Consider the following 288358-nt stretch of genomic DNA (forward strand, 5'->3'; position numbering starts at 1 on the left):
TCGCTCAATGTTGTTAATGTGAATTTTGTAAGATGGAGATCAAACTACTGAGTTATATTCAATTAGACTTCTTACTAGAGATACGTATAATAGTTTAATGGCTTGTAAAGAATTAAAGTTTTTAGTTGTTCTTAATACGAAGCCTAGTGTTTTCATACCTTTGTTCACAATTTGATGGATATGATTGGTGAAACTTAGTTTTTCGTCCAAAATAATTCCAAGATCTCTCATTTCCGTGACTCTTTCTAAAGCTATGTTATTGATGGAATATTTATTTATATATTTAGTCATAATCCGGTTTTTTTCAATGCCGTATTTTATTAATAAAGCCATTAAATACTTTTTCGAAGAAAACTTCTTCTAACTGCTTTTCACTTTGTGATGGCATTATTTATTTTTTATTAAAACACAAATAACTTAGTTTACATCACTTTATTTCGATACAAAATCTCAACATGTTTCGTGAACCAAGTTCACATCATCAGGAGCACAAGTATACTAAAGTTATAATTAAAAATTAGGTCTAGAAAGAAGAGGTAGAAGGAGCGGGGAGGGGTAAGAGTGGGGGAGGGTTATTCAAAGTAGGAATTAAAATGTCATTAGACGGGAAAGACCGTGTAATTGGGAAAATATTTAAAATGGGGTTTATAAAATTTTTTTGTTTATTAATAATATCTGCTTTCATATTCACGTGTTTTCTTATTTCTAAGATTTCAAAATTATTGATTTGAGATACCTTGTAACCAGAATGTAGTGTTTTAAAACCTGAATTAATATCGAAAGTATGGTCGTTATTTAATAAATGACCCGCAAATTCTGATTCACAGTTTCCCTTTAAAGCCCTAAGATGTTCTTTAATTCTGATCTCAAAGTTTCTATTAGTTTTTCCTATATAAAAGGAATTACAGTCATTACAGTTGAGTTTATAAACACCTGATTTTTTAGTTTGACTATCAATATCTTTATTATTAAGAATATATTTTTTTAATTTGTTATCCGTATAAAACGCCGGTTGAATAGTAAAGGGGATGTTTTTATTTATAATTTTGGAAGTATCATTATCTACAAATAGAATTCTACGCCATTGTTTGTTTGTATCTTTATAAATAGGATAAATATAAAGTTTAAAGAGTTTATGTTTAATTTTTTTATTTAGTATTTCAACTATCAATTTATAAGGATAGCCGTTATTAGATGCTATTTGTTTTATGATATTTAATTCTGAGGTATAATTAGGATCCGACAAAGGAATCGAAATTAATCTATTAAGCATAGAATGGAAAGCTGCGACTTTTTGAGAAAAGGGATGATTTGATGAATTATGTATGATAATATTAGTGTACGTATCTTTACGGAAAATATTGAAATCTATTTTACTATCTATTATTGTTAAATTTAAATCTAAGAAATTTAAATTCTTATCTATACCTATTTCTAATGTAAATTGAATATTTTTATGTATTTTATTTAAAAATTTTAAATTTAAATCTAATTAAATTTGCGGATCATTTATTAAATAACGACCATACTTTCGATATTAATTCAGGTTTTAAAATACTACATTCTGGTTACAAGGTATCTCAATAATGATAATGATTGGATTATTTATATAGCGCCGTTTTCGTGAGAAAATCACCTCAAGGGCGCTTAACAACTTAATTTATGCATTAATCACTTAGACTTAGTTACTTTTGGTTTATAACTAAGTTTCATAGATAGAGAGAGACTTATAACTAAGACTAATGTCGAGTGATTTACAACTAAGACTTTTAACTAATGACTTAAGCTATACATATTTTTATGATCAAGTGGGCATTTTTACACAATACCGCTACAAAACGACTTACAACTACGGCTTAAACTAGAGATTTACGACTAACATACATATTTAATTTATATTTACAAATACCGATTGTTATGATTTCTGCGCGTGGTGTCAGTTATAAAATATTTTTTTTAAAATTGTTTACACGTAATAAACGGTTAATAGCGGTGAAAAAAAAAAGTCAAATATAAAATCCCCTGGACTGAGCAATGAAATACTACTGATGAATAAAACAATAAAAAAAATTCATCATTCTGGATACGACAAGTTGAAAAGGTGAGTCTTTAGTTTTGCTCTGAACTCAGATGAGCTGTCGATCTTTCGCAAATATGAAGGGAGTTTGTTCCAAGCTGTTGGGCCTGCTACTGCAAAAGCTCGGTCTCCAAAATTGGTATTGTGATTGCGCATAGGTACTGAAAGTCTACCTATGACTGTTGAAGATGCTGATCGAAGCGTTGCTTGCCTAACATTAACATCGTTTGGAATGCAGAGTTCCGACAAGTAGGGTGGCGCCATATTATGTACGGCTTTAAAAACCATCCAGCAGAGTTTGAATTGGATTCTCTCAGGGCACTTAAGCCAATGAAGGTTCCGCAAATGTTGTGAGATGTGGGAATATTTGGAAACACCAGTTATCAGCCTTGCTGCAGCATTGAAAACTGACTGAAGTCTGTCAGTGTATATTTTAGGGAGACTTGCGTATATGCCATTGCAATAGTCGAGTCGTGATACAACATAGGAGTTTACTAACATCTTTGTGGCGCTAGCCGGAATATTTCTTTTTATAGATTTGATTTGACGCAGGTGAAAGAAACCTGCGCTTACTGTTTTGTTAATTTGGGATTTGAGTGAAAGATCTTCATCTAGATGAACACCTAGGAGTTTAATGCCATTTTTAGGGATGATGTTGCAGCCAGAAGTAATGAGAGGAGTTTTGTCTAACATTGACTGGCGCTTTTTTGTTGCTGTCCAGAGAAATTCTGTTTTGGATGGATTTAGTCTAAGTTTGTTCGAAGACATCCACTCTGTTATGGCACCAATGCATTTAACAGTAATATCTTTTAATTTGTCTTTCTCATTCGGTGCACAGTAGAAATAGATTTGCTGATCGTCAGCATAGCAATGGGAAAGAAGTCCGAATGAATCTATAATTTTGGCAACATCGTTGATGAACAGAATGAAAAGTAGGGGCCCCAAGACTGAACCCTGGGGGACTCCAGAAGTCAGGGTCACGTAGGGAGAGTTTTTAACGCCCGCTTGTACAGATTGGGTTCGGCCACAGAGGTATGATTTTATCCACTTAATAATTTCACCACCCAGTCCAAAAGTTTTTTCCAGTCTGTCGATCAAGAAATTGTGGTCGATGGTGTCAAATGCTGCACTCAGATCTAATAGTGATAGCAAAGCTAGCTTACCTGACTCATTTGCAAGCATCAAATCTGACAACACGCGCAGTAATCCAGTCTCTGTAGAATGGTACCTCCTATAAGCTGATTGGTACTTTGACAGCAGTTCATTTTTCGCCAGATGGGCGGTTATCTGCCTGATCACAATTTTTTCTAGGATTTTTGAGATGAACGGTAGATTTGACACAGGACGATAATTACTTAAATCCTCAGAATCTAGTTGGGGTTTCTTTAGAATTGGTGAGACAAGGGCCTTTTTAAGCAGTTGTGGTACCTCGCCTAAAATCAATAATTTTGAAATCTTAGAAATAAGAAAACACGTGAATATGAAAGCAGATATTATTAATAAACAAAAAAATTTTATAAACCCCATTTTAAATATTTTCCCAATTACCCGGTCTTTCCCGTCTAATGACATTTTAATTCCTACTTTGAATAACCCTCCCCACTCTTACCCCTCCCCGCTCCTTCTACCTCTTCTTTCTATACCTAATTTTTAATTATAACTTTAGTATACTTGTGCTCCTGATGATGTGAACTTGGTTCACGAAACATGTTGAGATTTTGTATCGAAATAAAGTGATGTAAACTAAGTTATTTGTGTTTTAATAAAAAAAAAAAAACCATTAAATACCTTCATAAAATTTAAAAGTCCATAATTATTAATATAAAATGTTTCTCCTTTTCATGTTGTCGTTTGTTTATTAGAAGAACCGTTGATTCCAATAAGTACCTACCTACAATCCGACATTGTTAGAACAATATTTATTATTTTATTTAGTATGGTACCCGATATTTACAACGTCTTATCGTGTTAATTAATTCTCATTACGAAAGAGTGTTTATATTTCATGGTTTATTTTTACACAACTGTTTATAGTGGTATATTAATGCTTATATTGTTAGGTACCTATCTCACACCTTTCATAATAATATATTTTATTTATTTCACTGAACAGATTGGTGAGTGCGATACTCTGTCTGCCATATAAAAGCGTGCATCTAAATAAATATCAAGATAATAAAAAAAATTGTAAACATAGCACTTGTAGTACGGTGGCCTGAGGTAAATTATCCATCTATTGTGTAGGGGCGTGCCCTGCCACTGGGCGACGGCCTGGACAAGGGTGTTTTCCGATCTCCGGTAGCGCTGACTCACCCCGACTACTTTGTGGCGCATCAAGGATCCCTTCCCTCTGCGAAAATCTGTGAGGCGCTGCATCGCCAAAGGAGGCCGAACAGCGCCCTGTATGCGTGGTTATGCTGTACTTGGAGTGTGTTCATGACGACTATATACCTTGTATACCTTGTCCATATTTCGCTTCGAAGCTTTTAAAAATGTGATTACCACACAAGAGACGGCGTCAGTTGCAGTGGGACTATGCACGGGATCTACATTTGGGGAAAGTTGTAAGACTGGATGAAGTGGGGATGGGAAGAATAAGGCCGAGAAATGCCTGGCTCCCTGGCCATTAAAACAACATCTTGGTTCTGAATAATGGTTTCACACCCGGGCGAAACTGAGAGTATTTTCCATAGAAATCGAGATTTTGAAGAATGGTAAGGTTTTGATTGCATTGGCATTGTGTTCCTGTGGCGATATTATGTACCTAAATTTTACCTTGACATAATTACGTTTCACCCAGAACGAAAACCAAACCAGCGGTAAAATACACGCGCAGTTTTATTGCGATAACTGAAACCTTATCTGATAACAGTTATTTGCTTTACTGAAATATAATTCCCTAATCTGTGTTATGTCTGACCTGACTTATCTGCGGTACAATTATTCTCATTTCAACCGGTTCAAGAAGACTGAGTTCAAGTCGCAACATACTTTATGATAATATAATAATGACGTTCGAAAAAAGCACTAATTTATCACCATTAACCTTTTAAACCTCTCTAAGCCCGCAGTTTCCATTTCTGTTTTGTATCCTCCTAAACCTTGTTTTCTCTCCAGTAATCCAATAAAAAACTGTTTGAAAATCAAACATATTCAAATATAGGAGTCGAAAGTACTTTTATGACGGTGTCGTGAAATACTATATAATAAAGTCGGAATCTTAACGGCGTAAGTGAAGAAGGCGTGTAAACAAATATTCGGTGAGCTGCCTGGCGTTTTGCACACCTACGACCGAATTTGCCCCAGCAGGCCTGGAAAATTGATTTTTCCGCGGGATTTATTTGAATGAATTCCGATTAATGCATTACTAAAATCTCAGATGTTTTTAAATGAACACCTCGGGAAGTTACTAATTCATCGTCTAGAAAAATAAAATCTAGGGCTTAAAGCTACTTTTATAGCTGAAAAAGCGTTTTACGTACAACATTTTAAGGGTAAGGTAGTGTTTATTGTACTGTTAATCTTAAATACAAATAACTAATATCCGTGGATATCGGTCTGAGAAAAAAACAGATAGTATAGTTATGAATTCGTCGGAATTATTTAAAACGTGAGCGTCGAGAAAACTCCCGTTATCAGAATTTTATTTTGCGTTAAGAGGAAGCTACAAGTCAAAAATGTGTATATTCTTGGCAAACATTATATTGTGGGTAATAGGCATTAAAATCGCTTTACAAATGGAGTCTAGAAACGTTCGATTTCAAGCACAAAACTGGTTTTTATTTATTTTGTAAATAATTTTATAAGAAAACAAAAAAGTTAATCAAGTGAAACTGTCACAGATAATCCATAATATAATCTTAGCTATAAAACTGTATTTTTTCCTTTACGCGTTCATACATTTATATTGAAAAAAAAATGTTTTGGTTTACATTTATATTATTTATTGAGTATATTATTTTTTTATTTGTATTCTATTCAAACGAAACTATAGGGAAACCTTAAATTTATTTAAAGAATATTTTTTGGTATTCATAATGTACACCAATTCGTTATAAAGATTAATCAAAATAGTGATTTAGCACTAAGCTTCGCCTTTTAGCATTAAGTCAAATTCATAGATGGGTACCAAAGATAATAGTAATATCTTTCGTACCCACGGTATTATTTTGGATTCGTTGAACAACCAGGCATACTCAGGGCCGTATTTGTACTTTTCACAAGTATAGGCCACTTCGTTTGCGCCGCCCCCTACCCCCTTCTTGGAAATTGCCACCGATAATATCTATCATTAAAAAAAAAAATAAAAAAAAATAATAAAAAGATTCAGTAATGATGTCGATTCAGGTTTCTCTGCCGTCTTATTAGAGGAAATGTGACTACAAAAGTGTACACGTTCCTGAACTAAATCGTCTTTTAAATCATTACAGTAATATTGCACAAGAGACTGAGCTTTTTCTGAGACTCTTTATGTTGAAAGTTCACTCATTCTTGTTAAAAGTGAAAAATTTTCTTTTAAAGATTATATATTCACCATGTCTTCTCTCTAATTCAGGTCTCAGTCTGTCCAGAATTACCAGAAAGGTGTTGACTCTGAAAGAGTCTCTGGAGGTTGTTTAAATTTCCTCATTTGATGCTTCGTCTATGAAGTTTTTTCTCTTAGGGTTCTTCTTACTCTTAATATCGCCCTGATATTGCTTAAGTGCGCTCATTTCAATTGCACTTTTTTCGAAAAAATCAAAGTTTTCTCGCTCTGCTATTGCAAATTCGAGAAGAGATCCACAAAGATCAGATACCGTCAGTACATCAACAGATGAGTTCTGAATCTGAGCACTCACTTTATTTAATCTGTCCAAAATAGCATTCCAAAATACGATCATAAATGCCGTTTCCAGTTTTTCCAATTTAAGGCGAATTCCCTTTGCTTCAATTCGTGGGATGGGTTTCTGTGTAGCGTCATTTTCAATCATTTCAAAACCGTATCAAAACCGTAAGTACTTCATCCCAGGAATCTCTTACACTTTGACAGGCATCTGCTCTTGCTGACCAAAGTGTGAGGTTTACTCTCTTCAGCGTCTTTCGTTTTCCTATTTCATTAGCCAATTTTTCCAACGGTCGGTTGACTTTACAAAGAAAGTATATACCTCTTCCAGCAACATGAAGAAGTGACAGGCTTCTGTACAAGACTCAGCGGCCGAGGTTCCCACCAAATTTAATGAATGAGCTGCACAAGGGACGAATATGGCAAGTGGTGCTTGTTCTTGAATTTTGGCTTGTAAACCATTATAAATTCCTGACATGTTCGAGGCATTATCATATGACTGACCCCGGCAGTCTTCTAGATTTATGTTCAACTATTCTAGCTCTAAAGTAATGGCATCAAACATATCTTGAGCCTTGTGTCCTACAAAAGGTAAGAATTTAAGAAATCTCTCACATGGCTCTCCATTATTTAAAACATATCTAATCACAAGTGTCAATTGATCTACGTGTGCTGCATCCGGTGTAGAGTCAACAATTAATTGACACAAGTATATGTGTGTTCGTACGGGCGGGTAGCGGGGGTGACTGTTCATCACATCACCCGCCCCCGATCCGCCGCCACCCTTTACCCTTGCCGCCCGGGCAGTAGCATAAATATAAGTAACTATCTAACTAAAATACTAGGAATTAGCGCCTTTAAAAATGGTATTTATCGTCTGATAGTTATAAAACTCTGTCTATCCACAGGGACTTTTTTGTTTATAATCGCATACACGACTTACCAAAGCGAGCGAGTGCCGCCCCCTGAACTCTGCCGCCCCTAGGCCGCGGCCTATAAGGCCTATTGACAAATCCAGGACTGGGCATACTAATAGCTTTTCCGCTTTGGAAGAGCTAGGCAACCACAATAGGCTGTTGTAGGGTAACTTATAGGGACTTCATCTCCCGAAAATAACAATAATACTTACAGTTCCCCACATTCACGCGCGACTGGTAACATTACAACCTCGCGCGAGATGCCTCACGCGGAAATCATTTCATTCTCTCTCCAGTGGTCTCAGCCGCCGGTTTAACCCTAAATCTCCTCCAACGTACGCGATCTGTTTTGTTCATAAAATTATTGTAACGTGAGTTTGTTGAAATACAAAATAAATTGAAAATATTCGAATTCTGATTTTACACACCGAGAGTAATCACGCAACCATGGATTCTGCGGATTGGAGAACATTCAGCCAACAATCCATTTAAATTGGCGATAATCACAATCCTCCAAAATACAAACTGTCTGCCTCCTCTATCTGCTACGTATCCTAAGATACTTTGGATATATTGCTTGTCAAACATGAGAACTCCAACCTGAAGAAGCTCATGTTCACTGACAAAATGGAAGGCAGCAGAAGCAAAGAAAGACCGTTTATTGGAGTATCCACATAATGTTTTTATGTATTTTTTAAATGCGTTTCAAATAGTTACCATTGCCCGTCGATAACTTTGTATAAGAATGCAGTAACCTTTACGTGTTGATTAAAGTAAAGCTCGGAATGTTTTCGCTTCATATTCATCCGTCCTAATATTCCTTACATGGTAAGTAGTAGATTATGTATTTAGGTCAGAAAACGCAATAACACTTGGGCAGGGAAATAAATCGCTTAGATATTTGGCCTTGAAAACCAAAAATACATTATTTATGATGATTTTTTCGGGTTCAAGTGACGTAAGATAAGTATATTTATACTATTTGATTTGCATTTTTTCTGATTGAATGCAGAATTTGTCATGATTCTACTTATTACTGCCACTATCTATCTCTGGTAAAAACTATCATTGCAGTAAACTCGACTATTAATATATTCTCCCGAGGGGGTATGGAATATCCGATCTGCGCGATGTGAGTTTTCCTTCACACGTCTTGTTTACGACTGACAATGACACATTTTACGTATGGCTTGTCGTGCCGTCTTGTTAAAATAACGTCCTACTGTTAAATCTTTTTGTCGAAATATGCCGCAAGATGTTCGCGATATGTCAAGCTCTGCTGATCTTTTGCGAATTGATAAACCGGGATTGCTGTCAATGGAAATTCAAACCTCACTAACTGATTCCTCTGTTCTGGTTGACTTTCTGATCCACGACCTGATCACACATTCATTGGAACACTGATTTAGGTCATGTCAATCAAAATAAACCCCTAACAGTCAGTGGCGTAGCTAGGTAACCAAGGGCCCTGGGGCAAATTCAAAAATGGGGCCCCACTGCTATGTAAACTGATTAAGTTTTATCAAATAAAAATATGAAATATACAAACACTTTAAAAATGCCAAGCTACTTAAGCTCTTTTTTTGTGCACTGCAGACTGCAGGGCAGGTAATAAAATTATTAAACAGTAACAACATAAATTAGGTACAATTAATACTTGGTTTGGCTAATAAAACGAAATAGAGAAGATTCAAGGGTTTATTATATAAAGGTCGGGCCTACCAACTGACTAAATAACAATTATATTTACAATTTTTTCCTAGCTTTAGTTTTCGCAAAAGTATCAATGACTTAAATCCAGGCTTGATGCGGTTTTGCTTTCAATTGCTATTAGCGATAAATGTCGGAGTCGAGTTTGGCCCTTCTTATTTCTTAAATTATTTTTTTATTATTTTTTATTTGCTAAATGACCTTTCAGCTGCTGCAGGAGTGACAGGAATTGTAAAGAATAATAACATTGCTGTAAATACTTCCGTTAGGTCGCATTCTAGAACTCCATATTTGCTCATTATTTCCTTACATAATTGGTGAACAGTCCATGCTTGAGTTAGTTGAGGTAAAACTAGATGGTAAATATTAATAAATTATTTTTTTTTATTTTTTTATTTTTATCTGAATATTTTCTTTGGAATTCGTCACACTTTTGTTATAAAGTTGCTTCATCAACATGTAATAAAAATGTTGGTGTTAGAAAATCGAATATATGACAGACTGCACTCATACCAATAAAACGTGTATCTAATTGAGATATTACTGTGTCTATTACATTATTGAAAATGTCAATTTTAAATATTTTTTCTCGGTTTGGAAATCGGTGATCAGCAGCTAATTCATCAAAATGTTTTTAAACTTTTCTTTGCCTTTTTTCTTGAAAATGTGTATAAATACCATATTTTCTTGCAGTTTCACCGGCTTTGCACTTGAATAATTCGAAATCATTTCTATAAATTTGCAACTTTGCTTTGGTATCTGCTAAAACTTTACTCGCCTCGCCCAAATTGATGTCGCATTTTTGTAAAGTTTTGGATGCATAATTGATGTTGTCCAATACACTGTGCATGAATTCGCAAAGCAACACGAACTCGAAATTTAGCATTTTTGTTTTAATACTCTCTGCTTCACTACGCTCTTCTTTATTAGGACTCTTTAGAATTATTTCTGATAATGCTTTGATAATATCAAAATAACGAAGTTTTATTGCAGATATCGTATTGACCCTCTATTTAGTCGTATCCATTATGATGGCAAAAAACGGTGACGCTCTAATTTGTTCTAGTAGATGGGTTTCGAGTTTGGTCCCCAAGCTCTCAATCATTTCATTTTGAATTGTTGCACTCAGATATCTTGTAGATCCTAAAAACATAAAAAAACACAATTTAAAAAAGTCAAGTCAAGTTAAACAGTTAATAAACAAAATAAAACGATAAAAAAACTAAGAAATAATTATTATTACCTTTGGGCATATCCAAAACTTGCCGCAAAATGTGATCATATCGGGCGACAAGGTCTACAAAGGACAGAAGATTTCCGTGGTATCCTTCCTGACTTAAGTCTTCTTGATGTCCTCTCAAAGCCAAAGAACTCTTTGCTAGGGTAAGAATGATATCGCATAACCTTTGAAGAACCATTTTCCAAAATGATTCTTCTTTGCGAATTTAATTTTCAAGTTCCTTGTCGATAGTATTAGTATCGTTTTTTTTCCAAAATTCATACACAGCACATGCTTCCGAATGGCCACTCGAACAACTGTGTTGTTTAATTCTTTCTGATAAATGCTTCCAATCTCGAATTCCCGTACACCAAACATTATTCCTTTGTGAAGCAAATAACCAGCAGGGTTGACAATAGGCAGCGTCCAGTATTTTGGAATAACACAACCAAAAACGATTAACTGGCCCATATTTAGAACACGAAAAGTAGTACGATTTTGAAAAACACCTATTGTTCTGGTTGATGTCTGTTGGAAAAGGTCCTGAAGGCTGTAAAGGCCCCATATCAAGCATTTGACGTTTTTCTTTAACACTTAATATTTTGTTCGTGAAGTTTCCCAAGTCATAAGAAGATTTGAGGTCTGTGGTTCCTCCAAACCCTCCGCTCTTATGTGTGTCATGCAAACATCATCCACGTTCACATGATTGGCGGCGGAGGTATCTCCAACTGCAATAATTGTCGAATCTTCTTCAGTAGGCTTCTCAACCAACACTGCAGTTACCACATTATTTGAGTCACTATCAATAGAAATATTTTGGCCAGATGTACTTGCAGAAGGCTGACTAAAAAAATTGTCAATTTTGGGCAATTTTTTTTTACTATCTTCTCTTTCTTGGCGTTGTTTGCGTTTAAATGCACCACTGGGTTTCTTCTTTTTATCCATATTTTAATACCCTACAAGTTTCGTTGGGGAATGACGCACATATCACTATCCGTCAAATTGGCAACACTGCTAACCTACAGAAAGAATTTAGGGGAATTCCCTAGGCATAACTTTTGAATTTCTCTCAACTGAGTTGTCATGATTAAAGTGGGGTTGCAAGTTGCAACCTGTCATATTTATTTTTAAAATGGGAGAAATTTACAAAAGTTCAGTTTGATCGAGATTTCTGGTAAAGATTCGAGGGCCCCCTGAGCTTGAGGGCCCCGGGGCACTGCCCCGCGTAGCCCCTAGGTAGCTACGCCGCTGCTAACAGTGCCTTAAATGCACGCTGCGCATCCGTAAAACTTTGAACCGAGCAATGGTGGTTTAAAATATCGTATGACTTTCTGGCCCACACTGTACAATACATAATAATAAATTAAAGTTGAGCCAACATTTTCTAACAAAACATTATAGCAAGCACGTGCATCTTGTCAATCCGAAGTTACACAACTCGTAAGGATTCTCAGCTATGGGCTTCATAATAGATAATTTGCTTAGTATATTATCGGTCGTTGAACGCACTTCGCTGAATCAATATTGCAACTTCAAGGGACAAATTCATTTGTTTGCTTATCGAAAAACGCACTCCAACCGCACTCCTCCGCGCATCTAGAAATAGTATTCGCGATCAATACATGTGTATATATATATATTTTTGTAAAGGTGATATATCTTTATATTTCTAGCAAGATAAAATATTGATGATGGTGAAAAAAGGGTGCGTTTTATGTTCCAGGTAACTGAGTTAGCCACTTGACCTACATCATATTCTATAAACAATGTTAAAGACTATATATATAATCACTCAATAAAATATAAATTATAAAATTGTATTTCATTTAAAAGTTATTATAAAAAAAACATCGACCTGTAACATAAAACGCATCATGTATAAACAAAAACTTGTAATGCTGTGTGTATGAAGCAGAAAAAACTCGATCAGTGATTTTTCGTGTGTCAGAAAACTTGCAGAGCTTTAACTACCTGAGATTCCTGAGTCGACGCACCATTTTCAGCACGCAATATCATATCGAAGCTATTGGTTTATGAAAAACATGATTTTCTTTATAAACCATCAGTATTATTTTTCTGGTCAACAGTAAATATTTCTGTCAATTTTTGAAATAGAGCTATTTATGATAATACTCCCTACTCCTTTGGCTTCATACAATACCTTTCCTTTATGTAAATTGTTCACTAGCTCCATGACTCTTGCGCCAAATAACACAGCAAAATATAATAAACTTCTGTTTTGATGAAGGAAAGGTTTTTCTAAAACTGGTAGACACGTTAAACAAAAAATATAGTGGTTCAATGGTATTTCTAACTTACTAGACAAATAAACTACGGCAATTTAAAATACAGTCCTGCAAAGGTTATCATTTGGTAGTATCTAATATCATTAATTCACAATGTCGTCTAGAACGTTCAAGGGTGGATGATCTAAAAATGAATAAACGGCCATGGTAAAGGGCACACCGGTCTGGCGATGGCGTAGCAAGAAAGGAGTTCAGCATTTAAATATGCAACGGTTTTGAGTGCATAAAAAGAATGCCTTTTCATGCGAAGTGCCTGCGTATTGGTAGGTAACTTTATTTATAAGACGTATTACTTAGTCTGCGTTTTATTCAATAGCTGTAGAGAACGAAGCATCGAATTTCATACAAGTTTTAATGTTAGATGCACTTCTGGTAAATATGTAGGTACCTCAGTATTATTAAAATATGGTGTATTATTTCACAGACCTTTTCTCAATATTTGAATGCTTTAAATAAAAATGGAATGGATCTATGTATAAATGTACAACCGAGTTTCGGGAGGGATGGTTATTGATTTAGTTAAAAGAAGGTAGACTAAGCGAGGGGTTAGGTTAAATCAAGGCTGCCCAACCTTTTTAACAGTTGGGCCAAATTGACGATTTTGAATCACTGGCGGGCCACTGAATACCTGACGGTTCCTATTTCCATGGGGGGGGGGAGTTGTTAGAGAATTTCTATAAAACATAATTCCTCGCAAAAAAAAATTCAAAATGAGTGCTCCCCACCAAATATTTGAAATCCATAGGGGGGGGGGGGGTTGTTACGGAACTTCGCTGAGAAAAAATTCCGCGCACCCAAAAACATCATATGTGATTCCCCACAACAATTTTTCGAATTCCATGGGCCTTCGTTGGCAACACTGGTGACCGCGCGCAAGCGGCATTGTTTGTTTTACCGCAGGCCCGCGACACTTTTTCAAATTGGCGGATTGGCGGGTTTTTTGGAAATGGTTCACGCGGGCCACTTATAATTCGTTCGCGGGCCACATTATGGCCCGCGGGCCTGGGGTTGGGCAGCCTTGGGTTAAATGGATGATTGATAGGGTATGAAATCTTGTAAGAATATGTCAGTTGACAATTATACAAATTGACTGAGTAATTTAAGTACCTATAACAAACTTGAGTAAGCTTTTGTATTTTTAAAACAGGATTTATTATTAAATAAAATAAATTAGGGCCATGCAGCGAAGTCGAGAGCTGTTGCACAACGCCATATGTATTTACCATTAGCTGAGAGCTAGGGTTAAATACATATGGAGAATAGAACACGAAGCAATGCCTGTTTGCCCTAAACTGTATAAAGTGTTGCACGAATCTATGTGTGTTTACTTACCCTTAGCTGACAGCTGTTGCTGTTGCACGAACAAATACCTGTTTGCACTGAACTGAAAGCTGTAGCACGAATGTGTGTTTGCTTTGAAATGAGAGCAATGTGTATTTGCCCCGAACCAGAGCGTATTCGGACCATATATAAAAAAATTATTTCGGACATTTAAGCAAGCGGGTCAGAAAGAACCTGCGTATTCAGAATGAATATAATTATAAGTATAAGTAATGCAACAGTTGTAATTTTTCCAAGTACTAAAGATAATATAGTAAAAATAGGAATCATTTCCAATAGTATGTATAGCTTACAGAATCCATCCAGTCAAGGAGCAAGTTGATTCGATAGTTATAATTTATTATGAATCATTAATCGAGACCTATCGAAACTAAATATAAATAGGTCAGTTCAAAAGGAAGAATTTGGACAATCCATCCACATTGTTAGAAATATGTTTTTTCGCAATTTCAATGTAAATTTAATTATGTTTCACTTGTTCAGAAATCAAACCGTAGATAACCAATCCAAATTTAAAAGCTCTCATCCCTAGACAACCGGGTCGTCTCTTACTCTTATTCACGTTGTTTATAAAGAAACATTGTTTTAGTTTTAACTTTGAAATCCTCGCATAGCAGTTCTTTTCAAGTTGAGGTAAGAAGTAACGAACTCATCGTAGTTATTTTGCCAGCTTGGCATTATTTGCAGACGTGTCGTCACGACGCCGACGCGGGCGAACGTGCTGAACGCGTCGACGTTTCGCAGCCATTCTTCTATTTTCCTCGAGTACAAAGACGTCCGGCGCCGAGGGAACGTGCCTACCAACATGTATGCCTCTAGCTCTGTGGTTAGCTAACTCACGCATACGGTGACTCAAAGCGCATACGCTGCCAATAAAAAATATTGCATGTTTACAAACACTTATAATTGTTTACAGATTGAATTTTGCTGTACTTACGAGAACCTACTTAGTATATGACCCTCTTTGTTATCGATTTTCTTTTCTTACAATCTGTTTTCAAATACTCTTTTGTAGTGTTTTATGTCGAAATTCTGACGTCAATCCGAGAAATCATGACTCCAGTCAATAAGTCATCATTTATGTTCACGCCATATAAAATTTTCATGTTTACATAATTATTACAATGTTTTCAATAATATAATAATCACTCTTCGTGATAAACCTATTTAAATTATATTATAGGTACAGAAAAGTAATTTTACAGATTGATAATAGTTTACAGTTGTCATAAGTTACCAGAAGGGGCGGTTCTACACTTTTAGTGAGCTAGAGTGGTATTGAGTGGTATTGGGGGGGGGGGGAGGTCGAATAAATGCCAATAAATGTGACTGTGAAATGTCGAATTTATTTGTGAATCACAGACAATTAGATAATTTTGGCCCATTGGCTACGTTGAGCCAATGATAATAAAGTTATCTCCTCTTCAAAATGAGTAAAACAACGTTATGTTTCATCATATACATAACTAACATTATGTAATCTACTTGTAGATAAGAACTTCGACAACATTACTGCTCGCTCTATTATAGTTTTTATAGTGAGGAAAGAATACAAAATATCTTAATCCTGACATCGAAGTTTTCTGCACTCATCATGTCGACATCATCTCCAACGAAATTAGTTACACGTATACATTTTGATTTATTTACACACTAGTTTGCCGTGGTTGGCTATTTAAAAAAGTATGTGACGGGTGTACGCTAAAATAAAAGGCAAATACCTGCATAGCCTGGCCATTCCCCCATTCCTTGGGGCTCCTCCAAGAAGTTCTGGGTTGGAAATAGATGTGTTTGAGAAGAAAGCTACCAATATATTTATCTGTGGTGCACTCCACATGCTGTGATTGCTGTGTACTAGAATATCCTGCCTTGTGGCACGTCATCCTAGCTTCAATAATATTTAATGCACGATATTTCCGCTCAGCTAACTTCAATTAATTATTAGTTCAACAATCTATAGTAGAACAATACATCGCCTGAATATGAATAGCGTACAGATAATTATGGTGAAAACACGTTTTGGTTATGAATAATTCTATTTCTAAGGGAAGAACTGAAAGGAATTCACCCAAGAAAGTAATATAAATTAAAAAGGTTCTTTGTTTTTCCGTCGGTATAAAGAATTCATGATTTCCAACCACTTTAAATCCTTTCCCTTTCCTCCAATTCAATTTTTTTTATTTTTGAGATAGCTATTTTTATTTGCATTCGTTACATTTATAACATACGCCAAAATGCTACGTATTAGTTGTTATTCACAAACAAACCATAATTATTGTACGTAGAAATTGGCACACAATACAATCTAATAAGATGATTATAATTTTAAAAACTCCAATAACTTTGAAGTGGTCGAAGAGTTTGCCTACCTGGGCTCCATCATAACGCAGGACAATGAAGACCCAGTAGAATTAAGAAAGCGCATCACAGCCGCTAACAACACTTACTTCGCGTTGCTGCCAGTGTTCAAATCCCGAAACGTCCATAGGAAAACCAAAATAACCCTGTATAAAACAATTATTAGAACGGTCTTGGCCTATGGATGTGAGGCGGGAACACTGACAGCAAAGTCTGCGGAACGGCTGGACACCTTCGAAAGAAAGGTACTTCGAAGAATCTTAGGAGCAGTGCGAGAGGGAGAGGCATGGAGAATCCGCCACAATAAGGAGCTATATGACATCTACCAAGCTCCCAGACTCTCTACTCATTTACGGCTCCAAAGACTAAGATGGGCCGGACATGTGCACCGAATGCCAAGCACACGTGTACCAAAGAAGGTTCTAACAGGACACCCGGGAGGCAAACGAAAGGCGGGCAGACCTAGGCTGAGATGGGAGGACGATGTCAGGAAAGATGCCAGAGGACTACTCCATGTTGCAGATTGGAAGACGACGGCCGAGGACAGAGGGCGGTGGAGGCTCATGTTAAAGGAGGCCAAGGCTCGAAATGGGCTGTAGCGCCATTGAAGAAGAAGAAGAGAAGATGATTATAATGTGTTCTTTTCAAATGAAGCATTAAATTATATGATTTTTTTTTAGCTGTGACTTAAAAAAGCTCACGATACGTTTTTATAGCAAAAGAAAGCTATCGAGGCAACCATGACCTTCGCTGTTTTTAGGCTGTCTTGGCTGAAAAAAAACATCGTGAGTTTTTTACTACCAATATAAACATAGTCGTACTGCAAAACAAATCCATTTTAATAAATAGTTGCTAATGAAACATCTACTTTTATTCTTTGCAAATGATTTGAAGTATTGCAGAATTATTCGGCTATCCCCGCAGTAATAATTTTTTAAATTAGTAATATGACATTATATTCATATGCATAATATGAGTAACATAACTTCTTATTCTTAATATCGACAGAGTAACCTAACTTCTCATTCTTAATATTGATAGAGTAACATAACATCTTATTCTTAATATCGACAGAGTAACCCAAAGATATTAGAAGAACATCTTTGGAGTAGGTAAGTTTTTAGATTCTCACGGCCAAAAGCATTTTTGTTGTTTGTTTTTGGGGTGTTATGCCGTGTTATGCCCTGATGATGGACATTGCAACGCTGTCCGAAACGTCGGCTAAAGAAGGAGTTAGCGCAACACGGCATAACACCCCAAAAACAAACAACAAAAATCTTTGGAGTAACCCAACTTCTCATTCTTAATATTGATAGAGTAACATAACTTCTTATTCTTAATATTGATTGAGTAACATAACATCTTATTCTTCAATAAAAATGACATCACCTCGTGAGTTAATAGGTGGATGGTTAGGTATGTTCACAGACATTGAAATATTGTACTAATAATTTATTCAAATGCACTTATTTTGCGAAGACCGGGTATCAATTATAGTTTATGGAAGCGGGGACGACTTCAAGAGCATTGAAGTAATAATTATGGACAAGAAAACAGCGTAGTACACAAAACAACACACCCAAGAATGTGAATGTACGGACTTCTGACGTAAATTATTCTATAGTTTACTGTAAACATTAGTCAGGAGTTGCAAACTCTGTAAAACGGATTTTTGAGACAATCCATAGCAAAATGTTTTACTATACACAGGTAATGCTTTATTTTATTAGTACTTTTTAAGCTTATCACTGAAAGTATAAAATATAATTTGTGGGTTTAATTAATCCATTTATGTAGAATAAGAACAACCCGTACGTTCCAAACGAATTAATGTACTCGTGGAAGGTAACACGGACTTTTCCACGAATAAAAAACTAGTTCTAGTAACTTGTTATTATCAGAAGTACTTATTAATAAGGCGATACAGCTGTTAAACGATGCCACATTTGACCATTGGAATTTTCTGTGCAATATATTTATAAATAACTAGCTGACGTGTACCCGGCGTTTCTGGGGGTTAACCTTAGGAGATAGACATATGCAATTCAGAATGTTTCTGTAGGTCTCTTCAAGATATACAATTCCGTAATACATTATTTTGATGAATCTCATAAGGTTTAGCTAGCGTAAGCAATGTAAGTGCCCGAAAATATTTTGTTTACGACTTGATTACAAAACATTGGCTTTTCTCTACTTTCTATAAGTATAATAGGCATGCATTTCTTCCGGAAGAAATTTTCTAAATGATAGTGAATATTCTATCAAAATCCGTTGCATAGTTTAGAAAAACTAAGCGCACAAACAGAAAGACGCGGATAGCGACTTTGTTTTAAACTATTTAGAGCTATCTTTATAATTTATTCTGCAATTTTTTTTTATGTGACACCTCACAAGAGTGTCCCTGCCTGTGGAGTGCACAGACAGGGAACTATGTCACCACCCGGTTGGGCGGCGTTGTGAGGCGGAGTAATGTAGGGGCTGTAGGAAGGGATTTGTTAATGCGGGCCTTGAAGAGGCTCGGATTATAGGAGGGAGGAAAAACAGATGCCGGTAGCTCGTTCCACATACGAGCCGACTTACACAAAAACGAGTCGTAAAAACGGCCCGTTCTCATGAAGCCAACGTCAACCGTGAACGGGTGTTCAGTTCGTGTCCGTCGAGTTTGGCGCACGTGCACCGGTGCATCAGGAATCAATGCTGCTAGCTCCTTGGAGCAGGCTCCATTGAAATACCTGTAGAACAGACACAGCATGCCTACATTGCGTCTATGCATTAGAGAAGGCAATCGGTCTGTTAACAACAGATTGTCAATCAGACGGATCGCTCTCCTTTGCACAGATTCAAGCAGGTTTATCAAGTATTTTGGGGCACCAGCCCAAAGGTGGCTCCCAAATTCAATAGTTGGGCGGACTTGAGACTTGTACAGGGTCAGCAGCTGGTCACTGTTGAAGAATCTCCTAGCCCTGTACAAGACGCCCAACTTTTTGGAGGACTGATTTACTCGGGCTTCTATGGATCCCCGATACTTGAGCTGGTCTGATATAGTAACTTCAAGCATTTCAATGGAGTCTTTATTGGGGAGAGTGCTCCCATCAAATTGCACCAGACAGTCATTGATCTCCCTCTTTGCCGAAATCAGACACGCTTGGGTTTTTGAAACGTTGAAACTGACCAAGTTGGCCTTACCCCAGGCACGAACCATCTCGAGGTGGTGGTCAATTTTTTGCTTCAAAACTTCCCGAGCTGTTCGGACATCATAGGTGGAAGGGGGCCTGTCAAAAAGATAACCCTCGTGAACGGTGCTGTCATCAGCGTAGCAGTGAATTGGAACACATTCAACGAGATCGTTGATGTGCAATAAAAACAGCGTCGGAGACAGCACAGATCCTTGTGGCACCCCCGCATTGATTTGGTGCGGTGAGGAAGAAGAGCCGTCAACCACGGTTTGAATTGTTGTTCCCCTCAGAAAGTCCGCAATCCAACTATGCAGGGTTGGGTGGATCCCATACGATGGTAACTTCCCGATAAGCGCCCGGTGCCAGACTCTGTCAAAGGCTTTGGAGATATCCAACCCAACGGTTTGAGTTTCACCATAACGTTCCATGTACCGCCCCAAATATGCGTTACATATCCGAGTAGATCGCCACACGATCGGTTTCGACGAAATCCATATTGCCGATCGCTTAGGATATTGTTATTCTCGAGATATGTGAGCAATTTGTTGTTAACCACCCTTTCTAATACCTTCGAGAGTATGGAAGTGATGGCTATGGGGCGGTAGTTAGAAGGGTCGGAGCGGTCCCCCTTTTTTGGGATTGGGTGGACGATTGCCTTTTTCCAAAGATTTGGCACCTTTCCACCTTTGAGAGAGAGCCTAAATAATTTCGCGAGCACTGGAGTCGTTTCTGCAGAACACCTCTTGAGGACCAAGGCAGGTATTCCGTCCGGCCCACTGGCTTTGTCGACTTTCAGCTCGTTCAAGACTCGGCGAACCTCTATGTTCCGGATCTTCGGTTCCTCCATTTGAAAACCGCGGTGCGGAATGGAAGGGGGAGTCTCTCCGTTATCTTGAAGAGTTGAGTTTTCCGCGAAAATTTTGCCTAATAATTCAGCTTTCTCACGGGCCGAGTTAGCCAGCCGACCATCAGTCTTGGTCAGAGGTGGGAAAGTGGTTCTGCAGAAATTTCTTCCGATCGAGCTAGCGAGTGACCAGAAAGCACGGCTACCAGTGGGGCAGTCAGCCAGCTTTTTCGCAATTCTTTGGTCGTGATCGCACTTAGCTCTATTTAGAGCTCTCTAAATTCATTTTGATTTTTCTAGTTGTACTCGTTAGTTTATTTTGGAAACTGTTTTGTTGTAGATTGGATCATATCACAGCTATTCCAGCTGCTTTAGACAATAATATAATTCAAACAACTTCTTGACCTGCGTTAACTTCTGTTTTATTAGTTATGTCTTTCAAAAAGTCGATCAAGATCCAATTACGTTGATCTGTAATCTCTACAGTTGTTCTTGATCTGAATATTATTTGAAATGCAGTTCGAATGGTTTTTATACTAGATAGAGTTGTTTTTGAAGAAATTAAAGTTGGAAACCCGTTTATTAATTTTATTTTAGGGAAAACAACAGTTTACAATACCTATGGTTTATACGGTTCCATGATAACTCAACACAGTGACAATTCAGCACAATTTTAAAAAGTGATATAAAGTCATTAGAAACGATGAAAAAAAATAATGTTTTAACCTAACCTAACCTAACCTAACCTACTTAACCCAGTTAATAAAGTTTTTGTTTCATCACTTTCCATGACTTTTTAAAGATGTGATGATTTATTCGGTCACCGGTTTATCCATACGTTGGTTTACACATTCACCAGCTTTATTATTTATTATTCAGTCATTATTGACATACTAATTTGGGTTGTTACTCCGTCTGTCTGTAACTCCGGTTGAACGAACTATAGAACTGTTGCAGAAGTGTTTGTTTGGAGAATTCAGGCAACAGATACAGTACCTGCTTACAATATTATTTTTTACAGAATTATTGCCATGTCGATCTCATCAGTTCAAATATTTGAACTCATTTATAAACAATTCAGACTATCTGTGAATTTTCACCGGTTTGCGCTAGTTTTATTAAATATATATTTTTAAATACGTAGTTTATTGCAGGTATTTGAAAATTTACAACCACCAATGCACATGTCACAGTTATCATTATTAGGTATGTGTATCGCTCGCACACCACTGATTGTTGGAAACCACTATTTGCACACCCACTGAGTAGATTATCTCATCATCGCGTTGTGGCCGGTGGCATGATATTGCTATGACGACTGATATTGTTGTTGTGGAACCGATTCTCAGAACTCGAGAGGCTCGACTTTGCGTACTACGTACTGGCCTAGCTGCTAGTTATTAACTACAAGCTACTTGCTTCTTGCTAATCGCAAACAGTGAGCTGTATTTACGGTACAACAGCTAAGCAGTAAACAAATAAACATCGTAACAAAAGAGGAAATGTTTCATGATTTTATCGTGACATGAATTTTATTTATCACAATATAAATTTAATAGCTCGGATGCAAAATGAAAATTAGAATTCATTGTTACAATTTGCAGAGATCAATTATGGAAGGACTATGTATTTGATAGAGCACAAGTTTATAATATGTAATTAAGTTTGGTGAACACAATATATTAACTGTTTATAGTGTCGGCGTCTGAAAGCAAAATAACTACGAACAGTGACCTTAGGCGATGATGTCAATCAATTTCTGTATAAACAGGTTTCCGAAAAAACAATACGATTTAGATTCTGTTAGTTCAAACATGCAGATATACATTGCATTACATACCTATTTAAATTATACACATTGTTGGTAAGCGATAGCTTGTTTTTGGACACGTTGTAAAAAGGGATTTCCGAGAAAAATTTGAAGGATTTTTGAAAACCTACAGCCTACAGCTTTCAGGTGATGGAATAATTAGCGACTAGTCGAGGGGAAAAAATAATAAGAAGGATTTTTTAGATATATTATTTTTTGGTATTTATTCATTTATCATAATCTCCATATACACCAATATATTCCTGGAAAAGATTATAGCATTTAGTACACATAGAGGTACAGTAAATGAAAAATGGTAAACATAAAATAAAACACGTCGTACGTAGCAATAACAAAAATAGTAGAAGTAAGTAAATAACACGTGCATATTGAAGATTTAATAAAGATAACAATAACAAAACTGAACATACAAGAGTTGACATTATTGTGTCATGTTACTTTGGTGGAACTAGGAGATGTGACATTATTGTGTCATGTTACTTTGGTGAAACTAGAAAATGTGACATTATTGTGTCATGTTACTTTGGTGCAACTAAAAAATGTGACATTATTGTGTCATGTTACTTTGGTGCAACTAGAAAATGTGACATTATTGTGTCATGTTACTTTGGTGCAACTAGAAAATGTGACATTATTGTGTCATGTTACTTTGGTGCAACTAGAAAATGTGACATTATTGTGTCATGTTACTTTGGTGCAACTAGAAAATGTGACATTATTGTGTCATGTTACTTTGATGCAACTAGAAAATGTGACATTATTGTGTTATGTTGAGGAAAAGATAAGTCAAAGACAAGTATAAAAATGTCACGGGGGCAGTTTTTCTATTTTGTGACATGCGTTAAAAGATAGTTAATGAACTGTCTGTAGGTGGCGATTAATGTCGATTAAAAAATTAACGATTGACATTTAAAAATGTCGATTGGCAGAAGTCCTAGCTTTTGGAGGATAACAAAGCGCATGGGATCTGCCACGAATATCCATCTGGCTTAGATCGAAGGTACATTGAATTGATTTTCACTTTTAAGTTTTTGATACCTAGATGCATACCTTGATCAATTTATTTTTTTTGGTTTGTAAGCTTTTGTCTTCTTGTTTTCATTTGTATTACTATTATAAATAGATATTAGTAGTTAATGAGTAGTTCAGGTAGCCTTTGTTGATTTATTTAACGCAGGTGATTAAGTTACAAAACTTTTTTACAATGATCCATTGTCATATTCTACAGAATATCTTTCTAATTTTTATATTTAAAAAAAATTTTGTAGTGTATTATCCAAGGTGGATATTTTCAGTTGCAAACTTACCAAATACAAGAGGTCCATAAAAGAATATTTCTCTGATGGTTTGTGAATAATGTTGTCTCTATTGTTTATAATTCTATTATGATTTGATTTATATCTACAAACTCTCTCCATGGCAATGAATGTATTGATAAATGTTTTGTTTTGTAAATTTTTAGTTTTATATAATCTTTTGTTTTGTGTAAATTTTTGAATTCATATTCCTTTCTTACAAATTAAATTTACTTAATCCTTATTATGCTGTCTCAGTAGAGGTAAAGTCGCAAGGAGGAAATCCATAAATGTTTTAATACTTATGTACAAACTGAAATAAATGTAAACTGTTGATTTCACGAAAATTAATAAATAAAAAAAATAAAAAATAAATTCTTTGGTCGACCATTCGAAGAGACAACAAAAACATAATAACAAAATAATAAAACGTAGGTTCACAATTCACAATATTATGATCAACCGTGGGTTTATAACTGCGTGTTAGGTTTATGCCTCGTGCCGCGAAATTTATGCCATAAAATATACTCTAATTAAAATTCCTGTCAATGATTCTTGAAAACGTCGTAAGTATTTCCGCAAAATACCTGCGCATATAAGGGTGACCGGATAAGTCACCAAAATGACAGTTTAACACTCATTTGAGGAGTCATGAAAAGTGATGAAACAAGAACTAGGTTAAATAGGTTAGGTTTATAGATTAGTTTTTCACTTTTATTGAATTTTTATCACTTTTTAAAGGTGTATTTAATTATCACTGTGACTTTCGTCATCACTCAAGGAATAACAAAACCAATATAATATACCTGTGTATACATAGCTATATTTATTTACCCTTTATCCTTCCGTATTTCTGTATAAACCCCATGTTAATTAAACAATATATATATTATTATTTACTATTATTGGCTTTTATATGATAGATATTTTACATGATTTATTGCATAATACAGTGACAACAGACGGTTTTTATTTTTAAAATACCACCAAAACTTTAAAAAATGAACATACTACGTGGTACTTATAATTTTTCATTAAATGCACGTAATATAAGAAAAGAGAAATAAACCAGTTTTAAAAGTGCAGATGGCATAAAAATAATATATAAATTAAAAGAACAGGTTTAGTAATACGTAATTTCCAAGTAAATACAGGTAATTTACAATAGGAAGTAAATGAAAATCCTACGCACTGTTCCTAAATAGTAATATAAACCACATTAAAACATCATTCAGGTATGTCTTACATAATGATAAACTTATATTAAATATGTCGATATTTGAAGTGAATTTATTTCCAAGTGTAAGAAGGCGAGATATATGTGCGTGTGTGTGAAGGTTAAACCCGGAATTATTATTGAAGAATAATATATTTCGCCTTGTTCGTCGATTTGGTACTTCGATTTGGTAAGTCAATGAGATGCAGGAGTTAACAACATTTAGTTTGGGATGAATAATTTTGTACAAAAAAGTTAAGTCATTTATTTTTCTTCCACTTTCCAGGTAATGTATTTTAAGCGTATTTAGTTAGAATGTATGGTTTATGTGTTGAATAGGTATGTGAAGTTTGAAGTTAATAAATCTTAATAGTTTGTGCTGCACACATTCAATATTTCTTATATTAATTATTGCAGAAAGAATCTATTTACTTCCAATTTGATTATTAAATTTACAAAAAAGTTAGAACATATTTATGAAGAAACTCTTTATCAATATATGTATATGAGTATCATCGAACAGAGAGTACATTACTTGAAAGAAACTTGATACAATTAAAAGAGATCTACGTGAACTTAATAGAAGAAAGTACCTTCTCTTGGGAAGGGATATTTCAGATGATTTGATTAATATCTAAGTTCAAGGTTAAAATTCAAGTTCTATTTACATGCTCTTATTACTTCACCCTAGGCAGGTTGTTTCACAGAACTTGAATTTTATCTTCGAAATTTAATGAATTATTGTTCAAATTCTGTAAAACAGTCCGTCCTTAATGGTATACTCACTAGTAATAGTTTAAGATTCTAATTTAAAGGGAATAAAATAATTAAATTAAGGTATTTCGACAGCAAAGATTCAAATACGACGACTTTAAAGTCCGCACTTAGGTGCGGACACTGTTTTTACCACGAAAATATCTTTAGCATAATCCTTAGAAACGTGTTGCAAAAACTAAAGTTCAAACTCAGTTCAAATTAATTAAGTAAAAATATTTTGTGAGAAAAGGGCGAAAACTAAGCCATTACAGGGGATAACAAAAATCTTATAAGAAACGTGGAAGAATCTTACATAAATTGAAGATTCAGCAAAAGTTCAAGAATAGGTTAGTTCTAATATTACGAATAGAAAAACGTATTACAATTTATAATCACAACTTGGAATAAATTTGGCAACAACGCGGCACGCATGCGTAGCGTCATTCGCCGCCACGTGGTTCACATTTTTCTCTGATTTTACACATTTAGCCGATGAGTTTTCCGTGGAATAGTAGTATTTCCATAAGAATGGAAATGTATCCATTATTCCACACTTTCCGTATAGGTACTTATATCGTTAACTTGTGACTTTGTTTTAAAGTATTTTAAGGTTATAAACCTTTTTACAAATGTTATTGGATATTATTGGAGTGTAAGCCACTTGGGGCGCTGCTATCAGTTTATTTACGAAAACATTGTGGTTCTCAAAATGTTTTCGGTGCTGTGTTTGCAATTTTCCTAACACAAAATGGTTTGTTAAAAAAAAACATACGCATTTTATATTTCTCCCTCAAATGTGGTGTTTTTACTTAAAAATCAATCAATGAAAATAAGACCTTAAAATGAAAATAATATTTTCACTTGAAGGAATTATTCTGTAATAATCAGTGTGGATTATTTGGAGATAATAATAATAATCTTAATTTTACAAACAGCTTCATGAAATATGTATTTAGACATAGAATAAAGAAGATCACAAGTAGTGCCAAGTGGGCGAGTGTCGTGATCTAAAAATCTAACCACCTTTTGCTTAAATTTCATATGCATCACTATGTTTCACCATCATTAAGTTCAAATGGGATGAAAATATACTATGTCAGGCAAGTGTAAAAGAGGCAGAACGCTTTCTAAATGGGCTAGAACCAAAAGGTACTACGTACTACATTGGTTTACATTCAAATCTATATGGAATGGAATTGTTATGTTCTTCTTCATTCTATGGCCAACACTTAGAATAAACTCCGTTCTAACATTTAAAACGTTTGCTTTTAATTTTAACTTATTCAATAAATCAGAATTACCACAAGCAGGTTGAAACTCAAATATCTACCACTTACTCAAAAAGAATGAAGATTTGACAATCGATCAAATATGAAAGAAAGAATATTTACTGCACCATTAAGACGTCACCATGTATAACCGGAACCGGAACATAACAAACAAATTTCAGTCAACTAAGACGCTAAGAATGGTTGATTTTTATTTCTTGCTAGAGCAATCCCGACGAGTTATAAAACTCATTGTAGGGCGATAGGAACTTACAATACATAGGTGGTAGTTAATAGTCAATTTTACATTAGTTTTTTAATTACAAAATTATAAGTTTCACACACGAAACAGTACAAAAAAATAAATAGAAAAATAATCAAAATTATAAGATTCGTGTACAAAACACTACGAAAAATTAAAAAGGTAGGCTAAGTAGAACAAACAAGAAAAAGCAAAAAAGGAAACAGACAGGAATATACATATAAGCACCAAGTCAAGGTACGAAAAGGTACTTACCACTAATAAATTGATAAAAATAGATTATGCTCGATTAAAAGTACAGGGCATAGAAAAGGATAGAAAAAGAAACAAGACAAAACACAACACAAGATTACGTATATTCGTTTTTATATGTTTTTAAATAATATTCTTTTAAGGCATTAGTTTTATTTTTTTATGTGCTGTCTGTTTTTATACAATATATCTGGAAGAGAGATAGAGTGTGTAGGCATTATAGTTTAGATTTATATCGTTAGATAGATGGTTGAGATTTTATCCCATATTTTGTAGTGTGTGTTAGAGGAATGAGGATTTTATTGTTATTACGAGTATTGTCGTTGTGGATGTCTTGATTAAAGTAGCTTAATGTTAATTTGGGCTGATTGTTGGGTAATTTATAGGATGGAGCTTGTGATTTCATGTTTGGAAGGACTGTGATTAGATTTTAAATTGAAATGATAGATTGTGGTTAAGATTTGATTGGTTTCGGCTTAATGACAAAACTTGGTGTAGCGGTATAACATGATGTCATTAGAAAGTAACGTTCTGGAATAAGATTTTAAGCATATTTTAAGTTTCTGTGAACTTTTAGTAACTGCGTAGTAAAGGCACGCTTCAAAGCAGTCAGGGAGTGGCTGGCTCGCGTTCGGCTGACGCAATCCCGCCCGCCCCACAGCTTGAGAGCTTTGCCGGTTCGCTAGGAATGGGTTTGCCTTGTATGTATTATCGAACGAGCCACCCAGCAGTACCCAGTTTTAAGCTATAGCAGTGCGCAGTTGCCCCACCACAGCCGCGTAGTAATCTCGTGTACCGCGTGTTTCGCGTACCGCCTACCAAACCAGATATTCATAATATGCCAAATAATAAACAATAACAACAACCCGCGCGATTATAAATAATACTGATATAATTACGTAATTGGAAAATTTTTCGTTTTAGAAGAATAAAGCATCCCGTATCGGTACGTTTTAGTGCTGCAACCCTGTTGTGTCCATTGATTGTCCAGTCCGTTTTTTTGAGAGCAAGACTATCCAATATTTCGAGATGTCCGCGTCGCCCATTGCCCGCCAGGTCACGCAGAACCAGTCCATCCCTTCGCGCCGGATGCTGTTGACGGACCCCTCGCAGATGCCCGATGTGTACTCCAGCACGCCTGGAGGTACCCTTTACTCAACCACCCCCGGAGGTAAGCACTTGCAAATAAACAAGTCTCGTGGGCTCTCTCTTCGCTCAGGTGTAGGGAGAATCCTTCAAATTCTGACCCACTACTCTGAATCATTTACACTTTCGTATGATGTGCAAGCATCACTTCTTTGCCTACTTTTTTAACGGATTAAGAGAGTATAATTATCGTGACTGATGGTCTCTCTCGTCGTTCAAATAAAAGAAGAAATTAAATTCCGAACTACCACTTTGAACCATCCACGTTTTCGTTAATTGTGCAAAAATCGAGCGTTCGTCCAACTTTATAAAAGTTGAAAGAAAAAAAAGTGTTAACATAATGTAATTCTCATGGGCTCTCTCTATTCACCCAAGTGATAAGAAAACCTCTGAAATTCCGAACCACCATTGTAAATAACTCGCACTTCCCTTCATAAGTCAAGCAAGTTTCGTACCTTCCATTCCCCAAATGATTTTTGACAAAATTATTTAAGAGGAAGCTACAAGCCAAAAATGTGTATATTCTTGGTATACATTATATTGTAGGTAATATGCATTAACATCGCTTGACAAATGGAGTCTAGAAACGTTTGATTTCAAGCACAAAACTGGTTTTTATTTATTTTGTAAATAATTTTATAAGAAAGCAAAAAAGTTCATCAAGTGAAACTGTCACAGATAATCTTAGCTATAATACTGTATTTTTTAAAAGTTGTTTCCTTTATTCGTTCATACATTTTTATTGAAAAAATATTTTTTTTAGTTGTTTACATTTATATTTTTTTACTAAGTAATTTATTTTTTAATTGTATTCTACTCAAGCGAAAGGATATGAAAACCTTGAATTTATCTAAAGCATTTTTTGGTATTCATCATGTACACCAATTCGTTATAAAGATTAATCAAAATAGTGATTTGGTATTAAGCTTCACCTTAATTTAGAACCATTCGCACTAGATATGTTAAAAAACCGCAGAAAAATAATATTACTTTCAATATTGTATTTTCTACGATTAAAACTGGTTGTTTAGAAAAAAATGCACTTTATACGACCATGAACAAGTATTTGTGTATTGGTGGACTAAGATAACAGTTTATAGATTTCCATAAATAATTGTCTCATCTTCTGATTTGACGTTATCTTCTCTTATTTGTTTCTCGTCACATTGTCTTCTCTACCATCTGATAAGCTGGAAAAGATAATTTCTCGTTAGACAGACAACATTGCCGCACCGAACCAGCCGGTTCGAAAACATGCTTATTTGCAGAATAAATCAACGATTGAAAAATAAATAATTTTCTGTCTCATCTCTCTAAATACTCCATTCGCGAAATCAACATCTATTATTGTGTTTTTAATAAGAATCTTTCTAGGTTCTCTGAGTATTATCTACGAATTAAGATAATCATTTTACGATAAAATATTAAGAGAATGTTGATAGAATAAGCAGATAGATTTGTGAATTGGCTCCACTATAGACCCTGGTAATCTTCTCTCGAGGTTTGTCATCTTGGGGATGCTGTGTGAAGGGAAATATAGTGAACAGGCGTGATCTAATAATAATATTAAAGTATAAATTTGTCTTCCTTGAACACCCTCAAAGTGTAAAAGCCACTGAAATGAGTTAATTATCCAATTGAAGAATAACGAATCGAAAAGACATCCACAACATGTCATCCATTCTACTAATATAAACCAATTTAAGGCTCGATTGGATTCTTATTTGAAGAGAAGAAAAGAAGAGCAGAATGCTGTCTACAAATAATAATAATAAAAGTATAACATATTGATAAATATTATTGAAAAGTACTTCTGAATTTTGAATAAGTTGTTTCTAACATCAACGGGCAATTGGCTAAATCTTTAAACCATTTAACTATAATTCATTGAATTGTAAAAGAAACTATGTTGCCATGAGGATAAAAAAAACGTTACTAGGGAAAAGAATAGGAAGGTACCTACTGAAACTAATTCGGGCAAAGCCACCGAAAAATGACATCTATTGTCCCTCTTGTTTAAGCCCCCGCATACGCAATTTCTACCGATTTATAACAAGTTTCTTTATGATTTTAAGTTCCAAAAAAAAAGTTATTTTTGAAGATAATATCTATATATTTGTTATGCCGAAACGTTAATTATATGAAATTCCCTCGATAGAAAAAAATCGCAAAGTAAGATCCGAAAATTATTTAAAACACGTTTTTTTCTGTTATTTAATATGTTATAAGGTTGAAAAAAATCACAGTGCATCTTTAAATGCAACTAAAGCATTTGTCGAGAGATTTTTGCCCTATTTCAAACAAGACTTTATTAAATATTTTCACCATATTTGATTCATTATTATGGTTATTTAATATTAGCGCGTACCCTTAAGGCGATGCACTACGTGGTAATTTAAAATCATGTGTTTTTTTTTTGAAAATTTGGTCGCCTAGAAATGTTTCAGATTCTTTAATTAAATACTGCGAGTAGAATGCATCTTGGCCTTTGAAATAATCGAGTATTTTTTAGATAAGTCTTTTTACCTATAAGCCCAGAAAAAAAAATGTATAGGCCTATGAAAACTGCTTTAAAGTTCAAAATCTCCTACTTACGAACCCATTTTCGGTTATAATTTTATTGAATAGTATGGAAAATTAAGTTATTTATAAAATGATCGAAAAACATTTAAATATTTGTGCCTGAACATTTACAAAATAAAATAAAAGGCACTTTTTGGCCATGTTTTTTTCTTGCATACATCAAAACTTATTGCCATCTACGTAAGGTGTGTTATTGATAGCGGCTCGATTCAAAATATTACACGACGTAGTGCATCGGTTTAACATTCGTATTTATATATCTCCCTTTCAAACCATCTTTGGACGCTTACTACGGGGCCTTAACCATTGCGACTCCACATTTAACCCCGGTGTTATTCCGTTATCACTAATTGAACCCACTCAACACTTCCACACACTAATAGGGATGCATTATTCCTTATCTCTGCTCCAAATTGCAAATTCGTGTGTGGAAGTTGAGTGGTAGCTGCCCCTCGAGTGGTTAAGTGTTACAGAACTAATTTGAAGTATAATGGATTACTCCAACCGCAAGTGAACCAAAACAATACGCTCAGTTATTATTGCGATTACGAAATGGATGAGATTTAAAGCTGGTCCATGTCGATTGATACGACTGGTTATTCTGGTTTCACATACTAATTATTTCATTGTATGGGCTTACTGAACTCTCGACATTCGTTCTGAGTATTTTAGAAGTGGGAAGAAATTTAAATATTAATCACCTTGTTTATCATTTTAAATACGATACAAATGCCACAAAAGAAATTCACAACATTTTAAAATGATAGTCATGACCTCATTTGGGAAGCATGAACTTTTAACGACTGTTAAAGGTTCATGAAAATGCACATATTTTTGTAGAATTTTCAATTAGAATTTTTACAGTTTTGGTATTCCTTCAAAACCTATGAACACATAATCTTCCATTAAATAAAATAAAAAGTACTAGATTTAAAAAATATATATACACGGTGTCCGGAAACTCGTAGTACAAGCGGGAAACTGGAGAATCTACACCACATGGGGAACCCAAAAAAACATAAAGTTTTTTGATTTGAGCATTTTCAAAAAAAAAAAAAAACCAAAAAAAATATTTTTCGGCTATTTTAGGGTTAAAGTTTTTTCTGGTGTTTAGGGTTGAATAACAGATGTTTTAACCCTGCAGAGCAGAAATATTTTATGATTACACCGGGTTAAATGAAGGGTGATTTCAAAATAATGCTTCAAATCCGAGTTTCTTCATTTGTTTTACTTTCAAATAGTTTTAATTAGTTGGGTACTTTGATCTTCAGTAATAATTTATAAGAATTTGATTAAAAAAAAAAAAAAAAAAATCAACTTCAAACTCGATTTACTCGATAACGAAAGCTCAAATAAAAAAAAATATACTAAAAAACGACTCCAAATGTGATGTAGATTCACCAGTTTCCCGCTTGTACTACGAGTTTCCGGACACCCTGTATATATTGTGACATAAATATATAGGTATCATTCCTTGCCGCAAATAATAATCCTTGCACGCTGGAACCATATCCAATAAAAATACTCCAAGAATGTGCCATCTGAGTATCTGACTCGCGCATTATACGTGCCGCGGACTGGCAAGCAGTTAGGGATATTTCCCTAGATCTAGGGGAAAAATATTTTTTAGGGAAAAGGGAAGGAGCACAAAAATATTTTTTGAAACCTTTTTCCTAAACGCATCCGAGGACACGAACATTTTGTGGGGAATCATTTTCAATGAAATTACCTTCTATCACCCCCCAAAAAATATTGTGGGGAATTTAGTACTGAGCAAATGAAGAATAACCTACACTAATCCATTCTGAAATCTAGGGATATTTCGCTGTTTAATTTAGGGAAATAGAAATTTTGGGAATTTTAAATCACTGGTTGTAAGTCAATACAAACCAGTGAACATTAATGAGTAGTTTTTTTATTTGTAAAATTAACTATATTATGATGATTATTTCATTGTAACAAATTAAATGTGTAAGCCATAAACATAATTTGTAATAAAATTCAGGGAATTAAAATGACAAAATGCATGGGGTTACAGAGTCGTCCCTCATGGCATCCAAAGATTTGTTATTTAATTTATTTTATTTTATATTATAGAAACAAACGGTACATAATTTACAGAGATGAAACAATATACAGGAATAAGATACTTCATGTTGTCTACCTATGATATGTTTCCTTGTAATGTCTGCTAAGTGGTATGTTTATTCCTTAATTACGAGGTGACGTGTGTAGTACATAGTTGTGTGTGTGTGACGTGTGTAATGTATGTGTGAGTGTTTGTGTGGGTGTGTGTGTCTGTATGTATGCGCATTGAACAGTTTAAATTATTGACATGATGCCACGTTTGAATTTTTGCAGTGAATCCGAAAAAATGTCAATGTTAGAGTTAAGACAAATATTATTTAGAGTATGAAGAGCTCGGTTAATTGGAAAATTAATTATGAATTATTTATGCCGAAGGTTAAGTGAATCCGATAACTGTGGCTTATCCCATTTTCAGTACTAGGAGACGCTCAATATAAATGTTCAAATTGGGACGCGAGAGAAGCTTAGCGACTTTTCTAACATTCGGATTAGACAAAAATAATTCCTGCGTATTGACTGTGGTTTTAGAAATAGACGCCGCCGTTTGTTTTATTTATTTATCTACGAGTAGTGCGGCTTAATAGCCACTGTAAAGGTCAGTGTACTGCGTTAGAGCACTCTGTTAGCCGAGTTGTGCAATTTGTCCAAATTATAGAATATCAGCATCCATACAATGTATGTTCATATTAAACTTACGTTTCCCTGATATTAAAATAGGACTATGTCCCGAAACGCGACGCTTGCTTGGCCGCCTCTACAAACACAAAACTTTACATTAAAATAAACTATGTTCTGTTTTTTTTTTGTTTTGATAAGCTGGCAAAATGCCATGACATGCCATTATTGCTCAGGAAAACTGCAATATTAACTCGAAGCTTCATGCCAAATCACTATTTTGATTAATCTTTATAACGAATTGGTGTACATTATAAATACCAAAAAATATGCTTTAGATAAAATGAAAGTTTTCCTATCACTTCGCTTGAATAGAATACAAATACAAAATTAAATTACTCAATAAAAAATATAAATGCAAACTACTAAAAAATATTTTTTTTCAATAGAAATGAATTAACGCATAAAGGAAACAACTTTTTAAAAATACATTATTTCAGCTAAGATTATCTGTGACAGTTTCACTTGATTAACTTTTTTGCTTTCTTATAAAATTATTTACAAAATAAATAAAAAACAGTTTTTTGCTTGAAATTGAACGTTTTTAAACTCCGTTTGTCAAGCAATTTTAATACCTATTACCTACGATATAAGGTAAACCAAGAATATACACATTTTTCGCTTGTAGCTTCCTCTTAAGATATGCAACATGCATCAGTATAACCTGAGTTACCGCCCACAAATTGTTAAGATCGATGACACAATTAGCCCTCACGAAAAAACTTTTTGCTGTGCAAAGTTATTTTTATAGTAAACTTATTGCGTAAAATCTCAAATCTTAATACTTAAATACAATATTTACCACTATAAAACAACATAATATGAACCGAGTCTTTTGTGCTTTCGTTATTCGTTTTTTTGATTTTCAAAAATGATGTGATTAATCTTAATGATCTTCTATGATTAATTTTTTTTTTTTATATGACACCTCACAAGAGTGTCCTTTCCTGTGCAGTGTACAGACAGGGGAACTATGTAACCACCCGGTTGGGCGGCGTTGTGAGGCGGAATAAGGTAGGGGCTGTAGGAAGGGATTTGTTAATGCGGGCCTTGAAGAGGCTCGGATTATAGGAGGGAGGAAAAACAGATGCCGGTAGCTCGTTCCACATACGAGCCGACTTACACAAAAACGAGTCGTAAAAACGGCCCGTTCTCATGAAGCCAACGTCAACCGTGAACGGGTGTTCAGTTCGTGTCCGTCAGTTCAGTTCGGTGCATCAGGAATCAATGCTGCTAGCTCCTTGGAGCAGGATCCATTGAAATACCTGTAGAACAGACACAGCATGCCTACATTGCGTCTATGCATTAGAGAAGGCAATCGGTCGTCTGTTAACAACGGATTGTCAATCAGACGGATCGCTCTCCTTTGCACAGATTCAAGCAGGTTTATTAAGTATTTTGGGGCACCAGCCCAAAGGTGGCTCCCAAATTCAAAAGTTGGGCGGACTTGAGACTTGTACAGGGTCAGCAGCTGGTCACTGTTGAAGAATCTCCTAGCCCTGTACAAGACGCCCAACTTTTTGGAGGCCTGATTTACTCGGGCTTCTATGGATCCCCGATACTTGAGCCGGTCTGATATAGTAACTCCAAGCATTTCAATGGAGTCTTTATTGGGGAGAGTGCTCCCATCAAATTGCACCAGACAGTCATTGATCCCCGTCTTTGTCGAAATCAGACACGCTTGGGTTTTTGAGACGTTGAAACTGACCAAGTTGGCCTTACCCCAGGCACGAACCATCTCGAGGTGGTGGTCAATTTTTTGCTTCAAAATTTCCCGAGCTGTTCGGACATCATAGGTGGAAGGGGGCCTGTCAAAAAGATAACCCTCGTGAACGGTGCTGTCATCAGCGTAACAGTGAATTGATGCACATTCAACGAGATCGTTGATGTGCAATAAAAACAGCGTCGGAGACAGTGTGATTAATCTTAATTAGGGTACGGCTTTTAACGTCTGGATGAGATGTTTCAACTTTTTCATTGTACAAAAGCTATTTTTAGAAACTAAGAGTGTTGGCTTTAACCTTATTTATTTATTTATTCAAAAAACAGTTTTTAACATAAAAACATACTCTGAACATCTCACTAGGGCATTCCTGTATCAAGATGAGCAGCTTTACAATTACATCATTTAAAAAATACATATATGTAAACTTAATATAATAATAAAATTAAATTTAAACCCAAAAAGAAAAGTTTATGACACGGTCGTTTCGAGACCTGTAGACAAAAATAAACAAAATTTTAGTAACAAATGTACGAAAAATAAAAACAAAAATGTCAACAAAAGAAACATTAGTAAGTAAGTTGGCAACAATAATATTCATCTGTTAACTAAAGTACAAGGTACCTGTGCTGGCTTATCAGACACAAGCATAGGGTAACCATAATAACAGTTACAACATGGATAGTATGAATAATAAATTATAAATATTTATTTATTTAGTTAGTGTATTCCACCAACTTGACTTTAAAGCTTGTACAAGAAGCAACTTGTACGAGGTGCAGCTGTGCTGGAAGTAAACAATAATCTGTTACGTATAATTTGTTAGCGCCCTTGAGGTGTTTTTGCACAAAAACGGCGCTATACAAGTCATCCAAGTATTATTATTATTATTAATAATAATAATAATTGGATGACTTGTACAGCGCCGTTTTTGTGCAAAATCACCTCAAGGGCGGTGTACAAACATATAACACATTTCTACAGTGATCTATGTTATTACTTAACTATTTATGGAGATAATATACAGTACAATAACCTGGTAGGTCACTTGAGATCAACACTTAATTAACATTATCTAATTGTTTATTAGCGAAATTTAGATACAAGATTTAGGACATAATTGGAAAATTGAATATAACTGAACTTTCTCTCAGGAATGGTATATTTAATTTAAGGGTACGACAGCTTAAAAAGGTAAGTTTTTAGTTTAGACCTGAGTTGGACTTGTTATGGATCTTAGTTCTGGAGGGAGTTTATTCCAAGCCTTCGGCCCAGATACTTCGTTGCATATTTAAGCACAATATGTATTTAATGTATCGACTGTGGTTTGGTAAAACCCTTCAAGCAACACAATGAAAACTTTGCAGGAGACGATAAAAACGAATATTTATAATTATAAATATTTAATATGTTTGATGTTGGTTATTTGTTTTTCAATATTATATTATCTCGTTATTAGAAAATATATTTATAATTATGAGATATTTGAGAGTTGAGTAATTTCGTCTGTGGTTTTCACGAAAGAACATTAAAAATACGTATACATTTAGTTTTTAGCATTAAAAATGCCTCAATCAGCAAATAATTTTGTACTTTTTAAGACTATTCTATGTAAAGCGACTGAAAAGTAACATTCTAAAAGAATGTGGCTTGAAATGCTCAACTAAAACATAGTCGAAATGAAATGAATTTGGGTGAACATTTGGGTGAAGACTAATAATAACAATAATGATTGGATATTTGTATAGCGCCGTTTTCGTGAGAAAATCACCTCAAGGAAGCTTCTATGTAAGCAATTGAAAAGTAAAATTCTAAAAAAATGTGGCTTGAAGTGTTCAACTAAAACACAGTCGAAATGAAATAAATTTGGGTGAAGACTATTCCATGTAAAGCCACTGAAAAGTAACATTCTAAAAAAATGTGGCTTGAAGTGTTTTACTAAAACACAGTCGAAATGAAATAAATTTGGGTGAACATTTGTAGTGTATTTTTCACGAGCTATGATTTATTTGATTTGTTTAGGATGTCCCTAGAATATTTGGTACTATTATCACCTGGTAATTAGTCACATAATGACTAATGTCCATTTAATGTCCCAATCTCTCGACGTAAGTGTGATGTCAACTTCATTTTGCTGACATAAATGAATTTTACGATTTGCTCAGTTGTTGTACATACCATGATTCACTCGAGGAACTGTTAACCTGACAAAGTTAATATATTTGTCAGGTTAACAACTATCACTAACTCTTTAAGCACCTATTTTGAATCGTTTCACGGTAAATATTCGAGATCGCTGGCCACGCTTAGGCCTATTTCATATAGAAATAGACCAAGCCATGATCCATATGTAGCGTAATGTGTCGCCCACCTTCAGCGTGGCCAGCGATCTCGAATAATTACCGATTTCACTTTTTACACATAAATATAGTCATCCAAAGTAATATAATCGCTCATTATCATTCTGATTGTTTTTTTTCCGTTTCGCATTAAGTATTTATTTGTTCTGTCTTGAAAGAGTGATATGAAAAATAAAAAAAGTACACAACAAAACAAAAGAAATTCCTTTTTTCACATTTCACAGAATTTTCATTAGCTTTTATTCTCTGAAGGTAAATTGGGAGCGTATTATTATCTTTTGAGTGAATAATATAAAGCCATCACACACATATATAATATATTTAATATTATCTCCGTCAACAAGATACTTATGTATACATTTATACCCATCCATTCACTGTCAACACGAGGCAGATAAAACATTGAACAGAATGTTTTGTTCTGTTCTGGTTTATGATGACACTTTGTTCGGATTACAGTTCGGCTTATCAGAATTACAGCGTTTGTTATTGTTTCTGTCAGAGAACGAATAACAACGATGATTGCATGAAAATGCAGATAATGAAGTGCAAAAATGAACACTAATGGAAATTTAGTTTGTTCTACCAAATGGTATTTATATATTAATCTATTTGTATGGATATCATGGAAAAGAAACAGATACCCAAGTGTTAAAAATAAATATCTGTAAAAATAATAAATGATAATCAATCGAAGCAGTTGGCTGTTGACTGATTAACGGCTAATTTAATAACGTATTTATAGGTCAATCATTTTTCTTTTTTTTTTTAATGTAAGTCACATTTTTCACGGTAAATTTACTGCATAAGTGGGAGTAGAGCAATTGAAGCAAATCAACAATTGTTAGAAATAGGCTGTAAAATGGTTTTATAAAATGAGTCGGTTATCTGGTTTGAACTGGTTCAACAAAGCATTTATTGCCATCGTGAATTTAAAAGAAAGAGAATAGGAAATAATGTAGGTGTCGCGTTGACGAGTAATCGTTTAGTAATTCGATAATGATATTATGTTGTCTAGTTGCTTCGAAAACAACACGTGTAGCACTGAAGTAGAATCAACTTGAATAATAATAATACTCCCAAAAATAACTTGATTCATCGAGGAAAATATTTGTATACCTAATAGCTAGTTATTAGGTGAACGTCGGGGTTATTAATGGTTTGGAATAAAGTTTTATTTGTAACTAGCTGACGTGCACCCAGCGTTGCTCGGGGTTATTAATGGTTTGGAATAAAGATTTATTTGTAACTAGCTGACGTGCACCCAGCGTTGCTCGGGGTTATTAATGGTTTGGAATAAAGATTTATTTGTAACTAGCTGACGTGCACCCAGCGTTGCTCGGAGTTATTAATGGTTTGGAATAAACTTTTGAGTTGTGAATTCTAATGCACCTGAAAACTGGGTGTATTTGATGGAAATAGTTTTATTGTAAAGACTTGAGAAAGTTTACTTTTTAAAGTATTTATTTAACTTAATCATGCCATATCTTCCTGTCCTCGACTTTTTCTCCGATTCACATACACGTCATACGTTTTACCACAAATAATTATTTGATTTATGTCTTCCTTGGACCTCCCCGACTTTTTTTTACCATTTATTTTTTATTTTTTTATAATATGATATTGATTACATTTTATGATTTTGACTGTCGATTTTGATTCCCGTTTCAGGACAATCAAATTTACAAGTTTCAAGGTATCCTAGACGAATACAGGATTTAAGACTAGCTAAAATAAGTACCTATGCTAAAACGAAGATACATAAAAAAGTTACATAAAGATACATAGAGGCGTTCGTGATTTCAAATGACATTTTTTAGTATCACTACGTAATCAGTTCTGCCTAGATCCAACAACCATTTTTTTACTCTTGGACCGAAGGATGACAATTCACACAGTTTCAGCTGAGAGGGGATTTTATTATATATTTTACTTCGTGTATTATCATAAAATCCAAATTGTTATTAGTACAAAAACTTATCGTCTTTCGTCTTTAATTCGACTCCGTATCTGATTCCAGTGCATAGATAATGCGTTAGGTCTTCCTCGGGCGTAACCGACTTTTTCTCCCATTATTTAAACATCCTGACATTAATAAGGACAAACAAAGAAACATTCGGATATGAATTGAGATTTTCACGATCAAAAGTATTATAATGATTTATTTTTGGGGTATTGTGCCGTGTTTCGCTACCACTAACACGGCGATACGGCGTAATACCCCAAAAATAAATCACTATAAAGAAACATTAATAGATTCATAGATTTCAAATTGGCTAAAACACCTGAGTAATGGCTACCTTGATTTTGTTTACGAAATTTTTATTTAAGACTTTTCTTATATGGGTTAATTTTACAGAACTACAATATTTTCTAAATATATTTTTTCAATAAGTTGTTGCAAAAGCTACTTACAACCATAGAAAAATGACTGTTTCTTGCAAACTCGTCTTATTCCATTCAACCATGATTACGAAATTTAAATGGGATTGAGAACTACGATGTCAGGAAAGTGTAAGAGAGACAGAACGCGTGCTAAATGGTCTAGAACCGAAAGGTACCTACTAAGCCAGTGGCTACATTTGTTTCCATTCAAATTTGAATGGAAGACACTTCTAGTAGATATTCTTCTTTATTCTGTGCATAGACACAATAATCTAATAAAAAGAATTGAATCATATTACATTTTTGGCACAGTAAACAAAGATAATAATAATAATTTAATCGGATTATGTATCTACTTACCAAGGCTGAAGTATATTGCCTGTGACAGACCACGCTATATTCTCGTGGCTTGGCCTATTTCAGCATATCGCTCGCCAAACATTCGTATTGGTATTGTTTTGCGAGCGATGTGCTGAAATAGGCCAAACCATGATGCGTATAGCGTAATGTGTCGCTTATCTAAAGAAAATAGAATACTTAACAAGGTCAATCATTTATATATTGTCACGCCTTACCCTTTCACTATATTTTTTGACATATCTATCGGAACATACTTATAATTATATTGCTTGTTCCATTAATAAACGAATTAAGGCGATGCCATATGTAGTAATGCAAAATCATGTGTTTTTGGTTTGAAAATTTGGTCGCCTAGAAATGTTTCAGATGCTTTAATTAATACATCTTGGCCTTTGAAATGATCGAGTATTTTTTAGATAAGACCAGAAAAAAATAATGTAAAGGCCTATGAAAACTGCTTTAAAGTTCAAAATCTCCTACTTACGAACCCATTTTCGGTTATGATTTTATTGTATAATGTGTAAAATTAAGATATTTATAAAATGATCAAAAAAAAATTAAATATTTATGCCTGAACATCCACAAAATAAAATAAAAGGCACTTTTTGACAATGTTTTTTTCTTGCATAAATCAAAACAGGCGGATGGTGTTAAGCGGAAATTTAAACCTTATCGATAGCGGCTCAATTTAAAATATTACACGACGTAGTGCATCGCCTTAACTCATAATATTGCAGGAAATCAGAAGTTAACATTTATCAGCTCTAATCTCAGGTGTCTTAATTTGTATATAAATATCATCAAATAAAAATGATGTATTTCATTATTAGCGCGTATGTTAATTAGTTAAAAAAGTCATCGATTTTAATAAATGTCAGATTTTATCTAATCTGCAAAATTTTCATTCAGAGAGGAAAATAATTATGATATTCTAGCAATAATAATAACATGTTGATTTTAATATTCGTAGATAGGGTACCTACATAATTCTTACTATGCACCGAGGGTCGGGACCACAGACATAGGAATTAATAGACGAGAAGATAATGGCGAGGGGTAAAATCAACTGTTGAAGAACGAAGGGAGTAAGGCTGACTGTGATTCGTCAATAAATCAATCTGACAGTAAATAGGCATCTCGCATTATAATATCACCATTTACTTCTTAAAAGTAAAATCTGCTTTTGAATGAATAGACATTTTTACATGGGAGCGCAAATTACTCGCCACGTTATGAACAAATTTGCGAAGTCCAAATTCGGCAAAAAAATTCGGTTCCCTTTTCAGAGTCGAATATTTCGTTTAAGTATTTAGTTAAGACACTTTTATAAATGTTCATAATTTACTTCCCAGCAACCAACCAGCTTTGTGTTTCGCGTCCAGGCGTTTCTCGATGTGATAGTATATGTTTCTAAAACTGATCTATATTATACGATGTGAATATGCTTAAAATAAAGTAAAATAATGCTTATATATGGAATGTAATACGACAATTGGGTTTATTCTCTTTTTCAAATCTATTTTTACAAGTTTTCATAGTACAAGTCAACATTTTGCCGTGTTATTTCGTAAAATGAACCGATGATGCCTCGACCATAGTTCGCACAAGAATGATGACGTCACGTTTTCAAATTTCACTTGAGGCCATACGCAAGCACAGCCGGCTCCAATGGAACCGGTATGGGGAGTGGGGATAATACGCTTTTAATCACTTAGGGCAGGTCTACTAATATTCATATGTCTATGGTCGGCACTCAATAAGAATTAACTAAGACAAACGGCGCCTAGCGCTGTATTAGGCACGGAGAAATCTTACCGATATGAAATACTCTTCATTTATCAAAAATCTGGTCTAATTATTCGTTTTCCTGTTAAAAATGGGAATGAGGGCCTATAACGAATAAATTGAAAGAGTTCGTAATAAAATATCAGTCGAATTAAATGTTTTATGTAGACGGCGGAAAGACTTATATTTTAGCATGCCGTAATTATTTCTATTCTACGATAATATAGAATAAATATCATAGAATAGATATTTAACTTTGCGTGATGTTGCTTTTTTAACAAGATCATTTTTCTCCGTGTGGTATTATCTGCGCCTTGGCTGCTTGGAGCCTTGGCAAGTCGGCGCCGGCGCCCGAAGCGGACTGCTTCAATTGCGCCTGCACCGGCCCTGACCGAGAATTAATAATTTTCAAAACAAACTAATGCTTTTTTGTACTTATGAAGGAATTAATGAAATGATGTGCAAAGATTTTTATTGTACTTATAAAGGAATTAATGAAATGATGTGCAAAGATCTTTATTGTACTTATGAAGGAATTAATGAAATGATGTGCAAACGTCTTTATTGTACTTATGAAGGAATTGATGAAACGATGTGCAAACGTCTTTATTGTACTTATGAAGAAATCAATGAAATGATGTGCAAACATCTTTATTGTACTTATGAAGGAATTGATGAAATGATGTGCAAACGTCTTTATTGTACTTATGAAGGAATTGATGAAATGATGTGCAAACGTCTTTATTGTACTTATGAAGGAATTAATGAAATGATGTGCAAACATGTTTATTGTACTTATGAAGGAATTAATGAAATGATGTGCAAACATTTTTATTGTACTTATGAAGGAATTAATTAAATGATGGGAAAACACCTTAATTTTAAATTCTAAAGTACAGGTACACATTGCAGGAAATAATACTCGTATATTACGGTACACGGACTTTGTGTTGCAAATCTCAATTCTACAGGCGAACTTTGTTCTCGACAAATAAACTCAAAACTGTAAATCGTGAACTTTAAAACTTCAAAATATTCAATTGCGAAAGACAAGTAAAGTATAATGTGTTCCATATTTTCTTATGTTCGATTTATTTCGAAGAAAATAATTAAATAAACTCGGCCGAAATGGGGCAGAATCACTCAATTCATTGTTCCTTCAAAATTAGTTTTATGGTTTTAAAAAAGTAATTTTGAAGGAACAAAGAACGTAATGATTCTGCCCCACTTCGGCCGAGTTTATTTTATTATTTCTTTGTCGCTCTATAAGAGAGATAAAAAGAAGCCCTGTTTCGTTTGCGGAAACCAGTCCTGCTTTATTACAAATGGTTCGCTTCGGAGTGGGGGACACTCATGCGAATAATCCAGAGAAACCCACATCATTATGGGTCAAATAAAACCCGACCGTCAAAATAACAAAATGCTGTCTACAAGGGTGGAAAATTCACAAGATGCATTCAACACAGGCACAAGCCTGGGACAACCTAGTGAGGTTAAAAATTCTAACTTTAAAAAAAAGATACAATGTAAAGAAACGATAAATAAATAAATAAAAAATATTATTAATATAATGTGTATTTTCCAGGAATGTAATCTACCAGCAGTATTTTCTTTTTTCCTAAGCTATACGGACGTAAACAATACGGGGACCTCCTTATGTACTTCCTTGAATTGTACCTATTCATAGAATTGACGAATAATTCGAATAAAAAATATTTTTAAACATTGAAAAAACCTTTGAAAATAAACGGAGAAAAATGAGTAGATATTGCTAATTATTTATTAAGAAATTCAAATTATTGCTAATCCGGTTAAAAACGGGGTTGCCGCCCCCCAACGAAGGAATGAATAAGTTTCCTGTTAAACTTTGAGTAAAATACGAATATATTATCACGATGTTGAAACACGTGTTCATAAAAATCGTAATATTTTGGCATTTTATCATTATATATTATCAAGGCAAATTCAGGTGCACGTTCCGAGGCATAAGGAATTTACGAATAGTTAATCCCGTTTTTTACCGTATAACTGATAATTTGAAGAGATTCTTAATAAATTAACAATACTCATTTTTCAATGATAATGGAGCAATCATTGATAATGGAGCAAATGACAATATGCCGGAAACCAGTTCCGGTGCGTATCGATGCAAATTAAGCACTGTTATGTTGGGTTTGGTCATGTTAGGTTAGGTTAGGTTAAGTCAGGTTTTTAAGATATATTTTACCATCTTCTGTGTAGTTCGCCACTGTTATGAATCAGAACGAATTATAGGTCAAATCAAAGTTAATTTTAATCAGTTTCAATCTTTAGTCAGTATTTATTCCTATGTTTGATCTGTCCAATTTCATACTCCGCACATCTGCTTGTTGTTTGGTCAACCTCAATATTTTCAAAGAGTCAATTCAAACGGTATCGGCAGCGAGTGTTTACCTGATTTTTAAACGACGGTATATCACGCACAACAAAAAATATGTTGGAATTATCGGCTTAGCTTCGCACGAACCTAAAAATCTCGTTTACGATAGATAGGTACCAAAAAAATTGGCACAAAATGTTGAACGTCTGTAATTTAGAATACGACCTTCGAGTAGGTAGGTACCGATGAAATACAGCTTAATATTAGATAATAACTTAATAAAAAAATATAGTTAAATAATAGACGGATTAAAAAAAGATATCACACTAGAATTCCAAATGCTAGGGGCTAGTGGTATAATGAATTGCGTAACAATTGGAGGAATGTTGTGGGGTGGAGAAAGTAGTAAAGAACTGGGAGGAGAGAAGGTCGAAAGGTATCCGGATATTCGGATGTAACTAATCATAGCTAAATCCATTTCACTAGTCGACACGTAAGTATTGAAAGTATCCTACACTCTGGAACGAGATGAAACTAAGGTACCATCCACACAGTTTTTAAATATATTTTTGACGGGTATCGTACCCACGACCTCTGGGTCCAGAGAGTCAAGAAGCGGAAGCTCTGCAACGGAGGTCGTCAGGCTGTTAGCTCTCCTTTTGCCACAGATACATATGTAAATCTGGTCATTATTGTATTTAGTACCAAATTAATTCCTGTAGACACTCGAGGAAATGCAAGCCGAAGTCTGGTACATACTAGTATCACAATTATTCCAGACACGTGCGAAGTTAATAACTTTTATGATTATTTGGTATGCCAACATTGACTTCACGAAATAAGGCCGTGGAGGGACGCGCGACTTGCTTAGTATCGGAGACATCTTAAGGCTACAAAAAGGTTCACTTATCGATATGTGTGTCGATGGTAGGTACTTATATGGGCAAGTTAATTGTAAGTAGGCACCGTATATGGGATATTTTCTTTTCCAGCTCTTCTTAGAATACAACCTTTGACGAAGCGAAACTCAATGTTTTGGCAAACACCCGTTCTAACCGCGCGCTAGTTGAATTGATAATTTTAAACGTGTTTAGGTAAGAATTCTTATTTAAATTCATCAATCTTTCTCAGTACCGCAGACTTCGATAATATACAACCTGATTAAAAGATAACCTCTCTTTTATCTGTATGAAAGACCATTAAAATCGTAAAATGTTGACCCTGATCGAGACGACGCGTTACGTCTGTAGCTGGCACTCACAGACATATTATGAAATTCATATGTCTATGCTGGCACTAAACTTGTCTGTCACATCTTATAAAAGTCACTGATATCCGAAACCACCCAATCGATTTCAATGAAATTTTGTGAATGCTTATGGTTAGTTCCAGCTTGAAATAAAGAATAGTTTTTGACCCAAAAAATCTGTAAAAAATTTTTTTTCAACTTTTTATTACAAATACATACAACCACAAATTTTAACTTCCCTACATAGAAACTTACCTTTTTAAGCTGTCTTACCCTTAAATTAAATATACCATTCCTAAGAGAAAGTCCAGTTATATTCAATTTTCCAATTATGTCCTAAATCCTGTATCTAAATTTCGCTAATAAATAATTAGATAATGTTAATTAAGTGTTAATCTCAAGTGACCTACCAGGTAATAGACTGAGAGGTCACAGTCTTTTTCATAACGATCACAGGAATGGGTAGTTTTAGTACATATTCAAAGTATGGCGTCTCCGCATATGAAACAAGTTGGTCTGCCTGCTCTAAGTGGTTGCAACTATGAGTTATAGAGCTCACAAGAGGCTTCATTGTTTCGAAAAAAAAACGATCAGAGGAATGGGTAGTTTTAGTGCATATTCAAAGAATGGCGTCTCCGCATATGAAAAAAGTTGGTCTGCCTGCTCTAAGTGGTTGCAACTATGAGTTATAGAGCTTACAAGAGGCTTCATTGTTTCGAAAAAAAAACGATCAGAGGAATGGGTAGTTTTAGTACATATTCAAAGTATGGCGTCTCCGCATATGAAAAAAGTTGGTCTGCCTGCTCTAAGTGGTTGCAACTATGAGTTATAGAGCTTACAAGATTAGGCTACATTGTTGCGGAAAAAAAAAACGATCACAGAAATGGGTAGTTTTAGTGCATATTCAAAGTATGGCGTCTCCGCATATGAAAAAAGTTGGTCTGCCTGCTCTAAGTGGTTTCAACTATGAGTTATAGAGCTTACAAGAGGCTTAATTGTTTCGAAAAAAACGATCAGAGGAATGGGTAGTTTTAGTACATATTCAAAGTATGGCGTCTCCGCATATGAAAAAAGTTGGTCTGTCTGCTCTAAGTGGTTGCAACTATGAGTTATAGAGCTTACAAGAGGCTTCATTGTTTCGAAAAAAAAACGATCGCAGGAATGGGTAGTTTTAGTACATATTCAAAGTATGGCGTCTCCGCATATGAAACAAGTTGGTCTGCCTGCTCTAAGTGGTTGCAACTCTGAGTTATAGAGCTTACAAGATTAGGCTACATTGTTGCGAAAAAAAAAACGATCACAGAAATGGGTAGTTTTAGTACATATTCAAAGTATGGCGTCTCCGCATATGAAAAAAGTTGGTCTGCCTGCTCTAAGTGGTTGCAAATTCGAGTTATAAAGCTTACAAAATTAGGCTACATTGTTGCGAAAAAAAAACGATCAGAGAAATGGTCAGTTTTAAGTAAATCTGAAAAATTCCCCGCAGTTTGGGGAATTCCCGCAAATCGGGAACCCTGCTTGACACACACATTGCCCCCTCCTCCGCCCGCGTCCGGCCCGGCGGCCCGCGTCCCGCGTCAGTGTGCGCAGTACAATCGTTGTGAGAGGGTGTGCTTTCGCTTGTTTTGGTGCATTTTTTAATACTATTACCCGTTACTCCCACTTTTACAATAATGTCGAACATAAATACTACATGCCTGTTTTGTGAATGTAAGATGGACGAAAAAGTGCTGCCTTTTAATAAAAACAGTTTAGAAAAGTGTCGTGATATATTAACAGTTCGTATTAACCGTAATTTGAAACATGCTCATATCAAAATACCAAATGATTGTGACAGTACTGCCGTATATCATCTATCGTGCTATAAAAAAATTACCGCAGTGAAAAAAACAATAATATCTACTCCTGAGAGCAACAGTTTAACACTTCTGCCAGTCGAGACTTCAGATAATCAAGCGGAGACATTGTCATCACCTTCACCAAGTACGTCTAGTTGCAAAGCTATATGCTTATTCTGCGATCACCAGCGTAAACAATCACATAAAAAATTTGAAAAGATGCACTGTTTGCAATCAAATGAAACCCGCGAAAAGATACTGATGAAATCGTTAGCATCTAACGAAGTCAATTTACAACATAAAATTTCACAGACAAGTGTTCCATTATTTTATCACACTAATTGTTTGAAAGATTTTTTTAGAAGAACTGAAAAAATATCCGACTGTCAGTCCAATGAAAAAGACGGTGTGTGGCACGTTATACGCGAGAGCCATAAAAATGCCTTACAAAAATTATATGAATTCATAAACGACATAATTCATGGCAATAATATTCATTTAATGTCCAATCTTCACGAATATTATGAATCTTCTCTGCAGTCAAATAGCACTGAAAATAATATTACATGTTCGAGATTAGAACAGAAAATTCGAGCCTCATTTGATCGAAGCGTTTTAACTATAGAAGAAATAAATGGACGTAAGTTAGTTTTCAGAACGGGTTTGCCAATTGATTTCGTGATGTCGAAACAGAAGGAATTAGTGAAAAGAGATATTCTCACGTCTGCTGCTAATATATTGAGAAAAGAGATTCTTTCCCTGCCTAAAACTCCCCTACCAACCACTTGTTCAATGCAGGAATTACTCCAAGGCGAGTGTAATATACCCGATGCTCTTAAAAAATTCAACTTGGAGCTCCTTGGCATCGGTTCGCGCACAAAAAAAAAGTTGTCTGAGACTTGCTTAAAGAAAGCTGAATCGATAAGCCAGGATCAAATTTACGCTGTGACAAATGGACATGTTAAGCCTTCTAAACAATTAGCTCTGGGAATGGCTATTAAAAGTCTAACTAACAGCAGAAAAGTTGTGAACATTTTGAACAAATATGGTCAGATACTTAGCTACACTTTATTAGAAGAATTAGAAACTGAAATTACCTATGCCTCCATCGATGAATCTATAACAACATTCATTCCGTCTGGGATAATTCCATGTCCTCAGTTAAATACTGGAGTAGCTTTCGATAATTTTGACCGTTACGTAGACACACCTTCTGGAAAAAATACATTGCATGACACAGTAGGAATTATTTTTCAAAATAAAGAACAGTACTCTATACGAAATCAACCTATTGACTTGTCAATGAAACCATCTAAAGGCAAAAGAAGAAGGGCATTCGACGTGATTGACATTAATATAGATCATCCCATTAAAAAACCAAGAATGAGTGACAGTATGATTTTACTTGATAGTGACTTACGTAAAACAACTGAATCTGTCAAAATAAATGCAAAGAATAGAGATTTACTATGGGTTTTGTGTCATCCTGCTGAAATCGAGAATACTCCTATGTGGGTAGGATTTAATAACCTCACTATGAATTATCAAACCAGTAAACAGAAAATAGCTTATTTGAACCCAATAAACATGTCTCCCACTAACACTTCCGTTGTTAAAACAACAATGCAACAAGCAAAAAGTATAGCCGAAGAGTGTGGTCAGGAATATATATGTGTTACATATGATCTTGCAATTGCAAAAGTGGCATTACAAATACAATCCACAGAACGGCCAAATTTTGACAATCTTTTTATTTTTCTTGGCACATTTCATATCATCCTGGCCTATTTCAAAGCTATAGGAAAATTTATAGATGATTGTGGTTTGACGGATATGCTAATCGAAGCTGATTTGCTAGCCAATGGGTCTCTTAATGGATTCATGTCTGAAACGCATTACAATCTATGCAAGAGACTTCACCCTATTATTTCACTGGCCTTACAATTAATCCATTTTAAATTCTTTTTAAAAGAGGAAAATCTACAATTGTCACCAGATTTGGTAGAAGAACTGCAAGAAATAAAAAATAGACGAATGGACAGTTCTGGTAACATCTTGGTCGATGTTGACAATTTCTTTTTATCAGAAATCATCTCTAAATACAGAATTTTTCGAGAAAAAACTCAAAACGGAGAACACGGCAAAACGGCACAATTTTACATGCAATATATAAATCTGATCGAGTATTACTTTCTTTTGAGCCGATCGATACGAGAAAACAATTTTGAGCTTTACAAATATGTACTAAAATTCATAGTAAATCATCCAAATTATGCGCGATGGCTCACAAAGCACCATGACGACATATTAAAAGTCCAAGACACTCACCCAGGCCTCGAGCTTCATTTAAAACGTCATGGCTTGGGTATCAAGCGCACTGACAAAGCGTTTTCTAGACAACCCGTTGATTTAACACTAGAACAAACCATTAACGCCGATGCTGCTAAGCGATTGTCTGGTGTTAGCCATTTTACTAATTCCTTGTCAGGCCGACAGCGTTGGGCAAAAAGCCATGCACTGAGATCCACCATTATAACTCATGTTTTAGAAGAAACTAATATTACCAGGGTACAAGACGTTACCTCTGATCTGCAGACAGCCAACATTTCCAAAAACAAAAAGGCAGTGAAGAAACTGTAGAATCTTATGGCAATCCATTTGATTATCAAGACGATAAAGACGAACTGTACAATATTGTCACTGGGAATTCAGTAACGAATGAAACCGCAGACTTTCTGCTCAATATAGGAGGCTACAGGAGAAAATCAGAGAAAAGAATTTATATCTCAATGTAATGAAAATCCCGACCGTTTCGAGAAACCAATAAAACGCAATGAAATCAGGAATTTCTGTTCAGATAAATCAAAAAAGCCATGTAAAGCAGCCCAAAAACTGCAAGTTATAAAAGCAGAACGAAACGTCTTCGGTCGTCTTTTAGGAATTTCCCTTAATCAGAAACTAGATTTGCCAAAAGTTTTGGAATATCCATTATCTTCATCGTCACCTTCAATGAGTCATTTAGATGGTTCCTTGATGAAGACTAACAAGGCTGCACTCATGAAAATATTGGAAAAAACAGCCAATGCCAATACGCCACAAAAAATTGATGTTGTGATTGTAGATGGATTCTATATTCTCCATTTAATACCAGTGCATGTGAAAACATTTGGTGAAATGTCGCTATACATTTTGAAAAAATGTATGAGCTACAAAGCAAACCGTATCGATGTAATATTTGATTCTTATTTATCACCCTCAATCAAAGATTTTGAACGTGAAATGAGAGCTGGGCACAAAGCTACCCCCAAAACACAGTATAAAATAACATCGCCAAAACAAATCAGACCAAGAAATTTCGTCAAAGAATTAAGAATTACACAATTCAAAGAAGAACTCGTGCATTTTTTCATAAAATATTGGAGTTCCGAAGAGGCTAGTCTAGTCATTTCTGGAAGCACGGTTAATCTCAATTTTGAAAATAATTGTTATTCGTATGAATATCAAAGCGACGGCAAAAAGGTTGTGCAAAACGATAACCCTAATTTGATGTGTGGGCACCACGAAGAAACCGATACAAAAATAATATACCACATATACAGTATTCAAGAACCATCTAATATTTTGATTAAAACTTCTGACACTGATGTAATCGTCATTTTACTGGGAAATTTGGACAAATTCGAAAAGCATGAAATATTTATTGAATCCGGCACTCTTGCCAAACGACGTATTGTAAATGTTAACAAAATTTATCTCAGTATTGGTGCTACATTGGCAAAGAGTTTGCCAGCGTTTCATGCTTTGACAGGGTGTGATTATACCCCTGCATTTTATAGAAAGGGCAAACAAAAACCTTACAATATCCTAAGTAAAAACACAGTTTATCAAGAGGCTCTAATAGAGCTAAGTTCTAATGCTCCATTGACAAATGAAATCAAATGCAAAATTGAACAATTCATATGTGAGTTATATGGTGTGAAGAGTAAATCTGTAAACGAGGCCCGCCATAAGATTTTCCTCAAAAAATTTAAGCCCAATAAAGAGAATGAAAAATTTAACAAAACTCTTATGAATTTTGATGCTGCTTTTTTGCCACCGTCTGAAATCGAACTAGTTCAACAGATACTTAGAGCTAAATACGTATCAAATATCTGGATAAATTCAACCAAAAATCCTCCAAGCTATCTATTGCCAATTGAACATGGGTGGAAAGAAGAACACGGCAAATATGTCCCTATCTGGTATGCAGGGAACCGACTACCAGATAAAGTATCTGATGTTACTGTAACGGAGTCAGAAAATGACAATATTTCTGGTGATGTCAGTGGTAAGTTTTATACGATTGCGGATGTATAGGTAAAAATCGTTAGGAAACGAAAAGTTTGCATGTATTTGTTTCTTATTAATGGCATATTACGTATCTAAACCATAAATCTCATTAAGCTATACATACAAGAGTTCGTTTCCTTCTGTTTTTTATATATACATATGTATAATAATTTTCATATCATCAAAATCGTCATTTTTTCTATCAAACTTTACAGTTATTTTATCACATTACAGACTCCTCGTCTACGTGCCTAAGCAGCGAAGAAGAAGATTCCGAAGATGACGAAATCTAAGTTAAATCTATCCAAGTTAAAAAAGAAATCTTGAATATTGAATATTTTAAGTTTTTTATGAATGTTTCTACCTTAATATCAAAATCTGATTCCATTATTCCATTCCAATTTTGTGCTCTGAGTTGTAATCTTAGTTCTTCTTCGTCATATTTTGCATAGTTCCGATAAGCTTTGGTGTTTATAAAATGTTTTTTCGTATTTCGATTTTGCTCTATAATTTGAATTATGGAGTGATCTGTGATTCTGGGTGCATCTAATAGATTTACCTGTAGTTCAAATACATTTGTTATCACCAGATCAATTAATGTACTTGATGTTAGAGTTACTCTAGTGGGATCTTTTACCAGTTGTTTCATCCCATTGAATTCAATGATTAAGTTTTTAAGTTTTTTGTATAGATGTCTGCATTTTTATTCATGTTTATATTGAAATCTCCTACTATAATATTAGGTTGTCTTTTTTTATGTTTTCTGAACACCATTTTTCGAAGTACGTTAAGAAATCCCTCAAACTCGAATTAGGTAAACGGTATACGATACCGTAGACCCCTTTTTTAATTTTTTTTTTTTTTTTTTTTTATAAATTTAATTTAGATTAAATTTGATAATATTATTATTAAGTTCTGCAAGTGTTTTAGTTTTTTATTATTGTGACAGCTGTTTCGGCTTACAAGGCCATTTTCAAACAGCTGTCACAATAATAAAAAACTAAAACACTTGCAGAACTTAATAATAATATTATCAAATTTAATCTAAATTTAATTTATAAAAAAATTAAATGGAGTTCTACGAATTAAACACAAAAACAATAAATAACCCTTTTTTAAAGCTATTTTTTACTTTTATCGCCAAAATCCATGATGTTTTGATGTGACTAATGAAAAAGCTCATAAAAATATTAAAAGAATATTAGAAGTAAGTAAATATTTAACTCTTTAAGCCTTAGTAATATTCTACAAAATGATTAATCTGTGATTTTACCCAAAGATGTTTAGATTATGGAAGTTGAATTAATAAAAATTGGATTTGTTCGATTTAATTTTTTTATTTTATTGATTACTGTTATTTTTTTTCTTTGAAATACAACCACTGAGAGCAGGCAGACCAACTCGTTTCACCTGTGGAGACACCATACTTCGAATAGGTACTAAAACTGACCATTTCTGTTATCGTTTTTTTCGCAACAATGCAATGACTTGCGCGCATCATAACTCTGAAATGCAACCACTGAGAGCCGCCAGACCAACTTGTTTCATCTGCGGAGAGGCCATACTTTGAATATATACTAAAACTACCCATTTCTGTGATCGTTTTTTTTTTCGCAACAATGTAGCCTAATCTTGTAAGCTCTATAACTCATAGTTGCAACCACTTAGAGCAGGCAGACCAACTTTTTTCATATGCGGAGACGCCATACTTTGAATATGTACTAAAACTACCCATTCCTCTAATCGTTTTTTTTTCGAAACAATGAAGCCTCTTGTAAGCTCTATAACTCATAGTTGCAACCACTTAGAGCAGGCAGACCAACTTTTTTCATATGCGGAGACGCCATACTTTGAATATGTACTAAAACTACCCATTCCTCTGATCGTTTTTTTTTCGAAACAATAAAGCCTCTTGTAAGCTCTATAACTCATAGTTGCAACCACTTAGAGCAGGCAGACCAACGTTTTTCATATGCGGAGATGCCATACTTTGAATATGTACTAAAACTACCCATTCCTCTGATCGTTTTTTTTTCGAAACAATAAAGCCTCTTGTAAGCTCTATAACTCATAGTTGCAACCACTTAGAGCAGGCAGACCAACGTTTTTCATATGCGGAGATGCCATACTTTGAATATGTACTAAAACTACCCATTCCTCTGATCGTTTTTTTTCGAAACAATAAAGCCTCTTGTAAGCTCTATAACTCATAGTTGCAACCACTTAGAGCAGGCAGACCAACGTTTTTCATATGCGGAGATGCCATACTTTGAATATGTACTAAAACTACCCATTCCTCTGATCGTTTTTTTTTCGAAACAATAAAGCCTCTTGTAAGCTCTATAACTCATAGTTGCAACCACTTAGAGCAGGCAGACCAACGTTTTTCATATGCGGAGATGCCATACTTTGAATATGTACTAAAACTACCCATTCCTCTGATCGTTATGAAAAAGACCGTGACCTCTTAGACTATAAGTATTGTACTGTTTATTATCTCCATAAATAGTTAAGTTATAACATAGATCACTGTAGAAATGTATTATAAGTTTGTACAGCGCCCTTGAGGTGATTTTGCACAAAAACGGCGCTATACAAGTAATCTATTTATTATTATTATTATAGAAGGCGGTCTGTGGCAGGACAAGGTTTTATATTATAAATTGCATTCCAAATGGTTGAGTTAAATTCTAACTGGTTTCTAATCTTATTATATAAAAAATCAGCCTGCTTATGTTTGTGCTCGCAAAACTCGAAAAGTAGTCAACCGATATCGCTGTAAATTTCCAAGTTTGTTGTTATTAGTGCCAGGAGTATTTAGAGATGTTTAAATAGTAAAAAAAGTCGGGGACGCCCGAGGAATACTTAACAATATCTCTGCACCGTATTGAGATACGGAGTCGAATTAAAATCTATGTAATGTAGTTTTTTAACAGTAACATTGTGGTATACAGTAGTGAATGGTAGAATAAGTCGGAGGCGCCCAAGAAAGACATTGTTGGGGATCCACTAGTTTACTATAAAAATAACAGATTTGTATTTTTGGCGTCAATTATAAACGTCTATTTTTCTTTAATTTGTTTTATTCATCAATTTGTCAAGCCCTCCTGCCGACGCCCATGGTTGAACCTACGACACCTGAATGGGAACCCGACACATTTGTCCACCCAACTACTAACTAAACGTGTCCTTCGTTGACCAGACCAATAGCTGCAATCATTGCCCCATTTGTCGCACTTACCTATGGTGACAAATAATACCCACACTTTAATTTTCGTCTCAATCAAAAATATTGTAAAAGGTACTCATTAATAATCTGAACATTTCTACTACCATCGACTATAATAATATTATACAAGATGGTACGCTGTCTCATAAATCGTCGTGTAAATAGAGAGGAATTCAACGTCTCCATTTTTATATACCTCACAATTAAGAGGAAACTACAAGACAAAAATGTGTAAATTTTCGGTATACCTTGTAGGTAATATGCATTAAAATCGCTTGACAAACGGAGTCTAGAAACTTAATATTTCAAGCACAAAACTGGTTTTTATATATTTTGTCAATAATTTTATAAGAAAGCAAAAAAGTTAATTAAGTGAAACTGTCACAGATAATCTTAGCTATAATACTGTATTTTTTGAAAAAAAATTTTTTTAGTAGTTTACATTTATATTTTTTATAGAGTAATTTATTTTTTATTAGTATTCTACTCAAGCGAAACGATAGGAAAATCTTCAATTTATCTAAAGCATATTTTTTAGTATCCATAATGTACACCAATTAGTTATAAAGATTAATCAAAATAGTGATTTAGCATTAAGCTTCGCCTTAAAGTGCAGTATTGTTACATACGTATACGCTCAACATGGACCTAAAAGGCCTTTTTAGGTCCATGGGTAACTCCGATCGAAAATTGGAACCGAAATATTCTGACGTCATATGATTGCCTAACTTTATCCACCAATGAAAAGTCTATGTAATAAACTTTTAGATTTTTTCATTGGTGTTTAGCTACTAATGAGAATTTTACTGGCATATTTATGGATTTTTAGGACCAATTTGTTTCATACAAAAAGCCCGAAGATATCGATCAGGTGAGTGGTTTATTTATGATCTAGTCTGCTCTAGGGAGTGGTTTATTTATGGAGTAGTGTGACGATATCTGTAATATTATTGGGTACCACCTACCTACCTATCTGATGTTTCTTGTTATGCATCAGGGTGCTTTTTACATTTCACCTCTGCGGCCTCAGAGGCAAAACGAATAATGTGCTAGATCATTGTTGACCTTTGTATCTACTGCTTGTTCTGATAATATTTACTTTGGAACTGTCAATTTCAAGGACAGCGTTAAATTGATTGTTTACAAACGCACATCGTACTTTTTAGCGAAAGCGAAAACATCAAGAATTAAAATTTATTTTATAATAAAGATTTTTCTTATGAAACCAAAAGCGAATCAAAATTATAATTTTTTTAGACAAAACATCAACAATAAAATAGAGAAATCTGAAGTTTTTAATTTATTTTTCAGTACCTAACTATGTACCTACCTAATTTTATGGTTTCCATAAAAATAATACATTGTCACATAATTTTTCCAGTAGGCAATATACTTGGCTTGAAAATAATAAATATTTTCACGAATTGAGGATAAATTTATTAGATTTGCACGCATCAATTTCAAATAAGAAAACATTTATTTTATTAATAATTATTATTACGGAAAATAGGAATTTTGTTCAACTTGGTTAAGAATCTTTTGTATAGAATTTAAAATAGTAAATATAATAAATAAAAAATATTATTGGTTGTTTCAGCCGAACAGAGCGGTGAGCGCAATACTTTGTTTGTTTGCCATAATAAAACCAATATAAATAATACATAAGTAATATAAAAATAAAGAAATAACATTCCATATAAAAATAACGGGTGACTTAAAATTTTTTTGACATTTTTTATATATTTTTTATAGAAAAACACAAAAAAGAAAATATGAATAAATATATAGATACATATATTGCACTAGTATTACGGTGGCTTGGAAAACTCTCCGCCTATGATGCTTGATGATGCAGAGGCGCGCTATACCACTGGTCGACGGCCTGGACGAGAGTATTCTCGGATTTCTATGATGCCCGATGATGCAGACGCGGATTCGCGGATTCTCGGTTCTCGGATTTCTGGAAGCTTTGACATGCATATTTACTAAAATAAAATGCATGGTATGCAAATACATTACGTAGATTTTTAGAAGAATTCAAAACAGTTGTTTCCTATTTTTAGCTGACCGATTTGACTTGCTCCAAATGATTCTTGCTTCACGGCCCGAAAAAAACTACAAAAAATTTATCTCCGTGTACAAAATAAAGTAATCAGTAGGTTTTTGAATGTACCTACCTAATTTGTCGTAGTAATAAATCTCGTGTGATAGGTGTTGCCATTATTCTCGTCACGGTTATTTAAATGTATGTAAATTTCGTGAGCCTGGTGAAATAACATATGACAATTTTATTCTGTAAGCGAAAATGATGATTATGGATTCCGACTCCTTCCAATTCAGGGTCAACCAGTATTTCATTTTGTTTTCAAGTTTGATAATGATAATGAAGGCATTATCAAACTTTGTATCAGAGGGCGAAACAGCTGTCACGCGTAGTAATAATTACATAGCAGAACTTGTTTATAAATACACTGTTTTGTGTAAATTTAATGATAATATTATTTACTACCTATATAAAAGAAAAATTTAAAATTAAAATGGAGTTCTACAAATTAGCTGATAACAATAAATATTGCAATATGTCAAGCGCCTCGGAGACGATCAATGTCAATCGTCAATGTGTTGAGTTGCTTTTAGACATAAATAAACCACTCTCTATATCGATATCTTCGGGCTTTTTGTATGGCGCCATTTTGTCACCCCCTCAACCACAGACGACCACAGATAAAACGGTCGTTTGGTCCAGACAGGTAAATATATCGTGGACCATAAAGAAATCTCAAGGACATTTAAAAAAGTGCAAACATAGACAATATAACTGCACCCAACTAACATCGTTCATTCACTAGCCCAAAAATTATATTTTACAAATAAAAATATTGGAATGCAGGAAAAGGAAAATTAAAAAAAACCCAAAGCTATGCACACATCAAAATATTTTTTTATTTTCAAAAAGACAATGGACAGTAATACAAAACAGGGTCAGTACAACCGATGTATTGAGCATTGATTTATTATTGAAGTAGAAGATAATAATAATTTATTTAAACAAAAAATGAAACAGAACAAGACACAGAAAAATAAAAAGTGGGTGTGTCAAGCCTACGCAAGACAGAAGTGAAACTTCCTCGACAGTAAACAATATTTATATACTGGAATACGAATGGAACGGCAAAGCGCGCGACGCGAGCGCTCTCGACGGACGAGTAAACCAGACTGAACGGCGGACGGACGGTACAGGAAAGCCCTGTCCACGTCTGTACCACAGCTAAGGCATGCGCCAAACAAAATTATACTACCGAGTAAAAAAGTACTTAAATAAAACACATAAAAACTTTTATGCGCATGCTAATGATTTGTTGCTTTTACTGAAAACAGTGAACGGTGAACGGTGAGCGGTGGTGGGGGTACCCGCATTTTCGTGTCGATCCTGACTCGGTTTTACTCCGTCCACGAAAATCCATTACGCGCCTAAAGAAGTTTCACTTCAAAAAGGAACGGTCTCAACTAGGAATCGAACCCAGGATTTCTGTCTTACTGCAACAACTTTATAGGATTTAATTTGACCTTGCACAAAAATACAAGAATATATACACAAAATACATATTCAACGTGTTGAAAGATATTCATTATGTCAAGTAATAGTAACGCCTTTTGACTTTTACATGGTATAATTTAAATCATAATACATAAACCATAATATAAGAAATAACAAAACAACATAAAACAACAAAAGATATTATGAAATAGAAGTTAAGAACATGTAATTAATATTTCTATTTTAGATACTGACAATTCGTGGTGGAATCCATTTTCTATAAATAGTATAAAATAAAGTGACATTCGCGTCTGTCTGTTTGTGCGCTTAGTTCTTCTTAACTATGCGACTGGTTTCGATAAGGTTTTCAGCATCATTTAGAGAATTTCTTCCGGAAGGTTTAGATAAATAACACATGCATTGACATATATTGATAAAAAGCAGAGAAAAGTCGATATAAAGATTATTTATGGCCGCTTACATTGCTAACGCTGGCGAGACCTTCTGAGAATACCAAAATAATGTACTACGGAATTGTATACCTTAAAAAGGCCTACAGAGAAGTCTGTTATATATATACAAATGTTATACATATCGCAGCTGCCGTCTGGTCCCCAAAATCTCCAAGTGCGTCTTCTGTTTCCTGGGAGAAAGGGCTGCCGTCGGACCAATGCAGCTCAAAATGCCCTTCGTCTTACCTAGAAAAAGACAAGATTTGAGACCAATGATTCTATTCTAGTATTGTACACATATTTAATAAATTTCATGGATTAAAATTAATTAAAAATATTTTAAGAAAAAGGGGACATTAATGGTGATGGATTAATTCACTGTTGAACTTGTGAACTTTCTTGTAGGTATGGGAAAAAATCGCGTTTTATGCAGTTTCTGCAGAATTTGTAGGGAGCGAAAACAAAACTTCTTGAGCGAGTTTCACTGCAATATAAATTAGGTGTATACCTTCAGAATATTCCTTCAAATGACGAGGATTCCACACTGTTGAAGCGTACTGTAGGTGACTTACATCTTATAAATATTAGTTAAAGGGTAACAAATTTAAGTGTTAATTATTACTGCCACAGCACTAGAAGTTATTCAAATTCTCCTGCAAGGGTTTCATATAATTTCCACAGCTTTGTCGTCAACAAACATTATTGAAAATGCTGTTAAATCTGAATAAGGTACTTACATGATGCAATTCTGGAGAGGTTTAAATGACCTTGTTTGATGTAATCGTGGCTTGGTTTAGCAGTTTTAGCATCCTAATACGTGGTATAGTATCGCATCGGAAAACGGATTCGTCTGAAAAGGAAAATTAATTAAATTATTAGCCAATGAAGTACATTCAGGAATCAGGAACGAACATTGTATCAAAGAACGAGAGGTTAGTACCTGTATTTAACGGGTTCGGGTCCTTCTTTCAATTGGTGGAGATAGACCCGATAACACACTTTAACACAACACGGCATTAATTTATCACCTTGAAGAATTCTAGCACGTAACAATATTTTTAGATGGGTGAAAGAAAATTCAAAATATTTACGCTAAAATCTTCAACTGACTTTTCAACTTACGGAATAGCGTCTTGGAAATTACCGTTAATTTTTATCGGAGCATAACTCATGCTTAGCTTCTCTTTCTGTTATACAAGTCGCTATGGTAGAGAGCGAGAGATCAAACTACAATTTTTGCTCTAAGCCAATGAGATCTGAGCTTTCAGCCACAACAGCTTTGTCTATAAGAATTTGGGTTGGGAATAACTCCTCCCATCAGGGTTACAAGGTTATGCGGGAGTTATACCCCTGCTTTTAGATGTCTGTGGAAAGAGTAGGTACCTCAGAAGTATGCTATACGCATTGATGTACAATGGCCGTAAGAAGATAATATTTAGATTTTACGTTCCATAAATCTGGAAGATCGCAATATAATGTAATTAAAAGTAAAACTAAAACGATAGAGCAATTGAATAAACGATTGCCAATCGCACATTGATCAATCAAAATACCCATCATTGTCCTGTCAATGGAAAGTCGCAAATGTCAATTGCTTCAAATTGTAAACGATCATTTAGCAATAATTTATTGTCAATCGCATCAATGAAATAGATTGACAAAACTGTTGAAAAGTGATATTGATCATCTCCGTTCCGCTTCTTGTCACTGTCTCGGATAAAGATACCTTCTTTGCTTTATTCCAACTTCGCCCCCAGTTTCATGCCAGAAATTTTCCATAATTTTATAAGGTTTCTACGGCAAAAAGTCAAACATAGCCTTAAATAATTTAAGGTAAACATAATTACTAAACAAGCCGGAAAAAAGCTAAGTAAAAATGTCTAACGACATTAATTATCATTGGACATTTATGAGCCCCTATACGTAAAGAGACTCGAACTCGGGATCTCTGATCCGAGGAATCCAATATTACCATTTTCCCAGCTGAACTATCTCAAATAATTCAATTATCAAAATTTTATAAGTGGCCGTTCAAGTATTACGTAAGCAGATTTATTACAATTATTTACCCCCTCTTCCCCCTTGTCATCAAAAGTAAGCAAAGCTCTTACCCCCCCTCCCATGCTTACGTAAAAATTGGTACCTATATGCATTTTTCTGTTAATGTATTCTGTTTTTATATTGATTCCTAAGCAGCACTTATAAAATAGACTTAGGATAGAGGACTTTAATGCACATAATATTCATTTAAACAAACTTTATTGACACAGTGGGAATCCCCGAATATGTATTCGGTTTTCAAACATAGACAATGTGTGGGTTGCCAATGTGTAAAAAAAATAACTACTGCTGAGCAGTGCTGACGTAATCACTATCTCGACCCCCCCACCCCCCCATGTCATCAAAAATAAGCAAAGAAAAGCCCCCCTGCCCCCCTATAGTGCTTACATAATACTTGAACGGCCCCTAAATCAAATTCTTGAAAACTATTGAAAATAATTTTACCCCGTAAAACGATTAAAACATGGCTTAAAAGGATTTTAGGTAATATTTCCTAAACACGATCCTTCTCTTTCCTGTAACATGCCTCGTTCATTAGAGGTTACAGCGTTATACATATATTATAAATGAAAAATATTGTTTTTATAACTGGATTGTTCTCACGTAAGTGAGATCGTCTGTAAAAACACAGTATAAATAAATAAATAGCTAAGATTGAAAAAAAAAAAGTGTTTAAACCGTCTCTTCCCTTGATAACATTTGTTACAATACATATTCCGTTTACTTTTCAGGTTCTCGCATTGTATACGAGAGGGCCTTCATGATGAACCTGCGCAACTCTCCGATCTCCAAAACGCCCCCGCGCTGCTCCCTGCCCTCGGGGCTGGCGCGCGGAGCCCCCGCTTCTCCCCCGCGGGCCCCCGTCCCGACCCCCGCCTTCGTACGCCCAGAACCAAGGGTCGAGGAGTCCGCCATCGACGAGCAATTCGACATGGAGTTGTAGGCATTACCTACAACTATTAATTGTTCTAGAGTGGCACCACAATTAGCGGATGAGAGTTTTACGACACTCATTTAAAAGTAAACATTTGGGAAAATGATGATATTAGAAGTATCTGTGTTTGACTTCTTGACACCCAGATGGTCACACAGATGCTCCTAGCTACTTCAGTGCAAAGTTTGTGAGTTTTTGAGCACCTGTCTTTAAGAATACATATTTAAAAGTGATAGTATATTGTATCAATGACTAAATTAAATACCTAATACATAGTATTTATATAATGACTAATGACCAATAAAAAAACACAAATCTTCATATTAAATCTGTGTAAGTACTTAATAAAAAGAAAATCAAATAAATAGCGACACTTGAAACATTTTATGAATGTGGTACTCTTCTTCTTATTTTGTCCTGGAGGTATTTCAACATTTTATCCAAATTGAGTCAGTTTACTAAGTTGTGTTCAGTTGTGTTGTAAGCACAATCACTCTAGCACTTAATGTATTGTCTAGTTGTGTAGACTCCAACACTTATATTCATTATTTTTACTATGTTAAGTGCGGATATCGCTAAAGCATCAAAGGAAAAATCAGATATTGCTTATGGAACCTCACGGTCATATTAAATTAAGCAATAAGCTTCACAGTTCACGCAGGTATCCCAATATCATTTTCAATCATGCTTGAAATGATCATAGCACTTAAAAATATTAAAACCATTTCATGTAATGCTTGATGTGTTCAAATAAAATTTGCTAAAATCAAAACTTATTTTTTAATGATTGCATTTACACACTTGTCATATAAAATATTTTTTAGTTTAACTTGGATCTTAAAAGTATTTGTTATGGATGAAATAATTTGTCTTGAATCCAACAGGTGTTTTGTATTCACGGAACAGTCTGTCTACATCCAAAAAGCATTCATTATACGTGAAAAATAGTTCATTATGCATGACATTATTCATCCTTCTTGGATCTTACAAGCATTCGTTGTGCGTGAAAAAATAGCCTGTCTCTTAACCAACATTTCATGCAAAATAGTTTGTCTTGAATCCAACAAGCGTTCGTTATGTAATAGTCTGAATTATTATATAAGTATGTATCTAATGCTTTCATCTCTGTAAAATGTAACATCGCTTCTTGTGTCATATAAAAAATGTTCACATATATAGGAGATTAAATTTTTTTAATAATTCATTGTAATTTTTCTCATTAGAAGATTCCTTAGAACTTCATCATATAATTAACTTTGTCTCTTGATTCCATGTTGTGATGTGTATTATTAACTCCTTTCATTGAACACTTCCTGCATTTATCCTATCTAAGTTTGATTTTTTGATTGTGGTACATTTAAGTTATAAATTTAATTTTAAACACCAAACAAACCATGGACAATTATGTGCAAAAAGTTACTGTAAATGCATATACCGTTTATGTGGACAAATGATTTTTACAAATTAGATATTATTAGATTGTAAATATTTGAACCAGGTAAAACAGAAAGTGTTGTGAAATAAGAATAGAGTGGTTTTTAAAAGCTATATTCAAAGATGCCTTTCACATTGTGAAATCACTAAGGACGGGTTGTTTCGGAGAATCTGAACAATTCATCAAATTTCAACGTTCATTTTCAAGTTCTGTAAAAGACTTTTTCAAGTTCTGTTTTTATTTCAGTTTTGTCAAGCAACTAGCCTACAATGATATAAAAACAGAATTTGAATAAGTCTTTCACAGAACCCGGAAATGAACGTTGAAATTTGATGAATTGTTTAAATTCTCCGAAACAACCCGTCCTTAATCTCAGTTCGGTAAAGTTGTACTAATATTACATATATGTATTTCTATGCCTAATATGAAATGAAAATTTTGTAATCGTTTTAGACTTTTTTATAAATGGGCATTGGTTGCGTTACAGTGAAAAACATATACCTGTTCCTTTTGTCCTTAATTAAAAAAAAATCCCGGCTCTAGGAGGATTAGGAATAATAATATATTATTATTCACAATATTTCCTTACCTTCCCGTACCCAAGATGATAACTTACGTTACTTGGTTTTTTCATTTTCTAAATCTCCGTTCATTTACACAAATGCGTACACATTAGAGCTAGGTTACTTTGTCTGCATCGGTTGCTATTACAGCTGGCAGATGACTACTTGGCTTAAGAGGAATGCAACAGATATATTCAAATGAGGTCAAATATTTCAAGGTTATTTCAGGTCTAAATGCACATATATATTTAAATACATAATCCATTATGTATTACATTACATGCAGGGAAATAAGAGTAATCAATGCTGACTTGTCATCTTGGGGTTCAAAAGAAAATTTACAAACTTGGTAACGGGAAGGTCAAATATGAAAAAGTCATGAAGTCTTTTATAATTTTGACTGGTAGCCAGCCAATTGAATGCAATATTAAATAAATTATGTCAATAAAATACAAGTCATTCATTTAGTAAACTAAAACTCACTTTACTGTTTATTTACCTCTAAGGCTGTGTAGGTGTAATTTATTTTACTCGGCGTTAGTTGCATTGTTGTGATTGCAAATTGCAACCCATCATCGTGTTCCGAATGAAACTAAAATATATTTTCTTCACTTCTTATTACTTGAATTTGTGATAACGATATGTTTATACTAAAGTATTCTAAGATATAAAGAGTTTGTAGGTTAAGCGGTGACTAATGTATTCAAATAATGTAAAAATACATTCAATATTGAAGAAAAACATGTTGTGCTATGTTTACATTTGCTAACAGAAACGCGAACCGAGCCTCGGAATTATGGGAAAGGAACAACGCAACAGCAAATGGCGTAAAAGGCCGCTTGCGGTTGCTTTGTTCCTTCCCATAATTCTAGGCTCGGTTCGCGTTTCGGTTCGCAAATGTATATGCAGCATTACAAAATATGTCTCTGAATTTGCAAATATTACTGTGGTACGAACCAATATAATATTTACAAGATAATTCACCAAAATGTTGATTTGAAAAATCATTTTTATAATTGTTGTTAATCTGGTATCAATAAAAAGCTATAAGAATTATCAGTTATTTTTATTTATCATTCTCGCATATAAAATATTCAATACATAATAAAGAAGAAAAAAATATTGTTCACCAATTTATTGTTCCCCGTGAAGAAATACGGAATGAAAATTGCCTTTTTTTGTACAGAATTCTATAAATATGACACATTTATAATATTTTGTAGAAAGTAGACCAAAGTAATAAAAAATGTACACTGAGGCAAGGCAGTAGGACAAAAACACTAGAAATAAGATTCCTGAGGTGCACCATTCAATTTGATTGAGCGGTTGTATCAATCTGCTTAAGTTGAACGTAAAGTTGTATCGTTTGGAGACGTGTTGTATGCGATATGGGGGCGTGACTATCAAGTTGAATGGTTGTACCGCCAGAGCATCCAACCACCATTTAACCACTCAACCACCCAATCAAGTTGAGTCGTCTGTTGCTCGGTTGAACCGTTAAACCAACTTTACTCAGTCTGCATCGGAGCCGTTATGCACAGTTGTTTGTAAGGATTTAACTTGCTTGTGCGATATCACAAGCAAGATGTACTCTGATAGAGATGCCAGGAGTGAAACTCTTATGATCCTTTGGAGCAGTTCAAATGTATCGAAAAGGATGCAACGAATAAAACTATTTTTTTTAGTAGCATCATAATAATATGATATTATGACTGATTTTTTTTTCATTCCATGAGCCATTTTTTGCCAAAATTTGTTTATTTTTATTCTTGTGCTAATAGTCAACGACGTTAATAGAGCGATTGCAAATTTCGGATGTTTTTGATAAAGTAGAAGGCATGCTGCGTGTGTTCCCCAGAGTAGAAATGAGCGAAATTGAAACAAACATCTGTACGCAACACTCAACAGTTTCATCACACAATGGTCGAACTAATCAAATTGAGTGGTCGAACCAATCAAGTTGGCACACTGTATATTACACTAATGTGATTGGAAAAAATGCATGTCTGATGTAAATGTGATGAAAAAGAATAATGAGTTGAAGATAATGAGATATTATTGTACAAATTACTTAACAGTTTAACACAATAATATATGTTAAACCAATTAGTAACTCAAACACAATAATTTTTTTGTAAGTAATAAGAATAATGACCAAGAGTATAAAATTATTGAAGGGGGAATGCTGTTGTAAAACGTCACGTTTTATAACATTATTGGGAGACGTGAAACTAATAAGTTCATCCAATCATAATCACATTGTAAGCCATATTATTTGAACCAGTTCAATCAAAGAAGAAAATAATAATATATTGTAATAAAAAATATGGGCAGTGAAATAAGGCCCTAGGAATGAACATTTTTGACCATTGACGTTTTTTTACAACACACCCCATGTTGGCGTTATGTTTTTCACCCAGTAGCCATAAATTACAATAATGCTGAGATAAAAGAGAATAATGTTTGTGTCAAAATTGACAAAGTCAAAGTTTGACGCTTTTGACAGTAGTTGATTTGTTTTTTTGTCTTCTCTTTCAATTATTATTTTAAATCATAATAATTGTACACTTTTATTGGCGAGCTTAAGCTCCCGTGTTTCACTATTTGTCGGAATTCACCAATTTTAGTTACACGCGTAATGAACAAGAGGAAAATATAATTTAATTGCCTCCGGTCTTTGTAATTTTATGAAAAATGAGTACCTTTGAAGGATTAATTTCTGAAATTGAAGGTATTTCCGTAGATCAATTTGAAGGAAAAAATCTTAAATCAAGAGTGTATTTCCTTTCTCACTGTCACAGTGACCACATGATGGGCATAAACAGTGATTATCTCCTCAACCATCTTCAGCGCAATGGTTATAGTATCTTCACTTCGGAAATAAGTTCGGTGATTTTAAAGAACAAATATCCGAGATTGACTAGCTATGTCAAAGCCCTAAATATTGAAGGTTAGTAACTATGTTTGGTAAACTTGAGCCTACATGCAAAGGCTCTTTCAAAAAAACAACACTTGATTAGAACTTCTCTATCTGATGTTTAAAAGTATTTACGTTGCACATATACAAAATAGGTTTAAAGGGTTTAGTTTGGGTTATTTTAATAATGCATATTTCCTAGTCTTTAAACATAACTTTGATTGAGAAAAAATGGAACTTAAATGCATCTTTTACCATTTCTTGTAGTAATTAAGTTGAAACCAAGTGCTATTTATAATATTTTTGCGTATTAAGCGTGCAGCGGAATTCGTCAAGTTTATCCAATGTTTTTGTAGTTATAAATAGAACCCAAAAGTACAACACACAGAATGCATTTGTTTCTCAGATGTAAACTGACTCTCTGACATCAGAAGTAATTCAGACACGTTTCTAATCTTTTTTCGTATTTTTTAAAATCTTCTAGAAGCCCACACTATCCTGGTACCAAAGTCTCCAAACGGTGATGAGAAGTTCATAAGTGTATCTCTTATTCCTGCTGGTCACTGTCCCGGCTCAGTGATGTTCCTCTTCAGAACTGCTGACATGGCCACTATCCTCTACACCGGAGACTTCAGACTACATCCCAAAGATCTACCGAAGATAAAACAACTGAGAGGCAGAAGTGGGGAGGCCCTCGCTATCGACAAGATGTATTTTGACTCTACTTTTTGGAGTGAAGCCTTTCCTGATTTTCCAAGCCGCCATAGAAGCTGCAATATTATTAGTGATGTTATTCGAGAGTGGATTTCCAAAGGGAAAGAATACATCGTAAATATTAACCTTCCAGCTTACTACGGGTCAGAGTTTTTGTATAAAGACGTGGCAGACAAACTGAAGATGCCGATACATGTGCATGAGGATGTACGTAGTTCATACAGGTAAATCTTTATTCATACGTTATGCATTAGAAGCAACTACAAATCCCATACAATGGAAAGATGCAGTACATATTTAGTGTCTATGTACATGATGCATTAGAATTTTTTACAGATTTACATATTGTACTAGCAAAAAGGAGTCAGTGTTTAGCACATTTCATGTTGTGCGCCAGTGAGCACTATGATTTGACATTTTCTTTGATTTTCCTTCCGCGAAGTGTGCTCCTCTCTTATGCAATCATTTATATTTTTTAGGCAAATAGCCGATATGGAAGGAGTTTTTACAGGAAATCCAATGGAAACACAAATCCACAGCTGCACCGCGATCAAAGGATGCTCCATGCGGCAGTTAACGTGCAGGGATTGCAAGGGCTTAAAGATTCGACAAATAAGACCCACCGCTCAAAGATGGACCAAGATGAAAGAAGACAGTAACATAATCTCCGAAGAAAATGCAGGATTCTACATCTGTTATTCAAGTCACTCGAGTTCTAATGAACTCAAAGCGTTTATTCAATATTTAAAACCAAAAGCGATTGAACCATGTGTTGTCCCTAACAAACAAAGAGGACGTAAAAACTTGATAGATATATCTGTACAAGAAAGATTCTATGAATCTATTAATTCATTTTGTGAAGATTTTTTAAAAGTTCCTTGCAGAATGTCAGATATACAAGTAGAATCCGCCCAACAGGGGGCCATTCGAGCTGAACATTCAGATTTAGAAGAATCTTATTTGCCTTTGAAGTCTTATAATAAAGGAAAGATTGTATATCTGGATAGTGACAGTGATGATGAACCACCAATAAAGAATTCACGGCTTTTGACAATAAAACAAAAACTTTGTAAATAAATATGAATAAATTTTTAATAAGATGAATTAACTTTTGATATTATTTTTGTATTAAAATTATTCCCCCGTGCTCAAATTACCCACGCTGAAAACTCTATCTGTAATTTAATTTATGACTTTAACCAAACCTCCTAGATCACGGAGGAGTGATCCAGGAGGTTTTGCTTTAACTCCTTGGGCTAATTTGTTCAGTTGGAAACAAACAGCTGTAGGCTCAATTTGTTCGGTACACTTTTGGAACTGTTCATATTATGGTCTCATAGAAATCACAAATCTCAAATAGTTGGAAATGTGAACTAAACGGTGTTAGAAAGAGAAAACACCAAGCTTTATATACATAAATATGGATGTTAACTACAGAATAATTTAAATGTACACCTTGTTAAGTTCGTGGATTTGAGTGCCCCCAGCGAGGGGGGGGTGTACAGTGCCGGCGACTAGCTCTGTGGTCGGCAAGATAGACACCTCAACTTCAGGCGTGGATCGTCAATCAAACTTATGTTTCTGGACCTACCTTTTGCTGGAAAGGGTTCACGTCGCCTTCAGTTACCAAATGAAAGAAGTATTGTGATACAACGGGTAGCACATGGCGTCACAATATGAGACAGACAGTAAACAGTACACAACATAAAACATGGGTGATAAACATCTTAGCATTATCCTATCTAAATTCTATCTGGGCTCCGGGGCATTAAAGTTAATAATTGGCAAGTCACCACACAGTAGGGAAAGAACAGGTTAATAACGACTCACGTAGATCTGGTTTGTTCAAATAAGATGCCCACCTTATTTGAATGGGCTGCTGCGAGCGTGGGGCCTCGCGGCAGCAAGCGTTGGAGTGAATCGCGGGAACTTTCAGCACCACCATTGACGTGCCCGAGCTCTAGGAGCGCTTGCTTTGGCGGGTCACGGGTCATGGTCGTGGCCTAGCTTTGTGCCGAGATTTAGCCCATGTTGGAACTAAAAACTGGTTGGGTTTTCTCCGGCATTTGGGAGTCCGTAACTATAGCTAATTTGCGTTGCGTAACAACCTCTATGAAACCAAAGCCTCTGACTGCAATTTGAGAAAAATTTGTGATTTTTTTACAATTTTTTTTTAAATAAGTGAACGAAAAAGTGAGGTAGCGATAATGTTTATAGTATATTTGTCTAATAAAATGTGTTTTTTTTTTTCATTATCACTAATTTTAGTTCAGTGTTTAGACGAAGAAACAGACGGTGAGCCATTTTTAAAACCTTTTATGTTTGAGTTAAAAATATGTTCAGAAATATCCCATTTATTTGGATTTTATTGAAAAGCGGAAATCCACACAAATTCTCCGACATTTTAACAGCATCTTTAGTAAATATAACGGTCATAGCCTCTCGAGCAATTGGTTGTATGTACATATATACACATAACCATATTATTTAATTAATATCATTCCTCAAAATATTAATATGTATCAACTGCTTACTGCCAATGAATCCACCTAGATTTTGCCGTCCGTCCCATATTTTTAGGGTTCTTTTATTTATTTTTTTTTAAAAATATTTTGACAAAATGTGTGAACATCCTGCTTCTATTTATATTTCAAAGGTGTTGGTATCAATGTATGTGTACACTTCAATACACTGATCACATGTTCATGTAAAAAAAACAGTACTAACACTCACCTGATGTTTAATTAGTTTCCTAGTAGAGCTAATATTATTTTTCTACCATTTTCCGAATTTAATAAATTAAAATTTTTACATTTTGTTTTTTTTTAAAAGGTCAAATATTTCCGAGTTGCGAAAAATCTGAAAATATTTTAAAATCTCCTATTACCACTACAGTAAGTGGAAAATGTTGCTTGTGTTGTGATGGAGAACTTAGCCAGCCGAGGAATTGAATACATGACGCCTGGGTGGGACCCAAACGCGATGCCAACTCAGCCACTGACCGGTCGTAGTCTGGTGGGGCTTTTATATGTAAATACGGCACAAGAGTCCCATCTGCTCTCAACCTTCTGGAGTCATTGAGACTATGGCATCCCCGTTGGGGTATCTTGTGAAGCTGAAGGTAGTGGGGAGGTAAAGGAGATGGAGGAAGAGAAAGGTGGGAAAGTATCTGAGCAATATGTATAATTCTGAATTGTGGTCTTTTACCGGGGCGATACCGAGAGTACCTTCCACTCTGGAACGTACCGCAAATATTCTATATATTATTTTTAAATGAATTAATTGTGAAACAACACAAATTAATTAGATAAAATTCTGGGATTTGCTGTCGAAAGCCTTACCCCTCAATCAGATAATCTTACCCATCAGTAAATATTGGCACTGTCAGTGCAATAAATTGTTCAGATAAATGGAAAAATCATGCAACACAAAAGATAATTATATGTTATCTCTTAGTTTGATAAACTTATTGATTAAATTAATCCATTGTTTTTCACTTAATTATTAAACATCATATTCATTTTACTTTTGTTAGTGAATTTCATCGGTAATTATTGATCATTTGATCAAAAGTAGTAGAATATCATTTCCTAGTTTCTGTAATTATTAAATGAAAAATGAGTATGTTTAAAGGATTAATAACAGAAATTGAAGGTATTTCTGTTGATCGGTTTACAGGAGAAAATCATAAATCGCGAGTATTTTTCCTTTCTCACTGTCACAATGACCACATGGAAGGTATACATACACCACAGACATAGGAATTAATAGACGAGAAGATAATGGCGAGGGGTAAAATCAACTGTTGAAGAACGAAGGGCGTTAAGCTGACTGTGATTCGTCAATAAATCAATCTGACAGTAAATAGGCATCTCGCATTATAATATCACCATTTACTTCTTAAAAGTAAAATCTGCTTTTGAATGAATAGACATTTTTACATGGGAGCGCAAATTACTCGCCACGTTATGAACTAATTTGCGAAGTCCAAATTCGGCAAAGTAAATTTCTTCTGTTTGCAGAGTCGTAGTTAGTTTCAGAGTATTTAGTTAAGACACTTTTACAAATGTTTCATAATTTACTTACCCCAGTAAACAACGATGAGCACACTTGAGAATCGCTACATTGTGATGTGATAGTATATGTTTCTAAAACTGATCCATATAATACGGTGTGAATAAGCTTAAAATAAAGTAAAATAATGCTTACTTATGGAATGTAATACGACAATTGGGTTTATTCTCTTTTTCACATCTATTTTTACAAGTTTTCATATCACAAGTCAACATTTTGCCGTGTTATTTCGTAAAATGAACCGATGATGCCTCGACCATAGTTCGCACAAGAATGATGACGTCACGTTTTCAAATTTCACTTGAGCCATACGCGAGCCCAGCCGGCTCCAATGGAACCGGTATGGGGAGTGGGGATAATACGCTTTTAATCACTTAGGGCAGGTCTACTAATATTCATATGTCTATGACATACACCTAAATTTCATAAATATATCATGAAAAAGAAATATACCATCTACACTTCAGAAAAAAGTGCAATCATTTTAAGTACGAAATACCCGAAATTGACCGACTGTATCACGGCTCTCAATACTGAAGGTTAGTAAATTGTTTATTTGGTTATGAATCAGTCCCTAGTATTGAATTATAACTACCTAACACGAGAAGTATTTCAGACATGCTTCTAATCTGATTTTCCATTTTATAAAGATAGTATTTAAATCTTCTAGATGCCCACACTATCGTGATACCAAAGTCTACAAACGGCGATGAGAAGTCCATAAGTGTGTTTCTTATTCCCGCTGACCACTGTCCTGGCTCCGTAATGTTTCTCTTCAAAACTGCTGACAAGATCATCCTCTATACCGGAGACTTCAGAGTGGACACCGAAAATCTATCAAACATAAAACATCTAAATGTTGGTGACAAGCCCATTCCTATTGACAAGATGTATTTCGACTCCACTTTCTGGAAGGAAGACTTTTCTTATTTTCCAAGCCGCGAAACAAGCTGCGATACTATTAGAAAACTTATCGAAGAGTGGATTTCCAAAGGAAACGAATACATCGTTAACATTAAAATTCCAGCTTACTATGGGTCAGAGTTGTTGTATAAAGATGTGAAAAATAAACTGGGCAGATCGACACACGTAAATAAGAAAGTATTTGAGTCATATGGGTAAATATTCTTTATTGATGTATGTATTGGTGTCATATGTGATGTCATTGTTTTAGTATCTTCTGTCTTTTTTGTTTTCATACACAATATGTGAGAAGGACCTCTCTCTCGGACTACTATATTTCTACCCATTATGTAACAATGGGAAGATTAACCTGTTAACCGGGCGGGACGTATAAATACGTCAAACGTAAACAGTATCGGGTACGGGTAGGACGTATAAATACGTCCTTGAAATATATGTTGCGCCCTGGAACGAGGGGGACGTATATTTCCGAACATATCACACGGAAATTGAGTTTTTAATTTTTACATATTTTAATTTTTTAAACTCAATGTTTCTCTTTTATCTGTGTGCTTTTATTTATTGTTCTGTAATTATAACCTTTTTTATATTTTTTTGTAATCTTTATAATTGTTTGTAAATATTCTATTTTTTTAATTCGATGTTTTCACTTTTTTTGAAGCATAAATAAAAATAAAAAATAAATAAAATTAATGTCCACCGGGCATGACGTATTGATACGTCCTAGTAAAGGAGTTCGCACCCGTTAAATGCTGCGTAATTCAAAACTGAACTCCCCGGTTAACAGGTTAAGTACATAGATGCCAAGTATGTATTTAATGTACACACTTGGTAAATGTTAGACACATTCAATGTATTGTGTAGTCAGTGATCATGTTGGTGATTTGACATAATAATTATTTGTGTCTTTCCCTTGAGGTTTGTTATTATCGGAGATATCCTTAAGTCTCTTATGCAAACATTTATCATTTTTAGGAAAATGACTGATATGGAAGGAGTATATACAATAAATCCTGAGGAAACTCAAATCCACAGCTGCACCTTGATCAAAGGCGAGCGGCAGTTAACATGCATGGACATTACGAGTTTAAAGATTCGACAAATAAAACCAACTGCTTGGATGAAGACCATCATCAAGAAGGATGACAATAATGGAGATTATCGTGTTTGGTATTCAAATCATTCAAGTTTAAGTGAACTCAAAACATTTATTAAGTATTTAAAACCAAAAGCAATTGAACCTTGTGTTGACCCTAAGGGATCTGAACGTATGAAAGAAGAGTTCTATAAATCAATTAATTTAGTTTGTCAAGACTTTTTAGAAGTACTTTGTAAAATGCCAGTAGATTCTAAGAAACTGGGGGGCTCGGGTGTTGGCAAAAAGAAATCGGGTGTTGGCAAAAAGAAATCGGGTGTTGACAAAAAAAAAAACTGTTCGCAAAAAGCAGATACACCGTCCTTGTAAATTTGTAATTTAATATATAGGTACATTATTTTCGTTTCATTTAATTGGATTTATGTAATAGGACATTTAAAATTAAAAGCACAGTGCATTAGTGTTTGTATTTGGTTTGGCGTTTTCAGCTATTCCAAAACTGCTGCGTTTAATCGCAGTGCGTTCCCCCACATACTGTAAATAATGCTTGGTATTTTTTTGATAAATATTTACATAACCGCCACAATTTTACTAGCCACAGATTATGTAAATTACACTTCGTTTCAACTTAATTACTACAAGAAACAACTATGTATTTACCACGAGAGAGATGGTAAAAGATGCATTAAAATTACATTCATATTTTATCAAAGATCAAAATTTCCCTTATAAAACGATCCCTTTGTCACCATTTTGGATTTTTTTAGTATAGATTGAAGAGAAAGTTTTGTTTCAATTTTAATATGACAAAATACTTAATTAACTCAAAGTACGAATCCAATTATTTATTTTGTGGGTTGAATAAATGAATCCTTGTTTCTTTTAGTATTTGTGGGAACAAAGTGTAATTTCCATAATCTGTGCCTAAAAGTGCCCGTGGTTAGGAAAATATTAACCAATGTACATACATTTCTGTTTGTTCCCTCTTTTTGAGCTTTGGTGTGGACTCAATACTTTTGGCGGAGATTTGAAACAAAATTTGATAAATATTTTCATGAGGCATCATTTTAAAAATTATTAGTGTCAACAACAAGAGTAGCAATTGAATTTTTACAATAATATGTAAATGTTAGTGGTCTTTGGGAATCGTCTTTCCAAATATTGACGCTTAACATCACGTTGAATGATTTTTTTGTAAATTGTACCTACCGTCTTACAGATAATGAGTTTATAATGTACATAATTTACCGTTAAATTGTACCGTCTTACAGATAATGAGTTTATAATGTACATAATTTACCATTACGTTGTACCGTCTTACAGATAATGAGTTTATAATGTACATAATTTACCGTTAAATTGTACCGTCTTACAGATAATGAGTTTATAATGTACATAATTTACCTTTAAATTGTACCGTCTTACAGATAATGAGTTTATAATGTACATAATTTACCATTACGTTGTACCGTCTTACAGATAATGAGTTTATAATGTACATAATTTACCTTTAAATTGTACCGTCTTACAAATAATGAGTTTATAATGTACCATATGTAGTTTTCCCGGAATAGCTCGTTAAATTCAGAGCAATAATTTTTTTAAACTTATCCATGTGGATATGCTAGCGTTTAAGAGGTTAAATGACGAGGTATATTCCTTTTTAAACGTATCCATATGGATACACTAGCGTTTAAGAGGTTAAATGACGAGGTATATTCCTTTTTAAACGTATCCATTTGGATACGCTAGCGTTTAAGAGGTTAAATGACGAGGTATATTCCTTTTTAAATGTTTATTAAATTAATGTACACATTACTATGACAATTTTATCGATCAAATCATTTCACTGAAATGATTTCGTTTTTTAATTGTCATGTTGTGTTGTCATCATTAATTGTATATTTTTATATAATAATAATACACTCTCTCACAAATCTGCTACCCTAAAAACCAGGTAATTGTCCAATTAGTGAAAGCGGTGTATTATAGTGCGAACACATAAAAAATGCTAAAAATTAAAATAGGTATTTCGTAAAAACAATCAAACACCACTATGGATATTTCGTAAATTTTTTTATTTCTTGCAAGGTGTCATGTTTACACTTTCGAAAACACAGAGATGCATGCTGAAAAAATGGTTAGATGTAACAAAAATTTGTACTGATCTTTTCTTTTTTTTCTATCTAATTTTCTATGTATTATATTATATTACAATATAATATATATTAAAAATTTTGTGTGGATGTATCAAGGTGTTATATTTTAATTTTTTCGGTGGATGGTATATTAAATAGATAAAACAAATGTAGTTTTCATTAAACACAATAATTTTATTGTAGTACTAACATGTACTGATCAAGGTGTTATATTTTAATTTTTTCGGTGGATGGTATATTAAATAGATAAAACAAATATAAATTGTAGTTTTCATTAAACACAATAATTTTATTGTAGTACTAACATGTACTGATATTTTTTCACTTTGTAAAAACTTTTTTATTTCAAATACGTTTAAATAAAGATGGCTTTTCACAAATGAATTGAGTTTTCTTGTTACATATTCATGTCTAACAAACAGTTGATTGAATTTGAATTAAGAGATTATCATGGAATATTAATCCGAGTGATCATTCACTTAAAACTATCACCGGAAGAAAAAAGTTTTTGTAGATAGTTATTTCTCTTTGTGAAAATCCTCCTCAATATTAATTTAATTTATTTCATAATTTATTTTTACACGCCAATTACCTAGCATATGCAGACAATAAAAAAAATCTACTTAGTTATCAAATCAATCGAAGATTGCATTAAACTTCAAGAGGATCTCAATCGTCTTTTCGACTACTGTGAATCAAATAAACTTGTAGTAAATACCTCAAAGTGCAATAAATTATCATTTACACGTAACAAAAATAAAATTTCCTTTGATTATACATTAAACGGGACACATATCAAAGAAGTAGAATCTATCAGAGACCTTGGGGTATTACTGGATGTGAAATTAAACTTCATTCAACACACTGATGCAATCATCAACAAAGCCAACAAAATGCTAGGATTTATAATACGTTTAACGAAACCTTTCCGCAACCCTAAGACTCTATATTCCCTTTACACAGCGTTCATCCGTCCCCACCTACAACACTGCACACCGATCTGGACTCCTTTTTACCAAGCCCACATTGAAAGAATCGAAAGAATTCAAAAAAAAAATTTTAAACACATTAATTATAAACAAAACTTAAATTACACCGATTCTATTAAATACCACAACTTCAACTCCCTTCACACACGACGTTTGATTTTTGACCAAATCTTATTATTTAAAATTCTTAACAATGGCCTCGACTCACCAGAGCTAACCAATTTAATATACACGGTGTCCGGAAACTCGTAGTACAAGCGGGAAACTGGAGAATCTACACCACATGGGGAACCCAAATAAACATAAAGTTTTTTTATTTGAGCATTTTCACAAAAAAACAAAAAAAAATATTTTTCGGCTATTTTAGGGTTAAAGTTTTTTCTGGTGTTTAGGGTTGAACAACAGATGTTTTACTTTCAAATAGTTTTAATTAGTTGGGTACTTTGATCTTCAGTAATAATTTATAAGAATTTGATTAAAAAAAAAAAAAAAAAATCAACTTCTAACTCGATTTACTCGATAACGAAAGCTCAAATGAAAAAAATATATACTACAAAATCGACTCCAAATGTGATGTAGATTCACCAGTTTCCCGCTTGTACTACGAGTTTCCGGACACCCTGTATATTCATATTCCAACAAGATCAACACGGCAATCCCATTTGTTTCATTTACCTACATATAGAACTAACTTTAAAAAAATTCACCAATTCCACGTATATGTGCCCAATATAATACTAAATTTCAAAACATAGACATTTTTAGCAATACACTTCACAAATATCGATTAGAAGAAACATGTACGATCGAAAATTAATACAATAGTATGAATTGTATCCAGAGCATCTCCTATCCTCATCCTAAATTCCTATTCCTCCCCTCCTCACCTATAATATATTTATGTATATATATATTTTTTTAATGCAATAAAACTCCATCTCCAATCAATTTTAATATAGGAGACTTTTTTGGCTTGACTATAATTAACATATATATATATTTATAATTGCTCTGTTAAAGCTGTTTGTCTCTCTACAAAAAAAAATAAATAAATAAATAAAAAAAAATTAAAAAATTCCTTTTTATGTATAATCATTAGGGCGTCCCAAAAAAATTAAAGCTGTTATTTTTCAACGCATTCCCTCTAATTTTGTTTCAATAATGACAAAACACTTATAAATAAAATTTCGTTTACTTGGGACTACTGCAACCCGTGCCGACTTGCATCGAAACATGTTAGTACTTGTACATTAAGACGCCCGCGAGAAAACGTATTGATAACTTGCTTTTTGTTAGTAAACAAATATCACTCATTCAGACAAGATGTCGTTAGATTTACGGAGTTCTAAAAAGAGTATTTTTTAATAGGAGTCGTAAAACACCAAATATCGGGTTCTAAACTGCCATCTAATGGACAAGTTCTTGAAGTTTTGTTCTACAGTATCCGGAAAGTGAATTTTACTGTCAAAATCAAAGTGCTAATCTCACTATACGCTAGTGTGTTATCTATTGGGAAAAGATGCATATACCAACCAAATCTTTACCTAATTATGTGAAAAAACTTGTAAACTTTTATCAAGGAGGGACTTACAAAAAAATGCGCAGAAAACGCAAGATTATTTGAACAACGTCATCAAGAGTTTGTTAAAAACTTATTTGACAATTTATTTCACATTGCACACTCCGATGCTCTTGAATTAATAAAGATAGAATCTTCTTGCAGCGGCAAAGAGAGCCAGGTCGTCCTGGCTACTTAGGGGGGGGGGGTTGACAAAAAAACTGACAGATAAAGAGGAGAGAGCGCGCCTTAGAACAATCGAGGAAGAAAAGTGGCGTACTAAATTATCTGCGCCAACTCCTTCAACATCGTCTTACAAACCGTTACAAAACGACTCATCTTCTGATTCTAACGAAGACACACATTTAGAAGATTTTCCAAAACCGCTACAGAAAACTCAACTTGAAATCAGTAAAACGTCGATGCGAAAAGACTTAATTACTCCAAAGTTAGTCGCAACGCTAGACAGGTGCCAGTTAAGTATGAGAGATTCTGTTTTCATTCTTGAAGCTACTATTGAGGCGCTTGAATATAATATTGATCAGTTTCCAATAATTAATTAAATTAAATTACCGGTAACATCCTATGTCAGCCATCACTACAATGTATTATAGCAGTTAAAGCACCTTACCAGAAACAAAAGACATTTTGAAATAGATGAAGGCTTACGAAAAAAATTGATGAAAACATCTCAATGGCAGCTTTACAGAAGTTCAGTAAGCATTTATCGTATTTGACCGATGAAGTATTTATTTTATCGTTGTTTGACGATGTTGTTGACTAAAATAAAAATGCTCGAAAATATCAAAAAATATAATTTATCAACCCATGACAAACGTTACATCCCATCGAAGGAAGATTTTGATGGTAAATTATATGGTAAGTTTAATAAGTAGTTACATTTATGTTTTGTATTGAGGTTTTTGTTCATATCATAATTTAGTGAATTTTGTTTCAGAAAAAAATATTACGACTTCATTTCAGTCAAAAACAAGTCTTTATTTGATCGTCTGAAAATAGATGATAGTTTTCCTAACGAATGCCCTACGATGTGGTCAAATAATGCTTCATATCAAGAAGCCAGAAAGAAGGTGTCGTCGTGAGGGTAGTGAATGATACAGCTGAAAGAACTGTATCATTCACTACCCTCAGTTAATGCAAGATTTTCATGGCTTAATCACGGTCGAAGAGGAACAAAAACAATTTTTGTTACGATGCGTTCAGGAACACAGGAAAATTTATCCTGACTGTAAAAAACACACTGAGAATAGAAAATTTAGTCAATAAACCATTTTTAAATATAAAATACTACATAATTCAACATTTATGCATTTTTAATTTTATTTATCCGACAAAAATGAAAGTTTAAAATCCTTCCATATTAACTCTGTACAAATTTTTGTACCATATGTTTGGCATCAAGTCGGCACGGGTTGCCGGTGTTTAATCAAAATAATATTTATTATATGAGTTATTGGGTTCAAATGGAATAAAATAAGAGGGTATGCGTATTTAAATTCATGAAAAGAAATTCTTCCTTATGTCCTGGGACACCCTAATAATCATTCATTTACTTCCGATTTTATGTCCGGGTTAAATCTTCCCCATAGGAAAAACTAAACCCTTCCACACACTTTTCCACAAATGATCATCTAGTCAATCAACATTATGCAAGTGCATTATATAAGCAAAATAAATACAAAACAATACAAGAACAACACGTCAACTCACCAGAGATCAAATGGGAAAAATAATTCACCGACTCCAGATATTTTCATATCAGAGGGTTCGGCTCGGTAGAACTCCTAACAGGGCCTATAAATCCTACTGATCCCGCAACATAAATATTTAAAAAATCTTTCGTTATCCTACATGTATTCAAAATGACCGACTTTTGCATCTTTATATATAAATTTTTTGATAGATCTAATACGCCTAAATTTTTTATTTTAATTTTATTTTTACCTATTACTTTTTAATTTTAATTTTGATTTTCATTATTTTTCTTGAAATGTAACTGGGCATAATTTTTCGCTTGTAATATGGCAGACTTTACAATTTGGGAGGCGGGCTTGGGTACCGCCCCTGGAATCATTTATTGGATAACCAACACCTCTGCCGTAAGTCACACAGAGTGGTTCGCTACTTTTGGTGATTGAGCAGGGGTGTCCGGGTTCATCGGGGGAGGTGTGTTACCAGGTACCAGCTGCGTGGCATGCCAGATCGGGAGAGGTTGGTTGTGAGAACCTTGACCTCTCCAACTCTCGATCCATCGTTTGACGCCGCAGCGGGAGGGATATATTTATACGTACACACTGATCCCTAGATTCCTACCCACCCCTCATACCTTTTTCCTTCCCAGAACTTCCTCTCCTTAAAAAGACCCAGCATCCCCAAAGATGACATAGGCCCCGAGGGAAATTATTTTCCTCAGGGTCTCCTGTGTGGGGTTAATGTAAAAAAAGACTGGTATTGCACCGTCCGTTAAGGATATTGAATTATGAAATGGAAGTTGATGGTAGAAAAAGTAGGGGATGCCCGAGGAAGATATTACGCGATCAAGTGAATCATGTTTGGTAAATTGATGCGCATGTGATAAATTAACCCTTAGCACTCCATTATTTTTTAATATTTTTTGCCAGCCAACTCTAATTTAAATAATGGCAAAATATTAATTTATTGATAGGCAGGTACAAAAAAATTCATTCATTATTCAATAAAAAACAGTTTACAGAAAACATTATGGACTACTTATATTTTTGAATGGTTTGGTACTTTTTAAAACATTCTCCAGGATGGAGACCAGGTTTTCTGGAACAGGTCTCACAAAACCACACTGTTTTGCGTCTTCCCCTTGGAATCTTTCTGTTACTGCACACAGTACAGTCTTTAGAACCTTTGTCCAGTTTGGCAATGAAGTGTTGCTTGTTTTCTAATCGCTCCTCTGCATCTAGCGTACTTGGGCGTCCCTTTTTTCTGGATTCCCGACCAACCCTTTTATCTCCTACTAATTGAGTAATAAGCTCCTTTCAACACAATTTGAGACATCAAATCTTCTGCAAAAAATAATTGGAATAATCCTAAAGCAGTGTTTGGTCTAAGATTGTCTGGAATTATAATTCCGGAAGTCGTAGGAGAATATGGAAACTCGGGAATCACAAAAGTTTCGGTCATTTCGTTCCAATTATTTGGCTCACTATGACTTTCGACATTTGTTGTACTGTCATCATTATCATTGTTATTTTCTGTGCTGTTAACACTATCATCATCAGGATCTTCAAAATCACAAGCAACAGACTCGTACTCACTGTCACATTCACAAACACATGGCATTCAGGTGCCATATCATCAAGCGACATTCGTGAAGTTGTGTTTCGATTGTAAATCCTTCCCCAAGGTCGCCGTGGAGTTCTGCTAGTGTGATATATTTATTTTACTTGTTTCGTTTAGAACAACTATGAAAACTCACAAATATCGCTTTGCAAAACTGCTAATTGTTTATTCACTAAAATAACTTTAATTTTTTTTACTATAATTTTAATAACATAAGTAATTAAGTTCAACATAGTTTCTGCTTGAGAATTGTTCAAAAGATTCAAAGCTTTGATTCATTGAGTGAGAAATTTACTTAGATTAATTTCACAAGGTGTCAGTAGATATATGAAATCACCATCTCAGTATGTTTATTGAATATGTTACATTTTAGTCGTCCGCAGAGAGGGCATGCATAGTGTAACTCATAGGTGAGTTTCCTGCAGTGAAAGGGTTAAGGGCTTGGTTTTTCAATATCTTTCAAATATTTATAATCCAATTCTATATTTTTACTTTTTATACATACAATTTAAAAATAATAATTTTATTTTTCTACATTTTTTGTATTCCAAGAGTATTTTTTAATTTATTCTGCTACGACTAGATTCTTTATTCTTTGATGTTGTGTTTCTTTTCAAAATCTTTCAATACTTTATCAGCCAACTTTTCCGCCTCATCTTCTACTTGTTCCACCGACAAAACCTCGGGAATATAGAACTGCATCATATTTTGCACCTGAAAATATTTTTTAATGTTATTAGTTGATAATAAGTATAATTTTTGCATTGTTCTCATGTAAATAAAAACATCTGTAAAAACAAGTATAAATAAATAATTAGAAATATCAGAAAAAGGTTTAATTTTTTTAACCCCTAGGGGCGGGACCACTGCATTTGCAGTGTTGAAGAATAGTGCCCATGCACGGAAGCACTGCAACGGAGGAATGTTTTCTCAAACAGAAATATTTACCCCAAATGGTTTATTTCATACTTATTCTCTATGTAAGTGTATACGAAATGACTAATTTAGATTTTCAAAAATCAATATATTTATCTGCTTTATGTGTAATAGAAAATGATAAATTCTCCCAAAGTGAAACATCAACATACTAACATTTATAAACAGCAAAAAAATCTACCCGTCGATTGCGGCCTGCTTGAAAAATAGGCAAAACGGCACCTCTTGTTGATAAAGTTGTGCATTACTGTCATAAATACATGTATTTATTGTATTGTCTACTTGTTAGCGTCAACAAAAATATTTTTTATTTATTGATGTTTCTCGTCGGCTCCTTTAGGTTAATGAAATGTAGATGTGTAATATGTATATGTGTAAAAAAGATGAGAGAGTGATATGTAGTGACATTATTGAAGTTTCTCGTCGGCCCCTATGGGTAAATGTAATGTACATGTGTAAAAGAAGATGAGAGAGTGATAGTGACATTATTGAAGTTTCTCGTCGGCCCCTATGGGTAAATGTAATGTACATGTGTAAAAGAAGATGAGAGAGTAATAGCGACATTATTTAAGTTTCTCGCCGGCCCCTATGGGTTAATGTAATGTACATGTGTAAAAGAAGATGAGAGAGTAATAGCGACATTATTTAAGTTTCTCGTCGGCCCCTATGGGTTAATGTAATGTACATGTGTAAAAGAAGATGAGAGAGTAATAGCGACATTATTTAAGTTTCTCGTCGGCCCCTATGGGTTAATGTAATGTACATGTGTAAAAGAAGATGATAGAGTAATAGCGACATTATTTAAGTTTCTCGTCAGCCCCTATGGGTTAATGTAATGTACATGTGTAAAAGAAGATGAGAGAGTAATAGCGACATTATTTAAGTTTCTCGTCGGCCCCTATGGGTTAATGTAATGTACATGTGTAAAAGAAGATGAGAGAGTAATAGCGACATTATTTAAGTTTCTCGTCGGCCCCTATGGGTTAATGTAATGTACATGTGTAAAAGAAGATGAGAGAGTAATAGTGACATTATTTAAGTTTCTCGTCGGCCCCTATGGGTTAATGTAATGTACATGTGTAAAAGAAGATGAGAGAGTAATAGCGACATTATTTAAGTTTCTCGTCGGCCCCTATGGGTTAATGTAATGTACACGTGTAAAAGAAGATGAGAGAGTAATAGCGACATTATTTAAGTTTCTCGTCGGCCCCTATGGGTTAATGTAATGTACATGTGTAAAAGAAGATGAGAGAGTAATAGCGACATTATTTAAGTTTCTCGTCGGCCCCTATGGGTTAATGTAATGTACACGTGTAAAAGAAGATGAGAGAGTAATAGCGACATTATTTAAGTTTCTCGTCGGCCCCTATGGGTTAATGTAATGTACATGTGTAAAAGAAGATGAGAGAGTGATAGCGACATTATTTAAGTTTCTCGTCAGCCCCTATGGGTTAATGTAATGTACATGTGTAAAAGAAGATGAGAGAGTAATAGCGACATTATTTAAGTTTCTCGTCGGCCCCTATGGGTTAATGTAATGTACATGTGTAAAAGAAGATGAGAGAGTAATAGCGACATTATTTAAGTTTCTCGTCGGCCCCTATGGGTTAATGTAATGTACATGTGTAAAAGAAGATGAGAGAGTAATAGCGACATTATTTAAGTTTCTCGTCGGCCCCTATGGGTTAATGTAATGTACATGTGTAAAAGAAGATGAGAGAGTGATAGCGACATTATTTAAGTTTCTCGTCAGCCCCTATGGGTTAATGTAATGTACATGTGTAAAAGAAGATGAGAGAGTAATAGCGACATTATTTAAGTTTCTCGTCGGCCCCTATGGGTTAATGTAATGTACATGTGTAAAAGAAGATGAGAGAGTAATAGCGACATTATTTAAGTTTCTCGTCGGCCCCTATGGGTTAATGTAATGTACATGTGTAAAAGAAGATGAGAGAGTAATAGCGACATTATTTAAGTTTCTCGTCGGCCCCTATGGGTTAATGTAATGTACATGTTAGGGTGTCCCAGGACATAAGGAAGAATTTTTTTTTCATGAATTTAAATATGCATACCCTCTTATTTTATTCCATTTGATCCCAATAACTCATATAATAAATATTATTTTGAATAAACACCGGCTACCCGTGCCGACTTGATGCCAAACATATGGTACAGAGTTAATATGGAAGGATTTTCAACTTTCATTTTTGTCGGATAAATAAAATTTAAAATTGCACAAATGTTCAATTATGTAGTATTTTATATTTAAAAATGGTTTATTGATTAAATTTTTTCTTCATAGTTTGTTTTTTACAGTCAGGATAAATCTTCCGGTGTTCCTGAACGCATCGTAACAAAAAATATTTTTGTTCCTCTTTGACCGTGAGATTAAGCCATGAAAATCTTGCATTTACTTAACAGTTCTTTCAGCTGTATCATTCACTACCCTCAGCGGCGACACCTTCTTTCTGACTTCTTGATACGAAGCATTATTTGACCACATCGTAGGGAATTCGTTAAGAAAACTGGCGTCTGTGTTCAGACGATCAAACAAATACTTGCTCTTAACTGAAATGAAGTCGTAAATATTTTTCTCTGAACCAAAAGTCACTAAATTATGATATGAACAAAAACCTCAATACAAAACATAATTTAAACTACTTAATAAACTTACCATACAATTTACCATCAAGATCTTCCTTCGATGGGATGTAACGTCTGTCATGGGTTGATAAATTATTTTTTTTGATATTTCGAGCATTTTTATTTTAGTTGTTTGATCCACAGCGTCGTCAAAAAGCGATAAAATAGATCCTTCATCGGTCAAATACCATAACTGCTTACAGAAATAAAGCTGCCATTGAGATGTTTTCATCAATTTTTTCCTAAGCCTTCATCGATTTCAAAAAGCACAAGTCCTGGTAAGGTGCTTTAACTGCTATAATACATTGTAACCATGGCTTGACATAGGATGTTACTATGAACAGGCAAACGTCTAAAAGTGCCGCCTTATCCTTACCGGTTATTTTAAATTGCGCACAAATTTATGATATTTTCAAGGAATAAAGCGCCTTTGCCATCCATCGAGCACCTGGATGCCGAATCTTAAATTTTCTCGCTGTATCTCCTCCTAAAACTATCACACAGAGCTCTAAAACTCTCAATAGTCATCTAAAAGTATTTTTGTTGTCAGTGCAGTACGGTAAAAGTCAAGCAAATCATTGATTTCGGAAGCGGTTAGGTGCAATTTGAGATTTTCTCTGTAGCACTGAATTTTATCGGGATCAACATTTTTACAGTTATCTCGAAACTTTTTGAAGAGTGGAATGTCAGGGCTTGTAGTCACTTGACTGATTTTTACTTCAAACACAGCCTTAAAAAACCAACTATGGCTATATTTGGTATATATTGACAGTTAAATTCACTTTCCGGATATTGTAGAACAAAACTTCAAGAACTTGTCCATTAGATGGCAGTTTAGAACCCGATATTTGGTGTTTTACGACTCCTATTAAAAATATACTCTTTTTAGAAGTGCGTAAATCTAACAACATCTTGCCTGAACGAATGATTTTCGTTTACTAACAAAATAGCAAGTTACTACAAGCTCATCAACACGTTTGCTCGCTGGCGTCTTAATGTACAAGTACTGACATCTTTCGATGCAAGTCGGCACGGGTTGCAGTTGTCCAAAGTAAACGAAATTTTTTTTATAAGTGTTTTGTCATTATTAAAACAAAATTAGAGGGTATGCGTTCAAAAATAACAACTTTAATTTTTTTGGGACACCCTAGTACATGTGTAAAAGAAGATGAGAGAGTAATAGCGACATTATTTAAGTTTCTCGTCGGCCCCTATGGGATAATGTAATGTAGATGCGCATTATGGTTCCATGCTAACTCAACGCAGTGACTATTCAACACACTTTTAAAAAGTGATGTAAAGCCATTAAAACGATGAAAAATTTTTTTTTTCAACCTAACGTAATCTAACCTAACCTAACCTACTTAACCCAGTTAATAAAGTTTTTGTTTTATCACTTTCCATGACTTTATATAACTTTTTAAAGATGTGATGAATTATCATTTTGATGATTTATCAGGTCACCGCGCATTATGTACATGTGTAAAAGAAGATGAGGGAGTGATAGTGACATTATTGAAGATACATAACATAAGACTTACTCCATTTTTCAATGTAGAAATAGAGCTAGGACAAGAACTGCATGATCCTTGCATCTTAAGTTTGAGAAGTCCATCCTTGAAGGAAACAAAGAGACAATCCCCACCGTCTTCCTGAACCGTGGGACGGATCCGGGTATCCAGAAGTTCTTTGATCATTTGAACAGTTTCATCATCGTCTTCATTGAATTCTGAAAAGAAATAAGCGTGATATATTATTGTGTATGTATTGGACTGGTAGAATATCACAGGGGCTAGGAATGTCGGTATCCGCAGTTCTCTGCAGAGCAGGACTGTGGGGAGCAGAGGAGCCGGCTTCATCAGCAATGAGAAAATGACTCCGCAATAAGATTAGTATTAAGTAATTTACTATTGACTTTAACCCGTTAGTTGCGGTATACTGATATATGGGCACAATGCCTCTTGAGTGCAGAGATATAATAGGCCGGGCCATAGAAAACGTCCCGCAAACACGAACTCGGTCACAGCATGGGAAATATGTGATATTCGAAATTGATAATATTGGCAGTAAAGAACTTCAGTGAAAAATGTATTACTTTTATTAAATATAATTATATGTAGAATTTATAAATCTTCGTTTAAAAACTAATAAAATACCATCACATCAAAACACACCGTTTGTTTGGTACAACTGTATCTGCTAATTCATCACAACCAGTCTATGTGAGTAATATATCTATGGTCTACAATATCCATATCAGGGATGCCAATTTGTGGAGAATTCCCTAAATTGCGGGGAATTTCTTGAGAATAATTTCTCTCGGGAGATTTTTCAAGAATTAGGTTTTTTGCGTGGAGAACCTTTTTATGGGGAAAATGCGGGGATTCTGGGCATTTTTTTGACTATCTAACAGTATTGAAAAATAAGTGTGAGAACTTACTATATTTCGTTTTCTATCGCAGCAAATTAAAAAAAAAAGAGTTTATTTTTAAATCCTGAACGAAAGAGAAAATCTGAAAATGATAAAAAATAAATGCTTTTGGAGGTAAAGGAACTTACAGGATATGTGGGGAATTTGAACATCTCTTCAACTCTTGTGGGTATTTGAGAACATATGCACTGGCAACCTTCGTCCACATTCACATTAGGACCCGATGAAAATGTTGTAAGTTTTTAAATAGCGGTAAACTATTTACCAAGTGTAGTAAACAAAGATATTAGAAGAACGAGATATGCTATGTTGGCCGCCGGACCGTAGGCGGAGTACTACCTAATTAGGGTACTTTGAACGGTATCGGGACGTGTACGCACAGAAATCTGTTCTATGTATTAGTGCGGATACCTTAGCGCAAGCGAAGGTGTGCAGTAGTATTGGTGAACAAAACCGGCGACACTCGGCAAAACAATTCCACTCAGTACGAACTGCGCATAGCACATCTCGTTCTTCTAATATCTTTGGTAGTAAAGGATGCATTTTTGCACTTTGGTTCAATACAATAATATTAGTAAAGAGATGATCGTAGGCTTTTTGACTAGTGACATCACAGGTCACATGGATTTGAACTTCTTATGATACCAGGAAAAAAACAATTTTTTTAATAGTGTTAAAGTAATGTAATTATGCAGGTATAATATATTAAAAATGTCTACATTTCAATATTTAACGAAAAATGAATATGAAATAAAATTCAAAAAGTGAAAGTACACAGATGAATAATTTTTAAAACTGAAAAGTTTACTTGATGTAATATTTGGGTCACAGCAAATCAACATTCTTTTGGACATCTATTAACTCCTAAGGGCCGGACACCTACATTTGCAGTATTGAAGATGGTGCTCATATTCAGTACGAAGCACAGCAATAGCAGTGTCGAACTTGTACATTCATTCTTTTGGACATCTATTAACCCCTAAGGGCCGGACACCTACATTTGCAGTATTGAAGATGGTGCTCATATTCAGTACGAAGCACAGCAATAGCAGTGTCGAACTTGTACATTCATTCTTTTGGACATCTATTAACTCCTAAGGGCCGGACACCTACATTTGCAGTATTGAAGATGGTGCTCATATTCAGTACGAAGCACAGCAATAGCAGTGTCGAACTTGTACATTCATTCTTTTGGACATCTATTAACCCCTAAGGGCCGGACACCTACATTTGCAGTATTGAAGATGGTGCTCATATTCAGTACGAAGCACAGCAATAGCAGTGTCGAACTTGTACATTCATTCTTTTGGACATCTATTAACCCCTAAGGGCCGGACACCTACATTTGCAGTATTGAAGATGGTGCTCATATTCAGTACGAAGCACAGCAATAGCAACGAATGTCGAACTTGTACATTCATTTTGCCTCTACTAGGTTAGTTAAAAACAAATGTCGCTTTATCAAGTATTGTAATGTATATGTTAGTGATGATCAATCTTTTTAACCGGAAGGTCAATTTACACATGTTCAATTTGTTCGCAGGCCGCAGGGGATATGGTACATATAGCTTGACATGGTTAACTTTGCAGTCGGTGGTGTCGAAAACTGTATTTTTTAACAAAACAGTCATTATAGAACGCAGGCGAAAATTTTATATCTGCAAGGCCAAACAAATAAATGCTGTCGATTTTCATTACATATAATAAAAATACTTGCAATTTTGGGCAGCTGATTTTCTCGACAGACAAAAGTTTGTCGTGAAAACATTTCGTATTTTGTAATACAGATTTTGAAAATGTTAAATACTTGCCTAAATATTTGGGTGATCGCTAGTAAATTAGAAATATTAAAACTCTCTTTTATATGTTTTCAGAAACAACATTTGGAAGTAAGAGTATATCCTTATAAAAAAATAACCCAAAAATAAAATATCAATAAAAGCGCGCACAAATAAAACGTTGCAGGCAAAAATTTTGAGAGGTTCAAGGTCAAATCAATAAATGATATTGATTTTTATCATTTGGAACCACGAAATCCTATCTTTTAGCGTTAGTTCAGACACGGCGGATTCCGCGCGGATGCAAACCGCGAGGTTCCCATCCGCGCGGATTGAAAGTGTTCAGACACGCGCGGTGAGCGTGAGGAGTGGGGTAGGGTGACAGGGTGACGGCCGCTTCATTTCAGTAATGGTCGAATGTAATTTCAGTAATGGTCGATGAGTCGAAGAAGCAATATGTGTGTACTTACTCCTAAAAAAAAAAAAAAAACGAAAGTATTGGGTGCATCCAATTTTGCGTGATCGGCTCACTCATGGTCAGTTTATGACTTTATACCCAAAGTTGAGGAATTTTGAGCCTAAATTTTTTAACTATTTAAGAATGTCTACAAATTCGTTTGATGAATTACTTGAAACGATCAGTGAACAAATTGCGTTTTCTGATACCCATATGAGGTCGAGCGTGTCAAAAGAAGAAAAACTCGTGATAACTTTAAGGTAAGGTCTTTATTTTTACATAATATCAGCATATATATTTTGTATGATAGAAGACTGTGAGTCGGTGCTAATGCTTGATGAAGGAGATGGAGACGCTGGTGGGATTGTATATCCAGTAAAATATCCTAGTGGGTTCGAGTACTGTTGACTCTGCAAAAATCCTGTATTAGGCATGTTTTGTTGATTTATTATACGAACCGGCGATGGTAATATCTGTCCCTTCTCTATTACCTTGAGCAATTCGATTTTGGTAGCCAAACGCTTGTTTTCTGGAACTTTTTTTAGTTCCTTGTACAGCGATAAACAAAAAAGCTTATCATCATCTTGATTAGAAATATTATCATTGATTTGTCTCTGTATTTTATCTCGTGACTGAATACTCTCTTCTAATATGCTAGCCAATCGATCTTCTGATGCCATTTTAATTTTCTTTCTTTTATTGGGCAGGGAGCGTATTTCACGTGCGTTGACAAAATTGTTTTGGTCTTTGTTAATGTCTTCACTTTCCTCAGTTTTCGCTTCTTCTATGTTTGTTGTTGTTTCTTTGTTTTCTACCGACTTTTGAAGAAAAGAAAGCCGTTCAAAATACATGTATTTTGAACCTTTACATGCACCTGAACCAGAAGGAATTGATTTTCCTTTCTTGAATTCCTTATTGTAAGCATCACGTATGTTCTTCCACTTTTTTTGCAATGATACACCTGAAAAAATTATCACTATCGTTAAGGAATTGTTTAGTCTTATAAATTTGTGTTGTTATTTTATTGTTTCAGATATCTGGGTACTGGTTGTTCCTTTGGAGAACTTCATTACAACTTTCGTCTTGGCAAATCTACAATTACGGGAATTGTCCGTGAAGTATGTCAAGCTTTGTGGAAAACAATCGCCAAAAAGCTCATGCCCGAACCAAGTGAAGACACGTGGAAGAAAATAGCTATAGACTTTGAAAAGTCTGCAAATTTCCCGAATTGCATAGGTGCCATCGATGGCAAGCATATAAGGATTACAATGCCTAAAGATTCTGGATCTTTGTATTATAATTACAAAAACTTTTTTTCTATAGTGCTGCTGGCACTTTGTGATGCTAACTATTGCTTTACTTTTATTGACATTGGATCGTATGGAAAAAGTAGTGATTCTGCAATATTTAAAAATTCAGTATTTTATAAAGATTAACCTACACCAATATCTAACACAGATCCTACACCATTACCATATGTTATAGTTGGCGATGAAGCGTTTGGTTTATCGGAAAATTTAATGCGACCCTATCCAGGAAAAGGGTTAACATATGAAAAAAGAATTTTTAACTATAGGTTATCTAGAGCCCGACGTAATATTGAGTGCACCTTTTGGGATTTTAGCAAACAGGTGGTGTATTTTTCATAGGCCTATAAACGTTAACATAGACTTTGCCGAAGACATAATAAAGGCAAGTTGCGTGCTACACAATTTTGTTAGAAAAAGAGGTATGCAGTATGAAGATACTTTATACACTGCGCCAATGAGTAATCTTAATAGATTACATGCAGGAAGAGGTACACCGTCATCTTTAAACATTAGAGATAGATATGCTAATTACTTTGTAAATGAGGGTCGTGTAGAATGGCAAGACACAAAAATATAATCTTACGTATAAGTTGGTATCTATCACAAAGAATGTAAACTACTTAACTTAACATGTAAAATAAATAAAAAATTACTAACCAAAAAGTGCCTTTTTTTCTAATGAATCCTCGTTTTCACCGAAAAATTCCACTAGCTCCTGCCAAGCTCCATTTTTGAAAATTTTATTAGAATACTCTGCGCACTGGATGTCCCACAAAGCTGGTCGTTTTTCCACTTCGTCAATGAATAATTCGGTGTCGAAGCGATCCATTGTAACACGACCGATACGCGCGGATTTCACGAAGCAACTGAACGCGCCGATGGCACGTCATAGAAATAGATCCGCGCGGCGTCCGCGCGAATTCATTTTCTGGCGGTCGAGTGGCGGCTACCGCGCGGATGCGTGGTTCGCGCGGTATTGTATGAACGTTCTAGTAGGATGCCATATTATTAAGATCCGCGCGGTTTGCATCCGCGCGGAATCCGCCGTGTCTGAACTAGCTCTTAAGAATGCGTAAAAAAAAGATTATAATTTTTAGCGGCTAATTCAAAACTTTGATGAAAGACTGAAGTTTTTCACCAAACCTTTTTACGAAACCAGGCCAGAGACCTGAGGGGTCTAACATAGCATATTATTTTCTAATATAAAATACATAATAACTAATTTGTTTCAAGGAAATTTATTTGGTGCTGTCAGTCTGCGTGTTGTTGATTAATAAATATTATATATATTTTTTCATATTCAACTCCAAATCCCCTCCCCTTTTCTAAACACCTCCATTCGGATAAGTTTACACCTCAAACCTAACTTCGACAAACAAAATAATCTCACGAGTGTCACTGGATGGTGTGGCATCAGTTAAAACTGGTAGACCGCTGGCAAAGAAGTCCATTATCGTAGCGAAGACTTCGGGTTTAAGTATTTTCCAATCCACGTCCTCATCCTGCTTCGTGATAGTGATGAAGTCGGAACCAAAGAACACCGACTTTACCCCTTCAATGCGGAATAACATCTTGCCTGCAAACGAGAAAAAGATAAAGTAGAAGTTATTTGATTGAGAACTAAATACAGAAACTAATGTCATCACTGAATTGAAGATATTAAAAGGCTTCTAAACTAAAGCAAAAAAAAAATTGGTGATGTTTATTACAGAACGGAGCTGAATGAATATTATTATAGATTAAAGAGACAAATAATCATAGTTTTAAAAGTTTTTTATTTATTCATTAATATGTTTTGGTACAAATTATTTTACACAACTATCGACTACCGGATTAGACACATGCCCGTATTACGTTATGTCGAAATTTGACATACATTATGTATGTATATATATATATATAAAGATATGGAGATAATATAAAGACAAATTGATAATAAAATGTATAATAATAATAAATAAAAAGATTATTAGAAAAAAGAGTCATAATTAAGCTAGTTGAAGGTCCTTCTCACGCTATCAAACACCTCCTACAGTCTTTTTACAACTATGTAGCGGTAGTTACTAGTAGGTTCTAGAAATTCAATAATGCAATGTGCATCACATTGGAACCTATAAGTAAGACAGCGAATGTACGCTGCACCAACTTCGCTAGAATAATAGCAAAGCCGCCAACCTACCTAGAGTCAGACCCATTCAAGTGTTCAGCTACAACTGATGACGGGCGGCCACTACTACTAGCCCCCCACATCCAGCCACAGGTAGCTACAAGCGTACCCAGTCAAGCTTGCGGTTCGAGCCTATCATCAGCCAACCAGGTCCATCGTACCTTTGGCTTACTTCACACTGGAAAGATCCATGGTCTTCACCAGTGATGAACACCACTTGCAAGTTCGGTCTCCACCGACGCGGTGTCGATCCACCGACTTCGTCGCCGTGATCATGGACCACGGATTCACATACCACCGTGAAGTGACCTACATGTGATGCACATCAACTACCATGACGACATCGTAAGCAACAACTGTGACTACTCTGGATACTCTATTTGGACTGTGTAATGCGACTACCTCAATAAAGCCGCTGCTAGAATTCGTCTTCTTACCAGATCCCCAAAACTACATACTATTTAGTCACCAAGCAATGTTAAATTGAATTCATACTCTTATTTTTGTCACATGTAAACTAATAATAGTACAAGATCTGCCTTATTTAAATGATTACTTACTTTTACCTTTATTCGGGGTGTAACAGCATATACCTGAAGGATATTAACTAGCGCTTCCTGAGCATATTTGGAGTAAAGTATGTAGATGTCATATCTAATGATATTTTTTTCTATTAACACATTTCGGCCGGGTATTTTTTGCGCTGGAGCTATGCCGAAACCGGGTGAAAATAAAGGCCCCGTGCAAATTTTTTAAATTTTTGAAAGCAACTCAGTTAAACTTGTAATATGTTTATTACGTTCCGCCTATCGGTATTTGCTCACACCTGCTTTCTTTAAATACGCCCGACATCTTTTGCTCGCTTGCACATGTGAGTTGAGTGGGTGCGGAACGGAGAAAGAGATTCGAATCGGGTTTCACGGTCATAAAAACCCTCATTCCAGGAATTAAATTGTTTCACTAACAAATAAAATACTATCCATTTGTTGAAATACAGATGTACGCGAAGGCACGAAAATAAATTTAAAAAAAGACTTGCATTACGATTCGATAATTATGTACATACAGTTGGGACCTTTACAAAGAGATTGGTATATAATATTCATGTAAGAACACTGAATAATTCCGTCTTTTCTGCCATTGAAATGAAGCCGGCACAAAAGGTAGAACTACCCTTCCCGGCCTTAAGCATCAATCGACCGAACGGGTAGAACTATGTTTCCCAGCCGAAGTGTGTTAAATACAATTTTTTTTAAAAGTTTCTATCACACATCACAACTGAGTAGTTGGGTACAGCCTAGCGGGTCACGTGATACGCACTCCGTCTTGTTCCAGCAGCACGGTAACAGTGGAGAGAGAGAGCTTATGTAGCAGTATGACCAGGGGGAATGTGTGATAGAAACATATTATTTTGTATTTAATTGAAAAAAATATCATCAGACAGCAAAATGACATCTGTTTTCTAATCCAAATATGCTCAGGAATCACTGGTTAAAATCCTTTAGATATGTGCTGATACACCCTCTGTAAAGGTAAAAGTAAGTAATCATTTAAATAAGGCAGATTTATTACTATTATTAGTTTACATGCGACAAAAATAAAAGAAAATAAGAGTATGAAAACAATTTAACATTACTTGGTGACTAAATAGTATGTATGTATTCGTCGACGATAATCTGAAAAGCCGCTCATAAAAATCTCCTTCTCCCACGTCTCGTACTAAAACGAAAAGGACAGAAGATATTAAGAAAATGTTATTTAAAGAATTATTTGTTTATGATTTGTAAAATGTAATTAAATTTTATTTCCATACCATTTAATGTGTCCTTATATTCTTAATTATTTCGTATTTATGCGCACATAGACAAATAAAATTCTTGTATTAACACACTTTGATCGGGTTATTTTTTCGCCGGCAGACCGCTGAAAACAGGCGAAAATAAAGGTCCCGCGTGAATTCCTTTAATTTGTTTTAAATCGCTATATCGAAAATAATGGAAATATTTTAATAAAATTTTCTACATACTAACTCAGCATACCCAAGCTATAAAATTTCTAGCCGAAAACCAAGTATTCTTTCTAATGCAACTTAATAAATCAAAAACAAAGTCATTGTTGGGTCATTAGGGTTCAATTTTTTAAGTATAAACTAGGTTTCAATTTTATAAAATTACAAATTATTATATTTTCGCCAAGCCCAAATCATTATAAAAACAAAAACAATTGCCACATCTCTAGTATCGTCAGAGTAACACATTATTACCCATTCAAATACCACGTGTGCAATTGCCCCTCGCACGGTACAGCGGACCAAAACCATCGGAACGTGCTAATAATATTAGTTATTTTTTAAAATGAAATTTAAAATAATCACTTAGCGTAGAATGCTTCTCGTATTGCTCACGTAATATTCTTTATTGTTTTTCACCATACACTATTAGGTTTAAGTTTCTAATCACCTTTATATAATCAGTTACAGTTCACGTCTAAAAATTGTTCATCTAATATTTCATTGTTCTTCCTCCATATCACTTTCTTCAGAATCACTGAACTGTAATGGCATCACTGACATTCTTCTCCTACAAGGAATTTCTTCACTTCCACTAGATTCTTCACTTTCACTATGGAATTCAGGCAAATGATTACTAGAACAAGCAGATAAATTATCTGCGAAGATTTCGTCATCACTTTCGTAATTTTCAGAATCCATTTTGAAAGGTTTAATAAAGCAAATATAGATATTATCTCCTCGGAACACAACCGTAGGATAATTTTCTTTTTAAAAACTGTCGTGCACTTGTAAATATTTATTATGGTCCGCCTAACTGTGTTTGCCGATACCTGCTTTGTTATATGGGCTTGACACTCTCCGCTCGCTCGCACCTAGGAGTTGAGTGGGTGCGGAACAGAGATAGAGAGATTTGTTTCGGGTTTCATGGTCATAAAAACCCTCATTCCAGGAATTGAATTATTAGAATAACAGAATATGTTATCTAAATTACTTATTTCGTTGATCTTCAAACGCAAGTTTCAGATGTTCAATAATATAGGTTATTTTAGTTGAAATATCGATGTACACAAAAGACTCCAAGATAAATACAAAAAAAAGACTTGCATTGCAATTTGATAATTATGTACATATAGTTGGGACCTTTACAAAGAGATTGGTATATAATATTCATATAAAAACATTGGATAATTTCTTCTTTTCTGCCATTGAAATGAGGCGGACGCAGAAGGTAGAAATACCCTTCCCGACGTTAAGCATCAATCGACCAAACGGGTTAAACCCTTCCCTTCACGGGTTAACCCTTCCCGATTAAAGTGTGTTAACTAACGTTTTTATTTCGATTCAACATATTTATTAATGGACGAATAACATTAAAACATTACGCATCTGAATCATCGACGTAGGTGCTTATTGATACTACATATATAAATATATTGTACTAGCTGTACCACGCCATGCGTTGCTGTGGCTTAGTCTATCAGAAACACATTTTTCCTTTTACGTCCAACAGATGGTGCTGTTTTTTCAAAAAAGGTATGTTTGTCCAACAGAAGGCGCTGTTTTTTTTAAAAAGCATGTTTATACCAGTCACAGGTGAAATCTATATAATATAGGTATATACATAAAAACACATGCATATTCCAATGCAAAGTTGTGTCAAAATGTCAAAGCAATTCCTGAAAAACTTTCGGAGATTTAAGATTTTGAACAAACAAACATTTACATTTTTATTTACATAGATTGTAAAGGCCCCGTCAATTATAGAAGAATAGTTACTGTCATCCATCAATATTATAAGAAGCAAGTCGGGGGTTTAGGATCACAGGGACCTATCTACAAAAACATTGTTTTGAGATAAACGCAAATAAAGATTGCCCAACTGTATCTCTTAAACGGCTGTATATAGAGCTTCGTTCACTAATAATTGTGGCATTACTGAAACCAAGCTGAACTCAAAACACCAGTTTTTGTAGTTAGGCCTCTGTGGTCCTAATCCTCCAAAGTTACGATGTACATTCCTTTCGAATGCTCCATGATAATGTACATAAGAGCTCTGCCCGGGAAAACAAGAATTTCGATTTTTTATTAAGATTTTAAGTGTTTTTTCATAATAAACTAGATAAATTTGGTCCGCACCTGGGTGGACGTAAGGATGCATCTCTATTGGAGTATGGTAGTGTTCTCACAAGATACGTTCTGTAGGGAGCTCTGGCTTACCGAGGGGACTACAGAAGGCAGCTGTTCCGTTGGGAAAGTCCATGGTGTGTCCGGGCTCTAAGACGGCAGTGCCAGGAAGAAACTTTAGACTGTTTGGATTGGGTGTATCCTGCGTTTGGATAAACATCGACCTGCGATGAATAGCAAACAGATTGCCTCGGTTTCGATTGGTTTTTATTATGCCCATATTGGAGAAGGTATTTGTATTTTTGCATACACTGTGAACATTTTTAATCCTGCAAAAAATGATATGCTTATTAAAGATAACTAATAATTCAATATAGATACGAATGATACAGTAAAAAACCAAAAAATAGACTTATCGAATTCCGCTACACCCTAAATATATATAAATAGCACTAAAAGAAATAACTATTTATGTGGTGGGAAATGGTAAAAGATGAATTAAACTTCCATTATTTCAATCAAAGTTAAGTTTGAAGGTTATGAAACACGCATACATTTTTAAAATAACCCAAACCAAACCCTAAAATTCTATTTTGAGAATATTTACTTAAACCCCCGAATTAAATAGTTGTCTCCATTAGATATTTAAGTTAAAATCGTGTGTTGTTTTTTAAAGAGCCTTTGCATGCAGCGGAGTTCGACAAGATAACCGACCAAAACTGAGATTTTTTGTTGAAAATAGGGTTTAATAAAAGCGGGTATTAATGAAAATAATGTTAGGGTAAATATTACAAGATGAAGATTATAAATTTAAAAAAAGATGCAATGTTTGATGCAATCATAATGGAAAAGTCTAATATCATTTATATATTTGACGTTGAATATAATCATATCGATAACAAACTTTAAAAGTTGATTCGCAATAGTAAATTCACATAGCTTAAGAGATTTCTGGGTAAACTGACGAAACATTTTGATTTTTAACTATTGCGTATCGAGGAAATTAATCAAATGTCAGAAGCCCTCTTCTTATCTGTCAAAAATAAACACGAAGTTGTCGGGTGCGCCTGTTCTCACATTGCTGGAGGATTGGGGGCGGAGCTACGAAGTTTGCCGAGTGAACACGAAGGCTCAAAGCGGCTCGGAACTACGAAGTTTGCCGAGTGTACACGAAGGCTGGCAACAATCAACTTGATTTTGAATAATTTGTTTGAAGTCTTGAAGAAATACGCAGCGTATTTCTCCTGGCTGTCGAAGTATCCAGAATAATACTTATTTTCGTCCGTAGGGTTGATTATGTCTTGTAAATGTTTGAAGTTGTCGATTATGGTCGACATTTCACCCTACGGTTGTACCAACGAAACAATATTAAAAAATACTCATAAGTAGGTACGTGATTGGTTTATTTATGGTAGGTACGTTCACAAAAATTAATCAAAAGATCCTATCAACTTTTCTCAATATTTATTAGTACAATTTAAAAAAGGGCCATTAAAATTTGACTTAATTATAAAAGTAACAAAGAAAAAAACATTTATTAGACGTTAAATCGAATTGCGCGCTTGCAGCAATAAATAATATTTGGGTTTACCATTTTCCAAGCCAATATCAAAATGTCAAATTCGGGAATCAATCATTATCATACATTTGAATCAACAAGCTATGAGAGATCCTCGGGACCAAAATATATGCCGTGGTTGGCTCATCGAGGGGTTAGAGTGGTTTATTTATGGGGTAGAGCGGTGATTGGTTAGAAAGTTGTGACGTAACTTGAAGTTTATTTTCCACCTGGAGATTTGAATTTACTCCAATACAAGTGGCGTAAAGCAACTCTGAATGCATTTGCAAATGATATTTTTAAAACACGTTTAAATAATATACTAATTATTATAAATATTTTTTTTATTTTTATTTTTTTATTAATATCAATAGCAAAATTTGTACATTATGTAGGTTTAAAGTATAATATAAGTATATTTTTTGTATTTTTTTCACAGTCCTCCTCACTAGGGTTTCCTGTTCTGAGGCGGCCTGTAGTTTTTCTTAAATTTTTGTATTTAGTTTTGAATTGTCTTTACATTGTCTTCATAATGTTTGTAAGTTGATTATTACTTTGATCTCTAAGCCTATTAAAACTATTGTTCGGAATAAAAGGGAAAATTTACAGTAATGTTATTTGCAGTGAAGACTTCTAAATTGATGATGTAGAATGGAGATTATTAGTGCCTTGGATAATATATATGGCCTTTGTATTCATTCAAAATTTGAAATTGAAAGTCTCATTTAGCAAACTATCATAAAAAGGATTTGACAGGGAAAGTGTTGAGGATAATTTTATTCATACAAAGAGTGTCACAGCGTGGCAAATACTTTCAGTATCGTCTTGTTGAAAGTCGTGAAAAAATACCATTCGGAATCGAAAGTCTGTTTGAAATAGACAGGTACTTCTCCACCTTCCTCTCCCATTTCCTTCCCCTCCTCGTACTGTAATGGCTCATTTTATTTTATTTTCAGCATAGCTATATGAAATATACTTAAATAAGCCAAATTTTAATATTAAGAAAGATATGTATATTACAACTCCACACAGGGGGTTCCGAGGAAATTTTTTTCCCTAAGGGCCCATGTCATTTATGGGGATGCTATGTGGAGAGCATTTTTGAGAAGATGCCTGTGCTGTAGGAGGGAGGAAACACAAAATCTTACCACAGCAGAACTGTTAACCTCAAGAACCTGTGCTCATGATTAGCGACCGCGGAAGTGGGGGGCAGAGGGGGCCAAATGCCCCCCTAAAATCAAATGAGGGGAGGCCGCGCCCCCTCCAATTTTACTACCTGGGTAAAGAAGGATTATCTGTGCTGGTAAAGATTATCTGTATCCTTCACAGTGCTTTTTTTCATAAATTTAATGAAATAGTGTTTGTTGTATACAAGAAATATTGTCAAGAGATAGCATTAGAGCTTTGATTGTTTAAATAATCAAAGCATTCGAGGACTTTTATAACATTTAGTTTTGATTTAAATGAAATTCTTAGGGAATTTGCTTCAAAGACAGCTGAGAGACGCAACGTTTTTGGTATCATTCAATGAATCTAATAAAGCAATATTAAAAAAAAAAAGATTTTATTCACTGAACCTGTTATTTGCTTGACCTAGTCATCTCCGTTTTGTCTTATTTATAACTAGTTGATTGACTGGAGAGGAGACTGAAGGAAGAGGGTGACTAAACAAGTTTGCCCCCCCCCGTCATAGAGTACTTCCGCGGTCCCTGCTCATGATATAAATAATGTCAACCAAGTATAATATTGGGCGTGCGTTTGGTGTGTTTCTCGATTATGTCCCGAATGGGTACCCGACACTAGTTCCTCGGAGCATCTTCCATTGAAATACCGGTAGATCAAGAACAGAATTCCCGCCTTTGCTCTAAAGATTGCAATCCATTTGTTAATATATGGGAATAAATCAAACTTATTGCCCGTTTATGCATTGAGTAAAGGGTTTTTTCAAGTATTTTGGGGCTCCAGGCCAGAGGTGGCTGCCGAATTCATCAGTTGTTAAAAGTAAGTAATGATGATGTATTCAAAGTATTTAGTGGTTTGTACAAACCTTTATAAGTGCGGGGAAAGAAATACCAAAAATAATATTTAATAGCTGACTTGTAGCCGGCATTGCTCGGGGTTATAAATGGTTTGAAGTAAAGTTTTGAGATTCTGAATTCTAACATGCCTGAAAACTGGGTATAGTTTTAGGGTGGACATAATATTATTGTTAAGAATTGAAAAAGCTTATTTTTTAAAAGTATTTGACTAATTTGATCGTGCTACGTCTTCCTTGGGAGTCCCTGACTTCTTCAATCATTCTCTTTCATGCCATATAGTCTCCTTACACCCCTTTCTTCATTCATTACATACTCTTAATTTTACCCTACATAAGTAATGTCTTCCTTGAAATTGTGGGGTAAGTCAATTTAAATCAGGCTCTATAAGAAAAGCCCAAAAAGAGCTACTCTTCAAAAATTAACACTGCCAGAAATATATGAAATATTATTAAAAGGAGCTGGCAAATTTGGAATTCGAAACACAGTGTGGAGAATTCTATAAAAAAGCAACGAGGATTTAAAATCAATATCACCTGCCAGAGTGGAATCTGAATCTGATTGTCACTAAATATGAAACCCCGGACAATTCGACTTTACTGAGGTTGCATTTTAAGGCTTAAAATATTGAATGAATTTGTTTTTTGTTATGTACTTTTTCCTCTTTCGATATATTTTTAACTTTTGAGCAGACACTTTTGTATCATTGGAATTTAGTTTACAATGTATGTTACTTAATCTATGCATAAATATTTGAAAAATAAAATAAGCAAAAAGTAAACTAGTGTAGACATAAGCGAAAATACCCACACAATAACACAGGGTATGAATTTCCATCAGGCCAGCGAAACTAAAGGTAAAATTAATCATGTGTGGGTTCTACATGTTTAGGCAACGAGCGACAGTACATTTTTTCCAACGGATCGAGAGCAATTAAAAAAAGCTTTCATATGCTTTGGAGATATGAAATTGAAATCCATTCAAGCACTCGCAGTTGCTATATTGTTTTACTTACTTGTCCCGTGTGTCAAGTCAGCGGTTGCTCATTTTGAACTCTGCCTGAATATGCAGACAGGGCCGGCCCTATGCGGGCGCAATTAGAGCAGTCCGCTCCGAGCGCCAAACTGCCAGGGCGTCAAGGCGCTGATAATACCTAACACGTAACTGTCCTAACGCATCACTATTAAGATCATTTTTAGTAAAAACGGCACCACTCAAAAATGAAAATCATACGAATATTATTGATTGCAGTGATCACCTACACAGGTGTCTACTGGTTTTGTCAAGGGGCGCCAAATTTTTACTACACAAACATAAACAGAATAACGTTTTAGTGAGAATAGAGAATTTTTTAGTATAAATAAATAAAAAATATGTAATTGTTCATTTTTTTTTATTGAAATTAAATAAAATACAACCTGAAATATGAATTAAATGATGTTTTTTTATTCTACGATGAAAATTACATTAAAGAGATAAAAAGAAGATTATTTTTATTGAACAAGTTTTATATCAAATGCTGGAATTAATTATTAATAAAAATGAATACAAGACATCTTAAAATTAAACTTTCATATTATGATAGAAACTAAAAATCTTATTCTACAATAACTAACAGTAAATGATTACAAAGAAAAGAATTTAAATGATTTTAATTGAATTGATAAGAAACAAGCAAGAATCTCACTTTAGTAATAAAGTCGACTCGTTGCTTAAACTTTACATTTTAAAATAACATTACAATTGTAAGTCAAAATGTACTTTTCATCTCAAAATAATATATTGATACAGTCATTGCGTTACGGTCAAGTTGTGGATATTATAATACAATATTAGGTAGAAATTGGTAAACATTAACAGACTATGAAACTCTTCGATAATTACTTCAGCTTCCATTTTTCACCTTTATAATAAGGCATGATTTGAATTAAATATAAATTACATTTACTTTAGTAGGTAAATTACATTCTAATGGTTTTGATACTAAAAATATGAGAATATAATATCTTAAATTACTTTTATAAATATTTTCAGGGACAACCTTTGGTACACATTGCTCCCAAAGATGTAATAGGCTATCTGAAATAATGTACATGCATTGAAAGAAGGAAATGACTATTTGCACAATTATTTAACCAAGAGGCGCATGAATAATTTAATATCTGTGATGAATGTTTCTTTACAACTTTTTTAGAATGAAGAAAGTTTGTGCAAAATGTTAAGGGTAAAATTAGAATACACTTGGCAATGAATTAAGTTATTCAATGCTTTCAAATAATATAATTTTTTTAATTTATACAAAGAATGAAAGAAAGACGAAGGAAGAAAGAAGAAGATTCTGTTTTATTATGAAGATAAGCTTCAGTCGAAACAAGTATAACTACCTATGTTAGAGTTGTTCAGATTTCTGTATATTTCTATTGATTATTATGACAAAAGGACTACATATAAAGGGACAATTTAGATGGTATTAATGAGAATTTTTTTTCTGTTTTATTTCTTATTAGATGATGTTTATTGTACATCGGAAGTACATATATGTTAAATGAATGTGGACAAATGAGAAGATAAACAATTGAGGCGAAATTCACATAGTTCTTACGATAATTAAGAACCAACCACGTTTTCTAGTTAGGAATACAATTTGCGATGAATTTTAGACATCGACATTTAAAACCTATAATGATTATACTTAATATTAATGATTATAATTAACACAAAAATCAAATGGTAACATTATTAATTTGAAATATTCAAAGATATATCAATATCGTAAATCAATTATTAATTCAGAACAGGTAAACAATACTTGAGATTAATTTAATTGCACATTTACAATACTATAAAATAATGTGGTAGCGATTCCGGATAAAAATTTCAAACAGAGTTGAAACTAACCAAAGACTTAAAAAAAGACAAAGCATCGACATCGATGAAGACTAAAACTATATGTTATAAGGCAGTGAAAAAGTCAGAAATAGTCATAAAAAGAATCATTGGCAGTTTATTATCTAGTCATTTACATCATTTCAGGGTAGGTTCAGAAATTTTTAAAGAATAATTTAAAAAAAGATTTCTCAACCTTTCAGTTGGTTTGAACTTAAATTGCAAGAAAATTAATTTGAAGTAAAAATGACATTTCATTACCTCATTTTACTGCTTAGTAGTTAGTGTTAAGAGTTTCCCCACGAGTTGGCTTATAGTTTATTGAAATAGTTAGTGTTAAGAGTTCCCCCACGGGTTGACTTATTGTTTATTGAAATAGTTATTGTTAAGCGCCCTTGAGGTGATTTCACACAAAAATGGCGCTATACAAATCATCCAAATATTATTATTATTATTATTAAGAGTTCCCCCACGCTTTGAATTACTGTTTATTGAAATTTAAAATGGTTATCCTACCCTGACAAGTCAAGAAAATATTGCCTTAAACCTAAATTAAAAACAAATATTTTTAAAAAATACAAAAAAGACAGACAGAAAACTTATAAAATAAAGAAAAAAAAACTTATAGTTAGAAATAATTATAATGAAGTGATAAAAAAAAAACTTAGAGGAACAATTTAGAAAAAAAAATTTAAAAAGAGAATTTTGACATATTTTAAGTGAAACTTAACAAAATATTTAAAGCCGAAAGAATCTACCGTAATCACAATATCCTAAAGATTTGAAAACAAAATCTTACACTTAATAAGAAAACATAATTTTAGTTCAATGATGAATGAAGAAAACTAAGAGTAAGAAAAGAAAGAAAGAAAAGAAACGAAAAAGTTACTTACCTACCTAATGAATTAAAATAAGGTCATTTAAAAGAAAAAAAGCAAAACAAAAAAATCTATTGCACGCATGAGTTGAACAAAGTTACTAAAAAGGCTAGTTAAAAAAAACAAAGATAAAGAAAAAAAAAATGAAAAAAGATAAATAAAAGAAAGATTCTAAAGAGAAATGAAAAGAAAACCCAACTATTTTTTTAATGATGTTACTGTGTACTTATAAGTGGAAAATGAAAAGAAATAAACTAAGACCAAAGAATTGAAAGAAATATCTTATAAGTATAACATGTAAATTAATGAAAAGAAAGAAGTTACTAAGAATTAAAACTTATAATTAAAAAGGGTAAAGAAAAACCTTCACATGAAAATGCGCCTACTGCTCAAACACTATTTAATAACCACCAAAGCCTCAAATCTTATTACATATTAGGATCAGTTGTTGGAATGGTTATTAATTTGTTGGAATGACTGAGGTGTGTCACTTTATGCTCCGAGTTGCTAAAAAATATGCATGTACGATTTTTTTATTAAGCCGAGTCAAACTGATAATATACTTATGCAGTCTTTTAAACTAATTTTAATATTACATTTAAAATTTACGATTAACGTTAAAAATAAGTAAAACTAGGGTACCTTAACGCTATGAGTTATTAATCGGAGTATTCATAAATGTAATTTAAAATTAAAATTGTTAAGTCAAAAGTAAAAACCACCTCCATTCTTGAATTAATATGGCATTCGACATACAATGTCTCCCCATATGAGAATAATATTACAATCGTACATTTTTGATGATACTACCTTATTTAAAAATTATACTACCGAATTAAAATGGATAATCGGACCAGCTCAGAGGTTGAAGGGAAGCGATGATTCTAGATTTGCATTGATGGCGGCAACGTGGGATTCTGAGCTGCATTAAGTGATGGAAGTAAGGGAGGTGGTTGATTAGGGGGCGCAACGACAGACGCAGCACGAAGGGAAGAGGAACCAGTCCATGAAGATCCCAGCGCAGTCCTGATCCGGGTCGTAGGCCAGTAGGCGGTGCCACTTGTACTTCTGTTCGCAGCCACAGTCTCCGGCGCATCGGTTGGTCTGCGTTTTGCTGCAATAAACAAACATATTATGTTCAGTTCATTGGATTTATTATGTTTCATCTCTTCTACACCCATTCAATTTCACGAAAGCCATCTTGCTATCTGTAGGTTTGTTTTTTATGCAAATCTACAGTTTTATTCCCAGATTGATTAAATTTTGCACACTTCTTTAAAAAATAGTACGGTCAATATCTACATGAGATTTCTAAAACCATCCCCCTTTTCACATCCCTTAAAGCAAAATAAAGTCTGGGCATCACCAGATACCAGTCAGTAGGTACTCTTATAAACAAAAAAGATAATTATATTATTTTTGATGAATTTATTATGTTATTACTTGCGCAAACCTGTAAAAAATCGAGGGATATTATAATTGTAAATTAATTTTTTTTTTTATTAAAAAATACAAAAATTAAACATAACCACAAAAAATTGCCATTGCCGAGAATCAAACCCCGATCAACTGCTTAAAAGGCAACTATGCTTACCATTTTACATCACCAACTATTATTGCTACAACGGCGACATAAATTCATTATTTGTACTAAAAGAAAACCGGGCAACCCAGAAAAGTGGCAAATCAACACACTCTTGAATAGTGATGAAAAAAACTAGGTTAAATAGGATACGTTAGGTTAGGTTTACAGCACAATTTTTCATCACTTAATTGGTTGTTAATGACTTCATAACACTTTTCTTAAGTATGTTGAATTGTCACTGCCTTGAGTTGCCACTGAACCCTAATAAAAAAGAATTTTAGAATGTTACATACATACATCCAAAATTATATTGTTTAAATGCATGGAAAAGATCATGTAAAAAAAGAAATCAATACCAAGTCTTAAGCATTTAAAAATATATATTTTTGGCTTTCACCCTTCAAGGGTCTAAGCCATCATTTCAAATTATGGAGAGATGGAAGGTGAATTTATACATAATTTTTTTTTAAATTGTCAAATTTCAAAATTATATGGAAGATTGTAACTTCCAATTTTTGTAATACAAAGCTAAAATAAAAAATATACAAAGTAAGGATCATCATCATAGTATTAGTCCTCGAACACGTCAAAGATTCTGGGCAAAAGGGCAATTTCTAATCATGTTTGTGATCCTCACTTGTTGGGAAAAAAGATTAATCACTTTTTCAACATTGTTAGCAACTGGGATCGAACCCATGTTCTTTGAGTGCTAGCCATCGATCGTTACCAACCGGCCACTAACTCGTATTTTAAATCGTGATATTTACCAGTATTAACCAAGATACTTTCCAAAAACTACTTCGAATTCTGACCACTAGATGGACAACGATCTTTAAAAATTCAGGTAGTAATATCAATTAAATTAGATAGATGGCATTAGCGAACACACATTTAAAAATATTATTACGAAATAAGAAAATTTATATATTGAACTGAAAATTGAAAACAATTTTTTTAACATAATTCCGCGGGATTTTCTGAAACTTGATTGCAAATGGAGAATCGTTACTCATTTCGGGGCTCTCAGGGTTACCCTGACTTTATTACGAAATATCTTTCTGCTGGTGTAGAGACAGTATGGTTATGGTAAGTAATAAGAATTGGGTATGCATAGATAAAATAAACAAGGGAGATGTGCCATGCACCATTGATGTGTGAAACTTCGTTTACCCATTCTACCGCAAATCGCATTTACACACTTTGCTTGGCGACAGTGGGCACGCTTCCATGCCATATCTCCGTTTGTTTCTATTTTCTATGGGTATGGAAATATGACACATGGAATGGTACTTACGAGCAGACTTCCTGGTGTATGGCCTGTTCGAAGTGCATCGTGTTGACCACGGCCCGGACCTTTCCCGCCGAGTTGAGCGCCCAGTATGGCGTCACTATCTCCATCTTGGATTCGCAGGCATCGATTCTAAAAACAACACAATTTATATTCATCAACAATTTAGGATTTTAATAAATATTGCCTCATCTACCACACTCACCGTATCCTAAGATACTTTGGACACGTTACTGGCCAAACTGAGAACCTAAACCAGCAGAAACTCTTGGTCACTGGCGAAGAACACAGTATGTATGCATCAGCGGTCATTGGGTTCAGGAAATTCCTGGCATTTACAGGAGTACCTCAGGGGTCAATCTTGGGTCCCCTGCTATTCTTAATATTAGTTGATGACATTCAAGAATGCATCCAATGTACATATTACTTGCTTGATTTTTGATGACGATCTCAAACTGCTCAAGATTATTATAGGCCACATTCATGACTGTATTAAATTACTTGATTTGAACGTAATGTCTTCATCGGCAGATGAGAATGAACTTTTCTGAAATGTTAAATAAAGTCACTATGACATACACGGGTTCAAAAACCCTATTCAAATTCGATTATAAGCGTAATCGTGAAATATTGTCTTTAGTGAAATCCGTAACAGACCTCAGGGTCACATTTGATCCTAAACTTACCCTTTCAGATCATACAGTGCACTTATCAGTTATTGACAGCACATACCTCCTGGAATTATATAAATAGTTCGTATAGAATAACTACCGCCAGGGTCGACACCACGACCTGCTGTGTATTCCACATGGCGGAATGAACAGTATAGTATGGTGCTGCTAAATAATATCTCTAGGTCTTTTGACATTCTCTAGAATAATATTAGGCAAGAACTGTAAAATATGTGGTTATTACACATTTTCATTCGTAATTGTTACGTATCGTATATTGTAATATGATTAATAAAGCCGCGTCTCCAGCAATAATAATACTAAGGCAGGAGAAGCAGAGAAAGATCGAGTTATCAAAAAATATCAGGACATCGATTAGTGGAGGATCTTTGAACACTAGGGAAATTGGAGTAAGGATCACGATCCTTGAATAAAGAAAAAGCCTCGTCTACCACAACTCACCAGATTTATCTGGTCGGTAGAATATTGTAATTGCAGCTACTCATCCCACTACCTCCAGCATCAGAACATACCTCTATTGAGGATGCCATAGTCTCACTGGACCCAAATGATTGGGAGCAGTTGGGACTGGGACTGTATATATATATATATATAATACGTAGTCACAAACTTTATTTTTAGTAAGCCTGCTCAATGCGAAAAACTTTTTCAAATCCTAATAATTTATAATAGATAACTTAGTGAATATTTGAAATTTAAATTTTTTAAATATAGCCTATTATGAATCAAGATTCAATAACATGATATCGAAATTTTGAACGCGTCAATGTTAAAAAATTACGAACATCTCTATAAATCAATTTTAATGACCAAATCAAGGCTCCGTTGAATTCATCGTTAAAGGTTGCTATTTTTTTAATGAAAGTAATATATGAGAATTTCATGCCATAAAATTTTTTGCCGAAAATTCTTGGCGACGAAGTTAGACTGATTTTAAGGCACGTTCAAATGATGCGATATACGCACAACAACACATTCTTGGCGACGAAGTTAGACTGATTTTAAGGCACGTTCAAATGATTCGATATACGCACAACAACACATTCTTGGCGACGAAGTTAGACTGATTTTAAGGCACGTTCAAATGATGCGATATACGCACAGCAACACATTCTTGGCGACGAAGTTAGACTGATTTTAAGGCACGTTCAAGTGATGTGATATACGCACAACAACACATTCTTGACGACGAAGTTAGACTGATTTTAAAGAACGTTCAAGTGATGCGATATACACACAACAACACATTCTTGACGACGAAGTTAGATTGATTTTAAGGCAGGTTCAAGTGATGAGATATACGCACAACAACACATTCTTGGCGACGAAGTTAGACTGATTTTAAGGCACGTTCAAATGATGCGATATACGCACAACAACACATTCTTGGCGACGAAGTTAGACTGATTTTAAGGCACGTTCAAGTGATGTGATAAACGCACAACAACACATTCTTGACGACGAAGTTAGACTGATTTTAAAGAACGTTCAAGTGATGCGATATACGCACAACAACACATTCTTGACGACGAAGTTAGATTGATTTTAAGGCAGGTTCAAGTGATGAGATATACGCACAACAACACATTCTTGGCGACGAAGTTAGACTGATTTTAAATCAGGTTCAAGTGATGAGATATACGCACAACAACACATTCTTGGCGACGAAGTTAGACTGATTTTAAGGCAGGTTCAAGTGATGCGATATACGCACAACAATAAATTAAATATGGTGACTGAATAAAGAGTCCTCAGTATACACTACACATAATACACATAAAAATGAGTATTGCTGATTTATTAAAATCATCTTAAAAAGGTGATAGCAGGCCATTTCCTAATAAACTATTAGCACTTTCATAATAAATGTAGCTGCGTTCATCCTGTTGTTATATAGTGACGAAATGCGAAAATATTTGATTTTTTATGAACACCTGTTCCGACATCGCCATAACACATTCGTGTTTTACTGTTAGGAAATCTGTCAAATCACTCGTTAAAGGCCTGCAATCCCATTTTTAACAGAAATACGAAAATTTTTAACAGTAACTTTCTCCGTGTAAGTATCTACCGCAATGGGGTGTGGTCACGAACTGTGAATACCGTTAAATTGTGGAAGATTTTAAATATTTGATTATCGTACTAAAAATGTGTTATTAAAATTTTTTCATTAATATTTTTTTAATTCTAACACGATCTAAGGGTAAAATTCGGTTTAGGGGAGTCACTCGAATAACCGAAATTGAACATGATTTAGACTAATTTAGGGCTGGGGAATCCGAATCTGTAAGATTAACTGTAAGATTGTATGTTTTCAAAGTGTCGCGTACGAAACTTCAAGACCCTATAACTCAGATAATAGTGCCGACCCCCACCTAATTTTTACAGATTCGGATTCCCCAGCCCTAAATTAGTCTAAATCAAGTTCAATTTCGGTTATTCGAGTGACTCCTCTAAACCGAATTTATTCCCGATCTAAAACCGCATACTTGAAAACGGTTCCAACTGGCTACAATGTCATTATGACATAAAACCGAAAATTTCTGGGAAGACGGCTTCACATATTCAATTATACTTTCAAATTATTTAAAATTTCTTTAGTACCTATATCTGTAAATATATTGCGAATATGTCTTGGTATCACAGAATCAATAATTAACGTCGCTCTTGATTGAACTTTTTATAAAATAGATATTAAAAACTAACTAGGGACCGGCCAACTAACAAATCCAGCTAGGATTTGTTTGCATAGGTTTTTTTGAAATATCTGAAACCACATAAGTAACCCAACTGCCGACCAATCGTCTGGAGACAGTGAGACTATGGGATCTCTAATGGGGGTATGTTGTGAGGCTGAAGGTAATGGGGAGGGGAAGGAAATGAGGAGGAGGAAGGTGAGAAAGTACCTGGCTATTCAGATCTGGTCACCAAACACGCCCAAATCCATTTCAATGGTGGTCTTACACCAGGGCGATATTGAGAGTATCTTACATTCTGGAACATGCCTAAAATATACTATACATGATTTTAAATGAGCAATTTGTGAAATAACACAATTTAATCAAATAAAATGAATAATTAATTAATTATTGAATTAAATATTTACGTACATAAGTGACAAGTTTTAATTATGTCTGTATGAACGTAATGTATGGAAAGATTAGATACATTCCAGGAGATTATTGTTTGACAAGGATACACGTTTTATTTTCAATAATCAGTAAAGTTTGCAAACTCCTCTTACTGCTGAATACTCGTACGCCCAAATTATTGAATTAACACTTCGTTCGAACTTAATTATATAGTACAAGAAAAGACTTTGGAAAAACATGCACAAAATAGGTTATTAGGTTTTTTGTTTGGGCTCTTTAAATAGTTGGTGTGTATTTAAATCCAACATGGCGGCAATAGACATTTTGACAAGGGAAATTTTTAACTTTGAACACGTACGTAATATGTAAGCACACAATATATTTAATTTATGTTTTTGAAAATATGTACATAGTTATCTACGTCCTAATACAATTCTTATACATGTATTATTAAAAATACATATACATAGTTATCTATATGTCCTAATACAATCCTTATACATCTATGATTAAATATAGTTATCTATGTTAAATACAATCCTCATACATGTATTATTATTATATTAAAAATATATTTTTAATGTTTTTTAAATACATCTAGGTGACAATCACGTAAACACGCGCGGATATACACGACGTACTTCTCTGAAATCGGATGACATTACAGCAGTTAATATACGAAATAAACGTCAGTCCTACCCGAAGGGCATTAGGCGAGGTACCCAGAGTTGTCGACTGCAGGAAGGTTTTATTATTAAAACACATTTAAGATAGATGTATCCCAATAAAATACATTGTTTTTACGATTTTCGATTAGATTTTCGTTTTCCTTTTTTTATTTTGAAAATTGTGATAATATTCTGGTAAAAAAATTACACAAAATCAAACGAAGAACTCAGCCATAAATCGCAAAAATTTTATGATGCAGCTGTACTATATACTTATCCTAAGATGACTACGTTTTTCTACCGATTTCCAGGTATTCATTTTTGCTCAACCTTATCATTTATAATTAACACATTTTATAATTTTCTGACTACCTCAGAGAGTCGAATCAATTAAGATCTTCACTATACATTGAATAACGAATAAGTAAAAGAAATCAACCCGAAAAAAGAAGTTAAAAAAATTGTAATCAGTTCTTTTGATTATCATTGGTTTGACTGAGGATTGAACCTTCTTCCCCAAGGGCTGAATAAAATGAATGAGCCGCGCTATCATTTAAGGCCCCGTAGTAAGCGTTCAAAGATGGTTTGAAAGGGAGATATGTAAATACGAATGTTAGAGGGAGCGCGGTAATATTAGAAAACGATAACAATTAAGCGAAAATGGTGAAAATATATAATAAAACACGACTCGTTTGAAATATAGCAAAAAACTCTCCAGTTCTTTAGTTGCATTTAAAGATACACTGTGATTTTTTTCATGCTTATAATATATCAAATAACAGAACAAATGTATTTTTAATAATTTTCAGAGCTAACTTTTTTCTATCTGGGGAATTTCATATAATTAACGTTTCGGCATACCAAATGTGTACAGGGTTTTCCAATAAGAGGTGTTATTTTGAATAGCTCGCTATTTCGGTAGATGTTACTTTTGAAGCTGTCATTTTTTGATTTTTGACAAGTAAAAACTACGCCATTAATAAAAATGGAACGATACACGTTTCAACAACGCATTGAAATTATTAAAATTCACTTGAGTGAATCAAAAGCAAATCATCTTGAGTGATGAGGCCCATTTCCACCTCGGTGGCTCGGTGGCAACAGGCAAAATTGTCGCATCTGGGGCTCAGAAAACCCAAGAGTTATTGTTGAAAAGCCTCTCTATCCTCAACGTGTGACTGTTTGGTGCGGTTTATGGTCCGGCGGAGTCATTGAACCTTACTTTTTCGAAAATGAGGCTGGAGCAACAGTTATGGTGAATGGATTGCGCTATCGAGAGATGATTAATATTTTTTATGGCCGGAATTGGATGGTATTGATCTAGACAACGTTTACGTTCAACAAGACGGCGCTAAGTGCCACACAAGCAACGAAACCATACATCTTTTAGTATTGAATATCAAAATAACACCTCTTATTGGATAACCCTGAACATAGATATTATCATAAAAATATGATTTATTTTTTTTGGAACTTAAAAACTCGAAGAGTTAAAGAGAAACTTATTAATCGGAAGAAATTGGGAATGCGCGGGCTTAAATCAAATCCTAGTTGGGTATTTCGCATGGTGACCGGATAACTCATCAAAATGATAATTCATCACATCTTTAAAAAGTTATATAAAGTCATGGAAAGAGATGAAACAAAAACTTTATTAACTGGGTTAAGTAGGTTAGGTTAGATTAGGTTAGGTTTAATTTTTTTCATCGTTTCTAATGACTTTATAGCACTTTTTAAAAGTGTGTTCAATTGTCACTGTGTTTAGTTGTCATAGAACCGTTTATAATTTATTAGCTAGTATGGGCCGTTAAGATCAGAAAAAGTGAGAAACATGTAATATCATCCTAGTGAATTGCTCTATAATGATTATATTGTTCAGAACGTTCGACAAAGCTTAATAAAAAAAGAATTCCAGAAGTACCTACGCAAAAATAAAGATCTGATGGTAAAAATTAAAACAGACCTAATATCAAACCAACAGCGGTAGCAGAAATGACTCGACAATATCAGTGAGTACTACCACAATGTACCAAAAAACACACATTTCTTGGAATAAAAAATACAAAAAAACTCTCCCCCGAGATAAGAAACTGCGAATTGTCATCCTTCGGCAAAAAATACCAATGGCTTATTGATCAGGAGGCGGATTCTCGTTCTTTATCCGTAAGGAATATATTTAAAAAAAAAACATCAAAAATGTCACCGGAGACAAAAATTTCATGATTATTTTTTACTCCAAATAATGCCAGGAATCACTCCCTTAACACCCTGTATACTTCTACTTAGAAATTCACATCGACCAGGCTAATATAATGGAACATTGAATATACGTGGACCGAAATTAATAAAAAAATAATCATTGTACACAAATGTAATATCGCAAAAACAATAATAATGAATTCATTTAGTTACCTTCCGCTAGAGTTTCCCTGATTTGGGTTCAGGAAGGGCGGAGTTGCGGGCGCGCTGGTCGGGCGGGCGCGCGTGGTGCCCCCGGCCTGGCGTGCTCGGCGCGCCCATGGTTCGCGCACTTCGGGCCCGGCGCCCAGCGGGTCGGGCACTCCGGGCGCGCCGCGCTTGCCCCGCCGCGGCAGCCCGTACTCGGTGAACACAGTGAAGTCGCCGTACATGCGCTTCATCAGTGCCTTGTTCTCATCTATGAAGTGCTCGATTCTGTCTCTGTAATAAAAAAATATATATTTCAGCTTCAGTTTCAGTTTCAGCTCCAGTTTAAGCTGCAAATTCAGTTTTAGTTTCAGCTTCAGTTTCAGCTTCAGTCTCAGCATCAGTTTCAGTTTCAGCTCCAGTTTAAGCTGCAAATTCAGTTTTACTTTCAGTTTTAGTTTCAGTTTCAGCTTCGATTTAAGATTTAGATTCAGTTTTGACGTGTATTTACAATACTTAATTCAGCTGTGATTCGAGCGATTATTTTCATATATATTAAGTATTTCTTGTATTAAAGTAAAGGGTATTTATCGGACAGTTTATAAAACGTTAACTAACAGGTGCAGGTGCGTCGCAGATCCTTCATATATGAAATATAGCTAAGCTTTAGGTTTGTAAATGTTTTAATTTAAGGTTAAGCGCGACCCTCGTTACAATCTATATGTAAAATACGCTTTTTTCAAAGTATTGCTTTACAATATTAAGTTTCGTTTCAAATTCAATTATTTCGATAAAGGCATACAAATACAATATTGATAATTCAATTCAATACTGTGTTTGTATGCATTTCTTGAAAGAAAATTTCTTAAGGCGACAAAATCCAGTTTTATGGACTCAATTTGGCTCAGGATTTTCGACCCCGATTTTACATCCTGGCAAGAAATTTTAAAATAAGTCGCTAGTTACTTCGAGGAAGGTGCGCTAAGATTGCTGACATATTGAACAAGTACACTTTTATTTATACTTTCATACTTATAATAATACTTTCAAAGCAAAATATTGATATTTCTAAATTTTGTTTTATCGTACCGCAATTGCAGTGGGCATTAGTTGTACCAAACCTGGTCAATACTCTGCATTACATTTTTGTAGCCATGTCAAGGTAAGGATGTCAATTTGTCAAACACTACATTAGGCACGGTCAATTTTTGACCTAAAACCACGAACCGAAACCGATAATGACAACATCACTATTGATAGTACTTTCTGCTTACGATTGCGGATTCTAGTTTTGCCAGGCGCACTACAATGTATGCATTACTTTCAGGTAATACATTCAATACATCGTACCTGATAGCAATATATTGTGAAATTATAAGATTTTTTTTTCTTTGCAAGCCAGTTGAAGTTTGTGCAATTTTTTCGTTGAATCAATAATAATTATCATGATCGAAGTTTCTGAGAAAAAAATATAATGACGGAAAGAAACAAATTAATTAGTATTGTGTTTTAAATGACGCAGTAATTACAACTGCGTATATTTTTAACACACTGAAAAAAATATGTTAGCACTAAGAGGAGTGCAGGTTGGTCCTTTGGTACAGGAGCGTTCCGTGAACTTATGACCAGAGATGTGCAAAATGGGTACCCAAAACCATTTGAAATGCAAAATGGAAATGGGTCAAAACTTTTCCATTTGAAAATGCAAAATGCAAAATGGTTTTTAGAAAAGCATTTCAAATGCAAAATGCAAAATACCTATTTTCAAAATGCATTGAAAATGCAAAATGGTTTCTCAGATCAAAAAATTAAAATAATTATAGAATTTTTAAACAATTTTGTCATTTAATAATGGACATCAATGTAGAACAAACATATTACATGATGGTAAATCCAAAAACACCACGACTACAGATTATGAAACCACAAAAAATTTGCGCGGGACTAATGTTGCCAACGTAAAAACATAGAAACTGCTATCTAACATTTAATATTACAGCGTCATGGCCCCATGTTCAGTATTTGAATCAGTATTTTTTATAATGGTATCACTCAATTGCCAGGGCTCCTACCAGGGAGCAACTTGACAAATGTAAATTATCTCTCATAGCGAGGTTGAGGACCGACTGATATTTGGGGCTTATGAAAAAAAATGAGTGGAGATAGTAGGAGGAATGTTGCAAAAAAGCATTTAAAATGGAAAATGCATTGAGAAAAGCATTTAAAATGCAAAATGCAAAATGGTTTTTAGAAAAGCATTTAAAATGCAAAATGGAAAATACCCATTTTGCATTTTGCATTTCCATTTGAAATGGATTTATTTGAAATAAAGCACATCTCTGCTTATGACCATTATTTTTTTAATGTATTTATGGAGATATCGAGGTTATACAATATCTAGTTAAAAACCATCCAAAATACATTGTGTGTTTTTAGGTATCTACCGATATGTAATTAAATTTGTTAAAATATTCACCAATGATTTTAGAATGATTGCGTTTCTTTTTAAGTATTGCAGTTTTGATTTTTTTAGAATTGCTAGCATTGGAACATTTATAAAAATAGAAGAGCTTATGGAACCTTTTGACGCAGGGGACTCCCAGGATGTGCCGACGGTGCACCTCCAGACCCAGCGCCACCGAAAGGTATATAGTTCGGTTAGATTGTATTCACATGGGGTATGTGTTCCCCGCAGTGGGGCAGAAGAGCTGATGGAACCTCTTGACGCAAGGGACTCCCTGGATAAGATGACCGCGCACCTCTAGGCCCAGCGCCACCGACAGGTATATAGTTAGGTTAGATTGTACTCACATGGGGTATGTGTTCCCCGCAGTGGGGCAGAAGAGCTGATGGAACCTCTTGACGCAGGGGACTCCCCGGATGAGCTGACCGCGCACCTCTAGGCCCAGCGCCACCGACAGCGCGCTCCATAGTATCTGCATACAAACACAAACATATAGTCATAACAACTTAATTGACAGTCCTGCCATCGTTGCCACTATTAAATTCTATGTGTCGACTAGTAACACAAGACTAAATGTAACATTCTTTTGCAATACATACACAACCAACTATCAGACACACTCACAAACCAATAGGATGCATGATCTGGGCAACAAGTTTGGGGGTACTATTGATATATTTATTAACTCCATTTATAAAATTAAGCATAATCTATACCAGCACTTTGTTGAATCCTATGAATCAAAAGAGCGTTGGTAGTCGTTTTAGTGATTTGTCTTATATGTAGTGTTGTTTCTAGTTTCTACATTATTTGATGTTACTGTTACACGTTTTACTAATATTGTTTCATCATGCTTTAAAAATATTGTGTATAATTTTGAATAGCTCATCTGTTCTTAAAATCCACGTAAAAGCCCGGCTGGGCGTGAAACCAAATAAAATAAAATAAAATATTTAAAAAAATCAATTTAAAAACCGTCCCGAATAGGGAAAAAAGATCAGAGATTATTTTAATATACGAAAGTGAAGTATCTTTAAGGTGATGAACTACGTAGTAATGCAAAATCATGTGATTTTGCTATGAAAATTTGGTCGCCTAGAAATGTTTCAGATGCTTTAATTAAATACTGCGAGTAGAATACATTTTGGCCTTTGAAATAGTCAAGTATATTTTAGATAAGTCTTTTTATAAGCCCAGAAAAAATAATGTATAAGGCCTATGAAATTACTTTAATGTTCAAAATTTCTTACTTACGAACCCATTTTTGGTTATGGTTTTATTGTATAATGTGTCGAATTAAGTTATTTATAAAATGATCGAAAAACATTTAAATATTTGTGCCTGAACATCGACAAAATAAAATAAAAGGCACTTTTTGGCCATGTTTTTTTCTTGCATATATCAAAACAGGTGGATGATGTTAAGTGGGAATTAAAGCCTTATCGCCATTTACGTAAGGTGTATTATTGATAGCGGCTCGATTCAAAATATTACACGACGTAGTGCATCGCCTTAAATTTGGTTGATAAGTAGGTAGATTGTCTTAACCTTTAAAGCCTCTGACATATGAGAACTGACAGAATGCAGATTGGGCGTAAATTATTTTGAAATTACATTCGATTTCTGATAAATGCGCTATTTTTAAACGTATTTAAAAAATTACTGTTGCTGAAAGCAGGTGAAAAATTCTTTGTAATTTTAGAATTACAACAAATCGAAGTAAAATCAAAATAAATTTGCTAAAAAAATTGAAAGCAAACAGAGATAAAATTTTCAACGTCGTTTACCGACGGTTTTTATCGTGTAAACTGTAAACTGTAGTGACTACTTCACACGAAACAAAGTCGCCTACCGATGGTTTTTATCGTATAAACTGTAATTACTACGTTACACGTAACAAAAAATGTATTTATTTAGAAGTAGGTACTATAAAAGTTATTGTCACTTAACTTTTTTTTCATTTAATACGAAAATTTTTACTAAAAAAATTGCTTAATGTACTTTCATAGAATTATTTTAAATATTATGGGAGCGTTTATGGTAAATTTTTGAACGCAAACTAAACACGCGGAAATATCGCTGTCTAAAACTTTGTAAATCATATTTCTTACTTTAGTACAAAATGAGACAGTATAACTTTTATTAGACCGTGTCAGGCCGCGATATATATCTCCCAAAAAGACTCAACGGTTTTTTGTTGTCTTTAAAGTATATCTCCCGAAATTTCCCAAGGGGTTAATTAATAGGTTGTGTAGACGTTACGATTTTTAATCTTTCATAGATTGTGACAATATATGAATTATTATGGTATGGAGGTACGTAGAAAGGTAATTGGAGATTATGTATTGTTGTCAATATATACCTACACGATTAATAGAAAAAAACTTTAAATAATCGATACCCATTTATACCCTTTTCATGTCCAACCAATCCTATTTTTATCTGCGAGAAAAAGTAAAAAAAAGTTTAACAAAATATGACATTTTCTTGGTATTAGAGATTTTTTAAATTTTTATTATCCTCGTATTTATTAACTTTTAAACTATTTAACTTTTGTAAAAATTAACATAGACAAACATTTAACAACACTTTCTAAGCGGTCACGACAAAATAATTAACATTCGCAGAAGTCAACGCTCTAATAGGTGCCCGATTTCATATAGACAGAGTGTGCGGTGCATATAATACTATGAATTTGAAAAATGTATTTTTGAAGACGCAATTGAAAAATTGCTGAATAATGTTATGTAGGTACACATCGAGTATATGTCTAGTAAAAATATATCATTTTATTTTTCCGTCCTCCTTGCCCTCCATAATTTAATTCAATATTTCACAATATTAATTAGGCGTACCATATTTGGCTAGATCTCTTTTGATTTGTTTCCTTCTCAACATTTCACAATATTATTTGGGGGCGCCTTAGTCGGCTATAGCTACCGAGTTGTTTCCTTCTCAACATTTCACAATATTAATTGGGGGTGCCTTAGTCGTCTAGAGCTCCCGAGTTGTTTCGTTCTCAACATTTCACAATATTAATTGGGGGTCCCTTAGTCGGCTAGATCTCTTTTGATTTGTTTCCTTCTCAATATTTCACAATATTAATTGGGGGTGCCTTAGTCGTCTAGAGTTCCCGAGTTGTTTCGTTCTCAACATTTCGCAATATTATTTGGGGGTGCCTTAGTCGGCTATAGCTACCGAGTTGTTTCCTTCTCAACATTTCACAATATTAATTGGGGGTGCCTTAGTCGTCTAGAGCTCCCGAGTTGTTTCGTTCTCAACATTTCACAATATTAATTGGGGGTCCCTAAGTCGGCTAGATCTCTTTTGATTTGTTTCATTCTCAACATTTCACAATATTAATTGAGGGTGCCTTAGTCGTCTAGAGCTCCCGAGTTGTTTCGTTCTCAACATTTCACAATATTAATTGGGGGTGCCTCAGCCGAGTTGATTACAAAACAAACAAAAAATAATGGCGCCAGCTTTCCTCTGTTCGTATTAATAATAACCGTCTCGCGGATACCAATTAAATTATTTCAAAAGAGCGTTGTTAAAATTCTTAGAAATCATTCATATAAAGTTAAAGTACAAAACAAGTGCGATTCTATTACACCTGCCTACAAAGTAACGAATAAAACATGGGATTTCGAACTCGAAGTAATGAATTTGAGCAGTGACCGTAATTTGGGTATGCTCAAGGCGTAATGCCGTCGTTGTGCAATACATTTCAATTAGCTCCGTTTTCATGCGAATGAGAATTATGTTAAAATATACGAAATTCCTGAATTAATTCCTCGTGTCTAGACCGAAACTAGCCAAAGGGATGCTTTGCAAAAGAATCCTAGAAGTGCCTCTACGCAGGCAAGTTCCTTTATAATTCCATTGTCACGTTGTTCTTTTTTGTGATTGTTGTAACTATGTTTGTAAATATATTTGAAAGGTGGCAATATTTTTTGATTGCCACCGCGTATACTGTAACAAATACGTAAGTAAGTTTTTATTTCATTATTTTATTTACAAGTATCTCCCGGAGACATCTTAAATCCGGGTCATGAATCTTGATTGAAAAGAGAATTGTAATTCTGATCGGGTTTTCCAAACTTGCCGAATCCTGTTAAGGATTTTGAATTATCAAGAACTACCATAAATACAGTATTTAACAGGTTGTTAAAATAATGGTAAAATTGTCTAATTATACACGAAGAAAATTTACAAACCAAAAATATTGATTTATTAAAAATTTCTTCAAATTATTCGTAATCCTGTTAAAAACGGAACTGCAGGCCATTAACGAATGAATTGTTAGGTTCCATGTTAAACATTAAGTAAAAAATGAATTTATTAACGCGACGTTGGAACACGTGTTCATAAAAATCATAACATTTGGCATTATATTATATAAACATAGCAAACGCAACATTTTATTAGGAAGCGGCCTGTTGTCCCTTTATAATAGGATTTTAATAAATCAGCGATACTCATTTTTCTCCACTTACAGAAATAATATTATTTTCAATTATAATATGTATGATGTAAGTAGTAATGTTGGTGTGTCAGACCTCCAAATAAAATTGTTACAAATTTGTCACCTACCTCGCATGTAATAAATTTGCACGTATATCAAATCAAGAGAGGGTAGAAAAGTTCTCGGGAATTCATCTACCTAAAAAAACTACATGTTGATTTTCACAAACTCTTTTAACGATAGATTCCTTGACTTCTAATGATTAAAACCTGTAGCAGAAAGTACCGTATTAAATTTTGCTATGCACCATAACATAATATGCAATTCATAAAAGCATGCGTAATTGCGACAATTTAGTTAAGCAATCGTTTAACGATTTTACGAGCATTTTTAAAGGCGCAACATTCGAGATTTGACAAAAAACGCGGGTAATTTATTTTAAAGCATGTAGCACGATTAAGCATGGCTAACTCCAAGTTAATTAAAATTTTCAACAATTATTTTTTTTTTTAAATATGCGAGTACTATTTTCTCGATTATTGATTGCCTCGTACACATTTATCGAGGCTGCGTTTCAAGAATAAAATACATGCTATCATTATGGACGAGTTCATAAATAACTTATTTGCCAATGGTCATGTAAAGTATTCAATTTCCATTTGGAGAAAAATAAGTAGTCGCCGCATAGCGTTGCTCTCATTTAATCGACATTGGATGATCACCTTCACATGAAATATTGTTGTACTAAACCACGCGGTAAAAAAATGCTTCCTGAATTAATTTAAGTGATAAATTGTAATTAAAATGACTTGCTACTGAGCGCTCGGTTTTTACAACTCTTTCTGTTATGGCGCGAATAGTTCGAGACGAAACGCGAGTTGAGCCTCGAATTACAGGAAAGGAAGGAAGCAACCTTAATTCCTTTCCCATAATTCACGCTCGGCTCGCAAATGTATACGCAGCATAAAGAACGTTTGCAACGCATCTATCACCGGTAAATCATTCGGTCATTTTATCTGTAATATGTTTATAAATTTAAATATATTTTCGATGTGTATGAGACTTTCAAGCCAGTGAAATGGTAGTAAATTTCATCAATACTAGCGAACATGTAACAAAAAATGCTTAAAAATAATTCTATCGAGAATTAGGTTGACATATTTGTACCTACATGTTGATTATTACCCGTGGAAAAGCACGTGGTGTGAATTAACTTACCAATTAGACTAAAAATAATTGTTTTGTAAATTAGGTAATTTTTCTGAATCTCTGCACACGCTAAATACAACTATTTACGTCTGCTGAGACGATAAAAGATACATAGAAGTTAAATTTTTTCGCAATCAAAGTTTAAAAAATTCACGCGTTTTGACCATGTTTTTTTTAAATACATCTAAATTTTTCTTGTTCGACGTGTTTCGTATTAAGTGTGACCAGCGATTCTGAAATCATACCGTAAATTATACTATATTTCACTAGTCTGTAATTGAAACGATTCTTTTAAACTTAAAAAAAATCTGTTTCAAATTGTATTTTTAATATTTATAATAATTGCAAATAAAGCACATTCACAGGGTGACGAAATGACATGTGCCTTGAAAGAAACGATAATTTACACCCGGAGGTAATCAGGATATATTTCACACGACCTACCTACATACAACATCTGCATCGGAAAATATCACTCTACCTACGAGAACATGCAAAATGACTAATTAATTATTGCAATATCAATAACACAATGCTTCAGGCTTGGGGAAGACCAGGTCATAACGCAATAGTCTACAGTTTAAACACAATCTCCGCTTCTCCATTATAAGAAAAGATATCCGTAGATATTCTCTATAATAAGAATTGATATCAACAGATTTTCTCCGTAACAAGAATCCGTTTAGTCAAAATAAATAAAATAACTCACCAATTTAGCCAGCGAAACCATTTCGTGAGCACTCTACAACTTCGTGATTTATCTAAAAACGTAAGCACCATCATGAGAATAGACAAATAAATACACAAATTAATCGCACCAGCATCGTAAATTACGTTTTGAATTCAATCAAATTGATATTAAGTCAATATTTTAAATATTGCTACCTTACAGTTAAAGGCTAAGGTCACAAGTATTTAAATATACATAAAGTTAAAAAACATTGCAACAATAAATTTTGATCAGAATTTAAATAATGTTTTATAAATGTAAAGGAAGGATGGATTACCTATTTAAATTAACACATGATTCTAAGTTTTTAATACGCGGTGAATTTATGGTTCAAATTATTTACATTTTCCCAGTGGTTTCGGCTTGAAGCCGATTATGTAGAATTAATCCCCGTATGAAAACACGCCCAAACGTCACCGCGCGCAAATCTCGAATGTCAAAATTAGCTGAAGACTGGAGATGGTGGCTATTGCCCGGTGGAAATACGCTAGGATGATGTTACGACGGAGGATCAAAGCAACGATGAAATTATTTCGTTGATAGTTTATCCGGTCACTATAGTGCCACGAAAATGGTTGCTTCTAACAAGCATTATGTTATTATGACCACCTAACCTAACTTAGCAATCATCATATTACGTCATCATGCAACCTAACCTAACCTAATAGGCATTGTATTAGGTCATTTTAATATTATCAGTTTTGCTGGTTCACCGTTCGATAAATCCTTTAGGTGGTCATTATATAACAACCACCTAACCTAACTTAGCAATCATCCTATTACGTCATCATGCAACCTAACCTAACCTAATAGGCATTGTATTAGGTCATTTTAATATTATCAGTTTTGCTGGTTCACCGTTCGATAAATCCTTTAGGTGGTCATTATATAACAACCACCTAACCTAACTTAACAAGCATGATATTACGACGTCATGCAACCTAACCTAACCTAATAAGCATTGTATTAGATTGTATTTTAATATTATCAGTTTTATTGATTCACCGTTCGATAAACTCTTTAGTATTTGCACGATTATTTACATTTATGAAGTAGCATCGTGAAGTAAATTTCGAAAATTTGGCCCCTTCTGAACAGAATCATATATTTGAAATTGGAAGAGTGCTAAAGCATACAATAAATGGACGATTCAGTACAATGAAAAACGTATCATGTATATAATTTGTACAACCTAAACATTTGTAAATTTTGCGTAGGGCGTTTACAACGTTGCGATTTTGTAGATCTTTATAAATATTAATCGTAATATAGAAATATTATATACAATTACACGTAGATTTGGCTGCTTTAGTTCTCAAGAGCATGAAATAAAATATAATTGACGATGTAATTACCCACCCACTTATATGTAAATATCATATTGGAATAAATTAATGAATGCCAAAAACCAACAAAATACAGATCTTCAATCTGTTCTGTGAATGGATATAGATTTATAATTGATTGCTAGAGATGTAGAGATCTATAACGGCGGCCATCTTGAAAGCACACCTAAAAACAATGTTTTCTTTCGGACGAATATAACACATCTTCTATACTTCGTTCGCCGCTAATATTATAGCGATGCGTAGCGCCATTGGCGGATCGTGATTTGTTCGTTTATGTATCTGTGTGGAACCTGCAGCGAGTCACCTGTACACCACACTAAACACCTACGGTGAGCGCCCATTGGCTCTTCGCGGTCGACTTGAATAGGATTGTTCTTCTTCCGGTTGCGTTTTTTTTTAACTTTTGAAAGGAGATGCAGGTTTTCTTTGATTTGACAATAAATTCCTCATTCAAATTTGAAGTACCTACTCAAGCTACAAGAATAAATTCTCAATTTTATTTCATGAACTAAACGAGTTATAATAGAAATATGCCGAATTCCGCTAAGCTTATAAAGAAGGATTGATGCATTAATTATTCAGAAAACAATTAACTACTACTTGGAATACTCTTTTATTATAAGCTTAACTACAACATTTAATTTTATTTTTATAATTAATTAAATTACAATAAGATATCGTGAAATTTATTGACCTTCCGTATGATACAAACAGGGGCCTGATATTCTTATTTTATTTGTATTTGCCATGGTAATTCTAATTATTAATTATTATTGATAATAGTTATTATAATAATAGTTATCATTATTCTTGATAATAGTTATTATGCGTTAACTATTATAATTATGCTTCAAATGTGAGTTTTTCTGCGGGATTTTTTGAGAATTTGAGAATATTGCTTCACGAAAAACTGTTTTCTTTTCATCTTTCAGAAACGTATGGGAAAACATAACCTGAATTCGGTAATTTTCCATACAATTAAAGGGCAATAGATAAGTTATTTGTGAAAAGGTTTAAGTAGCATCCAAATACACATCTTTCATATGTGCTATATTAAAATACATACATAAAGAATCAATATAGATAAACTTTTTTTCTCGTTAGTACTTATTGATTATACAATTTACATCGATTTATATCCTTAAATTAATGGCGCCAAGCAAAAACTAGTAGATAAACAAATTTTCATGAATATTAAATGAGTGCAATAAATACATAACTAATTATTGAAGACAATATTAGCGATTTCTAAACGAAAATCTGAAACAGAAAAATCAGAAAAGGATACATGAAAAAATGAAGACAATGTTGGTAGTTCTTATTCGAAGTATGATACAGTTAAAAGTGACCGAGGGGGATAGGGTCCCATTAGCTCAGTGGTAGAGCGGTGTCCCGGCAAGACAAGGGTCCTGGGTTCGAGTCCTAGATGTGACCGTATCCTTTTCTGTTTTTCTGTTTCAGATTTTCGTTTAGAAATCGCTAATATTGTCTTCAATAATTAAATATTACAATATGAAGTTTAAATCAATAAAGTTATTCCGAAAAATAAATAAAAATACATAACTGTTACACCAAGATACGTAGTATTTAAATATGACGTACTTTCATTAAGTGCATATGTATAAAATAGCATTTTTTAATTTGATAATCCTGTTTTAATGTAATAATGGATTTTAATTTGTGCAGAGATTTATTTAAAATAATTAAGCTAAGTCCCATTAACATCCACGAATTTAAATTTAGTATTTTGCAGGTAGAGCATTTTTTTTGTTATCTTGACTACAATTAAAAAATAATAATAACGACTTAAAGAGCTTTTTACTAGGCGTCAAAGGATGCCATTGATTTTTTGTTGTTGTATTCGTTTATATTTTGAACTCATCTTAAAACTTATTTGTTTATATAACGTGCAAATTTTACATATATTCTGTAGTGTTATTATTATTCTATGAAATATGTTATATATATGTGACATACATTTTAATATAAACAAAACGTTTATAGTTTTCCAATAAGAGGTGTTATTTTGAATAGCCCGCTATTTCGGTAGATGTTAATTTTGAAGCTGTCATTTTTTAACAATTGACAAGTAAAAACTACGCCATTAATAAAAATGGAACGATACACGCTTCAACAACGCATTGAAATTATTAAAATTCACTTGAGTGAATCAAATGCAAATCATCTTGAGTGATGAGGCCCATTTCCACCTCGGTGGCTTCGTCAAAAAGCAAAATTGTCGCATCTGGGGCTCGAAAAACCCAAGAATTATTGTTGAAAAGCCTCTTTATCTTCAACGTGTGACTGTTTGGTGCGGTTTATGGTCCGGCGGAGTCATTGGACCTTACTTTTTCGAAAATGAGGCTGGAGCAAAAGTTACGGTAAATGGATTACGCTATCGAGAGATGATTAATGTTTTTTATGACCGGAATTGGATGGTATTGATTTAGACAACGTTTACTTTCAACAAGACGGCGCTACGTGCCACACAAGCAACGAAACCATTGATCTTTTACGATTGAATATCAAAATAACACCTCTTATTGGAAAATCCTGTAGTTGCACATTATTTAAATATTCCAAATTACATAAAGTAATTTAAATTACCAATCATAAGAAATAATTAAACATTACAATTAATGTCGTCATTTCTATCTTAAATTTAAAAACATCTTCCTCTTCTTTATATTAGTTGGTATTTCTTGGAAGATCTTCACCGGTGTGAATTAGGGAAGCTAATGAGTTCTGTGATTTTGAGTTATTTCGAAATTAGTCTTTTTTTCTTCTTTTTTCTTGAAGAGTGATGGTGTTTTATTCAATTTTATTTTATTATTCAGTTTGATTGCCTACTTGGTTACCATCAACCATTGAAGTTTCCGCTAGTAATGTATTTTTAAATATGGAAAATGTTAATGATAAAACGGAAAATAACATATTGCTAGTGAAATTGTAAAGAAAGTTAGAAAATAATTAATAATTAAAAGCAATAATTAGTCGAGTGAAATATCAATTCAAATTGAAAATATCTCCCGAGTAAAAATAAATGCCGCCAACGGGAATTGAACCCGTACCTTCTGATGTCCGGTCAGGTGCTCTGAATCACTGAGCTATGACGGCTTATTTCCAACCCGCCACTGCTATTTACTGCTTATTATATTTTTTATTATTAGTTCAAGATTTAAAAAAATAATAAAATAATTGATCTGTTTATGTAGTTTCTAAGAAACACAAATTAAAACAAATAAATACAGGGTGTCCGGGGGTAAAGTGCGCTTACTTCGGGAGGTGATTCTAAATAATGGTAGAATTAATAAAGAAAATTAATTTTTTAGAAATTCCAAAGCTTAAAGTTAGTTTTGCATTAGTGGGGATTTCATAATAATTCATTAATAACCTTTTGGTTTATTTTTCTAATATTATGAATTTATAGTATAAATGAAAGATATTAGCGTCTGAAAAGATGTTGTTGTGTTTTGTGCAATATTTAGTAGGTAGAAAAATCTTTTCTATGTTTCAATACATTGATTTTTCAAGGGAATGAACGACTCAGACACAAGACTTAATATACAGGTGTTATACATTTTGTGTAAAGAGACCCATGCTATTGTTGGGTGGTTCAAAAATAATTTTATTTAACAATAATTTTGTTTTGTTGTTAGGAAGCTGAAAAATGAATAATAAAAATTAAACCGTATAAACTTACTACTTTTTTAAGTAAAATACATTTAACGTTATTAATAGATTTATTTAATTTGTCAGTTTAATTTTATTTCATGCTTTAAAAACTTTGGGTATAATTTTCGATATATAATATACAATGTACCAAGTACATTCTGTTCTTATTACCCATGTAAAAACTCAGCTGGGCACAAAACGTAAAATACTCAAAATAAACAAATAAAATAAAAATTTAAAAACATATATTTTTGTAAAAAACAGTTATTTTTTGGTTTAAAATTTTGGTTTTTTGCAATAAATCCACGATTTCATATAATTCGTTACGAAAGTCCGGTTTCGCTTAAGACAGTGGTCGACAAAGTGCGGCTCCGGAGCCGCATGCGGCTCTTTGGCTCCTTGAGTGAGGCTCTGACACAAATATCCACGGGCAGCAGGTATCAGCAGGTTTCAGGAGTATAGGAGTTTAACAGCAGAGTGACCTTAGCATTCGTCAAAAATCCTCTTAAAGCTACGATAACTGCGTTGAAATTTCCCCTTTTGGCATTGACATTACTAACTTTAAAATAAATTTCAGGATTTAAAAAACAAGGACATAAGGAGCTCTAAATTTCAACGTCTTTGTATTGATTTAAAAATATTGGAGGAGAACAAATGTGATCTTAGTTCACAACACAAGTGGTCTGCTTTGAAAGACTTGGAGAAGGAAGACATGATCATTTTCAACGCCTGGAATAGTAGTTATGACTCTTAAGATCAGCTGAAAAAACTCGCGTTTGCTGTTCTTTCACTTTTTGGCTCTACAAATTCATGCGAACAATCTTATTCAAGCATGAACTTTATCAAGAGTGAACTCAGAAGTCGTCTTATTGAAGAGAACCTGGAATCATGCCTAAAATTAAAAACTACAACATACAAACCTGACTTACTGAAACTTAGCAAGGAGATGCAAGGACATTGTTCGCATTAAGTGTTTGTCAGTCATTGTCATTTAATGTATTAAGTGTGAAATCAAGTTTTATTCAGTGTACCCGTAATTTAACGAAGGTCTAAAATAATAATATTGGTTTACTAAAATTAAAACAAATTTGGCTCTGAGAATTTTTTTTAATAGTTGTAATGTACATATTTGGCTTTTTGGCCAATAAGTTTGCCGACAACTGGCTTAAGACAAGCATAATCAGGGTACAAAATTAAACTATTAAAAAATACACAGTATGTGCTTATACAAATAGAGAGAGACAAAATATAACATAGAATAAATAAAAAAGTGAGATAGCATTGCACGAATGCATTGTCTTTGTCAGCGAGTCTATCTGGCGAGTTTCAGCTCGATCGAGTGTCGGGAAATGGGTTAAATTCCCCTTACAAGATTTGTGTTCTTTAACAAAATAAAAAATAAAACAATAATTATTAAATTTGTATTTATTAAAAGTTTATTATGTAGAAATTTAATTTAATTTTTTTTGTACAAGGTATCAGGGGGTAAAGTGCACTTACTTCAGGAGATGATTGTACATGAGTACATACGAGTTAAAAAGATAAATTACTTTTATTGATATTCCAGCGTTTTAACGTAGTTTTAATATGAAAAAAAATGATGGATTTTCGATAAACGTTTTTTATTTTTTTTTAATTTCTACCATCATGTACCCCCAGACAACAATAATATTAATATTAAGTAAAACAAAAAAGTGTTATTTAAAATTATTTTTTTGTTGCATCCAGTACGTCACTATTACATTTACCTAACACGTTGAACGCCATGTAAGTCACCGGTGACCTCATAACGAAAATCGTTATTTTTGTCGCATAGCGCCATCACGGTCACCGGTGACCGCAGTTAATTTTCTTGATTTTCATGGAAAATTTTGTTAAAAAAAAAAAAGAATACGTTTTGATGGTCGCCGATGCCATCTGAGTATATTTAAAAAAAAAAATTGTAATGTTTCTTCATTTCCATAATGGCGTTCAACGTGCTAATTTATTATTCGTATTACGCACATAATGTTGTTTAATGTTTTAGGAAGAAACAAACACTAGTGATCTAATGTTCACTTTCCTTTACGGAAAGTGACGCACCAAGACGCATGAAGATTTACAGTCGAGCTGGAAAAGCGTTCTGCGTTGCAATGAATATTAATTAATTGGATTGGCTTTTCCCTACCGGCATGTTACTTATTTATATCCATCTCAAATGGCAACCTTTACATCTGTAATATTATAGTTTATCGCTAAAGGTCAGTTAGATGTTTGATTTCTAATAATAACTGATGTTTATTTCAAATACAGAGCAAAATACAACTATTTAATTAAATTTGTAAAAATATCTTCTCTTAGATAAAGCCGATTATCTCTCAAAAAATATTTTCTCTTAGATAAAGACGATTATCTCTCAAATAATATCTTCTCTTAGATAAAGACGATTATCTTTCGAAAAATATCTTCTTTTAGATAAAGCCGATTATCTCTCGAAAAATGCATTCTGGTGCCAGAAAAGTATTATAGATTTTTCTGTCCAGAATTTTTGATCTAATGCAATTATTTTCAACTCCCAACGTTATTTCGATCATGAGTTTTGGAGCTATGAAATACCTGTTCATCCTGCATCCAAAAACAAAGAAGACAATGTTTTTTCTTCTTATTTATAAGTTATTTAAAAAAAAAGAAGTTTCATGGAAATTGAGCGTAAAAACCTGCGTAGAAAAGTGTGCGTATAAAATAGTTACCCTATAAATACATATATCAAATACATATTATTAAAATACTAAGTAATTTCTTCTTCTGTCTGCGATGAATTTTTACGATCATTGCGAATGTTACTACATTCATAGGTAGAATAGAAGACGACATGTGTGCATTAACCATAGAATGAAGATGAATACAAGAAATGCGATGTGGGCGTGTTTCGTGATCCATAAGTTTGGCCAATCGGAATTTTTAAATACAGAACTGTGTTTCATCATCAATACGATATTTAAATGGGATAGCGACATACGATGTCAGTCAAGTGTAAAAGAGACGAACGCTAATTTATAGAAGTGCCCTGCAAACATTCAAAGTAGTTTATCAAATTTTACGGCATGGATTTGACGAACGAGATTTAATCTGCCATAACTGCGGTAAGTCTAGATATAATGACATAAAAAACACTCTCTCTCGCTCAAATTAGATGATGACGCAGTACCCACCATGGTGGTGTCAAATACGAAATTGACGTTTGTTTGACAAACACTCGCGTAAACCTTCAAAGGTGTTCGTTAGCTACTTTTTGTCAAACACGTCAAACGAAAATCGGGAAACGCCGCTTGCGGTTGCTTTGTCCTTTTTCCAAAATTTGTGGTTCGGTCACTCATTTTTTCTCCTGTGTATACGAATCCAAATACGTAGTTTCTTTGACAAACACACCAAACGAAGTTAGGATGTTCATATACACACAGGAGGCCATGATGAAAATAATTTCCAGGACCTATGTCATCTTTGTGATGCGATGTGGATGGTATTTTAAGGAAAGGAAGAAGAAGAAGTTCTGGGAAGTAAAAAGGTAGTAGGAATCTTGGGATCATTGTGTCCAGGAGTGACGGATTTATGAATATATTACTCCCGCTGCACATCTTCCCAAACCAGCCTCTCCCTATCTGGCACGCCACGCAGCTGATGGTCAGATGCATCCTGAACACACCTCACCAGATGCACCCGGACACCCCTGCTTAGTCAACAAACGTAGCGAACCACCTACAGCAGAGGTGTTGGTTATCGAATAAATTTTAGCCGGGGCGGCAGTACCCAAAACCGCCTCCCAAATAAACGTCTATAGGTTCGTCGTTTAAACGTCTACCGTCTTACCCATAATAGATAATACAGAGGGATAAGAATAGGCTAGTTGAAAACGTTACACATAATCGTACTGCTTATACCGGCCGTAATACCGCGGTATTAGAGGTCGCCAGATTTTTAAACTGCCTGACCCCCAGGATTAGGGACATGTTACTATGTTATTAATACGGAGATTGGAAGCGCAGTGAAAATTTAAAAAAGCAGTATTACCCATTGGCAGCACTATCAGAGGAATATTTTAAATCGAAATATAGATTTACCAAAGCAAATACGGAACGCATAATCAAATGGGCCGAATTTCGAAGCAATTCAAAGCAGATCGGGTCAATGACATTGCAAATGTCCTCTGAATAATCGTGAAGTTAGCAACTATAAGCGAAATGCAAAAATGACCGTATTTTTGAGGATTGGAACAAAGTGGTGCCAGTCTAAAAAAAATCTTGTAAATGGCCCTTCTTACCGTATGTCTATACCAGCGCTGCAGCGGCGTATTAGGAAATCTTAAATAAATCTTAAAATAAGTAAGACGGATTCAGTTTAAGTCAGTGGCGACATTGTCTTCCATTTTGCAGTGCGAAACATAATTAGACAAGTAGATCTAAGAAAAATATATTTCGGACTGTGCAACCCCCTCTTAGTGTATGGTTGCATTGGCTGAGGAGCATCAGGAAGATCTAACGATGAGCTCTTTAAACAATTTAATGTACTTGATGTTCGTCAAAACTATATAAAAAAGGTTATTAAAATTGACCATAAACATATCACAAAAAGCCACACCAGAAATGACCTTATGATCCCAACGAGCAATACGGCAAAGTATCAAAAGACACACACATACTTGGGACCTAAACTGTATAACAAAATCCCCCCTGAATTAAACATAAAAACTTGTAATATTTCCTACATAGGCCCAATAATAACTAAATGGTTGATTGGACAGGGTAGAGGAGAATCTGAAAAAATGTTAAAAAACGTCACATAATAAATTGACATAGTATAGATATAGACTAATCACACACTATATATATCTTCCATTAGTCTAATTATTGCTCATACACAATTGAAACATACACAACAGCTCAAGTTCGACTCTATCATAAGATTGTAACGATTAAACATCACAAATGAAAACATTAATGAGATATATTATAGACATAGACAAATCACACACTTACTTTCACAGATTTTTGGTTCCTTGGAACGGGCAATTTGCCTAGTTAGGAACCAATAATTTCGACCTGATTTTTATTTGATATTTTAATTATATCTTGTATCATATTGTACTGTGTGTAAATCTAAAGGAATAAATAAATAAATTAAAATCTACACGAAAAGCATTTCTCTAGTCTGTATTATCTATTCAGTGGCATTAACGGATACTTGATCTTGTCTGTGATTACCGATTCTGATTACCCATTCGAGTATATTCCAGATTTCGCTGTATTTTTTGTAATCTTGATCCTCTGCAAAATAGTCAGTAATGACGAGTCGTTTCAATGATTCAGTCACCCGTGACTCAGTGTGACGCGGCCGCGTTGCGTCATTTTTGTCTGATGGTGATTTGATTGATTGATTACTGCGCCGAAAAACAAGAGTTCTCCTTACTACATTTTGATATTTCACGCATCACACGTTACAGGACATGGAATGGCAGGCAACTGTGCATCACGTATGCCATTCAAAGCATTCATATGAAATAAATTATATGAAACCTATTGGTAGCCGAGTGTACAAATGCGTCTGGTAATTTTCTCATCACAACAATAGAAACTTGACCTGAATGTACATTTAAGAATAAAATATATTAAAAAGTTGTTTCTAGGAAAAATAACGATTTAGCACGTGCGTGCATGTTTACGCATCTTTTAGCAAACTTTAATTTTTGAATATTTTTTTTAAACTCCACACAGCATGCCCTGAAGATAATAATTTCAAGTGGGGTCTTGAAGAGACCCTTGTTGTGGGAGGGATGAAGCACAGAGACCGGCAAATCGTTCAACTCGAGAACGAGTCGTAGATACGATCCATTATCATGTAGCTATTCTCATCTACATTGCTGCGCAAATTTTCTCGACACGCACCGGTGCCAAAGGGAACAATGACGTTAATTCCTTGCATAACTTAATAAATTATGATTTTAATAAAATGTTTTAATAAATTGATTTCTTTTTTTTCAAAACAACGATTTTGCACATTTTATTTTAATTTTCAAATTATGTTTTTACTATTCTAATTATAGGCATCACGCAAGACCCCCAACACTATTATGATATTTATTATATAAGAGAAAAAATTAATTTATAAAAATGCATTATTATAGAGCAATTATGTATTGCACTTGACTTCTGCATAAACGCTGTAAGCATGTAACAATATGTATGCATGCGCATTATGAAACGCTTATGACTTTGACCATGGAAATAACACATTTTTCTTGTTTCTCGGTAAGAATTATTGTTGTTAATCTTTTGGAAATCATCGTGTCTCGTGTCGGCCTTAACCCTTTACTCTCTGTCCAGAATTGCTTGATATCTCTATTTAACAGTGAATTCATTTTCACTGGCCTTCGAAACTTTGATTAGCTTGCTTTTTTATATTTGACGGCAAAATAACTAAGCTTGTACGCAATAAACCATCTATCTAAGTTTTTGTATAGATAATGGAATAGAATGTTGTACTTTATTGTACCACATTCTATTCCATTATCTATACAGAAACTTAGATAGATGGTTTATTGCCTACAAGCTTAGTTATTTTGCGGCTAATATAAAAAATAACTAAGCTTGTAGGAAATAAACCATCTATCTAAGTTTTTGTATAGATAATGGAATAGAATGTTGTACAATAAAGCATTTTAAGTTTTTATATTAATATTCGAATTCTTTACCGTTTTGGGAGACGTTTACAAAAAAACTGAACCTCATATTAACACTTAAATGGTGTACATGGGTCAAAAATAGACCCGGACAAACCTATGACGATTGTAATTCAACAGGCATTCGATATTATATACACCCCTTGTCCAGTATTCATCAGTCACACGTTATGCACAGAACGCTGCTATGTAGGTGCACGCGCGTGGAAAAAATGACAAAAAACTAACATTATCTGCAAAATATGTGCATTATTACGTTAAAATAAATATGCTTTCAATATACGAAAATTTTTTGTTATTTTTATAATGATAAACTAATGTTTATAAGACATGGTTTTTTATGCATAGCACAAAGGATAACAAATTATTATAAGCAATAATAATTAGTCGTCTGAAATATCCATACAAATTGCTTAAGAGGAAGCTACAAGCCAAAAATGTGTATATTCTTGGTATACCTTATATTGTAGGTAATATGCATTAAAATCGCTTGACAAACGGAGTCTAGAAACGTTAGATTTCAAGTACAAAACTGGTTTTTATTTATTTTGTAAATAATTTTATAAGAAAGCAAAAAAGTTAATCAACTGAAACTGTGAAAGATAATCTTAGCTATAATACTGTATTTTTTTAAAGATGTTTCCTTTATGCGTTCATACATTTCACTGAAAAAAAAATTTTTTAGTAGTTTACATTTATATTTTTTATTGAGTAATTTATTATTTTATTTGTATTCTACTCGAGCGAAACGATATCAAAACCTTAAATTTATCTGAAGCATATTTTTGGGTGTTCATAATGTACACCAATTCGTTATAAAGATTAAAATCAAAATAGTGATTTACCATTAAGCTTCACCTTAAGCCGACGTAGCTCCGTGGTACAGAGCACCTGACCAGACATCAGAAGGCGGGGGGTTCAATTCCCGTCGGCAGCATTTATTTTTACTTGGGATATATTTTCAATTTGTATGGATATTTCAGGCGACTAATTATTGCTTATAATAATTTGTTAAAATCGTTTGTAACTTCCTATTTTTTTTAAGTTTGGGCTCATATTCAAAGAATGTTTTATTTATATTTTTATTTTTTTATTTGGTACATTATTTTTTACAATTTATGTTTTCCAGTAATGTAGGCCTCACTGGGTGGCTTGCCCGTGCTGAGGCCTTCATTTTATAATATGAAAATATAATTTACATATTTCATTTAAAGATAAAATAATACATTTAAAAAGAAAATGATACATTTAAAATTAAAAATATGAAATACATAATAATACATTTAAAATTAAAAAATAATACAATGAAAATAATCTTGTGTGTTTGTGAGTGATGTGTGTTTATATTGGTTTTGTTTGTTACGTATAGGTTTTATTTTTATTTTATGCTATGAAATTTTGGTAATACTGTCTTTTTTGTTTTTTAATCCATTTTGTAATTTTGTGTGTGAATTTATTTTTATTTTCCTCAATTTTAATTTCAAGTTTTACACTGTTGAAAGCTTTTATAGCATGGTATTGGTAGTGTCTTTGTCCAAAGCTTGAATTTACTGTCGGAGTTTTTATTCAAGCTTTGGACAAAGACACTACCAATACCATGCTATTATTTCTTGATTTTTAAAAATATTACTACTATCACTACCAATACCATGATATTATTTCTACATTTTTAAAAAATCGTGAAAACAGAGGCTTGTTTTTATCTATTTCTATTAACCACGAAAAAATGAGTGGATTTTATTTACGAGGTGTCTTAATTTTAGTTTAGAGAAGTTATTTTGGGTTTAAAAGATTCCACCAGAAAAATAATCCAGAAGACCATATCAATAAAAGTGTACCTTCTTGAACTCGTGTGAATAACCTTATTATTTCGTGTCATTTCGTGTAAAATATAATATTGCAAAAATTTAAATACAATTGAAAAATTAAAAAATTACACAATACACAAGTCAACACTACACGATTGAATTCGAGTTAAATTAGACCCATGTATACCGTTTAACAATATGTATGCATGCGCATTATGAAACGCTTATTGCATTATTGATTAACTAGCGCAAACCTGTAAAAATCACGGAATAGTCGGGGAGAGGTCGTCACCGATTTTTTTAAATTTTTTTAAATTTTTTATATCTTCCTGAGAAAGTTTTTAACTTTGTGCAATTTTAGTTTTTAAGTTCGTGACGTCACACGAGAGAGGTGACAATTTGAATGGTCAGTACCGAAATGTCACAAGCGTTTCGGCGGGCTTATATTTTCGATAATATTCGCTACATTTCTAATTTTAAATTTTTTTCAGGTATACTCACATAAATAGGTACTCGTAATTAATCAATTAACAATGGTTTTGACAGCAGGCTACATAAGGCGGAAGGTAATAATATAGCAGTTAGATACTTGATATATTTATTTATTTATTACACGACCTAGTGGGCTTTTCTTTAAAAAAAATACAAGCATTTTGTATCAGAGTAAACACTTAAAAATTAATACAATAAAGAAGAATGTAAACATAATGGCAAAAATGAATCCTCACGCATATAATTGAATTTAAAAGATTCAACAAAACAAATAGTAGAAGCGGATAAGTTATATGGGTACATAGGTCTATTTGTGTCTAGAAGAATAAAAGTGATAGAATATACAACATTTATACTGATTAGTTTTGCAAATAATGATGTATCACCCAGATCAGAATATTTGTTTCCGAGATTGTGAAGTCTCGGAATCGGAGAATTTTGGTAAGCTAGTGTCCTGGTGTTATTGAAGTAAAAAGGTAAGAAATGTCGGCATGATTTTTTGGGAACATGGATATTGATACATTGAAGTAATTCGGGACAGTCAATTTTAAAATATAGTATTCTTTGTAACAGTATTAAATCTGTGCTTATTCTTATAATAAGCACAGATTTAATATAATAATCTTATAATATATAAATAATTAATATCAATTTGTGGTAAAAATTGTAGGTAGGTATATATCTGTTTGTTAGAAATTAATTCTAAAGCCGCTTCTACAGCGACAATATTACCACAAACATTAAACCAAATCTTTGTGCAAACATTAAACTTTGCGACAGCGCCACAATGTTTAAGTTTAAAACTGTAGGTACGTACATATTGTGGTAGGAATTAATTCTAAAGCCGCTTCTACAACGAAAATATTACCACAAACATTGAACCAAATGTTTGTGCAAACATTAATTTTGCGGCAGGGCTACAATGTTTTAGTTTAAAACTGTAGGTACGTACATATTGTGGTACGAATTAATTCTAATGCCGCTTATACAGCGACAATATTACTACAAACATTGAACCAAATGTTTGTGCATTCAATTTTGCAGCAATTTTTTAGTTTTCCGTGGCCGATGGAAAATAAAAAAAACATTGTGCCCCCAACCAATGTTTTTGTTTTTATTTTTAACTTTTATGGCCCAGCCCCAATGTTTTAAGTTTGCGCAAAAATTTTGTACAATGTTTGTGGGGATATTGTCGATGTAGCAAATAATTTTTATTTGTTTTTTCAATGATTTTTTATTAAATAATTAATCAATTTACAGAGTATGATCAATAATGTTAACTAAAATAATTCATACAATTAGTTTTCACTGCATTTGATTTTTTAATGTTCATCTTCTATAGAAGCTGGCGCATGTGTCTAGAAGAGTGGTGAGCATCAAGATGAAGAATGTTTTGTGTTTGTAATTATGAAAACTAAAATTTATAATTAATTAAAAAGACGGTTTCATATTTTGGTATTTTAATGTTTGGCAGATTTTCAAGTTTCAATTTTTGATGTTTTTTAAAATTCGATCGGTAAATTTCTTCTAACCTTTCGAACACCAGACCATTTTTGAGGGAAATCATAAATGGAATCAAATATGCACTCCAAAGTGTTACAAGTGCAAGCGATTCTGTTAAAATCGCATATCAAAAAATTCCAGCTAGGGCGAAATTCCAATGACAGCAGCGCATGAACGGTTGGTCGGCGGGAAAAAATTCTTGTCACTGGTGCACCCACGATTTTCCAGAAGAAAATGCAATGATCTTGAGGCAAATATTTTTTATAATAAATACCTTTAGTATCACAAATCCTGCACTCATATTATGCCGTGATTTTTCACGGGTCTGCGCTATTGTTAACATAATTCAGTCGGCTAATAGCAATGACAATACATGGCTAAGAAATGTTCATTATAAGGTATATCTATATATGTGGATGAGTGTTTCAGGCGAACAATTATTGCTTATAAAAATAATTATATATATTTATATAAAAATGCAAGTTTCTTTGTTTGACCTCTATAGACTCAAAAACTACTGGACCGAATACTGTTAATTGAATTTCACTGTAGTGGGAAGGATTGATATAATCTATTATTTCTTTATAGGCACCGAATATATAAAACGCTCTAGAAATGCCTTTCATGTGAATTTGGAAACTAATTTAGTTCTGGTCCATTTAGAACGCGCTCTGTCATTCTTGAATCATGACATAATACCATTTATTGTGACCTTGTTTATTCTATGATAAAATCTGTTTTTTTTCTGTAATAATGGATTCGCCTGGTGAGCACTGAGCAAACGTCTCTATTTGTAAAAGCCGCCGACTAATGCCTGCGGGTATCTGGTAAATACATATTTATCCTCCGAACCATTGAACCTCCAAATAGTGATTGGACATTGACCCACATAGAAGACTTCCGATTCGCATAACTTCGATTGCCTCGACGAAACATCGCAAGTGAAAGTGACTACAACTTGCTGTGGATATGTTGGGCGGGGGCCGGACCCGCCCTGATGCGTGACGTGTGGCGCCCCCGCCCACCAGACCTCACGCTCTGTTCAATACAAGGTCAACTACACGCCAGGTACCTGATTTGGTTAATCTGTGATAATATTATCTGCGGGTCTTATGAATCTTTAGTGAAGATCAGTCGAGGTGACCCAACGCTTTCCCGTCCTTTCTAAGTAACAGAAGTTAATTCCTTGATAGTGCTAGCAAAGACTCTATTTTTGTTAAAGGAAGCTACATTTATGTTAATCGAATCTATATCTTGAAGTGTCAGGCACAACAGGGATTAGTAGTATGGAATATGAATTAATGCTTGTATAGATAATGATCAATGATGGATGAAGGGTATAAAAATTAATAAAAGAAGTAAAAGAAAATTCAGAAAAACACTGAAAAATATCAACACATACAAATATTGATAACACTGTTATAATATGCTCAAAATCCCATGTCTTTAGGTACTTGTCTCTAACGGTGTAAACTTGTGTTTGATAAGAAATAAAACCTCTTCCGTTTTGTCAGCCTAGCCAAGCAAGTTGTTTCATTCAGAACGTAAGTAATATCACATTATTAACAAAAACGAAAACAAGAAGAAAAATAAAATTATCTCAGGTGATGCAGGAACGAGGACTCAACACCTCCTTTTATGAGGTAGGCAACCTAACGGTACGTTATAATAAGATCAGTGAAGATCAATACGAAATGGGCGGTGGTCGATGGCTAGATGGGTATGGCATTCCGTTAGCAGTTGAACAGATCGAGTTCGATTCTTACAGCACGTCCTGTTTCGATTCTGAAATAATGAATTCTGTCAAGAAATTTATTTTAAAGACATTAATTACTAAGAATAAAAAAAACTGTTTCCAATATAAAATAATACAGAAAACGATCTTAAAGGTAATACTCAAAAAACATAGACTGACTGATACAGACCAAATATTCAACAGCTGTGACGTACTAGATATACGCCAATTATACGTTAAAACACTACTAAACTACATTTTTGGAAAAAAAATAAATTTCAACATACACAAAATAGCACTAACAGACCAGTTAGACAAGCGTACAAAGAAAACATAAAAACTCCGACAATAAATTCAAGCTTTGGACAAAGACACTACCAATACCATGCTATAAAAGCTTTCAACAGTTTAAAACTTGAAATTAAAATTGAGGAAAGTAAAAATAAATTCACACACAAAATTACAAAATGGATTAAAGAACAAAAAAGACCATATTACCAAAATGTCATAGCATAAAATAAAAATAAAACCTACACGTAACACACAAAACCAACATAAACACACATCACTCACAAACACACAAGATTATTTTCATTGTATTATTTTTTAACTAGCAGTTAAAAACCCGCTCCGCGGGTTTTTGCTGCTAGGCCCTGCGGGCGGCACTTCGTTGGGCTGCGCCCAGTTTAAGTGATATTAACAACAGTTACATTTAATAGATAGATATTAGGTCATTCACAGAGAGAGGGTGAGTATATATTGTTAAAACACGGAACAGGAAAGAGTTAATGAATAATAACATGCTCAATTTAGGCATAATAAGAATGACAGTTGTTTGAATAAATGAAATTTTACGTATTTGTGATGGATTATTTCAAATGAAACACTATTATTGACTACATGTCTACAACTGATATTAACTGTTATGGTACCTAATATAATTTGCTCATAGGAGACTTGCAGTGCTTAAATATGTGTTACAACCGTCAATGTCTATAAGTTGAATCAATATCGTATAGTTTGTCACAACAATTAAAGATAGTTACAACAAAGTTTACTGAAATAATACATTATTACATATTGATTAATTGTACCCGTGTTTATGGATAAAAGGAGGTTAATTGTGCAATGTGATTAGCAGTCGGTTTAATTAAAAGGTGTGAATTTTACTCCAACTGGTGGTAATTCTTTTCCTAAAACTGTTACTGTATCTAATAAAGTTTAAAGTTAGATTATATATACACCTTCATCAGGAGAGTAAAAATCTATATATAAAGGTAGATTATTACAATATAGCGCCCCTGAGGTGATATCTCACAAAAGCGGCGCCATGCAAATTGTCCAATTAATAAATAAATATAATGTTTACATTTTATTATGTACGTATGCATTGATATACAATGGAAATAGATAAAATAATGTTATCCGATTAAACTTTATTTTATTAAAAAACAAATAACTTTTTTAACTTCACTTTATTATATACAACCAATACATGTTTCATGAACGAAGTATACACCGAAGTCAAAAATTAAATATAGATTACAATTGGAAAAAAGAAGTGGAAGGAGGGGGGAGGGGTAAGAGTAGGCTGGGTTTATAAGAATTAGGAATTACAATATGAAAGACCAGTTAAGTGGGAAAATATTTAAAAGAGAGTTTATAAAAAAAATTCTTGTTAATTACATCTACTTTTATAAACATGTTCTCTTATTTCTAAAATTTCTAAATTATTTATTTGTGATGCTTTATATCCTGTGTGAAGTATTTTAAGACCTGAAATTTTTTTTTGCATATAACCATAATACAATATATTCATAAGACAAATAACATTTAATAACGGTTATTCTAATAAATTGATAGTTGAAATACTAAATAAAATAATTAAACATATTATCTTCAAACGGTATTTTTACCCTAGTTCTTAAGATATAAATAAACAATGGCGTAGAATTCTGTTTGTGGATAACGACACTTCTAAAATTATATATGTATATAAACATTCCTGGTACTATTCAACCGGCGTTTTACACTAATAACAGAATGAATAAATATATTCTTAATAATATAGATTGCGAAAATCAAACAAAAAAATCAGGAGTTTATAAACTCAATTGGGCTGGATTGTAATTTATTTTACAAAGGTAGAACCAATAGAAACTTTGAAGTCAGAACTAAAAAACATCTCAGGGTTCTAAATGGAAATAGTGAATATGAGTTTGCAAATCATCTTTTGAATCACACTTTCGATAAAAATTCAGGTCTTAAAATACTTCACTCAGGATTAAAGCATCGCAAATAAATAATTTAGAAATTTTAGAAATTAGAAAACATGTCAATATAAAATCAGATGTAATTAATAAGCAAAAAAAAAATTATAAATAATAATGAAAAATGCCATTGCAAAGTAGAACTAAACTTCCAGAAGAAATCTTATTATTAAACGCTTGATGTTCAAGTAATTTTGCATATTTAAATATACGCGCCAGTCATTTGATTAGTTTCTTCACCGCCAGAGGGGCGCTCTGTCGGCCACCTAGCCGCGATGCGTATCGGGTATCGGCCATATTGAATTAACGCGTGCTTTTTTCGTCAAACGTCAAACGTAATCACGTAATTGTGGATAATTTTCACTGTAATGTAATTAATCCAATGGATTATGAACTTTCTAAGACATATTTTCTTCGATATTATCCAAAAATTGTATAAGCAGAAACGATATTTTTTAAGAAATATCGTATTACATGTGGCGATTCTATTTCAGTATGAAATCGTGTCTTAATCTTCAAAGTCTTATTTAAACACAATTTGAATTTGACCAATCACAGGGCCTACACCGTCCAGACGCTGGAGTAATAATATTATCAGATTTTAAATGTATTATTATGTATTTCGTATTTTAAATTTTAAATTTATTATTTTCTTTTCAAATTTATTATCTTCTCTTTAAATGTAATATGTAGATTAGATTTTCATATTATAAAATGAAGGCCTCAGCACGGGCAAGCCACCCAGTGAGGCCTACATTACTGGAAAACATAAATTGTAACAAAATAATGTACCAAATAAAAAAAAAATAAAAAAAATATTTCAACTTTTTTTTCATTAGCTTCACACAGGAGGCCTTGAGGAAAATAATTTCCCGGTCATCTTTAGGGATGCTGTGTGGAGGGTCCTTTTTAAGGAAAGGGATTAGTGAAAGTTCTGGGACGGTAAGAGGTATGAGGGTTGGGTAGGAATCTAAGAATCAGTGTCTCCAGGAGTGACGGACATATGAATATATCCCTCCCACTGCGGCGCAAGGCGATGGGTCGAGAAACCAGTTGGAGAAGTCAAAGGTCAAACCCCGCATTCTGAACACACTTAATGACTTTTAATTACAGACTTAATTAATGTTGGTCATCCAATAAATGGTTCCCGGGGAGGCGGTACCCAAACCCGCCTCTAAATATTGATTACTTGAATTTATCATAGAAATTATTCAATAATTTATTCTCCATAACAATTTATTAATCTAAATATACAAGGTAAATGAAATAATAAATAAAATATGTATTTCATTTAATTTCATTATCTTGGTTACGACATATGTATATAATATACGACTTACCTTCACTAAATATAAATATCTCTTCAATACTACATTATTTACTACAGTAAACATGTTTTACTATCGAAACATTATTTACTATTGAACATAATTATGTGTGTATCATATTATTTAACCATGTTGTATTAACGCATTTAATGTAAACTTCTCTTGCTTCCAGTAAATGTTTTTAATGGAAGAGAAGTATGTATTAACGCATTTAATATAAACTTCTCTTGCTTCAAGTAAATGTTTTTAATGGAAGAGAAGTATGTATTAACGCATTTAATGTAAACTTCTCTTGCTTCAAGTAAATGTTTTTAATGGAAGAGAAGTATATATTAACGCATTTAATGTAAACTTCTCTTGCTTCAAGTAAATGTTTTTAATGGAAGAGAAGTATAAATAATAATGATGTGAAATAACTGGATTGTAAAACTAATTGTATGTAAAAAACCAAAAAAAATATGACGCTAATGTACACGTATTAACCATTAGAATCTTAAACGGAGAAAAATGAATATTGCTATTTTTTTAATAATATTTTAAATTATTGATAATGGGGTTAAAAACGGAATTGCAGGAATTACGAATGAATGAACAAGTTTCCTGATAAACTTTTAGTAAATAACGAATATGTTATTACAATGTCGGAACACGTGTTGGCGAAAATAAGAATATTCTCGCATTTCGTGATGATATATACGTGATAGCGCACGCGTACGTGCCTGTAAATTCATTCTTAATTACTGCAATCCCGTTTTTGACGGGATTACTAGTAATTTGGAGAGATTCTTAGTAAATTGGCATTAATAATTTTTCTCCATGTAGGCACCAGATGGGGCAATGAATTGATTAACTGGGATTTTTTATATGTAATTTTGTCAATATCACCAAGTAAAGGAAAATAGCCTTATTTGGAAAACAGGCTTTCCCAAAACAAACTACTAGTAGTTTCTTTATTCCGCGATGTTACACAATCCATTGGTAATGCTTTCATTCAATGCGTATATTTGAAAATAAATAGATTTCAGATTTGATTTTATCACTAAATGAAAAATGAATGAAAATTGGGCTATCCGTTTTTCAATTGCTGTTATAACTGGCTTTGCGCGCTAGCTATGTTTATATTATATAGTGTGATTTTAGCTCATACTTCAGGCGGTAGCTATGTTTATATCTTAAATGGTGATTTCAGCTGCTGGTTCAGGCGGTAGCTATGTTTATATTTTGTTAAATTAAATTCTTCCTCCCGACTATTTTTTAACGTAAATTTTGAAGGTATCTTTTCAATGTTTATTTTCTTTTATTTTAATTTTTCAAAAATTATGCATGTTTGGTATGCGGAATACAATTTTTCATTTTATGTGAAACACGCTTTTAAATACTTAACGTTCTTTTGAATGGAAGTAATAACTTCTACTTGATAAAAAAAACTTTAAAACCCTTTAACTATTAGGACACCAAATATGGTCCCAAACATCATATTAATTTGGTTTCCTAATATTTAAAGGTTTAATAAAAATTTTTTTTCAACTGCCAGTTTTAATTAAGGTCTGAAATGGTTAACGTTCTCGGACACTGGTGCTTTTGGTGGTTTAAAAACCGGCAAAACTTGCGTCAATGAAATATCTGGGAAATAAATAATTATAATATTAAATAACGGACCGAGGTCTGGAGGATATATAATGAATGATTATATTATTATGACGAGCAAGTGGGTGGAGTAAGAAGTCGGGAATGTCACAGCAAGTCGCGACACGATCTATAAAGCGAATAAAATACTGGCGTCGTGTCATTTCGAGTCGGAATACTCGCGTCGTGTCTTGTCCAGACTGCGTCGTGTCATATCGAGAACAGAACTAAATGTGGAATATGTAAGAAATTAGTGTATTTCGGTTGTGACACTCTGTCCGTAACTCCTGTTCAATAAGCTCTTCAATTTGCTTTGAAATTATGTTTCATCATTCTCAAAATTAAAAGATTTTGTCTGGAGAATTAAGACAAGCGATAAAGTGTCCACCTATAATATAACATTTTTAACAAAACAATATTTTAATTGCCATTTTCGAAATTGTTTCTGATTTGTTGAGACGTTGCGCTTTTTGGCTAACACGCAATTATTAATCCAAAAATTATAATATCCCGTAATTTTTCACGGGTCTGCGCTGGTATATTTAATATAATATTATAATACATCAATGGTGTGAACAGAGAAATGCTTGCCATTATATTTGTCTACTTCTGTAGATAAACGGTGTAATAGTTAGTATCTACCTAGTTGTATTTTGTACTTTCTCCGTACTTTAAATTTCTCACTGCAGCTATAACTAATTATACACTCCTTGTGTAAAACGTGAATCGTTTTGGATGTATCAAATTATGTTATCAAGAAAAAAACTTGAGTTTAAATTTTGACTGGTTGCTAAATATTGAAGTGATTTAAAAAGTTGTCCATAGGTACCTAAAATGTACCAATTTTAAAACTATCGTGATGCAACAAGTGTAAAATTTTATTTATTTAATTTAAAATTTACATTTACACATGCACTTTAGGTTAGCGCAGTGATGCAGAACGGGCGGTGCGCGAGCTCACATATCCCTTTTGCACGTCCCACTTAACATAAATCTTAAAAATACTAATACACACACCTCCCCGGGCACTAGAGACAACCACTCTAACAACTGAGCCAACTCCCAATTGGGTAGGACCGACATTTATTTCATATTTTTACTACTGTGATATCATCCAATTTCAGAGAAATACGAGGTATATGTCTGCATAATTGTCCTCAAAATATGATAAATGCATTGTCATTAACTACGAGTCTATCTGCAGAGTTTCAGCTTGATCGGATGTCGGGGAGTGGGTTAATTATACATATATACTTTCATTCAAGAATACAAAAGTGAAATTCAAATAGATGTATTTAAAAAGACTTAGGACGGGTTGTTTCGGAGAATTTGAACAATTCATCAAATTTCAAATGATTTCCAGTTCCGCGAAAGTTCTGTTTTTATTTCAGTTCTGTCTAGCCAATAACCTATAATGATATATTAACAGAACTTGCATAGGACTTTCACAGACCCCGAAAATGAACGTTGAAATTTGATGATTGTTCAAATTCTCCGAAACAACCCGTCCTTAGGACGGGTTGTTGACGTTTTGAACAATTCTTCAAATTTCAGAGTTAATTTTCAGGTTCTATGAAAGATTTTTTCAAATTCTGTTATTATTTCAGTTCTGTCAAGCAACTAGAGTATAATGATATAATAACAGAACTTGAAGAGGACTTTCACAGAACCTGAAAATGAATATTGAAATTTTTGCATCAATTATTATTTTTGTATTGTTTTTTTTAATCCATAACCTAAATGAATTTCCAAATAATGCAGCTTTTGCTTTTCTTTATATTTCTCATCAAATTTAAGTATAATTTTAATATGGTTCCGGTGAGTTTTTTTAACATTTTTTGAAGAACCGTTTCGTACCTCAGGAAATTTAATAAATAAAAACTATAAATTAGGAAATATGAATTTCACTGAATATCCCCACGAACGTTTGAAAACATGTTAAGTGGCCCCTTTTGCAAAAAAAGGTTTTACATCGCTGGGTTGGCGGGAATATAAAAAAAATTGTAGGCTTTACGTTTTGACTTTTGTTGAAATCAACTTTCTAACGGTCTTGTTTAAACTACTAAATATACTGAAATGTTTCTGTTCCTAAAAGTCATACACACTTTCCAACTGTTAATAAATGACAACCCAAGCAACGTATTTGACAAAGGCCTGTTTAAAGTGTTTATGGTACCGAACTTAAAAAAAATACTTGAACTTTTGTATGTTCCATTACACATCATTGGTTAAAAAAATCCTCAGTTTCTAGAAGATCTCGGCACGTTTTTCGTGAACCAAAATGAACATTCAAAATTCCTCGATAATGATGTAATACTTAATACGTACTATTCCAACAACTCGTCTATAAATTTCAGTAATTGCGTGTTATCTGATGTGTTTTTTCTTTGCTAAAATAAGATATGTGGCCAGAGATTGGCGGTAGACACTGCAATATGCACATACTTGTGTTGGAAAGGTTCGACTAATGAACCCGAGATGTTCGTAATTTGTGATTCAATCTGTGTTGCATTCTAATTGAGTTTTTTATTGTCAATGAACCCAGGGATTTATCAGAATTAGAACCGACGAGACATCTCTATAATTTTAATTTCATGCCAATTATTAAATAATTAATTTCAGAGGAATGTATCTACGTAGATAGCTGACGGACTGTTATTAACGTGAACTTATTATAAGCTTATGAGAGTTTTTAAAATTATTCTTAAAATTCTAATCCCTTTCCTTTTATGGAGCCAGATTTGTGCACTCGATAAATTTCAACTTCAAACCGACAAAAAATATTTATTAAAGTTTTTAGACAACATTTCGTTGCAATACTGCCAGAAGTCATTTTTCTAAAAACTGAGATAGAAGTGACAGTCTACCCATTTTGTCAGGCCTTTCCACTAAATAAGTCATTACGTCATAACATATGGTTTATAGCTAATATAGCATCCTAATAGTCACGAAGAGTATAATAATATAATTGATAAATACAAAATCACTAACATATGTTGATGACTTTTGAAAGTGGGAAGTGTGGAAATGCATATGAAATACGCCTAAAAATCTCTAAAACATATTGGTGACTTCTTGCGTGACAAAAATTAATACCATTCGTTGTTACATGATGAAACAAAAATTTTAATTTGCACATAAAGCAATTGTAATAAATGATAAAAAGTGCATTTAAAAAATCGACCTCGTTATTATTCAAGCTTGAAAATAACCGATTAAAGGCAACTGAAACAACTAAATTCGATTATCTCAGAATCAATATTTTGTTAGTTAATTATTTCTGGCAAAACGTCGATGATGTATTTATTGCTTTACATAAATTGATTTTATTTTGTATCTCATGTTAATCAAATAATTGCACCCGTTGTAACATGTCTCTCATGAACGACGCACACCACAGAAGTGAAATTACAACGGATCTCTCATCTCAAAGACCAGTGTTGATACTTTGTATATCGTCCTGGTAAAAGACGAACAATCAGAAATGAAACATTGCGTTGGTTAAAAATCCGTCAGATACTTCTCAACCTTCCTCTTTACGATCTCCTCCCCTTTCCCACTCTCAGACTCACAACGTACCCCAATTAGGGATGGATAGTCCCATGACTTCCGACAATTGTAAGTACTTAGAACTGTGGTGCGGTATTCACAAAAAGAAAAACTTAGCTACTAACAACATCACGAAAGAAATATTCCTTTTAAAATTAGATAATAGATATTTTATAAATACTTTTTAATTACTACTAAAATCCCCAAAAATCCGTATGGGTTTTTACTATCAATTAATGAAGCGATTATTCATGGTTACATTCCAAATATGCAAAACATTTCGATAATTTAATTGCAATTTTAATAACCGTCGTGTTTGATTATTAACATATTTTTATGAATTAATAATTATTTTTCTACTTCTAAGAATTGAACCACCATTATCGGTTGAACTGACGCCATCTATAAATCTTACGACGAAGTGCAACACTGATTTAGTTATCAATGAATTCAATAGATGTCATTACATCATATAATTTTTAAAGAAGTAATGCAAATAAAACTAGCCAAAATAATTGTTATTATGATTCCCGATGGAATTAAATGCGAGTTATCAATTCATAATTAGTCGATAAAGTTCATAAGCACATAATTAAATACGAATATCTTTTTGCAAGTATCTATTTTTGTCTTGTTAAAAATAGTTTTGAAATGTGCATGATATATACATAAATTAACCCCATGGGCAATTTTGAGAGATACTATTCACGGTTCCATGATAACTCATCAAAATGATAATTCAACACACCTATGAAAAGTGTTATAAAGTTGTGAAAAATGATGAAATAAAAACTAGGTTAAACAGTTAGATATGTAACCTATTTAACCTAGTTTTTGTTTCATCACTTTTCATAACTTTATAACACTTTTTATAGGTGTTAAAAAAAGTTATGAAAAGTGATGAAACAAAAACTATAGGTTAAACAGTTAGATATGTAACCTATTTAACCTAGTTTTTGTTTCATCACTTTTAATGACTTTATATCACGTTTCAAAGGTGTGTTGAATTGTCGTCTTGAGGAATAATCATGGAATCGTTTGAATTGTTCCTACAATGGCAATAACACCTTCCTTGACTTACATATTCTCGGCAGAAAAGCTGTGCTAATGTTACAACGGCAGAGCTGACCAACAGATTTAACAGCTTCAAACTCGTAGTTTTTTAACTTCATAGTTAACGAACCAACATTCATACTACCTACACTAGCCGGTACGTAAGAACTTTAAAACGCATTAATAAAACAACAAAATTAAGGTTAGAGAATATTAATCACAAATGACTTTGAAATAAGCGAATCTAGCGCACCTCAAAACTCAAACACACAGTTCGAAGGTCACGCGGTGAAAACTTTACTTGGGGTTTTTCCTGATCTCATAACGCTATCTAAGCTTATTAGCTATAATACGGGAAACAGGGCGTCCACAAAACTACGAAAGAAGTTTGGATACGTTATAATCTACGCGTTCATAGATGGCATTAATTTGATTATTTTTTAAAAATACACTTTTTGCATGTCATACGTAGTAATGCAAAATCATGTGTTTTTGGTTTGAAAATTTGGTCGCCTAGAAATGTTTCAGATGCTTTAATTAAATACTGCGAGTAGAATACATTCTGGCCTTTGAAATAATCGAGCATTTTTTAGTTAAGTCTATTTATAAGCCTAGAAAAAATAATGTATAGGCCTATGAAAACTGCTTTAAAGTTCAAAATCTCCTACTTACGAACCCATTTTCGGTTATGGTTTTATTGTATAGTGTGGAAAATTAAGTTATTTATAAAATGATCAAAAAAAATTAAATATTTGTGCCTGGACATCCACAAAATAAAATAAAAGGCACTTTTTGGCCATGTTTTTTTCTTGCATAAATCAAAACAGGTGGATGGTCTTAAGCGGGAATTTAAACCTTATCGCCATCTACGTAAGGTGTGTTATTGATAGCAGCTCGATTCAAATATTACACGATGTAATGCATCGCCTTAAGAAATATGTATAACTAATGTAATTAAAAATAAAGTAAGATAAATTGAAATAATAAATTGTTCAATAAGGCACATTTTTCCCTGTCGCCGTGTACCTGTATTGTTAGCGCGTTGCATGTGTTATACTGACGCCCCAGGCGTAGGCCCAAGCGACTTTGACCTTTGTGCAATAAAAGGCTATCCAGCCATAACATGCCTTCTTCCTCTTGCACCGGCTGTCACTTGCACAGCCAACAACTAAATGCCAATGGCGTCATTAAAGGTAAATGTACGGGCATTAAAAAAGGCACTGTTGGTAACGCAACGTCATAATGTTTTGTTAAACGCATTCACCAAAGGTAAATCGGATAAACTTAGGACGGGTTGTTTCGGAGAATTTGAACAATTCATCAAATTTCAACGTTCATTTTCGGGTTCTGTGAAAGTCCTATTCAAGTTCTGTTATTATATCATAGTAGGCTAGTTGCTTGACAAAACTGAAATAAAAACAGAACTTGAAAAAATCATTCACAGAACTTGAAAATGAACGTTTAAATTTGATGAATTGTTCAAATTCTCCGAAACAACCCGTCCTTAGTGTTTGGTAGGCGTGTTCTAATTCTAGTGAATGTTTTCACACTAGTCAGAATATGTAAATTATTTCTTTATTTGACTGCCTGGGGCCTACTAGTCTTGTGTCAATTGGGCGACATCCGTTTTCTTTATATTTAGTAGTAAGTACACGGAGAAAAGTGAGTATTGCAGATCTCTTCAAATTATTCGGAATTGTGTTAATAACGGGATGTGATAAACTTTTAGTAAAATACGAATACACTTGTAAATTCTAATATTTTCGCATTTCGTCATTACATATTATCAAGGCATGCATGTGCATGAATACGTGTTCCGAAACATTTAAATTTTACTAAAAGTTTATCAGGAAACGGCCTGCAATTCCGTTTTAATCCGGATTATCAATAATTTGAAGAGATTCTTAATAAATTAGCAATATTATTTTTTTCCTTAACGGTAACATGGTAACGCATTGTTTGCAGTATTTTGATAGTAACGGGCATTACACTGAAAGCGCGGTTATAATAATTGTAAACTCACCCACTTTCTCATACCCGACACATGTATCAGATAGAAATGTTCTATTATGATTAGGGATCTCGAGTTGAGTAGAATATAGTACTCATACAGATGCATTGTTTGCATGAAGCGCATTTAAAAATTGTCATTCAGAAATTAATGTAAATAACAAATAAATGTAAATACCAACCGTTCATTTAAGGTGTAGATAACAATATACAAGAATTAAATAAAAAGTATGTAAAACGACAACAACAACAACAACAAACAAGAGACAATATAGTTTGAGTCAAGTCAAGTCCAGCGAAAACAGGTTCTATCAGGGCTATCGCATTGTCCAGAATCTTGCCATCTTGAGTGGATGTCATATAAAGTCGACACACTCGCATAAGAGGTTGGGAGAAGGTTAAGTTTGTACTTTGAAAAGGAATATGGAAAGTTTCAGTGTTTCTTAGTAGATATTGACTGATATTGATTTTGATTGCGGCCAAAAGAGAAGATTTTACATGGTTATTTTTAAGTTGTGCAAAGAAATGTGATGTCATTTTTGTAAAGACTAACTTTTAATTTGAAATATGTTGGGAGTTTCTTATAGGCGGTAAGAAGTATGGAAAAACTCAATTGAAAAATTAGATTATTTTAAAAAGTTTTCAAATAATGTTCAAATTCGATCAACGTATTGTGTTGTGGTGGTTATAATAAGCAGGCGTCAGCAACACAGACAAGACGTCCGTTTCTCAGTGACGCTTGAAAAAGGATATCACTGACGGAAATGTATACATATCATATACACACAATCTTATGTTTGTGTTGCTTGGTAAACTCTAATTACGTATATTTGAACGCGCCCCATCTTTTTATGATTCAACGTAAATATCCGGGTTACCTTTCAAAAAACACATTTCTGGTAGCAACTAGCCACTAAACTACGAGTAGAAAAAAAAACATTGGTATTTGAACAAATCGTAAAAAAAGTGATTGGTATTTAAGTAGGTGCTGCATATTAATAAAAAAATATTATTTTAATATATTAAGAAGGCAATATTGTTCAATTAATATTTAAGTGTTGATGAAAAAAAATATGTTGCAAAGAAAAAGTGAACGTCTTTTGAACAGATTTTAATAATATTCACACACTACACGGCTGACGTCACAGAGGAAGAAATTTATATTCCGTTCCATATTCAGATTTTACGCGTTGGACTTCAGGGGCCCGATTCATGAAATGAAGCGTTTAAAAAAAACTAATGTTTTTTGTAGATATTTTCATCGCGAAATAAAAAATATGAGAAATAACAAAATACTAAAAAAAACTCATTTAATTAAATAATATGATATATACAATTGATTTATAAATGTACGAAATCTTCATTTAAAAATATTTAATATTTTTGTTGTCAGCGAAAATTCTCGAAATGTGACCTTTGGTATTTTTTGTTTTTTGCTCCATATTTTGTAAGTGGTAATCGGAAAAGAAGTTTTTGATTTAATTAAAAAAACTTTCTAAACAATGGCAGTATTAATGTAACACACAAAAGATGTCAGTATTACTAATCAAATATCAATTTGTACAATCAATTATTTACAAAACAATTAAAGTAGTTGCAAAGGTCATTCCGAATCAAAAGTAATACCTCTTTGATTGTTGAACATTCCAAGTACAGCATTTTGTTTTTACAGCAATAAATCAATCAAAGAAATATGTATCCATTTATGCCCTATATATTGATGCTGAGATGTAAACTTGGTTGTACATATACATAAGTGTAGCATTTATATTTGCTTACTTATTTATTGAATAATGAAACAAGTCATATATGCGTACTAATTTAATAACTTTTAATTGTCAGGTATAATATTGGCAAACAAATGAGGTTTTCCAATGAAAATGTAATAAAAATGTGTACCTATATAAAATAACAACGCAGAATTTAAATATACAGTAGTTGCGCGTGAGGTTTAAAATTGAATAGCCTTAAATGTGTACCCTTCACCCCCCTTTGCCCCTTGTCCCCTTTCCTTGATCCGGGCCCAAAGACAAGGAGTATCAGTGTTATCGTTGCATTCCCCGCGAACATTCGTGTCATAATGAAACCCGCATATGTTTGAACTCGGCTGTGATTATTTTGGAGCACAATCGTCCAGTGAAACGTTTTTACCCGCCGCAGTGAATTTCACTGTGTTTTTGTTTGTGTTAAGTGAGCGAATGTTAATTGTATGCAAACTGATAAGAGAACAGAACCAGCGGCTTAAGGAGAACGAGACCAGGGTAAGTCTTTGGCCTTTCCTACTCATTTTCCTCTTGCAAACACTAAGGCAATTCAATTCGTTTTTGTTTGGCTTAGTCTATATCGCATCCGCACCGCAATACCGCAACCCCCCGCACAATTGCGTACGAAAGAGTTGCGCACAACCATACAGGGTTTTCCAATAAGAGGTGTTATTTTGAATAGCCCGCTATTTCGGTAGATGTTACTTTTGATGTTGTCATTTTTTTACATTTGGCAAGTAAAAACTACGCCATTAATAAACATGGAACGATACACGCTTCAACAACGCATTCAACATCGGTGGCTTCGTCAACAAGCAAAATTTTCGCACCTGGGGCTCGGAAAACTTAAAAGTTATTGTTGAAAAGCCTCACTATCCTCAACGTGTGACTCTTTGGTGCAGTTTATGGTCCGGCAGAGTCATTGGACCTTACCTTTTTTGTGGCCAGAATTGTATGGTATTGATCTGGACATCGTTTACTTTAAACAAGACGGCGCTACGTGCCACACAAGCAACAAAAATATTGATCTTTTTCGATTGAATAGCAACATAACACCTCTTATTGGAAATCCCTGTATTTTCCAAAAAGTTTTATTGAATATATTATCATACAGTTAATAAAACGATTTGAATTTTGAAAAAAAAAAACTCAAAAACTCACATCAAAAAATTCTGCTCAAATCTGACATTATTCGATACTCCAGGAACGTAACTGTTGAGAGATTGACAGTAACTATGTAATGTCCTATGCCCTTTTCATTTTTTTAAGCACCTGCTCCCATTTGTTGTAAAAAACAGGAAAAAACTCATTATGTAGGAATATAAATTTTTTATTTTAAATGCAATATATTTGCGATTCGGAATTCGGATTCATGGAAGAGTATTGTAATCATTCCAAATTTCTATTGTTTATAAAAGACTAGCTGAATGAACCAATAGCAAATCAGAGGTAGACAGTATATTTTTTCTTATTTGAACGACAAATGTGCAAAATTTCATCAAGAAGGATCAAAATTCTGTTTTAGGGGGTAGGAAACGAGGGCGGGTGGTTTTTTGAATATCGCATGCAGACAATGATCCTTATCTTGTTTTGAAGGTCAAGTGTGCAAAATGTCATCAATCTCGAAATAAAACTGTAGATTTGAATAAAAATCAAATCCACGCCGCTCACCATGGCTTTCGGTGTTTATAGCAACAGTTAAATCGGAACTTTCAGAAAATATCTTTGATATCACTCCTAACAAATGCACGAAACGAAATAATTCACGTATATAAAAAAATATTGAGATGTATTTTGTGTTGTTTTGCTCAATATATTTAAAGACACGCAAAAATTTCCAGGTTACGAATAACCATACAGTATTTTAAAAACTCCTTATACTATCATACGGAAAAAGTTGCTTGTGCAATGATGGACGACTTAGCTTGCAGAGAAATTAAACTCACGCTGCGCGCCTGGATGGTAATCCGTCGTATTTATCAATTAAGATACTAATCGATCGTTTTTGTTACTTGGGAACAATTGTTTAACTCTATATTAATATTTGACATTCAAGAATCTGGTCTTTGGTATCCGCTCGGCCGCCGTGGGAAGTGAAAGTGGACGGCAGAGGCAGAAACTGCCTTAAATGTTCCAGAATACGCCATAACGACGTAATTCCGCCCGACCCCACACGTGAAACTAGCACTTCGGTGACCCCGCACAAGGCGCACTTTCCCGCACGACCACCAAAATTTGGTCGCGATTCCGTAACACAGGATATTCTCATATTTAAAGCAAACGGACCACATTCAATAAATTTATTGTTTTAAAGTTATTTTGAAGAACAGCAAAAGTAGGAAATATAGTATTATGTATATTATAAGGTGTGCAATTTATTAGGTACATTATAAGGTGTGCAGTTTATTATGTACATTATAAGGCGTGCAGTTTATTATGTACATTATAAGGTGTGCAGTTTATTATGTACACTATAAGATGTGCAGTTTATTATGTACATTATAAGGTTTGCAGTTTATTATGTACACTAAAAGGTGTGCAGTTTATTATGTACACTAAGAGGTGTGCAGTTTATTATGTACATTATAAGGTGTGCAGTTTATTATGTGCACTATAAGGTGTGCAGTTTATTTTGTACATTATAAGGTGTGCAGTTTATTTTGTACATTATAAGGTGTGCAGTTTTTTTTTGTATTAGGCAATTCACCCTAAAAAGAGTGCTATGTAGGTGTGCAGTTTATTATGTACATTATAAGGTGAGCAGTTTATTATGTACATTATAAGGTGTGCAGTTTATTATATACATTATAAGGTGTGCAGTTTATTATGTACATTATAAGGTGTGCAGTTTATTATATACATTATAAGGTGTGCAGTTTATTATGTGCATTATAAGGTGTGCAGTTTATTATGTATATTATAAGGTGTGCAGTTTATTATGTACATTATAAGGTGTGCAGTTTATTATGTACACTATAAGGTGAGCAGTTTATTATGTAAATTATAAGGTGTGCAGTTTATTATGTACATTATAAGGTGTGCAGTTTATTATGTACACTATAAGGTGTGCAGTTTATTATGTACATTATCTTATTACTATTATTAAAAATTATAATATTATATCATAAAACATATTGAGAAATATTAGAAATATAAGGTGTGCAGTTTATTATGTGCATTATAAGGTGTGCAGTTTATTATATACATTATAAGGTGTGCAGTTTATTATGTACATTATAAGGTGTGCAGTTTATTATATACATTATAAGGTGTGCAGTTTATTATGTGCATTATAAGGTGTGCAGTTTATTATGTATATTATAAGGTGTGCAGTTTATTATGTACATTATAAGGTGTGCAGTTTATTATGTACACTATAAGGTGAGCAGTTTATTATGTAAATTATAAGGTGTGCAGTTTATTATGTACATTATAAGGTGTGCAGTTTATTATGTACACTATAAGGTGTGCAGTTTATTATGTACATTATCTTATTACTATTATTAAAAATTATAATATTATATCATAAAACATATTGAGAAATATTAGAAATATAAGGTGTGCAGTTTATTATGTGCATTATAAGGTGTGCAGTTTATTATGTATATTATAAGGTGTGCAGTTTATTATGTACATTATAAGGTGTGCAGTTTATTATGTAAATTATAAGGTGTGCAGTTTATTATGTACATTATAAGCAGTGGCGGCCGGTGGTCAAAATATGTGGGGGTTCACCGGATTACAACATTAAGTCATAAAATAAATTAAATAAAGGTACATACCTATTTATAAAGAAGTTCTATTCTCTGTTCATTTTGTTTAGCAAAGACCTCTATCAATGCTTAACACTGATAGTGCGTTCAGTCTGTCCTGGCTCAACGTGTTAAAAGATTTTATTCTTTTTAACGTTGAGAAACATCTTTAGCTTTCAACTGAGGTCATTCCAAAGGTCACGAATGGTGCACAAAAGTTTTAGTAATTTCACAGTCTCGGGAAAGTCTTCTAATAAACAAGTACTATAAAAAAGTTGTAAAATTGATAAAGCGCCGTTAGCTTTTGAAAAATCGTCGCGGGCGTAAATTGCACAGAGTTTACCTTTTAGGTACTGAACTTTATTTAGGAAGTCATACGTTTTAAGCGTCACATTGAAATCATGTTCTGGGAAATTTGACCTGTATCGATTTTTATTAAATAGCTCATTATGGTGTTTACCTTAGGCACGGTAGCCTGAATCCAATTGCATTCTGATGTCAACTTTTCCTAAAACCTTTAAGCTCAAAACTTTTTGTAAATGTAAATGATAAGAATTATGTTTTTTGATTTTTTCAGAAAGGTGAGTTACATCAGTAACACCGCTGATTGTCCAAACTGAATCAACATCGTAAATTAAACACGTAAAACAAAATAAACTATTCAATTGATCACATGCACAGAGCTACAAGCTTTGTTATACATTGTTTTGTTAAATGATCGAGTAAACTTCTTCGATCCAGATTTGCACTCTTGTTTTATTATCAGTTCAGGTTTTAGGTGGACCGGCATTTTTTATTATCACTTTGTTTTCAAAACTCGACCTATTATTCTTAATGTATTCCACATTCAAACTCATTCTTAATTTATACGTTGAACAAACACAAAAGTAATCATAAATTAGTATAACATGCAATTGATATGCCTTATTAATAATTGATATACAAGATCGATATAACCTGCAATTAAACTTCAAAACTTTCTCAGAGTAAGAAAAGTTTTAAATTCAAGAGACAATGCCTGGCAACGGCGAGTACTGACTGAACTGATAATAAGTAATCTGACCATCACTCATCTCTTAATGACAAGTTTTATCCTGTATGCTTGTATCGAAGAAGCGTAACATTCGCTGAAAAATAGCAGATGGTAAATTGAAACAACGATATCGACAATAATATCAAACATACCCGTTTTAGTTTAACTTTCTACTGAATAAACCGTTCCTTCTGATATGGTGGTAAAACCCCGAACGCCGTTCTTGATATGGTATTATTTGCAAAGAATAGTATGTAATGGTATGGACCCACGCTTTTGACTGTTCCACAGAATATGCGAAAAAGCAGTTAAATTTTGGATCGCAATCGAAAACGAACTGCTACGAACATAGGCACAAGTCAAAGTTGGTCTGCAAGTTAAGCGCGCTTAATAAGTAGGTACCTTTTGAATGAGATATTATAACCGAACCGAGTTTCGTATTGTGATTAGCCATGTCGGAAATCTTGTTGGTTGTTCGGCGCTCGGGAGCACATATTAGCTGGCCGCCACTGATTATAAGGTGTGCAGTTTATTATGTACACTATAAGGTGTGCAGTTTATTATGTACATTATCTTATTACTATTATTAAAAATTATAATATTATATCATAAAACATATTGAGAAATATTTTTATACATATATATTTTTTTATTACAACTCATCTAACGTAACATAAATGCACTTTCTTTCGACTTCCATAGTTAAATTTCTAATTTAGTTGTGTTAGGCGACCAAATCAGGTACGTTTAAATCTTTCTCTTCCCAATCTACGTCCCTTTCCCACTCTCCTCACAATCACATAAATACCACATTAGGTGATATCATTGTCCCACATCGCTGTGTTTGGTGACTAGATCTGAACAGCCTGGTAATTTTTAAACATCCTCTTTCCCACCATTTTCACTGTTGCTTTTTATTCTAGAAAATAATAGGTAAAAATTACAATAATAATACATTTTCTATAACGATTTAAAATGTGCCATTTTCGATTTGCCGCCAAATCGACATGTTCGTTTTTATTCGTGGATTTGGCGGGGTTGTCGTCAAGCCGCGTGACGTTGGTGACACACGTCTTACTGGCCAGTGGCGTTTTCTACGTCATAATGACGTTGTAGCCAGTTGGAAACTTTTCGGAATGTGAATTTCGGAATCATAAAAATAAACTTTAAATCTTCTGCACATTTGTACAAAATACCCAATGTCAAAGATCTACTGGCTTTTGTGTGGTATTCACATTATTAAACAATAAAGATGAATCAAAAAAACTCAAATCTTTCTTATAATTATTAGAATTTATTATTTTCATACTAAATACCGATTATTAGTTATTATTAGATCGCCATTCCGTCCTCAAAACGTTCTTATGAGTTTTATAGAACCGCGCCTAAGAACACATAATATTACCATTACGAAATACGAGATGGGCCTAATTATTCATGAAAATAACATTTCAAAATGCGATTTCGATGTCTAAAAGACCTAAAAATAACAAAAACATCATCCGGAGAACGCTGGAAATGAAAACTTGTCGTTTTTATCAAATATATACCGCTCTTTAGTGCCCACTTACTTTATTATGAGATGTGTGTAACTTACGCAAGCTTGTACAGCACTTCCTTCCCTTTAGGAATACTCAGTAAAACAATAAGTGCAATGTAAAACTCCCAATAATTATTAAGATTGACCTGTCAGTGGCCGAGAGGTCTGAAGCGTCGGATTCAATCAAAACCACAATAAGAAGCAGTTATAAAATTTTCCTTTGTTTTAATTAAATTTTTCAATCGAAGATTTAATTCAAACATTTTGTCAAAACACTTTTATATGTTTTAATTAAACAATTCATTTTTATATTTTCATAAAACTTTTTGTCTAAACTCTTTTATATGTATTTATTTAAAATTTTAATTTAACAATTTATTTAAATATTTTATTTGTTGCCCTTGGGGTGATTATGCACAAAAACGGCTATATGGAAATTTTAAATATTTTTCCGGCATTATGTCCGGGTTAAATCTTGCCACAGGAATAATAAACATTTTATTATAATGATTAACATTTAACATTTATAATCAATAAGATTTATAATTAATAACATTTATATTAATTTTTTAATTTCCGACTTTATGTCCGGGTTAAATCTTCCCCATAGGAAAAACTAAACCCTTCCACACAGTTTTCCACAAATGATTATCTAGTTAATCCACATTATGCAAGTGCATTATAAAAGCATAATAAATACAAAATAATACAAAAACAACACGTCAAATCAACAGAGATAAAATGAGAAAAAAATTCACAGACTCCAGATTTTTTCATATCAGAGGGTTCGGTTCGGTAGAACTTCTAATTGGACCTATAAATCCTACTGATCCCTCAATATAAGTATTTATAAAATCTTTCGTAATCCTACATATATTTAAAATGACTGATAAAATATTATTATTATTTAACTAAACATTTTAATTGAACAATCTATTTAAATGTTTTTATTAAACGTTTTTTCTTAACACTTTTTATGTTTGAATTAAACATTTAAGTTAATTTAATTTAAATCAAACATTTTAACCACGGAAAGAATTTTACGAAACACTTTAACTGAACATTTTAATTAAACAATTATTTTAAATTTTAATATAAAAAAAAATAATGTTTAATATAATAACATACCTACAAATAACATAGAATTCATACACATGAATCGAAGCTAAACCGAGACAGTGCTAAAAAACGTTCATATTATTATTACTTTAATAAATGTCAGAGAAGGTTCCTAAAACAATGACGCCATTAAACTATTTCAGTGCATTTGCTTCAAGGTTCTTATATGGATTATTTACAGCTAGTTTTTTTTTTGTATTAGGCTATTCGATATCAAGTTACTACTACTAGAAAAACTTACTGCGAAACATCACGGAATGTGGCTTGAATTGCCAAGGTGAAAACTGAGAAATTTAGCTTGTTCAGAATCAAAATATATTACACATTCAAAAATAACTAACACAGGCAGAATAAACTACTACTACTACGACAAATAACTAAAAGATAGCCAGAGAGATTTGACCATTAAACAGCTCGGTCTAGCACACACTACTTGCTTTGTACACATTCATACATCATCTCATACATACTCTACTACTATTATGACCCTTGACATGGTACGACTCAAGCCTTTTATTGGATTGATCGTGCCATGTTATCTCCCCTGACTTCTTCTACAATTCACATTTGCGTCATATATTTTCATCACACTACTTTCTTCGTTCATTCGCTCCCTAAGCCCAAACCATCTAAACGTTCCTTTCTTAAGCTTACTTATTACGCTTAGATACACATTTTTCACATGTAAACAATATACTAAAAGATTACAAATTTGAGATATACGGAAGTATAAAAAAGTCATGGGGGCAGTTTTACCAATTTGTGACATGCGTAAACAATAGTTGCTGAACTGTCTGTAAGTGACGTTGAAAATATCGATAGTCAATGCAGAATCGTTAACTATCCCTTTCAACACACTCTACGACACAGACTCCTCAGAGATCTCATTTGTACAGCAATAGGTCTACTTTCATCCGTCCTCTGCCAGTTCTTACGATACCTTACCGTTTGTCCGGATGTGAAAAGATTCTTAAAATTTACGAAAATCTCTTTATTAATAGATGAAAAAAATTTGAATAAAAGATCAGTCAATATGCCCATAAAAAAACAAGAGGCATCTTGACGAAGATAAATTAATAAACATGTCTACTTTCGACCGTCACGAACTTGCTCAGATTTTTGCGTAAAAAAGTTGGATGAAAGGAAGAATGAAAATCGTAAACGATAATATAATTCTTAAGATCCACTTATTTATGTATTAGGTTATATCGCATATATTATCGCATCACTGTGAACAATCTTACGCTTGTATCAATAAATTAGTGTTAATTACGTGCTAACTTTCTTTTTAATATTAAAAAAGCAAATATTCAAATGCTATTTTTTCACAAATTTCTAGACGAATTTCATTATAAAGTTTCCTAGAACATACGTGATTTGTTCGTGCATTATTTTTGGATTGGATGTATTTTTAATTTCTAGTTATGTTTTCTTGTAAGTAGGGTTTATCTTTCTAATAATTTTAATTTTTCATTTAATTTTTTTAAAGTCATGTTATTGTTGATTTTATGAATAAATCTTATCGGATAATCTAGCGACCACTTTATTATTGTTATTTTGATATTCATGCTATATTTTATTTATTTATTTATTCACGCCTTCAAGCCTTAATTGTACCTACGTTGTTCAGGAGTACAATAATACGTGTACAGTACATAACATAATAAACTGATTATGAACGATATAAGAAAGTACAATTCAAGTTATCATAGAAATTTGTGCAAAGGAGAACAATAATTGTACATACTAACAAGAGTACATAATATGTACTTAAGGCCCCGTAGTAAGCGTTCAAAGAAATTAAAAAACGATAACAATTAAGCGAAAATGGACAAAATATTTAATAAAAAAACAACTCGTTTGAAATAGAGCAAAAAACTCTCGACACATGCTTTAGTTACATTTAAAGATACACTGTGAATTTTTTCATACCTACAAGAAATTAAATAACAGAACAAAACGTGTTTTTAATAATTTTCGCAGCTTACTTGGCGATTTTTTTATATCTACGGAATTTCATAAAATTAACGTTTCGGCATAACAAATGTTTAGATATTATCTTTAAAAATAATATATATATATATTATTTGGAACTTGAAAACTTAAAGAGTTAAAGAGAAACTTGTTATAAATCTGTAGAATTGGAAATGCGGGGGCTTAAGGTACTATGAAAGTAGTAACAGTGGCAATGTGTTGTAATTTTGATGATATTTATAGGAATAAACATGAACAGTTTGTTGTAAAACCTGTTTGTATTTATCAAACCTTTATTACGCCAGATTGGGTGTTTTACAGCACTTAGCTAAATAATCACAGATATAAAAGGTGCAGATGAAAAGTATGAAAGACATATCGAAAGTTGTAAAAAAGGGTTTGATAAGTCTGATATAGAAATATAATAACGTAGTTAATGTAAGTTAGATATCATTATTATATAAATAAGTATGAACAGTTTTTTGTAAAGCTCATTTGTAATTAACAAACCTTTATTACGCCCGATTGCGTGTTTTACAGAACGCAGATAAATTAATATGAAGATAAAAGGACGAATGAAAAACATATATAGATCTGTTACAAATATATGCAAATAGACGGAATTTTGGTTTGGACCATAGACAATAGACGTATTCGATTATCTTCGGTTTGAACCAAAGATAATAGACTTTTTTTTTTTTTTTTTTTTTTTTTTTATTTATTATAAATTTTTAAAGATACAGGTATATGCAGTCCCACAAAGCTGTCACACATGACGGCTTGTCTGTAGGTTCTACAAATAATATATATAAACATTTTTAATACATGTATGACACAAAATTATACAATAAACAATATCACAAAATAATATATATCAAAGTACCTACCTATATACAAATTATTTAGGCAGGTACGTTGAGATGTTCAGGAATACATCAATAATAATGTTCAGAGATACATTGATTCGTCGCTTATTAGCCAACGTTTAGTGTTTTTGGGGCAGGGTCTCTCATTATTCTGAGGTTTAAAATAATTATTAAATTTATTGAAAATCTCTGGTATTAAATATTTAAGCGTTCGGCTTCCATACTTATTTGTTACTCTTGGAATAATGAGGCCCTTATTTTCAGTGAATCTTGTTGTGTGATTATGCACCGGTTGCTTTTTATATTTGCTATCTCCCTCATTATCCATTATAATAATGTACCAAAGAAGACCCTTTATTGGAAGTAGGCCCTCAGAACCATACAGTAGTTTTAGATTACTTCTTTGTCTGTAGATATTCGGTGGTACAATTTTTTTTATTATAGCAATTTGTAAGTTTTGTATATATTTAATATAAATATTGCTTGAGTGCCCCCAAGTTCGTATGCCATATCTGAGTATGGATTCGACCATAGAAAAATAAATTATTTTAAGAGTACAATGAGGCAAAACAAATTTCAGTTTATAAAAATTACTTGCAAAAGATCGGAGCTGGTTACAGATTTTAGCCACTTGTTTATCCCATTTAAATTTATTGTCTACTATTAGTCCCAGATAAGTATATTCGTTAGTAAAGTCAATTGTTTCACAGTGGCAAATATTTTCAATTTTTCTATGAATACATTCAGAATTATGAGCAATTATTTTGGGTATATTCCATATTCCCAGGCTTGGTGATTTTACATACATACATTTTGTTTTTTTAACATTAATAATTAAACCAACATCATGAGCCCATTTAAGTAGCTCGTTAAAGTCACTTTGCAATTGTTGAATAGCTATGATAGGATTTTCATTGGATACTACAAGTGCAGTATCGTCAGCAAAAATGAATCTAAAGGCCTTTTTAAAGAGTTTTGACATAACAATAACATATATAATGTACAATTTTGGACCTAAAATTGATCCTTGCGGTACTCCTGATTTAATATGTCTTCCTTTACTCATATCATTTAAAATCTTTACGTTCATTTTTCTATTAGTTAAGTAGTTTTTAAAGAATGAGAGGAGTTTACCCCGGATTCCAATGTTTTCAAGAACCTTAATTAATTGTATATGGCTGAGAGTGTCAAAAGCTTTTGAGTAGTCAATAAAAAGCACCAGTACATGTTTTTTAGAATTAAGTTGAGAATTTATAAAATCAGAAAATTTTTCCAGCAATTTATCACAACTTTTTTTTTTCTGGAACCCGTACTGGCATTCATCTATAATATTCAAATTATTCAAATATTTATCTAAATTTATCGAAATATATTTTTCTAAAATTTTTTCTAGTGCCGGGAGAATAGAAATTGGCCTGTAATTGTTAATTTCGGAGTGATCTCCATTTTTGAAAATAGGTCTTACAATGCTATTTTTTAATTCATCGGGGATGAGGCTGGTATCGATTATTCTGTTGATAAAGTGAGCAATAACAGGGCTAAGTAATTTGACATGTTTTTTTAAATCAAACATACGAATTAGATCTATGCCCGGTGACTTTGAATTTTTCATACCTCCGATAATATATTCAATTTGCTTAGCATTAGCTCTAGGTAAGTACATTGAATGCGGTAGGGATTCTTGCAAGTGATTAGACGCTCGGAAATCACATTCATGTAACAACTTATTAACTCCTTCATCAAAAAAGTTAGCAAAATTTTCTGCCACTGCATCAGAAGATTGTGACTTTAGGAAATATTTAGATAAGACTTCATCGCAACCAGATTTATTTTTCCTACCCAAAATTGTATTAATTTCATTCCATGTTTTTTTAATGTTCTTGAAACAGTGATTAAATTTGTTATTATAGTATGCCTTTTTTGTGTTTAATATTTGTTTATTAAGTTTATTTCTATATTTTTTGAAAGAGATTTCATATTTTTTATTATTAGGCGTGTTTTTCCACTTTTTCCACATGGCATCTCGTATTAGAATACTTTCAGCGAGACTGTCATTCATCCAAGTTTTTTGGTTATTTCGAAATTTTTTTGTTTTTAATTTTGTAAAGGTACTTTTTTCATAAATATTTTTAAAAATCGATTTTAATTCTGCATAAATAATGTTTGGTTCAGACAATTTTAACATTGCATTCCAATCGGTGATTTCGATCAATAAATCAATCCTTTTGTCCGATAGTGCAGTGTAATACTCTTGGTGCGATTTGTCGACGGTACATTTATCATAGTAACAGAAGTTAATACTAGCTGCAGTTAGGTAGTGGTCAGCTATTATTGAATCGCATACGCATGAACTGATTTCGGTCGTCTCCTTCACTCTTACATAGATATGGTCTAAACATGAAGCCGTTACATAATTAGTCAATATCGCTTCTCTAGTCACATCATTTATACATCTGGTCATTCCAAAATGAGACATGAGGTTTTCATATTGCATAGTTATGGGTTCGTGTACATTTAATAAGTTAATATTCGTATCACCTAGAACCAATACGGATTCTTTTATATCAATATTTCCCAATATTGTCTCCAGCTCATCAAGAAATAATTTTTTTTTTGTATTTGGCGGTCTATATATTGCTAAAAGATGTAAGCGAATATGTTTGTTTACTGAAATGGTTCCGTAAACGCATTCAAAATTATTAGTCATAATATTTATTTTTTCAAATGTAAGGTGATCTTTCACGTACACAATAATACCGCCACCCGATCTTTTTGTTCGACAAAAATGGTACGAATTAAATCCCGGTAATTTATAAAGATTTATATTATTTTCATTAATAGACGTTTCGCATAGCGAAATTAAGTCGATGTTTCTCAAAGAGCTAGAAACAATTAATAGTAAAGTGTCCCAATATTTAGATAAAGATCGTATATTTAAGTTGAGGGCAGTTATTTTATTATTTCCTAACACATGTTTTTTTGTAGCCCAGTTTTCAAAAATTGACGTGCGTTCATAATCTATTTCTGCTGAATCAAAATCACAGTTCAAGTCACCCATATAGAATAATATTTTAATTGGCAGCAATAATATATAAACATGTATTGGGATTTATAAATATAAATACGATAGATACATAACAATATAGCAGTTAGTATTTCCGATATGTTCCAGGTTAGATTATAGTTTTGTACAGAACAAGGTAGGTTTACTAATTGGCAACAATAATTACATATTGAACTTTTTCTACACATACGAATACACGAAGAGTGCGCGAACATCAATATAATCATAGATTTCAGTATACTAGCGTTTAACACTGTGGCAATGGGATAATGCATTGTAACATAAATGGCAAAAATTTTCGGCAAGGATATGAAATATTTATGTCTCAATAAATTATATACATTACGATGCATAAATGAAAGTGATAATATGAAGTTAAAAAATGAAAAAATTGTGATTAGCATTGTAATTGTTTTTTAGAATTATAATACATACCTAATCATAGTCTATACGACTTTGAGCGATATGCATCATCTTTTTGTAGTAAGAACAATTAGTATTATTAGCTTTGTGATTGGTATTTAGGGTCATCTTGAATAAGGTGTTCTGATGTGCACAGTTACTACATTTTTCTTCAGTGTTTTCTTGTATTCGATTATCTTTGGTTTGCACCAAAGATAATAGATTTGTATTCGGTTTGGATCAAAGATAATAGAGTTTTATTCGATTATCTTTGGTTTGGACACTTGTGGTGTCTGGAAACATCGATAGTCTCTCTGTGTAGCCATTGAATAAAAGAATTTTCGAAATTAATAGTAATTTTGTATCATTTTCAGTAAAGGCACTTTTCTTAATTGTATATTAGAATGCACAAATAAAATTTACTGATAAAAATATTGCCAATTTATTAATAATCTCTTCTAATTATTCGTAATCCGGTTGAAACGGATTTGCAGGCCATTAATTAATGAATTGACAGGTATCCTGATAAATTTTTAGTAAAATACCAATCTTTTGTCACGATGTCAGAACAAGTTTCGTCAATATATATTATTAAGAAATACGCAGGTACACGAACAAGTGTTCGGATATTATAATGAATTTACTAAAAGTTTATGAGGAAGTGGCCTGCAGTCCTGTGTTTAACCGGATTACCTTTAATTTGATTTTTAATAACTCAGCAATAGGTACTATTTTTTCTCCGTCTAGGGTAAAATTAAGAATATTTTCACAACTACCGTTAACTGTTGAAAAATTGTATTATGTATGCAAATATCTTGAGTGAAAATTAAAGAAGAAAAGTTAATGCTTACGCGATGGTTAAATTGGGTGGAAATAAATATACATTCTTACCTACCGTAAGTTATTGACGAATTATATTATTTATTATTTACAACATTTTTATATACTACATGCACAAAAATAAGATGCAAGAATAACGAAGTACTCTAATTGTAATTATTACAAATATATTAAAATAAAGTCATAATTACATAAATACAAGTTGGTATAACTATGCAAAACTATTACGAACAAAAAAAAAAATTATCAAAAAAAGTTTCGTTTGCGACCCTGACAATGATAGATTATTCTAGTAAATCCGTCTTGACCCAGTTATAAAGCGAACTCAGTCAATGGTAATAATTGGACAGTGTAATACAAAAACGATTCAAGTGTTATTATTACTTCATACAGGGTTTTCCAATAAGAGGTGTTATTTTTAATATCCCGCTATTTCGGTAGATGTTACTTTTGAAGCTGTCATTTTTGATATTTAACAAGTAGAAACTACGCCATTAATAAAAATGGAACGATACACGCTTCAACAACACATTGAAATTATTAAAATTCACTTGAGTGAATCAAATGCAAATCACCTTGAGTGATGAGTCCCATTTCCACCTCGGTGGCTTCGTCAACAAGCAAAATTGTCGCATCTGGGGCTCGGAAAACCTAAGAATTATTGTTGAAAAGCCTCTTTATCCTCAACGTGTGACTTTTTGGTGCGGTTTATGGTCCGGCGGAGTCATTGGACCTTACTTTTTCGAAAATGAAGCTGGAGCAACAGCTACGGTGAATAGATTGCGATATCTAGAGATGATTAATGATTATGGCCGGAATTGGATGGTATTGATCTGGACAACGTTTACTTTCAACAAGACGGCACTACGTGTCACACAAGTAACGAAACCATTGATATTTTACGATTGAATATCAAATAACACCTCTTATTGGAAAACCCTGTACTTTATGATTCAGTCCCCCGTTGTGTACGAATATTTTTTTGTCTTTAGTAGTTTTTGTAGTAATTATCATAAAATTATCTCGGAGACAATGCGAGGAATTATGTATGCATAAGCTTAAAGGTGACAGTTATAATATTTGAATATTTTGTAAGGTTTTTGACTCATCTGCGTTATGAAAATGACGAAATTTGTGATGTGATACAAATTAATGACCCTTTTCACAGGGTTACTAATGTATTGTACTCAATTTACAAGAACATTACGAAAATGTTTGGAGATGTACTTACCTATAAGGCAGAACGAATATATGTCGCAATTTATTTGATTTTGGCTTAGTATATAAGTATTTAACAAATATACAATACTATCAAAGGATTAGGGCGAAGCTTAATACCGAATCACTATTTTGGTTAATCTTTATAACGAATTGGTGTACATTATGAATACCAAAAAATATGTTTTAGATAAGTTGAAGGTTTTCCTATCGTTTCGCTTGAGTAGAATAGAAATAAAATAATAAATTACTCAATAAAAAATATAAATGTAAACTACTTAGAAAAAACATTTTTTCAATAGAAATGTATGAACGCATAAAGGAACCAACTTTAAAAAATACAGTATTATAGCTAAGATTATCTGTGCCAGTTTCACTTGATTAAATTTTTTTCTTTCTCAAAAAATTATTTACAAAATAAATAAGTTTTGTGCTTGAAATTTAACGTTTTTAGACTCCGTTTGTCGAGCGATTTTAATGCCTATTACCTACCTACAATATAAGGTATACCAAGAATATACACATTTTTGGCTTGTAACTAACTAACTAACCATCACGCCGTTTCCCCGCAGGGGTAGGCAGAGAGGACGGACCGCCAAACAACTCGGTCTTGGCACACACTCCTTGCCTCATTCACATTCATACATCGTCTCATACATACTCTTCTATTATTCTGACTCTTGACATGGCCCGACTCGAGTATCTGATTCACTTGATCGTGCCATAAAATTTACGCCGGGATTTGAACCCGCGACCTCCGGCTTGCTAGTCGAGAGCCTTACCCCTCGACCACGGAGGCCGTCAAAATCGGTCAATCTGAATAAGTTGTTTAAGGCCATGCACTACGTCATGTAATATTTTAAATTGAGCCGCTATCAATAACAACCCTTACGTAGATGTCGATAAGGTTTAAATTCCCGCTTAACACCATCCGCCTGTTTTGATCTATGCAAGAAAAAACATGACCAAAAAGTGCCTTTTATTTTATTTTGTGGATGTTCAGGCATAAATATTTAATATTTTTCAATCATTTTATAAACAACTTAATTTGCCACATTATACAATAAAATTAAAACCGAAAATGGGTTCGTAAGTAAGAGATTTTGAACTTTAAAGCAGTTTCCATAGGCATTATTCATTTTTTTTCTGGGCTTATAAAAAGACTTATTTAAAAAATACTCGATTATTTCAAAGGCCAAGATGTATTCTACTCCCAGTATTTAATTAAAGCATCTGAAACATTTCTAGGCGACCAAATTTTCAAACCAAATACACATGATTTTGCATTACTACGTATGGCATCGCCTTAAAGTAAAAATAAAGCATCATATCAAACTAAATGGTGTATGATAAACGCGGTAATAAATAACGAAAAAAAAGTCATAAATTAATAATATTTCAGTTATTATCTCAAAGATGTCTGGGGTAGAAATCTCAGAATTCATGGAATACTTCAAAATACTATATTATACTGTGCCTACTCTGTTTGTACATCCAGGGGCGCTACGTCATTGTGTAATATGTGCTGTGCACACGGGCCGCTAAGCTAAGGGGCGGTTTGATGAATATACCTCTCTACACCAATCGCCAATTGATACAGCGGTCTTGAATTATTTTTAGATAAATTCTTCTCTACAAGTGCGCATTCACTGGTAAATCCATTTTGTTTTAAATATTAACATTAATTAAAATGGTGTTGCTAAGGCGTACGCGTGTTAAAACAGTGTATTTAAGATAACATAATGATATTACAAATGGAGAATATTGTAACTGATTCGATATAGATGTAAGCGTAACAAACAAGACTACATAAGGAATATTAAGATGGTTTAAAGATTCTTTTTAGCAGATTTCAGTCAAATTCACAATTAATATTTGTACTTTCTTACTTCTTTTAAATGATGACACTAAGCAATATAATCATTGATAAACTTTAATTAGATTTCTAATACATCGGAACACGTGTTCATGCACGTGCATTTGCCTAAATACTGAATAATGACGAAATGCGAAAATACAAAATTTTCATGAAAACGTGTTCCGGAATCGTGATAATATATTCGTCATTTACTAAAAGTTTATAAGAAAATCCTGTTAATTTATGTGTAACGGCCTGCAATCCCATTTTTAACCGGATTATTAATAATCATTGGTGCGCTTCTGTTACAGAGGTATATTGTATCAGGACCATAATATAAACTAACTAATTAAAAATCACAACGGTTCGTCGAAAAGGTTGGCAGAAAGGATTGGCCGCCATGTAAATCTACCTAGACACTCTTTCCAAGCTTCCATGCTTCATTCACTCTTGGTATGTTATTGAAGCTACAAGCCAAAAATGTGTATATTTTTGATATGCCTTATATCATTACGAATACAGGTAATAGTTATGAAAATCGCTTGGCAAACGGAGCCAAGAAATGCTCGATTTCAAGCGCAAAAGTGATTTTTATTTATTTTGTAAATAATTTTATAAGAACGCAAAAAAGTAAATCAAAGGAAACTGTAATAGATAATCTAAGCCTTAATATTGTATTTTTAAAAGTTGTTTCATTTATGCGTTCATACATTTCTATTGAATAAATATATTTTTTAGTGTTTTACATTTATATTTTTTGTTGAGTAATTAAAATATTTATCTGTATTCTACTCAAAGGAAACGATAGGAAAAGCTTCAATTTATCTGAAGCATATTTTTTGATATTCATAATGTAAACCAAATCGTTGTAAAGATTAATCGAAAATCACTTTTTAGTATTGAGCTTCGCCTTAAGTAGTTGTACGATTTACTTGACCGCATAATTTCTTTCTAATCATTCACTTTATATATATTCTCTTTATACTACTTTCTCCGTTCGTCCGCTCCATATTTCCAAATCTTCAACTTTTCTTAATCTTATTAATTTCGCTTACATCAATTAGCCTTGTATTCTTTCCGCACAATAAAATTACATTTATAAATTTTTAATGGTACATTTTTTTTTTAATAATGTAGGGCCTTCATTTTTGTTGCCTTTTGACTGTTGCACCCAAAGATATTAGAAGAACGAGATGTGCTATGCGCAGTTCGTACTGAGTGGAATTGTTTTGCCGAGTGTCGCCGGTTTTGTTCACTAATACTACTGCACACCTTCGCTTGCGCTAAGGTATCCGCACTAATACATAGAACAGATTTCTGTGCGTACACGTCCCGATACCGTTCAAAGTACCCTAATTAGGTAGTACTCCGGCTACGGTCCGGCGGCCAACATAGCATATCTCGTTCTTCTAATATTTTTGGTTGCACCCCTCACTGTGGCCCTGAGTGCGTGCCTGCGCTAAATATGCTATATACGTTTTATTACTCCGAGGATAAGAACTAAGGCACAGTTCCATTGCACCATATCCGATCGTGACTACCGACTCTACCTACTGCGAGATATAGGGCCTAGAGACTAGAGACTAGATACTTATCCAAGTGTTTATGTACACTTACTTATCTAGAGTCAATGCTACAAATATATAATATACCTTGCGTTTGATTTACGCTACATATTTCACAAAGGATTTGTGTTGCCGCCTGTTCTCTGAACAAAGAAATTTTGTTTTGAGAATAGATATTTTATAATAAAATAATTTTTTTACAACAATGCTGAAAATCTATAGGACGTCTCATTAAAAACTCTCACCTGCAACAATATTTGCACAGATTTTTTCTGTCTGGAATTTAGAGATCAAACATCTATTCACCGACAAGATAATATCAATTAACACCTATGAAGGTTAAATAGACTGCATGATATTGAAATGAGACCCCCAGCGCGTATATTCGGTAAAACCATGTACGATTGTGCTACAAAAATATTGAACTGGAAATAATGCAAGGTTGATGTAAGCGCAATGAATAAGATTAAGAAGAGGACCCGGACACGTAGAGGGGATGAACGAAAAAAGGAGTGCATGGAGAATATAGAAAGATTTGGCATGATTAAACTCTTGTGTCAGGTCATATCAAGAGTCAAGAATCAAGAATAACAGAAGACCGTATGAATGTGAATAAAAAAGGAGTATGTTATAAAACACAGCTCTGCGGCGGATCAATTAAGAAAAAAATTGTTAAACTGAGGCAATAAACTATGGAAATTAAAAACATTTGCAATAGCTAACTGTTCATTTTGTTTTAATCCTTTTAGGATACTTTGGTGACTAATACAATACCAAAGTGGATATCAATATGTGCCGAATTAAAGTAGATAATTTAATCGCGATTAAATTTGCCCAAACAAACTATTAAGATAATATAACGGGTTTCATGTGAATAGTAATCTAAATAGTTGAAAATAATAATCTAATGATTTGACAGCTCGCAATAATAATTACTTCCAGCCATTTAATATTTACACAAAAATTTATTCAATAGAATAACTTGAGAAGAGATAGTTAAATAGACCAAAATATATGAAAACAATATGATTTGATTTGATTGTCAAAGCCAATAGAAAGTATTTTGTTTAGAACTGAGTACATGGGTTCAACAGGGTAATACGTCTGATGGTGAATATCTCCTCTGCCTTGGAATACTGTAAGGCTGGCTGTTTAATATTGAAACAGTTTTGGATAATATCTACCATTTTTCCCATCATATACCTACTATCCATTTCCTTCCTTAAAAACAGCCTTACCCACAATTAAAAAAAATAAGATTTTGTTGCATTGTAAATTGTCGCAAGTACAGCAGTCGAATTCGTGTCGTATAGCAAAAAGTTGCAATCGTAGTGTCCTCGTTGTATTATACATCCTTTGTGCTAAATATCAAAATCACATCTCGTTTCGGAGGAAATTTCACCCCGTGAACGGTGCAAGTGCGTCGACAGCTCTATTTCCGGGATTCTGGGGAATTCAAGGTAGGCTGTTCCTTCATTCCACTTTTTCCCGTGATTTATTCAAACCAATTGAATGAGCTCTTCATTGTCATATTTATTGTGGATATGATTTACGGTTTATTTACGTGTAATAGAACACGTTACATTGTTTGGTCCTTCGAGCCGGAAACGTCGTCTCAAAATCTAAGAGCCTCGGCCTTTTGTCTTGCTTGTTATGGAGCGAGAAAACCGCAATTTATCATATCATCGAATATGAATTACAGAAGAGTTTTGCAGTTTTTAGATATATTTATTACTCAAAACACCAGATTTTTTATTTTTTATCTACTAACGCCCTTTTTAGGGACTTTTAGAAGTAATTATAAAAATAATACAGAATTATACATAACTGATCTGCCTCAGTAACAATATTTCGCATTTGTTTAGTTGTATATTGAAGATGTCCTCTGACTCATAACTGTTTCCATTCCATATTATTCTGGGCGACGAGTAATACAAAAATAAAATATGGCAGTCTCAGAATTTCTGCACTGAAATAAATTTTGACTTCTAGTTTTACGTAGTGGATTCGAAAGCTTTTTTAATATTATTTATTTTGGCACATTTACACTTTCACCCATTAAGGATGATCTTGGCCATACACAATAAACTTTTATTTTTTATAAACAAATACAGTAAATGACAAAATATAAATATACAGATGATTATACCACATAAACCTGAACTTACACACTTAACATCATAGACATATGAATATTAGTAGACCTGCCCTAAGTGATTAAAAGCGTACTATCCCCACTCCCCATACCGGTTCCATTGGAGCCGGCTGTGCTCGTATGGCCTCAAGTGAAATTTGAAAACGTGACGTCATCATTCTTGTGCGAACTATGGTCGAGGCATCATCGGTTCATTTTACGAAATAACACGGCAAAATGTTGACTTGTACTATGAAAACTTGTAAAAATAGATGTGAAAAAGAGAATAAACCCAATTGTCGTATTACATTCCATATATAAGCATTATTTTACTTTATTTTAAGCATATTCACATCGTATAATATGAATCAGTTGTTACTATCACATCGAGAAACGTCTGGACGCGAAACACAAAGCTGGTTGGTTGCTGGGAAGTAAATTATGAACATTTATAAAAGTGTCTTAACTAAATACTTAAACGAAATATTAGACTCTGAAAATGTAACCGAATTTTTTTGCCGAATTTGGACTTGGCAAATTTGTTCATAACGTGGCGAGTAATTTGCGCTCCCATGTAAATGTCTATTCATTCAAAAGCAGATTTGACTTTTAAGAAGTAAATGGTGATATTATAATGCGAGATGCCTATTTACAGTCAGATTGATTTATTGACGAATCACAGTCAGCCTTACTCCCTTCGTTCTTCAACAGTTGATTTTACCCCTCGCCATTATCTTCTCGTCTATTAATTCCTATGTCTGTGCTTAACATAAACGGTGCAGAGCTGGTAATAATAGTAGGTAATTACAAAATTATAAAAATAGGAACCTGTGTACTATAATAGTGGGCGATTTTAGTTATTTAACAAAACAGATTTTTCCAAAATTAGTATCATTTTTTTTTAAACAGAATTATGAAATAGACAAACTTGTAAACAAATATCAATGCAAGTAATTCTGGATTGTCAAATGCATAAATTTGAATTTCATATAGAAATAAATACACACTAAAAATCATGCTGTCCGAAAATTTAAAAGAGTGTTGTAGTTCAATTCCTAGAATACCCATTTTGAAATTTTGAAAACGCTAGAATTAATTTATTTTTTTTCAATTGCTTGTACATGAATACTGTAATGACTTGAGAATTGAACTCAAGTTTACTACTTACAAATGAAAATATAACACTTGTGAAACGTTTTGTGTTCGTGTAGTCAATTAAAGATTTGATTGAAAAGTGATGTCCAAGACTTTAAATTGTGTTAATGTCACAAGAGCATTGTTGTCTATATGAAAATATAGTTGCGGGAGAATAAAACATGTTTATATGAACATTTAATTGCTGAAGAATACAATATGTTTGCAGAAATAACACCATTTTCATATTGCTCGATTCTAAAATACTTGTGAAACGTTTTAGGCTCGTGTAGTAAATAAGTAAGTAAACTGTAACATTATGAATAATGATACAGTTTCTGTTTGAACGTGGTTATAACCATTTGAACAAATTGGTAATTGTAACAGTAGGTTATTATTATTTGTTGCCAGTAAAATGGTGTCCATGCTCCAAGCCAAGTTCTGATTTATCTAGCTTCTGAAACTTGCGTAAGTCATGTCACGAACTAAAACGGGTAATAGATAGGGTTTCCGACATTCCTCCATATTTATTATAAGAGATAAAATAATAAGATATCGATCATAAAAAGTTGCAGGTACAGCTCTAATCAGATTACTCAGATATTAATTACTGCGCAGTTATCTAAAGGTTTATCTCAATTCTTAAGGACCTTACGTTTGACATTGTAATGATTGCGATTCATTAAGTTCTACTATGTATATAAGTGGATGGTTAAATTATTTTTGATAGTTATTTATAGTCTTGTTATTTTCTAGATTTTAACTTTTTGTGTTTATTTTTAGTGCTAGATTTTCTGACTGATTATTGAAATCAATTAATTTTTATGAAAGTGTAGGGTAAATTATAGGGAGTTTAAATCTCCCTAAATAATAACAACATTACTTTTACCTACATTCATGTGAGACTGGTATCTACGGTAGATACCTCACGCGGCAAATATTTCATTCTCTCTCCAGTGGTATAGCCGCCGGTTCAGCCCTAAATCTCCTCTATTGCACGCGATCTGTTTTGTTCATAAATTTATCGTAACGTGAGTTTTGTTAGAATTAAAACTAATTTGAAAATATCCGAATTCTCATTTTTACACACCGAGAGTAATCACGCAACCTTGGATTCTGCGGATTGGAAAACCTCAGAATCATTCAGCCAACAGCCCATTTGAATTGGCGATAATTACAATCCTCCAAAAAGGTTATTTTTAAATATTTTTACGAAAGTTCCATTTTTGGTATACCCTTTCGCACTAATATACATACTTATTACACTTAGCATTAGATTCTCTGGCATTTATTGTATATTTTTGCTAAATAAAATTGAAGGACAGCAAACTGGAACGGTCACTTCCTAGTTCAATAGCCAATAGTTCTTTTTATTTATTTAATAACTCGAGCGATACGGTATTTAAAAAATAAATGCATTGAGCGATTGAGATATCAGGGCATTCGTTTTTAGATTCGGCAGCGTTCATTTAGGACGGGTTGTTTCGGAATATTTGAACAATTCGTCAAATTTCAACGTTCATTTCTGGGATCTGTGAAAGTCCAATTCAAGTTCTGTTATTATATCATTGTAGGCTAGTTGCTTAACAGATAATAATAAAAAATAATAAAAACAGAACCTGAAAAAATCTTTCACAGAACTTGAAAATGAACGTTGAAATTTGATGAATTGTTCAAATACTCCGAAACAACCCGTCCTTAAAAAAATGATACCTCCGAATATTAATACGAAAACATATAAAACGCCTAACTGTGGTTTAATGCCAATAAATTCACCTATTTTGTATCATTCATGCCATATTTTTAGGTTTTATAATTAAACAGTGTGTGCAAATTTAAAAATAAAATCGATAAAATTGTCTACGTAAATTTGGGCTGCAATCGTTCAAGGCCTAGAGCGATGAGACAAAAATATTGGCAGCCTTCGTACGACTGGTTAAGAATAACTCTACATATTACAATAATAATAATCGTTACTACTGTACAAATTTATTAATTTAACTCAAAATGTTTGCATGCACTATTGTTCTTCTCCCCTCTCGTCCATTAGTTCGTAATAATTTGTGATAAAGAAAAAATAACATAATTCCGTCATTGAAACTAAAAGTGGTACCAATCTACTCAATTTCTTCATTGAAACTAAAAGTGTTCTTAATCTACTTAATTCCGCCATTGAAACTAATAGTGGTACCAATCTACTCAATTTCGATTTTGAATTTAGAATCATGCGAAAATGTATTCACACAGTGAACACATATTTTCAGATGAGCACATGTGTTTTAATTTCTAACGACTGTTTCATAGAATTTGAACAATTCATCAAATTTCAAGGTTAATTCGCGAGTTCTGAGAATGTCCTATCCAAGTGCTGTTATTATATCATTATAGGCCAGTTACTTGACAGAACTGAAATAATAACAGAACTTTCACAAAACTTGAAAATTTACTTTAAAATTTGAAGAGTGTTCAAATTCTCCGAAACAACCAGTTCTTAGTGTTTATAATATTTATCGGTGCATTTGGTATGCAATTTCACTGCGCGTTAATTAATCACCCATTTCAACATCATTACATTATTTTATAACCATTAGACAAAAGTCGTGAAGCGGGCAAACCAGCTGCTTTCCTATAATAAGTTAAATCCGATAACTCGTGAAAGCCGCCTTTTACTTGAAAGTATCATTAGCGCTACAACATGCAGATACCCTGGCGCAGGTACCCCACAAACTATAAAATTTGTATCTTATAGTATCTTAAGGTGGGTCTACAGCGCTATTACTACAGACAATATTACCACAAATAATGAACCAAATGTTTGTGCAAACATGAAACATTGAGGTCGGGCCCCAATGTTATTGTTTTGTCCGATGTTTCCAAAACGTTTGGTCGCTGGAGACCTGGCTTTACACAATCAAACACTGTCAGTATGTTGATGGTCGTAGTTTATACTCATTTTCAAACTTTTTAAATTTATTTTTAATATTTATTCTTCATCATACAAATAACTCGCCAAAGTAATGAAAAATCTAATTTTCACATTGTATAATATATTTTTTTCCATTATGAGCTCTGTAGGTTTCAAGTATCAATTTAGCTGACGGAAATTAGAACACTGTTATTGTACTCAAACATTAGATCCTAATTTTCCATTAGGTAACTTATCGGTAAACTTGAGATTACAGGAAACAGGAAACCCTAGTGAGGAGGACTGTGAAAAAAATACAAAAAATATACTTATACTATAATATAAGTATATTTTAATATACTTATATTATAATATAAGTATAAATATACTTTAAACCTACATAATGTACACATTTTGCTATTGATATTAATAAAAAAATAAACTTAATAAATAGTGTAGAAAATCTGGGGCAACCGGATAGTAAAGATACATAAACATATGAAGATATTAAGCGCACCTGAGGTGATCTTACAAAAGCGGCGCTATATAAATTGTCCAATATTATTATATTATTATTATGTATTCAACATTGTTAATTCTTATAGTTCTTTACTTTAAATATTACAATCGAAATATTTATAACACTTTAGTATGCTGAATGCTGTAGAAATGAGATCCCTGAGGCGTAGGTGTGGTAAAACAATGTATGATCGTGTGAGAAATGTGGAAATTCGCAGAGAATACAAGGTCGATGTCAGCGTAATAAGTAAGATTAAGAAAGGGACCCCTAGACGATTCCGGAATGTAGAATGAAAATATGAAGAAAGGAGTATAAGAAGAATATCTGACAAGAATGTGAGTGGCAGAAGAAGTCAGGGACGCCCGAGGAAGACACGGCATTATCAACTGAACCAGATAGTTGAGTTGGGCCATGTGAAGTGTCTGAATAACAGAAGATTATCTACGTGTAATTTATCTACATTAGATTATCTACGTGTAAATTATCCACATTAGATTATCTACGAGTAAGTGTAAATAATCTACATTAGATTATCTACATTAGATAATCTACATTAGATTATCTACACTACCCTATCTACATTAGATAATCTACATTAGATTATCTACGAGTAAGTATAAATTATCCACATTAGATTATCTACGAGTAAGTGTAAATAATGTACATTAGATTATCTACATTAGATAATCTATATAAGATTATCTACATTAGATTATCTACATTACATTATCTACATTAGATTATCTACATTAGATAATCTACATTAGATTATCTACATTAGATAATCTACATTAGATTATCTACATTAGATTATCTACATTACATTATCTACATTAGATTATCTACATTAGATTATCTACGTGTAAATGTGAATGAAGCAAGGTGTGTGTGCCAAGATCGAGTTATTTGACGGTCCGTCCTGTCTCTGTCTACCCCTGATGGTTAGTTAGTTAGATTGCCATCATTATCAGAAAATCCATTCTAGAATGCTTTAAAATGCTCACCGTTCGAGAGTTATTATTATTGCAGACTGAATGCCAGCTCTGCAGTTAAGATAACGCTAGACCCTCTCGGTAATCTGTTGGTTTTTAAAGTAGGTACAGATATCTTATTACAGCATCCGTCGTTCAAAATACTATACCACCCGTAGTTTGCTAAACTAATAGGAGCAAATATGACTGATCTGAAAGGTAATTAATATGTTTATTTCTCCATTGTCTTATCGCCTGCAATACGCAATTATTGGCGATGCAATCAAATTACGAAATAAAGCGTGTTAATTGTATTGAATATCATGTTCCGTGCGAGCAGACAGTTCTGAAGTGATGGCAAATTTCTGAGAATATGAGCAGCACGACGGATAATAAAAAATAATAACTTTCAGATAATCAGTAACGACGAGTTGCATGTCACTTTTAACATAATCATCATTAATTTAACATCGACGATCAATCCCATTTAAAATAAATATAAATTACAGTTGGAAAGTAAAATTATTACATCACATCAACTAACTAATCATATCATACCAACATTATCATATCAACTAACTAAGCCCTGACGAAGCTTGAGCTAAGCGAAACCTGGTTGGCTGTTAATATTAATTCAAAATAAAAGTGGTGTTTTACAAAGTGTATTTTTTCATTTAATATATAATTTCACATCACAAAGTGTTTGCTTCCTTCGATAATATTACATATTTATTTGTATCAGTAACGTCTTTCGGCTTTAACATAATATAACTTCCAATAAAATAGTACAAAAACTGTAATATGAAAATTGCTTAAAGAGATCTCATGGGTGTGTAAGAGCAAAAGATTATAGAAAATAAGATATACGATCAACTTACAAACACAAAATCACGATCTTTAACCTTGATTACAATTTTCAAAAGCTGAAATGGGCCGAGAATCGGCGGTTAACGGATGTCAAATATTATGACGGTTGGTCAAACAACTGACCTTAAGGATTACCATGAATTTTGTTTGTTAATATCAGAAAAATCATGATACATATAGGATTTGTAACAAGATATGTGCATCACTTACATCCCATCTATATTCTTGGTGTGTGGGACCATTAAGTACCTACACATTGTCATTTTGCTATTGGTCAAATTGACAGCCCTGGAATTTTGACTTGGAGAGTTGCCGAACCTGAGGGAGGAACAATCTGTGATTTGCATTGGAAGCAGTGGCCATTCTTTGATCACCATCCCAGAGCAGTGGGCATTCCTCTTGGCTGAGGTTTGACGAACACGTTCGGCAATTTTGTGAGCATCAGCTTTTGCATATGGAGCATTGACTATTGGATTGATTGAATCGGATGACATCTGCCGATCCTGATTGGTTAAGAGGGACCCTTTCAGAGACCAGCCATCATTTTGGAACCATCATTAAATTCATCGTGCCGTCTCGTCGTACACATTATCTTATTTATTTTTAATTTTTATTTTTGTTTTTGGATATATTACCCAGGGTATCCGTGGGTAAAGAGAATTACCCATACAAAAATATTTTTTCTTAAAAGAATATTTATTTTCCTATTCAAACAACTTATCTTTTTCACCTAAAAACTACCTTAAAACATTAGGATTTCGAAAAAAAAATTTTTGGTCAGTCTTTTTTACTTCTAAAATCATAGAATCGCCCCCCGAAGTTAGCGCACTTTACCCCCGGAAACCCTTTAAATTAAATTGTGTTGGCAGATTTATCGCCTTAAGCCTTAAAGGTAATGTAACGATTTTCAAAATTCGCAAAACAAGTCATTAAAACGTTGACTGGATAACTCATCAAAATGAAAAATCAACACGTCTTTTAAAGTTTTTGTTTCATCACTTTTGATGACTTTATATAACCTGAACTAAAACTTTTAAAGATGTGTTGAATTGTCATTTTGAGGAATTATCATGGAACCATATTCTAACGGACGAAATTACTACATTTTCTTTTAACCCTTTCTTACTATGCTGGAAAATCTCTCTAACTCCAAAGCTAGGTACTTAGTAAACAGGGTACACATTTACATGTATTATTGATGTAAATCAATTTATTAATAATAAATTATATGGACAAATGGGCATAAATAGTATGTATTAGTGGTGAAAACGAGGAAAAACATCGGTCACGAACAAAACGCATGACACGTCTATACGGCTACTATTGACGAAACCACTACTGTGTCACTCAGTAAGCTAACAACGCTCACAGCATACAAAACGTCCATACGGCTACTATTGACGAAACCACTACTGTGTCACTCAGTAAGTTAACAACGCTCACAGCAAACAAAACGTCGATACGGCTACTATTGACGAAACCACTACTGTGTCACTCAGTAAGTTAACAACGCTCACAGCAAACAAAACGTCGATACGGCTACTATTGACGAAACCACTACTGTGTCACTCAGTAAGTTAACAACGCTCACAGCATACAAAACGTCCATACGGCTACTATTGACGAAACCACTACTGTGTCACTCAGTAAGTTAACAACGCTCACAGCATACAAAACGTCCATACGGCTACTATTGACGAAACCACTACTGTGTCACTCAGTAAGTTAACAACGCTCACAGCAAACAAAACGTCGATACGGCTACTATTGACGAAACCACTACTGTGTCACTCAGTAAGTTAACAACGCCCACAGCATACAAAAGTCCATACGGCTACTATTGACGAAACCACTACTGTGTCACTCAGTAAGTTAACAACCCTCACAGCATACAAAACGTCCATATGGCTACTATTGACGAAACCACTACTGTGTCACTCAGTAAGTTAACAACGCTCACAGCATACAAAACGTCCATACGGTTACTATTGACGAAACCACTACTGGTCACTCAGTAAGTTAACAACGCTCACAGAATACAATTTTTTCCCGATTCTTCGACAGCATTTTTTTTTCTGTTGCGTTCTATAAATACTTATATATTTTATCCAATACATAAATGTTTTGCTGAAGAACAATTAAAATATGAACTCTGTGTTTAGAATATTTACAGAGTTATTCAAATAATTTTGTCAAATCAGTTGCAACACCGGCGAAGAGGGTTAATATAATTTTTCTAAGAATCGTGTTTTTTTCGTAAGACCGTATTTTGCATGTCCTCTAATAACGATAAAACCATTTAAAGTTTAAAGGTTAACTGTACTCAAATAAATTGGCATTGATATTTACTAACAAATTGCGAAAGTTCGCGCAATGGCATTGGATAGTGCAAACATTCAGCAGAATCGGGACCTAGCCATATCCCAATACAGTTCATGATAGTTTGGTAAAATACACAAACTTTACTTGTGACAAGGAAAATACATGTCGGCTTAAAATTCCATTCACTAGAGACCTTGATATCTCGATTAATAATACCGACAATCATAATTCAAACCATTTTATTAACTCGGGTATATTTATAATTGTCCGAAATACAATACAATGGTTCTTTTAGCTTACCCAATAATAAATAAATAGGAACTAAATTATAAAGGAACTGTACTATTATGTAATCGACGCATGAACTACACATAGCAGTTACACTATCCCCCTTTTTATAAATGCGGTGATCGGTGTAGCGAAAAACTTGACTTACTACCACGGCTTAGATATGGTTAAACCTGCTTTAAGACGACACAATACCTAATAAAATAAAATCGGAACATAACGAAATAAGTGAAGAAGGTGTGCATAAAAATATGCGACGCACATCCCCGGCGTATTGGACGGACCTGCGGTGGAATTTTTCCAAGCAAATACCCTAAACTAAAGTGGGAATTAACGACGTAAGTGAAGAAGCCGTGTATAAAAATTTTCGTCGCGCGACCCGGCGTATTGAACGAACATAAGGTCGAATTTGCATTAACCGGCCTTAAAATTGATCTTTCCGCGGGGTTTATTTTAAAAAGAAGAAATAAGATATTATAGTTATATTAATAACTCATGTACATTCTAGCATCACGTTCATCAATCAAATGCATTTTACGTATATAGGTTTGTATTAGTGATCGACGAACCTGTGTATGCAAACTGTTTATAAATTGATACATTGCAAATCAGCCATAAATTGATAATAGTTTGACTAGTTAAAAGTTAGTATAAGATAGATAATTGTAGAAATGTATTATATATTTGTTGATTGAGGTGATTCAAAAACGGTCCTACACAAATCCTCCAAATATATTATGAACCAAAAATGCAAGACTGTTGAGTTTTGTAAAAAATAGGTACTATACTTCCTCTATTGATTTTATTTAAAACTATATATATTTTTTTAAAACTACTTTGCCATCAAGAGTCGCATATCAAAAGGATAAATTTACTTAATTTATAAAAAATCTGAAGAAAATATTAAATAAAAATTAATAACCTACATACACAACCCTGGTAGCCTGATATCAGGAAAATTAAAAAAAAATCACTAATTAAAATAATGAAATATAAATTATAAATATATTTCTATATTTATAATTTTGGCTTTGTTCTCATAATATATATAGGAGCATTTTTTTCACGATCATAGATTGGCTAGTTTGCCAATTCATTGCAATTCTTATGTCGATAGTGATTGATGGTAGATAAACCACTACAAAGGGTTTTAATTCAAAATTATTGCGTTGAACTTTGAAAGAATGGACGGAAATGGCTCCAAAAGGATGTAAACTCTCCATTTTGGACAGGATAAGAAACATCATCTCTGTGGTTTATGATCTCAGCTTCCGGCCCGAAAGAGTAAAATGATTTTTAGATTAAAAACTGATTCGCACTAACTACATTAATAACCATAAGCAATGTTATTTATGAGAAGATGATATATGAGAATCAAAAAGATTAAAAAAATGTTCAAGTGCTGATGAAAATTTGACTGCAATGATTCCTGTATTTGTAACAATACTCCTAACCTAACTCCCAATGAAATTGTATTAACCGCTGAAGCCTTTACCATTTTACAATATTCTTTGCTTAGGAGAACTGTCAGTACATAGATTACGCGTACAACATTTCCATGTTACATTTAATTCTGGATAAATTCGATGTTTTTGAAAGTATTTCAAAATAAAATACTCTAGATTTTTGTATTATAAATGGACATACGCCATTAAGAAAGATATTACAATTTTGAACGCAAAGAAAGATATAGTTTTTTAAGGCGATGCCATACATAAGAATGTAAAATCATGTGTTTTTGGTTTGAAAATTTGGTCGCCTAGAAATGTTTCAGATGCTTTAATTAAATACTGCGAGTAGAATACATCTTGGCCTTTGAAATAGTCGAGTATTTTTTAGATAAGTCTTTTTATAAGCCCAGAAAAAAAAATGTATAAGGCCTATGAAAACTGCTTTAAAGTTCAAAATCTCCTACTTACGAACCCATTTTCGGTTATGATTTTATTGTATAATGTGGCAAATTAAGTTGTTTATAAAATGATCGAATTTTTTTTTAATATTTATGCCTGAACATCCACAAAATAAAATAAAAGGCACTTTTGGGCCATGTTTTTTTCTTGGATAAATCGAAACAGGCGGATGGTGTTAAGCGGGAATTAAAACCTTATCGCCATCTACGTAGGGGTTGTTATTGATAGCGGCTCAATTTAAAATATTACACGACGTAGTGCATCGCCTTAAGTTGCTTGATGGTTTTAATCATGTAAACTGCAACATTAATTACTACTTTACATGATACTTTAATTAGACAGTATATTAGTATTAGTATATTTTAAAATTTATCATCGATTCGCTATTTTTCGTTCAATATAAAAATATTTATTTAAAAATTTTCCAACCTTGACAAATATTTTTCAAGTGCTTTGTTTCAAAGGATTTGAACAATTCGTCAAATTTAAAAGTTTATTTTCAAGTTCTGTGATGGTTCTATTGAAATTTTGACATGTTTTCTGTTTTGTGAAGCAACTGGCCAAAATGATATAATAGTAGAACTTGAATAGAACCTTCACAGAGCTTGCAAATCAACTTTGAAATTTGATGAATTATTCAAATTCCGCGAAACAACCCGTCCTAAATGTTATTTCGTAGAAATATTTCAATTTTTTCGGGAGCGTTTTATGGTAATGAAAACTAAAAACGCGGTATGTTCTTTTTCTAACACTGTTTAAATCATAATTCTCAACGTATTACAAAATGAGATAGACCGTTTCAGGCTGTGATATACGAGTATGTCTCCTAAAAAAACCGTTCAAGGGATTAAAAAAAGTGTAAATAATTAAGAGGCTAGAAATGGTATTAAAAAGACTCGTAATATATCTGAATATGAATCTCATATGATTTATGAAATTGCTTTAGAGACTGAGAACGCAAGCTTAGATGCGTGAAAGTATGAAAAGTGTTGGACGAATAAGATTATTTAATACAATGTCACACTTGGCGTTACAAAGTATTTAAAAATATAAAAAATGTTAGTTGACATGCATTGTAATATGAACTAACAAAATAAACATTTATTTAGCAATTATGAAAAGTGTTGGATGAATAAGATTATTTGATCCAATGTCACACTTGGCGTTATAAAGTATTTAATAATATATAAATATAATAAAATATATAAATGTTAGTTGACATGCATTGTAATATGAACTAACTAGAGAAACATTTATTTAGCAAGTATGAAAAGTGTTGGACGAATAAGATTATTTGATCCAATGTCACGCTTGCCGTTAAAAAGTATTTAAAAATATATAAATATAATAAAATATGTAAATGTTAGTTGACATGCATTGTAATATGAACTAACTAGAGAAACGTTTATTTAGCAAGTATGAAAAGTGTTGAATGAATAAGATTATTTGATCCAATGTCACACTTGGCGTTATAAAGTATTTAAAAATATATAAATATAATAAAATATATAAATGTTAGTTGACATGCATTGTAATATGAACTAACTAGAGAAAAATTTATTTAGCAAGTATGAAAAGTGTTGGATGAATAAGATTATTTGATCCAATGTCACACTTGGCGTTATAAAGTATTTAAAAATATAAAAATGTTAGTTGACATGCATTGTAATATGAACTAACTAAAGAAAAAATTATTTTGCAGGTATGAAAAGTGTTGGATGAATAAGATTATTTTATCCAATGTCACACTTGGCGTTATAAAGTATTTAAAAATATAAAAATGTTAGTTGACATGCGTTGTAATATGAATTAACTAAAGAAAAAAATATTTTGCAGGTACGAAAAGTGTTGGATGAATAAGATTATTTAATACAATGTCACGCTTGCTGTTTTAAAAATATATAAGAAAAATAACAACGGAAATGTTAGTTGACATGCATTGTAATATGAACTAGAGAACTAGAGAAACATTTACTTAGCAAGATAGCATCTATAGATAAATTCTCGTTTGACGTGTTGCGGTTTTGCTCAAAAAAATCATGCATCGGGATAGACGTATTAATGGACTATCGGGGTACAGGGTAAAAGGATGAGTGTACCGAGAATTATTGTAATTATTGTGCACGATTTAAACTGCATTCGGCGTGTGCAGTGTGCACCTACCTTCACCAATGTGCCGCACAGTGAATTATTAATTTACACGGCGGTGCACTACGTAAGGTAATGATACTGTTCAGAGACGGACTTGGAAGATTGACAATTGGAACATGATTATATGTAGGTTTTGGTAAACGAGCAAACTACATGCCTATTATTGCCTATTACCGAATAATTGTTTTGGCTGTTCTGTAATATTCTTTCAGGGCAAAGTGTTGACCGTCAATATTTTCGTGTTCCGTCGAGATGTACTGCAATCACTCCATCAAACTTGAAAAAAATCGTGAAATTATTTATTAAATAATATTTAACGCTTTCGAAATCATCAAAGTTTTGGTAAGGGCAGGTGGTGAACAAAGACGTACATGCCTATACATAATAAAGTTTTGGTAAGGGCAGGTGGTGAACAAAGACGTACATGCCTATACATAATAAAGTTTTGGTAAGGGCAGGTGGTGAACAAAGACGTACATGCCTATACATAATAAAGTTTTGGTAAGGGCAGGTGGTGAACAAAGACGTACATGCCTATACATAATAAAGTTTTGGTAAGGGCAGGTGGTGAACAAAAACGTACATGCCTATACATAATAAAGTTTTGGTAAGGGCAGGTGGTGAACAAAGACGTACATGCCTATACATAATAAAGTTTTGGTAAGGGCAGGTGGTGAACAAAGACGTACATGCCTATACATAATAAAGTTTTGGTAAGGGCAGGTGGTGAACAAAGACGTACATGCCTATACATAATAAAGCGAGAAGGAAATATATTTGGCCCAGCAATATAATGTTATAAAATCGGTAACCGAGTGAACTCACCGTCAAGATGGGGCTTGAATAGGCAATGCTTGACAATGTTACGAAATCTTGACCGCCAAGAAATTGTCATTTGCTAAAGAGTTGCCCATTTTTTTCAGTCTTCTAGCCAATTTATCTTATTATTATTACAGTTACTTTCCTCACTTTTGCATCTATATCTTTCTATTGTGATTGCTAAGAGGCTAGGTTTAGAAAAAGGCAAATACTCATATGATGAAATTAAACTAACTCTAAACCTCTCTCCTTTGGTAGTCCGTCGGGAAAGAAATGACCTCATTTACTTCTTCAAAATTTTAAATGGTATTATTGATTCACCTACTTTACTGCAACTCATTCCCTTCAATATCCCCTCGCAAAGACTCAGAAATAATGAACTGCTCTTCCTCAACCATCATTCGACAAATTATGGATATTATTCACCATTGTCCACAATGTGTAGACTGGTCAACTCAAGTCAAAACCTTAACTTTTTTGGGATAAGTCTGAATGATTTTTACCAGTCGCTAAACAAGTGACGGAATATTATAAGTGTCCTGTGGTCCTGACCCACGGCGTATTCTTGACTTGATTCGACTTGTCACTTTATTTTCTTATATTATATCTACCATATATGTCTTTGCTTTCATGTACCTTTGTCTACTCCTGTATTTTTATTTTTAATTTATTCGTGTTATTATTTTGTAATTTGGACGATTTCCGTTAATAAATAAATAAATAAAAAAACTGTCTGTAGAAAGGTAGAACATTTTATTCAGGACCGTGTAAAAATATAACTTGTCCATTCTTTGTGGCCTCAGTATCAATGTTAAAATCATGTTGATAATCGAAACATTTTATTAATTGAATTAATTATTCGAACATGTACGACAACTGCAAGATGCGAGATTTATTTTCATTTTGGTACAATATTTAACATTTCATAGTACAATCCAGTAATGTTGGCCTCACTGGGTGGATTACCCTTGCTGAGGCCGATTGCTAGTCTATTGATATTCTAACATCCAAATGCCCTAAATACCTATATATCTATAGTTTGTTGATAAATGTGGTATTTTAGACCGTTGCTGACTAAAACATTTTTCAATCTTCTTATGAATTTTATGCAATCGAAGAACTACATAACTTGACCATGTAGAACTATCTCGCCAAGTATGTGATATTGACGATTGTTTCGGATTAATATCCTGCTGAAATTAATTTATGATATTTAGATAACAAAATCATTTCACTTGGAATCTTTTCTTTATTCCGCCCCTGCTTTCGCAGGACTCGGACTATGTTGCAGTCTGCGAAATATCTTGAGCAATCAGCGAGATATGGATCACAATCAAACTCGGTCAAACACAGATGTACCTTATAATAATAATATTAAAACTTGGAACACAAAGCAGCCGCCTTAAAACTTGCGCCATTCCGACTAACGGAGAGTTTGTTGCAGTATTTTGAAATACAAATAATGGGAAATACACAGATTGCGTATTGAAAGATACAATAATAATATCCCCTTTTATACGCGTTCATGTTCATAAAACGACTTATAAGATCTATATGGAAAGGTTTGAGTACACGCTCTACTATTTATAAATTTTATACAATGAGTTTTGCGGGGGATTGTTATGTATTATCATTACATTTTCAGTCGGGCAACGCACCTTCCGCAAAACATACAAAGACGCCCACATTCGTAGTTTTCTTTAGATTGATACCAAATGCAGAATACAGTGTTGCGATGCACGTTACTTATATACATATACTAGTATAAATATGCTAGTGGTACCACGGTACTGGTGAGTGGCATTTGAAGCTAAACACAGAGAAGTTAAACACTAGCAAAATGTAAAACAAAAACCAACTGACAGTAATTTGCAATTTTATCTTTGCCTAAGGTTAGGACTCAACCCAGTAGGATAATATCTGATATATGATATATGATAATATCCGTCAGTGTAAAGTAGTGAAACTGACCTTTTTATGTGTTTTGCTTACTTTTTGTCTAATTTGTAATCTTCTCCACAATGTATTGGTGAATAACCGTTTTACGGAGAACATGAAAAAATAAATAAATAAATAAATAAATAAATAAATGAAAGTGAAAATGGACAAAAATTTTTTTACTCGCAAAAAAAAATATGGGGTCGTATTATGGAATCCTGCATATTACGTAGATAATTATTTGTACTTTACAAAAAAACAAAACCTGAGGGATAAAAGTCAATAATTTAAAAACTGTTCAAGGGACGCAAAGTACCTATCACTTAAGGTGTGGAACTAACTTAGTATAAATGCTGTGCTAATGCGTAATACCAAATTGAGGGTTTTATCGTATCAACCAGAAACGGTGATAGATATGTAATGTTATGTAAGATTTCTCATTATATGACTCAAAAGTGGTATGTATACAATTACACTTTCTTCTGTCCGAATAGCAGACTTATACACATTGATGTATTTTGTTATAAAACATAAATACCCATTTACTATTAGTAAATAAATAACTACTTGTTTTCTAGACAATTCCGTACGAATATCGAAACCCATACAAGAGTCCTAAAAACCTTTGCAAGATTCTGAACTGTGGCAATCCTTATGGTGTAGCGGTAAAATAGAGAAACCTCGGGAATTAGTTGTTAATAACTGACAATGATAGCTTCAGTTATTTCATGCATAATTACGATTAAAAATGGTGTTTTCTCAGCTCAATCACATTAGATATTCAAGTTCATTAGGTTATCATCATTCGAAGAAACTCACCGGTATCTGCACAAATGACCCATTGTTAAGTATGGGGTAGGAGTAGAGAGGTACTACAGGAACAGTGCCATTCTTTAGGAAGATTGGGCCTTGGATTGGTGTCGCCGCTTGCATATGGCCTCCGCTTCCATCTTGCCCTGCAAAAAACCAAAAATAAACATATTATATAAATATAATTAAATACTAAACAAAATATATTGGAAAAACACATTGCCAGATCTCCAAAACACTTAAGTCACAAAGACAAACGACAACTTGACACAGAACAAGAGTCATTTTTCTAGGCCGACTTCCTGAAGCATTTCCTTTTCAACAACAACATTGTGAAATTAAAGTACGAGGTCACCTAACTGATGACTTAGTCAGTGTTCAAGGAACGGAAAAGATTTGCGTCTTTTATAAATGATTATAGAAATTGGTTCCAAGGTAAATTGGATCATCATTGTATTTCCATTGTATTTGGAGTCTGATTTAAAGATCCTCGTCCGACCTTAAAGTCCTTGGGTTTTACTCATCAGGAGCAAGGTCGCGGGACTAAGGATAGTCCCATCCTGAAGCTCAAGCAGTTCACATTCTTGTAGCGTGATCAGGTAAGTTGCTCGGAAGTGGCTATATTGTTTTACTTCTAAGAATAGTGAAAGAACTTTTCCAAATAAAGTCTTTGTCAATACACAAGTACTTAAATAATTACGTGCATGTATCAATCACAACGATGGTAAATTCTTATGTAACAAGCTTTCAAATAGTGAGATTCAAATTCAGAAAGATATAGATAACCAGCCGGTCTGTCACCTCACATTCAGGAAGTCCTTTTGAACTGAAGGTGAAAGACTACTTCAGTCAGAATGCTCTTATAAAGATTGCGGTGAACCCGCTGTTAGATTATCTCGTCACGGATATAAAAAACAAACATTTATTTGTGAACATTCACTATTCAGTTGCCAAGGTTCTCTCTTTCTCGGAAAGCATGGATAATGTTCTAGATTACATCTAAAACTACATCTAGTGCAATCACAATCACTGTGCGTACAGCGTACATGACGTACAAATTTACTAAAAAATAATATGTAAATGCGGAGATCTAAAATCACACAACAAAATGAAGAACAGTATTCACTCCGGATTCCATTGCAAGCCTAAAGAATTGTAACTTTATATCGTGATAACTGATTGTAATTAGATTGGGTGAAAATGCTGGCTTCATCTCTAGAAGATCATTAAAATATTTTTAAAACCATTTCGCACTCACCGTTTGCTGGTGAAGATCCAGTCTCTGTATCGTCTTCATAGTAATCATCGTCGTAATCCAGGACTGCGTGGAGCTGCGCCCTGCCCTGCCCCCCCTGCACCCTGGTATACCCGCCCGGCCTGCTGGGGATGTCCTGCCCCTGGCCCTGGGGCTGCTGCGCTTGCTGCGGCTGCGGGGTCTGCTGGGCTTGCTGCCCCCCCGCGCCGGGGGCCGTATACCCATACCCCCCTTGTCCTTGTTCTTTCACCGTGGACACCGTGGCCCCCGCATTGTTTGTCTCGTAATACTCATTATTGATATTAGTTCTAACACTGGACTCGCGAGTATTTTGGCTGTAGGTGTTGTAGTAGCCCGTGTTGTAGGTGTGCTCCTCCCTGTAGTTGGGGCTGGGCGGCAGGTAGCTGGGTGAGCTGTATGGGTTGTGCCTGGTCTGGGGCGGCTGCGCCAGGGGCGGCTGCGGGTAGGGCTGGAAGGGCTGCGGCTGCAGGTAGGGCGCGGCGCCTAGAGGCAGGCTGTAATTGGCCAGCGCCATGCCGGCGCCACCAAGCACCAGCGCCGCCCACAAACACAACACGGCTCGCTCGAGCATCGGTCACGATTTGCACTTTATCATTATGCGAACACAATTTGTTATATGGAGCGCGTGTCCTGGCACTTAAACACTACGTACACTCGCTGTCATTATTCAACTTTAGGCACTGGGTATTATTTTCATAATTGTCATAATTTTTAATTGTGTCTAATTATTTACATTATTGCAGCTCTTTTACGTTTCTATTGACTGTAGATTATCTAAAGGTTGGAGAATCTATAAGAAAGAAACATTTAGTGTGAGTGTTAGAGTCAGCTATTAGTCAGCAAGTGTTGCGAAGAGCGGAGACAGGAGAGAAGAGAAGAGAGAGGATGTGAGATGGGAAGTGCGACCGAAGGTGGGAGTATTTGGCGAAGGTGGCTTAGAGAAGTTACATCAGCTGTGACATCCAAAACACACCACGCCACGTCACCACATCACGCATACGGTTACACACGTCTATAGAATCGTGTTTCCCATGCCAAAGACAAGTATTACACGAACATTTACTATTTGTTCACAAATACTACGGGATTAGTGGTAATGTGACGTAAACATACATGACACTCGTAACACCCAAGGGCAAACGAAGCATTCGACTTGCTTTTCATTCTGATACATATCAATAACTTCTCCCGAGATTATAAAGTTTTCTGATTACCGCAACGTCAAATGTAAAGGCCAAACGCAAGCAAATATTACTCAAGGAGACTTTTGTTGTCTAATAGGCGATAATTTAAATTCACTGTTTTAAACGCGAGTTCACTGGCGCATAAGGCAGTTCCATTAAAATCATCAGTCATGTCATTAGTCATTTTTATGTATCAATAGGCTCCTCTTGCCAGGGCTCCTTCCAGAGAACGATTTATTTTACGGGCATAAATATCTCACAAGCTGAGCATAAAAACCAACTGAAATACTGCCCCATAGTGCCAGACTAAAATAGGTGTAGGTACCTAGAAATAATAGTTTTTTGCTGTCCTATTAACATTTAATATGGCACGCGGCACAAATAGTCATTTGCTGGAGCAAATCCTTCTGATCTTATCATTGTGTCTAATCGAATAAAAAATAAACAATTAAATAGAATTGGTTACCTCGCCCAACTAGTTGCGTGTATGTGTGTTGTGTATACATAATATAAGGAAGTATCTACTCTACTGGCATTGTCGGAGAAAACGGCCACCGAAACATATCCGGCATGTTTGTCCATTTTCGGTTCTAATTATATTATTTGTGTATCTGTCTGTTCGGGTATTTGATAATATAGCTCAAAATATAACGAGTTTAATTTTGTTTCATATACTATTATAATGAATTCCAAAAGTATCTTGTGTAATCCTACTGAAAAAAAGAAGTTTTTTTAACAATTCTAAATAAATAGGAATCACATTCCTTAATAAATTATTGCAGGAATGTGTGCCGGACACATTTTTACATAAAAATTTGCGTTTGAGAATTCCTCTGCATTCCCAAAAACTTCAATACTTTGTCAGCTTGTTTATTTATTCATCTGATATCGAAACAGCGTCATAATCATGAATATGCAAAGCGTACCAATAGGTCGGGGACCGCGGACAGAAGATAGTTCCACAGAACCGACTTCGAATTGTCGTCGAAAAATATCAATATACTTGGCGCCAAACAAACCACGAATTGTCCCCAAATCAACCATGATTCGGGCCACTTCAAGGAATAGCGCTACAGGATGTAGACGTTAATAATCAGATACATAATTAATCATCACAAGGAAACTGTCGCCTGTGGCAGGCGGAGTGCTGATTGTGCGGGCACAGAAGTCGGATTTCTGCACATGCCTGCTTTGAACTCTCAGCGAGGCTTCTCGAGATATAATAGCTTGTGGTACAACTCATTCATAAAAGGATATCAGATAAGAATAAATTTATACCAATTGCAGTCATTTATTCTTATCAAGAACTTACGGGAATTTTTAAGGGCGACACAATGTCGAACCCTTTCTCTAACACGTAAGCAGTCCGCAGGCGGATATTCTGGTTTCTGAGTACGATAACAGCCGATTCGAGAGGGATAAATACCAGCGATTTTGCACGGCATAATCTAGTTGTGATATTGGCGTTGTGAAGGTCAACGTCTATTTGTTAATCTGTTACCGCCTTATACAACAATGTTAAAATGATAACAAAGGTCCGTGCTAAATGCTACCGAAAGAGTTATACCGTCGTTTTCACCACAAATAATCAAAGAAACTTAAGGACAGAACACAGATCACGTACTCGAGAATTCAACCAAAATGTGGTATAATTTTATTGAACATTTTTATTGCTAATTTGTGGTCTCAATCACGTGTAATCATCAATGCCAGAGTTTTTATTGGTAAAAAAATTCTGTTTTGTTGCATATTTTTTCTTGATAGTTAGAATTCGTATGGACTCAGGACGTGAATGAGTCATTTTAGGAATGCTGCTGTGATAAATTATTGCTTTGGAGTTGTTGCCGACGAATGCTATAAATATGACGATTTACGAACACTATCGCTATTTTGGTATTCAAGTTTGGCAGCTGGATTATTGTCCAGATTTTGTCATTCAAAGTCAACAAATTTGAAAAAAATACGTCTCTTCGATATTGAGTGTGAAGGAAAATGTGTTTTAAAATTGTCCAATTTTGAAATAGAATGTTACGATTTCAGAGGTCAAATATTATTATTTTTCTATTTAAGCTAGGTACAAACAGGAGTCCTTGAGGTATCCCCGGGATAAATTTAGAGAGTTGCGCACGTGGTATCGCAAGAGGATAAAATGAACATGGATTTTTAAAAGTCCCATGTTGTAGAAGTAAGAAAATACGAGAGCCGGTGAATCATTCCATGAAGTCCATTTAACATATTCCAGGCGGATAACGTCAAACATTTACAAATTTTGAGAACGCGTTTGGAATGTCTTTCGACTGTGCACAATGCCAAAGGTATTTTACGAGACTCACCTATCATTGAAAAACTTGCAGATAATACATAGCTTTTCAATTTCCAATTTTGTTTTATAGCATGTACTAATCAGCATCAATAGGAAATAACAACAAATTAAAAAAAAATGTTTTATAGCATGTACTAATCAGAATCGATACGAAATAATAACAAATTTAAAAAAACATTTTACATTTTTTTTTACATAGGAATGTTGCAGTTTGCAGTAGGCATTTATTTAGTGGAAATATATGTATGGATCTTTAACCATCATAAAGCTAATATTTTGTCGCGTATTGCAACACAGTTCATAAATCTTTTCACGAATCTTCGCATCAAATGCCAAGATTAAAAAAACATCCAAAATCAGCGTAGTATCCTAAAGTTCAAATGATAAATCAACAGTTTTTTACACAACAAAAGAGAACATTTTCGATTTTTGTGAAAGCCTGGACCTTGTTATTCAACAATTAAATCATATGTATTTCACATTTTTCCAGTTTGTTAAGGGGGAGAGGTAATTTTGTATCTTTCAACCAAGTACGAGAAGGAAGGCAAGATAACTGACCACGGATCCATTTTTCACTTTCATAGTAGGTGAAGGGGTGAGGAGGGGGGGAGGTACTTTTTAAATACATCTATTTGAATTTCAATTTTGTTTACGGCAAGAATGAATGCAAATCTTGGAAGCGGAAACTAACCCACTTCTCGACTCGGCACATTGACTCGTTGTCGACGACTATATATTTTATCAACTCTTGGTTCAATCACTTACACACACGCGGACTCGTATGCATTTATCTGAAATCGGGCGACATAACAGCAGTTAATATACCAAATAAATTTTGGTGCTACCGTAAAATGCCCTTTTTACGAATTCTTTTTCAGATATGGTTTTGTTGTAAAATATGGAAAAATAAGTTCTTTATATTATGATCGGAAAACAATTCAATATATGTCTCTGAACTTCGTAAAATAATGCATTTTGGCGATGTTTTTTTGAAAAAATCAGAACAGGCGGCCGGTGTTAAGTAGAAATTTCAAAGAACTTCATTATAAAGGAGCTAGCTAATTATTTTATTTGCTATTATATTAATGGAATTTCAACCTTATCGCCATCTGCGTAATGCGTGTTTTGCTATTCTACCAAAGAAATTTCAGAATTATCGCCATCTGCGTAATGCGTGATTTTGTATTCTATCAAAGGAATTTCTACTTTATCGCCATCTGAGTAATGCGTGATTTGCTATTCTATCAAAGAAATTTCAACTTTATCGCCATCTGCGTAATGCGTGATTTTGTATTCTATCAAAGGAATTTCAACTTTATTGCCATCTGCGTAATGCGTGATTTTCTATTCTATCAAAGAAATTTCAACTTTATCGCCATCTGCGTAATGCGTGATTTTGTATTCTATCAAAGGAATTTCAACTTTATTGCCATCTGCGTAATGCGTGATTTTCTATTCTATAAAGGAATTTAACTTTATCGCCATCTAATCACGCGTAATACGTGATTCCGATTTCATCCGATTTCGAATGTTTGGATCTCTTAATTATTTATAACACATTTAATTTTGTATCTATTTATGTTTAGCCAATAAAAATGAAGTGTTCTCATCTGACGTGTAACAATACTGGAGATACTCGAAGTAAGTGTAAAAAAGGTTTCCTGACCTATTCAATAAAACACAAGGTACTCGAGAAGTAAGGAGCCGCCAAAAAAATGAATGAGCTATACAAATAATACAGTGCAGCCTCGCCATTAAGTTGTCCACGTGAGATCCAAATAGAAAGTCGTCAATCCAGCAGAGAGAATTTAGCAAAAAGTTTTTCTCACTTTGACGCGATTCGAGTAAAAGCAAAGAGATGGTGATAGCTTTTTATACAAATGCCTATTTTAACTCGTTCATTTGGCGTATTATTCACAGCGAGTCCGGCCTTCCAAAATATCACGAGTAGGTGCACAGGCTGTTTATAAAGAGTTTGCATTTAAAAATTGCAAAAAAATGTAGATTATTAAAAAGATAGCGCACCTAACTGACTTGTAGTGAGGAATTAGATTCTGGATTGTATCGACCTCGACCTTTGGGTCTGTAAGTAAGTTTGCTCTCACTTATCTAGCGGTCGATCTCGATAATAATCCACTTGAAGCATAATTCATATGTTTAATATGTTATATATGATGATTAACGTTTTATTTTGGCGTGACTTCTGCTGACCAAATACAAAGTTTTCGACAGTTATAAGAGAAACAGATAAATTATTTGTTTTTATCTGACTAACATGACAAAAATAATTGAATTTTTTTTTTATAAATTTACAAAAATATAATTTTTTATGTGTGTATCAAATATGTGACAAACCAGCAAGTGTTAATATGGATTGTTTTGTTTGTGTGTACCTTGTAGAATTTCATGATTTGAAAATGCCATGGAAAACACAAGGTCCCGTACCGCTACGCGTCACACTATAAACTGTCATTGCACAAGCACCAGCATTCAAATTAACCTTTCGGCTCATTCCATTGAGCGTAATACCGCGAATATTCGGTTCTCATCACGAGGACCTACTTAGCACTCTACTAAATAATTACAGAGTTAAGTATTGCCGTATACATAAGGACGATTTCCTGGATATACGATGTTGAGTCACAAAATGAAGCACGGCAATCCGAGATATGGTTGACGTCGGATCCCTGCTACCATTCATAGAAAAGTAGCAGACAGGGTGGCTTGGACATACGCTTATTCAAAATGCCAGAAGACCCACCTCTGTACAAAATACAAGAGGCAATTGCAGTAGGTAGTCGTCCAGATAAAGTCCCAGACAAGGTTGGGTTAATCGGCTCCTGAGGCTGCTGACTCCTGCTGTGGAGAGATGCCGCCAAAATGCAACTTATCAATTGGACAGTTTCCTGACCTGAATATGACAATGGGAAGAAGATCATGAAGGTGACGATTTTATGTGCGTTCATTGAGGAAAGTAGAAGGAATACTAAACTACAGAACGTAGCGATGTTTGAAGGCAAAACACGTGGTATTTTAAGCGTGGTGGACTAGAAGGAAGCAGCAGGACACCGGCAGAAGTGGAGATGACTTATCTGAGGACCTTTTTACTCAGGGAGACGCAAGGGATACGCGACGATTCAAGAATCTTGGCGGAGAAGAATGTATAAGTATGCTGGAACAAATCCAGAAAAAATCCTCAGAACGCATGGAAGTTATCCGAGGTTTATGCACCATATAGACTTACTTGATGCAACAAATAGATTTAGCCTAGAAAACAAACACTATGCAAATCTTGCAATACCTAGTTTTACTATATTCTTTATTGATAGCACACTCCTCATGTAATACTATGGCTTATACGTGTCCGAAAATTTCAACCGAAGTCGTGGCCATAACTTATCCAAGATACCACACGGCAGAACAGATTTTCTAGCACAACATAGCGTGACACGAGGAATGGTGTTCTGAATGAAATTTTTGAAACCGTTGATGGATTTAATTAATTTTTATTTACCTTTAAGAGTATTTTTTGTATAATTGTCTTCCCATATGTTAAGAGTGTCATTATGAGATTTATTATTGTTATTAGATGAATAATCTGTCGTATAGTAAAAAAAGAAGAGCCCAAGAGTAGTAACGTCAATTTGTTGTAAATGAAATAAGATGAATTTTCGCAAAATACGATGATTAACAAAGACTAGACTCAACCGCATGGAGCCAGCCTTGCTACGGTCTCCAAAATGTGGGGTATGTTGTGAAGGCGAAGGAAAGGTGAAAAGAAAGAAGTTGGGAAGAACATATTTAATACAGAAGAATCAAGAAATGACATGTGTGCGTGTTTAGTGCTCGAAAACTCTGACCATTCTTTGCTTACATTTTATGAACAGAACTGTGTTTTTTCATCATCATTGTTAAATTGAAATGTAATAGTGATATACTATGACAGCATAAGAGAAATACATTGAAATCTACATGGAAAACATTTCTTGTATACATAATTAATCTAAAGAAGGTTAAAAGAACTATAGGAGTTATCTAGCTATTCAGATCTGATCCCATAACATGTCTAAAATCATTTCAAGCATTATATATATATGTTTTTAATGTTGGTCTAGCATCATTTGTTTCGTATCACTTTGGGTAGATACTCTGCTACGTATACATATTAATTATCATTTTTTTTTGGTAAACTAATGTTTAAGACAAGATTTTTTTATGCATAGCACATGGGTAACAATTATTTTACAAGCAATAATTATTCGCCTGAAACACTCATTCACATTGAAAAATCTCCTGATAATATATATAAAATAAAGTTGGTTGTTTTCAGGTGCAAAAATATAACAAGCAGTAATTGTTGAATGAAACACTAGTATATATTGAATTATTTCGCGGATAAGAGATAAGCCGCCATAGCTCAGTGGTCAGAGCTGTCGACCGGAAATCGAAGGGACACGGGTTCGAGTCCCGTTGGCGTCACGTATCTTTTATCAGGAGATTTTTCAATGTGGATGAGTGTTTCAGGCGAATAATTATTGCTTGTAAAATAATTGTTACGTATACCTACTTGAGCTGAATTGCCAAGCTGAACCTCAACTTATGAGAAAGGAAGGAAGCAACCGCAAATGGCGCGAAACGCCGCTGTTGCTTCGTTCCTTTCCCGTAATCCGTGGCTCGGTTCGCGTTTCGGTTCGCAAATGTAAACGCACCATAACATTCTCCGATTTGTTCTGAATTCATTGGAAAGAGCCCCCGAGTTCATTTTTACAAACTATACAAAATATTGTTTTTTTTTTATGTGATTTCCACACATGAGTCACAATCACCAGAGCCAGTGGGACTATGGCATCACCAAAATATTATATTTTCACCAATATTATTAGTATTGATTTGAGCCAGTTTTCCTATCCACACCGTCAATTCTGAAACGAACATCCATCAAAGCACAGGCTAACTTTCTTTTTGGCATAATTTGACATTATGACATTATAGTTTTCACACCATTCGGATGCTGACCTCATTAGAGGCACAAAAACCACATTTTGTAAGTATCGTGTTCGAGCATATTTGAATAATAACATGGTTTTAAACTTTTAATGATTAGGATCGTAAGCAATCTATCATTCACTTTAGGTTACTGATAAAAAATTTCTGAAATAGGTCTCAGTAGCACAGTTGGTAGACGCGTTACTCCCGGATAGAGTGTAGGTCCAGAGTTAGAATTTTGAAATAGGTCACGGTAGCACAGTTGGTAGACGCGCTACTCCCGGATAGAGTGAAGGTCCTGAGTTCGAATTTTGAAATAGGTCTCAGTAGCACAGTTGGTAGACGCGTTACTCCCGGATAGAGTGTAGGTCCAGAGTTAGAATTTTGAAATAGGTCACGGTAGCACAGTTGGTAGACGCGCTACTCCCGGATAGAGTGAAGGTCATGAGTTCGAATTTTGAAATAGGTCTCAGTAGCACGGTTGGTAGACGCGTTACTCCCGGATAGAGTGTAGGTCCAGAGTTAGAATTTTGAAATAGGTCACGGTAGCACAGTTGGTAGACGCGCTACTCCCGGATAGAGTGAAGGTCCTGAGTTCGAATTTTGAAATAGGTCTCAGTAGCAGAGTTGGTAGACGCGTTACTCCCGGATGGAGTGAAGGTCCTGAGTTCGAATTTTGAAATAGGTCTCGGTAGCACAGTTGGTAGACGCGTTACTCCCGGATAGAGTGTAGGTCCAGAGTTAGAATTTTGAAATAGGTCACAGTAGCACAGTTGGTAGACGCGCTACTCCCGGATAGAGTGAAGGTCATGAGTTCGAATTTTAAATAGGTCTCAGTAGCACGGTTGGTAGACGCGTTACTCCCGGATAGAGTGTAGGTCCAGAGTTAGAATTTTGAAATAGGTCACGGTAGCACAGTTGGTAGACGCGCTACTCCCGGATAGAGTGAAGGTCCTGAGTTCGAATTTTGAAATAGGTCTCAGTAGCAGAGTTGGTAGACGCGTTACTCCCGGATGGAGTGAAGGTCCTGAGTTCGAATTTTGAAATAGGTCTCGGTAGCACAGTTGGTAGACGCGTTACTCCCGGATAGAGTGTAGGTCCAGAGTTAGAATTTTGAAATAGGTCACGGTAGCACAGTTGGTAGACGCATTACTCCCGGAGAGAGTGGAGGTCCTGAGTTCGAATTTCGACCGCAACCTAATCTATTAACTAATCTGGTTTTTTTTAACTTTGGCGCTGTTTTAAAAAATAACGTTATTACCTGTCACAGGTGACATCTATATATTTATGTAAAAAACACACGTGTATTTGAACGCAACGTTGTGTCAAAATTTCAAAGCAATCGGTGAAGAAATTTCGGAGATTTAAGATTTTGAACACGCGAACATTTATATTTTTATTTATATAGAAGATTGGCGTTTTCATAATTCGTACATACGCGTATAAAGTAATAATAATTTAAGGAGGTATAAGCATGATGAGCTATGTAAAAAACGGTAAGAGTTTGAACTGCGGATTCAAAGGTCTCGAGTTCAAACCCTGGTGAAATGAAAATAAAAGCTGATTAATGGATTCTGTTTTTTTCATACATTGAAGAGAAGTTAAAAGTATTAAAAAAATGTGGAAGATAAAAACAAATCAGGGAAGACATGGCACAATCAAGTGAATCAACTACTAGAGTGGGGTCATGTGAAGATTCAGTACCGCAGAAGAGAAGACAATGTAATAATTTGAATGTAGCAAAAAAATGATGGCCTCCGTGGTTTTAGGGTAAGGCTCTCGATTTGCAATCCGCAGTTACCCACTACCTTCAATCAACACACCCCAGTTGGGAATGATATAGTCTCACTGGCTCCAGATGGTTGGGAGCAGTTGGGATTCTTGTGCAATATTCACATAAAAATATAATAAAAAGGTGTTTGTGACGAGATAGATGCATGGTGGTCCATGCTCTCTGTCTACAAATTATATACTAAATTGCAAAATGGTTAGTTTTACTCTCAGTATTGCCTTGGTGAGATTCAAGAGCCTGAGAGCAACAATAATCAAAATACTTACTGTCTAAACTGTTTGATAACTAGATCTGAAGTACCTACTATTCCCACTTGCTCTGAACAGTTAAACTATATGAATGTACAAATATTAAAACAGGATTTTTTTGTATAACAGACCGCGTCCATTTACCATACACAAAATGTTACATACGTCAGTGTAAAGATCTTTAATTTTTAATGCATGAATAGTATGAAATGAATTAAGGGAAGTAATACATTGTTTGCATGTCTCTTGAAAGCTTCAAGGTTTATGTTGAAGAGAGATGTTGTTAAGCAACACCACCCCGCGACTTGACGTGCTGAGTCAATACGTCTGTTCCGCAATGTGGTATGCGTAGCCGATCGTGGTGCCGCCCCTGACAGTAGTTGTTAGGTATGAAGAACTTACGGAGTTACGGACTATCTATCAAATTATGTATAATATTATACGCTGTTATTATTTTAGGCAAAGCAACATTTTTATCAGTAATTGGAACCATTAAAAGTAATTATTCAGTTTACTTTGCTTTAATTACCACTTAATCGGAAATCTGCTTAGAGAAGAGGTGGGTGGAAGGAAACCTCTTTCGTTTTAGGAATTAGTCATCAGTTATAAAGCACATGTTGTATGTCACTAAAACTAGTTCTCAATTACAAGTTATGAGCTAAAGTTGGTAGGCGAAGTAGGTAGTTAGAGAGGTTACGTTTGTATTTGGCAACTGAGTATTAAAAACTCCTTTGGCCATTTGATTACGAAAAATTCCCCATGTGGATGACTTCTTTATTACTGAGGGGCTTTTGAAATTTACATTTAATATTTCAAGATCTATTAGAGGTAGCTGTACAAGTATACCATAAACAGCTATCCAGCTGAATAATAGAAACAATAAAAATAATTATGTTAATTAATGAACAAATTAAATACTGGTATCTTTAAAAGCAAAGAAAATGCATGTTTTACCAGCCAGAACGCACTGCAATAATAATTTCAAGGAATGTGATATAAACTGATTTGAAAGATAACAGAATTTTTGACGTGGGCAATAAAATTATCTTTCTGATTAAGAAGAATTTCGACATTTGAAAATGTTTTGATCGATTTCAGCAAAGTAAGGCACAATTGAGCTTACTTCAAGCACATGGACGATAGACACGCTGAAAATACACTTTCGTCAGGTTATCTGTGTTTTATCAATAGTGCCAGAAACAAACATGTGCAGTGGGCAAGCAAACTGATTTCTAAAGTTCCAGCTTGAGAAAATATAAGGAAAAATGATCTGAAATGATCCAGAAACAAAGCAGGAAGACGCACAGTCGCATAATGGAAGACAGCAACAGCAGAATCTCGAGGTCCGTGACAGGTACTGAAAGCTTTGTTTGAATTCAGCATGAAACCTTCTGACCGGCCACGGGGAACCAATATAAACACGATGATATTTGCTATTCACTTGCAGTGTGTCGTCGGGAGGTAGTTCCGAGCTGTTTTACATTGCGAAACGTGGAAAGTGGTGATTTACACAAACACGTACACTCTATACACTGAATAGAGCCAATTGGCCATTTTCACAAACTTATTGAATTATTTACCCGTAAATTCACTTAAGAGGAACAATCAACATATGAGAAAGTGTTGTGTCTAAGAGATTGCATATTTGCAAATTCTTAAATATACTTAAAATCTGTCAAAAATCAACAAGATGGAGGAGCTCAAAATGTATTTTTGTTTTAAAAAGCAATTTTTTTGAAAAAAAGGGTTTAATAACATTTTAATCATAAATATTAGAATAATTCGTCGATATTTACCGAGGTACCATTTTAGTTGAATTGCAATATTAGTTGTAATTATTACACATCCAATACCTACAGATGTGAATTGTACCTTATCTTGGAGTCTCCAAGACCATAAAAATTGAAAAAATATTTCCGAAACGTACAATTTTTTTTTCTGAATTATACTACTGATTTCTGAAGTATTATCAGAAATCCTTTTCGCATTATGATTTGTTGTACTTATTGTTCAAATGCAGGAGATTAATTAACGAAAATACACAAGAAAATATGTATAATGCAAAAAGCCTTCAATTTATTTATAAATCAATTTAGAATTCGCTTCCAATTTGGTCTCATTAGAATTTCATTTGTAATCGAGTGGAAATACTGATGTTCACGGCCGTACCTCCGCTGGCGGGGAAATTCAAACATTCCTTGCATACTAACTAATTACTCCTCGCGAACAGCCTTTAGCTCATGTGTGCATTTTGCTCTAATACATTAAAACATTTCTTACATACTAACCAATTACTCCTCGCGAAGAGCGTTTAGCTCACGTGTGCATTTTGCTCATATACATTGAAACATTGTGCATTTTGCTCTAATACATTGAAATATTCCTTGCATATTAACTAACTACTACTCGCCAACAGCATTTAGCTCATGTTTGCATTTTGATCTAATACATTGAAATATTCCTTGCATATTAACTAACTACTACTCGCGAACAGCGTTTAGCTAATGTTTGCATTTTGCTCAGAAACATTGAAACACTCCTTGTATACTAACTAATTACTCCTCGCGAACAGCGTTTAGTTCATGTGTGCATTTTGCTCATATACATTGAAACATTGTGCATTTTGCTCTAATACATTGAAATATTCCTTGCATATTAACTAATTACTACTGGCGAACAGCGTTTAGCTCACACGTTTGCATTTTGCTCATAAACATTGAAACACTCCTTGTATACTAACTAATTACTCCTCGCGAACAGCGTTTAGCTCACGTGTGCATTTTGTTCATATACATTGAAACATTGTGCATTTTGCTCTAATACATTGAAATATTCCTTGCATATTAACTAACTACTACTCGCCAACAGCATTTAGCTCATGTTTGCATTTTGCTCTAATACATTGAAATATTCCTTGCATATTAACTAACTACTACTCGCGAACAGCGTTTAGCTCATGTTTGCATTTTGCTCATAAACATTGAAACACTCCTTGCATACTAACTAATTACTCCTCGCGAACAGTGTTTAGTTCATGTGTGCATTTTGCTCATTTACATTGAAACATTGTGCATTTTGCTCTAATACATTGAAATATTCCTTGCATATTAACTAATTACTACTCGCGAACAGCGTTTAGCTCATGTTTGCATTTTGCTCATAAAAATTGAAACACTCCTTGCATACTAACTAATTACTCCTCGGGAACAGCGTTTAGTTCATGTGTGCATTTCGCTCTAATACATTGAAACATACCTTCCATACTAATTAATTACTCCTCATGAACAGCGTTTAGCTCATGTGTGCATTTTGCTTTAACACATTGAAATGTAAAGTGGTGTGAAACATGTGTAATGATCGTTGGCGATTGCTGATTGTGAACTTTTTCGGTCTAGATGACCAAGAGAGAAAAAAGATTTTGCTATAGATTTTTCACTGGAGATAAATTTATGCTAAGAATAAATATTATCTAGGAATTTGGAGTGCCGCTTCTAATATCTGAAAGTCTTCGCACGATGAACATGTTGAGTTTTATGTTTTTAAAATATAAATTTGTCTTTTTTTATTCTATTTCGGCGGCGAGTCATCCCTATATAAATTATTTGAGGAATTACTTTTTCTTTTTAACTTATTTGGAAGGTTATACCCAACAATGTAATATATTATTAAAGAAGTGATTGAGACCGTTACCTTTTTATTTTTCTGTTTCATGTTTCGTTTGGGTTTATAATATTGAATTGTTTGAACGGTTATGTTAAAGCTAGTTAACTTGATTTATTGGAAAATTATATATATGGAATATGACATTATGTACGAAAGTGTGACAAATAATTTTCAAAATTCGACGAGTAAAATAAACCGTATTTAGAAATGTTGCGGAAGTCGTTGTTGAAAATTAATAATTAAAAACTTTGTTCTTATGAGTATATTGTAAGACCCAATGCACATAATATTGAAAAAAAGTATCAACTGCATAATGACAATTGACTGCAGATGTCGTGTTAATTATTCAATGGTGAAATTATGTAGAACCAATATACGGCCACTATTTGCATGTGAAATAGACACATGTTACCCCTTCTCTTCTATCTTTATTGCTTTAAGTAAAATTGAGATAGAGCAATACATTTAATAGACCCATGTAACCGTTTCTGAGATTGAAATAGAACAATACATTTAATAGACACATGTTACCGTTCTGTCTTTATTGCGTTAAGGCAATGCATTACGTAGTAATTTAAAATCATGTGTTTTTAGTTTGAATATTTGGTCACCTAGAAATGTTTCAGATGCTTTAATTAAATACTGCGAGTAGAATACATTTTGGCCTTTGAAATAATTCAGTATTTTTTAGATAAGTCTTTTTATAAGCCCAGAAAAAAATATTTTCACAAAACCTAAGCAGTATAATGCACCCAAATAATTCATAGCAATAAAGTCATTAGTAAATAATTAAGAACTCATTACCATTTACTGAGGGGAAAACATAGATTGGTTTAACCAACAATATATCATGTCATCGGTTTAAACAGTAATAAATCAATGTATTCACCTTCAAAATGTACATTTGAAATAGTATAAATACGTCGTCTCAATGTGGACTAACCACAGTTTGAAAATGGCCTTGTAAGCCGAAACAGCTGTCACAATAATAAAAAACTAAAACACTTGCAGAACTTAATAATAATATTATCAAATTTAATCTAAATTAAATTTATAAAAAAATTAAATGGAGTTCTACGAATTAAACACAAAAACAATAAATAAATCTTAAGATATAAAAAACCAATCATTGTAAAACATGAATGTATACAGGGTGTATCGGAAAGTACCCGACAAACTTTAACCAGCTATTCCTTAGCACATTTGGAGTAAAAAATGTTAGGACGCTTTGCTGTCCGGTAACATTTTTTTTACATTAAAAACAAAAAATAAATAAAAAATCCACACTCCGTCACTGTCATTTGCATTGTTTCTCGTGTTCAACAGCTGTTATTAGCGAGTGTGTCAAAAAGTGTCCTCGCTCTTTCGTACACACTAAATAATAATTAAAAATGAGACAAATGGTGCCGTGCCATTTCGTTGTGATTGTAAAAGCGCGCCAACGTAGGTACGTACGTACTTTATACAACGAAACTCGAACAAAATATTTCCAGACGGGTTTTCAAACTTTGACAAAGGATAAAACATTGGTGACATGTGGTGAAAATATGAATACTGAATTTTTTATTAAAAAAATTTTTACCCGACAGCAAAGTGCCAATAACATTTTTTACTCCAAATGTGCCAAGGAATAGCTGGTTAAAGTTTGTCGGGTACGTGCCGATACACCCTGTATATATACAATAGTTTCAGTAAATAATATGGATTGTATTGAGATTAAATTAAATTAAACAAACTTAAAATAAAATTTCATTTCAATTATTTGTGCGTAACCACGGGCTCCTTGGTCGAGGGGTAAAGCTGATGACTAGCAAACCGAAGGACGCGGGTTCAAATCCCGGTGGGTGCAAATAAAGTTTATTTTATTAATTTGTGTCATTTCACAATTAATAAGACCTACATTCAGAATTGAAATGTTGCTTGTAATGGATTTGGCCGTGTTTGGTGACCAGATCTGAATATCCATGTCCTCTCCACCTTCCCTTTCTCCATCTTCTACCCCTCCTCACTACCTTCAGCCTCACAACATTCCCCAATTGGGGATGCCATAGTCTCACTGGCGCGAGACGGTTAGGAGCAGTTGGGACTCTTGTGTGGTGTCAAATTTTAAAAAAGGTATAGAGCATGCAGCGGAATTCATGTTATGTTATTTCTATCATGAGCATTGAATCTTTCAATTGGAGACTAAAAACATTATATTTGTTTTCAATAAGAAACAAGATAGTGGATAACTTAAAAAGCTAATGCATTAATAATGAAGGAAATAATAATAATAATATATATAGTGATAGTTAACTGCGTTTTTGTATTGTTTAATATTGCGCACTCTTATCTACTGAAACGTTAATATTAATTCAGGATTATATCAATAAATTATAATAAAACGTGTTATATAAAAACGTGAATTAATATTAACGTTTCAGTCATAGACTAATATTAGACTACATCAATGGTTTCAGCAGATAAAAGTGCGCAATATCAAACAATACAAAAACGCAGTTAATTATCACTATAATTTAATTATAAATTTAATAATATAATAAATTATTATTTTTTTATTTAGAAATTATATTTCTAATTAAAAAAAGTCAAAATACAGAAAATGACAAAAAAAAAAAATATTTTTCGATATAATTTATTCATTTAATCTTGAATTAATATACACGGTTCAGTAGATAAGAGTGCGCAATATTAAACAATACAAAAACGCAGTTAATTATCACTTTGAACTTGAATTTATATATCCGCAAACTGTGATGATGAAGGAACTGATTGAGCTGTAAAACCACTCAGAGTATTTATTACACCATTACAACCGATCAAACGCAATTTAAATCAATCAAAGTATTAATTATTGTGCAAGTTCATATGAATTGATTAATCCGTGAAAATATTCAATTTGAATGAGGGCTTTGTGTAACTATTGTCTGTTATTGCTCTTGGTAAGAATTTCCGGATTTTACCTTGTAAATAAATTAGATCTGCGCACTACAGTACACTACACCTGGAAGGCTTATAACGTGATTAAAAACTCAATTCAACAATTATCACGCCATTAATTTGGTTGTCGTATTATTTTTTGTTTATTGTAAGCTACAATAGTGTCTAAATACCGAGAAGTATAATTATTTTTTTATTGTGTACAAGAACATGGTTATACATTTTATAATGCTTTGTCGCAGGGACAAATAATAAAGCCACATCCGCAGAATTTCTGAAAGGCTTTTAACATGTTATAATTGCTGTTGATTGTTTTTTTAGAAGGTCTCAAACTATTAAGATAATTTCTATGGTAAAATTTTTATATTAATTTAGATATCTCGGTTTGTTATTAGCTAATGATTTATAGCTTACGACTGAAGAACAGATTCTTTTCGTGATTTCACTGATATGCATGTTTTAACAAATTACGATTTCGGTCCTTGGAAGACCATTTATGGTAATTTTTTGAAACTCTACTTATGCTATTTTAAATTCGTTTGCAATATTTGAATATTGTTAATAATCCCTAAAGCGTCATGTAAATATGCTGTCCTTGTTTCACTGGAACTCTCTACTTGTTCTCTATGAACTAGCGTCGTTGATCCCTTCAGCATTGGTGCAGTCAGAAAACACGCCAAGGGCGCGCTCAACATGTGTACATGATTGACATTTGTCACATGAGAACGTGTCGTTTCTACGACTTGCTATTGAGAATAACAGCTTGGTTGTGGAACGATTTGCCAACCTCTATATTTCCTCCTTCTCTCCTAAAAAAGACCTTGCACACAACATACCCGAAGATGCCTTAGACTTAAAGTATATTTTTATTTATTTTTTTTATTTATTTATTTAACGCCCAGAGGGCTTTTACATGTGGGTGGTACAAATTTAATGACAGTTTTGAAACATAAGAAAGAAAAGAAAGAAATAATAAAAATAAAATTACATAAGTATATGCGAGAAACAAAATTAAAAATATCAAGAACATAAATTAAAAAATACAGCGATTTGACTGGTTTACAAAAATATAACTTCCATTTAGGAATAGTATTGAAATAGGTCTTTTACATAATCCACAAAATTCGCAAAGTTATTGTTAAATATATCGACATCACCTAAGTATTGGTTTCCCATAGTGTGAAACCGTTGTATTGGGGAGTTCGCAATGTAATTTCGCTTATGTGTGTTGCTTATGTGTATATATAGGAAATAGAGAATTACGACTGTAAAATTAAGATTTTTATTGTTTTCAGTGCTATCTTAAACATATACTTACGAGCTCCGAGTTTACTTCAAGTTGAGCATTAATGAACTTGAACACTTTGAGTTCAATACAATACCGCCGCCTATAACTCGATTTCAGTTACAGAGATACTGTCGGTGTTGGATTAAATATTGATAGTATTGGGTATAGTATATCGTAATCCACAGTACCTACCTTCTCAACCACCACTTTGTTGAAATAATTTGAATAATAAATTAGAAGAAAAGTGATACCATCGAGTTCTATTGTTTTCTCGGAGAAGAATGAAAATGTTTCGTATTCGTTCCTTCGTTCTGATTTTCTCAAGGTATCGCACTCTGGGCGTTTAAATCATAAAAAAAACAGTTATAGATAAAAGCGTATTAAGCATAAGTTATTTTCCTCCCATTCCACGTTTCCTCCCACATTCACTTTCTCCCAATTTCTTAAATAAATTTGTCCGAAGCTGTATTCAAAGTTGGTGTTTTGCATTCATTTTCGGTTGTACCGATTAGAGATACTAGCGCTTCATCGAGGTGCAATTTATTAGTAGGCTTGAGGGACTAGTTTTCCACATCAGAGAATTCTTTTCCAGGCCAAAATCAAAACCAATTATTTCTGTAATAAGAATATTTCCACCTAGTGTCGTCTAATTACGTTGTAATTATCATTATCCATCTAAAAATACGTCCTGTTGAATTTATGAATGCACACATTTTATAAAATTTGTTGGACTGTGACAGTTTAGGAGGCGGGTATGGGTACCGCCACCCCGGAAACCGAAGGTCACCCCAAGTGGTTACCCTTACTGCGAAAATAAATAATGTTTTTTTATAAGAAAATATACATTAGTGACCGAGTTAGCATCGTGTTTGGGTCCCACCCAGGCGCAAAATTTTTCGCTTTCTGTGGAGGTAATAGGAGATTTTCAAATATTGTTAAGTTATTTGTAAACTTGAAATATCTTTCTTTAAAAAAAAAGAAATGAGAGATACTCATAGGTTAATCGTAGACCTATTTACGTCCAATATCACATATATGTTGCCTGTGTTATATCTGTCTATGTATTGCTGTCACTTGTAATGTTATTATTCTACCTCTGTTTTCTATATTATACTTTCCTGTTATATTTGTGCTTTCGTGTTATAATTTTTATTATAAAATTTACCTATTGACAAACTGCTTAATAATTGCTAAATAATAAAAAAATTTAAGAAATATCGCGTGCTGCGATAAAACTCGTCTACAACATGAAATTAGTGATCAAAACAATTGACGGCCTCCGTGGTCAAGGGGCAAGCCGAAGTTCGCGGGTTCAAATCCTGGCGCGCGCAAGTAAATTTTATTTAATTAATTTGTGTTATTTCAAAAATTATTTATCTAAAATAATATATAGTACCTATAGTGGAAGACACACCCAGTATCGTCCTGGTGTTAGACCACCATTCAGAATTGAAAAATTGCTTGAAATGGCTTTAGCCGTGTTTGGTGACCAGATCTGAATAGCCAGTACGCACAACATACCCCAATTGGGGATGCCATAGTCTCACTGGCTTCAGACAATTGGGAGCAGTTGGGACTCATCTGAAAATGGGAAAGCCGTTGGGGAAAAAAATCGAATTGATAAATGAAATTAAATCATTATGCTCTCAAATTGAACTGACTATACCCACAGGTCGCAATGGTTTTGCAAAGCAATAAAAATATACACCTGTTTGAAATTCGAAATGTTCAAAGAAGGAAATGCACGGGAGAACAAGTTTGGAAAGATCCAATAAATCATGTAAACATGTTTGCTAAATAGTTGATTGATATTTCAGCGAGAAGAGGACGCAAATATCAACTTCATCAAATTGTAAAATATTGAGAAGCTATTTGGATTTGAACGATTTCCATGTCTGGTGTGGAGACAGCGTGTTGTGCCTGTCTGTAAGGTGACATTTCTGTATTCAGCATTGTATCGACACTCGACGACACAAAACATATTTTAGCATACTGATTTTGGCCCAAGGCGCGGTACGTGCTTCCTCGGATTCCTTACAAGCTAGTAGACTACTTTGGTGGGCAAGCTCTTTGGACACTACACGCCACCCAATGCCCAATGCTATCATAAATCTTGGTATACAAGGCTAGGACAATTCAGCTAAGAAAATAATAAAACTTTCAATGTGGTTTTACCATCAAAGGTCAACATTCTGTTATCATTGATAATTTTGTTTTAATAATGTTATATTTTTCACACTTTTTAATGTGAATTTCACACAAGAGTCCCAACGGCTCCCGGCTGCCGTCAGGAGCCAGTGGGACAATAGCATCTTCAATTGGGATATTAATTTGTGAGGCTGAATTATTTGAGATGGAAAAGAAATAGCAAATTCTTTGGTTGGCAATTTCTTATCTGTCATTTCAAACGACGATTCAATTTTTAAAACTTACCGATATTGAATATTGCTCAGTTATTAAAAATCTTGTAAAATTATTCGTATTCCTGTTAAAAACGGGACTACAGGTTTTCAACGAATGAATTAACAGATTTCCTAACAATCTATCAGTATAACACGAATGTGTTATGAGGATGTCGGAACAGGTGTTTATAAAAATTATAATGTTTTAGATTTTCGTTATAAAATTTATTAAGATAAACTGAACAACTGCATGAACACGTGTTGCGATATTTTCTGAATGCGCTATAATTTGTCAGGCCTTCCAACACGTTTTTCACAGGATTTTCATAAATCAGCAATACTCATTTTTGTGTTTAATGTGGTATTTTACCAGGGTGAAACTGAGAGTGTCTATGATTTAGATTCAATAAAGGGTTCTAAATTAAAATAATGTACGTATTTTTCATAAGCCACCACATAATATCATCACGTGTACGTTAAGCCTTGAATTTTATATTTGAGTTCTTGCAAAGCTTTACAAATAGTGAATGTACGTACGAAATAACACAGCAGATGGAATGTGCAGAGGAATTTGGCCTTTAATATCAACTGGGATCGTTATCAGCCTCATGTAAATATTTGTCTTCTAAGATATACTATTCCACACAACTTTGCTTTCGATCCCTCGAAAAGTCAAACAAACAACAGTAAATTCGCGATGTAGGGAGAAAAACAGATCGTTCTTGGTATTGTAATAAAATACAGGTAGTAAATTTTAAATTAGATTAATTTCATGTGTACTATGCTGTGGTAAATGTAATTCGCAGTGAATCATAATAAAATTACAATAACGCAATGATAATTTCAAAAAGCTATCAAGCCTAGGATAGGTATGTTCATTGGTCAATGGCCACTAACATAGTGTTAAGTGAGTCATGTAAATAATGAACCCATTCGTACCCGGCATTGGACGTGTTCAAATGCGCTTGGCGGAGACCTTTACTGCATTTAATTGTGTCGCAAAGATTGCATTGTAGCAAACTTAACCTTTGCAACTTCATAGCGATGTTTATGTACAGCATGAATTCTATCAAATACTGATGGAAAGCTAAACTAAATTCTTATGCTGCGTATACATTTGCGAGCCGAAACGGAACGAAGCACCCGAAAGCGGCGTTTCGCGCTATGTTAAAATTAGATGCAAAATGTATAAGAAGCTTATATATACGCCTCTTAGACTATTTATTTAATTCGGTGGCTAAATTAAGAATTCATTTGAAATATCCCGCCAACTTGATAACTTGATAAATAGAAATCTGCATAAAGAAGTAACCATTTTATTAAATTTATTTATAATCCTTAAATAATTAATTATGATGGCTAAAAGGCCTGTCCTCTGCACGCTGACATTATGAGCCATTTGCATGAATGAAATTCGACGAGTGAGAGCAACTTTCTTAATATCAAAAGAAATGCTTTACGTCAATTTGTAAACAAGTTTATTGGTCAGGTTAATCCACTGCCTGCACACTTTGCCAACTTCCTTCGGCTAAGGTAAATTATATGAGCTTTTTAATACAAAAATTTTAACTCAAAGCCAAATAAAATTTAACAGAATTGAATATATTGATTTTATTTATTTGTTTCGCTTCGGTGAAATTATGCAATGTTCATAGTTAGTGACTTCTCTATCTATAGGAGGTGTGAAGGCAATATACTTTCTGATATTATTTCAAGACACTCAACCGAAATAAACATATTACGCATACGTCAAAAATAAAATTCACTTAAATAGCAACTGGTAGTCGCACATAGAACTGAACGTTTGACATATGACTTGGAGCATTGCTTGTAAAATAAAAACATGTCTTTGGACTTACTCCGTTCAAATGTTATGAAAAGACACTCGTTTGATTACATCACTGACAGAACCTCGTCTTTCGGCAGATTTCAGAATTTGACCGTCAATCGGCTGACGGACACTTTTCGGCGAGATTTAATGTAAGTAGGCTGTGGCAGTTGTTAGTCGCGTCGACGCGCGTCGGACTCTGAGCGGATACTGAAGGCTGGAGATTGCAGACAGTAAAACTGCGGGCGGCGGGCTGGGCTCGCGCTCGCAGCCGCCGCGGTCGCCTTTCGCGGATATCGGGCCGTTCCGCGCGCTCGTGTCGGATCCGTCAGACGGCGGATTGCGGATTGCCGACTCCGAAGGTTTTTCTGGTCGGCGGACGGAAAATTTGCGAGCGTCATCGGAACGGGGAAATGATAGCGAGCAAATGCCGCTTTCCGCTGGTAACCCCCACAGAAAAGACAGCCGATATAATGAACAATAAAAATCACGACATATTTTTTGTTTCATCACATACACTATGTGAAGTGCGTATTTAATGCATAAATGAGGCCTGAACAACCTTGTTGCGGATACAACTACTAAACTTACAGTGTCAAGTACTTCGGAAGACGTATGACTAAGCTTCATCCAGTGCAGTCACAATCGCCGTGATTTTATCCTGAATTACGTTAATGTAGACAGATACAAAGTACTTGACAAATCATAAAAAATATCCTCATTTGAAGCACATCTGCGCTAAATTATGTGACTACTGATGCAGTCAATTGGCTGAATACCCCAACCATTCTACTCTGTCTTCAACCAACTATCCTCCACGAAACGAAGAAGTTGAATATATGAAAATGGCAACACAATAGTACCTAAATATTTTTTTACATGCTATGGTAATCAAGGTTAGCATTTGAATTAAATCATTGCGAAATAATCAACTTATGTACATTTGAATAAGTTAGTGATTCGTGAATATCTACTTTAGGTTTGTGCGTAATTATTATTATATTACTTACTAAAACTAAGTTTGATAAATCGAACATGAACACGTGGAATGTAATATGAGTGAATGGTGCGTTTGATTACAAGTTGCGACATTGAATACGTAAAAAAAGATTAGTTATTACATACCAAATGCAATAAATAATACAAATCCGGGTGTTCCTTTTCTGGTCATTAGTCTCTAGTCGAGAGGTCGAGACCATTTAGCACAGTGATAAGCAAACTTTTTAATACGAGGGCTAATTTATGCATTATTAATTTATTCGCGCGTCGCTGGTAATTTTTTTGCCTGACGTGTAATGGATGTTGAAAAACCTAGTTTTATTTTCTAAATAAAAAAACATTCGCCGAGTGAAAAAGCAATGCGAATTTTTTCGGTTCCAAAGCCAAATCAGTAAATTCTGTCCATTTTATCATTTAAAATATTAGAATACGTTAAGGCGATGCACTACGTCGTTTAATATTTTGAATCGAGCCGCTATCAATAACACACCTTACGTAGATGGCGATAAGGCATAAATTCCCGCTTAACACCATCCACTTGTTTTGATTTATGCAAGAAAAAAACATGGCCAAAAAGTGCCTTTTATTTTATTTTGTGGATGTTCAGGTAAAAATATTTAAACGTTTTTCGATCATTTTATAAATAACTTAATTTGCCACATTATAGATACCTACAATAAAACCATAACCGAAAATAGGTTCGTAAGTAAGAGATTTTGAACTTTAAAGCACTTTTCATAGGACTTATACATTATTTTTTCTGGGCTTATAAAAAGACTTCAGAGGCCAGGATGTATTCTACTTGCAATATTTAATTAAAGCATCTGAAAAATTTCCAGGCGACCAAATTTTCAAACCAAAAACTCATGATTTTTCATTTCTACGTAGTGCATCGTCTTAAAGATAGACAGAGGCTGGTTCAAAATAGACAGACAAAAACAAATTTGTTGCGAAACCCTTTCGCATTTTAGAATACAGATTTGGGAAACGTAAAAAAAATATATGTATGCCCTCGGAAATCCGAACAATTACCTTTAAATAAGAACAAAAATTAACTCTTTCTTTTTATTTATTTGTATTCAGAAACGTTGTTTGACCTATAAAATGGAAACAATGCAAAATAACAAGACCTTTGGTATCATTGGTACTTTTGGTATGCAAAATATCAAGATATGGGCTCGCAGGCCGCGTGTTACTCATCACTGATTAAGCGCTTGCGTAAAGTAAGTCTTGGTCTAAAAACAGTGGCTGGTACGTGTCGGGTTTTTGAGTCTAGCTTTATTGTTCTAAATGCATGTGCAGGAAAGAGAATGGTCTCTTTTTAATTAGTGGTACTGTTTAAGCTGAGCTTTGTTCTGCTTTGTGTACCTAACATTGTACCGCGAATCACGCTTAAGGCTATCAGGAAAGAGTGGTCGTGGTAACACTATTATCTCAGGGCTCTCCTCAGGGCCTTACTGTCGCCTGCGCTCCATTTTTCCTTAAAACAGTACGCAAACTTCAACTTTGTACAATAGTGAGGTCATAATACACCGTCAAAACCTTTTTTAGAATTTGGAGAATTCTTCTTCTCAAAATTTATCTCAAGACTATCAGTTATTGTCATGGTGGTTGCATAGGTGCGTTTGTCGACATCCTGTATGTTAATCGTGAAACCAAAGTATATTATTGAGAATTTTGAATGCAAACATATAAAAACGTTTTTGTAACTAAAATAAATTATTAATAACTATTATTGATTAGTCATGTAAGAATAATTAATAAATAATTCTCGATTTTTTTCAAATTGCCGTCAGAACATTTGGTTTTATAAACGTATACATTTCGATTCTACTGGGGTTAATTTCTAGATTGGAATACAAAGCGTGGTGTTTATTTTCTCTTTCTGACGCCAGATTGTACTCACCAAGACCGTAAAGAAGATATATCGATTCCTATGAGAACACATGAGTTGTTTCCAAAACCGATCAAATCAGCCGGAGGGTTTAGTAAATCACTCTTAGCTGTTGAGAACACCGAGAAAAAGGTGCTTTATAAATTCTCAATAAACAATTATTGATCCTCTGCAAAAAGCACAAAAAATTGTAACACGTGTTATTAACAAGCGACCGACAAGATATTCCTCAATTCGACTTTTTATTGAGTATAATGTCTTAAATATACGTCAATTCCATTTTAAATTTATTTTAACACATTTCTTGTACAAATACAATAAAAAACACTCGTACAACACAATCACAATATTTTTTTATTTTTTATTGTTGATACATTTTTTTTTTACAATATTTCATATTTCAATTTAGTAATGTTGGCCTCACTGGGTTGTTTACCCGTGCTGAGGCCCCCAGTTTATAATTTAAGAATTTATACATTTAAAAAAAATAAAAGAAAAACAACATTAAAATAAAGATAAATTTAAAATAAAAAATAAAGATTAAAAATTAAAATATAATTATAACACTAAAAGAAAAATATCAAAAGAGAATGTAAATCGGCATTTATAATGATATATGTGTTTGTGCGTGTTGCGTGTTTTATATATTTTTTTTTTGTGTTGCGTGTATGTTTTATTCTTTTATGTTATAGTATTTTGGTAATATTGTCTTTTTGTTCTTTAATCCATTTTTTTATTTTGTGTTTGAATTTATTTTTATTTTCCTCAATTTTTGTTTCAAGTGGAAGACTGTTGAATGCTTTAATAGCGTGGTATTTATGGTGTCTTTGTCCAAAGGTAGTGTTTACCGTCGGAGTTTTTATGTTTTCTTTGTACGCTTGTCTGACCGGTCTATTAGTGATATTTTGTGTTTGTTGGGGTTTGTTTTTTTGGTAAAAATATAAAAATAAATAAATCTGATTTGTATAATTTACTAACTATTATGTATACACTGAAAATCTTCAATCTGTAAAATTCACCCGCTATAACTCAGGGGCATCCATAGCATGGCGGTTGTAATAATATTCAAAATGTATCATCCAATGTAAATTTTCTTTAAAAAATATATAAAAAAGCTGACGGCTCACCCTAATGTGCATATCATGAAGGATCAACAACTCCAGAAACGTCCTCATCATCGAAACCCGCCAGACCTCAGGATCGAGCATCGAAAAACATTGGAGAAAAATATTGGCCCCCATAATTATCGCTCCGATATACCAATAAGCTTCCTATGATATCACTCTTCACTCTATATATTTCCTTTCTCTTTTTCTAATGTTTTATTTTTTTTTATCATACTTACATTTCATATTTTATTTTATTTGTACCTACTTATCTCTGTATATTACATTGTAGTTATATTTTATGGAATGTGTGGGATTGCACTCACCTCCCCACATTCTGGAATAAACAATTATTATTATTATTATTATTATTATATCAACCGGAATATGCTTCCCGGAGTTTATTAAATCCAAACGCTTGAGGAAAATGTGGCTGTCCGGTCTAAGATGACACATTAAACAATGAGTGGATAGGCAATCAATAATTCCGAACTCCAGGTAATACGTTAAATGAACACCTACGTAATAAATATGAAATAAATAATAAGTACATGTAGATAATAATGCATCATGTTAGAAATAAAGACTAATTCTATAAGAGTGTTATTTTTTGTGTGAAAAGTTTAGATCGGCAGAAAAGTCGAGTTATGTATTATAAGTCTCACGGAATATTGCTTCATTTAAATCATTAAAATTTTCAAGCTCTCAGCTAAAGTGGTACCATCTCGGCGCGACAAATAAATGTACATGTAAATGATATGATTTGAAATTTTCACTGTCAAAAGTATTATAGTGATTCCTTTTAAGGGTAGTATGCCATATAGCGCTACCTCGTTTAACCAAAGTTTCGGACAGTATTACAGTGCCCATCATCAGGGCAGATGTAAATATCTAATTTTTGTGGTATAGTTTCTCGTTATATTTATGATTTGGTATTATTAAAATTATTGTTAAAATAAACTGCTGACAAACTGTTTCGGCAGTTCAGCGGGTGTTTATAATCTGATACATCTAACATATATTATAAAAAGAAACCGTGTTTCCCTACCCGCCTAATTTTCTGTACAATCAGCCACTGACACCCATCGGTGGTAGATAGCCTTTGGTGTCACATCGAAAGTAAGAGAGTATGGTGAGGGTGGCTGAGCGTGGTTGGGTTGGTGGCGAGTGGGTGACGAAAATGTACATTGTTTTGAGAAGGCCGCGAATGCTTCGGATTATTTCAGAATGGGCCCACCGACTGTGTCGGGGAGTCTGAAAGGTTCCAGAAAGTTCATGAAGTTTCTTGAATGCTATAAAAGGTTATGAAAGGAGAAAAATCAAGAAGGTTCTATAAGGTTCCAAACTGAGTGGCGGAGTGTGTCGGTGAGTCTATAAGTTTCCGGAAAGTTCGAGAATGCTCTAGAAAGTTCTAGAAGGAGCCACAGCAAGCAAGCATTGATGAGCGAGGCTCATGGTACTGAGAAATTTAAATACAACGGTCAATATCCACGATCTTCACCTATAGATAATTGATGTTCCCAGGCGATATTTATCTGTGAGCGATATGAAATCCGCTCGTACCGCGCGAATTATGACATGTGATATAAAGAACAATGCCGGTTGAATTTTACTTAATATTTTTTATAGCATTATTTATATTACTGTTATTTGCTTTAATTTTTGGTGGTATTACTATTGGTTGATGGTTATTATTTTTAGATTGACCATTGAAGAAGATTATACTAACAACTGTCCATGAAATTACGAACGTGATAAAGATACAGAAATATCGCAACTGGGACGCGATCCCAGATTCTGTTGTCTGACTAGTACTTTCATGACATTCCTCACATTCCATAGTTTTTATTAACCAAAGATGGCCATTTTAAAAATACGAATATTATCTTAAATTATTTATATTTATTTGGGACATAGGTTTGGGTACCACCGCCCCGGAAACCATTTATTGGATAACCAACATCTCTGTCATAAGTCACCTTAAGAGGATTGCTACGTTTGGTGCTTTAGCAGGGGTGCCCGGATTCATCGGGTGAGGTGTTCAGAATGCGCCAGCTGCGTGGTGTGCAGATCGGGAAAGGCTGGTTTGGGGAAACCTTTTGACCTTTCTTTATATTTATTTTTTTTCTTTATTCATAACAATATATTTGAATACAGTATTTTACATGCTTTTCGACTACCACACTAGACACATGTCCGTATTATGGTAGTCGAAATTTGTGTATAATTATATAAATGCAATACATGATTCATTTGTTTATATATTATTTTGTGAAATGTAATGTATTTGTGAAATAGGTAATACTTTAACTGAAAATAAGAAAGAGATGAAAATAAATATAAATTAATTAATTATTTTAAAAAGAAATTTTAAACAGAATTTAAATGAAAAGAAAAGAATAATAAAGCAAATGAACTTAATTTAATCATGTCAGGCATTCTTTAAAATAGTTCCTTCCCTTCATAAATAACCAATTCTGAATATTTCATATTAGGTAAATTGAATCTTGTAAAAATAAAGATACAAATAAAAATAAGGTAGGATACAAATAAAAATGGTAGATAATGTTAGGAATAATAGAAATAAAAATAAGAATAATCGCATCAGCGTAATATAAAGTTTTTGTTGAAAGTTAATTTAGAGATAAAATTTTTACTAGAGAAATATGAAAAAAATAAGAACCGTTATAAGATGTAAGGCATTCTTTATAATATTTCCTTCCCTGAGCAAATAACCAGTTCTGTACACTAATGGAATAAAGATCATCAGTTTTCGATGTCTTAATATCAATACTCAGTAAGTTTTTTTTATTTTTTTTTTTTTTTATTTGGTACAATATTTTTTTACATTTCAAAGTTTTCCAGTAATGTTGGCCTCATTGGTGAACATTTTAGGCGCTATATAAGAGAACTGTCGTTGGGCGAAAGATGTTTTTGTTGGAAGAATTTTACATTTTTGGTGTGACGAATAGCGGGTGCAAATATTTTGTTGAGTTTTGCGTGTTAAATAATTTTTCCTTATGTGTATGAGAATTGTCTTAACGTATAATTGTCTAATGTCTAGGATCGCGAATTTTGAGTCATATTTTCATATGTCCGGCATTGCTGAAACACTGATCCCTAGATTCCTATCCAACCCTCATACTTTTTACCTTCCCAGAACTTCCCCTCATTCTTTTTCTTAAAACTGACCCTCGAGGCTGCATCTCGAAATATGACATAGGCCCTGAGGAAACTAATTTTCTATTTATATATATTAAAAAAATGAGAGTATATAATTGATAAAAACGGCGGAATGTACCTAATTAGGTGGCAATAGGTCAAATGGCAGAGATGCCAGTCCATATAAAACAAGAGAACCTGGGTTCAAGGTCATGATTAGTTTCTTAGAATAGGCACTGCCTATTTAGAAACGAATGTTGATTGCTTCGTTAACTGGGCCATAATATATTCACGCCTGTTTTGCAGCTTTCCCTCGCCGTAAATTTTACTTGTCGATATCATTGTGAATATATCCAATATACATGTATCATTATTTGGCCTAATATGTAACTTATAAGCATAATATAAATAAATAAATAAAAGTCCCATTTGCGACTGCTGCCTTTTTCTGCTACTTTATCCCTGAATGAGAGTTATTAATATTCTGTAAACATTAAACAAATAATATTGTTGAAAAGTAAAATAATGGAATCCTTTAGTTAGTTTTTTTGAATACTTTTCTCACTTCGACACACAAACTTCTTCCACCATTCACTTCCGCGTCATGAATTTTCCTTACCTTTTTTTCGTTCATCACTTACGCTACATTTTACCATAAATGAGTATTTGATTAATTTGACTGTACAATGTCTTCATCGGGTGTCCCCGACTTTTTGTGCGCACTTGAAGTGAAACAACACAAAACTGCGCTATATAAATGCTATGTTATTATTATTATTATTTTTATAGTATTCAAACCACTCACTATACTCCATGCACTAATAAAAACAAACTTTGAACTTTTCCACGAAATTAGTTCAGTAGTTTTCGAGTCTATACGGTATACACATACGAACATTGCCTTTTCAGCGAAATTAGTTCAGTAATTTTCGAGTCTATACAGTATACACATACGAACATTGCGTTTTCAGCGAAATTAATTCAGTATTGTTCGAGTTTATACAGTATACACTTACGGACATTTGCGAAATCGGTTCAGTAGTTTTCTAGCCTATATAGTATAACCCAGCAGTACTAGTAAATGGTACTGAATGCACAAGAATTCATCTAATTCTAAAGGTGCTGTCAGATTATTTTGATGAAACAAGTATAGATTTGCGTTAAATCACATACCCATCTGTACCTATTACCTATTCGTTTCCGGGAAAAGAAGAGATGAAATGTCTCAAAATATAATCCCCGAATCGTATACAGATACACATCTCTGATATGACATTATAAAATATCACGTTTACTTAAAGATTCTGTTGCCATTTCCGGCTTCAACATCAAATCACCTTCGCCTCACATATATTATTACTCGTGACATACTCTCTAAATGACAAAAACAGTCAGTGAACCTAATGGTCCAACTAACACTGCTGAGACTAGAGACGGGAGATGGTAAGCCGTGTGAAATTTCTGTATTTGAATAATAATTTAATATTTGCTAATGTTATATTGCATTTTATTTAATGGTTATGTAACACATATTTATCCCGTATAATTAACAATGATCATTAATGTCCCACCGCACCAGTGAATAAATTTTCATGAAAGGATATAAGCTATCCAAAGTGATGTGATGGTTCAGTTGCCAAGATAAATCAGATATTAATAGAAATTCGATACAAATTTAGGGGTGGGGTGGGATTTTTTGCGATTTGTAGTAAACTAGATCTTCTATTTAGCATTTGTAATACTGATTTCAATCAATTCACACACGAAGAAAAATGAGTATCGCTGATTTATTAATATCTGGTTAAAACGGGATTGCAGGTAGTTCCCTATTAAACTTTTAGTACATTCTGAATATATCGGAACACGTGTTCGTGTACCTGCATTTGTCCTGATAATATGCAATGAAAAATTGCGAAAATATTAGAATTTTTATGAACACGTGCTCCGATATCGCGATAACACATGTTTCGTGTTTTACTGAAAGTTTACTGGGAAACTTATCAATTCATTCGTTAAACGCCTGGAATTCCGTTCTTAAATGGATTACGACTAATTTTAAGAGATTATTAATAAATTTTCAATATTGTAAATTAGTAAGTTTTCTCTGTGCAGTTTGTCTGGATGGCCCTTGAAAGAACTCTACCTCTAACCTAAACTCTAACTTAAAATTAACGATTAGGTTAATGAAAACCCAAAACCCATTTTTTTATTTATTTTTCCTAATGAAGGCTTCCTCGGGTTTACGTTTTCAACAATTTTTGCCATGGGAGAACTCTTACAGAATCTATAACAACGCTCCTCTATGAAGGCGGATTGGGATTTTTATTCCCGAAATTACAATAAGATGTGGGTTTTTGGCTTGACTGGACGTTGTTGTCTCTAAAACTTTACTCTCAATACCGCGTGATAAATAAAATCGTGTGAAGGTGCTTCTTATGTTTACGTGAATCAGAGCATAATATACTTAATTTGAAATACTTTTGACCAGTTAGTAGCCAAGGTATATAGAGCATTGGGTTCGCACTCAGAAGTCGTGGGTTCAATCCTAAGTCCTCCGTCATAGCCGTGCAGTGGCAAATATTGTGTGCGAATCAGTTTGTGGTTTTATTGTGAACTGTAATCAATATTTGACACAACTATTGGGGTAGCTGTGGTAAACAGTTAGAATTGGAAAAGGATGCTGACATACCCTTGGTCTTTTCGATCGATATTATGGCCTTTAGAGATACTGCTGGTTATCACTGCACAAGCTTCTGCAATACACTAGAATTAAACGCATCGAGGAACGCTTAACGTTTACACTGCACAGGTTTTCTTAACGGACTGGTAATAAATTTTTGGATGTCACTCATATAAGTGTGTAGGTATTCTACACTGTCTGACAGGGACAGGTAATTGGGTGGAGGAATGCATGTTAAAGCGAGATGCATATAGTTGCATCAACAAGTTCTGTTATTATTTATGCCAATAGTCGCCCTTGAGATGATTTTTTTACAAAAACGGCGCTCTACAAATTATCCAATTATTATTATTATTATTATTATGCATTGCCTGTTCTTTCCTTTTTTTTAACTTTACATTGTTTAACTTCTTTATATACCTTTTTTATTAACATGGTAATCATAAATGAAACGTATTGATAGAAGTAAGTAAGAACATCTGTAAGTGTACAGCAGACAGAGGGTTAATATTTAAAAAAAATTGCAAAGTATTTATACCAACCGTACAATGACGGTATACAACAGTATGTTATTTCAAATGATCTGCATAAGGGTAAGTATATAATATATGTTCCAAGCTGTTAATTAATACCACCCTAATTGAGAATAACTCGTGTTTAGGGAGGGAAGTCTTGATTTTTATATATTAAATAATTTTACGAACACTACCACACATAAAAACTTTAAAATTACCAACATATGTGTTCAGAATAACAGATTAGATTCGCTAAATATTGCAAAATTAAATACATATTTTCTATGTGTGCATATATACATATATTTTTAACACTGATTTTTATACAATATTACCACAAAACCACATTAGTTTGAGGTAAAGTATATTTTAAATTTATTCTTAAAATTTTGATTATTTTTTTCAGCTTGAATTTCTTTAGTAAGTTTGTTAAAACATTTAATGGCTGAGTATCTATGTGTAATGGTATTGTGCCGTTGTTGTATTGACTTTAAGGATTATTATTGGTCCCGTGGTTCCCGATCTGGTGCTCAATTACTCTATAATTAGTTTATCTTTGTGGATGTGGAGTAATGCATTTCTGATTCTAGTTAATTTTAAAATTTTAAAAGAGTTGAATAATCTGACGTTGTTTTACAATTATTTGAATGAATCTTCTTTGGATTACTTGCAATGAGGCTAAGTTAGTTATATATGCTCCTCCCTAGCCTATTATTCTGTGTTGGAGCATTGAATAGGGTGGTGCACAGTAAACCATTTGTAGTATTGGATTTTAAAGAATATGATCGTCGCGACTGGTGGTTTTATTAACCATATATATAAAAACATCTTTTATATTCTTATTTTACGCACTGTATATTTTATTAATTCTTCTCCTTAACATAAGTATAGAGATTTAATACTACCTAATCCGTCTATATTATTTCAATGAAATATTTTTTATTGTGCATTCCTGTCATTTATCTTAGAACAGGTTACTACACCTAGTGAGGTAGGTAATATAAATCATATAATTCAATTATATAAAAAAATGAATTATGGTACCTATTAATATTGTTTTTTTTTGCATGAAACTGAAAATACTATATTTCAATAAACGCTGATTTATCGGCACTAAACTGAAGTGAAAAGTTTCTGATCACAGTGATGAAAGCAGGAGTAATAAAATTTTTCCGACTTTAAGTCCGGGTTAAATCTTCCCCACAGGAAAAACTAAACCCTTCCACACACTTTTCCACAAATGATCATCTAATCAATCCACATTATGCAAGTGAATTATATAAGCATAATAAATACAAAATAATACAAAAAACAACACGTCAAATCACCAGAGATCAAATTGAAAAATAATTCATCGACTCCGGATATTTTCATATCAGACGCTTCGGCTCGGTAGAACTTCTAATTGGACCTATAAATCCTACTAAATAAATACATAAATAATATATCCCTCAATATATTAATTTAAAAAATAATAATTACAAAACATTCATAAGCAGTCGTCATACTAACATGATTCAAATTAACTAAAAATACTGTGAGACTTTATAAATCAGAGTGTAACTATATAAATAAAATAAAATTTAATGCATTTTTGTAAAATTTTTCAGTGCTTCACGGACAGTACTTACTGATATAAAATATTGCTTATTTATTTAGAATCTCTGTTAAAAACGGGACTGCGACGTTGGAACACGTGTTCATAAAAATCATTATATTTTCTCATTTCGTCATTATGTATAAAAAGGGCAAACGTAGATGCATGAACACTTGTTGCGATATATTTGGAAAATACTAATATTTTATTAGGAAATTACTTGCTTTCCCGTTCTTAACAGGATTTTAATAAATCGGTAATACTCATTTTTCTCTATGCATTAAACATATCTGCTAGGTTCTTCTTCGTATTGGTTATCTAAGGTGTGTAGGCGTGGTACAAGAGAGTTTTTTTAACGAATAGTGAATATTTTCAGAATCCGGGAATGCTGGTCTATTTTTTAAACAATAAGAGAAGTTGTAAAGCATTGTCTAAATAAGCTTTAAAACACATGAAAATCATGATTTAAAAGTTTAAATTATAAGTTTTGTGGTGGACTTCGCATCTGGTTTCGTTGAAAATTCGAAAAATCGAAAACGTCGGCAATCATCTTCCGACATAACACATATATTTTTTGTAAATTTTGTTACGTGGGTCACATGCAAACTACACAACCGTTCGTCACGTAAAATCATCTGCCCCGTTCTGAAAATAAATACAAATTAATGAATGTTACATTGAGTTGATGCGTCGATCTTGTTTTTTCATTTCGTCTAAGAATCTCACGTTTCTTACAGTAATCGTTTTTCGCGTGTGTTTTCTCGCTTTGACTAATGCGCCATCGCATCTTCCTTCCCACTGCTTCGCATATTACCATTATAGTCATAGCATTTTATCACTGTAACACTTTCCATTTCATTGACGAAAGCGAGATTCACGTGCGTTTGGTTGAAACGCCTCGCTAATATTTTGCAACAGGTGTTTCAAAATGAATTAAATTTATTTTTTGTAAGAAATATTTTTCATTAATATAGAAGAGACCAATAAGATGGCTTATTTTTACTTTTTGAATAACTTAATGTGTAAAACGTAATTGTTAGTTAAATGTAACCGAAGGAGATAGGGTCACATTGGTACAGTTGGTAGAGCAGTGCCCCGGTAAGGCAAAGGTTCTGGGTTCAAGTCCTAGATGAGACCGTTTTCTGATTTTTCTGTTTCAAATTTTCTTTAAAGAATCGCTTATATTGTCTCCAATAATTAAATATGGTTTATATTATTATCATACGCACATAATACAATTTCTTGTGTAATATGAAATATAATTGCGTTGTATGTGGAAGCAAACCTTGAAAATGCGGTAATAACAATATTTTACGACTTTTGAGCGAGTTCACGCGGAATTCCATTAATATTGATTGAGAGAAATTAATTATTATAATAAACCATTAACATTTATTTCAGTAAGCCCATTAATTTTTTATTAGGTTTTAAACTTTGTGGTGGAATGTCGCACAATAAAACACTGTAATGTTATAGTATATACCTAAATTAATTTATTGGAACCATTTAAAAAAATATATTTTATAAAAAAGTATCCATATTATTTTATATCTCTTATCTTATGCATGTACACAAAGTTTTTTTTATTGTTGTTAAAGTATAACAAGATTTTTCGCTATACTTTGAGATAAAAGACAAACTACAAAAAAGTGGTTTATTGGGACTTTCCATTTTGTTTTATTATTTCTGTTTTATTACATTATATTATTTTTTTTATAAAAAAAACGTGCAACTAATTTATTTTGTTTCTGTGTTTTTGTTGTAATACGTCCATTTTAATTATTGAAAAATATAGGTTTGCGCTTGCAAATATTCAAAAAGGCCAGATTTATTGGTATGAATTTTACGTCTGGTAATAAGTTCGCTATTTGAAGACATTATAGTTTTAAAATGCCAAAAAAATCATTTTAAATCGGTAGTTTTGTTACTACTTTGGCAGTCTCAATACTCACATTTTTAAAGCCGAGAATAAAGTGAATGAATAAAAACCGTCTTTTTTTTCTCCTTCAAATGGTCACTTTAAAGTACATCATCACATGGCATTTCCTACCGGACTGCTACGTACAAAGATTTAATAATATTTTTCTTCTCTGTTTTTGATGTGTAACATATTTGGCGTACCTAGGTTAAAAACATACTACTAAATAGCAAGCGTGGCAAGACGGGACGACGCTATTATATGGAACGACGCTTCATTCGGTCAGCCTGATGACACATCGGCTATTTTTGCCCTGCCGCCAAAACTCTGTGCGGTATACCTATTTGATTCTATTCTCACAAAAATTGTCAATAGTTCTATTCCAAACAAAGATGCATTTATGTAATATATTATTTTGGGTATATTTTAATAACAATAAAATAATTGTTTTATCATAAAAACATAATAACTTCTTTACTTTCATTTTCACTTCCTTCAGTAAAAATCAATTTCGATGTTTCACGTCTGCGAAGACTGTTTCTTTTTAATCAAATTTTGTTGCAATGTTAAGGCGTTACATGTTGTCACTCATGAAGCGTGTCTCACGAGCGTGCTCGATACAAAACAAAATGCCATCTTCTTTCTCGGTGTTGTTCAAATACCAACTTAGTGAAGTTGGTATTTGTAGTGACTCCACTTAGTCCCCTATGCGCTGCGTGGGCACCGCACCACGTAAATCACCAGCACCAGCTGAACGATATTACAGACTTCAGTAACAGTCGCAAAATGGCAAAACATACATTTTAACCCATCTAAGATGTCCTACTCCAAAAGGCGCCCGGATACGATTTTATTTATTTATTTACGTGAGTACCTACTCGTATGTACTTCCATAGGGCTATAAAATATCAATAAAGCACTTTAATTAGTGAAAACATAAACTAAAACGAGAGTTAAATTAGTCTTAAAATAAATAAAAATAACAGTGATAAAGAAGAAGTTAAATTTACCCACTGAGTTACAGAAAAAAACTAAAAAACTTTTATATTAAGGTAGGTACATACCTACCGTACCGTAGTACAGTAATCGAAACACTGCAAAGGGCATAGTGAATTTATAAGTTCAAATATAGCAATATTATTTTGTGACCCATTTAGATTTTTCAGAATAACTAATTTTTCAACTTCACTACTCTATTTAGTCCCCTTTATTTGAGCCATATCACCTGAAGCCCAGTCCCACATGGAAAACATGGAAACGTGTAGATGTTCTGACAAGAATTTAACCCATTATGGGTATGATCAGTCTTGAGCCAAATAGTGCCTGAAGAATTTGTTTGAGCCGTATCACCTAAAGCCTAGTCCCATTTGGTATGATATTTACATTGAAAAGTGTCAATGTTCTGATAAGATTTAACCCATTATGGGTGCGATCGGTCTTGAGCCAAATAGCGCCTGAAGACGTTTGATTTTAGAGCCTTTTCGAAATATTTATAATTCTTATATAAATTTGTATTTTTCCGGTGCTTTCTCCTATCATCAGAGCAACGCACGAATTTCACGAAGTCTTTTCTGAATAGGCCCAACGCCTTAATGTATAACGGACGGTATGACATTAACAGGGAAAACGGACTTCCATCTTAAAATGTTAAAAAATTAATTATATCTACATTTTACCCATCCTGTGAATTTTGGCGCCTATTAACTAAATTTTATTTAGTAATGAATGTCAAAACTCATATTGTGGGCGTATACAAAATAAGTAACGATAAATAAAAACTTATTTTTCAGGTGCTTTCTCCTATGGTAGTTTAGACAGCATTTGACCAAATTTCACCACTTTTAGGAATAAAACCTTCCTTGAAATAACTGTCAAATCTGATTACCCTGGTCAGTTCGAGTATTGAAACATAATTTTATGTATTTGTTGTTTAACGTGTGTTTTGGATTTTCAAAAAGAGCCCCCAAACTTTGCGCAGGGCCCCCAAACTCAGTGGAGGGCTTGCTGAGCGCCGGCTTGAAAGGAGGCGAGGCGATTATCTGGAGAAAAAATTCTCTTTGGTAATCTCCAGCCACGACAGCCCCCTTCTGAGAGGCCCCCAAACTCAGTCGAGGGCTTGCTGAGCGCCAGCTTGAAAGGAGCCAAGGCGATTATCTGGAGAAAAATTTCTCTTTGGTAATCTCCAGCCACGACAGCCCCCTTCTGAGAGGCCCCCAAACTCAGTGGAGGGCTTGCTGAGCGCCAACTTGCAAGGAGCCAAGGCAATCATCTGGAGAAAAATTTCTCTTTGGTGATTACCAAAGAGAAATTTTTCCAGCCACCACAGCCCCATTCACGTGGCCCTCTCACGGCTTAAGATTCTGATTATTTCTCTTCACCATATTGTTCTACTTCCTAATTCATTCAACCTCATAAAGTTCTAAGAGACTTTAATAAATTACAAAATTTGAAGAGACCTTCTTTCTGTTAATAGAAAATTTAATTTAAAAAATACTGATTGTGGTTGTGACTCTGTAACTCTCGTTTAATGAATTCTGGAACTTTGTGCATGAAATACATGAACAGCATACTGCCTACGGGTTTACCATATATTCAACTCCGGGAGGTGGGAAAAAAAACATTTATATTAATATTTTCATAACAGCATGTTCTAGCACTGTATTTCTTCACTATTCTGTCTTTCTTTCTTACTAATTGCACAATTTAATGAACGACACTAATATTCAGAAGTTCCATACCTTACTGGCACGATTGACTTGAGTGCAATAAAATTAATGTTGTCATAACAGCATATAGAGCACTGTATTTCTGCTGAAATTACTTTGTCACTAACTGAACAATGTAATGCACGACAGTAATATTCAGAATTGCCATACCTTAGTGGCACAATTAACTTGAGGGCAATAAAAATATATTTTTAAGAATAGCATATTATAGAAATGTATTTCAGCTGGCATTACTTTCTTACTGAGTGCACAATGTAATGAATTGGTTATTTTCGCAATAGCACTAAACAAATGTTAGATTCTTTTTCTGTATCTGATTAAACCCTATCCAAAACCCCAAATACCTGAACGGTGCATGTTGGCCGATGGGCTTATGACGTATGTTCCGCCTACGCAGTTTACTGACCGCTAACAGCAACTGTCACTGGAACCCGGGACTCCCTAGAAAGGTTAGCAGGTGTGACGTCATACCCGTCTTCCACGAGAAAAAACATCGTTTTGGCGGCAATAAATATAACTAAATGACATTGTTCATTTATCAAATTAAAATACCGGTTTTCTTTTTGTTTCTAATTTGCGTTGACCCCTTCATTGATGTTATCAGGCTTTTAACTGATTTTAAAACTTAGAGGTTTATAATGATAATAATAATACTTGTATGATTTACATAGCACCGTTTTTTGTGAAAAGTCACATTAAGGGCTCTCAAATCTCTTGGTTTGCAACAATTTTCTTCTACTGATTTCGGTAAAAAAATATATATTTAAAAAACACAAGTTTTTGACATATTTATCTTTGCATTCGAAGGCGTTGCTTCTGGATATATTGTGAACAAAAAATATTGATTGATTTAAAAAAACACTTTCTTTGGTTCAACTCTATTTTGGATGCCTATTAACATCTTATGCTGTTCACTGAGAAAAATGAGTATGCCAACTTATTAAAAAATATCTTCAAATTATTGTTGATCCGGTTAAAAATGGGAATGCAGACCTTTAACGAATAAACTAATATGTTTCCTGATAAACTCGATGTCGGAACACGTGTTCAATTGAAACATGTTATTTGATTGGCATGCAATCCCGTTTTTCCAATCCTATGATACAGTTAAAAGTGACCGAGGGGAATAGGGTCCCATTAGCGCAGTTGGTAGAGCATTGTCCCGGAAAGACAAGGGTCCTGGGTTCGAGTCCCAGATGTGACCGTTTCCTTTTCTGATTTTTCTGTTTCAGATTTTCGTTTAGAAATCACTAATATTGTCTTCAATATTTAAATATTATAATTTGAGGTTTTACTCAATAAAGTTATTCCGAAAAATAAATATTCATTCTGGACTTGCAGAAAAGTCAACAGATGTCGCACATTAATAATAAAAAAAAGATAGGTTTATCTAAAAGACGCTGTCTGGATTGCATTTAGTTCGGGTTGAATCTTGCGATCATACATAAAGATAGTTGCCAATAAAAAATGTGCGGTGAAAAAATGAAGACAATGTTAGTGGTTCTTATTCGAAGTATGATACAGTTAAAAGTGACCGAGGGGAATAGGGTCCCATTAGCGCAGTTGGTAGAGCATTGTCCCGGAAAGACAAGGGTCCTGGGTTCGAGTCCCAGATGTGACCGTTTCCTTTTCTGATTTTTCTGTTTCAGATTTTCGTTTAGAAATCACTAATATTGTCTTCAATATTTAAATATTATAATTTGAGGTTTTACTCAATAAAGTTATTCCGAAAAATAAATATTCATTCTGGACTTGCAGAAAAGTCAACAGATGTCGCACATTAAAAATAAAAAAAGATAGGTTTATCTAAAAGACGCTGTCTGGATTGCATTTAGTTCGGGTTGAATCTTGCGATCATACATAAAGATAGTTGCCAATAAAAAATGTGCGGTGAAAAAATGAAGACAATGTTAGTGGTTCTTATTCGAAGTATGATACAGTTAAAAGTGACCGAGGGGAATAGGGTCCCATTAGCGCAGTTGGTAGAGCATTGTCCCGGAAAGACAAGGGTCCTGGGTTCGAGTCCCAGATGTGACCGTTTCCTTTTCTGATTTTTCTGTTTCAGATTTTCGTTTAGAAATCAATAATATTGTCTTCAATATTTAAAAAATATATATATATATATATATTGTGCCTGTGCCTTTCCCATGTCCAAGAAAAATAAATTCCCCTTTGTATATTTTTTTTTATCATTTAAATCAACGTTAATTTGATTCTAAATGCTATTGTAAACAAATTAGCTAACAATAAAATACCATTTTAAATCTTCACGGTCATTCTACCTTCTATTCTAGTAAACGTGCATTGATTTTATTTTTAATATTGAATATGAAACATGCGGTCGAAAATAAACATAACTGATACATGTTTAAAAAAATTACCATCTCTTTTTTAACATATCTTGTTTTATGTTTTCCTGATCAACTAATTACAATATGTAATTAAGGATATACAAACTCTTTATACAGTATACTCAAAGATGGAAAGGATTATCCTCCGGGACTTTTGTGAAGTTAATATTTAAAAAAAATCAACTTTTACTATTGTACATCTATTTTAAAATGCCTTAAAAACTTTTAAAAAATAGTTTGGCTGAGGATTGTACCTTCCTTTCCAGGGACAGAAGTCAACCGCGTTACCAAACTCGCCAGTTGCCAATTGGGTAGTACTGACATTTATTGACTGCTGTAATGCCATCCGATTTCAAAGAAATACGTTTAATATTTTGGCGTGTGTACGTGATTGACGAAAGCATTGTCATCGACAACGAGTCTGTTTTTCTGTCGAGTTTCAGGTCGATCGGATAATGATTTCAGCTAATAGAAGTGGGTTAATTAAAATTGATATATCTGTAGAAAACGCTTCAGTACAAATTCTTGTGATGATTTTGTAATAAATAAACAAATAAACTAAACGATTTAGATCTTACTGAGACCAACGAAAAAACATTTTACAAATGAGATATTTTGAAAAACTATGAATAGCGTTAAAATGTGTGGAAGATTTAAAGTTTATTTTTCTGATTCTGTTCATTGTACTAAAAATGTGTAATTGTAATTTTTCATTCATGATTGATTAAAAACGATCTAAAACCGCACATTCCGAAACGGTTTCAACTGGCTACAACGTCATTATAACTTAGAAAACGCCAAAGTCTGGTAAGACGGCTGTCACCAACGTTGCCCGGCGTGACGCAAACGCCACCAAATTCACAAATAAAAAAATAGTAAAAAAACACTATTAAATAAGTACATTTACATTTTCTCAAAAGTATTCCAAGTGAAGCGAAAGTTTACCAAGTCTTTTTTAAAGATCTGAAATTCATCCTTAATAATAAAGGGTTTCCCCTTTACCAAGGCTTGGTTGTTTTGTTTGGGTTATTCCAATGCCTTTTAATAGACTGTATTTTTTTATAAATACAGGTAAATATATAGTACAGTGAGGTGAGAGATCCGCACCCTCGACGCGGACACAGCACAGTTTGAACATTCACATTTTTTATCAAAATTATTAACGAGTTAAAAATCTTCATCTTGACTTAAAATACTCGTCTATTGACAAATTCCAATGAGTTTATTCACTTCAGAGTGAATCCATTATATTATTATTCTTATGTTTTATACGGGCCAAGGTCAGGTTGATGTTCAACAACATTGCATTACGGAGATCCCATTAATTATTATTATATCAATTAATGCATTCACTAACTCGCTGATAAAATGTAACATGTTGAACATAACTCCGTAAGTAGGTATGACCTGATTGTCTTTGATAAAAATCACTTGTTGCCTATTCCTCGCGTGAATCATTTAAAAAAATTAATTTACTTGAGTTATGGTATGCCTATATTACTTACGAAGACACATCACAATAATTTATTATTACGATCTTTGTATTCAATACAGAAGTAAGCAAAAACATACTTACTAATTTTGCATCCATTAAATATATGCCTTCACATTATCTGTAGCACCCTTCGTGGCAGCCGGACGCGTCCAAACGAGTCCCAAGCGTCAACCGCTTTGTGTTTTTTTTTATATTTTCAAGGGAAATGAGGCAACATCCTTTTAAAATCGATTTTTAAAATCGATCAATTAACATTTTGAATAAACTTAACATCTATTAGAACTTTAGATGTGATTTGAGTGCAGTGTGTTAAAAGTGTATATTCGTATATTTTGCTCAAAATATTCGACATTCGAAACGAACGTCGATCGGTAAATGCACGATGATCGGTAAATCGATAAATGCACCCCAGTTGTTTAGAATGGAATTCTCGGAAACTCTGAAGGGCCTAGCAAGTGTTTCCAGTCTTCAGTTTCAAGTCCAAGGTAATTTATTATCCCGACCGTCGCCTTTTATTGCAGGCAGAATGCACTGCTTTGAAGTTTGACTTTTGTTGACAATCACTAGGATGGACTCGCTTTATTAGCAGCAGACACATACCTGGACGGATGACGAACCTCGTATTGGCACTGTTGGTGGATGCGGTGGACTCTTTCGCTGCAGCAGCTGGTCCAGTTTATTCACCACAAAGGATTCTCGCTGCATAGTCTCCATATCTTCGTGTCACCTGGCCCTGTACTTCAGTTTACTTAACTTAACTTTACTTTTATTTTTGGAATATTTATATTTTTTGTAATACAACTGCAAAGCGCCCCTGCGGTGATATCTCACAAAAGCGGCGCTTTCCAAATAGCCCAATAAATAAATAAATATTTACCTATAAAATCCCACATTTGATGACCCATGGATAGGAACTGTGCCTACACCTACGTACTAAAATAAAATATTGAATGTTCAAAATCTCCTCCGCAACCATTAAATTTGTAAATAATGCATACAATTATAAACCATATATTTTATGTTTCAAAAATGAATCATTCAATATGACCAAAAAAGTCACTATCTCAATGACAATTCTTTTTAATACATTCTTCAGTTAGGTTTTACCATAATATTGAAAAAATTACAATAAAAAACACCAAATAAACACGACGATTTTACATCTCAAAAAAATAATCTTTACTCTCTCATATTTGAATCAATAAATCGGTGTACATAACTTATTCTTTATTATTATATACTTAATTTACTTGTTATTTTTATTTACTTAATATTATCTAATTAATGTATTTATTATTATATACTTAATTTAAGTATTATATTATTATATATTAAAGTGTTCAAATTGTCTGGAGCCAGTCTTGACTGTTGGGGGTGGAAGAAGAAAATTTTCGATTGGGAAGTATCTGGCTATTTTGATCATCACTAAGCATGGCTAACACAAATTCAGGAGTTGCAAAACTGTGATACACAACACTCATTTCTGCTACTCTTTAGTAAATACTGTGGGATGGTCGCAGCAGGCAGCAAGGTGCCATAATTCACTGTATAATGACTGCAAATTGATTACACGTTGTTTCAACTTCGTATAGTATAAACACAGTGATTGACGGACGTCACGCGCTGCACTTTACAGTACTAATCAACGGGCAGTTTGCCACGCGATTGCACAGCAAACAGGGCCAGCCCTGGCGCTTGGCGCAAGTGTAATTTTGACGCCCCTTGTCAAAACCAGTAGACGCCTAGGTAGGTAATCACTATTTTATTTATTTATTTCTATACATACATTACAGTCAGTGGCGGCTCGTGACTTTTGGGTGTACTAGACTATTATAAAAAATGGCATTTCTGATGTTGTTATAGCTGAAAACGATTTTTTATTTTTTTTTTAGAAAAACGCTTTTTTGTGTGAAGATTTTCAGGAAATTTCAGTATAGTCGTGTGAAGCACGGAATTCCTGAAAATCTTCATACAAAAAATCAATTTAAAAAAAAAATTAAAAATCGTTTTCAGCTACAACAACATAAATTAAGCCATTTTTTGTAATATTAGCACTCTAGTAACCCAAAAGTCACGAGCCGCCACTGATTACAGTGTCTACCAAATATTTACATTTGTATATAATACATAAATTTAGAACTGTTGTAGGTGACACTGTGGTGGGTAGTGTTATATGTTTCGTGAACACCTCACTGGGAGAACCTGTGCTGAGGTGTTTAGGTGATTATGTTTAAATGGCACATGTATTTATGTGTATTGGTTAAATTTTCTTCAATAAGTGTAAGTTGGGATTTTAATTTTTTTAAATGGTTATTGTACATTGTTATTTAAAGAAAAAGGAAAAAAATATTTTTATTTATTTGCACATATATACATACACCCATGTATACACATACATACATAAATACACATATATGCATTCATACACACATATAAATAAACACATGTATACATACATACATTCACATTCATCCATGATTATGTTTGGTTTGGTGTTATAATGTTTTGTATAAAGTGAATATCTTCTTTTTTGATCCAGGCTGTGATCAGTTTTTTGTGAATGTTTTTGTATGTATTTCCCATTAGTAGTAGTTTCAGAGTTGTGGGCATACAATTAAAAAGTTTTGTAGCGTAATACTGGAAGTGTCTTTGTCCGTGTGTGGTGTATGTTATCGGTATGTTCAGGGTATTGTTTGTTGACGACCTTGTTTTTATTGTTGTTTGAGGTGGCATTGGAATGTGTAGTTTCTGTTGGAGGAAATTTAGTAGTGCAGATTTGGCATAAAGTTAAACTATAATCAGTAATATTCGGATGAAATGTATTGTTGTGTAACGCCGTTTTTGTGAAAAATATTCTCAAGGTTGATGAATTAAGACCGTCAGGTGTATTATCAGCGGCTGCTTAATGGACTGCTCCAATTGCGCCTGCATAGGGTCGGCCCTGAGCAAGTGAAAATAAACATCGACGATAATCTAGCAATGATTTAATATACTCGTAATATACAGGGTGTAACAGCACGTATCCGATGGCTTTTATTCAGAGATACCTAAGTGTATTTGGAGTAACGAATGTAAATGTCATTTTGCTGTCCGATGACATTTTTTTCAATATTTGATTTCTACCACATCACACTGTTACACAATATTGCTACGGATCACGTGATACTCGCTCTGTCTCTTCTGTTACCGTGCTGTTTTTTTTTTTATTTAGGTCCACACAGGAGGCCCCGAGGAATATAATTCCATTCAAGGCCTATTTCATCTTTGGGGATGTTGTGTGGGGGGTCATTTTAGAAAAGGAAGAGGAAGAGGTTTAGAAAGGAAAAATAGAGGGTTGGGTAGAAATCTGTCGGTCTGTGTGCCATCCCTCCCGCGAAGTTTTGAGAGTCCTGCTAGAGAGGTCATAAGGTCTCCATCAACCAGTCTCTCCCAATCCGGCCTGCAGATGCATTTGTAGCCAAGACCCGAACAAAACTCACCCCATGAACCCGGGCACCCCTGCGAAGTCACCAAACGTAGCGAACAACTTGAGGTGACCAATGGCATAGGTGTTGGTTATACAATAAATGGTTCCCGGGTCGGCGGTACCCACACCCGATTGCTTGAACGAGATAGAGAGTGTATCACGCGACCCGCTAGATTATACCAAACAGTGGACGTATAACGAAATTTTATTTTGTTTTAAAGTGATTAAAATTATTATCGGATAGCAGATAACTATTTTTCATTTCAAATATGCTCAGGAATCGCTGGTTAAAATTATTCTGGTACGTGCTGATACAACCTGTATGTATGATTCTGGAATGTGCTGATACAACCTGTATGTATGATTCTGGAACGTGCTGATACAACCTGTATGTATGATTCTGGAACGTGCTGATACAACCTGTATGTATGATTCTGGAACGTGCTGATACAACCTGTATGCATGATTCTGGAACGTGCTGATACAACCTGTATGTATGATTCTGGAACGTGCTGATCCAACCTGTATGTATGATTCTGGAACGTGCTGATATACCTGTATGTATGACTTCTAGATTTAAAGATTTCGAAATTTAGATAGATACATAGATTCTTAGGTATGTTTTATGTGAATTTCGCACAAGATTCTCAACAGCTCCTGTCTGAAGCTAGTGAGGCCATGGCTTTGCCAATTGGGGTATGTTGTGAGGCCGAAAGTAGTGAGATGGAGAAGAGGAAGATGGGAGAGTATTTTGTTTTACCGAATTGTGGAATAGAGTTGTATCCCTCGGAGGTCGTCTAATGAAAAATATATTTAAAGGTATAGGAATGTCAGAGGGCTTCCACGACAATTCAGGACACACAACTAAGGACATTTTAACACACTTGTGAATAGTGATATAAAGTTATTAAAAGTGAATATGGCCTATAAAGCTAACCTAACGTAACCTAATTGCGACTGTCGTGAGTTGGCCGCTTACGTCTGAGGCATATTTGCAGAAAAAAGGTTGCTAAGATATTTCTATATTATTTAACCTTAAAGGTCACAAAACGAAAGTAAACTAAGACATGATAAAAATATAATATTATGTTCATTGTAGGACCATTTGTAGATACGGGAAAATACAGAAATAATTTATCACTGTGAACACATTTGACCTTTATTTCCACATAAAATGAATGACTTGCGTTGAAATAATAAACTTCTGAGCAATACAATCTGTAATAGGTATGTATATTACATTGCTTTAATAGAGAGCAATATTTCAATAGATAATGCTTTTGTCTTGTTCACGCGATAGCCTCGGTAGGTCAGAGGTAGAGATCTACCTACTTGACAGCAATTGAACTTCAGGATCAGTAAAAATACTGTGTCACTTACTTGTTTGCAAGTTTTGATTTATTTGGTTAGCTGTTCGATTGTTTGACCTTTGTAGGTTTTTTGTTTGAATTATCTTGTACACAAATTGATTAAATCAAAGCTACGAGCGTTATTGGGCAATGGATTGGTTTTAAAATATATGCGAGAAAACAGACTGCAGTTTTGAACGGCCATTAAAAAACGGCGCAATTTACATAAATAAAGTTTATTTTATTTTATTTGGTATATCATGCCATTTTATGCACCAAGTCCTAAAGATGTCATCAGCAAGATGATGCCCCCCAGCAGCGATTCATTGACGAAGGCGATTTCTGAAGTTTTCGGCGGCATTTTTTCACATCTCGACGGGTATTTCTCCCGAATTTGATCCTCGAGATCTTCCAAAGTGTAAGGTCGATGTTTAAAAACATTTTCCTTTAGGTAACCTCATAGAAAAAGTCACAAATTGCCACCGGAAGTCCCGGCTCTTATCAAAAAAAGCGCAGACGGCGAAGCCCCGGTGTCGTCCGGACCAAACCATGGTAACGACTGAAAATGGCACGACCCTCCAGACACAATGAGAATCCTCCCAGGTTCATATCTCTACTACACGGGATATACCAGTCCTTCAAAACTGCACTGTCTGTTTTGCTACACCCAGTATAATGTATAAAAAAGATAACTGTCATGAGGAACGACAGTGAAAAATGTTATTCAGACAAAACGATCTATTTATGTAAAGAGGAGAGTGTCTGTGGCGGGCGACCAGGCGGCCGTCTTACGGACATTAGGCGGATGGCGTGGATTTGTTTTTTAAACAAATATTCAATTATTCCGAAATTGATGAAATTTTGCACACTTCACCCTCAAAATAAGAAGGTCACTGTCTAGACTGACACTACCGGGGACTGAAAGATGTATGTAGAATCTTAATACCAAAGTTTAATTGCATCATGTTGTAACAATTATTAACTCGATTTTGAAAAATAATTAAGCAATCGGTAAATCAAAACGCCCCCTGACGTCATTATACGCGGTTCACATTGGCATTGTGGAACAATATGGAGAGATAAACACCTAATGTGATTCGTATGTTTCAATATTACTCATGGAACTTCAAATCAAATACATAGACTTAAAAAAAACTTTGAAATCGTACCTACTAAAAAAATGCGGCTTTTATATTAATTATACTGTAAAAATTGTATTTTTAATTAAATTCATTTTTATTATTGAAAATGGTCGAATGGAGTTTTTAAGATATTCCTAAGATGATGAATCTATCGCACAACCAGCAAATATATAATTAACCTTTACAAAGGGATAAATAATATAAAATCAGTTGTATCTATAATAGTGTATTCGGCTTCAATATTCAAGTATTTTTCAACTCTATTTGCTAGTTAGGAGCGGCTCACATGCGTTGTGCGTTGTCTGTACGATCCTAATGATGAATTTGTCCCATCCTTCTGCCGATTCTTTCATTTTGTGCACTTATCTATAAAGATTGGCCACTTATAGATAAGTGCATCAGTTCCTTCAGTACTTTCAACACATTTGTTCAGTTTGCAATATTATCTGTGTATTTCAAATGCCCAGTATGCATTTTTTAAATTTTCTGTAAAAAAAAATAGTATTTTAGAAACAGGATAAAATTATCGTTCCGGTGTGTGCATTCAAAATAAACATTACTATTTCTAAATAATAAGATTTTAATATCAAACGTGAAAAATTTTGTCAAAAACGCTAACCACATTTTTGCTTAATTTTTTACTACAATCATAGAAAAATTGAGAGAACTCGACATTTCAAAAAAAGTTTTTTTTGTTTGGGAAATTTGTAATTAAACTGTACCTTTACTTTTATTTCGTTCATATAATAAAACAATAAGAAATAGTTTTTAAAGTTAAACCCATTGATAGCGGTGCGAAATATGAATTATTCATTTAGGCTATTTTTAGGATTCTATGAATGGATTCAATTTTGAATATTTGAGACAAACGGGAAAAAATTATTTTTTCTTTCTAACATAAATTTTTTTTAAAAAACATGATACAAAAAAGATAAAAATAATTTTATAAAATATTGACGCCCGGTTATATATGACCCTCAAACGCTGGAGAGGTTAATATCATATAACAATGCCTTACAACAAATCTCGAAATCCAGCTGCTTTTAGAAAAATCACTCTCATTTGGGGGTTGTTGTCATTCGAAAGGAACTAATAGTATTACACCTATTCCGCCTTACTTATAATATGTAATACGGAGGGATAGGAAAAGGTTGTTAGAACACGTTACTCAACATCACGCGCATGCGTACTGCATATATCTATTGTGCGTAATACGGTAGTATTAGTGGCTGACCGGTTTCTAAACGGCCCGACCCACAGTGGGCTGAAAATCGCCTTTCATAGACATTTACATATGAGTATGCTTTGTCTAGTTTACAATATTTTATTTACACTGCAAGCCTAAAAGCATTTAAGCATTAAAATGAATCATAAACATTCAAAAGTGTTTTTTTCAACTTTGAGGATTTAAAAAAAAAAATCGCATGTTGCGCCACAATACGAAGTATGTCAAAAAAATACAAAAAAATAGTGGTATATATGTGTGTAAGGATAGAATGGCCATCCTTATGATTCCAGAGATAGCCTCATTTTTAATGTCAGTGCCATACAAATTTTTCTTAAAAAAATGATAACTCTTCATTTGTACACGCGATTGCTTCGTACGAAATTTTATAGCATAGTAATGATCAGCAGAATCCATTTCTAGCTAAAAAAAATACCCTTGAAAATTCAAGTCTCTATGTCTATGAAAGGCGATTTTCAGCCCACTGTGCGACCCCCAGGATATCGCGGACTTTGTTAACAATCTGATTGATTCTACAAAAAATGATCAGTCGCGCGATGAAAATATTAAAAAACAGTAATACTCATTGGCAGCACTATCAGAGGAATATTTTGAATCGAATTTTCGTTTACAAAAGCAAATACGGAACGCATAATCGAATCCGTCAAATTTCGAAGCAATTCAAAACAAACCGGATCAATGACATCGCAAATGTCAGCTGAAGGAACGTGAAGTTAGCAACTAAATGCGAAATGGGAAAACTATAGTGTTTTCGAGGATTGGAAAAAAGTGGTGCCAGTATAAAATAATCTTGCAAGCATATTTATTATGAGTAAATATTTTAACCCGAGCAGTATTCGGCCTTCTTCTCGTATTAGGATTTCTTTATAAGTAAGACTGATCAATATTATCTTATGAAGGTACTAAATCAACTCTATGAAACATTTTATGTGAGCAGTATAAATACTAAACATGTATTCACACATTTGGGCCAATGCGACCGACCCAAAGTAGTTATTAGCGAAAATCGTAATGATGTGAGAGAATTAGATGATTTACGCTTCTGGGTGTTTGTTGTCGACGGTATTTCGTCCCAATCTGATCTAAGTGATGTCGTTAATTTGACGTAACATAATAAATTCTGTATCGTTAAAAATCGTCCATGTAATACGGCCTGACCTTTTAAAGGAATTTGTAATAAATCTTTTTAGAACTCTACGTTCCACGGTGATAAAATAATATCGTAACAATATAGCAAAAAAATAGATTTATGTTACCCACTAAGCGCTCCAGAACGGTCAGCTTTAGCGTAATGAAATTTGCACAGCTTTTACATACTAGGATCAAAACTTGATCCTAGTATGTAACTGTTCTGAGCTCTCAATAACTACTGTATCATTCTCTTAGGACGGGAAGTTTCAGAGAATTTGAATAATTCTTAGAATTTCAAAGTTAATTTTAAAGTTCTGTGAAAGATTTTTTCAAGATCTGTTATTATTTCAGTTTTGTCAAGTAATTAGCCAATAAAGATATAATGACAGTACTTGAATAGGACTTTCACTGAACCCATAAATGAACATTGAAATAGGTTTGAGATATTTCATCGAGCAACTAGGCAAAATATATTATTCTGCAACAATAACTTTAGTACCAATATCACACACATGCACCTATTTCTCGCCTTCACACACTTGTAAAAAAATTCACCTCAAATATCGACGTAAATATCACCTCAAATATCGAAGTATTTAATATAAGTTGACCAATGTTTTCGAGATACCACAATGATGTTTATAATGCATAATATTATTATTTAGGAGCGATTGCATATATTTTTATATTTGGCTTAGGTACTGTTCACTTGTAAATTCTGTATTTTTCTTACTGTTCACTTGTAAATTATGTATTTTCTTATGGTTCACTTGTAAATTATGTATTTTCTTACTGTTCAGTTGTAAATTATGTATTTTGAACCCACATTATTATTTTTATGCTATCTACAATAATTTTTTTTTCTTTCCGTTTTCTCTCTTTACATTATATATATTTTATTTTTTTCAACATTACAATTTTCAACTACCATACTAGGCTAATGCCCGTGCTATGGTAGTCATAGAAATTATACAATGTGAAAAAAAATAATAAAAAAAAGTTTTATAAAGGTGAAGATACAACATATATTTTTTTATTAGCCTTTAGAAATTCTTTAACGAATTCTCGCCCCTTTCAAATACTCAACGTTGAACACCTATAGTAAAAAGGGATATCTTATTAGTTGATTTTATATCGGTGCTCAATGCGTTGTATATTTTAAGGGCGATGAACCAGAATTGTCGCTAAGCGAATGTGGTTAATTAATTAATTAATTTAAATGGAACTTTATATCTACCACGTATTATGCTCATTTTTTTAAACTTTCTTATTTTTATTTTTTGTTATCTAAACATTAAAAAAATCTTGTCATCTCTGTACCATTCAGTAAATCATGTAAAATGTAAAACCATGTAAAAGCCTACCAGGGTATTTATCTATCTATTTAAATAAAAATGTAAATGTTCGTTTGTTCAAAATCATAAATCTCTGAAAATTCTTCACCGATTGCTTTTAAATTTTGACACAACGTTACATTCGAATACGCTTGTATTTTTATTTACCTATACTATATAGATTTTTTAAACAGGGCTCTTTGTTGGACAAACATGCTTTTTAAAAAAACAGCGCCTTCTGTTGGACGTAAAAGCAACATGCGCTATTATTTCTCTATGTGTACATACTAAGCCACAGCTAGTAATAAATAAATATTCATATTAAAATTAATGACCACATGAATAAATAATACCATTTGGCCAGCCGTGATCAGAGTTCATTAGACAAATCTTGGCTACCACTTATTAAACTACTCACTAACTACCGGATTGGAGATAAAGTTATGCACCGTTGCAGCCTCTCATTCTGTTACATTCGTTGTCTATGAGAAAGAGGCAGAGATTACAACGCAGCCATCAGCGGTGAGCTATTATGATTCGGCCACGTAACTTTTGGCAAAAGCCACGCCCTGTCGGTCTTGCAGTTCTAGAACCACGCACCTTGGTTCCGCAGACAATAAAGAATTTCGTCTTTCTATTATTTGTTTGAACTTACCGGTAAGTTACATTATTATCTTATGGTAATGGGTTTGCTGATCACAGTGCCGGATTTACCATAAGGCAGAGTAGGCTGTTGCCCATGGGTGCCGCAAATCTTGTCAGATAAATAATAATTTAAAAAGTCAATAATAAATATTAATAGACTCACAAATAAATAGTCTACCCCATTGGTCTACAAACTATAGTCCGCGTGATGACATGGCATAAATGTTTCAGTTTAACCTCTGAGGTAGTTATACGTCCAACATAGTTATCAGTCACATATATGATATCACAAAAGGTGTTAAACAAGGCTGCGTAATGTCACCGTGGTTATTCAATCTATACATGGATAATTGTATGCAAGAATTGAAAGATGTGGGATTGGGCGCAAATTTGAATAATTTGAAAGTATGTTGCCTGTTGTATGCTGATGATGCGGTGCTGATTGCTAATAGTATAGATGATCTACAGTCTCTCGTGTCTAGTATGCATGAAGAATGAGTTAATGATGAATGTAAGTAAGTCTAAAGTAATGGTGTTTGAAAGAGAGAGTACGAAAACAGTGTGCAATATAATTGTGAATGAGGAATACTTGGAGCAGGTGGATGAGTTTGTGTGTTTAGGAAGTATGTTTACGAGAGATGGGAAGGCTGACAGAGATATTGAAAGAAGAGTAAATGCAGGTAATTCCGTTAATGGAGGACTGAACGCCGTTGGCGCTAACAAAAAATTGTCCAAAGAAGCGAAGTTAGCAGTCCACAACGGAGTGCTGGTACCTACGTTGATGAATGGAAGTGAGGCATGGAACTGGCAAAGAAAGGATGAAAGTAGATTAAATGCTGTTGACATGAGATCCCTGAGGCGTATGTGTGGTAAAACCATGTTTGAACGTGTGAGGAATGTGGAGATCCGCAAAGAGTGCAAGGCTGATGTAAGCGTAATGAATAAGATTAAGAAAGGGACGCTTAGATGGTTTGGGCATGTAGAGCGAATGAGCGAAGATAGGAGTGTAAGGAGGATATATGATGCAAATGTGAATGGTAGCAGAAGTCGGGGACGCCCGAGGAAGACATGGTACGATCAAGTGAATCAGATACTCGAGTCGGGCCATGTCAAGAGTCAGAATAATAGTAGAGTATGTATGAGACGATGTATGAATATGAATGAGGCAAGAAGTGTGTGCCAAGATCGAGTTGTTTGGCGGTCCGTCCTCTCTGCCTACCCCTGCGGAGAAACGGCGTGATGGTTAGTTAGTTAGTTACCAGTAAAAACTGTTACAAGTAAACTGAATATAATTTAAATAATTTTACTGCTATCATAATAAGCGGATAAGGTTGATTTTGCAATGATTGAGGATTTAGCTAGCAGAGTGTTGGCCCCAAAGATATTAGAAGAACGAGATATGCTATGTTGGCCGCCGGACCGTAGCCGGAGTACTACCTAATTAGGGTACTTTGAACGGTATCGGGACGTGTACGCACAGAAATCTGTTCTATGTATTAGTACGGATACCTTAGCGCAAGCGAAGGTGTGCAGTAGTATTGGTGAACAAAACCGGTGACACTCGGCAAATCAATTCCACTCAGTACGAACTGCGCATAGCACATCTCGTTCTTCTAATATCTTTGGTTGGCCCCGACCAACACATTGAGATCCTACCAGAAATACGAGTCTCCTTAGAACAGAGAGATGATCGAATTCCTTTCTCTGACCCAGTACGGAACGGACCTAAAGCGGTATCGTACATGTGGACTGTAAGTTTAATTTATGTATTATTTGCGGAGGTCAGCAAATCCGGCACTGACTGCACAGTATCATTGGTATTAAGTTGTGCTAGAACCTTGCGCTAGGAATTTCATCGCTTTCCGCTCCAGATTGTGATCGTCGGCGCTGTGGCTGTGACCTCGCAGCTGGGACCACGGAGAACGTTGCCGCTTTTGTTGTTACGAGTTGCGACAACATATCGATAATGTATAATATATTATTATAACACGCAACGCGATTGTTGTCATTGTTGGGCTATCCTTCAACCCGCGCTGGCTTTATATTTTTATTTATTGATTAGCTTTATATGTCATTGATTCGTGAAATGTTGCAAAAGTCATAAATTTCTTTGCTACACAAATTGTTATGATAAATTTCCTAGTTAAATGTTTGAGTTTACGTATCGGAATATACGTTATTTTTAACCAGGTAGCTCGTAAAATCAGCAGTATGGCTTTTATTAATTTTATTGAAGTGATTACCGTACAAGAATACCAACTGCTCCCGATCGTCTGTTGTCAATGAGACTGTATTGTGATACAGAAGGAACTAGAGAAGGCAAGGAGATGGGGTAGAGGACGATGGAGAAATATCTGGTCAGATCTGGTCATTAATGAAGGGTAAAGACATTTCAAGCAACATTTCGATTCTGAATGTTGGTCTTTTACCAAGGCTATACTGAAAGTATCTAACACCCTGGAAAGTGCCGCAAATGTACCATATATTATTTCAAATGACTAAATGATGAAATTACACAAATTTATCGTATTCAATTTACTTGTGCATTCCGGGATTTGAACCCGTGATCTCGGATTCGTAGCCAAGGATCGTAGTCATTTAACCAGAGGCCGTCTAAAACAAATTCAACATTTGAACAAAGAACCTGATAAAAATCAAAACAAATTTAAAATGTTCAGTAAACAATGAATCACCAATAAAGGTTTTGTTATTTATTAGTCAACTCACCCGTGTCTAAAAATTTTCTTGCAAATTCAAAAAGTTCTTTGAATTTCTTCCAAAAATTCCGTCAAATATTTTTGCTTCCAACTTATCGCAAAATGTATCTACCGATAATTGTACCTATTTAAAAAAAATATTGTAAAAAAGACTGTCTCGAACAGGATGTCCCTAGTGAGACAGGCACAGAGAAAAAGTGTAAATTTTAATTACATTGATGTACCTAAAAATAAATTAAGGAGTATGTACAGGGTTTTCCAATAAGAGGTGTTATTTGGATATTCAATCGTAAAAGATCAATGGTTTCGTTGCTTGTGTGGCACGTAGCTCCGATTTGTTGAAAGTAAACGTTGTCCAGATTAATACCATCCAATTCCGGCCATAAAAAATCATTAATCATCTCTCGATAGCGATCCATTCACCGTAACTGTTGCTCCAGCCTCATTTTCGAAAAGTAAGGTCCAATGACTCCGCTGGACCATAAACCGCACCAAACAGTCACACGTTGAAAATAGAGAGGCTTTTTAATAATAACTCTTGGGTTTTCCGAGCCTCAGATGCGACAATTTTTCTTGTTGACGAAGCCACCGAGGTGGAAATGGGCCTCATCACTCAAGATGATTTGCATTTGATTCACTCAAGTGAATTTTAATAATTTCAATGCGTTGTTGAAGCGTGTATCGTTCCATTTTTATTAATGACGTAGTTTTTACTTGTCAACATCTACCGAAATAGCGGGCTATTCAAAATAACATCTCTTACTGGAAAACCCTTTACTTTGCTAACATGGGAATTGAACCCAAAAAAAAACAAGATTTCATCACTAATATGTTCGTTTTTATGAATGAGTTCTATATTAAACGTCGCTAAAGTATTTGAAAAAAGAACCTAAGGAAGCTAAGTTACTTTTTTGGAGCTGATGACCTCGATATAGAGCAAAATCTAGCTTTAAAGGAACTAAGTTATCAACACTGGACCTTATGTTGTGTTGATTAATGAGAATGAATTTGAACATTATGAGACATCGCTGTATTAGCTTTGTCCTGCACGCCCGGTTGCGGCGGCCTGAGTAACAACAGTGCAATCGTGTTAAATAACTTTTATGATATTTTGAACTAACTGTCGTTATCATAATGAAATTGTTAAGATCCTGCTGACAAGCATAATCCTGTCTCCAACCTACATTATCTCCTAGATTTTACTTTTCAAATTGAATTAAAATACTGTTTCTAACCCATGTTCGTTTTATTAAGGAAAATCATGAAAATCAATGTCAGAATTACACTGGTGAGCTGACAGCTCAACCACCAAGAAATCGTGCTGTTTGTCTGATATTGTCGCTGAAGAGATGCAACTACAGAAGCATAATGTGGGTGTGTCTTGTGTGCCCGAAGTATGTTCAATTTTTCCTTACTGGTGAAATCAATGACTAAACAAATTACTTTTGAAAATAGCTATAATAAATTAAACAATTTTACTTTCTTGAAACACTATTTTTTTTATATACGCCTACCGGTTTTGGAACAACAGTCCCTTCCCCAGGGGAAAATATGCTAATTTGACATTAAAAAACAATGTGTGAACATTATATTTATTACCAAATATGATATATTATTACCCATTACGAGGAATGACTAGGGATTAGTGAAGAGTGAGGGGAAGAGATAGAACGGACGTTGAAAGGAAACATGTCTTAGATGGGACTATAGGATAACATTTCTATGTTTGTTGATAATGGAATCATTATTATTAAGGGATTTCTTTAGTTCTAAGGCTTCTATGTTTTCTAATCGTTTTTCTTTACTATTAATATGACGAATATTTAGCCTTATTAAAAATACAATTACTAAATTACCTTAAATGTTCTTTCATTCTAATGTCATAATTACGACTTGTTTTCACGATATAAAATGTGGAAAGAAAGGTTGTTCCAAAACCGTAATAAAAAAATAATAGGGGTTAAATTTTTTTTATTGTTTCATTTACTAAATAAAATGATCAGATTTAATGCATGTTAGGTTCAATTCCCATGTTAGCAAAGTACAGGGTTTTCCAATAAGAGATGTTATTTTGAATAGCCCGCTATTTCGGTAGATGTTTCTTTTGAAGCTATCATTTTTTAACATTTGACAAGAAAAAACAACGCCATTAAAAAAATGGAAAGATACACGCTTCAACAACGCATTGAAATTATTAAAATTCACTTGAGTGAATCAAATGCAAATCATCTTGAGTGATGAGGCCCATTTCCACCTCGGTGGCTTCGTCAACAAGCAAAATTGTCGCATCTGGGGCTCGGAAAACCTCGGAAAAGGAGTTATTGTTGAAAAGCTTCTCTGTCCTCAACGTGTGACTGTTTTTTGCGGTTTATGGTCCGGCAGAGTCATTGGACTTTACTTTTTGAAAATGAGGCTGGAGCAAAAGTTACGGTGAATGGATTGCGCTATCGAGAGATGATTAATGATTTTTTATGGCCGGAATTGGATGGTATTGATTTGGACAACGTTTACTTTCAACAAGACGGCGCTACATGCCACACAAGCAACAAAACCATTGATCTTTTACAATTGAATGTCAAAATAACATCTCTTATTGGAAAACCTGTATTATAAAATCAAGGCAAGTGTGGTAAGCTTCTAACATATCCAAGGTGGATTCGCCTGCACACCACAAGACACGGTGGGTTTTTTGGCAAACTAGAGGTTAAGGATTTTGTATAAATCGATTTCAAATACTTATAGATCACAATTCCAGTAATTATCTTATCAGTGATTATTGTAAACTTTTCAAGTTATTCGACCGCTACTTACCACAGCTCCGGTGAGGTTCCATTGTTACATTAAATCCAGCACGAATGATCCTGCACGAGCTACGTGGTCCGCTGGCACCTAATTATTCCGATCATGCTGGTCAGCTGGAGTTTGAAGTTATTCAAATCTTATTCCACGCACGCCGCGCTGTTCTGCCAGCGAACGAATTGAATGCTAAATAGTTTAATATCTCTAAGTACCTTTGATTTCGTACGCAAAATTTTCTTAAATAATTAACTGAAAGTGATTAATTAATAAAAGTATTGGGGTTCTAAAGCTGTGCAAACCCAAAAATAAGGATAATAAATGCCCCATAATTCGAAGGTAATTTTGTTGATTTATGAAAAATTAAATCGCTTTGTTTCATACCGGTTTTATTTTATATGGGATATTATTATTATAAGATTTGTGAAGCTGAAAATAAAAAATAAAAATCCCTCAAAATTTGCATACCAAAACAATAATTAGAGAAACGAAATTTAAACAAAAAAGCACTTTACTATTATACAACATAATTTAGGTACCTATTATATCGCATGGTTCCCACAATCAGTGCCATTTTTTAAAATTCAAAATTTTACGCATTACATTACATTACGCAGAAATAATTCACATCACGCACATAATCACAGACAAGCTAAATTAGTATGTTTGATGAATATTTTAGTTAGGTACCTACACACATATTAGATTTTACAATACAGTTATTTTATTTCTTGGATTTTATACATCTTCCATAGAAGCATTTGCTTAGGGAGCAACAATAGGAGCATTGTCAACATTACAGCTTTTATTGATATATTCCCCCTGCAAAGTACACACATTTTATTGTATTCAATTGATTTATCCCATTTTCTTACCCATATAATAAAGAATGTTTTCGTCTTTGTCCTATTCGGATCGGGGACCCTTTCCGTCTGCAAGGCGCCCCAAGATAGTTGATTCCCCGATAAAGATTTGTCGTTCCTTAAAATTAACAACATTTTCGCTGTCATCTGAGAGAACTGGAATCGCAGTTAACGTTGTTAAAAGTAGTTTAAGATGTTCAGGTAAATGACAATTCCCTGTCCTGAAGTAGATCCGCAATTTGGGAGGCGATTTTGGGATAACCAACAACTCTGCCATAGGTGGTTCACTACGTTTGGTGATTTAGCAGGGGTGCCCGGGTTCATCGGATCTAATATATGTGGTCACCATCAATTCAACTAAATTTAAAAAAAGTGATAAACAAAAAAATATTTGCTTATTTATTTTGCACGGGTTACCACAATAATACGGGAGCAACATCCTCGTACCGAATCCACAGATAAGTTTTTACATCAATACCTGCATTTTTTACTATAAATTGAAATTATTCCAACAACGTCCATCTTTGCATAATCTCGTTCGCTTCGAGATTTCCATGAAGCGATTTCAGTCTGAATGCGAGTCATATTCTGTTCGGGCATTCCCACGCTTTATATTATGTAGCCTGGTGTGAACAAGTTTACCTTTTTACATTATTTGGAATTGTCATTGCATATTTTTATTTTAAACTAGTAGACCCCGCAATGTTTTGCTATTTCTGGTGTCTTTCTCGCGTGTCTACAACTTTTTCCACCATTTACTACTGTGTACAATGTTACTGCTGAAAAACTACGTTACATCTACTATAATTCGACCCAGTACCTTATTCTGGTGCAGAGATATTCCTCAGGTGGCCCTGGCGTCTTCTACCATTCTCTCTTATCACTCCCGGAACTAATAAGATCAAACTTTGATATTTTCAGTGATATCGGTTGACTACTTTTATCGTGCATCTGACAAACGACGCTTCAATGGCGTCGACATGGTTTCCGGGGGAAGTGGAGTGTAGCCTCCCTTTCTGTTACATGGGTATTATGCTGGTGAGAGTGAGAGAGCAAACCATGATGGGTTTTCATAAGTAGATAGCCAAGGGCTTTTTAAATGGGACCCACCCTTTCCCGACGGCTGTGTGAGGAAACTGATTGTTTAACCTCCTTAGCCGCACACGTCAGGACTCAAATTTTTTTTTGTAAAAAGAAGCTACATTTATTTTAAAACGATTCTAGACCCTCCAATGTCCCTGCATGCATGATTGTTAGTACGAAATAATGTATGCATACTTACATTAATAGTAACACAAAATAAGAACACATATGAAATGTGTTCGCCTGGTGGTTTGCCATCTAAAATTAAATAATAAATAAGGAGCACAAATTTTATAAGTGGAAGTATGATTGAAACATAAAAATATACAAGCCGCGTATCGAGGGCAGTTTACCCCACTATCACAGGGCGGTCCCGGCAAGAATGAGCGTGGCAAGCGGCCTGGCCACAACTATCCCAAGCACCCGCGTCCCTTAGCCAGTTTTCCGAGAGTACCCTCGAAGAAATATAAATGGGGGGAGGGGGGGGGAGATACTCCCAAAGACCCTAGGGAATGAAGTGAGCCTCAGGTCACCGGAGGCAGGACGGAAGGGGACCGGGCTCGCGCAAACATTCCCCAGGCCCGCTCATGATGCCGGGGGAGGCACCCGTGGTTCGTGGGACAGCCGCCCCGGATTGATGTCACCTTACTGGATGCAGGAACAGGGTCTATCCGCCCCCATGGTGGGGAAGCCAAGGGCTGTGAAGACGTCATCAAATAACCATAGAAATTTCCGTGTCTTTTCTTCGGCTTCAAATTTGGATCGGAGTTATACCCCCTTCGCACGCCGCTAACCGGACTACCTAACAACTACTGAACAACTACAAGCGTACCCGGCCTCGTCCACATTTCGAGTCCAACATCAGCCCAATACTTACTACTAGCTTACTTCACACTGGAGTACCTGAAGATCCATGGTCATCATCAGTGCTGAACAAAACCTGCAAGTCCAGTCTTCACCGACGCGGTGTCGAGACACCGACTTCATCACCGTGATCATGAACCACGGATTCACATCCCAGCGAGATGTGACCTACGTGCATCCCATCTTGATGCACATCAACTACTACAATGACATCGTCAGCAACAACTGTGACTAATCTTGCTACTCTATTTGGACTCATGTTTCATTCGCCTCTCCTAACCAACACCAAGAAGTAATAACTAATAATAATATTCAGTTTATTCTTTATTTTTGTTTCTTACATGGTTTCTATAATAATACGTAATTTTTCATCTTTGTTTTACCATAACATGTCCTTTTCCATTGTGTTTTATTATTTGTTCTACCAAATATAATTTTGTTATTCTTACATAAATCATGTACGACCACCATAATGCAGGCATTAACCTATGATGATATTCTGAAACAAAAATTGCAATCTTTTAAATTTATAAAATAAAAATATAGTAAAATTCCAACACTGTGAACCAGTAAAAGGTTTTTGGTACTATAAATCAAGGGTATATTACTTTCCAAAATATATATAAACGTCGGTGGGAATGGCACATGAAAATAATAGAAGTATTTGTGAGTATGAGTAGTATATATAATTACGTAAAATACGAATTTTTGTTTTTCAACAATGATTACCGCACAAGAGTCCCAACTACCCGGACCCAGTGGGACCAAAGTATACCCAATTTGGGGAATGATATGAAGCCGTTAGTGGGTTAAGTAAGAGGTGGGTAAGAGGAAGGTCGGGAGGTAATTTGCTATTCGGATCTGGTTACAAAACATGTCTAAATCCATTTCACGTGAAGTTTTATTTCCTGCTTGTGGTCTTTTACTGAGTGATACTGAAAGTATCTACCACTCTGCAACATGGTACAAGCATTATATTTATTCAGTAGTTGTAAAATAAAATATTAAAAATAAAACACCGTGGGTTTTGATCCGGTCTGGAGCCACGGATCTTACCGCTCTGTTGTGAAGGTCCTTGATCAATGCGAAGTTATTACAAAACAGAACGCTGAAGAAAAGTGAAGAAAAATAACAAAACAAAAAACCTAATCTAACCTAACCTTATCTAACCTGACCTAATATAACCTAACCCAAACCATTCTTCAATATACGTAAATTGTATATTGTTCGCTTTCATCCGGTTACATAATAGGGGAGGAATGCAGATCACGCCAAACTCTGGGAATTGAATAAAAATGCACTTTCTAGATGAAAAAAGTGTGTAGAAATTCATTAAAAAAATAATTAAGGCGCGGAAGAATAAATTGAGGGAGATACAGCCGATCAAAATTTAATAAATTGCACTTCGCGATCTGATATTATTACCATATTCGGACAGTCCGCCGCCATATTTGGTCACGAAAATCAAATTAAAAACTTTTAATACTTTTGAAATTTCAGTAGTGCCATCCAAAAAATAAAAAGTGTTGCCATATAATAATATCAATGCATGGAAAATTCTGAAAATTAAATATCATTTGCCAGATTGGTAGTTTATTATTTAAAATCTTGTAAATACTTAATTTATGTATATATATAACCTAACCTAACTGTGATTTTCTATAACAAAAAAATGACCCTTTAATAACGCCCACTCGCGTCCCCTTTAGAGTTTTATCCCAGTTTTCAAGTAGTTTGTGGGCTACGCTAGGTTTGTATAGACGGTTTGTGATTTAATACTAATACCTTTTTTCCATGTTATTTCCTGTTACACAAAATTGCCCCTTTAATAACGCCTGCTCGCGTCCCCTTTAGAGTTATATCCCAGTTTTCAAGTAGTTTGTGGGCTACGCTAGGTTTGTATAGACTGGTTTGTGATTTAATTCTAATACCTTTTTCCCATGTTCTTCTGCCTACTCTAACCCAAACTAAACACCTAACCTATTTTGTAAAAAAATATTATTATTATATGGCAACACTTTTCTTTTTTTGGTTGGCACTACTGAAATTTCAAAAGTAAATAGTTGCTAATTTGATTTTCTTAAGTCATAATTGATAAATAAAACATGGTTCCTATGTATCGCGTACGAAGTTTCAAAACCCTATAACTCAGTTAATAGTGCCGACCCCCACCTAATTCTTTCAGATTCGGATTCCCCAGCCCTAAATTAGTCTAAATCAAGTTCAATTTCGGTTATACTCCCATAAACCGAATATTACCCTCAGATCGCGAAGTGCAATTTTATTAAACTTTGATCGGCTGTATCTCCCTCAATTTATTCTTCCGCGCCTTAATTCTTTTTTTAATGAGTTTCTACACATTTTTCTCATCTAGAAAGTGCATTTTTATTCAATTCCCAGAGTTTGGCGTGATCTGCATTTCACCCCATAATACGTTATAACATAAAACTTACGAGTTTAAAAATATATATATTTTAAATATTTTTTTAGTATGTTTCGTTTTCGGATTAAACAAAAATATTTGCAATTTAAAATGCCCGAAACAATGACATTATTTTACATCGACGTTTAACGCTTCTTTACATGTAAAAATGTGTTTAATGGTGGAAACCACTGAGGTGTGTCCCACACGCCCGCTCAACCGTGACAGCCTTCGAAACCTAAAAACTGTACGCGAACTTGTCGGGCGCCCGATGAGTGATTGTAACGCCTGCGCCTTGTGCCCGACAGATCTACCCGATAGCTGCTCTGCCGCATGCATCACATACTAATCACTATTCGATCGTCAACATATTGAGGTATTCACCGCTGGTGCGGAAGAAGAACGTCACAAATCAAAACTACACTTCACACAAAAGAAACATGGTAAAAGTTTTCTTAAAAGCTATTTTATACCTACATGAAAGTTTCACTGCAAGCCAAGTGTCTCCGTAAATTGAATTTCAATAGTCAAAATATTGAGATATACAGGATTTTCCAATAAGAGGTGTTCTTTTGAATAGCCCGCTATTTCGGTAGATGTTACTTTCAAAGCTGTCATTTTTTGACATTTGACAAGTAAAAACAACGTTATTAATAAAAATGGAACGATACACGCTTCAACAACGCATTGAAATTATTAAAATTCGCTTGAGTGAATCAAATGCAAATCATCTTGAGTGATGAGGCCCATTTCCACCTCGGTGGCTTCGTCAACAAGCAAAATTGTCGCATCTGGGGCTCGAAAAACCCAAGAATTATTGTTGAAAAGCCTCTCTATTTTCAACGTGTGACTATTTGGTGCGGTTTATGGTCTGGCGGGGTCATTGGACCTTACTTTTTCGAAAATGAGGCTGGAGCAAAAGTTACGGAAAATGGATCGCTATCGAGAGATGATAAATGATTTTTTATGGCCGGAATTGGATGGTATTGATCTGGACAACGTTAACTTTCAACAAGACGGGCTAAGTGCCACACAAGCAACGAAACCATTGATCTTTTACGATTGAATATCAAAAAAACACCTCTTATTGGAAAACCCTGTATATTGCTTGTGCGGAAGAACGTCACAAAGAGTTTCTCAGAACTTCTTAAATTTTACTCAACTTATAAACAACAACTAATTTATACTAAATGGTTGATTATGAGACATGTGCAATTTAAAACACATTTATTAGTCTGACGGTTAATGTGTGAGATTCCGTAAGTTGAATAGGTGAACTTTTCGGGCGCCCGACTACTGCACTTTTTGCCTGCCAGTCCAATTGGTGATTTCAGATACCATTTCGGTCGACAAAACGTTGAGGTATATATCGCTGAAGCGGAAGAAGAAGAACGCCACAAATCAAAAAGAGAAATTTTTCAGGAAATAAGTTATCAAAGATGAAATTTATACATGTTCTATAAAAGACCTTGTTGGGCATCCGATTAATGTCATATGTAGATGTGACATATCACATGTTAATCGTAGTTTATCGGTCACAAAAACTTGAGTTATATAACACTAATCTGGAAAAAGAACCTAACAAATCAGAAAGACACATTTTTCAGGAAAGAAGTTTTCAGAGTTTTTACTGATTTTGACGATGTTCCTTATAGTTTTTTTGGCCACGTAAACTATTCCTGTCAAGAGAAAAACCACCCAATTGTTCTCTACCGACCACAACTTGAACAAGATTTTTTAGCAAGTATTTTTTCATCAATATAATATTATTTTAACAGCTATTTGTGAAAAGAAATCATGCCATTGATTTTGAATCTACAATAGCCCGTGGAAGGTTAGACACTGAGGCAAGTAATTTTTTTTATAACGTTCGCAGTGAAATCAATTGTACACCAATTAGGGTGTATGGAGATACCTATCTTTAAAATTCTCCACTGCACAGTGTAATTAACTCCAGACATCTTTTATTGGCACCTACGAAAGTAAAAGGTCAATGAAAGTGCTGTAGAGAACTTCTATTGGCACCTAGGAAGGTAAAAGGTCAATGAAAGTGCTCTAGAGGACTTCTATTGGCACCTAGGAAGGAAAAAGGTCAATGAAAGTGCTGTAGAGAACTTCTATTGGCACCTACTAAGGTAAAAAGTCAATGAAAGTGCTGTAGAGAACTTCTATTGGCACCTACAAAGGTAAAAGGTCCACGAAAGTGCTGTGGAGGACTTCTATTGGCACCTAGGAAGGAAAAAGGTCAATGAAAGTGCTGTAGAGAACTTCTATTGGCACCTACTAAGGTAAAAAGTCAATGAAAGTGCTGTAGAGAACTTCTATTGGCACCTACAAAGGTAAAAGGTCCACGAAAGTGCTGTGGAGGACTTCTATTGGCACCTAGGAAGGAAAAAGGTCAATGAAAGTGCTGCAGAGAACTTCTATTGGCACCTACGAAGATAAAAGTCAATGACAGTGCTGTAGAGAACTTCTTTGGGCACCTACTAAGGTAAAAAGTAATTGAAAGTGCTGTAGAGAACTTCTATTGGCACCTACAAAGGTAAAAGGTCCATGAAAGTGCTGTGGAGAACTTCTATTGGCACCTACAAAGGTAAAAGGTCCGTGAAAGTGCTGTGGAGAACTTCTATTGGCACCTACGAAGGTAAAAGGTCAATGAAAGTGCTGTGGAGAACTTTTATTGGTACCTAGGAAGGTAAAAGATCAATGAAAGTGCTATAGGAAGGATTTTGTTATGCTGGTCTTGAAGAGGCCATAACTTTACGAAAATTCATGCTAACAATGCCATCTCTTGGGTCGGCTAAGCAGTAGCCGTGTGAAGAGCGCCGAGGTAACAACTTCAAATTGTCCACTGGTTTTTTTTGTTGGTCCACAAAACTTTTTCACATTTAACTAGCGTTGTTTTAACGAAATTGTAAAATAATCTTCGATTAATCGATTTTTCCGCTCGATTATGCACCCTTTATGTTGGTTAAATTCTTTATTTTGTTAATAATAAACAATTTTTTATAAGACAAGGTTTTTTATGCATAGCACAAAGGATAACAAATATTCAATTTGTATAGATATTTTCAATTTGTATGGATATTTCGGGCGACTAATTATTGCTTATAATAATTGGTTAAATTCATATTATCTAAAAACTCTAAAAAGTTAATTTCAAAGTAATTAAGAATGTTATATTCTCTAAAAATTGCTTCAGCATCTAATCTTCAGCAAAAAGGAACGAAGCGTAGAATAAAGAAGTAAACTAGAAGTGGCTTCTATGCAAATTTGTATGGAAAAAATGTGCAACTAACATAATATCTTTTGGTTCTAGACCATTTAGCGTACAGTCTGTCTCTCTTACGCTTACCTGGAATTGTATATCGCCATCCCATTTCAATTTGATATTCATGGTGAAACGTAGTTTGTATGGAAATATCACCCCAAATCGGGTTTATATTTGAATCATGAAAAACGCCCCCGAGGTACTTTTTGTGTCGATCTTTATTCTACGGAACGTAGCCACCGCAATCGGCGTTTTGGGCCGTTTGAGTTTGCTTCGTTTCTTTCCCATAATTCGTGGATCGGCTCGCGCTTCAGTTCGCAAATGTAAACACAACATAATCATACCTGAACCGGAAAAAATAGTCTTGAAATTAGTCTTGCTCGTTAGTCTCTAATCCAATGTGATTTTGAATGGAGTACTATAATAAATCATCAGTAGGTACTTAGATCTAACATACCTACTTGTAATATTATATCTCTTTGATCTAAGTGTCATTCCCAAACATACACACACAGGCAAAAGATTCAACGAAAAGATTGAAATAAAAGATATGTCAATAAAATGATAAATACTGAAACCAATAAGCAGGATATCAGATAGCTGAATTAGCAATCTAGTTAATCAAAATCGGAGGTTTTGCGGGTCCCGTTTAACCAATCGACATTTTGGCTATTTATCGCGAATCAAACGAATGGATTTTGACTGTCGAGTCGCCTTGTTAAAATGTTGGCTAGGATTTTATCGCAATGACATCAACTATTGTTGGAGGCCGGTTCGCGCAGAGGACAAGATGTAGCATATTATCTGTCTTTATATTCTGACTTTGTCATATTTTGGCAGCAACTCATTTTTTGGCGAGGTCGTGTTAAAGGTGCGTAGTTTTGTCCTTTTAAAACGTGCACGAAGAAAATTGATTCCAGTAATATAGTATTTAATTTTTATAATGAATTGTAAAAAGAATTTATCAATTTAATTTTCTTATACATACCTTTTTAAAATTCAAACTACAAGTTATACGTGAGGAAATATCAAATGATAAAAAAAATCTTAGTGACTTTATCGCTTTAAGCTTACAATATTTGAAATGTGTAATTTTTTGATACTGTTTTGAAAAATACTGTATACTCTCAGTATCCCTAAGCCTGATATAGGGCTTAGGGATACTGAGAGTTCGTATCCCTAAGCCTGATATTGGGCTTAGGGATACGATATTGACGAAATCTGTCATCTATGGTCAGTTAGCGATGTTCGCAGGCACTGTCAAAATATGATTCCGATAGTCGGTAAGTCGGTAGTCGGTCAACTTTTTGTCTCAAAACTTCCCGAGCTGTATGGACATCAAGACTGAAAGGGGGCTTGTCAAAAAGATGACCACTGTGAAAAATGCTGTCGTAAATGTAGCAATGAATTGGTGCACATTCAACGAAATGGTTTTTGTGTAACAAAAACAGCGTCGGCGATAGCATAGATCCTTGTGGCACCCCCCATTGATTTGGTGTAGAGGGGAAGAACACTACCAATCATTATGTACAAAGCAAGACAAAGAAGGTACAATAACAGCTTATTTAATCCTTGAATACGTTGTTATTGGACGAATAAACTTTAAAATCGTTTTATAACAAATGGTCACAACGTAGAACGATCCCTACAATTTTCACGTGATTTAACTGCTTGTGTAGCTCGTTACCAAGGTTTCACAAATAACTCACAAAAAAACAGTTACAGAGATCGATATCAACATTTTTTATTTAAATCCAGTAAACCTGAAAATTTTAAAAATAAATTTCCGCAGGCTCGGGTTATCTCGAGTAATGAAAGCGATGTCATACTTATCATTTGAACAATTCTTCAAATTTCAAAGATTATTTTCAAATACTGCAAAGATTTTCTTCAAGTTCTGTTTATATAAAATTGTTGGCCAGTTGTTTCACAAAACTGCAATAACTGAACTTAAAAGGAACGTTTATAGAACTTGTAAATTAATTTTGAAATTTGAAGTTTTGTTCCAATTCTATGAAACAACCGGTCCACAATTGTGAGTAAATGTGTTCATCAATTATCTGATATTGATAGTAAATAATCTTTGTTTTGATTTTTGTAAGTAATTTTTACAAATAGAATACAGATTCAATAAACAATAATCAAAATAAGTAAAAAATTTTGATATCCTGAATTGATTTTTATACAATGAAACCTTTCAACCATTTTTTTAGCATACTTTATGCACACGGTATTGCGTGGAACTTATCCACCGTGTAAATATGGGGTCCAGTGTATAATACAGATTTAATGTCAAAATCATTTTTTTTAATAATGAATTAAGTAGAATAGTTGTTGTCATTGATAACAATTGATTTTTATTAAATTTAGAGGCGGGGCTTGGATGTTACTTCACGATCTTGTTTTCTGGGCATGGTGAGTGGATTTATTACGGAAAATCACTTTCCTGCTGCGATAATACGTTATTGGTAATAGAGTATGGTAATAGAGTATGGTAATAGAAGTAGTATGAATACTTATTGATAGCCTTAATTCATTTTAATTTAAGCATCAACATTATTCCAAGTACGAACTTAAAGATTGCTTTACTTTATATTCATTCAACTTTTTGCATTGAACACAATAGAGCACTTGTACTACACGAAGAAAAATGAGTATTGCTGATTTAATTGTAATGCTATTGATATAAGGAACCTATCAATTCTTTCATTAAAGGCCTGCAATCCCGTTTTAACCAGATTTTAAATAATTTTAAGATATTCTTAGTAAATTTGCAATATAAACTGCCCATTGCCTTTTTATTTAAATGAAGGAAGTGGAGCAGGGGAAGAAGAACATAAATGATGGTTGGCAAGGCCCCGACTTTTCAGATCTGGTCACTAACACGCCAAAAGCCATTGCTAGTCAAGTTAGATTCTTAATGGCGGTCTTTCATCAGGGGGATGAGTCTGTATCTTTTACGTAGGTCTAGCGCGTGGGGGCGAAGTCCGTACGAAATCAATTCGAATTCGAATTTGAATTTGAATTCGTTTGGGTTATTTGAATTCGTTCCAAGAAAAGCAATGGTATTGTGTTCGCCCCAACGTAAAACTCAGCGTAAAGGATGTCATACCCGACGTCTCGTGACGATACATCTGCCGTTTACCTCTCTTCAGTATTGATTTTTAAGTTGTTTCGTCGATTGATCGCAGGCACATACCTCTTAAAAAGTAATGTCGGTTTGTTTATATTTAACGCTTTGATACATTTGCGAAAGCCGCACGAATTATAAGAAAGAAACGAAGCTACCACAAGCATGGTGCGAAACGCCACTTTAATAGGTAAGTACCTGCGGTCAATCGACGAAAATACGTGATTAATTTATAAAAATCAATATGAGACATATAAACACATATTATATACTACACCAACTATAATATTTTGTTTTATAGAGCGGAAGGTTTACATGTAGTTTCCGTGAGCACTTAGGCCATAGGCCCATGGTGCTATCTCCCATGTTACCTCAATTCTTTAACAGTCACCCGGTCCCTTTTAAAAAGTTCACCAGGGTTGTTATTGGATATGTCTTTTAGTTCCACAATGTGTGTTCCCAGGTCTCAGCTCTCCTCTCGAATCCCCCTCGGTTCCCTGAAGGCCCCACAAGGGAAGAGAGCCTCATCTCTCCTCTCCATTCCCCTTTGACCCCACAAAAGAAGAGTTCACAGAGGTGGCCTCATCTCTCCTCTCTGCTCCTCCTTGGTTCCATAGAGGTCCCACGAGAAAAGAGGATCTCATCTCTCCTCTCCACTCCTTTTTGGTTCCCTAAAGGCTCCACAATGGAAGAGTACTTAGTCTCTCCTCTCCACTCCTCCTTGGCTCCCTGGAGGCCCCATGGTGGAAGACTCCACTCCCCATCGGTTCCTTGAAAGCCCCAGGAGGAAAAAGGGTCTTGTCGCTCCTCTCCGCTCCTCCTTGGTTCCCTGAAGGTCCCATGAGGGACGAGGCCTTCGTAGCTCCTCTCCACTCCTCCTTTGTTCCCTGAAGGTCCCATGAGGGAAGAGGCATTCGTCTCTGCTCTCCACTTCTCCTTGGTTCCCTAAAGACCCCACGATGGAAGAGGGTTGAGTTTCTTCTCTCCACTCCTGTTTGGTTCCTCTACCCACTATTAAATGTCCATGCATATTTTGATTGACTTACTTTGTCCATTAAAAAACAATGCATAACTTTAGGGCCTAAGAGAGTTTTAACTGATTGAAGAGAAAGACTCACCCCCAGGGCGAGAGTGACAATTTGTCAATTTGGGAACTGCAGCACAAAATATATTCTTATAATTGTCAGATGAACAAAGTCATTTATTTTCTAACAAAAAAAGGAGGAAAACGCTACAATACCGAGAACACTAGATAATGCTAGCGATAAACTAAATGTTGAAAACATGAAGAAAAATTGAAAAAAAAAAATATATCATTCAGTCAATTATCATTCAATTTCAAATAGATCGAAAAAAATGTTTTTTTTTAAGTAGATGAAAGTCAGGATTTGTTTTTACAAACGGACCTTCTGTAAAATTAAAAATCTTAAAATTATAAACGCTAACATAGTTTTAAAATTTTTGAATGGCATTTTGTCTTCAAACCGTTATCATTATTATGCACAGCTAAAAAATATATTTAAATTGAAAAACGTATTATAAAGGTTATTGTCACCTGCTGACGCCCTCCGTAATAGAGGAGTAAGGTTCTCGACTAGAAATCCGGAGGTCGCGGGTTCAAATCCCGTCGTGCACAAATTAATTTTAAGTGATTAATTTGTGTTATTTCACAATTTATTCATAGTATATTTGGGCAAGTTCCAGAACGCCTTGGTGTATGACCACCATTCAGAATTGAAACGCGTCGCTTGAAATGGCTTGAGCCGTATATGGCGACCAGATCAAATAGTACATCCCTACCTTCCACTTCTCCATCTCCTTCTCCTCCCCACTACCTTCAGCCTCACAACACACCCAAATTGATCGGATTAAAAATTTTGTGTCTTGATAAGAATCAATTTTTGAGAAAAGTTGATACAGCCTAGTTACAGGTCATCTTCAGGAGGTCAATAATTGTCAATATTGGCACGATAATTTATTCATCACATTAGGCATGTATCAATTTTAGAGAGGTTATTTAGCGGGCTATTTCGCCAAAACTTATACAACTTATAAAACGTTTTTGTTATATCTTGTTTTTGTTTTTGTTTTGCAGAACTTCGGAAAGATATATGTTGTCAACATGAAAATTAATTAATTTATTTTATTTAACCAGTTAAATACAACTGTAAAAATAGTATATTAAAAAATGTTCATTGATTTAAATATACATTTTAATTCGGATGAATGTGGTCATTTGTATGCACATCGAAATAATAAGAAAATAACTAGCCTTGTTTACAATACTAATTTAAATAAAAATTTCAAAACTAAAGGTTTTTCATCATCAAAATAAACTGAAAATTATAACAAAAAAGTAGTTTATTTAAAAAAATCCTGTTACGGGTGTAATTATTGTTCTTACAACCTGATTAATAGTTACAATTTGATAGATTTTATTTTATCGACTGTGATTTAATGCTATTACATTTATTGGTTCTGAGACAAAGGCACGTGCCTGTGGAGATTGAATAGTTAATGACATAAAATAGACTATTTATAGTAGATATGTTCACGTACCTATGGTTGCCCGCCGGATGTCGTGTAAGCTAAGCCAATAAAGGCAGTCGGCTGGTCGCTTTCATTACATGGTACACAACAACTGTAGAGATTTACAACAGAGAATGAGGAGCAAAGTGAAAGACATTAATGCTTTCAATAGCACCGATGTCATCTTTACCAGGAGCTCGTGTGGCGGGGGACATTTATGCTTTCAATAGCACCGATGTCATCTTTACCAGGAGCTCGTGTGGCGGGGGACATTAATGCTTTCAATAGCACCGATGTCATCTTTACCAGGAGCTCGTGTGGTGGGGGACATTAATGCTTTCAATAGCACCGATGTCATCTTTACCAGGAGCTCGTGTGGCGGGGGACATTTATGCTTTCAATAGCACCGATGTCATCTTTACCAGGAGCTCGTGTGGCGGAGGACATTTATGCTTTTAATACCACCGATGTCCTCTTTACCAGAAACTCGTGTGGCGGGGGACATTAATGCTTTCAATAGCACCGATGTCATCTTTACCAGGAGCTCGTGTGGTGGGGGACATTAATGCTTTCAATAGCACCGATGTCATCTTTACCAGGAGCTCGTGTGGCGGGGGACATTTATGCTTTCAATAGCAACGATGCCATCTTTACCAGGAGCTCGTGTGGCGGGGGACATTAATGTTTTCAATAGCACCGATGTCATCTTTACCAGGAGCTCGTGTGGCGGGGGACATTTATGCTTTCAATAGCACCGATGCCATCTTTACCAGGAGCTCGTGTGGCGGGGGACATTAATGCTTTCAATAGCACCGATATCATCTTTACCAGGAGCTCGTGTGGCGGGGGACATTAATGCTTTCAATAGCACCGATGTCATCTTTACCAGGAGCTCGTGTGGCGGGGGACATTAATGCTTTCAATAGCACCGATGTCATATTTACCAGGAGCTCGTGTGGCGGGGGAAATTTATGCTTTCAATAGCACCGATGTCATCTTTACCAGGAGCTCGTGTGGCGGGGGACATTAATGCTTTCAATAGCACCGATGTTATATTTACCAGGAGCTCGTGTGGCGGGGGACATTTATGCTTTCAATAGCACCGATGTCATCTTTACCAGGAGCTCGCGTGGTGGAGGACATTTATGCTTTCAATAGCACCGATGTCCTCTTTACCAGGAGCTCGTGTGGCGGGGGACATTTATGCTTTCAATAGCACCGATGTTCTCTTTACCAGGAGCTCGCGTGGTGGGGGACATTTATGCTTTCAAAAGCACCGATGTCCTCTTTACCAGGAGCTCGTGCGGCGGGGGACATTTATGCTTTCAATAGCACCGATATCCTCTTTACCAGGAGCTCGTGCGGCAGAGGACATTTATGCTTTCAATAGCACCGATGTCCTCTTTACCAGGAGCTCGTGTGGCGGGGGACATTTATGCTTTCAATAGCACCGATATCCTCTTTACCAGGAGCTCGTGCGGCAGAGGACATTTATGCTTTCAATAGCACCGATGTCCTCTTTACCAGGAGCTCGTGTGGCGGGGGACATTTATGCTTTCAATAGCACCGATATCCTCTTTACCAGGAGCTCGTGCGGCAGAGGACATTTATGCTTTCAATAGCACCGATGTCCTCTTTACCAGGAGCTCGTGTGGCGGAGGACATTTATGCTTTCAATAGCACCGATATCCTCTTTACCAGGAGCTCGTGCGGCAGAGGACATTTATGCTTTCAATAGCACCGATGTCCTCTTTACCAGGAGCTCGTGTGGCGGAGGTCATTTATGCCCTTAAGACCCCGCATACCCAATTTCTACCGATTTATAACAAATTTCTTGTTAACTCTTGAAGTTTTAAGTTACAAAAAAAAAGTTATTTGTGAATATATTATTTATTCATTTGTTAAGCCGAAACGTTAACTACATTAAATTTCTTCGATAGAAAAAAAATCGCAATTTAAGCTCCAAAAATTATTAAAAACACGTTTTTTTCTGTTATTTAATATGTTACAAGAATGACAAATATCACAGTGTATCTTTAAATGCAACCAAAGCATTTGTCGAGAGATTTTTGCTCTTTATCGAACGAGTCCTATTTAATTAAACTTTTCTCCATTTTCGCTTAATTATAATAATTTTTTTAATATTAGCGCACTCCCTCTATATATCTCCATATCTCCCTTTCAAACTATCTTTGAACGCTTGCTACGGGGCATTAATAGCACCAATGTCTTTTTTACCAGGAGAGGAGGACATTTATCAGGAAAAAAATCTCTTAAATTAAATTCAATCAATTAGTTACATAACAACGAAAAGCTTTTGTATTTTTGAACATGTTTCACCAAAAATATTTGTTACCAGATTACTAGAGGTCGGAATTTTTTTTTCAGTGGAGAAATTCTAGGACTAACTACCATTATTGCCGAGAATTAGTATGGAGGGTATTAATGTTGATTCTTCAATGGAAACCTTCAATTTATCACTTAATAAGTACAAAATATAAAAGATTGTTGCTAAGGCAATTCAGTTATACAAATAAAAATGAAAAATGTTTAATGGTAATAAAATTGTAAATAATTTTATAAACCATTCCTATGTACAGCCCCTAAAAAGGCGTTGAAATAAACAAATATGGCCACGTAATGGAATCAACGAATTATTTTCAAGACTGAGTAAATAATTTTATAAACTATTCTTATGTAAAATCCCTAAAAAGGCGATGAAATAAATGAATATGGTCACGTAATGGAACCAACGAATTATTTACTAAACTGAGTTTTTTCAGTGTTGGTTCAAATTTATGTAAAAACTGTACAAGCTGGACAAGGATTTGAACCTGAGACCTCCAGATTTCTAGTCGACAATCTTACTCCTCTCCTCTTACTCGTTTTCAGTAGGCTTGTCATTTTTTAAGTTTGTAAAACTGAAACTGATGTGACAACAACCCTTATAATACGTTTGTCTAATTAGACATATTTTTTAGTTTTGCATAAATTGGTAAACACGGTTTAACAGGAAAAATGCCATTGGTAAGCGGCTTAATAAAAAATTAAAGACATGTTAGCGTTCATAATTTTACATTAGGTCCGTTAAAAACAAAACCTGAAAGAATCTTAAATCTGCTTTCAAAAAATTTTTTTTTAGGATTTATTAGAAATTCAATGACAATTGACAGAATGATATTTTTAATTTTATCAAATATGCTCCGCGCTCGTTCCATTAAATAAATATTTTTTTGAAATCTAAAAATAAAAAACATTTTGACGTATGCTCTTTTCTTAGCCACCTTGATATCGACCACGCCTTTATTGTTATTGTCTTACATCTACTCTACAAACAGCGCTCGTATACTAATTTCATGGCCAATAGTTGAGTTAAATAATGATGTAGTTTTATTATCCGCATCGCAGTGTTTCTGGGACCGCAGCAGAACTACCGGTATACCTAATTACTACCGATATACTTATAGATTGTCTTTCAGAGCACTAAGGTATTACTGTCCGGTGACCAAGTTGTGGTATAGGTCGCGCAATTAGAGTTGATACGAACGACACACAGGTACCTACTTAAGATTATGTGTACCTACACTTCCGACTGCGATGTCCTTGAGAAAAGTCACTGAGAAACAGCATATTTCTTGCTCACTTGTTATTAGCAAGAAAGAGACGAAAAGTTGATAGGCATGATTTGAAATTTTTTTATTTAGAATTTACGGCATAAGTGCCATTTACATATAAAGTTTTTATTTTAGTGCAGTATTAAATTTTTATGAGAAAAATTAAAGAATTAAATTAAGTTGAAACATAACAAATAAAATAACAGTAAAGAAAGAAGCAATGACAATAGCCTGTTATGTAGTGACCTCATTAAAATAAGTGGCGATAAAATGTGTTATTAGTGCAGCTTTATACTTTACAAGGGGAATATTAAAAGTATCTGCGAATTTAGCATACAACTTCCCAAGTGTGTGCAAATCTATTTATAACTGAGTTATATCCTAAGACTGTGGTATAATTGTCACAATAATACATACTAGAGGACCTTGATCTAATGGTAGGTACATGAAATTGAATCAACATTAATATGTCAGGGCTATCCAACTGATAATTTATAATTTTGGATAAAAATATAAGATCAAAAATTTTTCTTCTATCGGTTCATTTTACGAAATAACACGGCAAAATGTTGACTTGTGATATGAAAACTTGTAAAAATAGATGTGAAAAAGAGAATAAACCCAATTGTCGTATTACATTCCATAAGTAAGCATTATTTTACTCTATTTTAAGCTTATTCACACCGTATTATATGGATCAGTTTTAGAAACATATACTATCACATCACAATGTAGCGATTCTCAAGTGTGCTCATCGTTGTTTACTGGGGTAAGTAAATTATGAAACATTTGTAAAAGTGTCTTAACTAAATACTCTGAAACTAACTACGACTCTGCAAACAGAAGAAATTTACTTTGCCAAATTCGGACTTCGCAAATTAGTTCATAACGTGGCGAGTAATTTGCGCTCCCATGTAAAAATGTCTATTCATTCAAAAGTAGATTTTACTTTTAAGAAGTAAATGGTGATATTATAATGCGAGACGCCTATTTACTGTCAGATTGATTTATTGACGAATCACAGTCAGCTTCACACCCCTTCGTTCTTCAACAGTTGATTTTACCCCTCTCCATTATCTTCTCGTCTATTAATTCCTATGTCTGTGGTATTAATGTGATTATTAAAGACAGGTGACCAAATTGTAGAGTTGTATTCTAGAATACTTCTAACGAGAGATGTGAACAGAATTTTTAATGTGTTGATATATTTAAAATTCTTGGAAATTCTTACTATAAAACCTAACATTTTCATAGCCCTGTTAGCGATGGAAGTTATGTGAGATACAAAGCAGAGTTTCTCATCAAACATTATGCCTAGGTCAAGTATTTCGATTACATTGATTAAATCAACATTAAACATGAATATTTAAAAAAAATGTAAAACTGTCTGTTCTTTTTGTCTGAGCGTAGTCGAGTCCTGTTTTAACTCGATTCTTTTGCGTTTCGTCTATCTGTAATTTTTTTTTAATGTATTCCGTTTTCGAAAATCTGCTGCATCCGCTTAATGATTTAACTTTAGCTAGATGGCTAACTGCGACTAGATGACCAACTTTGTTTGTAGTTTAGTTAAGATTTTTTTTTTTAAATATGAAATATTTCAAAAACCACTTGGTTTGAATAGTAGCAGAAGTCGGGGACGCCCGGGGACGGCTTCGCATTATCTATGCACTGAAATGAGATACGGAGTGAAACCAATCTCATTAAAAGTGAACTTTTCAATTTTTGGAATAATATTTTCTCCACCTTAAAAATAGACACAGTTTTGAGGTACACTAGAATTCAAAACCTCAAAGCTTTACTCCAAACCTTTCATAACCCCGAGCAACTCCGGGTACGCGTGAGATAGTTTGAAATTAATAAAAAACTTTTAATAAAATATATTTATTCAAGTAGGCAGGTATTTAACTACCTTCTTAAAAATCTTTTGATTTTAGAGGATATATTGGTTTTGATTTATTAAATATAATGTTCCAGAACAAATACTATCATTATTCGTTAGCTCTAAAAAACTGCAACAATCCGAAAATATTTATTTCAAAAAATAAACTTTTAAAAACAAATATTTTTTTTAATATTTAGAAGTTTAAAAACAAGATTAGTAAGTAAGTGAAAGTAGTTGAGGTAGTAAGTTTATTGTATTCGACTCAACATTCAAACAATGCAACCGTGGTGGTACTGCTCAACATTCGCTGCTATACCCATTATGAATCCGTGCTGGTTCTGTTCAACATTAGCTGCTATAGGTACCTATTATGCATCTATGCTGGTTCTGCTCAACATTAGCTGCTATACCTATTATGCATCTATGCTGGTTCTGTTCAACATTACCTGCTATAGGTACCTATTATGCATCTATGCTGGTTCTGCTCAACATTAGCTGCTATACCTATTATGCTTCTATGCTGGTTCTGCTCAACATTAGCTGCAATACCTATTATGCATCTATGCTGGTTCTGCTCAACATTAGCTGCTATACCTATTATGCATCTATGCTGGTTCTGCTCAACATTAGCTGCAATACCTATTATGCATCTATGCTGGTTCTGCTCAACATTAACTGCTATACCTATTATGCATCTATGCTGGTTCTGCTCAACATTCGCTGCTATACTTATTATGCATCTATGCTGGTTCTGCTCAACATTAGCTGCTATACCTATTATGCATCTATGCTGGTTCTGTTCAACATTAACTGCTATACCTAATATGCATCTATGCTGGTTCTGTTCAACATTAACTGCTATACCTATTATCCATCTATGCTGGTTCTGTTCAACATTAACTGCTATACCTATTATGCATCTATGCTGGTTCTGCTCAACATTTGCTGCTATACCTATTTTGCATCAAATTGATCAGACCAAAAAATGAAATCTAGCGTCTAGACTGAAAACTTAAAAAAACTAGTATCCTGAATAGTTGCCTGTTTTTGAGAAAGGTTAATATATCCTTGTTAAAGGTCATTTTCAGGAGGTGTACAAAACCGCCTTAAAATTCATACCGCAATCGATAATGATTAAAAATGTCAGACTGTTGTTCAAAAGCCATTTATCGAGACATGCTTCACCCTAGATGTAGTTGTCTGTATACCTACACGGAGAAAACTATTATACTCTACAAAATATTGCTAATTTACTAAAAATCTGGCCCAATTACTCATATTCGTGTCAATTGAATTGAGAGATTTCCTAACAAAAGTATCAGTAAAACGCGAATGTGTTATGAGGACGGCGGAACTCTTGTTCATAAAAATTGTCATACTGTCGCATTTCGTTGTAATATTTATCAGGAAAAGCGTACCTGCATGAACACGTGTTCCTAAATATTCTGATTGGACTAATATTTTATGAGGAAATTGATTGCCATCACGTTTTTAACAGAATTTCAATAAATCAGCAATTCTCATTTTTACCCGTGTATGTTGGTAAATGTCACGCATTTAAATTTCAAAGTCATTGGCCTTTTTAAATGAACGGAGATAGATTCAGAGTTTATTTTCTTATCCACGAAACGGCTTCTCAAGAAATTGAAAATATTTAACGTTGACTAATAAATAGGTACCTACTATGTACGAAATATATGTGTCCGCACAAGAATTTAATTTAGGTTGCTGATTCTGAGCTCCTGAAGGGTAATTCTGATTCTTCTAAAGGATAAGGAATTGTCCTTAACCTGTTATGTAGCCGTTTGAATCGTAAGAAGTAATAATAATTAAAGCTGCCACACGCTAGTGCTTGCAATCGTCGCGGCAAGTTTCGGAACTAACCGCGCACGCCGTCTCCGGCCTGCTGCTTGCTGCCCGTTCGCCGGCCTCTTCAGGTCTTGCCCTTAGCGCCTTAACGCGTACCTTTCCGAGTCGCAAAAATGCGACCCGGAAACCAAAACTGAATTCAAAAGGCTATCCAGACTAATGTAGTGGCAATTAAGTAAAAAGGAGTATTAGATAAATAGTGATTTGGCATTAAGCTTCGCTTTAAAGAATATCATTGGCAATCGATTTAATTTCCCTATCTATTTGGAGGTGACATGGATTGTGGATATAATGTAAGTAATAGGATTGGGCCATGCACGCTACCTTGGGATACTCCATAAGATATTCTTTAATTGTACGCAATACGCTCCAATTGGAATTATAATATTACATTGCTAATATAAAGTCATTTTAAAATAAGCTAGTTCGTTTAATAACAATGCTGTAATACCACGGCGGGAAACATGTACAGGGTTTTCCAAAAAGAGGTGCTATTTTGATATTCAATCGTAAAAGATCAATGGTTTCGTTGCTTGTGTGGCACGTAGCGCCGTTTTGTTGAAAGTAAACGTTGTCCAGATCAATACCATTCAATTCCGGCAATAAAAATTATGAATCATCTCTCGATAGCGCAATCCATTCACCGTAACTGTTGTTCCAGCCTCATTTTCGAAAAAGTAAGGTCCAATGACTCCGCTGGACCATAAACCGCACCAAACAGTTACACGTTGAGGATAAAGAGGCTTTTCAACAGTTACACGTTGAGGATAAAGAAGTTTATCAACAATAACTCTTGGATTTTCCGAGCCCCAGATGCGACAATTTTGCTTGTTGACGAAGCCACCGAGGTGGAAATGGGCCTCATCACTCAAGATGATTTGCATTTGATTCACTCAAGTGAATTTCAATAATTTCAATGCGTTGTTGAAGCGTGTATCTTTCCATTTTTATTAATAACGTAGTTTCTACTTGTAAAATGTTAAAAAATGACAGCTACAAAAGTAACATCTACCGAAATAGCGGGCTATTCAAAATAAAACCTCTTATTGGAAAACACTGTATTTAATAAAACCGTTAATTTTTATATTAAAACACTATGTGTACTGGTTAAATAAACATGATTAATCTCAGCAAGATTTTCTAAATACAGATACCTAGTGTGCACTATTATTTAAAAAAAATAGATTGCCTACTCGATTGTTATCATAAACATTTCGAAATGCGAAAATGTTTGATTTCAACTGTTCTACCAGCGTGTATGTCATTTATCTGCAGTACCTACCGTTCTACCCTCAGTTTGAAACTATTTGAAGAATTGATTAAATTTAAGAAAAAATCGAATTCTATTGTTTTCGCAAGAAAAAAATAGTCTTCGTTGGTTAGTGTTTTTAAAATTTAAAATATTGTTTTTCATCGTGTATTCGCTGTTTTGTTGTTTTTTATTACCTCGAGGTACCGCTCTGTGGGTTATAGTCATTGAAAATATAACAAAAATAAATAAAAGTAGATGTGAAACATCTACTTTTATACTTAATACTTTAATTCAGATGTGAAACATATATATCTCAAATATCTCATATTTGTATATATATATATATATATATATATACCATGTTACACAAACCTAGCGTAGCCGCTAAACTAATTGAAAACTGGGATGTTTTTCTTGCCTTGACGCGAGCAGGCGGTATAAAGGGGGCACACATAAAAAACTATAATCAATACAGTACTCAGAATAACCAATTACAAAATGATGGCGTTATTATATACATAAAAAATCATATACAATACTCTATAAAGGAAATCACAATAACTCACTCAAATTGTCTTAAACTTGAAATAGAAAATAGCGTTACTGTTCTAACTATATACCGATCACCGAGCACTTCCAATATAACACCATTTTTAAACTCGCTTAATCAGTTTCTGGCATGTATTAGAGATCATGAAAATGTTCTAATTATTGGTGATCTAAATATTAATATTATAAATACAATGCATCCCCAAGCAAACGACTACATATATTTATTAACTCTTCAAGGATTTATCCCAGCTATTACAGCCCCTACTCGTGTCTCAGAGTTATCCGCTAGTTGCATAGACCACGTCTTTGTCAAATGTAAGCTAAATATCAAATCTCTCATATATCAGTGCACTGTGACAGATCACTACGCTACTATCACCTCCATTTCTCATAAAATTCAAAAATTACCAGCATCCACTATACAACTAAAGAAAATTTCTTATGACACTCTCTTCAAACTGGTTTCCAATGAAAACTGGTCAAATTTCTACAAAATTAGCGATCCAAACTTAGCGTGTGAATCTCTCATCAACATCCTACATAAGCATCTGAAAAATGCCACATCCCACACACACAACAATCAAAGTAGTCGTACAATTAAACTAAAACCTTGGATAACTACTGGTATTTTACACTGTATCCGCAAACGTGATAAACTTCATAAATATTGTAAAAATAACCCCACTGATTACGAATCTCTCTTATTTTATAAAAGATACAGAAATGCCTGTAAAAAAATAACCTGTACGGCCAGAGAAGATTATTATAGGAAACAGATAGAGGAAGCTGCGAATGATAATAAAAAAATCTGGAACATTGTCAAAGAAATATGCTACACCGACAAAATTACCACACCCATAAATAAAATAACCATCACAAATAAAACACTAAATGCAACCGAAAATTCAGAAACAATCGCAAATCACTTCAACCAATTCTTCTCTACAATCGGATCGGATCTAGCAAATAATATTTTAAAAAGAAATAGCAAGTCTGAAAATAATCTTGCAAATACTATCTTTCTCGATAATCTGAGCTATGACCCTTTCAATCTCACACTAACAACAGAACAAGAAATCACTGAAATCATCAATTCACTCAAAAATACACACTCCACGGGAGTTGACAATATATCCACTAAACTAATTAAACACCTTAAACCAATCATTGCTAAGCCCCTTGTATACATCACAAATCTAAGTTTTCGAACTGGCCTTTTCCCAAACACTCTAAAACATTCAACAATTATTCCTATCTTTAAATCAGGGGACAGATCAATCGTCAATAACTATAGACCAATATCTCTACTGAGTCCAATCTCTAAAATAATCGAAAAAACAGTAAAACAAAGGCTCTACAAGTTTCTCGAAGAAAATAAAATCCTGTCAAAAAACCAATACGGCTTCCGCAAAGGTCTTAGTGCATCAGATGCAATTGCAGCTTTTACTAAATTAATTTCTGATAACCTCGATAAAAGTCGCAAGCCCCTCGCTGTATTCTTGGATCTGGCTAAAGCCTTTGACACTGTATCTCACCACATACTCTTGAAAAAACTCTCACAGATAGGAATAAAAGGTGTTCCTCTTAAATGGTTTGAGAGCTATCTAACAAATAGGTCCCAGTCAACTATTATTAACTCCGCTAAAGAGTATAGAAGTACAAGTTTGCCAATCACATATGGCGTGCCCCAAGGCAGTGTGTTGGGCCCACTTCTGTTTCTAATATACATTAACTCGTTATGCAATTTGGATACTGGTGGCACTATAATATCTTTTGCCGATGATACGGTTATAATATTTGCAGATGAAAATTTGAATTCAACATTTGAAAAAGCAAATCATGGTATAAATGAAATAAAACACTGGTTAGATTCCAACCTCCTCACTCTAAATATTGAGAAAACTAAATACTTACTTTTTTCCATACGCAAACCTAATCTCCCTCAAAACTATCATAAACTTACCATACATTCATGTTCACAGAAATTCAACATGGCTACATCACCTCACAAAAATTGTTCATGCGATAACCTTATAATATCAAACGAAATTAAGTACTTGGGGGTCATTATAGACAATCAACTGCGATGGGAGGCCCATATAAATTCTACATCAAAAAGACTTCGCAAATTATGCTACATTTTCTACTCTCTCAGATCTATCCTTAACCTACAAACACTAAGATGTGTATACTTTGCACTTTTTCAATCAATTACTACATATGGTATAGTGGGATGGGGAGGTTGTGCAAAAACGATTCTTCATCCCATGGTTTTAATTCAAAAACTGTTACTAAGGATAATATTCAAATGTAAGCCAACAAACCCATCAGAACCACTTTTTAGAAAACTCAGAATATTAGATATTCGACAATTATATGTTAAGACCATTCTCATATACATACGGAAAAATGACTTGGTGAATAAAACACAACAAAAAATTAACACCCGTTACTCGTCACACCTAAATTGTAAAATTCCCCAAACGAAAACAGCTTTCGCCCAGCGGCAGTTTTCTTATATTGCTCCCAAAATATTCAACTCGCTGAGTATTGATATCAGAAAATCAAAAACTCACAATTTGTATGTCATAAGTGTTCAAAATTGGTTATTTATAAAGGGAAGGAACTTTTTCAAGGAATGCCTGCCATCATTAAATTAAGCTCATTTTCTTTATTAGTCATTTTTGTTTTTTCATTCAATTCTGTAAAGAAAAAAGTTTAATAATTAATTAATTAATTAATCTTTATTTTCATTATTTCAACAAGTTCATTTTCATAATTTCTACTTTATTTTCATTATTTTAACAAGTAAAGTAACCTATTTATTTGCTGATTGTGTTCATTTTATCTCATAATATCAACAGTTTAAAATACGGTTGATGTACACTTGAGCAATCTACTGAACTGGGAACCAGTAAAAGTGTCACCTATTATACACATACATTGCATGTAAAAAAAAAATACTTAGATTAACAAGTTATCAAATATTACATTTATATAATTATATAAACCTATGTATATAAATTTCGACTACCATAATACGGGCGTGTGTCTAGTGTGGTAGTCGAAAAGCATGTAAAAACTGTACACATTAATATTTCATGAATAAAGAAAAAAAAAAAAAAAAAAAAAAAAAAAATTTCTTTTTCATCATAAACCATGTTACACAAACTTAGCGTAGCCGCTTAACATCGCAGAAATAGTTAACTTAAATAAAATTTGAACGTAAAAAAATAAAATCCAGCTAATAAATTTCAATCACAACGCACACAATGCATGCATATTAGGTAAATACTAATTTGACGGAATTTTTTAACATTAAAAAAAACGCTCGCGCGATTATGTCTCTAGCCACTTCTAGCCGTTCGTTTCGTCCTATAGTAACAGAAATACCAACAAAACAAAATGACATTTGACAATAAAGTTTTGAAAATGGACGGTCTCGTTTCACAAAAATTTTACGTAATTGAAATTTTTATTGCAATGTTTTCCACCGCCCCGAATGCAAAAAGTTGTGTCGTACTGTAATTAAGGTGAATCTAAAGGTTTTATCTAAAAAATATTCATAATAAGCTAGGCCAGCACGATCGAAATTTTACCATAAATAGTTTTGTCCGTGTAAGCACTCAATTCTTTCTGGAAAGATATACAAATATAATATTGGATTGGATCATCGGTAGGTACAATATTGTATTAGTATGCCTTTCTTGAAAGAATTTGGCTTTTATAGTAATAAAAATATTGATTTATATTCATATTGCGTGTGTACGGGCGCAAACAAAAAATTCGTATTAATATGTTAAAACATAACTTGTGAAATATTTAAAAAGCAGCATCTACGAAAGATCAGATATTTACGCTATTTTAAAAATATACACAAAGAAATATATAACAAATTTAAAATTTATACAATGCGATTAAGTTGCATCATTAGTTGAATCTTCCGTTTGTGATGGTAATAAAGTGAAAATTGGCTAATGAAAACCGAAATATCTGACAAAGTCTTAGACGTAACGTTATCAAGGTATCTTGAGAATTTTTTAATTAAATTTAATATAATTACATTTAATACAATATAAGATATGGGTAGTCCCACAAAGCTGTGACAATCAGCTTGTCTGTAGGTTCTACCATTTAATGTTATAACATAATACACATTAGCTTAAGTTTAAATATTAATACCAAATATAATGTTTAGGATAGATAAACGTTTTGTTCATTTATTAACCACTTTTTTGTCAGTTTAAGGCAGGGTTCCTCATTATTTTTCAAGTTAAAGTTTTCGTTAAATTTGTTATAAATCACAGGTATCAAATAGTCAAGTGTTCTGCTACCATACTTATTTGATATTAGTGGAATTTTTAGGCCTTTTTTTTCAGTAAATCTTGTTTTGTGACTATGCACCAATGGCTTTTTGTACGCATTTTCTCCCGCATTATCCATAATTATATTAAACCAGAGAAGCCCTTTAATTGGGAGTAGGCCCTCAGAGCCATACAGTAATTTTAAGTTGTTTCTTTGTTTGTAAATGCTAGGTTTAACAATTTTTTTTAATTATAGCAGTTTGTAGATTTTGAATGTATTTAATATTAATATTACTCGAGTGTCCCCAAGTTCGAATTCCATATCTAAGTATTGATTGGACCATAATACTGCATCTATTGTAGTTCCATGTCTAGTGGTAGATTCCTTTGGATCGTTATTGATGTACAGCTGAAATTCTTCTTCTAGGAATTAGCAACAATTTCCTACCCACACATCATACCCTTTTCCTTGAACTAACTCTCTTACCTTTCCTTGAAAGGACCCTTCACACAGCATTCCCAAAGATGACATCTCATCACCCTAAGGGAAATTGTTTTCCTCAGGGCCGTTCTGTGTGGAGCTGTTGAACATCACCTTGTTACAATTGCAAAGTTTGTACACGATGTAAGTATAAAGTATAATTTTTTTAAAGTTTCTTTTTTCAATGAAATTATTAGTTACATGCATTGAGGAATTTTTCGACCACCATGCTAGGCACATGCCCGTTAGGGTGGAACACTTTTGTATGAAAAATTTTTTTTTTTCGAAATTCGAATTGGAATATCAGGGAAAAGTTGCTTTATGTAATTGTAAATAACAGTTCTCAATTTGGAACTTCTAGCTTGACATCTTGAGGTCCCGCCAGAGACTTGAAATTTTATTTTTTAAGTTTTTATAGATGTTTTGTATTAAACACCCTATAAACAAAATAATAAGTAAATATAATATGTTATGCATGAAATTATAAAATAAAAGTAGATTTTAATTAATAAAAAAATTTATTTCAAAATTAAACACATATTAAGAAAGTTATGTTGGTATGAATAAAATCATTTTTTATAGAAAAAACCATTTTTAGGTTCAAACTTTGGCATGAGTTTTCGAGATGCTAATTTAGATTTTATGAATCCCTCTCGTCTTATCTTGTCGAATGCACCTAGAACTGCTTCTGTCACAACTTTTACAAATCTTTCCACAGCCTGGGTATGGCAATTCAGTCTCATAAACTTCAACAATGTATCTTCTCCATTTTCAATAAGATGTTGTAACTGACCATCGGAAATATTCATCAGTATTGAGGGTTCGTATATATTTTGTTGCCAATCAATCATGTCTATGTAAGAACATGCATTTAAGTTCACTTTTGGCACCTCAAAAATGCGCGAAACAGATTTTTTATTAACTTGACGAGCCTTTAAAATGCGTCTTGCAGCGAGTTCTCTAATGTGCTTACATTAATCTGTTATCATACTCAACAACAAGTTTTCTGGATGAGCGAAGTAACTGTTACAAATTATAACAGGGTCCACTATCACTAACAACTCGTTGAACAAATATCTAGTGCTGTTAATGAGCTTCCATAAATGATTTGAACCATCTTTGCAGGATGAATGTGTTTTGATAGTAAACCAGACAGGAGCGTATGATTATACGACAAACGTTGCTAAAGTCACAAGATTTTGTTGTGGATTTTCTGTATAAATATACAAATGCAGTATGCGATTAGCTCTTGTCAACCAGCGGGCATGGGGTAGTTTACCTGGGTTTCTCTTTAATAAATCCAGGAGACCAGGATCCATTTATGACAGCAGTAGTAATTTCTTGTAAATATTTCTGGTCTGTACTGAGATCTGTGGATATTTGTGGAGGTAGTTCACCTTCTATCTTCTCAAAGTTAGCCAACGGCAGCGTCTCGCATATCTCTAATGCTTTACCAATTTGACCTGCAAATGATTTAGGTCCTGCAGTAGGGCCATCCAAATAGGTAAACAAATGCCTCAATGGTAACTCATTGGAGTGTAAGAGACAAATTATCCATTGCAATGGTCGAGATAGTCTGTTTTCCCTGTATTTGTGTTTTTTCCATCACAGCCAACAGCCATTAAACCATCTAGTGATATCTTTTCAGTCGTTAAAAATCTGTGGATAGCTCTTTCAATATTTCTTGCACTGCCCGATGTTGGAACCCCATACCCAACATAAACAGTACCTGGTTCTTTTATAATCGAAATATGTTCCTCTTGTACAATCACTCTAAGCCTCTACGATCTTTTTAAAACAGTTTTAGCCGTCTTATCTTTCCTTCCATCGAAATATAATGAAGGAATTTCTGTTACTCTTTCTTCGGTTAAAATTTGCTCGCGTCTCATTCTGCCTTATTGTTCTTAGTTTCATCCTATCTATTATGTCTCATTTCTTGTTTGAGAGTACGTAATCTTCTATTCAGCAATTTTTTACCATGGATAAGATCAGTTCTTCCTAAAGCCATTAGTCAGTTAGTGCGTTGGTCCTCTTAAAACATTTGTTCCTCTTTTGGAACTTTTTTTTCTCTCAAAGAAGTACAGCTTACAAATTCTTGACATTTACTTGCAGCTATGTCAAAAATCTTTCTACTCTGTACTCTGAACTCTTCTAACTTTTCTTCCTTAAGTTTCTTCAAAGTCTTTTTCAAATTATAACACTTCGAGTGAGAACTTTTTAGTAACTGTAAGATTATTTTGTGTGTGACAATTGGAATCGAAGATTTTATCCACAATTATTCAATTTCCGTTCAAACTACTACGGCAATTTCCAAATACGTAGGTTCTTTTGTTGTGTTATTCCTTACTTATAAGTCTTGTCTAACCCATTCGTAGAATTTCATCACATTTTCATACGTAGGTAGGATATTCTCTTTCAACTCTGCACTTACACCAAATATCGGACATTTTAAATTTTGTCTTCTAGAAATCAGTTTAATTCACTTAAAATACGTTTATCAATAAGTACTTGTGAATATAATTGACGCGCGACCTTTCACCTGAGACAATTATCGACAGTAGTTTAAACAAAACACTGCATTTCGTAGATTGTCAGGTGCCGCTCTCCGCTTCGTCCCGCACTTTGCACCTCTGTTACAGCGCCAAAGTATTGTTTATTGTTTATTGTTGTTGTTATACGCCCATAGGGGCTTTTACATAGATTATAAATAAGTTTTACATAAGTTATCGAGTTAGAATTTATACTAAGAGTTATAAAAGTGAAGAATTTTAAAAAAATATACAAGTAGTTTTTGAAGAATATGGCGTAAAGAAACATTTTAAACAACATAATATTTAACAATAACAAAGAAATAGTATAGTAAAATAAAGAAATATTTGATTGCAATAGCTAGTTAACTATATTTGAATATGTTTTTAAATAAAATAAACCTATTTTAATAAATTCAGTACTATTTTCTAGGCCGCGCAAATATCCCCTAAACTGTCGTTTTTGTAAATGTTCGATGTCTTGGCGGGGGCTCTTACCGTTGTCTGATATTTTTTATATTTTTAATTGAGGTAATTGATGGCAATTGGCAACTTAATACAACTATTCCAAATCAGAATTAGAAAAAAAAAATTTTCGTTCCGCCCTAAATTGCCCGTGTTATGGTGGTCGGTGTATATAAGTATAAATTCATTTTTTCACAGCTATCACTATTGTTTCCTGTTCTGAGGCGGCCTGTAGTTTTTAAACTTTTTTTATTTAGTTTCAAGTTGTCTTTACGTCGTCTTGATAATGGTTGTAAGTTGAATATCAATTTTTTTCTTGTATCATAGAATTTAATATTTCTCTGTCCAAAAGATGTATTCAAACTGGGAATAACTAATTATTTTGACTTACTGCTCTGGTTCAGCATTATTTTGTATAATATTATATTTATTACAGGTATTTATGTTGGGCAGTGGAGTATTCAGATATGTTTTATTTTTTGAAATATTTTATGCATAAAGTTTTTGTGCATTGTAGACTCGGAAGTTTTTTAAATATTTCTTCTGTCGGAGTTCTAACCGGAACTTTTAGAATTGTCTTCAGTACTCATTTTTGGGCTATGTTGAGAAGTTCTGTGTGAGTTTTCAAGGCAGACCCCCAACCAGTTGTTGCGTACTCTGTTAGTGATTGAAATAATGCGTAATTACGGACGTTTCTAAAGAAATATATGTGCCTGGTGAGTTTTTTTGTAATAACGTCAATTTAAGAATTCCATCGGAGATTTTCATCGATTTCAATTCCAAGATTTGGATGCTTGATTTGAGATGCTTTTGGAGTCTGGTATATTATGACAGAGGCATAATAAACCTTGAACATGTTAATAGATTCCTTGGCATGTGTGTGTGATTTGAGAATAAAGTCATCCGGCGGCTATCCTCTGGCTGGTGTAGAAAATGTCAAATATTTTGTTTTTTGACTGTCCTAAAACGGGAAACTTCCTAGTTGGACAGTCAAAGCTTCCTTTTATATTTGTATATCTTGTATGTAATAAATGTAAAAAAAAAATAAAAAATTGGCATTAAGTGTGAGGGAATTTCTCTTAAGCCAGTTTTACAGGAGACCAAGTCCAAGTTCCGCTTCTTTGTACCTATCTAATCTCTTTCTTTAAATAAAATTACTGTATCGTCAGCAAAACTAATGATTTTTCCCGTCGTTCCTAGGTTACAGATATCATTGATATATGTTAGAAATAATATCGGTCCTAGTAAGCTTCCTTGCGGTACTCCATGGTTGATTAGGAATGGTTTGCCTTTTCTCTTGTTAATTTTAACTTTCTTTGTTTCCTTCTGCTCCATTATGTAATTTTGAGTAAGTTTAGAATTGTATTTGACATACCAATTTTTGAAAGTTTAGCAAAAAGGATTTTATGATCTATTCTATCAAAACGCTTTTGCTGGTCTATGAAGTTTCTAATGTTTTTTTTCCACTGGCTAATTTTTTTGTGATCATATCAAGAGTTGAAAAAAAAATTGACATATTCAAGAATTAGGTCAGAATTATCAACTAATGTCCAGGGGACATTATTTATATTTAGCTCGTCAATTGATGATTTGAATTGTTGGTAGATTTAGAACTGGTTATTTCATTTTTTTTCCACATTTTGTTTACTATCTTCAATTTTATTCTTATAGTAGGCTTTTTTGTATCTGTTATAACTTGTTTGTTATAAATAAATAAAAATATGAATACAATACACAATTTATGGATATTTTTTTTAGTTTCTTGTGTAACTCATATCTTTTTCTTATGCACTTTAACATTCTGTATGATCCATGGCTTAATGTGTACATTTTTATTTGAGAGTTTTTTTTGAATTTTTACGGTATTAGAGAGAATTTCATGCTAAATGAGTTCTAGGAAATAATTCCATGCTTCATTTGTATTGTCCATATTTTGTAGTTGTTCCAATCGGTACATTGTAGATTGTGTTTAGTGATGTTCCAGTTGGTTTCTGTTTTTTCCGTTGTTAGTGGTCTTTTCATAATTTTATTTGATTTGTTTATTTTTATTGAAAGCTTAGTTCTTTTAGTTATAGTTGAACAAAATAGAATAGTTTAAGTCATTTATTTTGTTTTACTCATAATATGGTCTATGCAACTTTCATTGGCATCCACTTTCGTATGGACATTTATTAGGCTATCTAGTCCACGGGAAGCTAGTATCTGCAGATATTGTATTTTTTTGTGATGTCCATTCTCAAGAATATTTACATATACGTCTCCAATAAGAATTACAATTTTGGTTTCAATAATATTATGTCTATAATATAATATGTAAGTGTTTTTTGCATTGTAAAAATAGTTTGAGTATTATTTATTACTTCTACTATTTTTATGTCTTGTTTTTACTATTGTCATTTTGTTTTGTAGTTTGGTATTTCTTTTCTTATATTCAAACTTACATATCTTACTTATCATATTAAAGATGTACTGTATCACTAGTTTGGTTATACGTAATTATAATTTGTATAAAATAACTTTGTGTGGACTCTGTATTTTGTGGTTTCCCTTTAATAAGCGGGAAATAATTGTTTTCCAGGGTTATCCGGGAAGGTTGCGTTCTGCGGATCACATATTTGAATTTTTAAAAATTCAAAATTCATCATTGAGAAAAAATTTCGAGAACAATATTGGCTCCGAGCAATTGGGAGTATAATGCTGAATTCTCATAAAAAAATCCAAATCTCATCTTATCTGCGATATTTAACGAATGAATTTCTTTCATATTCATGAAAAATGGTTGTACATTCAAAATCGCTCCACCTACCATGAAAATGAAAAATCCCCAGATCTTACTAAATACAGACAATATTTAACATTGCTAAAAGACCTATCATTCTTAAGGATTGGATTGAACTAGGGTTCATCAAACATAAGATCGCTCATTTACGGTTCCGTCGCCTGAAAAGATGGGGAGTCGCTGGAATTGGGTTCGACTAAAGGGTAGGTTTTTGTTCACTGATAAGTCAGCTTTACATCAACGTGTGCCCGATTTTTTGGATTTACAACTGAAACTCTACGTGAAAATTGTATTTGATTGAATCACTCGGAATTCAAAATTCACGGCGTGGTATATTTTTCCAAGTTTGTAATTGTGATTATTTTGAAATGCAATTATTCGCTTAGGCGTTAACATTGTTTGGCATTTCCAGGTGTGGAAACAGTTCGGAACGCCGGCAGTGGGCTTGTAATGCGAAACAAGCAATTATGACACCAGAGGTTTCGGACAACAATTTCGGGCGTCTTCTCAGATTTCAGCATTCGTGCATATCAAATCTTAACCTGTGCTTATCTTTATGTCAGTCAATTTTTATAAATAGGAATGAAATTTACTATTTACTATTTGTAGATATTCATGACAAAATACGGAGAATCAGTCAGTTAGCTATCTAAAATGTTATATAATTAACCCAGGGTTTTTTAAACTCGTTTGTGCCGTGCCACATTCCAACGCTTCAAAATTATATATGCCCCCCTAGAGAGAGAAATATGTGAAATATTCCTCAAAAATTATTTCAAAATTATTTAATTTTTATAATATTATTAAAATCTGATAGTATTATTGTCCTAGCGTCTGGACGATGTAGGTCATCTGATTGGTCAAATTAAAATTGTCTGTTTCGGGTAAATTCCGCTAACTTTAAAATTAAGACACGATTTCATACTAAAATAGGATCGCCTCATAATAATACGAGATTTCTTCAAAAGCATCGTTTCTGCTCATATAATTTTTGGATAATATCGAAGAAAATATGTTTTAGAATGTTCATAATCCATTGGATTAATTACATTGCAATGAAAATTATCCACAGTTACGTGATTATCTTTGACGTTTATAA

General features: G+C 33.9%; 4 protein-coding genes and 2 pseudogenes across 4 annotated transcripts; 3 read left to right on the forward strand and 3 right to left on the reverse strand.

The window, feature by feature from the left end:
• The first annotated feature begins 28365 nt into the window (after positions 1-28365).
• On the forward strand, positions 28366-65798 carry Thor (eukaryotic translation initiation factor 4E binding protein thor). The gene is made up of 2 exons (XM_089631242.1): positions 28366-28821; positions 62542-65798. The coding sequence occupies exons 1-2, from the start codon at positions 28680-28682 to the stop codon at positions 62751-62753; spliced, it is 354 nt and encodes a 117-aa protein (XP_089487368.1). The 5' UTR covers positions 28366-28679; the 3' UTR covers positions 62754-65798.
• A 1435-nt stretch (positions 65799-67233) lies between these two features.
• Positions 67234-69450, forward strand: LOC149426490 (protein artemis-like). The gene is made up of 3 exons (XM_089639907.1): positions 67234-67692; positions 68144-68597; positions 68853-69450. Exons 1-3 carry the CDS (start codon positions 67437-67439, stop codon positions 69448-69450), a joined length of 1308 nt encoding a protein of 435 aa, XP_089496033.1. The 5' UTR covers positions 67234-67436.
• A 2540-nt stretch (positions 69451-71990) lies between these two features.
• On the forward strand, positions 71991-73569 carry LOC149426491 (protein artemis-like; annotated as a pseudogene).
• A 9403-nt stretch (positions 73570-82972) lies between these two features.
• On the reverse strand, positions 82973-99410 carry LOC149426492 (NFU1 iron-sulfur cluster scaffold homolog, mitochondrial-like). The gene is made up of 5 exons (XM_089637166.1): positions 99268-99410; positions 98457-98692; positions 93452-93637; positions 87627-87814; positions 82973-83220 (listed from the first exon to the last, which is right to left on the reverse strand). Exons 1-5 carry the CDS (start codon positions 99333-99335, stop codon positions 83095-83097), a joined length of 804 nt encoding a protein of 267 aa, XP_089493292.1. The 5' UTR covers positions 99336-99410; the 3' UTR covers positions 82973-83094.
• LOC149426493 (uncharacterized) lies at positions 91027-93245 on the reverse strand (annotated as a pseudogene).
• Positions 99411-103376: 3966 nt separating the features above from the next.
• spz3 (Spaetzle domain-containing protein 3) lies at positions 103377-217291 on the reverse strand. The gene is made up of 7 exons (XM_089631253.1): positions 217134-217291; positions 194431-195238; positions 193182-193318; positions 118243-118367; positions 115459-115725; positions 108601-108726; positions 103377-106835 (listed from the first exon to the last, which is right to left on the reverse strand). Exons 2-7 carry the CDS (start codon positions 195017-195019, stop codon positions 106679-106681), a joined length of 1401 nt encoding a protein of 466 aa, XP_089487379.1. The 5' UTR covers positions 195020-195238; positions 217134-217291; the 3' UTR covers positions 103377-106678.
• Between the last annotated feature and the right edge of the window lie 71067 nt (positions 217292-288358).

Source organism: Hesperophylax consimilis, chromosome 1 (assembly GCF_061612785.1).
Source record: "Hesperophylax consimilis isolate HC1 chromosome 1, BYU_Hcon_1.0, whole genome shotgun sequence".
In the NCBI taxonomy this organism is placed as follows: domain Eukaryota; kingdom Metazoa; phylum Arthropoda; class Insecta; order Trichoptera; family Limnephilidae; genus Hesperophylax; species Hesperophylax consimilis.

Coding starts and splice junctions, on each gene's coding strand:
- LOC149426490 (XM_089639907.1), top strand. CDS start 67,437: ATGAGTACCTTTGAAGGATTAATTTCTGAAATTGAAGGTATTTCCGTA. Junction 67,693..68,143: donor CAAAGCCCTAAATATTGAAG/GTTAGTAACTAT, acceptor AAAATCTTCTAG/AAGCCCACACTATCCTGGTA. Junction 68,598..68,852: donor GATGTACGTAGTTCATACAG/GTAAATCTTTAT, acceptor TATATTTTTTAG/GCAAATAGCCGATATGGAAG.
- spz3 (XM_089631253.1), bottom strand. CDS start 195,019: ATGCTCGAGCGAGCCGTGTTGTGTTTGTGGGCGGCGCTGGTGCTTGGT. Junction 193,319..194,430: donor TGGATCTTCACCAGCAAACG/GTGAGTGCGAAA, acceptor GGTTTTTTGCAG/GGCAAGATGGAAGCGGAGGC. Junction 108,727..115,458: donor CAGGGAAACTCTAGCGGAAG/GTAACTAAATGA, acceptor TGTTGTTTTTAG/AATCGATGCCTGCGAATCCA.
- LOC149426492 (XM_089637166.1), bottom strand. CDS start 99,335: ATGTTTCGTCAGTTTACCCAGAAATCTCTTAAGCTATGTGAATTTACT. Junction 98,693..99,267: donor ATTGCGAATCAACTTTTAAA/GTTTGTTATCGA, acceptor CATTTTTTGCAG/GATTAAAAATGTTCACAGTG. Junction 87,815..93,451: donor CACACCATCCAGTGACACTC/GTGAGATTATTT, acceptor ATTTCTTTTCAG/AATTCAATGAAGACGATGAT.
- Thor (XM_089631242.1), top strand. CDS start 28,680: ATGTCCGCGTCGCCCATTGCCCGCCAGGTCACGCAGAACCAGTCCATC. Junction 28,822..62,541: donor TTACTCAACCACCCCCGGAG/GTAAGCACTTGC, acceptor TTTACTTTTCAG/GTTCTCGCATTGTATACGAG.